Source organism: Somniosus microcephalus, chromosome 6 (genome assembly GCF_052327205.1).
Source record: "Somniosus microcephalus isolate GS21.2 chromosome 6, FLI_Smic_1.0, whole genome shotgun sequence".
NCBI classification, from domain to species: domain Eukaryota; kingdom Metazoa; phylum Chordata; class Chondrichthyes; order Squaliformes; family Somniosidae; genus Somniosus; species Somniosus microcephalus.
In genome coordinates this window covers 44,317,559-44,566,759 of record NC_140992.1, presented here as the reverse complement: position 1 = coordinate 44,566,759, position 249,201 = coordinate 44,317,559, and the positions used below count along the sequence as shown (strand labels likewise).

The 249,201-nt window shown below is 43.0% G+C and overlaps 3 protein-coding genes across 9 annotated transcripts in view; all 3 read left to right on the top strand.

Moving 5' to 3' along the window:
- The first annotated feature begins 30,341 nt into the window (after positions 1–30,341).
- On the top strand, positions 30,342–139,195 carry abcc5 (ATP-binding cassette, sub-family C (CFTR/MRP), member 5). 4 transcript variants are annotated; one of them, XM_085990118.1, is made up of 30 exons: positions 30,342–31,011; positions 31,976–32,138; positions 38,354–38,514; positions 41,025–41,180; positions 45,826–45,973; positions 57,070–57,303; positions 59,730–59,903; positions 61,348–61,495; positions 62,552–62,700; positions 74,238–74,345; positions 80,778–81,125; positions 81,390–81,461; positions 83,056–83,180; positions 88,205–88,277; positions 92,612–92,815; positions 95,875–96,021; positions 97,999–98,098; positions 105,380–105,564; positions 108,857–109,003; positions 112,286–112,415; positions 112,636–112,789; positions 121,621–121,749; positions 122,427–122,613; positions 122,844–122,933; positions 127,172–127,361; positions 127,542–127,701; positions 131,829–131,907; positions 133,262–133,375; positions 134,780–134,944; positions 135,282–139,195. In XM_085990118.1, the coding sequence occupies exons 2-30, from the start codon at positions 32,028–32,030 to the stop codon at positions 135,381–135,383; spliced, it is 4,290 nt and encodes a 1,429-aa protein (XP_085846244.1). In that variant the 5' UTR covers positions 30,342–31,011; positions 31,976–32,027; the 3' UTR covers positions 135,384–139,195. The 4 variants fall into 4 exon arrangements, with proteins under 4 accessions (XP_085846244.1, XP_085846245.1, XP_085846246.1 ...); XM_085990119.1 differs by having other exon boundaries at positions 31,134–32,138; XM_085990120.1 differs by having other exon boundaries at positions 30,344–32,138; positions 95,878–96,021.
- A 3,631-nt stretch (positions 139,196–142,826) lies between these two features.
- Positions 142,827–203,006, top strand: rnpepl1 (arginyl aminopeptidase like 1). 2 transcript variants are annotated; one of them, XM_085990122.1, is made up of 11 exons: positions 142,837–143,624; positions 151,608–151,748; positions 177,387–177,538; positions 178,465–178,581; positions 180,169–180,404; positions 183,901–184,014; positions 184,640–184,752; positions 185,293–185,401; positions 189,494–189,718; positions 197,611–197,753; positions 199,936–203,006. In XM_085990122.1, the coding sequence occupies exons 1-11, from the start codon at positions 143,175–143,177 to the stop codon at positions 200,170–200,172; spliced, it is 2,037 nt and encodes a 678-aa protein (XP_085846248.1). In that variant the 5' UTR covers positions 142,837–143,174; the 3' UTR covers positions 200,173–203,006. The 2 variants fall into 2 exon arrangements, with proteins under 2 accessions (XP_085846249.1, XP_085846248.1); XM_085990123.1 differs by lacking the exon at positions 183,901–184,014 and having other exon boundaries at positions 142,827–143,624.
- A 6,508-nt stretch (positions 203,007–209,514) lies between these two features.
- The window catches only part of capn10 (calpain 10), a 72,649-nt gene continuing 32,962 nt past the window's right edge, over positions 209,515–249,201 (top strand). The window contains exons 1-3 of one of the 3 annotated variants that reach the window (XM_085990116.1): positions 209,515–210,258; positions 231,477–231,635; positions 234,409–234,540. In XM_085990116.1, coding sequence (XP_085846242.1) covers positions 231,510–231,635; positions 234,409–234,540 — 258 coding nt within the window. In that variant the 5' untranslated portion in view covers positions 209,515–210,258; positions 231,477–231,509. Of the gene's footprint in view, positions 210,259–231,417; positions 231,636–234,408; positions 234,541–249,201 lie in introns of all 3 variants that reach the window. The other 2 variants (XM_085990115.1, XM_085990117.1) reach the window with 2 other exon arrangements.

Here is a 249,201-nt window from a genome sequence, read left to right as displayed (position 1 = left end):
GAATGGGGTGAGGGAAACGGGGGCTTGATGGGGAGGGGTGGGGGAGTGGGTGATGGGGAAGGGGGGAGATGGTGATGGGGGAGTGAGGGATGGGGAGAGTCTGATGGAGAAGGGGAGAGGGGGATGGGGAAGGGGAGAGGGTGATGGGGAAGGGGAGAGGCTAGAGGAATGGTGCCAGGGGGAGGGATTCAAGTTCCTGGGACATTGGAACCGGTTCTGGGGGAGGTGGGACCAGTTCAAACCGGACGGTTTGCACTTGGGCAGGGCTGGAACCAATGTCCTAGGGGGAGTGTTTGCTAGTGCTGTGGGGGAGGGTTTAAACTAAAATGGCAGGGGGTTGGGAACCTGAGCAGGGAGACAGAGGAAAGGGAAACAAGGATAAAAGCAAAAGATAGGAAGGAGAAAAACAAAAGTGGCAGTCAGAGAAATCAACGGTTTAAATCAAACATGGCCACAGTAAATAATAATTCTAATAGGTCTAAGAGCATTAAAAAAACAAGCCTGAAGGCTTTGTGTCTTAATGCGAGGAGCATTTGTAATAAGGTGGATGAATTGGCTGCGCAAATAGAAGTAAACAAATACGATTTGGTTGGGATTACGGAAACGTGGCTCAAGGGAGGCCAGGACTGGGAACTCAACATCCAGGGGTATTCGATAGTCAGGAAAGATAGGCAAAAAGGAAAGGGAGGTGGGGTAGAATTACTGGTTAAAGAAGGGATTAACACAATTGTAATGAAGGATATTAGCTCTGATGAGGTGGAATCTGTATGGGTAGAATTGAGAAATACTAAGGGGGAAAAAACGTTAGTGGGAGTGGTTTATAGATCTCCAAACAGTAAGGCGGAGGTTGGGGATGGCATTAAAAGAGAAATTAAAGAAGCGTGCAATAAGGGCACAGCAGTCATCATGGGTGACTTTAATCTACATATAGATTGGGCCAACCAAATGAGTAACAATACTGTGGAGGAGGAATTCCTGGAGTGTTTACGGGATGGTTTCCTGGACCAATATGTTGAGGAACCAACCAGAGATCAGGCCATCTTAGACTGGGTATTATGTAACGAGAAAGGATTAATTAGCAATCTTGTTGTACGAGGCCCCTTGGGTCGGAGCGATCATAATATGATCGAATTCTTCATTAAGATGGAGAATGAAGTAGTTGACTCAGAGACGAGGGTCCTCAATTTAAATAAAGGAAACTATGATGGTCTGAGGAGCGAGTTGGGTAGGATTGATTGGGGAATGGCACTCAAAGGGTTGACGGTGGATCGGCAATGGCAAACATTCAAAGACCGAATGGATGAACTACAGAATTTGTTCATCCCAGTTTGGCATAAAAATAAAACAAAAAAGGTGACCCAACCGTGGCTAACAAGGGAAATTAGGGATAGCATAAGGTCCAAGGAGATGGCATATAAATTGGCCAGAAAAAGCAATAATCCTGAGGATTGGGAGCAGTTTAGGATTCAACAAAGGAGGACAAAGGGATTAATTAAGAAAGGGAAAATAGAATATGAGAGTAAGCTTGCAGAGAACATAAAAACTGACTGTAAAAGTTTTTATAGATATGTGAAGAGAAAAAGATTGGTGAAGTCAAGCATAGGTCCCTTGCAGTCAGAATCGGGGGAATTTATAATGGGGAACAAAGAAATGGCAGACCAACTAAATACATATTTTGGTTCTGTCTTCACAAAGGAGGACACAAATAACCTCCCAGAGATGCCGGGGAACATAGGGTCTGATGAAAGGGTGGAACTGAAAGAAATCAGTGAGGAGGATGTCGTGAAACTCCAGCACCATTTGGACAGGTTGGGTGATTGGGCAGAAACATGGCAAATGCACTATAATGTGGATAAATGTGAGGTTATCCACTTTGGTGGCAAAAACAGGAAGGCAGATTATTATTTGAATGGTAATAGATTGGGAGAAGGGGAAGTGCAAAGAGACCTGGGTGTTCTTGTACACCAGTCGCTGAAGGTAAGCATGCAGGTGCAGCAGGCGGTTAAGAAGGCAAATGGTATGTTGGCCTTCGTAGCAAGAGGGTTCGAGTACAAGAACAAGGATGTCTTGCTGCAGTTGTACAGGGCCTTGGTGAGACCACACCTTGAGTATTGTGTGCAGTTTTGGTTGCCTTACCTGAGGAAGGACGTTCTTGCCATGGAAGGAGTGCAGCGAAGATTCATCAGGCTGATACCTGGGATGGCAGGAATGACGTATGAGGAGAGATTGTGTCGATTGGGCTTATACTCACTGGAGTTTTGAAGATTGAGAGGGGATCTCATAGAAACCTATAAAATTCTGTCAGGCCTGGACAGACTAGATGCAGGAAGGATGTTTCTGATGGCCGGGGAGTCCAGAACCAGGGGTCATAGTCTAAGGATAAGGGGTAAGCCATTTAGGACTGAAATGAGGAGGAATTTCTTCACCCAGAGAGTGGTGAACCTGTGGAATTCTCTGCCACAGAGGGTGGTGGAGGCCAGTTCATTAAGTATATTCAAGAAAGAGTTGGATATATTTCTTAAGGCTAAAGGGATCAAGGGATATGGGGAGAAGGCAGGGACCGGGTACTGAATTTGGATGATCAGCCATGATCTCATTGAATGGCGAAGCAGGCTCGCAGGGCCGAATGGCCTACTCCTGCTCCTATCTTCTATGTATCTATGTATCTATGTGATGGGGAAGGGGAGAGGGTGATGGGGAGGGGGAAGGGGAGCGGGTGATGGGGAAGCGGGGAGCGGGTAATGGGGAAGGGGGAGTGGGTGATGGGGAAGGGGGGGAGCGGGTGTTGGGGAAGGGGGGAGTGGGTGTTGGGGAAGGGGGGAAGGGGGGAGTGGGTGTTGGGGAAGGGGGGAGTGGGTGTTGGGGAAGCGGGGAGTGGGTGATGGGGAAGGTGAGTGGGTGATGGGGAAGGGGGGAGTTGGTGATGGGGAAGGAGTGGGTGATGGGGAAGGGGGTAAGGTGATGGGGAAGGGGGAGGGTGATGGGGAAGGGGAGTGGGTGATGAGGAAGGGGGGAGTGGGTGATGGGGAAGGTAAGTGGGTGATGGAGAAGGGGAGTAGGGAGTGGGGGATGGGGAAGGGGTGATGGGGAAGGGGGAGTGGGTGATGGGGAAGGAGTGGGTGATGGGGAAGGAGTGGGTGATGGGGAAGGGGGGAGTGGGTGATGGGGAGGGGGGAGTGGGTGATGGGGAAGGGGGAGTGGGTGATGGGGAAGGGGGAGTGGGTGATGGGGAAGGGGGGAGGGTGATGGGGAAGGGGTGGTTGTGAAGAGGAGAGAGGGTGATGGTGAAGGGGGAGAGGGCAATGAGGGGAAGGAGAGAGGGCCATGAGGGGAGGGGGAGAGGGCAATGAGGGGAAGGAGAGAGGGCCATGAGGGGAAGGAGGAGGTGGTGATGAGAGGAAGGGGAAAGGGCCATGAGGGTTTGGGGGATGGGGATCTTAGCTACAAGGACAGGTTGGAGAAGCTGGCTTTGTTTTCATTAGAACAAAGTAGGTTGAGGGGTGATTTGATAGAGGTGTACAAGATTATGATGGGTTTGGATAGGCTAGATGAGGAAAGTCTGTTCCCACTAGTTGATGGTACAAGGACTAGGGGACACAGATTTACGGTTTTGGGCAAGAGATACAGGGGGGACGTAAGGAAAAACTTTTTTACACAGCGAGTGGTGAGGATCTGGAATTCGCTGCCGATGGAAGTGGTGGAAGCGGAGACACTCAATGTTTTCAGCGGGAGACTGAATAGGCACTTGAGGGAAATAAGCTTGCAGGGCTACGGGGATAGAGCGGGGGAATGGGACTGACTGGATTGTTCTACAGAAAGCCGGCATGGACTCGATGGGCCGAATGGCCTCCTTCTGTACCGTTATGACTCTACGAGGGGAGGGGGAGAAGGGAATCATAGAAATTTACAGCACAGATGGAGGCCATTCGGTCCATCTAGGCCCCTCATAATTTTATACACCTCAATTAGGTCTCCCCTCATCCTCCTCTGTTCCAAAGAAAACAACCCCAGCCTATCCAATCATTCCGCATAACTAAAATTCCCCAGCCCAGGCAACATCCTCGTAAATCTCCTCTGCACCCGCTCTAGAGCAATCACATCCTTCCTGTAATGTGGTGTTCAGAACTGCACGCAGTATTCTAGCTGTGGCCTAACTAGTGTTTTATACAGTTCAAGCATAACCTCCCTGCTCTTATATGCCTCGGCTAATAAAGGCAAACATCCCGTATGCCTTCTTAACCACCTTATCTACCTGTCCTGCCACCTTCAGGGATCTGTGGACATGCACTCCAAGGTCCCTCTGATCTTCTGTACTTCTCAGTGTCTTGCGAACGAGGCACAGCCTGAGCGGCGGCTGGGATTGAAAGCCCGAGAAAGGCCCGAGGAGCCAGGCCCAGAGACCTCGGAGGAGAAGGGGAGCAACCAGAAGGCTCCCAGAAGCAATCCAAGACTGAGTACAGGGCCCAGGGAGGGAGACTGAAGCCAGGGAAAGGCCCGAGGAGCCAGGCCGAGACAGAGGCCCAGAGACCTCTGAGGGGGAGGAGCACAGCCCGAAGGCACCGGGAAACAGCGGCTCACAGACTCAGACCTGAGAAGGGTGAACTCAGGAGCCGAGGCTCAGGGACCACGGGCTCGGAGAGGGGGACCGGGAAAGTTCGCGAACTGGGAGAGGGAAACACCAAACCCGGGGCCCCAGAAAAGCTTATTCTAAGATCAACAATACTTTACCAAAAATGAGCGAATCAGAAGATCCACAACAGCCCCGCTTCCAGATTCCCCCCAACACCACAAAAAAAGCTATAAAAGCGATCAAGCATGATCAGATGAGAGAAAAACCAGAAACTCTTTTTGCTGACTGTTACAACAATGGGACAAAAAGTAACCTCATTTTCTACTCACATCAGCCAGCGGCTTGGATCACAGCAATAAAATCACACTATACCAATGTTAAGCTAGAAAATACCGCAAATGGGTCCATAATGAAAATTAACACACCAGAAGACAGTTCAACCACGACGGTCAACGCGTACAATACCGGAACAATATTAGTGCAAGGCAACCTCGACAGATTTGCAACGACCTTCAGGACACTGAAAAGATTAACTGAGGGGGAAAGGAACAGCCCCAGAGTGGCCCGCACTCCCCCCAACATTGACAACTTACCAGGAGTAAATCTGCCTGGTCAGGAGGTGAACGAGCCACACAGTTCAAACCAGACACTAACCCCGGGGAACCACAGCCACACGATACAACTGACAAACCCCAGCATAACTACCAGGGAGGAAGCCACACATAGTCCCCCTAACATTCCCAGCTCACCAAGAGAAGAGCAGCATAGCCAGGAAGTGAGTGAGCCTTCCAGGGCCGACCAGCCTAGCCAGGAAGTGAGTGAGCCTTCCAGGGCCGACCAGACACATACCCCGGGATCACACAGACAGATACAACCAAAAGATAAATTTAATCAATTAGAGATACAGATGGTTAAACTTAGAGAGGAGTTCCTCAAAATGAATGACGAACAAAATCAGGAGAGGGAGAGACACAAGAGAGAGCTAAATCTACTTGAGAACCAGGTGAATCTACTTAGGAATCAGGTGAAAGAGCTGCAGGAAAAAGAGAGCCATAGAGGAGAGATAACACCATTAGACCAGCAACCAGAGGCTAGAGATAAGACAAGACAGAGCCGGACGGAACGGCTGCACTCCCACACGGAACAAAAGCAACAGACACACAATACAAGGGGTGCCACACAGACCGACCAGCATACTGATTCGCAATCTTCCCCCACCACCGTGAAACCACAAGCGAGCCGCTCACAAGAGATACGCACACACCAGACACCCCAGCCCAGCACACACACTATGAGTCCAAGCGAAAGCCACCAGACAGTAAACACAAACAAGGCTGACGTCGTAATACTCATAGACTCAAATGGGAAATTTCTATGGGAGAAAAAGCTTTTCCCTCGAAGTAAAGTAGAAAAGATCTGGTGCCCAACAACAAACAGAGCCATGGGATGGCTGACCAAAGCCAGATTAGGCTCCCCCCAACACATAATAATACACACGGGCACAAATGACCTAAAGGCCCAACAGAAAGAGGTAGCAACATCACTCAGAGCAATGATTAGGAAGGCAAGCAGTACATTTCCAAACACTAGAATCACTGTTTCCACAATATTGCCGAGAACAGACTTCAACAACAACACAATTCATGAGATAAATGCCAGCATAGCAAGAGACTGCGAATCAAACCACAACGTACACCTGGCCCAACACCCCACCCTCGATGAGGAATGTCTTTACGACCACGTCCACATCCAAAGGCAAAGAATATCGATCTTTGCTAAAGCCCTGAAGGACGTCGCTTTTAACCGGGTCCATACCCAGACTCCAAGAGGAACCCCCGACCCCCCCCCCCCAACCACAAGAGATCAGCGGGGTACATATCAGGAACACTACAAAGACCACCAACACACCAACCGAGACCAGAGAGGATCCCCATGCAAAACAACAATAACAGACCTGCACCACTCCTGTCCCACAGGGGAATAGGACCGCTCCCAGCCAGACAGAGGGAGAGATGCACAGGATGTACGCAATACCTCAGACAGAAACAATCCATTAAGAGACAATAAGCAGATGTGCAGCAGCATCTACTTCCGCCTTATGGATCAAGGACTAATTAATAGAAAGAACTGTAACCAAATTGTATTAACTTTTATGGACAACTGAAGTGATCTTTTTTCCCCCCACACTTAGACACGACAAACACGTACCACTCTTTAACCTATCATAGTAAAAGATCAAACTTAACATGAAATCATTATATATTTCGACCTGGAATATCCAAGGCCTACGCTCTTCAGTGCGAGACGTGAAGAGTAGGACCCCAGAGTTCATAGATGAAACTAAAGACCTAGATATTATCATTTTACAGGAAACTTGGTATAAAGGAAAAGGACACACTGGCTGTCCCCAAGGGTACACTGAGCTGGTGGTCCCCTCCAATAAATTACCAAGTGTAACCCAAGGCAGAGACTCCGGAGGCATACTGATCTGGTTTAAAACAGAACTTAAGAATTACATCAAATTTATAAAAAAGGGCGAAAACCATATGTGGCTCAAACTTGAGAGGGAGATTATCTCAAACACCCAAGATGTTTACATTTGCGCACTTTATATCCCCCCAATCAATTCCCCGTACTTTAAAGAGGACACCTTCTCCAACATGGAGGGGGAAATTATCCAATACCAGGCCCAGGGGAACGTGTTGATCTGTGGGGACCTCAATTCAAGAACGGGCGAAGAACCAGACTTCACCAATAATCAGGGAAACAATTACGTTTTCGGGAATAACCACTTTGACATCCCTTCCCTTCCATACAGGCATAACTGCGACAAGCAGTCAAATACCAATGGAAAACAGCTACTACAGCTCTGTCGAAACCTGGGTCTGTACATTGTCAATGGTAGGTTCATAGGAGACCTCCTAGGAAGATCGACCTATTGCTCACCTCTTGGCTGCAGCACAGTAGATTATATGATTACAGACTTAGACCCATCCTCTTTCAGAGCATTCACAGTCAAACCACAAACAACACTGTCAGATCACAGTCAAATTACTATGTTCCTCAAAAAGACAGAAACAAACAACATAGAAACACAACCCAGTAAACTGTACAACACCAAAAAATCGTACAGATGGGCCAAAAACGACACAGAAAAATACCAGAAAACAATTAGCAATGCATCAACTCAAGCTCTCTTAGACACCTTTCTAGTTAACATATACACTCACAATAAAGAAGGCGTAAACCGGGCAGTTATTAAACGAAACAATATTTTTGATAATTTGGCAACAAATGCAATCTTGAAAGCTCGCAAGAACAAACCCAAAACAAAAAACTATGAAAAATGGTTTGACCGAGATTGCCATAACATGAGGAAAAAACTTAGAAAACTATCAAACCAAAAACACAGACATCCAGAAAACGAGGAATTACGCCTTACTTATTGTCAGACACTAACACAATACAGAAACACACTCAGAACCAAAAAAGAGCAATATATTAAGAATACACTCAGCTCCATGGAGGAATCCATTGATTCCAATTGTTTCTGGGAAAACTTGAAAACACTACACAAAAAACAACACGACGAGTTGGCCATTCAAAATGGGGACACATGGGTAAACCACTTTGAAAAATTATACCAGAAAAACACACTAAGACCAGAGCAACACCAAATATGCAAAAAACTGGAAAAGCTAGAAATGGCCATAAAAGATAACCAAAATCCGCTAGACGCCATAATAACAGAAAAAGAACTTCTTGAAAAACTCAAGGACCTGCGACCAGGAAAAGCCTGCGGGACAGACGGCATACTAAACGAGATGATTAAACACACAGACAACAAACTGAAACTGGCTATCCTAAACCTCTTCAACTTGGTTCTGAGTGTCGGTTATTTCCCTGATATCTGGAACAAAGGACTCATAACGCCCATATACAAAAGTGGGGACAAAATCGACCCAAACAACTATCGAGGCATCTGCGTAAACAGTAACCTGGGGAAGGTATTCTGTAGCATCATAAACAAAAGACTTATAAACTTCCTTGAGGAGCACAATGTCTTGAGTAAAAGCCAAATTGGATTCCTGCCAAACTATAGAACATCCGATCATATCTTCACCCTACAGACCCTAATTGACAAACACGTTCACCATAACAAAAGCAAAATCTACGCATGCTTTGTAGATTTCCAGAAAGCTTTTGACTCCATCTGGCATGACGGTTTATTCCTGAAACTTATCGAAAGCGGGGTAGGAGGGAAAACATATGATGTAATTAAATCAATGTATACAAACAACAAATGTGCAGTTAAAATTGGAGACAAACAAACAAAATACTTCCCACAGGGGCGCGGGGTGACGCAGGGCTCGCCAATCTCACCGACACTCTTTAATATTTACATAAATGGATTGGCAAAACTACTTGAACAATCTACAGCACCCGGCCTCACCCTATATGAATCCAAGGTTAAATTCCTCCTCTATGCAGACGACCTGGTTCTGCTGTCACCAACTAAAGAGGGTCTACAGCAGAACCTGGACCTGCTGGAGTCGTACTGCCAGACTTGGGCCCTGACAATAAATCCCCAAAAAACCAAAGTCCTTGTGTTCCAGCAAAGATCCAAACATCAGGGACCCAAAATAAATTTCACAGTAGGAACAACCAAAATTGAACAAACCACTAACTACACATACTTGGGCTTAAAAATCAGTTCTACGGGAAACTTCAAACTGGCTGTGAATGAACTGAAAGAGAAAGCAAGAAGGGCTTTCTATGCCATCAAAAAATCAATCCAAATAGAAATCCCAATTAGCATTTGGCTCAAAATTTTCAAATCAGTAATTGAACCAATTGCACTCTATGGCAGTGAAGTATGGGGACCGCTAACTCAACAAGAATTCGCAAAATGGGACAAACACCCAATTGAGATCCTACATGCAGAATTCTGTAAAAGTATCCTCCGGACTCAAAGGAAAACAGTAAACAATGCATGCAGGGTGGAACTAGGCCAATATCCATTACTAATCACTATCCAAAAAAGAGCCACCAAATTGTGGAACCACCTACAAATGAGCAACCCCCAATGCTATCACTACGACGCCCTGAAATGCCAAGAGCTGACCATAAAGAAGAATACCCTCAGTCAACTAGTCCTGGGACTCAGTGAAGTAACTACTAACAATACTAACAATAACCAGCCCCAGGACAGTGACAGGGTAACACAAAGAATTCGACCCAACACAATCGTCGCTAAGCAAAAGGAAAAATATCTGACATATTGGGCAGAAACAACAAAAACCCAAAGCAAACTCAATTGCTACTTGGCCCTAAACAGACAATACAACATAGCTGATTACCTGACCATGGTAAAGGATAACAAACTGAGAAGAACCTTGACAAGGTACAGACTTAGCGAACATAGCCTAGCGATCGAAAAAGGCAGACACAGGCAGACCAGGCTGCCAAGAGAAGACAGGATATGCTCTCACTGCAATCAGGGAGTAGTGGAGACAGAGATGCACTTCCTCACAGCCTGTGGAAAATATCAGGACATCAGGGAGAATTTCTACCAAAAATTCTCACAAATATGCCCTGAATTCAGAAATCTGAATGACAACCAAAAACTCCCATTCCTACTGGGAGAGGAGAGAAGCTGTGTAACACTGGCGGCACACTATGTTACAGCTTGCCATGAACAGAGGGACAACCAGTAAACTAAGAAATGAATATATATAAACAATGTGAATGTATATTTATACACTCCGGGATATACCTGTTTATACACTGTATGAATAGAACTGCGTTTATGTGCTCAACCATAAATGTATTTTGATGCTTTGGCAACATAAGATGTAACTTATCATGCCAATAAAGCGATTTGAATTGTGAATTGTGAATTGTATTCCCTTGCCTTGTTAGCCCTCCCCAAATGCATTACCTCACACTTCTCCAGACTGAATTCCATTTGCCACTGTTCGGCCAACCGACCAGTCCATTGATATCTTCCTGCAGTCTGCAGTTTTCTTCCTTTTTATCAACCACATGGCCAACTGTTGTATCATCTGCAAACTTCTTAATCATACTTCCTACATTCAAGTCCAAATCATTGATATATACCACAAAAAGCAGAGGACCCAGTACTGAGCCCTGCAGAACCCCACTGGAAACAGCCTTCTAGTCACAAAAACACCCTTCGACCATTACCCTTTGTTTCCTGCCTTTGAGCCAATTTTGGATCCAACTTGCCACTTTGCCTTGGATCCCATGGGCTTTTACTTTCGTGACCAGGGGAAGGGAGAGAAGGTGATGAGGGGAAGGGAAAGGGTGATGAGGGAAAAGAGAGAGGGAGATGAGAGGAAGGGGAGAGGGTGATGAGGGGAGGGAGGGAAGGCAACAGGCAGGGAGGGAGGGAAAGAAATGGGGAGAGAGTGGGTGATGAGAAGGGAGAGAGAGTGGGTGATGAGAAGGGATGGAGGCCAATGAATAGGGAGTGAGGAAGGCCGATGGGAAGGAAGGGAGAGAGGGAAGGCGATAAGAAAGGAGGATGGGAAAGAAGGCGATGAGAAGCGAAGGCCATAAGAACATAAGAAATAGGAGCAGGAGTAGGCCAATCGGCCCCTCGAGCCTGCTCCGCCATTCAATAAGATCATGGCTGATCTGATAAGGAAGAAAGGGAGGGAATGGCTGCAGGGAGGGAGGAAAATGTAGCGGGGACTGTTGGTAAACAAGGGCCCTTGAGTATTTCATTTAATTGTAGTGTAATTGGTGGGATTGATTTGATTTAATTTAAATTAATTAAAGGGTAAGTCATGGCAGTACAGCTCGGCGCTGTGGTATGCTCCTGCACTATGGGGGAAATCAGGGACACTTCCTGTGTCCCTAACGACCATGTGTGCAGGAAGTGTATCCAGCTGCAGCTACTGGCAGACCGCATTGCAGAGGTAGAGCTGTGAATGGATACATACTGGAGCATTCGTGATGCTGAGGAGGAAGTGGATAGCACATTTAATGAGTTGGTCACACCGCAAGTAAAGGCTGCACAGGCAGGAAGGGAATGGGTGACCGCCAGGCAGAGTAGTAGGCGCAGGCAGGTAGTGCAGGGGTCCCCTGTGGCCATCCCCCTCTCAAACAGATATACCGCTTTGGATATTATTGAGGGAGATGGCTTATCGGGGGAAGACAGCAACAGCCAACTTCCTGGCACCATGGGTGGTTCTGCTGCACAGGACTGGAGGAAAAAGAGTGGGAGAGCTGTAGTAATCGGGGATTCTATTGTAAGGAGAATAGATAGGCGTTTCTGCGGCCGCAAACGAGACTCCAGGATGGCATGTTGCCTCCCTGGTGCAAGGGTCAAGGATGTCTCGGAGCGGCTGCAGAGCATTTTGGAAGGGGAGGGTGAACAGCCAGTTGTTGTGGTGCATATAGGTACCAACGATTTAGGTAAAAACCGGGATGAGGTCCTAAAAGCTGAATATAGGGAGTTAGGAGGTAAATTTAATAATAGGACCTCAAAGGTAGTAATCTCAGGATTGCTACCAGTGCCACGTGCTAGTCAGAGTAGAAATAGAAGAATATTTCAGCTGAATACGTGGCTAGAGGAATGGTGCAAGGGGGAGAGATTCAAATTCCTGGGACATTGGAACCGGTTCTGGGGGAGGTGGGACCAGTACAAACTGGATGGTTTGCAGCTGGGCAGGACCGGGACCGATGTCCTAGGGGGAGTGTTTGCTAGTGCTGTGGGGGAGGGTTTAAACTAAAATGGCAGGGGGTTGGGAACCTGTGAAGGGAGACAGAGGAAAGGGAAACAAGGATAGAAGCAAAAGACAGGAAGGAGAAAAGCAAAAGTAGCAGTCAGAGAAATCAAGGGTTTAAATCAAACATGGCCACAGTAAATAATAATTCTAATAGGTCTAAGAGTGTTAAAAAAACAAGCCTGAAGGCTTTGTGTCTTAATGCGAGGAGCATTCGTAATAAGGTGGATGAATTAGCTGCGCAAATAGATGTAAACGGATATGATATGATTGGGATTACGGAAACATGGCTCCAGGGTGACCAAGGCTGGGAACTCAACATCCAGGGGTATTCAATAGTCAGGAAAGACAGGCAAAAAGGAAAAGGAGGTGGGGTAGCATTGCTGGTTAAAGAGATTAACACAATTGTAAGGAAGGATATTAGCTCTGATGATGTGGGATCTGTATGGGTAGAGCTGAGAAATACCAAGGGGTAGAAAACATTAGTGGGAGTTGTATACAGACCCCCAAACAGTAATGCGGAGGTTGGGGATGGCATTAAACGGGAAAGTAGAGATGCGTGCAATAAGGGCACAGCAGTTATCATGAGTGACTTTAATCTACATATAGACTGGGCTAACCAAACTAGTAACAATACTGTGGAGGAGGAATTCCTGGAGTGTATACGGGATGGTTTCCTGGACCAATATGTCGAGGAATCAACTAGAGATCAGGCCATCTTAGACTGGGTATTATGTAATGAGAAAGGAATAATTAGCAATCTTGTGCAAGGCCCCTTGGGGCAGAGCGATCATAATATGATAGAATTCTTCATTAAGATGGAGAGTGAAGTCGTTGACTCAGAGACTAGGGTCCTGAATTTAAATAAAGGAAACTACAATGGTATGAGGCGCGAGTTAGATAACATTGATTGGGGAATGTTACTTAAAGGGTTGACGGTGGATAGGCAATGGCAAACATTAAAAGATCGCATGGATGAACTACAGAATTTGTTCATCCCTGTTTGGCATAAAAATAAAACAAAAAAGGTGACTCAACCATGGCTAAGAAGGGAAATTAGGGATAGCATAAGATCCAAGGAGAGGACATATAAATTGGCCAGAAAAAGCAGTAAACCTGAGGATTGGGAACAGTTTAGGATTCAGCAAAGGAGGACAAATGGATTAATTAAGAGGGGGAAAATAGAGTATGAGAGTAAGCTTTCAGGGAACATAAAAACTGACTGTAAAAGCTTCTATAGATATGTGAAGAGAAAAAGATTGGTGAAGTCAAGCGTAGGTCCCTTGCAGTCAGAATCAGGGGAATTTATAATGGGGAACAAAGAAATGGCAGACCAATTCAATACATACTGTCTTCACAAAGGAGGACACAAATAACCTCCCGGAGATGTCGGGGAACATAGGGTCTAATGAGAGGGAGGAACTGAATGAAATCAGTATTTGTAGGGAAATGGTTTTAGGGAAATTGACGGGATTGAAGGCCGATAAATCTCCAGGGCCTGATAATCTACATCCTGGGGTACTTAAGGAAGTGGCCATAGAAATAATAGATGTATTGCTGGTCATCTTCCAAAATTCTATAGACTCTGGAACAGTTCCCATGGATTGGAGGGTAGCTAATGTTACCCCACTGTTCAAAAAAGGTGGTAGAGAGAAAATGGGGAATTATAGACCGGTAAGCTTGACATCGGTAGTGGGGAAAATGCTAGAGTCCATTATAAAAGATGTAATAGCAGAGCACTTGGAAAACAGTGACAGGATCGGACAAAGTCAACATGGATTTACAAAAGGTAAATCGTGCTTGACTAATCTACTGGAATTTTTTGAGGATGTAACTGGTAGAATAGATAAGGGAGAACCAGTGGATGTTGTGTATTTGGACATTCAGAAGGCTTTTGATAAGGTCCCGCATAAGAGATTAGTGTGTAAAGTTAAGGCACATGGGATTGGGGGCAAGGTACTGACTTGGATAGAGAACTGGTTGGCAGACAGGAAGCAAAACATTGGAATGAACGGGTCTTTTTCCGAGTGGCAGGCAGTGATTAGTGAGGTACCGCAGGGATCGGTGCTAGGACCCCAGCTATTCACAATATATATTAATGATCTAGACGAGGGAACTAGATGTAATATCTCCAAGTTTGCAGACGACACAAAGCTGGGTGCTGTGAGGAGGATGCCGAGAAAACTCCAGTATGATTTGGACAGGTTGGGTGATTGGGCAGATGCATGGCAGATGCAGTATAATGTGGATAAATGCGAGGTTACCCACTTTGGTGGCAAAAACAGGAAGGCAGATTATTATCTGAACGGCAATAGATTGGGAGAAGGGGAAGTGCAACAAGACCTGGGTGTCCTTGTGCACCAGTCGCTGAAGGTAAGCATGCAGGTGCAGCAGGTGGTTGAGAAGGCAAATGGTATGTTGGCCTTCGTAGCGAGAGGGTTCGAGTACAGGAACAAGGAAGTGTTGCTGCAGTTGTACAGGGCCTTGGTGAGACCACACTGTAATGATCAGTAACATGTCATTCTAGAATGGTACACTAGGTAGAGCTGTATGTTTAGTAGTGGGCTACCCACAAGGCAGTCGTCAAGATGGATGCCTGTACACTAGTCCACATGGCTGAATAAATGACTAGCTCAAGCTAGCTGTTCACAATGAAAACGTCTATTTATTTATCAACATAACATGGTACCAGGATTGGTAATATCTGCTGAATATTGCGAAATGTGACATGGAGAATTTGAAGCCACCGGAGGGTTTGAAACTCATGGGGAATGTCGACTGCAATTGGCGGACTTTCAAACAACAATTCAAACTCTACATTGCTGCCATCGGGTTCGGTACGAAGCCAGACGCAAGGAAAATAGCGTTACTGCTCACGGTTGCAGGCCCGCAGGCGATAGAGGTATTTAATACATTTGTATTTGATCAAGAGGAGGACAGAGAAAAAATGGACGATGTGCTAAAGAAGTTTGATACACATTGTTCTCCCAAAAAGAACGAGACCTATGAGAGGTACGTGTTCCGTTCACGGACACAGCAGCAAAATGAGACTTTTGATAGCTTTGTGACCGATCTGAAACTGAAAGCACAGACATGTAATTTCTCTGAACTGAAATCATCCATGATTCGTGCCCAGATTGTATTTGGTATTCATGATAAAAAGGTCAGGGAACGTTTGTTGAGAGAAACCGAACTAACATTGGAGAATGCTGTGAAAATATGCCATGCCAGTGAGCTAGCTCAACAGCACGCAAAGACTTTCAGTGAAATTAATAATGATGCGACTGTAATGAGTGACTGTGCTGCTGTCGGTGCTGTGTCCTACAAGGGGAAGAAACATGGGCAGAACAGAAATGCAAAGCAATCGGAGGATGGAATTTTTAATTGTAAACGCTGTGGTTACCAGCACCAGTCAAGACAATGCCCAGTGTTTGGGAAAATGTGCACAAAATGTAATGGAAAGAATCACTTTGCCAAACAATGCTTTTCAAAAGTAAAAACAAAGAAAGGGCAACAAGTCAATGTGATTGAGGACACTGATTTAAGTGAGACATTTTTTGTAGGAATGGTGTCATGTGACAATATAGAAAAGGATACAGAAAATGTGCAGCCCTCAGGAATGGACAATGCTGAACATAAAGTTAATGCAGTAAAAGAGGACAAATGGATAATGCCACTGCAGGTAAATGGAGCATTAGTTACATTGAAACTAGACACTGGGGCAAAAGCAAACTTAATCAGTATGAGTGACATTAAAAATATGAAAGAAAAGCCCAAAATACAGAAAAAGTCAGTACTACTGAAGGACCATAATGGACAGAAAATAGATAGCTTAGGTGTATGCAGACTTAAAGTGACAGTCAAAGACAAAGTGCATCATCTCATGTTTTCTGTTGTGGCTGAAGGACTTGATTCACTACTAGGTGACAAAGCTTGTGAGGACTTAGAACTGGTCAAGAGAGTCTACCGTATAAACTGTGCCATAAGCAGACCAGATGACTCAGTGGATTCTGTAGTGAGTAATTTCCAGGATGTGTTCAAAGGATTTGGAGTTCTACCATTCACTTACAAGATCCAGCTAAAGGAGGATGCTCAGCCAGTGGTACATGCACCACGGAGAGTTCCAGCACCCCTGCGTGACCGGCTCAAGAAAGAACTGGACAGAATGATCACGCTAGGAGTCATCAGGAAAGTCGAAGAGCCAACAGACTGGGTTAACTCCATGGTATGTGTAAAGAAAAAGAACAATGATCTAAGAGTATGCATGGATCTAAAGGACTTAAATGCAAACATAAAACGTGAACACTACCAGATTCCCAAGCGAGAAGAAATCACCAGTGAAATGTCAGGTGCCAGATACTTCACAAAGCTCGATGCCTCACAAGGATTTTGGCAACTAAAACTGGATGAAGAGAGCACCAAATACTGTACCTTCAACACACCATTTGGCAGGTATTGTTTCCTCAGAATGCCTTTCGGGATAATATCTGCATCTGAAATCTTTCATAGAGCGATGGAACACATAATTGAAGGTCTGGAAGGAGTTCGGGTCTATGTTGATGACATCATCATCTGGCGCTCCACACTGAAAGAACACAATGAGAGACTGACTAAAGTGCTACAGAGCATACGCCGGAATGGACTGAAGCTCAACAAAGCCAAGTGTCAGTTTGGCGTCCAGGAAGTCACTTTCCTAGGAGATAATCTATCTGGTAAAGGAATAGAGCCAGATATGGAAAAAGTAAACGCCATACTCAACATGCCCCGACCCACTGATAAAAAAGGAGTGCTACGCATCATGGGGATGATAAACTTCATTGGAAAGTTCATTCCTAACTTGTCAGCCAAGACAGCCTGTCTGCGAGACCTGCTACATAAAACAAATGAGTTCGCATGGACAGAAAGACATGCACAAGAGTGGATAAACCTCAAAACAGTGCTGACAACCACACCTGTACTCACCTTCTTTGACCCAACAAAGAAAATCAAAGTGTCAACGGATGCATCAAAAGATGGCCTAGGCGCGGTCTTGCTACAAGCAGAGGGTGAAGATTGGAAGCCTGTTGCCTATGCCTCCAGGTCTATGACTGACTCTGAGTGTCGATACACCCAGATTGAAAAGGAATGTCTAGGCTTGGTAGTTGGACTAGAAAAGTTCCATGGCTACATATATGGACTTCCCACCTTCATAGTTGAGACAGACCACTGCCCACTGGTTGCCATCATAAAAAAAAATCTGAATGAGATGTCTCCAAGGATTCAACGACTCATGATGAAGCTGCAAAGATATGACTTTGAACTGATCTACACACCAGGCAAACACATAGTGTTAGCAGATGCACTATCCCGAGCACCCACAATGAGACATAGCGTTAGCAGATGCACTATCCCGAGCACCCACAATGAGTCATGTGAGCTCTACTGAGGAAGATGTGGTTGTTCATGTGAGTATGGTCACTGCTGCGCTGCCCGTGTCAGACACAAAATCAAAGCAAATAGCAGAAGAAACAGTAAAAGATACAGTGTTACAAACAGTAATAGAGAACATTCATCATGGTTGGCCAAAAGGTTCCTGTCCAAAGTACTATCACATCACTATCCTGAGATGGCGCTGCTCTCAAGCACATCAGCAAGTAGTGTCATAATGCATGTTAAATCCATCTTCGCCAGACATGGAATTCCCAGAATTGCCGTTAGCGACAATGGTCCGTGCTTCAACTGTAAGGAGTGGCAACAGTTTGCAGCACATTATGACTTTCAGTACATCACATCCAGTCCTCTGTATGCTCAGTCGAATGGTAAGGCAGAGAAAGGTGTTCAAGTTCTCAAACAGCTACTGAAGAAAGCAACAGAAAGCAAGTCTGATCCTTATCTCGCCCTGCTGAGCTACCGAGCCTCCCCTTTAGACTCTGGTTCTTCACCTGCTGAACTCCTAATGGGTCGCAAGTTGCGCACCACGCTACCCTGCTGTGCAAAAGAAAAGCAGAGTAAGGAACTAAGACGGAGGCTTCAACTGTTAAAGCTGAAACAGAAATCACACTATGACAAGTCATCCAAAACTCTGAAACCATTGACAAGGGATGATGTTGTCAGGATTGAGGATCCAAATGCATGGAACAGGAAAGCTACAGTTCTTAAGGAAGTAGGACCAAGGTCATACACCGTTAGAACTGAGGAAGGACAGATTCTCAGGAGGAACCGCCGTTCCCTCCTGAAAACACAAGAAACTATCCAAGAGCAAATCGATGACAATGCCGCAACTGAATCTTGTCACTCACCACCAGAACAATCTAACACAAACACACATACACGCTCTCATGAAAACACATCAGACTTACCTGTGCTGAGAAGATCCACACATGAAGTAAAAAAGCCTGATAGACTTAATCTTTGAGTACAAAGAAAACTATAATAAAAGAATGAAAAGCTTAGAGTTCATAAAGTAAAGGTTTGAAAATGTGTTGACTGTTGTGAAGATGTTTATGCCGTTATGATTGATTGATATTGATTTTGTTTAACCTCTAAGGAAGGGGGATGTAATGATCAGTAACATGTCATTCTAGAATAGTACACTAGGTGGAGCTGTATGTTTAGTAGTGGGCTACCCAGAAGGCAGTAGTCAAGATGGATGCCTGTACACTAGTCCACATGGCTGAATAAATGACTAACTCAAGCTAGCTGTTCATAATGAAAATGTCTATTTATTTATGAACATAACACACACCTTGAGTATTGTGTGCAGTTTTGGTTGCCTTATCTGAGGAAGGATGTTCTTGCCATGGAGGGAGTGCAGCGAAGATTCACCAGACTGATACCTGGGATGGCAGGAATGACGCATGAGGAGAGATTGGGTCGATTGGGCTTATACTCGCTGGAGATTAGAAGAATGAGAGGGGATCTCATTGAAACTTATAAAATTCTAACAGGACTGGACAGACTAGATGCAGGAAGGATGTTCCCGATGGCAGGGGAGTCCAGAACCAGGGGTCACAGTCTAAGGATAAGGAGTAAGCCATTTAGGACAGAGATGAGGAGGAATTTCTTCACCCAGAGAGTGGTGGACCTGTGGAATTCTCTACCACAGAAGGCAGTTGAGGCCAATTCATTAAATATATTCAAGAAGGAGTTAGATATATTTCTTAAGGCTAAAGGGATCAAGGGATATGGGGAGAAGGCAGGGACAGTTTGGATGATCAGCCATGATCTCATTGAATGGCGGAGTAGGCTACTCCTGCTCCTATCTTCTATGTAATAAGAAAAGAGGGAGGGAAATGAGAAGGAAGGTAGTCAGGGGGAGAAGGGTGGGAGGGGAAGAGAGGCGAGGACTCCAGAGATAAGGCTGCTCTCTATTTTGTCTGCTCCCCAGCAGATAACTCCCATTTCTAGCTTTAAGCCAATCACTCCTGCTGTGAATAGGCAAATGAGCTGACTCAGGAAATTCTCATGTAAATATCTCTCCAGACCATTGGCAGGTGCAACAATTTTTCCATTGGCATAAAAGTGGTGCTAATCACTGCATGGAAATTCAAGACCACTATCTCTCTACGTTAATGTTAACTTAATTTTCAAAAAGGAACACCAGTTGAATTTTAACGCCAACTAGTTATCTCACCTGTGTTTTGACATAAATTAATTACTAATTGCTTACATTTGTGTAACACAGATTCTAATTGCTGACAGGTGTGTGTGAGCGAGAAAAAACCCACACAGAATGCTTTTTCTCATTCTAATTGAATTTTTTTTTAAACAAAGCTTTTTTGAGGGAAATAAATACAAAAGGGTAGGAGCGTAAACAGGTTGACAGTGAGTGGGCATCTGTGAAGCTCAAGTGATTGGGTGAGGGGATGGGAGGGGAGCTGCTCAGGGTCAGACTTTACCTGGCTGCAGCCATTCAATTCAATTCAAATCGCTTTATTGGCATGATAAGGTACATCTTATGTTGCCAAAGCATCAAAATACATTTATGGTTGAACACAAACGCAGTTCTATTCATACAGTGTATATAAACAGGTATATCCCTGAGTGTATAAATATACATTCGCATTATTTATATATACTCTTTTCTTAGTTTACTGGTTGTCCCTCTGTTCATGGCAAGCTGTAACATAGTGTGCCGCCAGTGCTACACAGCTTCTCTCCTCCCCCCTCCCCCAGTAGGTATGGGGGTTTTTGGTTGTCATTCAGATTTCTGAATTCAGGGCATATTTGTGAGAATTTTTGGTAGAAATTCTCCCTGATGCCCTGATATTTTCCACAGGCTGTGAGGAAGTGCATCTCTGTCTCCACTACTCCCTGACTGCAGTGAGAGCATATCCTGTCCTCTCTTGGCAGCCTGGTCTGCCTGTGTCTGCCTTTTTCGATCGCTAGGCTATGTTCTCTAAGTCTGTACCTTGTCAAGGTTTTTCTCAGTTTTTTATCCTTTACCATGGTCAGGTAATCAGCTATGTTGTATTGTCTGTTTAGGGCCAAGTAGCAATTGAGTTTGCTTTGGGTTTTTGTTGTTTCTGCCCAATATGTCAGATATTTTTCCTTTTGCTTAGCGACGATTGTGTTGGGTCGAATTCTTTGTGTTACGCTGTCACTGTCCTGGGGCTGGTTATTGTTAGTAGTGTTAGTTGTTACTTCAGAGTCCCAGGACTAGTTGACTGAGGGTATTCTTCTTTATGGTCAGCTCTTGGCATTTCAGAGCGTCGTAGTGATAGCATTGGGGGTTGCTCATTTGTAGGTGATTCCAAAATTTGGTGGCTCTTTTTTGGATAGTGATTATTAATGGATATTGGCCTAGTTCCGCCCTGCATGCATTGTTTACTGTTTTCCTTTGAGTCCGGAGGATACTTTTACAGAATTCTGCATGTAGGATCTCAATTGGGTGTTTGTCCCATTTTGCAAATTCTTGTTGTGTTAGTGGCCCCCATACCTCACTGCCAAATTACTGATTTGAAAATTTTGAGCCAAATGCTAATTGGGATTTCTATTTGGATTGATTTTTTAATGGCATAGAAAGCCCTTCTTGCTTTCTCTTTCAGTTCATTCACAGCCAGTTTGAAGTTTCCCGTAGAACTGATTTTTAAGCCCAAGTATGTGTAGTTAGTGGTTTGTTCAATTTTGGTTGTTCCTAGTGTGAAATTTATTTTGGGTCCCTGATGTTTGGATCTTTGCTGGAACACAAGGACTTTGGTTTTTTGGGGATTTATTGTCAGTTATTATCATTTGACTTCCCTCCCTACCTCTTCTGCAGTGCCACCTTCAGACCTCTATTACCACTCATTTTCCTTCCTGACCCATTTGCAGTTCTACCCCGGACCTCTGGCCCCCTGTCTACCTTCCCTCGCAGCCTTTACACCAGCTTGGGCCTCAGATATCTATCCACCCACTTGCAGTCCTGCTGGAGATGTATTCACAGAATCACAGAAACCCCACAGTGCAGATAGAGGCCATTTCGGCCCATCGAGCCTGCACCGACACATATCCCACCCGATCCCCGTAACCCCTACACCAACACATATCCCACCCTATCCCCGTAACCCCACGTATTTAATCCCCCTAATTCAATTTTTTATCATAGCCAATCAACCTAACCCGCACATCTTTGGACTGTGGGAGGAAACCGGAGCACCCGGAGGAAACCCACGCAAACACGGGGAGAATGTGCAAACTCCACACAGACAGTCACCCGAGGCCGGATTCGAACCCGGGTCTCTGGCGCTGTGAGGCAACAGTGCTAACCACTATGCCACCGTGCTGCCTTCTTGGACTCCTGTCACCCACACCCTTTCCCTTGTGACCACTCCTGAATAAAAGCAATTAAAACTTTCAAGGCATCAGAACTTAGCATTTCACAAAAATAGGATCATCCTGGAGAGAAGATCCTGGCTCCTCTGATATAATGTTACTTTTACTCAATGATTCTTACTAAAAACCGAGGCATCGCTTGAGGGCCTCAACCTTAATTAAAATATTCTGTTCTAAACTGATGGTCCTTCCAGCATTTTATTAACTTATCTATTTCGAGCATTCTTGCTCCAGGAAATCTTTACTTAGTTTTCTTCCATTACCTAAACATGTCCCCTTCTGTCCTATTTTTATAGGATGTGAAATATGAGCCGGAGACATTTTTTTTGATTCACATACGTATTGTTAAGTACGGCTAATTTTCTTATACTTCTAAAAATAAACTATCATTATGTAAAATTTTGTTTGATAACGCTCCTGTGAAGTGCCTTGGGACTTTTACTACGTTAAAGGCGCTATATAAATGCAATTTATTATTGTGACAGGCCAATTTTGAAACGTGTGTAGGTAGAAGCTAAAGCCTACTTCTACAGGATAAATGCATTAGAATCATAGAATTACACAGCACAGAAGGAGGCTATTCAGCCCATCGTGCCTGTGCTGACACTTTGGTAGAGCTATCTAAATAGTCCCACTCCCCTGCTTTTCCCTCGAACCCTGTAAATGTTTTCCCTTCAAGTATTTAGCCAATTCTCTTTTGAATATTACTATTGATTCTGCTTCTACCACCCTTTCAGCCAGTGCATTCCAGATCACAACAATTTGCTGTGTAAAAAAATGTTTCCTCATGTCGCCTTTGGTTCTTTTGCCAATCACCTTAAATCTGGTTACTGACCCTTCTGCCACTGGAAACAGTTTCTCCTTCTCTATCAAAACCATTCATGATTTTGAACACCTCTATCAAACCTCCCCTTGAACTTCTCTGCTCTAAGGAGAATTAGCTCAGTTTCTCCAGTCTCTCCACATAACTGCTGTCCCTCATCCCTGGTACCATTCTCGTAAATCTCTTCTGCACCCTCTCTAAGGCCTTGGCATCCTTCCTAAAGTGTGGTGCCCAGAATTGAACATAATACTCCAGGTGAGGCCTAACTAGTATTTTATAAAGGTTTGGTATAACTTCCTTGCTTTTGTATTCTATTCCTCTATTAATAAAGCCAAGGATTCCATATGCTTTTTTAACAGCCTCCTCAACTTGTCCTGCAACCTTCAAAGATTTGTGTCCATACACCCCATGTCTGTCTGTTCCTGCAGTCCCTTTAAAAGTGTACCATTGCCTCTCCTCATTTTTTCTACCAAAATGCATCACTTCACATTTCTCTGCATTAAATTTCATCTGCCATGTGTGTGCCCATTCCACCAGTCTGTCTATGACCTTCTGAAGTTTGTTACTATCCTTCTCATTTTTTACTACATTTCCGAGTGTTACCTGCAAACTTTGAAATTATGCCTGGTATACTCAAGTCCAGGTCATTCATGTACTGTATATGAAATAGATCAGTTGTCCTAATACCGATCACTGGGGAACACCACTGCATACTTCCCTCCGATCTGAAAAACAACCGTTCATCACTACTCTCTGCTTTCTGTCCCTCAGCCAATTTTGTATCCACGCTGCCACTGTCCCTTTAATCCCATGGGCTTTAATTTTGCTAACAAATCTATTATGTGGTACTCTGTTAAACGCCTTCTGAAAGTTCATATACTTTCAAAGTTCAAAACTTATACAATCTCACTACCCTCATCAACCCTCTCCGTTCATCAAAGAACTCAATGAAGTTAGTCAAACATGATTTGCCTTTATCAAATCTGTGCTGACTTTCATTTATTAGTCCATACTTTTCCAAGTGGCAATTAATTTTGTCCCAGATGATAATCTCTAAAAGTTTCCCCACCACCAACATTAGGCTGACTGGCCTGCTGTTGCTGTGTTTATCCCTCTCCCCTTTTTTAAATAGGGGTGCAAAATTCCAGTCCTCTGGCACCACCCCCATATCCAAGGAGGATTGGAAGATAGCGGTCAGAGCCTCCACAATTTCCACCCTTACTTCCCTCAGTAACCTTAAATTTAGACTTGCATTTATATAGCGCCTTTCACGGCCACCGGACATCTCAAAGCGGGTTACAGTCAATGAAATACTTTTGGAGTGGAGTCACTGTTGTATAATGTGGGAAACACGGCAGCCAATTTGCGCGCAGCAAGGTCCCACAAACAGCAATGTGATAATGACCAGATAATCTGCTGTTTGTTATGTTGGTTGAGGGAGAAACATTGGCCAAGATACCTCCCCTACTCTTCTTCGAAATAATGCCATGGGATCTTTTACGTCCACCTGAGAGAGCAGTTTAACGTCTCATCCGAAAGATGGCACCTCCGACAGTGCAGCACTCCCTCAGCCAAGCTTTATGTGCTCAAGTCACTGGAATGGACACCAGGGACTTGAACACACAACCTTCTGAGTCAGAGGCCAGTGTGCTACCAACTGAGCCACAGCAACCTAGGATGCATCCCATTGGACCGGGTGAATTTTCTACTTTGAGGACTGTCAACCTTTTAAGTAACTCCTCTTTATCTATTTTTTATCTTATCCAATATCACTACTGCCTCCTCCATTACTACTACATTGGCTGCATTCTCTTTCGTGAAGACAGATGCAAAGTACTCATTTAGTACCTCAGAAATGCCTTCTCCCTCCACAAGAATATCTCCTTTTTGGTCCCTTATCGGCCCCACTCTTCCATTGACTACCCTTTTACTATTTATATGTTTATAAAAGACTTCTGGATTCCCTTTTACGTTGGCCACTAATCTGTTCTCATACTCTCTCTTTGCCCCTCCTATTCCCTTTTATAGATCTCCTCTGTACTTTCTATGTTCAGCTTGGTTCTCTACTGTATTATGAACTGTATATTTTTGTGCCAAACATGGATAAGTTCTAGAATGTAAATTTAATATGTGGTTTGTATGCATCTATGACCTCTACTGTCAGACTGGTTGGTCGACATCTACAACACTTTCTCCTGGTAGTTGCATATTTTGAAGCCCTGGTTTGTTTTCTTTGTATTGTTCCCAGTGTTTCTGTTTTTAAGTATAGTTGTGCTGTTCCCTTTCATTTCCTGCTTTTAGCGATTTTTGTTAAACTAGAGCTTCACTATTCATTGCTAGTACCACTCTCAGTGTTTGTGGGTTTATTTTGTCAGTCTTGTTTTTTTTACCTCCAGAGTATTTATGTTTTTTCAATGTCACTCTGAGTGTTTCTGTTTTTAACCACATCTTTGTGGTTTCCTTTTAAATCCCACTCTTAGTGTTCCTGTTTCTTGCAGTCTTGTTCTGTTTGATAATCGCTCCTGTGAAGCTCCTTGGGACGTTTTACTATGTTAAAGGCGCTATACAAATGCAAGTTGTTGTTGCAGCGGCTTTGGTTGGAGCACATTCAGCTCTGCTATTACATCTTTTTATGGAAGATTTTCAACATGCCCTTAGCGATGGAACATAGGAACCAGCCAAAGTTTTTGATCACTTCACCATTTTGACCTATTTGAATCTAGGACACCTGAATCTGTTAGTCCATTCACAACTTGGAGTTCAGCCTTCCTTCCCTCCCTCCCTCCGCCCCCCTCTCTGCCTGTTTGGGTCTTGGGCTCACCTGTTCAGGGTCACCTTCCTCGCTGCTGCTGGTTTTCTTTGCCTGTTTGCAGGAATTCTTTTTATGCATTTATCACGCAATGTTTTATTTATAACGTTATAAGCCTTAAACATAGAGTCAACTGGTGAAGGAGAACATGGCGGGGTAACTATACTGGCAGGTGGTAGGACAGCTCAAGAGTGGGTAGGGTGTAACCAAAGAAGGTAGGATGGGTTGGAGCAGCCAGAGAAGGGGAATTGGGGGAGCTGAAGAAGGGGTGGGGAGCCAACCAAAGAAGGGGGGAGGTAGGGAACTGAGGGGGAATGCAAAAGCTAATGCAAAAGGGGTGTCAATCGCTTCCACCCATTTTACACCCCTGCCGAAATTGAAAGTTCCACCCTAGTGTGCGTGTTTCTCCATCTCTATGACTGATAGCAGTTGGTAATTAGAATGTATGCATTTTCTAACTGTCAGCATAACAGGTGATAATCAGGCTGATCTAACTGTCATCATAGCTGGTAATCAGGTGAGACAGTTAGAGACTGTTTGCTTGAAAATTCAATTCATTAAAAAAAAGAATTAACTCAATTTTAAGGAGGGAAGACATGTTGGTGGAATTTGAACCCACCCCATTCAGCCAAAATGGGTGGGCGTGCAGTTCAAATAGTTGTGTAATGACTTACATGCCCCATTCCCGCTCGATATCAGCCCGCTGGCATCTTAACTGGGCTCTTTTTCAGATGGCCAAGGTGTCCAGGTGGGAGTCTCATTAATACACTGTATGCTAATTGAGGTCCTATAATGTCCATTGGACTCCAGTGACATTTTACTGAGTGAGGTGCCCACTGTTGGTGCCCCACTCAGTAAAATTTGGTGTGGACAAAAAACAGGTTCGTTACAATTTTTCTTAGAGGGGCCAGGAGTGGCTGGAATGGGCCTGGTCTGGGCTGCGCCAGGCTCCCCCCACTTTCCATCCATGAAATGACCATAATCTCCCCTAAGACTTAGCTTGGTAATTCTGACCTGCCCAAAGTCAACTAACAGCCTCTGTCAGTCCGTTTCAGGCGGGCAGATGGCTGGCGAGATGTAAATGAGTCCTGGTCTTTAAAATCAGCTGAGGCCTCCCACAGACACTCCCAGGCATAAAGGCCGTCAGCTACCATGGGCTTCCTGCCCGGGAGTTAAAATACATCCCTCAGTCTTTCACAGCTTAACAGTGTTTTCTGAAGTTTACAGAACACAAAACAAAAGCTACAACAGATGTGCAATCAATAATCTGTCTTTTTTTTCTGAATACACTGTTGACACACTGTTCAAAAAAACTCAATTTAACTTCTATTTGAATAAAAATTTCAAATTGTTCATTTAGCTTTTCCTCAAATATTTTTTGACAAAACTGCAAGAAGCTAAAGAAAAAGCTGACTCAATGGTACTGATGTACATGGGAAATTAGATGCACTGCGCATGCTCAGATTGTGTAATTTAAATTCAGTTTATAGCTCTAGGCAAAATTATCAAATTGAAGCCCAGCTATTTAGGAGAGGCTAAGGCTTTCAAGTAAAAACTGAAAAGATGAAAAATAATTTAATCATGTTACTCTGAAATATGTATTTTTTGAACTTTTTATTTTGTTTAAACCCTTATTTTGAATATTAGAAATTTCAGTTATTGGGGCAAAAATAGCAAATGAAGATTTTTGAGCAATTTGTGGGAACCCAGTGGCCAGATTGCACAGTGATGAATTACTCTGAAAAACATGAGTCAGTCGATGTTTCAGGTCTTAAGACATTTCCTGTGGACATGGGAATTAATAGTGGACATAGGCATTTATAATTGGAAAAAGTTGACACAGAAAGTGTGATTAAAAATGTGACTATGGGAGGTCAAGTTGTGCAGACAGGAAGTGTGCACAGATGTAAGATTTTTAACATCTTATATAGATATACCGAAAATGAAATAGCAAACCTTACCAGCATTTGGGAAGTAGGGAAGTGAAGCTTAAAGCACAGGAGCAGGGCAACTGGGAGTCAGGAAACAGAAAATGACACAAAGCCAATATTGGTGGGAACACTGAATTTAGTAACTTTGTACTTTACCTGTACACTTCATTTTCTTAACAGTAATGGGTGCTTGTGATGAGGGGCGGTTTTGTCAGAGGAGAGGGGAGACAGGTTGACATTTAGACCGTTTATTAGAGCACAGGTCATGAGCCCATAGTATAGACAAATATTTTTGCACTGTATTTCATTTGCATTTTTGTTTTAATTTCTGACCTGCTGCATTTGCAGCTTGTTCTTTTTCTTTCCTCTATTGTTCCTTATTTTCTTCATGTGGACTTTTGCCTGTTTCACCCCAGTCCACATTTTCCTTTGTGGCCGTGCATCATCTTACTGATGATTTTTCATGTCTAATAGCTCTCCATTAAACAATTTTAAGATTGATTAACCCATCTTATTCCCCTCTGTGATTCTGTTGTTGCTCTCTTCCTCGCCTCTTTTCTCCAACCTTGTTTATATTTCAGGTACAGATCAGCAATGATCTAATTGAACGGCGGAACAGGCTTGAGGGGCTGAAATGCTGACTCCTGCCCCCATGCATCAGTTCTAATGAAAGGTCATACCTGTCTTTTTGCTTTACAGATGTGGTCTGATCGGTTGGGTACTTCCAACATTTTCATTTTTTTAAGAAACTCAAATTGTGTGGATTTCTCAGCAGCTTGGTATGGAATTTCCACTGGGATCACCAACCTGGCTGGCCAAAATTAAACACTATTGCAGATGAGATTTGTAGTTTTCTTTAATCAGCTGATTGCCTGAGGAGCAGAATGTATCACGTTAGAGTCCCAAACCAAACTACTATGAAATCCAGAAATCTGACATAAGGTCATCGACCTGAAACGTTAACTCTGTCTCTCTGTGTCTTGGCCCTCAATCTTCATTTATATTTATCCCTCAATCAACATCACTAAAACAGATTACCTGGTCATTATCACATTGCTGTTTGTGGGAGCTTGCTGTGCACATATTGGCTGCCCATTTCCTCCATTACAACAGTGACTACACTTCAAAAAGTACATCATTGGCTGTGAAGCACTTTGGCCGTCCGGTAGTCCTGAAAGGTGCTATTTAAATGCAAGTCTTTCATTTCTTTCTCTTTCCACAGATGCTGCCTGACCTGCTGTGTTTTCTAGCATTTTATGTTTTTTATTGCAGATTTCCAGCAGCCTGCAGTGTTTTGCTTTTGAAGAAATCCAGACATAGCGCCAGGGACCCGGGTTCGAATCCGGCCTCGGGTGACTGTCTGTGTGGAGTTTGCACATTCTCCCCGTGTTTGCGTGGGTTTCCTCCGGGTGCTCCGGTTTCCTCCCACAGTCCAAAGATGTGCAGGTTAGGTTGATTGGCTATGATAAATTGACCCTTAGTGTTAGGGGGATTAAATACATGGGGTTACGGGGATAGGGTGGGATGTGTGTTGGTGCAGGGGTTACGGGGATCGGGTGGGATATGTGTCGGTGCAGGCTCGATGGGCCGAAATGGCCTCTATCTGCACTGTGGGGTTTCTGTGTGAATCTGTGAAAAAAAAAGTAGTTTAGATACATCCAAAACTTGGAAGTACAGTGAACAGTGAGGAGGAGAGTGATAGGACTTCAGGAAGACATAAACAGGCTGGTGAAATGGGCAGACACGTGGCAGATGAAATTTAATGCAGAAAAGTGTGAAGTGATATATTTTGGTAGAAAGAACAAGGAGGGGACATATAAACTGAATGGTACAATCCTAAAGGGGGCGCACAAACAGAGAGACCTGGGAGTATATGTGCACAAATCGTTGAAGGTGGCAGGGCAGGTTGAGAAAGCAGTTAAAAAGACTTACGCGATCCTGGGCTTCATGAATAGAGGTATGGAGTACAAAAGTGTGGAAATTATGATGAACCTGTATAAAACACTGGTTTGGCCCCAACTGTGTCCAATTCTGGTCACCACACTTTAGGAAAGATGTGAAGGCCTCAGAGAAGGTGCAGAAAAGATTTACGAGAATTATTCCAGGAACGAGGGACTTCAGTTACATTGATAGATTGGAGAAGCTGGGGTTGTTCTCCTTGGAGCAGAGACGATTGAGAGGAGATTTGATAATGTTCAAAATCGTGAGGGGTCTAGACAGAGCAGATAGAAACTGTTCCCATTGGCAAGAGGGTCAAGAACCAGTGGACACAGATTTAAGGTGATTGGCAAAAGAACCAAAGACGACATAAGAAAAAAAACTTTGTTACGCAGCGAATGGTTAAGATCCAGAATGCACTGCCTGATAGGGTGGTGGAGGCAGACTCAATCTTATCTTTCAAAAGGGAGTTGGATAAGAATGCGAAAGAAAAAAAATTGCAGGGCTTGGGGTAATGGGCGGGCCGAATAGCCTTCTTCCGTGCTGCAACCATTCTATGGTTCTCTGCGCACGGGTTCTCAATAGCTCTACTTGCTCTTACACAGGTTGCAGCAGCTTCGCCCACCCAGCACGTTCCTGTGCGGTCCTTATCTGCTCTGCTTCTGCTGCAGTGGCAGCCGCGTGCGCCCTCAGATTCCGCGGTGCGCGGCCCCGCGTTCGCCGCCAATAGGAAAAGAGCAAGCGAAAGTTCCACGGTGACGCGTTCCTTCGGGCGTAATGCTTGCCGGGGGATGAAGTTCCTTTCGGAGACGCCGCGCGTTTATCTTCATGAGGGGTGGCCCGGGTAAAGGACTACAATTCCCGGCGGCGTGAGCTCAGCCGGATTGACGCACCGGCACCTGTCGAGCGATGTTTTTTTCCTTTCTTTCCCCACTTCTGCTGCAGAATTTGTCAGACAGGAAAAGACGTCAACGCGAGGCGAAACATAGCGGACACTTACTTCCCAGAAATACTAATTGTAACGACTAAATTTTAAAAAAAATGCACAAAATAATTAATGAATGTTATTTAACCCGCCTATGCTGATCAGTCAGGAACGTCTAACTGTCGAGTAAAAAACACATCTGTAAAGCGAGGGCACGGGGGGCAAAAAAAGAAAAGAACCGACAGTGATTCCAGGACCAAAAAAAAAGAAGCCAGTCAGGAACTCACTGCGGGGAAATAGCCGTCGCCTTTCGACATCGGAGTGAAAATCAAATCGGTCAAAATTCAACGGGATCGTGTCGCGCGAGCAAAATCCGAAAAACACCGGAGCGACTGGAGCCGGCAGAAAGGCGCCTTGACCTCTGAAAAGCGGCCAGCCAGAGCCAGGCACTACACACAGCAACCTGCCGGTAACCAGAGCTGCATCTGTCTCTTAATAAGGCGCCCGAATCGCTGTTTTTCCTCTCTCTTTCACTCCACGGATGCTGCCTGACCTGCTGAGTGTTGCCAACATTTTCTGTTGTTATTTCAGATTTCCAGCAGCCGCAGTATTTTGCTATTGTGTCGTTGAATTTGTAGTTGAGTTCCATCGTGACGGAACGGAAGCATTTAAGAGGTTAAACAGTGCCGCGAGTGGTTGCTTGATTAAACTCGACGAAAACCGGGTTTGATAATAAACATTTCTTGGCTTTTTGTTACCTACTGAGCTTTAGAATAATTTACCGGCTGGGATGCAACATAGCGGAGAATGTCAGGCATCACACAGTGCATCCGTATATTCTATTAACCCCAGTTTATTAATACTTCGCCCTTTTAAAGTACTGCACCTATCTCCAGCTTTGTTTTAGTGCGAGATCACATACTGCGTTTAGAATACAGTGCTGGAATGAAAGTGGTGGACACTCGGAGGGAGAATTGGCAATGGGCTAAGCATAGCCTGGCAATTGATGTAATTTTTAAAAACTTGATATTACTGTTGAGTTCCAAAAGTACGGATTGGTTTACTGTGCTTAAAACTATATTGAGTCACTGACAAAACTACTGGGAATTGGGTTACCCCTCAACGTGGGGGGTGGGTGGGGAATCGATCGGTGAACACTGATTTTAATGCTGGTGCCGCACCCTCCTTTCTGTGGGGACGGACGAGGAGGGATGTGTTTACATAGAAAACATTTCGCTTTGGGCATGTAGTCGTCAGGAAGGGTCTTAAGACCTGAAACGTCAACTGACTTCTATTTTTCAACAGATGCTGCCTGACCACCTGAGTACTTCAAGCTTTTTCTGCTTTATTTGTTTTCGAGCATGTACTTTTTTTGGCTACTATCTTAAGTAGAGTTTTCGTTTTACTTGTTTTTCTTTGAATCTATTTGAAAGCGCGAAATATATATACCAACGAATCTTGGCCTGGTTTCAAAAAGATGCGAACATGAAGGATATTGACGTTGGAATCGAATATCAAATACCCAAGCCTGGGTGTAAAACAGCGAATAGAAATTCCCAGCATTTGGAAAACCATAAAGAACGAACAGAAACCCAGGTTAGACTTTTATGTTTTCTTTATGCAGAGCTTTTAATACTGTGGTGTGTATGTGTGTTAGCTTGCAGCTTTTTGGGGATAAAATGGTTTGTGCCTTCCTACATAGCATTGCACAAAAACAGGCTACTGTATTTGGCCCAACTAGTCCATTCTGCATTCGAGACTCCTCCCATTCTTCCTCATCTAACTCTGCTAGCATAACTCTCTCTCTTCCCTTCTCCCTTATACTTATCTAGGTACCCCTTAAATGTATCTATACTATTCGCCTCAACCACTTGCTGTGGTTGCAAGTCCCATATTCTCACTGCTCTCTGGGTAAAGAAGTTCGCGATGAGAAATGGGAGCTGAATAGTTTTGTTTTTACAGAACTTCAAGTTACAGTGGCTTTATTTCTCCGAGCAAAGGCAAGGCTTGTTGTTTGTTTTATAAAATCATGGAATTTTGGCCATTTGGCCCATCGCACCTGCATTGGCTCTTGGTGTATTCACGTAGTCCCTTTCCCCATATATGTTTTAACAATTTTCTTTTCAAATATTCATGTCCTTTTTACAAATTATTATTAATTCTGTTTCCATCACTGTTTCTGATGGGGTATTCCCTGTCCTAAGAGCCCTCTGTATTTAAAAAAAAAAAAAAAACTTCTCCCTTTGTTGGTTTGGCGATGTAGTCAAGTTACTGACTTGTAGTTTAACCCTATTTTCCTTATGAAAGTCCCTCTTTAATTTCTATCAGATCTCATCTTAACATTCTCTGTTCTGGTGAAAGTGCTCCAATTTCTTCCCCCCACCCCCCATAATTAAAGGCTGTCATTCCTGGTATCATCTGAGTAAATGTCTTCTGCACCACCTTTGCCGCCTTAACGTCCTTCTTAAAGTAAGTGACCAAATATGGGCATAATACTCTAATTATCTTTGATTTTGTAGAGGTTTAGTGTGATCACTTTGCCCAATTGATGAAGCCTATGATCTTATAAATTTTTTACAGCTTGTCCTCTGATTTTTGAGGATTTGTCTATCTGAACTCCTAAATCTTTGCTCTTTCAAAGTTTTACTGTCCAGTGCATATGTCCTCTCATTCTTAAAATGTATGAACGCACATTTATCTCCATTACATTTCATCCTCTAATTATTTGCCCAATCTACAAACCTGTATATGTCCTCTTGAAGTCACTTACTGTCTTCGCAGTTAACCAAGCTGTCTATTTTTGTGTCATTGCAAATTTTGCTAATGTGCCCTATAGCTGAATCCAGACCTGGATAAAGAGGAGCGGTGAGCCTCATGGGGCATAACAACAGTCCAAAAATACTTTCTGTTTTCTGTACAGATAGCACGTTCATGGGGCAGCAACCTCTGCAGTTTGTGTTTAATGCAGCAGAAACCTTTTATGTTGTGTCTGTGCAATGCTAGAAAGACGACCCCTCTGACAGTGTAGCTCTTCCTCAGTATGGCACTGGATTGTTAGCCTGGATTATGTGCCCAAATCCGGAGATAAGAGTGCTATCACTGAGCCAAGGCTAATATCTTAATATGACAGCCAGTGTGCACACAGAAAAGTCTCAAACAATGAATCTGTTTTGATGGTATTGGTTGAAGGATGTGTGTTCATCAGCACATTAGGTGAACTCCCTGCTCTTCTTTGGAAAAAGTGCCATGATGCCCATTACATCCACCTGAACAGGTAGACAAGGCCTGGGTTTAACATCTTGTCTTAAAGATGGCGCTTTGAACAATGCAGCATTAGCTCAGTACGACACTGAAGTATCACCCTCGATTATATGCTCAGGGCTTGTATAGGGTGCTTCAACCCACAACACTGAGCCAAAGTGACAATTAAGCATCATATACAATAGTGATCAAACATGACTATTTATCAACAAACATCAGTTTCAAGTCAGCTGTGCCAGACTATTGGGAGTTTTAAATAATATAACTGGAGTCACAGAATTTTGCTGTGCAAAAGGAAGCCATTCAGTGAACAATTTCTGCACTATATTTAATCCCATTTCCCCACCCTTTCCCTATATCCTTGTATTGTTTTCTCTTTTTCAAGTGTTTTCTATTGTTCATAATTGACTCTCATGTTCTCCAGCATTGCACTTTAATGGCTCAACATGCACTGTTTGGAATCAAATAAAGGAGCATATGTTTATTGGAGCAGCTGTACCCAAATGTTTACATATTCACAGCCAACAATAAACCAGCTCAGATCCTGTCTCCAACACTATACATAAATTTGCACCTCAAACGACTCACTTAAGTCAAAGGAAAGTCTAATTTGTGTTCTAAATGGCCCGGATTATGCATTAAAAGTAACGGTGAGGCTGTCAGCACTCAGCATTATTGAAGTGTAAATCGGACGCCATTTCCGCCGACCACACGTGTGCAGTTAAACGCATAAATCAGGAAGTTGCTGTCTGAGTTTCCCTGCTCCTCTAAAATACCGCTATCTCACCGAGAGACTCTGCATTCACATATATGGAAGGGTGTGAAGTTGGGGTACTTGTGTAATTGATACCCTCTAAACATGCCAGAAAAAGTTAGGGCTTGTCTATTCAAGTGTAAGTGAATTTTTTTTTAACGGCATGGTAAGACTCAATTACTGCCAAACAACCTCTCTGACCCCAAAAATTAACTTTACAAGTGTGGAGTCTCATTCCTTCAGATTTTAATCAGTGTTGGAGATATTTAAAAACTTAAATTAAAAATATTTTTTTACTTTTTTTTTCTGTCTCTCTTATCTCTTTCCCCCTCTCTTTATTTCACTTTCTATGCATGATTTGGCATTGAATTACCTAATCTAACATGCACTTCCGGGTTCAGACTCTGCATGCCCCTGTAAGGATTATTCAGTCTGATTGGTTAAGAAGATACACAGTTGCTTGCCCTGTTCACACCGGTCCTAGATTCCCTGTAGAGGGTGCCATGCTGTTTTGGATTTCTAATCCCTGCAAGTTCCAGTGCAAAAGCTCATAGAAAGTCTGTGGGCAAGTGTTTGTGTAATAAACGGCTAGCGCCATTCATTTGCCGCTGAGAGTAAAATCTGAGCCATTGTGTGTTCTAGATGGGCTCGAGGTGCACTGGAAGATGTCTTGGATTTAAAGTGACAGGACATCGTATGACTTTTAGATTGTAAAAGCTTACCTTTCATCATGTCTGGCAACTAGCTCAGACAGTTGAGAATGCATAAATAGACAAAGACTAGGCCCAAAAAGAAAGTAAGCTTCTGTGGAAGACCTGGGTTTTTGCTGCAAATAATAAAAAGAACTTGGAATTATATCATGCTTTTCACATCCCAAAGTGCCTCATAGCCAATGAATTACTGTTGAAGTGCGGTCATTGTTTTGTAATCAAACAGGGCAGCCAATTTGCGCAAAACAAGATTCCACAAACAGCAGTGAGATGCATGAGCTGCTAATTTTTTTTTAGTGGTGCTAGTTAAGGAATAAAAGACGACGAAGACTCCTTTTGCTTTTTGAATAATGCCTTTGGGTCTTTTACCTCCATCTCTGTAAACTAGGATGTACAGTAAGTTAAACTAATTGTACTAAAAGAAATCTGAAGTATGCAGATGGGTCTCTTTGCCAAATACAAATATTTTAGATTATTTAGCATGCAAGAAATGTTTATTGGTTTGAGATGTATGCGTCAGTATGGAAAACCAGAAAGTACTTCCAATACGAAATGTCACGTTTCTCCCTTTTATTAATTGAGCTTTCAGATGAACCTACAGAAGTCTCAACGATTCAAGAAACAATAATCCCGATTTTTAACCTAACCCGCCAAGCAGGAATGGGGCGGGTTCAGGTCAGGCATCCGTTTTACACCCGCCTGATTTTTACTTCAATGAAGAGTAAAATCGGATGGTAGGGGGTGGGTGTGCAGGCGTAAAATGGGCGTCCGACCTGAACTCGGCCCACTCCCGCCAGATAGGTTAGGTTAAAATTGGGACTACTGAATTTGCACCAACTCACCATTGATATTGTTAAAACACTCAGATGGTACATCCTGTAGGAATTCAGCAGTTACTTGTTACCTTCACTTGACTCTGTTCCAAACAGAAAACACTTTTACATCACACTGGTGCAGGAGGAAAGCAGTTCTGACCTTGATGTTTTCTTCATTCTACAGCAGGTTTCACCTCTCCTCTCTCTCCCCCACCCCCCCCTCCCCCTCCCCCCCCCCCCCCCACCCCCCCCGCACAAGAAATCCAATTAAACAGGGCTTGAGCAAGTTTCAGCATTTAGATTATTGAGCAACAACTTACACTTTTGAAGCCAAAATCATCTTGAATTTGATTACTGAGTTTTACTCAATATATTACTAGCTTCTTTCTGTTCTTTCAACACTGTTGTCTTGGCACCCATACCTGTTAACCAGGATGCTGGTTGCTCCTGATTTTTGTAAAATATTGGTTGGTTAGGCTTTGGTTTCTTTTTCTTTATTTTCTTTCCCTCCCTCCGTCCCAAATCTGTTAACTCTCAGTTGAAAATTATACAAGTTAGAATAAGTCAGCAGAACAGTGAGTGAGTCACCCACTAATCTTGTAATCCCTTCTGTCTGGTTATGACACAGACCCATCTGTGTGACAAATACATCTGATAGTTGCGTATTTCGCTTCATGTGGCAAGGTTTTAAGTGGAAGTAAATACTTAGATTGCATCATGGGAATGGAACTTGTGCAATTTCAAGGTTACCTCAAGATGTCATCTGGTCTGCTCTCCAGACGTTCTCATGTGGCTTCTCCAAGTGACTGTTCATCCTGATCAATTTGCTACAACAATAGGAAATCCAAGATAATAAGCTGTCTGATTATCTTCAATTGTAACATTCATAAGTCACAAGTCTGATTTACTGTATTAACAATGAAATCCACGCACCAATAAATGCTTTTGATGTAATGCTGTGGAAGAGAAAGGACGAACTGGTCACTGAAATGCCATTTGTAGCTTGTTTTGTATAATTTAAGCATTACATCTTTTGTTTCTGTCACTTACTTTTGCAAATAATTAAAGCACCCATCCAAAAAATAAGCTGGAATGTTCTTTGCTCCTTTACCCATATACTGGCCTTTATTTCTTGCTCACTATCCCTCTCATGCTTCCCTGCTACTTTCCCTTCCACTTCCTCTCTTTTCCCCCCTTCAACTACCCCGCCACATCCTGATGTAGCAGAGTGCTGTGCCATCATTGGACAAAGCTTGAAATGTGTTTTTGAAGCACTGAAATTATGAGTTGGATAAACAGATACTCTCCAGATCCTGGTGTCTCCAAATAAGCTGATTCCCTGCCCTTTCAGATTTGCACCAAAGCTAAGCGATTAGGTTAAAATGTTAATGGAGTCACCTCCTCTACAATGGTGGGGGATAGTGTATTCTGCTTAACAGAAACAACAACTTGCATTTAGATCCCACGGCACTTCAAAGGAGTGTTATCAGACAACGTTTGATACTGAGCCACATAAGGAGATATTAGGACAGGAGCCAAAAGCTTGGTCAAAGATGTAGGTTTTAAGGCTAGTCTTAAAGGAGGAGAGGTGGAGAGGTTTCAGGATGGAATTTCGGATCTTGGGCTTAGACAGCTGACGGCATAGCTATCAATGGAGGGGAGATGGATATCGGGGATGCACAAGTGACCAGCATTGGAGGAGCGCAGAGATCTTAAGAGGGTTGTAGGGCTAGAGGAGATTAGAGATGGGGAGGGGCGAGGCCATGGATGGATCTGAACACAAGGATGGGAATTTTAAAATCAAGACTGGGAGCCAATGGAGGTCAGCGAGCACAAAACTGATGGGTGAACGGGACGTGTGAGTCTGGATGCAAGCAGCAGAGCTTTGGATGAGCTGAAGTTTGCAAAGTGTGAAAGATGGGAGGCTGGCCAGGAAAGCATTGGAATAGTCGAGTCTGAAGGTAACTAGCACGGATGAGGGTTTCAGCAGCAGATGGCTTGAGGTGTGGCGGAGTTGGTTGGTATTGGAGGTGGAAGTAGGCGGTCTTTGTGATTAGGATATGGGGGCCGAAGCTCTGTTCAGGATCATATAGGATGTCGAGGTGGCGAGCAGTCTGGTTCAACCTCAGACAATGGCCAGGGAGGGGGATGAAATTGGTGGCTAGGGAACGAAGTTTGCAGCTGGGGCAGAAGACAGTGGCTTTGGCCTTCCCAATATGTAATTGCTCTATTGATTTATTTTCTCATTCCCTCCACCTTATTGTATGAAAGAGAGTGTTGTGTGAAGATGCCTTGGAGACAGCAGGTCGGGTGGAAGGGCTGCCGCTGGATGTTTCAATGCACTCCTGTATGCAAATTCTGGATGAGAAAAACCAGAAGGGAAAGTATCATCACAGCCTGCACCTGTTCAAGCCCTTTCGCAACACCTCCAAGTGAGTGCCTCTTAGTAATGCAAATTTAGCATTGTTGTTCCAGTAAAAAGCAACACTTAAGGTAACTTTTCTGAAATATGTGCTGAATACATCCACAGTTGTTAACATTCTTCTATGTCTTTTTCTATGCAACTTCCTGGTATACCTTATGGGTTTTAAATCCTACATTTGATATTTTTGTAGTGAAATTTGATAGTAACTGGAATTGGAGAGAATCCTGCAACAGTGTAATGTTTTTTATTTTAGATAAAATCTTTTTTGAACATTTGTTAAAATTTTTTCAAAATTTACTCTCCTATATAATCTCATTTAGCAAGGTAGAATATTGTACTATGTGATGCCCTTCTTTCTCTCTCCCTCTCCTCCATGATTGAATATTTGTCATAATAAGTCATAACCTTAAGCTGATGGAAAAATAGAGGGCTTGACAAATGTAGGAGAACTGCAAAAGACTTCAGGAGGGCGTGGCAGATAGCAGATGAAGTATAATGCATAGAAGTATTTGGATTTTCAAGAAGCATTCGATAAGGTGCCACACGAGGTTATTACACAAAATTAGGGCTCATGGGATGGGGTAATATATTAGCATGGATGGAGGATTGGTTAACGGACAGAAAACAGAAAGTAGGAATAAATGGGTCATTTTCGGGTTGGATGGCTGTCGCTCGTGGGGTACTGTAAGGATCAGTGCTTGGGCCTCCGCTATTTACAATCTATATCAATGACTTAGATGAGAGGATCGAGTGTCATGTATCCAGGTTTGCTGACGGTACAAAGCTAGGTGGGAAAGCAAGCTGTGAGGAGGATACAAAGAGGCTGCAAAGGGATATAGGCAGGTTAAGTAAGTGGGCAAAAACGGGCAGATGGATTATAATGTGGTGAAATGTGAAGTTATCCACTTTGGTAGGAAAAATAGAAAAGCAGAATATTTTTTAAAAGGTGGGAGGCTGGGAAATGTTGATGTTCAGAGGGATCTAGGTGTCCTTGTACACGAATCACTGAACGTTAACATGCAGGTGCAGCAAGCAATTAGGAAAGCAAATGGTATGTTGGCCTTTATTACAAAGGGATTGGAGTACAAAAGGAAAGATGTCTTGCTGCAATTACGTAGGGCCTTGGTGTTACCACACTTGGAGTATTGTGTACAGTTTTGGTCTCCTTACCTAAGGAAAGATATACTTGCCTTGGAGGAGGTGCAACAAAGTTTCACTAGATTGATTCCTGGGATGAGAGGGTTGTCCTATGAGTAGAGATTGACTAGACTAGGCCTATATTCCCTAGAGTTTAGAACACTGAGAGGTGATCTTATTGAAACATATAAAATTCTTAAGGGGCTTGACGGTAGATGCTGGGAGGATGTCGCCCCTGGTTGGGGAGTCTAGAACTCGGGGTCACAGTCTCGGAATAAGAGGTTGGCCATTTAGAACTGAGATGAGGAAAACTTTCTTCACTCAGAGGGTGGTGAATCTTTGGAATTCACTGTTCCAGAGGGCTTTGGATGCTCAATTGTTGAGTATATTCAAGGCAGAGATCGCTAGATTTCTGGATACTAAGGGAATCGAGGGCTATGGGGATAGCGTGGGAAGGTGAAGTTGAGGTAGATGATCAACCATGATCTTATTGAATGGTGGCGCAGACTCAAAGGGCCGAATGGCCTACTCCTGCTCCTATTTCTTGGGTTATGTTCGAAGTGTTAAGATAATCCATATTGTGAGGAAAAAGCACAATGGAATGATTTGGAAGGGTGTAGAGTTATCGAGGCTTAGGGCTGCAAATAAGTAATTTCTGTGAAGTGTATGTACAGGTAGATAAAGCCATCAAGAAGGTCAGTAGAATTTTAGGTTTAAAAAAAAATTGGGTACAAGAGGAATGTTGTAATGTTTAGGTTGTACAAGGCAACAGTTAGATCACAGTTAAAGTACTTTGTGTAGTTTTGGATGCTCCGTAATAGAAGCATGGGAGCCAGGAAGGTAGAAGACATTTAATAGATTTTTTTTAAAATTCATGGAGGGTTTTGATAGTGACTAGTCAAACACATCCTAGTCAGTGACAAGGAGCCGTCAATTTTAAATCTTTACTGAGTAAGGTGAAATTTATTTAAGCATTGAATTGTGAGAGTGTGTAATGCTTTGACACAGAGTAGTTGAGTCAGAAACTATTGCTTTTTTAAGAAAAGAGTCAATAAACATTTGACACAGAGGAAGATACGGGGAGAGACATGGATTAGTTTTGGATTGCTCTGCCAAGAAGCCATCGCAGACATGATGGACTGAATGGTCTCTCTTTGTGCTGTAAACCTCTTTGAACACAGGAAAAGTTCTTGCTCTGCTTCAGATAGTGCCCTAGAATATCTAACATTCCCTTGAACCATAGGAACAGGCAGACAGAATCTTGAATTACTGTCTCATCCGAAGAACAAGAGGGTGCAGTTTGCAGAAAGGGAGAAGGGTCTGATGGTTGCATCCTTGTGTTTGTTTCTATTGATGTAATTTACCTTTTTCAATGCATAGACAGCAGCATCCTGTGGACAATGCTGGCTTCTTCTCATTCATGACCTTCAGTTGGTTAACATCTTTGGCCTTCACGGCTTATAAAAAAGGGGAGCTCCTGCTAGAAGATGTTTGGCCCCTGTCGAAATATGAATCTTCTGAAGTCAATAGTAGAAGGTACATATACAATTTCCTAAAACTACTTATCGATATTCTGTCTATCTTTAATTCCTGTGGCACAGCACTTTTTACTGTGTTCATGTGTGGTCCTTATGGATAAGAAATGTTGCTATCTTAAAGTGGCAGTAGACTTTATGTACATGTAGATGTGTTTATTATGATTCTTTTAGAACTTTGCTGATTTTTGAACATGTTTGTATTACACTCTTCAAATCTAGATGTGATCGTTTTTTTTTTAAAGCTGCAGGAAGGCGTATCCTATTGGGATTCTTATTTGGCATTGTCTATCCTTTTTACTTTTATACTACAGTATTGCAAACAAAATTTGTATTCCCCTCCCTAAAATTGGAGAATTCACAGGTTGCAGAATTTCTCCCAGATCCTTGCACAGTGGGGAAGAAAGTGAGGCCTGTGTACAAATCAGGAGCATTGATCTCTGCTTTAAACTTTGTTCTGTGATGTCCATTAATGCTGTATCTAGAAACCTTTTTATCTTAAGATAAAATGCATTTATTCCTAGCACTGTACAATTAACAAAATATAGCAAAGAATTCTCTAAGTGCAAGTTTATGAATTACTTAGTTGTGCTTTGGAGTAAGATATTGGATTATTCACTACACGTGTGTTAGATGTTAGATGTATTATTTCCTCTTCCCTTCCCTCCCCTATTACATTACACAGGATTTGAACATATCATTTAGGCTGACACATTAGTGCAGTACTGAGGGAGTGCTGCATTGTCAAAGATGCCATCTGTCAGATGAAATGTTAAGCCGAGGCTTGTTCAAATGGCTGTAAAAGATCCCACATTTTTTGAAGAAGTGCAGGGAGTTCACCTGGTGTCTGAACAACATTCATCCCTCAACCAACATCACCACCTGAACTAGACAATTTCATTCACTTTGCCTCCAATTTCCACCCTTCCCTCACCTTCACATGGTCCATCTCCGACTCTTCCCTTCCCTTCCTCGACTTCTCCGTCTCCATCTCTGGGGATAGGTTATTGACCAACATTCACTGCAAGCCCACTGACTCCCACAGCTACCTGGACTACACTTGCTCCCACCCCGCCTTCTGTAAGGACTCTTCCATTCTCCCAGTTTCTCCGTCTCCGCCGCATCTGCTCCGACGATGCCACCTTCCATACCAGTGCTTCTGACATGTCTTCCTTTTTCCTCAACCGAGGACTCCCCTCTACTGTGGTTGACACAGCCCTCGACCGTGTCCATTCTATCTCCCGCACTTCTGCCCTCACCCCTGCCCCTCTCTCCCGGAACCACGATAGAGTTCCCCTTGTCCTTACCTTTCACCCCACCAGCCTCCACATTCAACGCATCATCCTCCGCCACCTCCAACGTGATTCCACTACCAAACGCATCTTCCCCTCCCCTCCCCTTTCAGCATTCCGTAGGGACCGCTCCCTCCAAGACACCCTAGTCCACTCCTCTATCACCCCCAGCACCCCTTCCCCTTCGCCCGGCACCTTCCCATGCAAGCGCAGGAGATGCAACACCTGCCCTTATACCTTCCCCCTTCCCACTGTCCAGGGCCCCAAACACCCCTTCCAGGTGAAACAGCGATTTACTTGTACTTCTTGCAATCTAGTATACTGTATTCACTGCTCACGATGTGGTCTCCTCTACATTGGGGAGACCAAACGCAGATTGGGTGACCACTTTGCGGAACGCCTCCGTTCAGTCTGTAAGGGTGACCCTGAGCTTCCGGTCGCCTGCTATTTTAATTCACCACTCCATTCCCACTGAGACCTCACCGTCCTCGGGCTCTTGCATTGTTCCACGGAAGCTCAGCGTAAGCTCGAGGAACAGCACCTCATCTTCCGTTTAGGCACTTTACAGCCTTCCGGACTCTCTCTCAAGTTCAACAATTTCAGATCATAACCTTGGTCCCCCATCATATTTATATATTTTTTATCCACACTTTTGTGGTTTGTGCCTTTTTCTTTTTTTTCTCTCACATGGCAGCTATCTTTCATTCTGCTAGCGCATTTCACACTTCATCTAGAGCCATCTTTTGTTTCTTAATCTGTCCAATTACCATCTCGTCTCGCCTTGAATATCTCTTAATGTCTCTACTTCTCACAAACCTTCCCTTTTGTTCTTGCACCCCCTCCCCCATTTCCCAGCCCCCAACTTGCTTTCTCATCTGTTTCATTTCCTGCTTTTTTTCTCAGTTCTGAAGAAGGGTTTCAACCTGAAACGTTAACTGTTTCTCTCTCCACGGATGTTGCCTGGCCTGCTGAGTTTTTCCAGCTTTTTCTGTTGTTATTTCACCACCTTATAACATTGAAACATAGAAGATAGGAGCAGGAGTAGGCCATTCGGCCCCTCGAGCCTGCTCTGCTATTCAATGAGATCATGGCTGATCATCCAAACTCAGTACCCTGTCCCTGCCTTCTCCCCATACCCCTTGATCCCTTTAGCCTTAAGAAATATATCTAACTCCTTCTTGAATATATTTAATGAATTGGCCTCAACTGCCTTCTGTGGTAGAGAATTCCACAGGTTCACCACTCTCTGGGTGAAGAAATTCCTCCTCATCTCAGTCCTAAATGGCTTATCCCTTATCCTTAGACTGTGACCCCTGGTTCTGGACTCCCCTGCCATCGGGAACATCCTTCCTGCATCTGGTCTGCCTAGTCCTGTTAGAATTTTATAAGTTTCAATGAGATCCCCTCTCATTCTTCTAAACTCCAGCAAGTATAAGCCCAATCGACCCAATCTCTCCTCATACGTCATTCCTGCCATCCCAGGTATCAAGTTGCATCTTATTTGCTATTTGTGGGATCTTGCTGCGTACTTATTGTCTGAGGTGCTTTGCAAAATCCTGAAGTTTTTTTTTCTCCAGTTCCTATTGCTCCTATGAGGTACACTGCTCAAATACTCACCAAGTCAGTTTGTATAATTACTCATGCCATTTCTGTAGGTTCTCCCCTCATCTGTTACAATGCTGTTTTTAAAAAAATTTATATTTCTCGCACGCAGTACAAGCATTAATCAGGACAAGTTATATCATTCTGTTTCTGTAGGTTAACACCAGTGAAGTGTTGACTTAATTAACAGCTCATTAAATCTTTTGTTTGTGTTGAGAGATGGAGTGAGGTTGCTGTAACATGGACTTAAATTCTGAGATGGTAAGTAAAGTTACATAATAGGACAGCAAGTGAGATAACTGAAAATGATGAAAGGGAGAGGATTGAGATCACTCAGGGACTGCTGTGTGAAACTACCAATAAAACAATTGAACTAAGAGCATGAAGTAGCTAAGGAACTAATAGAACTTCAGAGTGACTCCAAAGGATTGAATGGTAAGGAAATGAGAATCGAAATCATGAATATCCAAACTATATTGGGACTTTGCACATAGAGTGGAACTTCTGTTTATACTTTGGGGATCATTTTCAACTTTGCCGCCTGGACAGTAACCTGGCGGAATGGATCACCCTGGATGAGTGCAGCTCCAACAACACTGAAGAAGCGCGACACCATCCAGGACATCTTAAATATTCACTCCCTCCTTCCTCCTCCACCGGCGCACTGTGGTTGCAGTATGTAACATCTACAAGATGCACTGCAGCAACTCACCAAGGTTTCTTCGGCAGCACCTCCCAAACCCACGACCTCTCCCACCTCGAAGGACAAGGGCAGCAGGCACATGGGAACACCATCACCTGCAAGCTCCCCTCGAAGTTACAAACCATCCTGACTTGGAAATATATCGCCGTTCCTTCATCGTCGCTGGGTCAAAATCCTGGAACTCCCTCCCTAACAGCACTGTTGGGAGTATCTTCACCGCATGGACTGCAGTGGTTCAAGAAGGCGGCTCACCACCACCTTCTCGAGGGCAATTAGGGATGGGCAATAAATGCTGGCCTTGCATCCCAGGAACGAATATTTAAAAAAAACGCTGCTTACAGAAATGCCTGTTCTTCATTTCCACTGAAATCAATGGAAATGCAAATGGGGCAGTTTCTATAGGGGGTGGGTGATCCGCCCTGCTGGTTTACCGACCAAGAAGCGAGGATGAAAATTTCCCTATGTCCATTATGGAATGCTGTTCAGCTGATGCCAAAGTGACACATTTCAGTCAAACTGTGTGTTCTTTCTCTACACTATGTAGAGCTTTGTGAAGAGAAGCAGTGAGATTGGCTATATACTATATTTAAAGGGATCTGAGTCTTAAAATGGCACTTTAGTAATGATGAATATTGAACTGCATTTGTGGGCTGTTTGTTACGACTTTAATTCCACAATACACTGAAACTATGCTGAGAATGCTCAGCACTTAAATTTATATAAATAATAAAACTTGATATAATGAAAGCTTGGAGTAAAAGCCTCAAAATTAAGCCTCAATTTCAACAGCAATAAACTGTTGCAATAGGTTAATGTGAAAACTTCAGAACATTTTAACACTATGTTTTCAGACTGCACCAGAAACTGAAATGCTGTAATTGCATATTTCTTGTTTTTTGTTTAAACTGAATTATTTTCCTCTCATTGAATGGATAAACATTTTTGCTATCTTAAAAAAAAAAACCCCCCATTAATGCTGAGTGACTGAAAAGCTTTTTTTCATTTTGTTGCTCAAATCCTCAAATTCTGCGTATATTGCCTTTCTGCAGGTTAGAACGGCTGTGGCAAACAGAGTTGAAAGAAAGTGGCCGGGACAATGCCTCACTAAACAAAGTGATTTGGAGGTTCTGCCAGACACGGCTGGTCATCTCTGTGATCTGCTTGATGGTTACAATGGTGGCTGGCTTCTGTGGACCAGTAAGTTATCTCGGCACTTTTGAAATTTTACTAGCTTTTACACACTTGCTGGTTTTTTTGGTAGGGGAGAGGAGAACACTTTTACTGATGGTCGTCACATTATGGCTCTTCTCACTTTCCTCAACACGACCTTGCTTAAATATAATTATCACTGCACTAAAATAAATTGTTAATCGTACCATCAACCAGTGTCAAAGAGGGAGGTTGTTGTTGGAGATGGATGGAAGGCATGGATGTAAAACCACGACTGCCTGGAATCATTTTATTGAATCAACCATATGATTTGTGCTGCATCCCTGCATGCCAGTTGTAAAGCTAATAACAAGGTATTGCTGGAACTGTTAAGTCGTTTGATTTTTTTATACAGATACTGAATTTACTTCAAATGAAAGGACAATGACGGCTAACTAGATTTGAATTGGACTAGTATAGTGTAAGTGTGATGTTGATCTAGTTTCATAAGTTGATAAATATCTTGTTTCCTAATGCAGGGGTATTGCTTTTGGAGTACGTGAGTAAATCTTTACTCCAGAATCGGTCAGATGCACCAGTAAATCTCAAAGTACATCAGATTTTTAACTTGGGTTCAATTGAAACTCAAACTGTAATCCTTTTTAATGCAGTATGTGGAAAACCTGCCTGGACAAAGACAAATAAATACTGCAGGAAAACAAATGAACAGCTATGTATGTTTGAATTTATTGGGAAATGTTTAAAGGGGAAGCGAAGTGTATATATCCAGAATGCTTATTTTGCCTGACTTGCTAATGCAGTATGTGAATGTTTGTATAACTTTTGGGGTGTGTGTGTGTAAAATCACTTGAACTGAATCTTCTAACCATGTTGTTTTTGCTCTGGAAGGACATCTTTAAAGTTCTGTGGAAAAGGAATCTCCTCCTGCAGAAAGCTGCTCTCTCCAGAAATATGTAGTACAGTATGTATGAACTTTACTAGGATGGGGAAGGTGGAGGCTGGGAAATGAAACAAGAGGAACTGGCAGTATTTTGGGAGTAACTGGCTGAGTTTTGGGGTTTAACTGAAATGGGTGTCCCTTCTGGTTAAGCAACTAGTTGCTGTGGAAAAAGAACGATAAGGAGAACAGATTTCAGGCGAGCTTTTTTGGGAGGGGTTGATTAAATGCCAGTGATGTTGAGGAATTAAAGGCAAGCTTTAGGGCCGTTCCTGGATTTGGTTTATTACTGTGGGATACAGCATGGGGTTATGAGTGAAAAGTTTAGTTATTGAGTGGGATAGTGATTATTTTTGTGGGGCAAACATTGTCATTTTTACAAACATGGCAGAATTTTCTCTCTTAGGCTGCTGTACAGATTAATTTGAAACTGCTTGTTTTCAAGATCGGTTCAGTGTGCAATCCATAACCTCTGATTTGGGAAACTCACTTGATTTATGGTATAATGTATTCTCTGAAACCAAATTAAGAGCATAATAAGTAACTATAATGAAGATCAGAGGTGGGAGGGAGGGAAGCTTGAAAATTTAATTCACATGATTTCTGCACACCGAGCAAACTTTTTAAATTGAAGTTATTGTTGCTGTGGTATTCTGAAATTGAATCTAAAAGAACAGCTTATTTTGGAAATGACTCCTTTAGATTGTTTATTGGACTGAGTTTTTACAAAAAAACTACTTGGATATTCTGCAGTAGCTTATTTTAGGGGGTCAAAAAAATTGACTGTAACCAAAAGAGTAGCAACAAGTCCACAATTATAAAATTGCATGAGAGGCACCATTGTGTAGTTAGCATTCGGATCTGTTTAGAGATTTTTGCAAGTCAGGTACAGTAGAAGTTTATTTAAAGCAATATGTCTCTACCTTTTGGCACTAGTACTTCAAAATGTTCTCTAATTGCACAAACCTTCATTTGTAGGTTGGGAAATGGTTTTCTCTGACTATAAATAGTAAATGTTAATTGAACTACTTGTTCACTGTAGACAATATAACAAGCAAATTTGATTATTTCTAATTTCCAATAAAGCTCAAGAGAATTACCACTCACTGACAAGTGAGTCTTGTAAATTGCAGGTTGACCAGATTAGTCTGTGCTTGTGCTTATGCCATATTAGTTGCAGTGACGACCAAAGAACCAAGTTTTTTTTGTACCAGGTTTGCTTTGTCTTGTATTTTTAATTACATATAAGGGGAGATATTGAGTGGAAGCTCAATGTTAACCCAGAGGGGAAGGACTATACTATAAGGAAGTGAATTGGGTTGCTGTTGTGCATCGATGATTATTTGGAGAAGCCTCACAGTACTTTACTTCCCTTTTCAGTTTGGGATTGGTGTATGCACTGAGGGAATCAGCGTTACTAGAAGTGGAGGGTAATATAGTTTGCTACTTACGTATTGATGGCTTATGACAAGCTACGGTGAAGGGTACAGCTGAGTTTCAAGTTTCATGGAAGTTGCTGCCACAAAATGCTTTTTTTTTAAGTCATACTTGGAGTCTTGCATGATCCATCTAGGTTTATTGAAGGAAACTGTAATTTAATTGATGGTGGTTCTGAACTATTTTTACAATTGCTTTTTGAATTCTTTCAAGGCAATTTCAATATTTTGGAACAATGGCTGCTCTTAACTGACACATTGAATTTAAATATTGGGAAGAGGCAGATTATCTGGTGTATTTGTCAGAGAATCCGTGCTGTTTTAAATGTCATTTTATATTGGTCTGTCTGATCTCTCCCACAACTTTCTAACACTTTTTAAATTGAAACAGAAAGCATACAAGTCTTTCTGAAATATGAGAAGAGCTTTTGTGCATTTCGCTATAGAGTTCATTTAACTATTAAAATTACTACGGGGATCTGTGAACAGAACCATTGCCGTTCGACATGGCCCAGTAACACTTGTAGTACTTTTACTCCTTTATTTTCAAATGGAGAATTACTTCAACTAGACGTAACATTGGAAATTTAATGATGGGAATTTGACCTATTTCTCCAAACAATCAAATCTGCTCCAAATTAATATTACTGAGTTGCAATATTGAAAAAGGGCTGATTATCTGGTCCATTTGTTAGAAATGGTGCACTTTTAAATGTCATTCAGTGCTAAGAACCATTTGTGAATCCACCTTATGCATTAATTTAATCTATTCTGCTTTTATAAACCAAACTTCTTATCTGGGTACTTTTGGAGCTGTTGCAATTCTAAACTCGTATGTAAGACTTCAAGTCCATAAAAAAAGCAATATTGAGTATTCTGGAAAATGCTTGTTAAAACTACAGTGATCCACAGCTTTCGAGCATATAGATAGAAAAAAAAGAAGCTTGTAGGATTGTTGGCCTCTCACATGGAGTGCATTCTCAATACAAATATATTTATACTGACTTCTATATTGTTGTTATTTTTCCCTATTAACTTATACACTGTCTTACAAAGCCTACCTATGTTGATTAAGATGCTCCTTAAAACTAGATTCTGGAATGGTCCCAGCAGATTGGAAGGTTGCAAATGTAACACCACTATTGAAGAAAGGAGGGAGAGAAAAAACAGTCATTCTACAGGCCAGTTAGCCTGACATCAGTCATTGGGAAAATGCTTGAATCCATGTATCAAGTCACTTAGAAAATCATAATATGGTTAGGCAGAGTCAGCATGGTTTTATGAAAGGCAAATAGTGTTTGACAAATTTATTTGTTTTTTGAGGATGTAACTAGCAGGGTAGATAAAGGAAAACCAGTGGATAATGTATATTTGGATTTCGAAAAGGCATTCGATAAGCTGCCACATAAAAGGTTATTACACAAGATTAGGGCTCATGGGGTTGGGGGTAATATAGTAGCATGGATAGAGGATTGGTTAACGGACAGAAAACAGAGAGTAGGGATAAATGGATCTTTTTCAGGTTGGCAGGCTGTAACTAGTGGGGTGCTGCAAGGATCAGTGTTGGGGCCGCTGCTATTTACAATCTATATTAATGACCTAGATGAAGGGACCGAGTGTAATGTATCCAAGTTTGCTGATGATACAAAGCTAGGTGGGACAGTAAGCTGTGAGGAGAACACTGAGTCTGCAAAGGGATATAGATAGACTAAGTGAGTGGGCAGTAAGGTGGCAGATGGAGTATAATGTCGGGAAATGTGAGATTCACTTTGGTAGGAAGTATAGAAAAACAGAATATTTTTTAAATGGTGAGAAACTTTCAAATGGTGTTCAGAGAGATTTGGGTGTCCTCATGTAAGAAACACAAAGCTAGCATGCAGGTACAGCAAGCAATAAGGAAGGCAAAAATGGCATGTTGGCCTTTATTGCAAGGGGTTTGGAGTATATGAGTAAGGAAGTCTTGCTACAATTGTACAGGGCCTTGGTGCGACCACACCTGGAGTACTGTGCACAGTTTTGGTCTCCTTACCTAAGGAAAGATATACTTGCCTTGGAGGCAGTGCAACGAAGGTTCACTAGATTGATTCCTGCGATGAGAGGGCTGTCCTATGATGGGAGATTGTGTAGAATGGGCCTATACACTCTGGAGTTTAGAAGAATGAGAGGTGATCTCATTGAAACATACAAGATTCTGAAGGGGATTGACAGGGTAGATGCTGAGCGGTTGTTTCCCCTGGCTGGAGTGTCTAGAACTAGGGGGCATAGTCTCAGGATAAGGGGTAGGCCATTTGAGACTGAGATGGAGGAAATTTCTTCACTGAGGGTTGTGAATCTTTGGAATTCTCTGCCCCAGAGGGCTGTGAATGCTGAGTCTTTGAGTATATTCAAGGCTGAGATAGATAGATTTTTGGACTCTAGGGGAATCGAGGGATATGGAGATTGGGCGGGAAAGTGGAGTTGAAGTCAATGATCAGCCATGATCTTACTGAATGGCGGAGCAGGCTCGAAGGGCCGTATGGCCTACTCCTGCTCTTACATAGATACATAGATACATAGAAGATAGGAGCAGGAGTAGGCCATTCGGCCCTTCGTGCCTGCTCCGCCATTCGATGAGATCATGGCTGATCCTTTAATTCAGTATCCCGTCCCCGCCTTCTCTCCGTAACCCTTAACCCCTTTTGCCCGTAGAAATATATCTAATTCCCTCTTAAATATATTTAATGAGCTGGCGTACACTGCCCTCTGTGGCAATGAGTTCCACAGGTTCACCACTCTCTGAGTGAAGAAATTCCCCCTCATCTCTGTCCTAAATGGTTTAGCCCTTATCCTTAAATTATGTCCTCTAGTTCTGTTCTCACCCGCCAAGGGAAACATTCCTTCTGCATCCAGTCTGTCTAGACCTGTCAGAATTTTATACACTTCTATGAGGTCCCCTCTCAATCTTCTAAACTCCAGTGTGTACATCCCTAAACTACATAGTCTCTCCTCATAGGTCATTCCCGCCATTCCTGGTATCAGCCTGGTGAATCGCCGCTGCACCCCCTCCATGGCAAGAACATCCTTCCTCAGATGAGGCAACCAAAACTGTACACAGTACTCGAGGTGTGGTCTCACCAGTGCCCTGTACAGCTGCAGCAAGGTATCCCTGTTCCTGTATTCTAACCCTTTTGCTATGAAGGCCAGCATACCGTTTGCCTTCTTGACCGCCTGTTGCACCTGCATGCTCGCCTTCAGTGACTGGTGTACAAGAACACCCAGGTCTCTCTGTACTTCCCCCTCTCCCAATCTATTGCCATTTAAATAATAATTTGCCCTCCCGTTCCTGCACCCAAGGTGGATAACTTCGCACTTGTCCACATTATAGTGCATCTGCCATTTATCCGCCCAATCGCCCAGTCTGTCCAAATCGCTCTGGAGCTTCCTGGTCTCTTCCTCTGAGCCCACCCCCCCTCCTAGTTTAGTGTCGTCTGCAAATTTGGAAATGCTGCATCCGACTCCCTGATCCAGGTCATTAATGTAAATTGTGAACAGCTGGGGGCCCAGGACAGATCCCTGTGGTACCCCACTTGTTACTGCCTGCCATTCAGAAAATGAGCCGTTTATTCCAATTCTCTGTTTTCTATCTGACAGCCAGTTCCCTATCCACGCCAAAACTTTCCCCTTTATCCCATGAGCCTCAATTTTCCATGCTAATCTTTTATGTGGGACCTTATCGAAGGCCTTTTGGAAGTCCAGGTACACCACATCTACTGGCTCTCCCCCATCTATTCTACCAGTTACTCCCTCAAAAAATTCCAATAGATTAGTCAAGCACGATTTACCCTTTGTAAATCCATGTTGACTCTGTCCTATCCTGTCCCCATTTGCTAAGTGCTCCGCTATTTCATCCTTAATGATGGACTCCAGCATTTTGCCCACAACTGATGTAAGGCTTACAGGTCTGTAATTACCTGCTTTTTCCCTACCCCCCTTTTTGAATAGTGGGGTAACGTTAGCTACCCTCCAATCCATCGGCACTGTTCCCGAGTCTAATGAATTCTGAAAAATCATCCTTAGTGCATCCGCTATCTCTAGGGCCACCTCCTTCAGTACCCTAGGATGCAAGTTACTACTTATTTTCTTATGTAAAACCTAACCCTTTGACCAAGCTTTTGATCATCTGTCCTGATATCTCTTTCTGTGGCTCAGTGTCAAATTTTTTATTGATGACGCTCTTGTTACGCGCCTTGGGATGTTTAGCTACATTACAGGCGCTGTATAAATGCAAGTTGTTGTATGCCATGACCCAGGGCCTGAAGGAAGCTGAATTTAGCACTAGGAGTATAAATGTATAGATGCAAGACTGAATCTATTACTACAGTTTGAATATCTTGCTTATGAAGGGAGAATTTTTAATAAGTAGGTCCTACAACTAATTTTTCTTCGTTCTTGGTTGAAACACAATAATCTGCCGAACCATGACATTTTTTTGTGATGGTTCAAAGAATTTGTAATTTCATAGTTACGGGGAAAGAGTTTTTAAATGTTTGGCTTTTGGCTGGTAGAGAGAATAGGGCTGATTTTCCTGGCTCATTTATGCCCTGGCACGGGAGAGGTTTAACATTGGGGGGGGTGGGGAGCGGTGGAATTCTGCAAACTTCTGAACCACCATAGTTGACCATTTAGGCAATTCAGATTTTTTAAAATAAAGCTATAAACAGATAAACATAGGATACAGCAACTTGGTAACAAAATTACTCGTTGTTTCTTGACCAGAAATTTGTAGTTTTTAACTTGCATGGCAGGAGCCTTTTGTATGCATTTGAATGAGTTTTAGCATTTGGCCTTTCCTCTTGGAAGTATTTCTTAGTGAATCAGTATTTGCTTTGTTTCAAGTGTAGGGGTGGAAAAGGCATAGAAGATGGAGGAGGAGAACCTGTTGATCAGATTGTGTTTCTTGAATAGGTCTTGCCAAGTCTGTGTTCTCCTGGTTGGTTCGACAAAGATACTTACTGACAATTGTGAAACCCTATTTAAAAATAATCTATTTTGAGTATGCCTTGGGATCTTGGTATTTTTGTCAATGGACAACTTAGGATAATTGAATATACATGAGGGGATAAGAGGAGAGAGGATTTGTTACTTTGAAAAACTCCATTGCATTTTCTGCTACTTTGGGGTTCTCTAATACTGTGATTTATTTACAAATCCGAGGTCTCTGTAGTGAAATGCACAACAGAAGCTATTCTTAGCATTCACAGGATTGCCATGTAAAGGTTCTTTTGGATGAGATGAGAAGTCGTACGGAAATGGTCACCATGCTGTAAGGTAAGGTAGTGATTACAAATAGTAACCTGTTCAGTGCCATTTAAAGCCACCCAGTCAGTGTTTTAATTTTGTTTAGTTATGTTATACCAGCAGTTGTTTCCAGGTTTTAATATTCATTGGAAATAAACAACGTCAGTGGAAGAAAATCTTTGTGGAAGACGAGAAACTTGACAAATTTGTCTAATACTACACTACAAACTAATTTGTGACAATCACAGTATTTTACAGGGAATAATAGAAGTGGTAGAGTAATGGTCCTCCTGGGAAAAAAAAAAAGTGACGTTACTGAGCTTGTTTTGGAAATAATTCAGTGCATGCTGCGTGCAAGTGCTTTTATCAGTATTTTGTCCTTTTTTTAATGTTAATGTGTTGACGTTTTTTTATACGGCAAGCATCACATTTCTCAATTTGGGATCAGACTTGTATGGTAAATGTAAGCAAGAATGATAAGCTGGTTCCACTTAAAGCTTGAGATGAAGATTCTTCTGAGAAAGTGCTGCTACTGTCTTCCTCTGCAATGTTTTGTTATGCAGTCTGAGCACTTTTAGGCTGACTACTCAAATGGAGAATTGTTCTTTCTCTATCTTCACTAATTCGTTGTTTACAGCTGCTGAGGTGTAATATCTAAACAATTACAAATTTAATCTTGTACATTCAACTGGAGTTTACACGTTTGCAGAAGTATTTATATGATCTCAGTAAAACATGACTGGAGAGTTTGCAAGAACAGCCATTTCGAATTTGACTTGGTGTGCAATGCAGTTGACCAGGAAATGGACAGTTGTTTTCATATGGTGAATCACCGCTGAAAAGAATAACATGATGGGATTAGCTACAGAGTGAAAATGAGATGAGTGATTCAGCATTACAGCAACGTTCTAACTAGGGCTTGATCCTCTTGTGGGATTAAATGTGAAAGAATTGCTGAGACTGCAGTTAATGTTTAATATGCAAACTGGCACTATTTATAAAGCTAGCATATTTGATTTGTTAATGAGACTATGCTTGAACTGATGGACACAAACAATTTCTGTGATTTCTCCAGAGCTGTTTTCATGCCTTTCTGGACCTTTACGAAAAGTTTATTTTAAATTATCCTGCATCGGTGTTCAGAATTCTGATGTTTGGATACATATGCGTGTATACATACTGCCTTTCTGTACACTGCACCTCTTTAAAATGAGCACTTGTATGATTCAGACAAATGTTTAACATCACCTCAAATTTCTGACATAGGTGTAGTGTGAAAAGTAATGGATTATTTTAAATTGATGAACTGCTCCTATTTATAAAAAAAAAATCTATCTTGGTTCTAAATGCCAATTTGATTATGTATTTTATTTATATATACAAAAACTTATTCTGAAGAAAAATGAGTGTCCTCTGCTGTTAATGTGCAAATTAATTAGTGAGTCATTTGAAGCAAGTTTGTAACATGGGCTGAAGGAGCAGATTTCTTCTTGCATGAAGCAGGGTTAATTTGCCTAGTGCGCAGGATAATGGGGGGACGGGACTGCAGTATAGCTTCTGTGCTGTGCCTACATTTAAATATGCCAGCAAATGTGACAGTAGGCAAAACAGGACAATTACTGATATAGTCACTGCTGTTCCAGAAATGTGGAAACCACCATACTGTATAAGTGGGTGAGCCAGAACCAGGTTTTAGTGCTTGTAACATGTTTGTGGTAACTGAAATCATTGAGCCAGTTAATGGTATGGGGGTGGTGGGGGCGGGGGTTATACAAGGGAACTATATGACAGACTTACTAAATATGTTTCTTATGCATCATAATTAGTAATAAGCTAGTCGGGTAGATCCTCGTACTAATTAGCAGAACTACAAGTGAATTCAGAGTGACTGCATTGGTGCTCAGTGACAGCTACAATCTCAAGCCGCTCATTGCTGGCTCAGTAAATCATGCACTTGATGAAAATGTGACCTCCTTCAATTCTTGTTTGCAAAAGCCCTGATATAGCAGAAGACTTTGAATCAATTACATTCTAGCAGCAAGGAACATTGTGCAGTTAAGCAGTTTTTCCCCTTGAACCCTGAAATATCCAGGATTTATCAAGGTTAAGTTTTAAAGAAAGGATGTCTGAGAAAAAACATACATACATTCTAAAAGGGTAAATTTAGAGAGTACATTCCTTTTAGACTTATTTCACTGCTCCAAAAGAGAACAATGCAAAATGCACCACTGTGAAATATCTTTAAACTGTGCTGCTCTTTTTAGGAGTAATTCACCTGCTGCCATGTTTCTGCCTCTTCTTCCTCTTTCTATCCACTGTCTTCCCAACGCTCCCTGCCACACCCACCCCTGTTCACTGGCAGTGGAAGCATTGAATGCATGTAGTACAAAAAAAGGATTAACAATTTCTATCTGTGTAGAAATTGGTACAAGTAGAATGTTTAAAACTGTTAAGGGTTTGAATGAATACTACATTGCATTTTAAGTACAATGCTCATTCCTTGTATGTAATTGACACTACATTCTCAAAAGTGTGTGTCTTTCATGGGTCACACAAAATCTAATTCTTGACTTGGCACAACTTGAGAAGATCTGTTCTGTTTAACTGTTTCTTGGAATCTATATCCTGTAGTGAGCTCTGTACTGAATCTACTGATTTCTCCCTCCCAAAGAAAAATTGCATACACACGCACTGCAATGTAAATGTAGATCATGTGTGGAGTATTGTAATATAGATGCTCTGAGGCTTCCACTTTTCTGCAAAATTCTTTTTGTAAAAGGTGGTTGACTTGGTGATATGCAATTATTTCAGCAAAGTATATAATTCATGGTGGATTTATGTAGGTTTAAACACTCTTGGTTGTAGCAATGCAGATAAAATGTAGTGTATTTTGTTTTATGACCAGAATGTAGCAATTTGACTGTGTAACTGATGCATTCAATTTTTGCATATAGTTTTATGTATTTATATGTGGGCTTTCATTAAAATTATTTGTTGTGTTGTATTTTTTGGAAATCATTGAAATTCCAATAAAATTGTCCCCCTCAATGTGAGTTGAATTCATGATGTGATAAAATTGCCATTCTTGTGGTATCCATTTCCTCCTTTTAAGTTATATGTCTGCATGTTCCCACTATTGACACCAGTACAGTAGATTTGTATGGGAGGTGAGTATTTTCATGAGGTAAAGCAATAACCAAAAAGTATTCTAATGTAAGCATCTCATCTGTTTTTCTCCTGTTCTAGTATGATTAAACTCCCACTGTTTACTTTCAGGAGTGTTTTGCAAACACTGCCACTTCATTCTTCAGTCAACTGTAGGTACACTGTTCTGATAGATTGTCACAATGGAATATGATAAAATAAGGAATGTAAAATTCAAAATATATATTTTCTATCTGTTATGTTTTTATTTAAATTTGCGAACAATTACAATACCTTTTCATATGCACACTGGTGTTTTCCTTTTCTAGGCTTTTCTTGTGAAGCGTCTTTTGGACTATGCAGCACTGAGTGAGTCGAACCTGCAGTATGGCTTGTTGTTAAGTTTTGGGCTGTTTATGACCGAAGTAGTCCGTTCCTGGTCATTTGCAATGACCTGGGCACTGAACTACCGCACTGCTGCCAGACTTCGAGGAGCTGTCCTCACCATGGCATTTGATAAGATTCTGAAACTTAAGAACATAAAGGAGAAATCTCTGGGTGAGGTATGTTCACAATGTAGGTCTTGTTAGAGCAGAGTTATGCAATAGTTAGCTTGATAGAATCAGACATGCATGGATTAATAAACAGACCCAAAATATGAATTTAAAACAGTTTCAGGCCAATATCTGTCTAACTCTTAATACAGGGAGGGCTGCAACAGCATTGTGGGTCAGTGTGAATGATGTAATGTGGTCATGCTGAGGTCTTGACGCTCGGTGGGATTGCAGAATAGGGTCTGAAATATTTCCGAGTTAGGGATGTTTTTGCATGGACTAATTTTGGAGTATGAGGCGTGGGAGCCCAGTGCAGGAAGTAGGCTAGGGGGAGCACTGAAGGGAAAGTCTGAAGATATGGGGGATTGTGCAATCAGAACGATAAGTTTACATAGACAAAATACATTATGAATGCGGACATAGGAACTTGCAATGGGGAAAAAGTTGCCACTAAATATCTGATGCTGATGATTTAAAAAAAAAAAAACCGGGAGATGCCTACCTCTACTGGCAAGATTTCAGGTGAAGCAGGTTGGAGGAAGGGGCATAATTGGATCAGTATACAGATATAATTCTATCTCCTTTTAAAAGTCATACATTATCTTTATTTTTATATTTCCACTAAAAATTCTTCTGGTCAAATTTATATTGCCTATGTAAAGTTGTCGTACTGTATCTGCATTCACTTGTCGGTTGTGGCAATGCAGCACTTCCATGGATGGCGGGGTGGTGGTGATGTGCGTGTGTAATTACAGTGTAACAAGTTAGGTTGTTTCCATGTAGATACAGGAATTTATAATGGGAAGATAGATGATTTTAAAATGGGGACTCAAATGCATCAGCTCATCCTGTTCCAGGTATCCACTGGTCTTGATTCGCTGTCAAAGTGCCACAGGAGATTGATTAGTAATGTATTAAAAATCTGTGTCTGAGCACTTTCATAAAAATATATTTGCATATCTCCTGGGGCAGTACTTACTGGAAGATGGAGGATATGGTATCTGTCTTGCTTCCAGGCTTTGTCTGTGATTTGCCACAGCCCTTCCGTGCGGCAGATGTCCCTGTTCTTTCCCAGCTCAGCTGCTAATCCAGTGCTCTATGACCTCTTCCACTGACTGGTCTCTCCCTGCACTCTCCTCCTCGGGCCATCTGTTTCTTAGTTTCTTCACCATTCTCTTCCCTGTGCCTATGAAAAATGTATTTTACCTGCTGACTTCCTGCTGTGCCATGCTGGTCGGATTAAGATCTGCTGACTGCTATTTACCTTCCCTGTTGCCTCCCACACTACCATGCTGTCCATGGCCTGGTCTGTTATTTTTGTTGGTAAGCTGGCAGTGCATTTCCTAAAGTGCAATAGGTGCTATAATGCATTATATAAGCACTTACAGCACTTTGAGAACTTAAGTGCTGGTTTATCAGTGACGATCACAGATATGAGGCCTGGCACTGGCATAGCATTACGGGAGGCAAAAGGATGGAAAAGCCAGGGCTGGAAAATAGGCCCTGGCCCGATGCTGGGCCACCACGGCGAGGTGGTAGGCCAGAGCTGGAGCAGGAAAATCGCAGGATGCAGACCCTGACCTGAAAGTGAATAAGAGTTGTGGCGTGTGAAGTGAGTGGGGATGTGCCCAAGGATGAAAGTAAATGGCGAGGCGAAAGCTGGGTATGGGAGTGGGTGGCATATAATCGAGGTTTGGAGGTCAGGAAAAATGTAGCCTCCCAAAGTATTAAAGTGTGAAAAGATTTTTCTTTCAACCGGCCGGGAATGCTTAAAATTTCAAGGTTAGGTAAGTACTGAAATTGTACTAGAAAGAAGAAAATGGTGGGTGGAGCTAGGAGACTTGTGCTACAGTTCCATAAGTGTTAGCAGGCCTGCATGTGTAGTTTGACAGGCAGCTATAAATCATTGCACAAAATATGTGACAACAGAAACTAAGGCTTGTGGACAGGAAGTGCACACAGTCATAAGTCATTAATATATAATTTTAAAATGTATACTGGAACTGTTGCATGTCTGCATATTAAATGCAAATATGTGTTACACTAAAAGTGTATTCAAAAAAAAAAAAAAAATCTCTAATTGATATAAGAATCTACCATGACCAGTAAGCCTCTTGCTGACCTGAGCAAGACGCAACAAATGCACCCTGAGACCTTTAAGGGACACACAAGTTTCACACGGTGCAGTTTGGCAGCAGAATAACACATTGTTCATTTTATGATTATAATGCTCCTGTCCTTCTAAAAATGATGTAATGGCAAATGAGCAAAGACAGCAGGGAAAACATGTAGCTATTGAATTGGAAACCTTTGAGTGTGTGTATCTGTATATGGCACTTCTTTAAAATTAGCAGCAAAATTTTAGGGGGGAAATGTCATGAGTCTGTCTTATCTGTAGAACCCATCTAATGTTTTGATTTTCTTCCTCTCCACAGCTTATCAACATCTGCTCAAACGATGGACAGCGATTGTTTGAAGCTGCTGCAGTAGGAAGCTTGTTGGCAGGTGGGCCTCTTGTAGCAGTTCTGGGAATGATTTATAACACTACATTACTTGGTCCCACTGCCTTCCTTGGTTCTGCAGTCTTCATACTCTTCTATCCATCTATGGTGAGTTGTGACCTGTTCCTAAAAAAAAAAAATGTAAATAGTTTAATTGAGGAGCAGTTATGTATTGAAATGCGGCACATTACACTGATGGTTATAGTGCAGCAATGTTAATTTTGAAATAAAAGTAACAATCTTTGTTATTGTAACTATGGTTTAAGCATCTATCAGTTTGGACATGGTTTATTTTAATTAATAGTATATTGTTTGTTTACATGTTACATTTTAAACACTTAATTTTGCTCTTACTTTTACAGTGCATATTTTGGTACCATGTTCAATTAAGTTTTTTTCCATTAAAAGTGCAGTGAGTTTGTATACATTGATTTTTAATTTGAAGCTCAGTTTTCTAAATCTTCGTATCCTGTACATACTTCAGGATTGATCAGAGTTAACCATTAGGGACAATAACCTCGGAACATGCTGTAATTTTGATGTCTGCTGTTAACACATTTCTCATCATGCATTGTATAAAAGAACCCTGTCTACCCACCTTCCCTGTAGGAACCTTCAGTTTGCCTGTTTATAATGGGCAGTCCTACTGTCGTTCCCACTTCAAACACTTTTCAATACTGAAAGGGGTTCCTTTTATTTCTGCAATTCGTTATTACTATTGATTTTCTGTGATTGTCTCTCAGAAAAAGTACTAATGATTCCATGAGGTAACTAGCAGAGGAAGTATTATGGGCCTCCTTTGTGTAATAAAAGCATTTCTTAAGAAAATGACTTTTTGTTAAGTTTGCTCACTTATTTGCTCATATATTTTCTTGCTTTCGACTCCTTTTCTTCTCCCCCCACCCCCACCCCACCAGTGCCTGTCTAATAATGCAAAGCTGTTGATCTGTTTTACTTGAGGGCAATTTAGAGTTTGAATGTCTCTCTCCTGAAGGTTCCTGCTTCTTGGGTGGAGCCTCTGTTCATCTCCTTTAATATAAAAAAAATTATTTTTAATTATTTTGGGAAAGTCCCTTCCATCTTATCTCAGGCCTCCAGTCAAGATGGTCTGAAAGGATATCCATAAACAAGCTCTAATTGCAGCAAGGATGGATCATTTGCATATGAGTTTATTCTACAGTGGCTTCATCTCATTAAAGAGAATATTTCTCCTCCTGGTATGTCATTATTTGTTCAATACATATATGAGAATGAAGAAAGGGGAATAAAAATCTTTACTGTATGAATCAAAAAAAATTCATCTACTAATATTCCAACCTTTCATTCCCTCAGTGGCTCTTTAGGGTATACCCATATTTATGTTCTCTTCTCAACTTCACTGCTTCCTCTGTGTAAACTGAAGGCTTTGCTAAACCAAGAATAATAAGTTGAGTGAACTACCATGGGAACATCTACACTTTTTTTGTAATTTTCTGTTGGAGCTACTTTCTTGCAGCTATTTTAAGTCGGAAGCCATGTCCTGTATTGAAACTTTTATTTTGTTTTGTAAAAGATGTTCGTGTCTCGGCTGACTGTATACTTCAGAAGGAAGTGCATTACTGTGACTGACGAACGTGTTCAAAGAATGAATGAAATCATCTCTTACATAAAATTTATTAAAATGTACGCTTGGGTGAAGGCGTTTTCACAGAGCATTCTCGGTGAGTATAGCTTAAAAATGAATTTAAGTCCTTTGATTCAAAGTGCACTTTATCTGACTGATCCACTTTTTCCTAGCTCCTTTTCATAGACTTAATCAACACTTGGGAAAGGAACATTAGGAACAGGAGTAGGCCATTCAGCCCCTCGAGCCTGCTCCGCCATTCAATTAGATCATGGCTGAATTGCACCACAACTCCATTTACCCACTGTTGCTCCATATCATTTGCACTAGGCAAGTGTGAACTTGAACTTGATACCTGCTGCTCCATTGCAACCTAAACTGTGTTTCCATCTGGGCTGTAGTATAGAAGATAGATTGATGGTACCTGTCAGTTTTTCCTTCTGGTATAAGCACCATAAAGTTTGTTTTGATGAATAATTATATATAATTTACAGCACAGAAACGAGCCATTCAACCCAGCTGGTCTATGCTGGTATTTATGCTCCACACGAGCCTCCTCCCACCCTACTTCATCTAACCCGATTCCTTTCTTCCTCATACTTCTCTCTGCTATTCGCGTCAACTACTCCATGTGTTAGTGAGTTCCACATTCTAACCACTCTTGGTAAAGAAGTTTCTCCTGAATTCCCTATTGGGATTATTCGTGACTATTTTATATTTATGACCCCTAGCTTTATACTCCTTCTCAAGTGGAAACATCCTCTCTACGCCTATCAAACCCCTTCTTAATTTGCAAGATCTCTATTAGGTCACCTCTCAGCCTTTTTCAAGTCTAAAACTTTAACCGTTATCCCTGTTTGTTCAACCTCTGCATATAATTGAATAGGCAGTCATTCAAATGAGGAAAATCAATGTTCCTTTGAGCTTAGCTCCTTATATCATTAAATGGTTAACTTGAATTTTTGTGTTAGTAGACCTTGTGTATGATATTCCTCATATTAACTACCTTTCAAAATGATTTCCACAAAGTGCACAACATACTTTCACAAATCGAGATCTTTCTAAGTATTAACAGTTCATGTCTGCTTGTATCACTTGAATTTAAATATATGTTTGGTTTTGCTGACTATCTCCAACTTTTTTTCCTTGCTAGAAATCCGAGAGGAGGAACGCCAAAACTTGGAGTATGCTGGATATTTTCAAAGCATCACAGTGGGTGTTGCTCCAGTTGTTGTGGTTATAGCCAGTGTAGTAACTTTCTCTGTCCACATGCTCTTGGGATATGACCTCACTGCTGCAGAGGTTAGTTTGCATGATGAAGAGTAACCCTGCAGGCTTTTCTGCAGATATGTGAATAGATGCAATGTTTCATGTGTCAGGTATTTGTGGGGGGGGGGGGGGGGGAGAGAAATGAAGATTAGAAAGGGAAACAAATTGCAAATGTTGAAATAAAAACAAAATGCTGAAAATAAAATGTGGGACTGCCATGTTCTGAGAAGAGAAAGGATAACTTAATGTTTTGAATAAAGATCCTTTGTCAGAACTCATCAAATACATATATTTTGAGAAGGTTTCAAAAGGGGAGTGGGGTGTGGCAAGGTGGAGGAGCTTATTGAAGAGTATACCAGAGTGTATGGCTGTGTTGGATTGGAGGGAATATTACATAGTTTATATGTGCCAGATTTATTATTGAATACCCTATACAGAGCCAAAGTAATTTTATAAGTGGTAAGTTTATTTGTAGCTGGTAGGCTATTTGTTGTCAGGAGTTATGTACTAAAATGTTCTTTTTCAGTTGTGCTAGGTTTGTCATTGATATAGTAATTCTGGTAGAGCTTGGGATGATCAGGACATGTAAAGAAGGATCAGCCAGTTCGGTTGCACTCTTAGTAGTATGGTCGTGCCCACAAAAAAAAATCACTGAACTGCAGCTTAATTCCTTTTAGATAATGACTTGATAGTTTGTTGAAATTGTTTCCTTTTTATGATTTTGATAATTACTACAGCAGAAGTTGTTTAAGCGGTTGTCCACTATAGTGAGATTACCTCTTGGACAGGACTGACCTGACTTTGGGATGATAATTTAAAATTGCATTGCTGAGTTGCAATGAATAAAAACATTTGGGGTTAATTAGTTGGCTTGTTCTGTTGTATTTAGCAGCAAACCGCCTCACCCTTCTGTTAGAGCTGTGCAAGCCATTAATGGGCTTAATTTGTAATCCTTCCTACACCGCACATACTGCTTCTGTTGATGCTGGCACAGGTATGAAATTAATCATACAGAAATTTGTCGGGTGAAGTTTAGATGATCAAAAAGTTGCCCATTTTTGGTTTACACTAAAGCATCAATGTCATGGAATGCCATGCCTGAAACTTGGTAAAGATCCTAGAATCCCAGGTGATTAAAAACAGTATTTGTCTGATTTAGTAATCGTGAGCCAGTGGCTCTGATTTTAAGGAATAACAGCCTTTGTATATTTATTGGCATGGGCACTGGCTTTCTTTTTCATGCAGAAAAATTATCTCCAAAAAATGAGTAAAAATATTGGAATCCCACATAATTTATAAATGGAATTCAATGTAATCACCATAGATCAGTTCATCAAATGTTAAAAGCCTGCTTTTTCAGAGTTGAGAAAGTACAGTTAGCTGTGGAACTTGGCTTCATCTTCAATAAGACAGTTGAATTCTCCAACTATTGGAAATGCTGGGTGATCACAGAGCTGGGAACCAAAAGACAACTGTGACACAGCTCTGTTCCGTTCCCTTACCATCTTTGAGCATTTCCCACTCCTGGCATTTCAATCAGCTGTTCTACTGGATTGCACACCCTTGCTGTCGTCATTGCAAGTAAAACTGCGCTGCATGTCATATGCCTACTTATGCCAGGAAGTTCAACCATTTTAACCATTGGCCAAACAAATTTCTAAGAAGAACAAAGTGCTTCTGAAATTGATACAAGCTTTTTGACACTGTTGCTGTTGGGGATATAAGGCGAGGTGGCAAGTTTGTCCTTTTGGACCTCAGTTGAAGAGTTAGATCTTCAAAATGGCAACATATACTGAAAGTTAGTTCTAACTAAAGTTCAAAAGAAGAAAATTGAAATTTTCATTAACATCTTCACAGTAGATTTTGATAATGTATGCAGATTCCCCCTGTGTTTAGTAAGTTTTGTACTGTATGTGTGAAATCATGTTCTGCTGAGTGGCAGTTGGCTCAGTCGTACATCTTCACCTCTGAGTCAGAAGGTCATGGGTTCAATCCCCGCTGTGGACTTGAGCACATAATTTAGGCTGATACTAAATTGGAAGTGCCATCTTTCAGGTAGGACATGTAAGATTCCACGGCACTATTCCAAGAGCAGGGAGATCTCCCAGTGTCCTTCCTCAACCAGCACCAACAATAACAGATTATCTCGTTGTTCATTCCTTTGCTGTTTGTGAGACTTTGCGGTGCGCAAACTGGCTTCTGTGTTGCCAACATAATGTTAATTGCAGTTGATAAATAGTTTGTTGGTTGTAAAACACTTTGTGATGTTCTCCGAGCATGAAAGGTGCTACAGAAATCAGCAATAGATTTGTGGTACCTCTTTTACAACTAATCCCATCATACCTTGCTTGCTGTTGCATAACTTGAGAGGACAATTCTTCTCCATGTTCTTTAATGTGGGTGAAACTGTTCTGCACATGTTCCTGCATTTTACTCAGAGTAGTGGTTAATGAAAAGCCGTCATGCTCATTGTGTTTGAGTTTGTAAAATTAAATTAAATATGATCCACTCTCTAACTTTGCTCCCTTTTTAATTTGTGGAGGAAATTCCATCTCCCCACTGCCTTCCCTGGTGTTAAACATGCTGACCAGTGAGTAGCACCAAACTACATATACCAGAAACCCCAGTTTGGCTGAGGACTGTGCATCTTTGTGTGATTGGGACTGACATGACATTTTTTAAGGAGAGAGATGGCCAGTACAGTTCAAACAAATATTAGGTTTTCAAATCCCAGGTAAATGAAAACCTTTCTTTTTCCAGGATAATGTTTTACACAACCATTTGGACTTGGAAGTTGGTTAGTTGAGTGGGGAAGTTGATTTGTAAACTTGGGAAATGATTTGGTCAGAAAGTGGAAAATACACTGCTAATACATGAGGGTCTGAACTTTGAAGTCTTTTAATTAGAGAGTACAGTTATATTGCAAATAGCGTTATTGGCATTTTGATTCAATACTGCATTGAAACAGCATGCTCATCATGATGTATATAAATTAACAAATATTGTTATATATTGTGTTATGTCAAAAAATTTCAATCCAATTCCCACAGTGATTTACTTTTAGATGACAGTGACTTGTCATATAGGCAACTGTGACAATCATTTGTTTGAAGAATATCCCACAAACAGCAGTAAGATGAATGACCAGTTCATCATGTTTCATTTGGTCATACTGGTTGTGAGAGGAATGTTGGCCACACCACAGATTTCTGCTTTCAAATAGTGGCATGAGATCAGGCAGATGGGATCTTGAATTAGCGTCGCATCTGAAGGACAGCATGTCTGGCAGCGTAACACTGCCTGGGGGTTAACTGCTCTGGTGCATCAATCCAGATTATCGGTATGGTATGGTATGTTGGCCTTCGTAGCAAGAGGGTTCGAGTACAAGAACAAGGATGTCTTGCTGCAGTTGTACAGGGCCTTGGTGAGACCGCACCTTGAGTATTGTGTGCAGTTTTGGTCACCTTACCTGAGGAAGGACGTTCTTGCCATGGAGGGAGCATAACATAAGAAATAGGAGCAGGAGTAGGCCAATCGGCCTCTCGAGCCTGCTCCGCCATTCAATAAGATCATGGCTGATCTGATCCTAACCGCCAATCCACTATCACAGAACCATCTCCTGAATCTAACAGAATTAGACACACGAAATAGGAGCAGGATCAGGCTACACGGCCCTTGGGCCCGCTCCGCTACCCACAGGGCCATGACCGATCCGAACCTAGACTCATGTCCAAATTCCTGCCCGCTCCCCGTAACCCGTTAATTCCCTTTACTTCTGGGAAACTGTCTATTTCTGTTTTAAATTTATGTAATGATGTAGCTTCTACAGCTTTTTGGGGCAGCATATTCCATGGACCTACCACCCTCTGAGTGAAGTAGTTCCTCCTCATCTCAGTTTTGAAAGAGCAGCCCCTTATTCTAAGACTATGCCCCCTAGTTCTAGTTTCACCCATCATCGGGAACATCCTCCCCGCATCCACCCGATCCAACCCCTTCACAATCTTATATGTTTCAATAAGATCGCCTCTCATTCTTCTGAACTCCAATGAGTAGAGTCCCAATCTACTCAACCTCTCCTCATATGTCCATCCCCTCATCCCCGGGATTAACCGAGTGAACCTCCTTTGTACTGACTCGAGAGCAAGTATGTCCTTTCTTAAGTATGGACACCAAAACTGTATGCAGTATTCCAGGTGCGGTCTCACCAATACCTTGTACAACTGAAGCAATACCTCCCTATTTTTATATTCTATCCCCCTAGCAATGAAAGCCAACATTCCATTGGCCTTCTTAATCACTTGCTGCACCTGCATACTAACCTTTTGAGTTTCGTGCACCAGGACCCCCAGATCCCTTTGTACTTCAGTACTTTCCAGTTTCTTGCCATTAAGATAATAACTTGCTCTACGATTTTTCCTGCCAAAGTGCATAACCTCACACTTTCCAGTATTGTATTCCATCTGCCAAATCTCTGCCCACTTACTTAGCCTGTCTATGTCCCCTTGCAGGTTTTTTATGTCCTCCTCACTCACTACTTTCCCTCCCATCTTAGTATCATCTGCAAACTTTGATATGTTACACTCGGTCCCCTCCTCCAAATCGTTAATATAGAGATTGTAAAGAGTTGGGGACCCAGCACTGACCCCTGTGGAACACTAGTTACTGATTGCCAGTCTGAGAATGAACCATTTATCCCAACTCTCTGCCTTCTGTTAGATAGCCAATCCTCTATCCATGCCAGAATATTACCCCCAATCCCGTGATTTTTTATCTTAAGCAATAATCTTTTGTGTGGCACCTTGTCAAATGCCTTTTGGAAGTCTAAATACACTACGTCCACTGGTTCCCCTTTATCCACCCTATATGTTACTTACATAGATACATACATAGAAGATAGGAGTAGGCCATTCGGCCCTTCGTGCCTGCTCCGCCATTCGATGAGATCATGGCTGATCCTTTAATTCAGTATCCCGTCCCCGCCTTCTCTCCGTAACCCTTAACCCCTTTTGCCCGTAGAAATATATCTAATTCCCTCTTAAATATATTTAATGAGCTGGCGTACACTGCCCTCTGTGGCAATGAGTTCCACAGGTTCACCACTCTCTGAGTGAAGAAATTCCCCCTCATCTCTGTCCTAAATGGTTTAGCCCTTATCCTTAAATTATGTCCTCTAGTTCTGTTCTCACCCGCCAAGGGAAACATTCCTTCTGCATCCAGTCTGTCTAGACCTGTCAGAATTTTATACACTTCTATGAGGTCCCCTCTCAATCTTCTAAACTCCAGTGTGTACATCCCTAAACTACATAGTCTCTCCTCATAGGTCATTCCCGCCATTCCTGGTATCAGCCTGGTGAATCGCCGCTGCACCCCCTCCATGGCAAGAACATCCTTCCTCAGATGAGGCGACCAAAACTGTACACAGTACTCGAGGTGTGGTCTCACCAGTGCCCTGTACAGCTGCAGCAAGGTATCCCTGTTCCTGTATTCTAACCCTTTTGCTATGAAGGCCAGCATACCGTTTGCCTTCTTGACCGCCTGTTGCACCTGCATGCTCGCCTTCAGTGACTGGTGTACAAGAACACCCAGGTCTCTCTGTACTTCCCCCTCTCCCAATCTATTGCCATTTAAATAATAATTTGCCCTCCCGTTCCTGCACCCAAGGTGGATAACTTCGCACTTGTCCACATTATAGTGCATCTGCCATTTATCCGCCCAATCGCCCAGTCTGTCCAAATCGCTCTGGAGCTTCCTGGTCTCTTCCTCTGAGCCCACCCCCCCTCCTAGTTTAGTGTCGTCTGCAAATTTGGAAATGCTGCATCCGACTCCCTGATCCAGGTCATTAATGTAAATTGTGAACAGCTGGGGGCCCAGGACAGATCCCTGTGGTACCCCACTTGTTACTGCCTGCCATTCAGAAAATGAGCCGTTTATTCCAACTCTCTGTTTTCTATCTGACAGCCAGTTCCCTATCCACGCCAAAACTTTCCCCTTTATCCCATGAGCCTCAATTTTCCATGCTAATCTTTTATGTGGGACCTTATCGAAGGCCTTTTGGAAGTCCAGGTACACCACATCTACTGGCTCTCCCCCATCTATTCTACCAGTTACTCCCTCAAAAAATTCCAATAGATTAGTCAAGCACGATTTACCCTTTGTAAATCCATGTTGACTCTGTCCTATCCTGTCCCCATTTGCTAAGTGCTCCGCTATTTCATCCTTAATGATGGACTCCAGCATTTTGCCCACAACTGATGTAAGGCTTACAGGTCTGTAATTACCTGCTTTTTCCCTACCCCCCTTTTTGAATAGTGGGGTAACGTTAGCTACCCTCCAATCCATCGGTACTGTTCCCGAGTCTAATGAATTCTGAAAAATCATCCTTAGTGCATCCGCTATCTCTAGGGCCACCTCCTTCAGTACCCTAGGATGCATGTTATCAGGCCCTGGGGATTTGTCCACCTTCAATCCCTTTAGCTTCCTTAACACCATATCCTTAGAGATATTGATTTGCGTCAGTTCCTCCTTTGCCAATGTCCCTATTTTTCCCGATATCCCAGGGAGGTTTTTTGTGTCTTCCTTCGTAAAGACTGACCCAAAGTATGCATTTAGTTGATCTGCCATTTCCTTATTTCCCATTATATATTCCCCCGTATCTGACTGCAATGGACCAACTTTGGTTTTCACCAGTCTTTTCCTTTTGATATACTTATAAAAGCTTTTGGAGTTAGTTTTTATATTTTCCGCCAGCTTGTTTTCGTAAGCTATTTTGCCCCTCTTGATTATGCCCTTTGCCCTCCTTTGCTCTATCTTAAACTGTTCCCAATCTTCCGCTCTGGCGCTTTTTTTGGCTATTTTATACGCCCTATCTTTGGATTTTATGCTGTCTCTAATTTCCCCTGTTATCCACGGTTGAGTCACCTTTTTAGATTTCCTTTTATGCCAGATTGGTATAAACAATTTTTGCAATTTTGTCATTCTATCTTTAAATGTTTGCCATTGTTTATCTACCTCCAGTCCTCCCAGGAACGTTGTCCACTCAGACCTACTCAGTTCCCGTCTCATGGCATCATAATTCCCCTTGTTTAAATTCAGGACCTTAGTCTCTGAGTCAATTTCTTCGCTCTCCATTTCGAGTGAGAAATCGATCATGTTATGATCGCTCTGACCCAAGGGTCCCCGTACAACAAGATTACTGATTAGTCCCTTCTCATTGCACAGTACCCAGTCCAATATAGCCTGTTCCCGAGTTGGTTCCTCGACATATTGATCCAGATAACCATCCCTCAAACACTCAAGGAATTCCTCCTCCTCATTATTTTTACTGATTAGGCTAGTCCAATCTATATGTAAGTTAAAGTCACCTATGATGACAGCTGTGCTCTTATTGCACGCTTCTCTAATTTCCCTCGTGATGCCCTCCCTAACCTCTATTTTACTATTTGGAGGCCTATATACCACTCCTATTAATGTTTTTCGCCCCTCGCTATTTCTTAGCTCCACCCATATAGATTCTGTATTAACTGAGTTAATATCCTTCCTTTCAATTGCATTTATCCCCTCAAAGAACTCCAGCAAATTTGTCAAACATGACTTCACCTTCATAAAACCATGCTGACTTTGTCCTATTAAATTATGATTATCCAAATGTCCTGTTACTGTCTCCTTAATAATGGACTCCAAAATTTTACCTACCACAGATGTTAGGCTAACCGGTCTATAGTTTCCAGCCTTCTGTCTACTGCCCTTTTTAAATAAGGGTGTTACATTAGCAGTTTTCCAGTCTGCCGGGATCTTTGCCGAGTCCAGGGAGTTTTGGAAAATTATTACCAATGCATCCACAATCCCTACCGCCACTTCCCTCAAGACCCTAGGATGTAAGCCATCAGGTCCAGGTGATTTATCCGCCTTGAGTCCCATTATTTTACCGAGTACCACTTCCTTAGTGATTTTGATCGTGTTTAGCTCCTCCCCCCCCCCCTTTAGCCCCCTGTTTGTCCAGTGTTGGGATATTCTTAGTGTCTTCTACTGTAAAGACTGATATAAAATATTCATTCAGTGTTTTTGCCATCTCCATATTTCCCACCATTAATTTCCCGGTCTCATCCTCTAAGGGACCAACATTTACTTTAGCCACCCTTTTTCTTTTTATATAACTATAAAAACTCTTACTATCTGTTTTTATATTTTTTGCTAATTTACTTTCATAATCTATCTTCCCTTTCTTAATCAATCTTTTTGTTATTTTTTGCTGTCTTTTAAAGTTTTCCCAATCCTCTATCCTCCCACTAGATTTGGCTACCTTATATGCCCTTGTTTTTAGTCGAATACTATCCTTAATTTCTTTACTTAGCCACGGATGGCTGTCTTTTCTTTCACACCCTTTTCTTCTCCGTGGAATATATATTTTTTTTGGAAGTTGTAAAATAACTCCTTAAATGTACACCACTGATCATGTATCGTCTTACCCTTTAATCTATTTTCCCAATCCACTCTACTCAATTCCGCTCTCAAACCTTCAGTGTCTCCTTTATTCAAGCTTAGCACGCTTGTTTGAGATCCAACCTTCTCACCCTCTAATTGAATATGGAATTCAACCATGTTATGGTCACTCATTCCAAGGGGATCCTTTACTAGGACATTTTAAATTAATCCCATCTCGTTACACAGGACCAGATCTAAGGTTGCTTGCCCCCTGGTCGGTTCAGTTACATACTGCTCAAGAAACCCATCCCTAATACACCCAATGAACTCATCCTAAAGGCAGCCCTGCCCAATTTGATTTGTCCAATTAATATGATAGTTAAAATCCCCCATAATTATAGATGTTCCCTTATTACAAGCCTCAACTATTTCCTGATTGATACTCCGTCCAACAGAGTTGCCACTGTTCGGAGGCCTATAGACTACGCCCACTAGTGTTTTTTTCCCCTTATTATTCCTTACCTCCACCCAAACTGTTTCATTATCCTGATCTTTTGACCCAATATCATTTCTCTGTATTACAGTGATTCCTTCCTTTATTAACATAGCCACCCCACCTCCCCTTCCTTCCTGCCTGTCCTTCCTGATCGTTAAATAACCTGGTATGTTTAATTCCCAGGCATTGTCACCCTGCAGCCATGTTTCTGTAATGGCCACAAGATCATACCCATATATAGTTATTTGTGCCATTAACTCGTCTATTTTGTTACGAATGCTACGTGCATTCAGATAGAGAACTTTCAAAGATGTTTTGTGACACTTAGTTCCTGCTTTTGCCCTTTTTATTACTTTACCTTTTACTCCATACCTTCTGCCCCTTCCTGACACGCTCTGGTTTTTAATTTCCCCACTGCTACCTAAGTCTATGACCTTCTCTATTGTCATTTTTATTACTTGCTCTCTAGGAACCTCCCCGCCCCCCCCCCCCCCCCCCCCAACTAGTTAGTTTAAAGCCCTCTCTACAGCCCTAGTTATATGATCCGCCAGGACTCTAGTCCCAGCACTGGCCAAGTGAAGCCCGTCCCAACGGAACAGCTCCCTCCTGCCCCAGTACTGGTGCCAGTGTCCCAGGAAGCAAAACCCATTTCTCCCACACCAGTCTTTGAGCCACGCATTTAACTCTCTAATTTTATTTGTCCTAGCCAAATTCGCTCGTGACTCAGGTAATCAGAGATTATTACCCTTGTGGTTCTGCTTTTTAATTTGGCCCCTAGCTGCTCAAACTCCCTCAGCAGAACCTCCTTCCTTGTCCTATCTATGTCATTGGTACCAACATGGACCACGACAACTGGATCCTCCCCCTCCCACTCCAAGTTTCTCTCCAGCCCAGAGGAGATGTCCTTAACCCTGGCACCGGGCAGGCAACACAGCCTTCGGGACTCTCGCTCTCGGCTGCAAAGAACTCTATCTATCCCCCTAACGATACTATCCCCTACCACTACAACATTTCTTTTAACTTTCCCCCCCCCCCCCCCCCCCCCACTTGAATGGCCCCCCGCTCCACGGTGCTGTGGCCAGGTTGCTCATTCTCCCTGCAGTCCCTGTTCCCATCCTCACAGGGAGTAAGAGCCTCGAACCTGTTGGACAAATGCAAGGGCTGCGGCTCCTCCAACACTACCTCCTGGATCCCTGTACCTGCCTCACTTCTAGTCACACCATCCTGACCCTGGCCACGGACTACATCTGAATTAATTAATCTAATTGGTGTGAATACCTCGTGATACACCGAGTCCAGGTAACTCTCCCCCTCCCTGATGTGTCTCAGTGTTTGAAGCTCGGACTCCAGCTCTTCAACACGGAGCCGGAATTCCTCGAGCAGCCAACACTTACTGCAAATGTGATCACCGTGAGCATCAATGGTGTCCACCAGCTCCCACATGTTGCAGCAGCAACACATCACCTGATCTCCCATTCTATGTCATTAATTAAATTTATTAATATTATTCTTAAATACCCTCTGCCCCGATTCTAGATGGTGAATATCACACCTTAGAAACTATAAACCAAAGAGATTTAACCAGCGAAGATTCACCAGGCTGACACATGGGATGGCAGGAATGACGTACGAGGAGAGATTGTGTCAATTGGGCTTATACTCACTGGAGTTTAGAAGATTGAGAGGGGATCTCATCGAAACCTATAAAATTCTGTCAGGTCTGGACAGACTAGATGCAGAAAGGATATTTCTGATGGCCGGGGAGTCCAGAACCAGGGGTCATAGTCTAAGGATAAGGGGTAAGCCATTTAGGACTGAAATGAGGAGGAATTTCTTCACCCAGAGTGGTGAACCTGTGGAATTCTCTGCCACAGAGGGCGGTGGAGGCCAGTTCATTAAATATATTCAAGAAAGAGTTGGATATATTTCTTAAGGCTAAAGGGATATGGGGAGAAGGCAGGGACAGGGTACTGAATTTGGATGATCAGCCATGATCTCATTGAATGGCGGAGCAGGCTCGAAGGGCCGAATGGCCTACTCCTGCTCCTAGTTTCTATGTTTGTATACCATCAAGTCCAGGTGCAGAGCTCGATCGAAGATGGAAACTAGTCATGTAGTGAAGTGCTAGTCAGCATAAAAAAGATTTGAAATGCAGAAGTTTATAACAATAAAAATTGTATTTAAACAGTACCTTTAACATAGAAAAAATACTTTTTTATGGCCTCATTGGTTCCATATTGAGGTAATGCTTTCTCTACTAGATTCTCTTAAACAATAGTTTAAGATAGCTCCAGATAGCTCATTACTAATGCATTACACTGGTACCAGAGAAATTGTCCAGTGGAGTACTGTTGATTGTGGTTATTTCTACTGAGTTTTATATGGGTGTTAATTTTAGGAATTCAGACTTATTCGCTGTATTCCATGCTTCCAACAAATCATGCAAACATCTGCATGTTACATGCTCAGTGACTTGAGACTTCTGAATTTGTTGCACGAGAAAATGTCCATGGATGGTAGGATTTAATTTTGGTTAAGATAAAGGTAGTCTGACTCAAATGTTAGTGTATTTTTGATTTAGGTATTTAAACGTCTGTTAATCTAATGTATGTAGTTGAAAGTTTGTCTTTTGGTATCTTTTTTGTTTTTCCAGGCTTTTACCGTGGTGACAGTTTTCAATGCTATGACATTTTCTCTTAAAGTCACTCCATTTTCTGTGAAATCGCTTTCTGAGGCATCTGTATCTGTGGATAGATTCAAGGTAAGGTGTTCAAAAAGTTTGCATTTTGAAATCATTTAAATGAAAGTTTTACCTTTTTAAAGTACCCTTTATATTATCTGAATTTTGGTCTTCGAATAACTGGCCCAATGGAAATATACATCAATAATTACTTTGCTATTTAAATGTGAAAGCTAAAATTAATAAAAATTAAGTGTTGGTTGAAGTGACTGTCAATAAGGCAGAATCAATTTAGAATATAAACATTACAACCCTCAACAAGGCAAAGTTTTTTGGTAAACAATTACCCTCTTTTTATTCAACATTAAGATTTGGACTTGTACACTTTCAGAATTGAACCTTACTTGCATGTAATGTGGGCCATTACTGTAAATAGTCTTCCACAGCGACGCTCACTTAAAATGGCACCGTTGATGAATAGCTTTAATATCCAAGATGTTCCTGGATTAGAGTTGAATATGAAAGCAATGTTCTTTTCTGGTGAGGGGTAGGAGATGGAGTGCTGAAGGTTTATTTATTTCAATGGCTTACTATTTCATCTCTACAAAACATTTCAACTGGGGAATTTTGACGAGAATTTATTCTTCTGAGAAGCAGACGCATTTACAAATACCACTACTAAAATTGCAGCTTCATGTTTTAATGTGTGTCACTTTTATATATAAAAAAAAAAAAAATCCCTGTTCCATATTCTGTTGTATTTGTATCCATTTTTAGAAAACTTGTGTTTCTCTTCTGGTCAACAGGATGGGTTTCATGTTGCTACACAAACCTCTTGGGTCTCTTGAGACACCTAGATGATAGCTTCATAGTGCAATGTGTCTAATTTATTTGTTTCCTGATTGCTTGAAGTATTCTGTTACGAAGTTAATTCCCCTAAATCAATGTATAAACAGATAATATTTTCAATTAAGCAACAATGTTTGGCACAAATGCACAATCTTCAACACCTATTAATCTAAACTTGGAATAATTCTGGAATCAATTCCTACAATTAAAAAAAAAAAAAAGTTTCTTTTAAAAAGGAGCTTATCTGTTGAGAAGCAGGGTTGAGGGTTCTAGTGATATATAAACACTGATTATTTTTCTTCCCATGGGGAAGTTGGGGAAGGAAATGAATGCCTCTTAAAGTAGGAGATCAAAAGTGATGTGGAATAATCATACATAGATTCTAAATACAGCAGGCTTGAATGGCCTTAACTCTCCAGATTTTCAAATGTCCTTTAGGAGATATTGACTGTTTATTTTTAAGAACTTGGCCACATTCTCTCAAATGGGTTAAATTTGTCTCACCTATTAAGTTCCTTTAATAACTACAGTCAAGAAAAGGAAACCTGGCACATCAGTACCAGTTGTCTGCTTTTTTGCAATAATTTTCTGCTAACTACTCTGCATTAAACTAATGTTGATTTGGTGCACACCTATGTCTTGCTTTTTATTAATAGTCATGGTAATCTTGCTGTTTTGAAAAATTTATAAAATAATTGTTTTGAGTACCCTATTCAAGAATTTAAAGTTCAACTGATCTGAAGTTTGGTGCTTGCTAGTTTTTCATTAACGGAGAGAGGAGAGGAATCTGTAAGTGCATCACAAGTAACTTTTTACAATACTAATTGCATTATCTGGTTTCTGCACTGATGATGTGAATTAGATTTTTTTTCCAATGTTGAGGATAAATTTGAAACATTGGGTGCAAAAAATGTTCTACAGCATTTGGCAAGCAGATATTATGGCAGCATACTTTATTTTCAGCACCAATTGGATCAGAATCTATGTTTAAAGTTTTTCCTGCGCGATCCAGGTCAATTTGAAGTGCGATGAACTGTTGGATGGTCTAACATGCTGCATCCAATTTTTGTAAGAATACCGCAGTAATAGAATACTAATTGGACCTTGCAATTTGTGTTTCTGTACAATGTTTGGCACAGTTGTACAATCTTTAACACCTATTAATCTAAACTTGGAATAATTCTGGAATCAATTCAATTTGAGGGTGAGAAAGCTAGGTCTCAAACTAGTGTCCTGAACTTAAACAAAGGTAATTACAAAGGTATGAAGGCAGACTTGGTTAAAGTAGACTGGGAAAATATATTACAGGGTAAGACTGTAGAAAAGCAGTGGCAAACATTTAAGGAGATATTTCATAACTCTCAGCAAAGATATATTCCAGTCAGAAAGAAAGACTCTAAGAGAAGGATGAACCATCCGTGGCTAACTAAGAAAGTAAAAGATGGTATCAAATTGAAAACAAAAGCATACAATGTTGCGAAGAATAGTGAAAGGCCAGAGGATTGGGAAATTTTTAAAAACCAGCAAAGGACGACTAAAAAAAATGATAGAGAAGATAGCTTATGACCGTAAGCTGGCAAGAAATATAAAAACACAGTAAGAGCTTCTACAGGTATATAAAAAGGAAGAGAGTAGCTAAAGTAAACGTTGATCCCTTAGAGAATGAGTCTGGGGAATTAATAATGGGAAACGGAAATGGCAGAGACTTTGAACAAATATTTTGTTTATGGACAGTAGAAGATACTAAAAGCATCCCAATAATGGATAATCAAGGGGCTATTGGGCTGGGGGGGAACTTAAAACAATTACTAGAGAGAAAGTACTAGGCAGACTAATGGGACTAAAGGTAGACAAGTCCCCTGGACCCGATGGCCTGCATCATAGAGTCTTAAAAGTGGTGGCTGCAGAGATAGTGGATGCATTGGTTGTAATCTACCAAAATTCCCTGGATTCTGGAGAGGTCCCAGCGGACTGGAAAATCACAAATGTAACGCCCCTATTTAAGAAAGAAGGGAGACAGAAAGCAGGCAACTATCGACCAGTTAGCCTAACATCTGTCATTGTTAGGCTGGGGTCCATCATTTAAGGAAGTGGTCGCAGGACATTTAGAAAATCATAGCATAGTCAAGCAGAGTCGGCATGGTTTTATGAAAGGGAAATCATGTTTGACAAATTTGCTGGAGTTCTTTGAGGATGTAACGAGCAGGATGGATAAAGGGGAACCAGTAGATGTCATGTATTTGGATTTCCAGAAGGCATTCGATTAGGTGCCATGTAAAAGGTTACTACACAAGAGAAGAGCTCATGGGGTTAGCATGGATAGAGGATTGGCTAACTGACAGAAAACAGTCGGGATAAATGGGTCATTTTCAGGTTGGCAAACTGTAACTAGTGGGGTGCCGCAGGGATCAGTGCTGGGGCCTCAACTATTTACAATCTATATTAATGACGTGGATGAAATGTAATGTAGCCAAATTTGCTGCTGATACAAAGATAGGTGGGAAAGCAAATTATGTGAAGGACGCAAAGAACCTCCAAAGGGATATAGTGAGTAGGCAAAAATCTGGCAGATGGTGTTTAAATGTGGGAAAATGAGGTTATCCACTTTGGTAGGAAAAATAAAAAAGCAAATTATTATTTAAATGGAGAGAGATTACAAAATGCTGAGGTACAGAGGGATCTGGGGGTCCTTGTACATGAATCACAAAAAGTTAACATGCAGGTACAGCAAGTAATTAGGAAGGCAAATAGAATGTTGGCCTTTATTGCAACGAGAATGGAGTATAAAAGTAGGGAAGTCCTGTTGCAACTGTACAGGGCGTTGGTGAGACCACACCTGGAGTGCGGCGTACAGTTTTGGTCGTCTTATTTAAGGAAGGATATACTTGCATTGGAGGCAGTTCAGAGAAGGTTCATGAGGTTGAAGGGGTTGTCTTAAGAAGAAAGGGTGAGCAGGTTGGGCTTATACTCATTGGAGTTTAGAAGAATGAGAGGGGATCTTATTGAAACATAAGATTCTGAAGGGGCTTGACAGGGTAGATGCAGAGAGGATGTTTCCCCTCGTGGGGGAATCTAGAACTAGGGGGCATAATTTCATAATAAGGGGCACCCTTTTAAATTGGAAAGGAGGAGGAATTTCTCCTGTTAGAAGGTTGTGAATCTTTGGAATTCTCTTCCCCAGAGAGCTGTGGAGGCTGGGTCATTGAATATATTTAAGGTGGAGATAGACAGATTTTTGAATGGTAAGGGAGTCGAGGGTTACGGGGAGCAGGCAGGGAAGTGGAGTTGAGGCCAAGATCAGATCAGCCATGATCTTATTAAATGGTGGAGCAGGCTTGAGGGGCCAAATGACCTACTCCTGCTCCTACGTCTTATGTTCTTATGGTTTTATGTAATTCCTACAATTTAAAAAAAAAAAAAAAATGTTTCTTTTAAAAAGGAGCTTATCTGTTGAGAAACAGGATTGAGGGTTCTAGTGATATATAAACACTGATTATTTTTCTTCCCATGGGGAAGTTGGGGAAGGAAATGAATGCCTCTTAAAGTAGAAGATCAAAAGTGATGTGGAATAATCATACATAGATTCTAAATACAGCAGGCTTGAATGGCTTTAACTCTCAGGATTTTCAAATGTCCTTTAGGAGATAGATGTCACAGTTCAATTAAACCATGTTTTGTCCTATAGTACCGGTTATTTTTCAGTGTTTGTTGAAATCTACCATTGGGTGCATTGCAAGTGCTCCAAACTGCATAAACTTTCCAGATGTCAATTTTCCTGTTAGCAAAATGTTTGTTCTGTTTCTAGAATAGAATAAGTAACTTGTGAAGAAGCTGAGACCACAAACCCTTCTATCCAAGAAAGCAATTGAAATCACTCTTGTTTGTTACTTCTGTTTGTGATTTCATGATCTTGAGTAGTTCTGTGTTCTGAAGCTGGTCAGTCAGGTAGTCTCCGCTACATCCTGTGGTTATGTTAAATGACTGTGTTCTAATCCTGAAAAATGAATGCTAACTTTGTGCAGAATAGACACTGCTATTTAAATACTAAGCTTTAAGCGTGAGAAAGCAGCCTAATGGATTTTGGTCATATGTTGACTTGGATTGCATTAATAATGCTGTATGATGTGCACCTTTAACAATACCAATAGTTTTCCCAGTCTGCTACTGACTCGAAGGTTTAAAAGCCTTTGTGGTTGGTATGTATAATGGTACAATAAGTTTTTTTGCAGACCTATGCAAGGTACCCAAACTGGTCCCAGTCATTACAGTGACTTGTGTAGGACAGTGTACTGTAATTTATCTCCTTACAATTCAAAAACCTAATTTTATTTATTAGGTTCAATTTTAATCTTGGCCATAATAACTGCAACAAAATGTAAACATTTTACGAAACTTCTAACTTTGGGACATTGGTTGTTTTCGAACTTCTGTGTTATTTTTAATGATGTAATGTGAGCTGCTGCTGCCAGTGTAACTACTCCAGCGAGTTGTCAGCTTGTGAAGGGCTAAGAATTATGTCAAGGATAAACAAAGTACTGTTCAACGCTAATATTAAAAGCTTTATGCAGGCAAATTCCAGAAACTTGCTACCATTCCAGATTTCAGCAGCACATAATTGTTTCAATTGGGTGATTTGGCAGAACTTAAATATTGCAAAATAGGTTGTTAGCTCAAAGCTGAGTCAGTGCCTCTGGTTGAGGTATTTTGTTTTAGTACAGCTGGAGCATGAAAGTGAAGGCTAACGAATTATACCTGTACTACAGCTCACTACTTTATTCACCTCTGCCAAATTGGTTTTATAGTTAATAATAAGAAAAATGTCCTTCCTTACATTTCTGCTTGTGTATGACATTTGATGCCTACAAACAAGTAACGGGAGTGAAGTTCCTCACCATCTCACCTGAACAAGAGTGGAAACAATGGTTCTTCTCACTTGGGATTTGCTTATGGGGACTGAATAAGAATACGGGCTCTTGTTTACTACCGATATAAATGTCTTGGTCACTGTGGAATTCTATGTTCAGAACAGTGAAAATCCCATACTACCATGCAAAAGAAAAAGGAATTTGATTGATTCAGTCACCTGTAAATCAGTGGCCTGATAATACATACACTGAAAACAAAGACTAAGGATGGCTTGTGAGTTGAATGGAAATACCACAATAGTGGGGTAGGAGCTGTTTTTCAGTTGCTATTGAGCCATATTATTGGGCAGAGCAGAGAGTTTTGCTCTGCATCTGACATAGTGCTCTGAGTTGACACTGGGTATTAAGTGAAAGTGTTCCATTACACAGCACTGAGATCCTGCACCTTGAGCACATTTACACAAAAATATTTTAAAAATCAACATATTTGCTAACAATTCACTCTTTATATTTTTTTTGTTTTCTTTTATGAGCAGAGCTTCTAATGCATTTTAAGTGCAAGTTATTCTAGTGATATTATGAAAAAGTAAATCAACGTGAGCCTATTATTTTTAGTTATGTTCCATGTGCTCATATCTTGCCAGACTGGATTTGAGCCTGGAGTTAGTTGCTACTAATGAGCTATATTTGCTCTTCAGCAGCTCCTCCTTTAGCCTGCTGCTGTGTATTGCTGCCTGTGCCATTGGCTTATCTTCCATTGACCAGATGTCATAACTTTACACCTCTTCAACCTGTTCAGAGTTTATTTCTAATGGAAGAGTTTCACATCATAAGAAAAAAGCCAGAAAGTTCTCAAACCGCCATAGAGCTGAAAAACGCTACTCTGGCTTGGGACTGCCCAAACTCCAGTACTCAGTCTTCACCCAAGATGACCCCCAAGCTGAAAAAAGACCAGCGAGAATCCAAAGTGAAGAAAGAGAAAAAGAAAATACAACAAAGTGTGCAAAATGGTCAGCTAACTGAGCAGAATGGACATCTTCTAATAGACAGTGATGAACAGCCCAGTCCAGATGAGAATAAGGGGATTTCTTTGACCAATCCCAGACTACAGAGGACTCTATACAATATCAACCTTTGCATAGAGAAGGTAAGAAAAAAGAATCCAGAGGTGGTTTAGTTGTCACAGGAAATGATGAGAATTTATAGTAGATAGTTAAAGTAAGTTTTATTTTTAAATGTATAATTTAGTTACGTAAATTACAAGGTATTGCAGTCTAATTCACTGATTAGTGAGAAGTTCTTTGGATGCTGGAAATTCTAATTTCATGTTAAAGAAAATTAGTTTTCAAACCTATGCCTACAATCAACATTACCTAAAGTACTAAGAATTGATTGATATAATTTCTGACAGGAAAAGCTTGTCGGAATCTGTGGCAGTGTGGGAACTGGCAAAACGTCCTTGATTTCTGCTGTTTTGGGACAGGTGATGTATCTTAAAGTTTTGAAAGTCTATAAAATATTTGCAGTGTATCCAGTAGTCATGTTGAGGTGCATTTTTAAACCTGTTTTTGGACTAAACTTACAAAATTGTAGATAATCTCTTAAAGAAAATTTAAATACTGTGGTGGCTCTGGAGGTCATTGGGTTATGTCAGAACAAGTTAACCTTGCCTTGTACAGAACAATAGTGAGGCCAAATCTTGAGAGTGGTTTGCAGTTTTGGTTGTTCTACTTCAAAAAGGATATTGGTGCATTAGAAATAGTTCAAAAGAGTGGACAGGATTATGCCCGCTAAGTAATGAAGAAAGTTGAACTGTCTAAAATTGTTTTTTCTGGAGAAAAGACGAAGGGGAGACATTTTAAAAATCATGAAAGATAACTGAGCACAAATCATAAACAAGCAATTTAATTTGGACAATAGGATAGAATTACAGGATTGACTGGTGTTGAAAGCAGATTCAGTAGTAACTTTCAAAAGGGAATTGGATAGATACATGGAAAAGGAAAAAATTGCAAGGCTATGGGGAAAGAGCAGGGGAGTGGGACCAACTGGATAGCTCTTTCAAAGAGCCGGTACAGGCATGATTGGTTGAATGGCTGCCTCCTGTGCTCTATGATTCTAAATACTGTACAAAAGTCACACGCCTTGAGCATAGTTGGAGATTAGAAAAAAGCTTTTGGCCCCAAATCATAGTATTTGTATGGAACAATCTCTGAGACTCTTGAATCAATTGATAACTTTAAAAGGGTAATGGATAATTGTTTGTTAAGAAATTGTCTTCTGGATTAAAGAATTATGAACAGCATTCCTTGACTTTTCTTTCAGGGTGGAAGGTGAAGGACTTTTTTTCTTTTTGTTCCATTTTAAAATCAGCAAAATCTTGTTTCACTCATTTGGTTCTTCCTTCAAAGTTGTTTGTTAAATATCTTTGTAGTAAAAAATCTCATCTTTCCAACCACTGCAACAAATATGCTCCCTCAGCAATGTCTTGATCTTGCTTGCAGGCTAACTGCCACCAGCAAGGCTTCCACTTCCAGTAAGAAGTTAATATTAGGCTCACCTGACAGTTCAAACAATGATGTCAATGAATAGCTGAACTGTAGGGATCAGGAACGTCCTGTGGTTTGGTCTCCAGTTCTACTGAGTTAGCTGATCTCAACTGGGGCGATGGTAGAGGAGCTGCAGTTAGGGTTCCCACACTTGATTGCTACCCAGCAACTTCTGCTGGAAGTGCATGGGGTTGTTTTTTTAATGTTCTTGAATTGCATAGAATGTTCACGATGTCCCACTTTAAATCTTTGAATTAAGCAAGTGCAAAAATGCTTTGGAACTGCGGTGCGGTGCCAGGTAGTTGCACTTCCTTTTGGTGGTTGGTGTGAATGGCATAGATGAAAGCACGGAAGCAGAGCTTCCTCTGTCCCCGAGAGCAGGGGATGTGGTAACTGTGGAATGGGACAAGAAACCCAGAGGAGAGAGAAGTGAATGGAAGGGGTTGTGTAAGTTCGAAGGTGTATACTTTTATACTCCTCCCCTGCCCCCAGCCCAAAGAAAACCTGCATTTTCATTGCTTATTCCAGATGACCCTGATGGAAGGAAGTATTGCAGTTGATGGAGATTTTGCTTATGTGGCCCAACAAGCATGGATTCGAAGTGCCACTGTTAGAGAGAATATTCTGTTTAACAAAGCGTACAATGAAGAAAGGTAAGAATTTAGGAATTGCTAAGGAAATTGTTGGTAAAATATGCAAATATTCCAAGTACTATGTTGTGGTAAACCACTGTTTGTATTCCACTGTGTACATGCCTGGACATGCCTCGGCTGACTCCTCCCACAAGTCCTAGTATAAAGGTGACTGCTCCCCAGCCCCTTTGTATTCTGGACCGGTCGACCACTCGAGGCAGACCTTCATTCTTTTGTTAATAAAAGCCTTTAGTTACTCTCTTAACTCTCAGTCTTTTATGAGTAATTGATAGCGCATCACTATGTTGTCAACGGGTTACTTGGACAAAGGGAAAAATGTGCAGCAAACTTAACAACATAATCGGCTGATACGGCGCTCATTTGGATGGCACTGGATTTTATGAAGTAGTCAGTACTAATCATAAGGTACTGTTTAAGCTTGACGCCAAGACTTGAACATTGTTACTGGGAAGAGTTTTTATAGTTGTAAGTGTAGTGTATGTACCCGTCTACCTTTAAGGAAACTATTGTATGTAACCGTTCACCTTTAAGAGAACTACTTTAGGTGTGGCACTACTTGTTTGGCTTCTGTATACTGTAATACTGACAGTGACCACACCAGTATATAAGCGTTGTGGTAGGATTCCTTGGGCAGATTCGCCCTGACCTTCGAATAGTAAAGTCCTGTTTGTTTGTTACTCCTGAAGTCTGTGTCGTTATTAACTGCACAACCCACAGACTTTACAGTAAGTAAAATATGTTACATAAGTAAATTTGTGCATTCATTTTCCTTTCAAATAGAAAAGGGTAGAAGGACTAGAAGTATCAATAATACGCAATAAAATGTTTGGGTGGGATGCTGAATTTATATTGCTTAGTTTGTAAAAATTCTCCATCCATCCAGAACCTTTGTCTTGCTCCAGTCTACTGGAGGCAAATGTGGTTCAGGCTTTATATATGGGGCATTGAATGTAAAAGGTAGTGATGCTGAATTTGTGGAAGATATTGGTTGGATCACAGTTGGAAAATTGCATCCAGTTCTGGGTAGCCCTTCAGAGGGAAGATATTAGAGCCATGGAAAGGGGACAGAGCAGATTCACCAGTTTGATGGGAGGAATGAGTGGTTACTGTTTTGTAAACAGACTTGGAAAATTTATGGCTTCTTTTCACTGGGAGAGAGAAAGTTAAGGGGGATCAAATAGAGGTTTTCAAAATCATGAAGGGTTTGATTGAATGTTTGTTTTCATTAGTTAGCAAATCATTACTGCAGAGACATTGGGTGAGCTTTTGAATCAGTGAAAATGAGAATATTTGTGCGCTAAAGGAGGATCTGTTAGCGATAACTGCAGAAAAGCAATTGATTCTTAAAAGATTATAGAACACTAAAACGGCCCTAATCAATGTCACAGATGACATCCAATGTGACTGATGTGATAAACGATTCCTGCTCATCCTTCTCAACCTGTCTGCAGCCTTTGAAACTGTTGACCACATCATCCTCCTCCAACACCTCTCCTCCATTGTCCATCTGGGTGATGCTGCCTTTGCCTGGTTCCATTCCTATCTAGCCAGTCATAGCCAGAGAATCTCTTGCAATGGCTTATCATCCCGCTCCAGCACCATTAGCTTTGAAGTCACCTAAGGATCTCTCCTTAGTGTCCTTCTATTTCTCATCTGCATGCTGCCCCTCAACTCTATCATCTGATAACACCCCAGATTCCACATGTATGCTGACATGTACCTGACCACCATTTCTCTTGACCCCGCCACTGCCTCTGATTTGTCACGCTGCTTATCTGACATCCAGTATTGGATGAGCAGATATTTCCTCCAATTAAATACTGGGAAGACCAAAGTCATTATCTTTGATCCCCGACACAAACTCCATTCCCTAGCCTCTGACTCCATCCCGCTCCCTGGCCACTGGCTGGACTGGACTGTTAATAACCTTAGCATTCTATTTGACCCTGAGCCGAGCTTCCGACCTCTCATTCTCTCCATTATCAAAACCACCGACTTCCACCTCTGTAATATCTCCCATCTCAGCTCATCCGCTGCTGAAACCTGTATTCATGCCTTTGTACCTCCAGACTCGACTATTCGCATGCTCTCTTGGCCAGCCTCTCTCCTTTCACTCTATGTCAACTTGAGCTCATCTAAAACTCTGCTGCCCCTATCTTAACTTGCACCATCACCCATTGTTCACCCATCACCCCTGTGCTTGCTGACCCACATTGACTCCCAGTCCGGCAATGCCTTGATTTTAGAATTCCCATCCTTGTGTTCAGATCCATCCATGGCCTCACCCCTCCCTATCTCTGTAACCTCCTCCGAGATCTCTGCGCTTCTCCAATTCTGGCCTCTGACACATCCCCGATTTTCATTGCTCCACTATTTGCAGCTGTGCTTTCAACTATCTAGACCCTAAGCCCTGCAATTCCCTCCCTGACCTCTCCGCCTCTCTAGCCCTCTCTCTTCCTTTAAGTCGCTCCTTAAAACCTACCTCTTTGACCAAACTTTTGGTCACCTGTCCTAATATCTCTTTATAGATGGCAGTTTTGTCTGATTACGCTCCTGCGAAGCGCCTTTGGACATTTTTACCTCAGTACTTTAAAGGTGCTGTATATAAATGGTGGTGGTTGCAGTAGTAGTGGTTGTAGTTGCTGAGAATGAGAAGTTGCTTAGTGTAGAGTCTTGGAGTGAGGATATCTGAGAAACCTGGGATGGGGCTTTGGTCTGCAGTAGAGAAAAAGGATTATAAAGGAGAGGCAAAAGGGGTGGAACAAGATGAGGTGCTCAAAAGGAGGAGAAGGCACCAGAGGAGTAGGGGACAGACCAAGATGAAATTTGGTGATGAGGACCAACTGCCACCGTGGAGGTATGGGCGGGGCAGATGATGGAAGGTATAGCCAAGTGAGGAAGCTTCAGTAAGGAAAAAAGTGTTGTCACCTGTAAACTAAGTTTTGTCAAGGTCATGATGTCAAGGGAATCAGTCATGGATAGCGAGTGCCTTGTTCGTAAGTGAACGGACAATTTGGAGGGGGATGTGGAGAGGAGCAGTGATTGATGATCTGCTGGCAGAGCCCACGGGGTCAGCGGTGGGTTGGGTGAGTGGGACGGAAAGGACATTTGCATGATTAGTTCCAGTGGGCCTGCTGAGTGGGAAGGTTGGCGAGAGAGGAAAATGGGATAGTTGAGGTTGCTGCTTGTAAGGAGGCATTTGGGATTGGGATTTGGTGGGGGGGCAAGCTATTAAGAGGGGAGAAATGAAAGGAGGCATGACTGGGTAACAGGAGGGAGAGGAGATGGAGATAGAAACATAGAAGATAGGAGTAGGCCATTCGGCCCCTCGAGCCTGCTCCGCCATTCAATGCGATCATGGCTGATCATCCAAACTCAGTACCCTGTTCCTGCCTTCTCTCCATATCCCTTGGTGAGAGAGAAGAGCCCAAGATGGGTAAAGAGAAGAGAAAGGAAAAAAGGAGATGGAAGTAATGGGCTCAGGTCCAGAGCGGCAGCCAAAATGCACACGCGAATGGACACATGTAATGCAGGTTACATAGGCATGCCAAAGTTTAGGATGGAAATGTTCTGATTGTAAATGGAGAATAGGGAGGAGATGATGAGAGCGAATCCAAAGCTGAAGTCAGAGGTCCCATGGTGGAATGAAGTTGATGGGCGGAATGGGCTTGGAGCACCAACGAACTAATGTCCAGATTCGGAGACAAGTGTGGAGGTTGAGTGAGTCCAGGAACATTTTCGGTGAACGGTGTCGGCGGGTGCACTGCAAAAGGTTTTCCTGTGGAAATTGGAGAGCAGAGGAGGCATGGAGAATTGACAATGAGGGAGCATAGGTTGATCTAGGGGTCCAGCAGGTGAGAGTAGTGGCCTTGGTGATCAGTAATGCCCACCAACAGATCCAGTATACCAGCGGAGGGATGAATGGGGTCAACGACAATGGGTGGAATGCAGAAGAGCAAACTTCATTCGTGGAGCAGAATCCAGAGGTGGATGGGAACCAGCAAGAACAGATGAGCTATCGTGGTGTAAAGTGAAAAATTCCTGGCAGCTGGGCAGAAAACTGAGGACACAGTAACAGACCAGATAATAGAATCTAGAAGGCCCAGCAGAGAATACAGGAAACTTTCGTTTAAACGGAGGTTAAATCTCCGGAATGCTCTATCCACCGGCAAAATTCAGGAGTCGGTTCAGATAACTCTTTTTTACTTTTCGTTGCTTTTTTTCTCCATTCCTGGCTCTGCAAGCGTCTGGCTGAAGCTGTTGCTTAGCTACAGAGACGCTTGCAAGCTGCGCTGACTGTTTTGAAGCTGTTGCTAAGCAACAGGGTTTGTTGCTAGATATGGAGCTCCGAAGCTCCGTATGTTTTAACATTAGCGCTGGTTTCTCCGGCAGTGTTGATCGACCGGCACCAGCTCGGTCCCGTCAGTGCCGGATACCAGAAAGTTTCCTGTAGTTTCCTTAGAAAACAGCAGCGCCATTGGAGGTCACTATATAAGGTCCAGAAGTAGCAGAGAAATGGACTCCAGCCTTGGAGAAAGTGGATTTCTGTCCGGGACCTACACAGCAGAAAAATAAAGCTGAGACACCAGCAGTTTTGATAATGTGGCGATATGTGCTATTTGGCCAATCATAGTTTTTATTCAAATTACCTATATTTGATGTAGGCGGGGTCAGGTATTTTGATAAGCCTGTGATAGCACTATTAGAATTCTGTAACTTGGCTAGTGTTAATTATAAACTGATAGCTTTAATCAATTCAACACTGCCACCTTATATAAGCATGTAATGCAGGAATTTTAAAAAGTGCTAATTGCTATACTGAATAATGTATAGTTTAGGAATTGTTGCTTGTTCAATTGGTGCTTGTGTACTGTTAATATTTGATATGATTTGTTGATGACCTTGTTGAAGTATACTATTTAACCTATCTTTGTGAAGATCAAGAATGTATTTTGACCTGTGGCTATTTTTGACTGAAATTTATGTAATGAGTGAGATTAAATTAGCGTTCTCCTTCAACACAGATACAACAATGTGCTTGCTGCGTGCTGCCTGAGACCGGATCTTGCAATATTACCCAATGGGGATATGACCGAGGTATGAAAAGTACAAATATTTCTGTTGTAGCTACGTTGAGTGTTTAACTGCCAATTTACTTAAATGAATTATTATGGGCTGTATTTTGCAACCCCTACGGGTGCGTACGAGGTGCGCATGCGCCTGTAGGGGCCGCACAAGTGCCGGGTTTAGGCATGCGAAGCGAATGCGCTGAAACCCGGCACTTACGATCTTTCAAGAATCTTCTTGACAGATCCTCTGCATCCCTTGGAAAAGGGCCTCTGTGGGTGGAGAGTTGTGCTATTTGTTCCACTTATGCCTGCTGAAAGGCCATGGAATTCTTACGCCTGGTAAAAGAAAGCGTAAGGTTGCTTTTACCAGCATAAGAATTTTTTTTTTAAATAGAAAAATAAAACTTTATCACTCACTTATACATTAAAAACCCTGTCCAATAAGGTAAGTTTATTTTTAGCCCTGTTAAAACATATAATTTTTTTAATTAAAAAAAAATTAAAGTTTTTAAAATATTTAATGAAATGCCATTTTAATTAATTTTATATATGTAATTTAAAAATGTTTTATTTCATGTGCTCCTGTATTTTTTACGTCATCTCCATTCATACTTTTGACGGTTCCGTACAAACAGAACTGTCAAAAGTATGAATGGGGATTCCCTTCTTTCATTGGTTGGACTGGCCCACGTGACCCCAGGGGCACTTGTGAACCGCATGGGATACATGGGCCTCTACGCATTTCAACCAGGAGAGCGCCGTATCTCCCAAACCACCAGGTAAATGCGTAGAAAATTTGATGATCGGAGGCATCCGTCCGCGGGAAGCCTCCGATTACAAATTCAGGCCCATTATTATTTCATATTGTGTGAATGAAGTGTATTAATCTTTGAACAGCTTCAGCCTGCTGAGACAGCATTAAAGCATTATGGAGTGGCTTGATGCATACATGGAGAAGGAAATAGAGGGATGGGGCCCGGTTTGGAAGAATAATTAGAGTGGAATATAGACGTTGGCATAGACCTGTTGGGCCAAATGATATATTTCTGTGCTGTAGATTCTATGAACATACAAAAATATGCTAAGCTGTTCCTTTCAGGACAATTATACAATGAAAATGTATCCCCTTTAGATTATATGTTTATTTCTTTTGTCGAGGAGTAGTGATGGGTTGGGTTAGGGGCTTGAAAAAAATACCTGAGGAGAAATGAAAGGTGGCATGACTGGATAACAGGAAGGCAAGGAGACAGGAGAGAAGGGCCCAAAAGCGGTCAAGAGATGGAAAAGGAGATCGAAGTAATGGGCTCAGGTCTGGAGTGGCAACCAAATGCACATGGGAATGGACATGGAAACTCAGTGTATATAGGTATGGCCCAGTTTGGATAGTTATGTCCTGGTTGTAAATGGAAAATAGGAAGGAGACAATAAGAGAGAGTCTGAAGTTAAAGCCATAGGTCCCATGGTGGAATGAAATTAACTTTTAGTAGTCAGCTTGGAGCTTCGATGGGTGTGGTGGGCGAGTGTGTCCAGAAACTATTTGAAGGGCAGAGTATCAGTGGGAATACTGCTGGAGGTATTTCCTTAGAAAATAGAGAGCCAAAGAGGTGTGAAGAATTCAAGCATAAGCCAGCATAGGTTGATCCAGGGGTGCAGCAGTGGTGAGTAGTGGCCTCAGTAATTTAGTGGTTCACACCAACGGATCCTGTATACCCGCGGAGCGATGAATGGAGTCGGCGACAAAGGGAAGCAGGCGGAAAGCGGCATATTGAAGATCATTCCGCATTAGTAGAGCAGGCTCCAGAGTAGGAACCAGCAGAAGCAGATCAGAGCTAGCTCAGCATAGAGAGAGAAAATCCCAGAAGAGTAGCAGCTGTAGGCCTGATGTTGGAATCGAAACCGTCTCAGCCAGCGTAGGAAACGGTGGCGAAGTTGGATGTCATGATGAGGTCCAGAAGCAGTGGAGAAATGGAATTCGGCCCAGGGGAAAGTGGATTGATGTTCAGGAGCCACAGAGCAGCAAAATAAAGCTCAGAAACCAGTAGTGCACTGAAGGACAGTCATCAGCCGGTAACAGGTGTGGATAGGCTGTAGGCGAGAAGAAGTTACCTTAAAACATGAAGCGACTGGGTAGCAGAGCAGACTCCTAGCAGTCGAGTCTTACGGTTTAGTCCAGTGGACCAGTGTTCTCCTGATGGAAGACGAATACAGAACTTGGGAAGTGATATTTGAGCAGAGTTCCAGCAGTTGAAAGCAGTGGAAAACAAAGAACAAACAGGGTTAGGGGATGGGCAGTGGGCTCAGCACAAGTAACTTTGGACTTGCAGTTTGGACTAAAAATGCACCCACTATTCGTGTTAGGGGAACTTAAACAGTGGAGAAGAGGAGATTGGAGGAGAAAGGGCAAAGGATGGCAACAGATGACCAAGGACAGAGTTACAGAGCTAAGGAACCATCTTGGAAGTACTTCAAAGGTTTCTGTAGACATTTCATATCTCCCCTGAGATTAGCAAACTGAGCAAAAGTTATGTAACTGCTTTTTGGACTGACCAGCTGTGGCTCAGAATGATGTCCGGGATGGGAATCTATAGTTGTGAGGAGAGACTTGAAATACTGAGACCATTTCGCTGGAGCATGAAGGCGAAGAGGAAATTTAATAATGGTTTTTAAAATGATAAAAGGGCTTTGGTGCGATGAATAGGTAAAGACTACTTCCTCTGGTTGGTGACGAGGGGCCCTTGGTTCCAAATTGTCAAGGGAGAGAATACATTTCTTTACGCAGAGCGTTGTTAGATCATGAATGCTTTGCACTGAGTAATTGAGGCATGGACCATTGTGCATTTTGAGGGGAAAGTGGATAACTATTTGAAGTGGAGGAATATACAGGGCAGTGGGCGGTTCTAACAAAGAGCTAGCACACCCAATGGACTAAGTGACCCTCTGTGCTGTAAATGTTTACCTTGTGGAGATTCTTCACATCTTTCTATACTTTTGTTTTGCCTCTGAAGCACCTTGGGCATTGTTTCTACATTAAAGGTGCTAAATTAATGCTGGTTGTCATGACTTTTTTCTGTGCATGCTTAGTACGTTGTTTCTCTAGGATGGATGTACTCCTTTGCTTTGTGGGGACATATCTTTTGATAAATAGCCTTTGTTCAAAATGCTTATCACATAGTTGTGTTTTAAAATAAATCTTTAGTCTGCTTTGTGCATGAATATACCCTTAAGCTCAATATTTTTCTTGCCTGTTACGCAACACCCACCTGTATTATCATTTAAACTGAATGGACTCCATTACCCGTTATATATTTTTAATTCACACTTGACCTTTACAACATAATTACCCTAGAAATGATCTCGGTTCACCTTCAGTGATTTGGAGGTATCAAAGTATCTTGGTAATATTACCACTGCAACAGTACTTTTTGCATAAAAAACAACTATTAGGTGAATGAAAATCTCTTCTCGATTTCCTTACATTATAACTGTGACTGTAGTTCAAAAGTACTTAATTGGCTGTATAATGCTTTGGGACGTGCTAAAGTCATGACAGGTGCTATATAAATGCACGTTTATTCTTTCTTTCACATGTTGACTAGCAATTGACAGTCTATTAAGACAACAAAATATGTTTCAAGAAATATGACAGTACTTCATTGCTTTAAAGACATAACATAAGAAATAGGCACAGGAATAGGCCACTTGGCCCCTCGAGCCTGCTCCACCATTCAATAAGATCATGGCTGATCTTGGGCTCAAAGCCACTTCCCTGCCCGCTCCCCATAACCCTTCACTCCCTTATCTTGCAAAAATCTGTCTATCTCCACCTTAACTGTATTTAATGACCCAGCCTCCACAACTCTCTGCGGCAGAGAATTCCACAGATTTACGACCCTCTGAGAGAAGAAATTCCTCCTCATCTTAGTTCTAAAAGGGCGACGCTTTATTCTGAAACTATGCCCCCGAGTTCTAGATTTCCCCACAAGGGGAAACATCCTCTCTGCATCTACCTTGTCGAGCCCCCTCAGCATCTTATATGTTTCAATAAGATCACCTGTCATTCTTCTAAATTGCAATGAGTACAGGCCTACCCTATACTTTCAGCTTTACATCTAACTTGCAGGTTTCACCTTTTAAATGTAGCAAAATTGTAAAAGGACGAAGTACAATAAAAATCCTGCTTGTATATAGTCTACCCACCAATACAAGCGATTGAATCTGGAATGGTACCTGTTCACTCATTTGAAGCTATGGTAATGATGGAGTCTGGCTTCAAACCAGAATCCTTGTATTGCTGAATCAGCACTGAAGCCAGAATTTTACTTCTGTGGGCTGATAGCATTGCACTATTTGGTTGGCACACAGGTGGGAGAACGTGGGGCTAACTTGAGTGGAGGACAACGACAGAGGATCAGTTTGGCACGTGCTTTGTACAGCGACCGGAGTATTTACATCTTGGATGATCCACTCAGTGCACTGGATGCTCATGTAGGAAACCACATCTTTAACAATGCTATTAAAAAGCAGCTGAATCTGAAGACCGTTCTCTTTATCACCCACCAGCTCCAGGTAACTTGCATCATGGATAACGGAACTGCTGCTGTTGTTATGAAATAGTAAGAATCTTTGAAGCAGACAAACAAAATAAGAATTGATTCCTTTTCTGATTTTAATTTTATCAGTTGTATTTTCACTGAACATTGTATAGTTACACAATTTCTATCTGTTTGATAACTGACACGTGTCCAATTAATCCAGTTAGCCTGGGATGAGATTTTTTTTTATTAAGACTCCCAAGAACCAGTTCCAATTATTTTTTAGTTAACAGGGCCGTTTCCATATTAACATTCGTGACAGTGAAGAGAATGTTTTATTGTGATCACAGTTGTACAACTTATAGAAATCTCAATATTTGCAGAAGAAAGGAGACGATGGGCAAAAAGAGTCCATCTGTCGATCACCATGATGTAAATTGCCATTGATTGTTGTACTCTTAAGATATGAAGTTAAGCTTTGTATAACACAACTTCGAGTTTTCCTTCAAGTTGACAGTTGAAAATTGTATCCATGGTAAACCTTACTCTGCACCAAAATATTCAATAGTTTATAATAATTGGGGACCTCTTGAAAAAACTGATATGGGAAGGAAATCATAGTGCATAAATTTTATCTGTTGCTTCTAATTACTTCAATTGAGAGGGAATATCACCTGGTTGGCATGTACCACGGAATTAGCCTATTATTTAGTTTGATAAAGGACCGTTGTTAGTCTAGACAGATATTAGTTTCACTTTAGGGCAACCTGTCACTAAGCACTTGGATAATCGAATGGTGAAGTGCTTCTCTCTTTATCCCCTGACATGGCTGGACCCATCAGGAAAAGTTAGAGCTTGCTTAACTCGTGCAGTGGCTAATTCTTGGAACGCTAAATGTCAGGTTCTGCTCGAGACCATTTGCAGGGTGGTGACTTAGAGCATTCTGCATTATTTTACTAGGCATTGCAATCTTGCCCACAGTGACAAAAACTTGGTTGCTGTAAGCTTGCATGAAATGCAAGTCTTAAGAGCTGTATTCCAATTTTTGTATTACACTTTTTACTTCCAGTTTGTATATGGAGTTTGGAAGAATGAGGAACAATGGGAGATATAACTTACCTGAGGAAGTCTTCTTTAATGAAGTTAAACCTCAAAAAAACTGCCTCCTGATACGGCTCAAAACTATTGTAATCGAATAGTGTTTACCAATTCCATTGCTCATTGTAATGTTTGTAACTTTCATAGCTGCTTATTCTGGGTAAACTTGTAGGCTTGTTTCAGTTCAGACTGACTGCCAAAGGTGCAATTTTTTTTTGTGCGAGTGTTGAGGCATTTTTCTCCCATGTGAAGGCAAATCCTACTTTCATGTGGTGGTCAAAATTGAATTAAAGAATGAAGATGACTGAATGGAAAGTTACCTACTAATTTCATTTAAAAAAATTGATTAACTTTTAATCAGAAAAAATGAGATCTTCAAAAAAAAAAAAAAGCCTTTTGGTATAGTAATGGAACTCGGCAGGAGGGTAGGGACACTAGGCCACAATGGATAAGATGAAGCAGGAAAACCGAATATGATGACAGTTTGAAGCTGCAGGGGTGAACTTATCAATATTGCAAGCTGGTAAGTTGCTTTGTTTTTAGTTTGGCAAGGATGGAAAATAACTTGTTCGTGGCTAATTGGTGAGTGGAATTTTCTGAGTAGCGTAGTGCTGGTGGGCCTGTGCTGCAATTTATATTTGGCCATAACCAATAAAATAAAACTGTGGAACAAAATATTGGACATCGTTGGGTGTCGTCGACAATGCTATTAAGCGGCACTTACTCACCAATAACCTGCTCACCAATGCTCAGTTTGGGTTCCGCCAGGACCACTCCAGCCCTCATTACAGCCTACGTCTAAACATGGATATAAGAGCTGAATTCCAGAGGTGAGGTGAGAGTGACTGCCCTTGACATCAAGGCAGCATTTGACCGAGTGTGGCATCAAAGAGCCTTAGTAAAATTAAAGTCAATGGGAATCGGGGAATACCTAGCACGAAGGAAGATGGTTGTGTTTGTTGGGGGCCAATCATCTCAGTCCCAGGACTTCAGCTGCTTCATCAATGACCTCCCCTCCATCATAAGGTCAGATGTGGGGATGTTCGCTGATGATTGCACAGTGTTTAGTTCCATTCGCAACTCCTCAATGAAGCAGTCCATGCCTGCATGCAGCAAGACCTGGACAACATTCAGCCTTGAGCTGATAAGTGGCAAGTAACATTCGCGCCACACATGTGGTAGGCACTGACCATCTCCTACAAGAGAGAGCCTAGCCACCTCCCCTTGACATTCAACGGGATTACCATTGCCAAATCCCCTACCATCAAAATCCTGGGGGTCACCATTGACCAGAAACTTAACTGGACCAGCCACATAAATACAGTGGCTACAAGAGCAGGTCAGAGGCTGGGTATTCTGTGGTGAGTGACTCACCTCCTGACTCCCCAAAGCCTTTCCACCATCTACAAGGCACAAGTCAGGAGTGTGATGGAATACTCGCCAGTTGCCTGGATGGGTGCAGCTCCAACAACACTCTAGAAGCTCAACACCCTCCAGGACAATGCAGCCCGCTTGATTGGCACCCCATCCACCACCTTAAACATTCACTCCCTCTACCACCAGCGCACCATGGCTGCAGTGCACTGCAGCAACTCGGCAAGGCTTCTTTGACAGCACCTCCCAAACCCATGACCTCTACCATCTAGAAGGACAAGGGCAGCAGGTGCATGGGAACACCACCACGTCCAAGTTCCTCTCCAAGTCACACGCCATCCTGCCTGTGAAATATATCGCCGTTCCTTCATCTTTGTGGAGTCAAAATCCAGGAACTCCCTCCCTAACAGCACTGTGGGAGTACCTTTACCACATGGACTGTAGCAGCTCAAGACGGCAGCTCACCACCACCACCTTAAGGGCAATAAATGCTGGCCTTGCCAATATCCCATGAATGAATAAATAGATAAAAAAATTCTTGCAAACCTGTGGTTCAAAATCTTAAGTGTGTGAGATATAAAGATGCATAAAGTAATTAATTGATTCTCTGTCTAACTTGAGCAGTATCTGGTGGACTGTGATGAGGTGCTTTTAATGAAGGATGGCTGTATAACTGAGAGAGGGTCTCATGAAGAATTAATGATTTTGAATGGCGATTATGCAGCAATGTTCAACAATCTGCAGCTGGGAGACACTCCACATGTTGAGGTAATTTTATTTCTATATATATTTATATCAAAAAATATCCACTGAAGTGCAGTCTATGTACATGACCTTTGCATTTTCATCTATTATGTATTAAAAATGGTGAGTGGTCTGAAATTCCAAGGATACTATGCTGATAGATGGCGCTGTGATCTTAACTGTACATGGCTAATTTGAGTATAATGGGGCAGCACATAACGTTACAATGTATCCCGTTCAGGAAACAAATGACGGACCTGGGCACTTGAGATGTGTGTGAGCGAAAAGAATAAAGTTTCAAAACAGCAAAATGATCAACAAACATTTAAAATGAAAATTAGGGAATCATATTTTGGCAGTTTGAAGTATGTCACCGGTCAACAAGAATGTATTAGCATAGAATGATTCATGGAAGTGAAAGGAAACCAGTTGCTGGAAACGTCTAATTTAACTGCTATCAGCTGCATTTAACAACATGGTAACCAAAGAGTAAGCAAGACTGACTAAAAAAGAAGCACTGGGTGTTATAAGGAAAATCGAACAACATTTGGAACATTCGTTTGCAAAATCATCAAGTGAACAAACCCACCTTCCATACTGATGAAGCACAGTGAAAAAATTAGATGAAGCAATAATGAAATTTCAAAATAAGCCCCTCCCGTGCAAGAAAAACATATCCCCCCCCCCCCCCCCCTCGGCCCCCAAGTGAGCAGGGATCACATACACCCACAATGAGCAGAGCTTGCAGGAAGCGACATGAACTCCTCTCCCCAGGGAACAGATCAACTACCCATCCTTTGAAGAACGTTGACCCCACCCAAAACCTGGAGGAAACCCAGATGCACAACCCCACCCCACCCCACCTGGCAAGCACATATCGATGCACCCCAACTAAGCATAGATTGCGGCAAGCCTAAAGCACCCCCACCCCACCCCTCACCAAGCAGAGGTGTCAGCCAGAGCTGAGCAATCGGATGCCCAAGGGCAGACTAAAGAGATGAATCATCAATAACAAAGAGATAGAAGTGTGCAAGCCTGAACAGTAACTGTCTGGCCTTCTCTACAAACCAAGATAAGAAACTGGAATACTTTGGGCAAGCGAAGCATATGATAAATCCTGCATACCCTAAGTCAGCAGAGCTTCACCCTCAATGAGCAAGAACTTGTTTCCACCTGCCCCCACCCCATTGGGTTGAAACCGAGAACAACCCATGCATCTTGTAGTTCCTCACCCAGAAGTAAAACACACTCCTGCTGTACAAATTCTGTTCTTTAAACTACCATATTAATCTTTTTCTATCCATGTATCGTAACAATGTCAAGATTAGGAAGTGCTTTGGGACTGCTGTACTAATAAGCTGGCATAAAGGTGCAAGTCCTCAAGTCCTACCATCAGTCTTCTGCACAACTTGGTATACTGCTGCTTGTGTAAAGGTTGAATCAGAAAGATGTTTGATGACTTATACTAGGTATGTTTTTTTTTTGAAATAATGTCATTTTCTGCATGCAAATATTCCTCTCAGCCCACCCTTGTTTTTTTTTCCTATTTAGTTTGAGTTGGACCTTCAATATGAATGGTTCAGTGCTCTTGGGGTCTCATTTATCAGTCATAGTAAGGATACGGCCCAAGAAGGACGCTGCTGTGTATATACCAGATTGGAGATCAACTGACCAGATAGGATACAAATTTCTTAAAGGGACATTGTCAATGTTTTTTGCACCCCCATTACTATTGGAAATTTATGACTGCAGTATATCCTATTTGTAGAGGCTGAGCTTTTTTTAAAAAAAATGAGGAAAACCATATCTACAGTAGGTAATCTGTTTCCCCTTTTATTGAATTTAGTATGCGGATTAATGACAAACTTTGTAAGCATAATTAGATGAGAAGCACTACTTAATTGTGTGTGTGTGCAAAATATTTACAAAGGTATGTAAACAGAGCCTTAGCTTGTGTCCATTCTGCACTCTAATGTCATATCTTTTTGGTTATTTTTCCAGGTAAACAACAAAAACAATACTAACAGTTCCTTAAAGAAACCTCAAGAAAAAGGCCAGACTGGATCTATGAAGAAGGAAAAAAACACAAACAAGCCAGCAGGTGACTTCATAACAGCAACTATAATACCATTAACGTAGAAATATAGCAAAACATCACAAGGCGCTTCACAGAAGTATGATATATTAAAAAAAGGATGGCGAGCCAAGGAAGGAGATCTCAGCAGGGGTGGCCAAAAGCTTGGTCAGAGGTGGGTCTTAAGCAGAGTCTTAAAGGAGGAAAGTGGGCAGAGAGCAGGATTGAATCAGTGGTAAGGGTATGGAGTTTAAGTGCAGTCTTCAACTGCAAAATGACTTTAACATGCTACAGTGTAGTAACTTAGTAAAATTACCTACTTCTCAGATCCCAAGGGAACTCACAAACCCAGTTTGTGGAGCCATTTCAGTTGATGTGGATCTTCAGAGTCTAGGGCTAGAGTCACACCGTGAAGATGTTGGAATAAATAATCCATGCATTTAAAAAGTACCTTAAGTCAAAATATCGCAAGGGTTTCACAAAGTGAATTACTTTTGGAGTGCATTGACAGTTATATAGGTAAACATAACACATATTCTGTGGCAGTACTGTCTCTCAACTGAGATAAGTGGCGTGTGCTTATGTAATCCAAAGTCTCTGTCTATTCACCTGCACATTTTGATTGCCATTCCTAATTCTTTTCTCTTGACACCGGTTAGGCCCTTCTCTCCTGTCTCCTCCCCTTCCTGTCATCCAGTCATGAATCTTTCATTTCTGCCCCTGCCCTCGGGTACTGTCTCCCCCTGCCCCCCCCCTCCCCAATCCATCAGTACTCCGCTGTCGTGCTACTCCCCTTCGCCATTACTATTGTGTCCCCCTTTAATAAGCCCTCTGTACCTCTCTTCCCCTTCTCCGACGGGCCCATCGAGGTACCTATCACTGCCTCCTTGAAATCCCAACTGTCTCATTCTCCTCTCTCACTGACCCTGCCCAATGTGCCAACCACTATAATGTATTGTCACGTGGTTTAGTATGAGCGTGCTCAGTTCGCTCTGGCCTCATAAAGCAAGCACATGAACTAGCAACTCATCGTGTGTCTATCCTTCATTTGTTCTACCCACATATATTCCATTTTGCCGATGAGTATGGGATCCCAAAGCCATTTTTTTAGGGATCATGGAAGGAAACAGTGTTCAACATTCGAGTGGACACGTTTAAGGGGAATTTGTGACACCTAAACTGAATTATTGCCATGTTTTATCATTAATGCTCATGCAGAATCGTCGATGCTTCGCCTTCATGTGTATGTATACACAGCACAGTGGTGTTGATTCTCATGTACACAGGTAACGTACTGAGTCACTGTTCGACGGGATCGGGAGGGGGGGTGGGGCTTTAGATTACTGAGACATTGGGACCATTTCTGGGAAAGGTGGGACCTGTACAAGCCGGACGGGTTACACCTCAACAGAGCCGGGACCAATATTCTCGCGGGGAGGTTTGCTAGTGCTGTTGGGGAGGGTTTAAACTAGCTTGGCAGGGGGGTGGGCACCAGTATATAGGAGTAGAAAAGAGAAATAAGGTGCATAAAACAGTGAGTGTGTTAGATAGTACTAGAGAAGAAAGTAGTACTAGAGGCGGAAGTAGTACCATATTGGATAGGAGCAGACCTAAGGAAGACTATGAAAAATTCAAAAATGGGTTTAGAATGCATGTATGTAAAAGCACAAAGTGTGGTGAATAAGGTTGGTGAGCTACAAGCACAATTAGCTGTGTGGCAATAATGGAAACGTGGCTTAAAAACGGTGAGGACTGGGCACTTAATATTTAAGGGTACAAGGTGTTCAGAAAAGATAGGGAAGGAAAAAAGGGAGGTGGGGTGGCAGTGCTGATTAAGGAAGACATTATAGTGTTGGAAAAGGGTGGATGTTCTTGAGGGGACAAGGACAGAATCCATTGGTTAGAGTTGAGGAGCAAAAAGGGTATGATAACGCTATTGGGGGTATTCTACAGGCCTCCAAATCGTGAGAGGAAGGTAGAGGAGCAAATCTGCAGGGAAATCGCAGAGATATGCAAGAGCTATAGAGTGGTGATATTGGGGGACTTTAATTACCCAAATATCGATTGGGATAATGCTAGGGTAAAGGGAAAGGGGGGGGGAGGAATTTCTGAAATGTGTTCAGGAAAATTTCCTTGTCCAGTATGTTCTTGGCCCAACTAGGAAGGAGGCATTGCTGGGGAATGAGGTGGGCCAGCCGACCAAGTGTCTGTGGGAGAACACTTGGGTACGAGTGATCATCGTATCATAAGATTTAGATTAGCAATGGAGAGGAGCAAGGAACAATCTAGAGTGGAACTTCTAAACTGGAATAGGGCTAACTTCAATGGGATGCGAAAGGATCTAGCCAGGGTAAAATGGAACCAAAGACTGACGGGAAAAACTGTAGCGGAACAATGAGTGATCTTTAAGGAGATGTTCCAAGTACAGGCGAGGTACATTCCAACAAGAGGGAAGGGTAAGGGAAGCAAAGCAAGGGCTCCTTGGATGATGAGGAAGATAGAGAAGATGATGAAACAAAAAAAGAGGGTGTATGATGCATGTCAGGTGAATTCTTCAAGGGAGAACCAGACCAAATATAATAAGTTGAGAGGGGAAGTGAAGATGAAAATAAGATTGGCAAAGAGAGAATATGAGAGTAGAATGGAGGTTAACATAAAAGGTAACCCAAAAATCATCATCTGGCATGTAAACAGTAAGCGGGTAGTAAGAGGCGGGGTGGGGCCTATTGGCGACAAAGAAGGTGATATATGCTTAGAGGCGTAAGGGCAAGGCTAGAATAGTCAAGGAGTACTTTGTAAGGCAGTGGAAAAGGTAGAAGCAATGGAAGGGGTGAAAATTGATGGACAGGATGTATTAGAAAGGGTTGGGTATGCTTAGAGTGGATAAGTCACCTGGTCCAGATGGCTTGCATCCCAGATTGCTAAGAGGAGATAGTGGAAGGGCGTGCCATAATTTTCCAATCTTCCCTCGATGTGGGGGAGGTGCCTGAGGATTGAAAAGTGGTAAATGTGACACCATTATTCAAGAAAGGGTGTAAGGACAATCCTAGTAACTACAGGCTGGTCAGTTTAACATCAGTGGTGGGTAAAGTTTTGGAAACCACAATCAAGGAAAAAATTAACAGGCACTTGGAGAGATTTAAGCTAATTAAGGAGAGCCAACATGGATTTGTAAAAGGCAGATAGTGTTTGACTAATCTAATTGAATTTTTTGATTAAGTAACGGGGAGGATCGATGAAGGGAATGCAATGGATGTTGTCTACATGGATTTTAGGAAGGCGTTTGACAAAGTACCACATAGAAGGCTGGTTAACAAAATTGAGGCTCATGGAATAGGTGGGTCAGTGGCAGCTTGGATAAGGAATTGGCTTAAGGACAGAAAACAGCAAGTTGTGGTAAATGGCTGTTTTTCAGACTGGAGGATGATAGACAGTGGTGTTCCCCAAGGGTCGGTGCTGGGGCCACTGCTTTTTTTGATATATATAAATGACCTGGATATTGGAATACAGAGTAGAATTTCTAAATTTGCCGATGGCACCAAACTTGGGGGTGTGGCAAACAATGAGGATGATACCAATTGACTACAACAGGACATAGAAAGGCTAGCAGAATGGGCAGACAAGTGGCAGATGGAATTTAATAGAGAAGTGTGAGGTGATGCATTTTGGCAGAAGGAACAGGGAGAGGCAACATACACTTAATGGCACAGTTTTAAAGAGTGTGCAGGCACAGAGGGACTTGGGAGTTAAATGTGCATAGGTCCCTGAATGTGGCAAGACATATTAGGAGAGTGGTTAGCAAAGCATATGGGATCTTGGGCTTCATAAATAGAGGTATTGAGTACAGAAGTAGAGAAGTTATGCTGAATCTTTATAAAGTGCTGGTTAGGCCACAACTGGAGTATTGCGTCCAGTTCTGGTCACCACACTTTCGGAAGGTTGTGAAGGCACTTGAGAGGGTGCAGAGGAGATTTACCAGAATGGTTCCAGGGGTGAGGGATCTTGGCTACAAGGACAGTTTGGAGAAGCTGGCTTTGTTTTCATTAGAGCAAAGGAGGTTGAGGGGTGATTTTGATAGAGGTGTACAAGATTATGACGGGTTTGGATAGGCTAGACGGGGAAAGGCTGTTCCCACTAGTTGATTGGACAAGGACTAGGGGAAACAGATTTAAGATTTTGGGCAAGAGATACAGGGGGGATGCGAGGAAAAACTTTTTTACGCAGCGAGTGGTGAGAACCTGGAACTCGCTGCCGACAGAAGTGGTGGAAGCGGAGACTCTCAATGTTTTCAAGGGGAGACTGGATAGGCACTTGAGGGGAATAAGCTTGCAGGGCTACGGGGATAGAGCGGGGGAATGGGACTGACTGGATTGCTCTACAGAGAGCCAGCACGGACTTGATGGGCCGAATGGCCTCCTCCTCTGCCCTTATGACTGACATTTTTATGTTCCTATAAAGTAGGTAGGATTATATTGGGTTATGTTATAGATGAATGTGATCTGTCCTTTGTCAAATGAACTGGTTTGTGTTGGAAGTATTAATAGATTTGTCACCCATGAATAACCGTATGGCTGATTGAAATTAGGTAATGTTTGACGAGGATAAGTTCTCTGTTATGGTTCTAGCTTGTTTGATTACCTAAAAATACTGAGTTTATGGATTAATAGTCAAAATAGTACAGAGTGAGCGTGGTTCTGGGGAAGGTATATCTGTTACACCGCAATAAGTTGTGTATGTATTACAGGAACTATTTAGGCATAAAATGATTTGCAGTAGTATCTTTTGATAGGTTTGGACCAGTGTCAGCTTGGCTCAGTGGTAGCATATTTGTCTGAGTCAGAAGGTTGTGGGTTCAATGCCCACTCGAGGACTTTTAATCATTGGATTTACTGACTGCAGCTTCCATAAGCACTTACCTTTCTCTAGATGGGACACTTTTGAAGGCATTTGCATTAATACATAATGTCTTATTTTTACTTTAAATTGATGCTGTTACCCAGCTAGAGAGGTAAGTGCTGAAGACAGTGTTCACAATCCAGTTGGCAGATATACTGAAGTTATATGGATACCTTCCTAAAATCGATGCAGTTTCCATTGTCGTTGAGCAATGCAATAATTCACCTAGTTGAGGTACTTTGTGATGTAAAAGCTAAGGTTGTAACCTTGGAATGTTTTCCTCCTAGGAACTGGTTGGTTGTCTGGAATCAGATAAAGATAGTTTTTAAACTGGAGAGCAATGTTCTTGTCAAAACTTATCTCTTCTGAGCTATCCTAGCTCAACCTCTCAGCATAATTGTTTCCTGTTGGTGACAACTCTGGTGATTACTATGAGGAAGGACTTAATTTAGAACTCTGAATGCTCTGGAAATAGAGCACTGGCACAGGAGACATCGCGTTACTCTTTGTTTAATGCCAAATAGGGACTGAGGTCTTGATGGCAGAGCTACTAAATAAGAGTGGAATTCTTTTTGCTTTCTCCCCCACCCTCCCTCCCTCCCTGAAAAAAGCACAAATGGACGTGGCACAGGGTGGTCTTGATTTTTCTGTAAATGGAGTTTCCCTGAAGTCTGGACAAAACTCAACATTACACTGTACACTAGTCAGGCTAGGTATGAATTTCCATCTGGTCATGGTATCTCAAAACAATGTGACGAGAGTTGCCTCTGATAACATCAATTAAATTATTTTATAGTTGAAGGTTAATGGATGGCCTAATTGATTAACCTTGTGCTGAAATCCCTCTTATGTCCATAATTGAAAATAGCTGCTGGTAGTGTCCTCTGAAAAGGCTCTAAACTTCCGCCTGTGGTTTGTGCCTGAAAAATCAAAAATGGAATGTATTTCTGTTTTTTTTTTTTTTAATCCTACCCCAACCATTGGGCAAATTACCTTGCTTATATTTTGTGGGGTATAATTTTTTATGAAGAGTAAACAATATCTCCAAGTGTGAATAATATTTTATTCTGTAAATCGTAAAAGTAGATTATAGTTTTTTTTCAAAATATAACAATTGGGTTATTTACTTGTCAACAATCTCATACTTTTCATACTTGTCAGATTCTGAATGTGAAATATACAATGCAAAACTTGTTAATATTTTTAGGAATCTTCAAGTAAAACACTACTGTTGTTGCATATTTGGGTTTTTATCCTTTTTTTGGTATGTGATGTGGTGTTCAGCATCTCAGACCATTCCTGTAGGTGACCCTTAGTTCTTATGATCAAAGTGTTCCTTTATCTGTCCAATATATGGGTAATTTGTAGCGGGTCTAGGAATTGAATAGAAAACCCTGTTACTGTGTTTCGGTTTTGATATACCTATCAATTCATCCAATGAAAAGCGACGAGTTAAGACAGTAACTATAGGTTTTTATTGGCTAAATAACAGAGCCCACCCTCGTGGGTGATCGGATCCAACAAGGAGGAATACTAGCCAGTCGACCACCTTTATACCTGGGCAAGTAGGTGGAGCCATGGGCGGAGTCAGCAGTGGTCAGCCCAGGTATAACAGCGTGACAAGAGGCGACCTCGTGTAGTGATACAACAGTGTAAACAGTGATAACCATAGTGTAACGATATAACAGTGATAACCATAGTGTAACGATAGTGAACGATAAAAGTGGTTTACCACAGGTTTACTGGTTAAATCTTGTGCATGCATGTGCTCTTGACTTTGGAAGGCAGTGGAATGGACACTTCATTAAACTTATAAACTAGGTTATGAAATGGTAAAAATAAACCTGGTTATGAAATGGTTTCAATGGTAAGTAACCAGAGCAGCAATACTGTAGATTTACAGTAGTTACAAGTTCCTGGAATATTAAATTTCACAAGGCAATTTGTTGCTGATCATGCCTTGGGTGTCTCTTTGGCTTATCTATCTATCTCATGGCTTCAGGCGCATTACCCAATTTTAAGACGGACTGAGAAAAGTTTTTTTTTTTAAATTACCAGAATAAAGGAAATTTAAGTCTGTATTTCAAACTATGTATCATGATAGACATTAAGAATGAAGTTGATACCATGATGCATCATGGTTAGACATGCTTAATTTTTGTCACAGCAGTATCATGTAAATGATTCTGTCCTAATTTATTCTGTTAGGATTATTTGTGATTTAAAATATGAAGTATTGCATATGCAGTGAAGGATATGTAGGAATGCACAACATTTTTAAAGGTGTTTTGATCGGCAATTTCGCAAATATATATTCTGGTGTTACGTAAAGCCATTTTTGGTTTATTTTTAAGATGAGAATATGATGGTACTATATTTAATAGTTTCTAATGTGTGTGTTTCTGTTTCTAGATCAGCTCGTACAATCAGAGGATAAAGGGAAAGGTTCTGTCCCGTGGTCCGTGTATGGAGTATACATCCAGGCAGCAGGAGGCCCTCTTGCATTTTTCCTTGTGATGATACTTTTTGTCCTGAATGTAGGGAGCATTGCCTTTAACAACTGGTGGCTCAGTTACTGGATCAAAGTGGGCAGTGGGGTAAGAATTGGGACTGCATTATCTTAAAGAAAATATATATTTAAAAAAAACCAAATTAAATTAAATTGACGTTAACACTAAACTTATTTTGAGTAACTTCAACACTACAGCTTTAAAATGAAATAACTTTTATGCATCAACATTTTGTAGTTAGCTTTTCTTTGAGTGGTAATTCTCTATTCACTCAACCTCCACATGCAAATCAATAGCCTATCCGAGTAGGAAAAAAAACGACTTAATTATTGTCTCTCCCGAACTTTGTTGTACAGGGAGCCTTGCCCCCATCCCTGTTGCGTGTAAGGTCTCGACCTGATACTATACCTCATTCCTTTTTTTCCCCATTGTCAGCAACAGTTTATTCTGTCGCTAACATAATGGGAAAAAGTTTCACTGCTTGGTTCTTCAATAGTTAAATTGAATGAACAGATTTTAAAAAATTTAGCAAAGCCTTTTCAAAGATTTGTGACTTCTGACTTCTAAATACAAAGTCAGCTTTTAGTTTTGGAATGGGAGGTGGGGACTTATTTTCACAATACTCATTTTGGTCTGCTATCTCAATTGATCCCTGCCCCATGCTGTTGGGTAGGTGTTTTAAATTACTGCCAGATGGATAGGAATTAGTGAATTCTGCTCACCATCAAAATCCAACAAAATCAAGAAGTCCAAGTTCGCTAATAATTCTTTGCATTCAAGAGACTTCCACATTATGCAACTTAAAATGCAAGGTGAAGGATTTCTCTTGTGTATGTTTAATGCTTTTGATCCTGTCATTTGTGATATTTGAGTATATTTTGATGCTTCTGAGTATTGAATGATTTCCAGACTATTAGTTATGTCGTGGCTATTTCATCATGATGCACTCTGCCTACTGTATCTTATCTCTCTAGTGAAAAAATCTCTAATAATAATGGAAAATGGTTTGGGTCAGAAGCAAACTGAAGTTGTTGTAATTGTCCACTTGACCTTGCCTGATCTGTAACTATTGTGTCTCTATCTTCATCCATAACTATATGTTCCTTAAGTTGCTTTGGCATTGCATTTCTTCCAAAAATCTATTTTTCTTCATTTCACCCACTTTCTTCTCAATTGTATAAAATGGAATGTAGTTCAAATGTGTTTGAAAATACAGCCTTTTCTAACTAGGTGAATTTAAAAAAGACATGCATTTATATAGCGCCTTTCACGACCTCAGGGCGTCCCAAAGCACAAGTATTTTTGAAGTGTAGTCACTATTTCTATGTAGGAAACGCAGCAGCCAATTTACACACAAGCTCCTACAAACAGCAATGAAATAAATGACTAACTAGATCCTCTGTTTTAGGTGTTGGTTGAGGGATAAATGTTGACCAGGACACGGCGGGGGGGAAACCCCCCTGCTCTTCTTGAGTTGACACGTAGGACTAATGATGGTCATAAATTTGATAACTTTTAATCTCCTGACAAATTGTTGTGCAAATTAACTGGTAAATAGTGCCTTGATAAATAGATACCAGAACAAATTCTAAAGTTTTGACTGAAATAGTTAAAACTCATTCAAGTATAACCATGCCTTTGAGAGTTGAAAGCATCCAGCTGACAGTGTCCCCATTTCTGGTCAAATTTACTTTTTAATAATCTAGGAGCATGGATTTGGAATAGGTAATTTAGCCAATCAGCCATTTAGCCTTTCCATAGTGCGTGCAACGTTTTCCCTGTTATGGACTCTACCTCACCAACTTGTTGAAATGGTTTTGAGATGGAATCTAGTATTTGATTAGCTTTATTGTTGACAAGACTTTTCAGTGACTCATCAATACATTTCAGTCTTTGTTAATGAATGCTCCTTCTTTGTGTGCACTTCTGAAAGTTTCTATGGAATCTGCTTCCATCACTCTTTTTCAGGTAGTGCATCTTAACAACCCTCTGAAAAAAAATTCTCCTAATTTTCTCTCTAGTTTTACCAATTATTTTGAATCTGTGAAGTCCGGTTACTGGCCTACTTGTCACAGGAAACAGTTTCTCCCTACTTGCTCTATCAAAGCCCCTCATAATTTTGAATACCTCTATTAGGTCTCTCTCTAACCTCCTCTGCTCTAAGGAGAACAATCCCAGCTTCTCCAATCTCCACATAACTGAAGTCCTTCAGCTGTGGTATCATCTTGGTGCACCTCCTCTGTACCTTTTTTCTAAGGCCTTGATGTCCTTCCTAAACTGTGGTGCACAGAATTGTACACAATACTCTAGCTGAGGCACAACCAATCATTTGTAAAGGTTCAGCACGACTGCCTTGTTTTTGTATTCAATGCCCCTATTTACAAAGTCAAGTATCCCATAAGCTTTATTAACCGCCTTATTAACTTGCCCTGCCACCTTCAAAGATTGTGAATATGCAGCCCCCAGATCCCTCTGCTCTTGCACCCGCCCCCCTCAAAATAGTACCATTTAGATTGTACTGCCTCTCCATGTTGTTTCTCCCAAAGTGCATCACTTCACACTTATCCGCATTAAATTGCGTCTGCCATTTCACTAGTCTGTCTGTCGTCCTGAAGTCTGCTACTATCCTGCTCGCTATTTACTACATTGCCAAGTTTTGTATCATCTGCAAACTTTTAAATTGTACTGCCTATACCCAAGTCCAGGTCATTTATATAAAACAAGAAAAGCAATGGTCCTAATACCGACCCACTGGGGGACCCACTGCATACTTCTCCCTAGTCAAAAAGACATCGGTTCACCACTACTCTGTCTCCTATCCCATAGCCAATTATGTACCAAGTTACCACCGTCCCTTTAACACCACTAATTTTTGGAATAAGTCTGTTATGTGGTACTTTATCAAATGTCTTTTGAAAGTCCATATATACAACAACATCTGCACCATCAACCCTCTCTCTTACTTCATCAAAGAACTCGATCAGGTTAGTCAGACACAATTTGCCTTCAACAAATCTGTGCTGGCTGTCCCTTATTAACCCATACCACTGATTTTTCTCGCCATCATCCCTCAAAGTTGCATAACTGTTAATGCGGTTTGAAACATACCATACAATTATCTTGCAGGAAAAGAGCTATAAAATGATTTATGAATGTATTGCTGTATGACATTCAGACTCTCCATCCATGATCAATTTGTGCATGGAAACAGCCTCTTGTTTTAAAGTGAGGTAAGATAGTGCGGTCACCAAATGGTATCTGCAACTTAGTGAATTATAATTTTTCTACAAATTATGGAGGAGTTCACTCTAGCAAGAGACTACTGTACTATGCCTGAAGGGTTTTCAAAATGTTGATGATTGTTTACACTTTCTTCCAGAATATGTCTGTGACTTTAGAGAATGAAACTTATGTGAGCCAGAGCATGAAGGACAATCCACATATGCATTACTATGCAGGGATCTATGCACTGTCTATGACAGTAATGCTGATTCTAAAGGCAATCCGTGGCATTGTATTTGTTAAGGTATAGTAATATAAATTTACAACTTTAAGGAGAAGTACAAGACACTATAATTTTAAAGAAGAGAATTTTTCACTCGAACTTTAATTGAATTTTGATCAATTTTTAAAAATCTGTTGGCTTCAAGGACTTTTAGTTGAGTCCTCAAAATGTATCCAAGACCACCTATATAATACAGTGAGGTTTTCTCTGGATTAAGATTGCTGTACTGTTTGAATACTGCAGTCAAAGCTACCTGTAACCTCTTGGTTAAGCACCTAGCTAATGTAACCAACAAAATTGTTGGTAATCAACCTTGGTCTGTCCCCCTACTCCTCTGGCACTTTCTCCTCCTTTTGAGCATCTCCCCTTGTTCTGCCCCCTCACCTCGCATTTAAAATTCTTGTTCTCTACCGCCCACCCAAGCACCATAAAATTTTTATCACCCAGATATTTTCACTACTTTCCTCCCTCAGCCCCTGCACTTCTCATCCTCGGTGATTTCAACCTTCATCTCAATTCATCATGCTCTCTCTCCTCTGAGTTCACTACAGTCCTATCCTCCCTTAATCTTTCCCTCCATGTAAACTCCCCAACCCATATTCACGGCTAGCCCCTTAACCTTGCCATCTCTCGTGGCCTCGCTACTCCCATTGTGTCAGTCGCAGATAAGACCATCTCTGACCACTTCCTTGTATCGCTCTCCACCCACATCCCCCAACCCTACTTCCTTCTGTGTCTGCCCCTGGAAAAAAAAAAACTCTCCCAACTCTCTATAACTGCACTTACGAAATCCCAACTGTCCAGCTTTTGGCCCTCCATTCACCACAACATTTCTGCAGCTACCAATCTGCTCAACCACCCCTTCACCAGCACCTTTGATGCCCTAGTCCCGATTTAAAACCATTACTCTCTCTCAACCTGGCCATTCCCCAGTACAACCCTCATCTTCGCTCCCTTAAGTCCAAGGGACGCAGACTTGAATGGATATGGCAGACAACTGATTTAGTCATTCACCGCCAGATCTGGCTGGACCACATAAAGCACTATCTGGTCCTACTCTTGTCTGCCAAAACTGCTGATTATTCCAGGATCATTCAATAATGCAAAAATAACCCCCAGCTTCTATTCTCTACTGCTAACTGTCTTCTTAAACCCCTCTCCCCTATCTCCTCCACCCTCGCCAGCAACAAGAAGTACGAGGAGCTCATAGATTTCTTTGTCTCTAAGATTGAGACCATCCGATCAGCTGCCTCTGCCACTTGCGTTCCTTCCCCTAGCTACTGGGCCAAACTTCCTGTAAGGTTCCCCCCTGCCCTAGCCCTGAACACGCATCTTTCTCCAGTTTCTCGCCGATCTCCTCTCATTCCCTCTCCACGCTCATCTTGTCCATGAGACCCACTTCCTGCTCCCTCGACCCTACACTCACTAAACTGCTAACCACCCAACTTCCTCTTCTGGTTCCCATGTTGGCTGACATTGTTAACAACAGTTCTCTCTTCTCAGGTACTGACTCTCTCTTCAAATCTGCCGTCATCACCCCTCCTCAAAAAACCAACCCCTGACCCCCCTCTGTCCTTGCAAGCTACCACCCCATCTCCAACCTCCCTTTCCACTCAAGTCCTTGAACGTGTTGTCGCCTCCCAAATCCGTGCCCATCTTTCCCGGAACGCCATGTTTGAATCACTTCAATCCAGTTTCCGCCCCGCCACAGTACTGAAACGGCTCTCATCAAAGTCACAAATTAGATCCTATGTGACTGTGACAAAGGTAAATTATCCCTCCTCATCCTTCTCGACCTGTCTGCAGCCTTTGACACGGCTGACCACTCCATCCATCTCCAGTGCCTCTCCACCGTCATCTAGCTGGGTGGAACTGCACTCGCCTAGTTCCACTCTTATCTATCTAATCGTAGCCAGAAAATTACCTGCGTCCCCCAAGGATCTATCCTTGGGCCCCCTCCTATTTCTCATCTACATGTTGCCCCTTGGCGACATCATCCGAAAACACGCGTCAGTTTCCCCATGTACGCTGACGACACCCAGCTCCACCTCACCATCTCTTCTCTTGACCTTTCCACAGTCTCTAAATTGTCAGACTGCTTGTCCGACATCCAGTACTGGATGAGCAGAAATTTTCTCCAATTAAGTACCTGTATTGGGAAGACCAAAGCCATTGTCTTCGGTCCCGGCGACAAACTCCGTTCCCTAGCCACCGACTCCATCTGTCTGAGGCTGAACCAGACTGTTCGCAATCTTGGTGTCATATTCGATCCTGAAATGAGCTTCCGACCACACATCCGCTGACTTGAAGTAGAAACCAAGCTCAGTTATGGTCCTATTGGTTATTTGCAGTTTTCCATTATTCAGCACAGGTTGATTCTAAAGGAGTACCACCTTTATACATACCTTGTGAAGGGAATTTGAATCCTGATCTCTGCTCCTGTTGACTGACCCTCGGAGTCTTAGTCTGTTCTTTCAAAAACTTAAGTATCCTTCTTTTGAGCTTTTGGTCTCTCATGAATTGAAGTTTCTGAATGACACATTGCGCAAGAGAAAATTTCAACTTGAATTTTTGCGTGGTGCTTTTGTGATTCATAAGCTAAGGTAGATGTACCTCTTCACAAATGTACCCTCTCAAACAAGGGTGATTCTTCCACCCTCAAAAAAAAAAAAAAAAAAAAACAAGAAGTAGTACTACTGGATAATTCTGCAATGTGTGAAGGGTATGAGAATGAAGAAAGATTAAATGACACCTAGCCATTTATCATAATTTCACTACTTATCTTCTCCTTTCACTTGTGAGCAGTGCTTTCTCCTTTTTGCCGGGCGGGTGGGGGGGTGAAGGGGAGATGGGGAGAGAAAGATACAGGGATTTGCTTTCTTGGGAACGTGTGAGCAATATCCTGACACAGACATGAAAAATGGGACATAATTCCTAACGATTTTGCCTGTGGTAGTAGAGAATGCTTGGATTGCACACGTGAAGAGTACTCGATCAGACACACAATCTATCGCTTTGCAGTTGTTAACATGGGTTTGGATGGTGAGGCTTGAATATGTTTACATTCAGTTCTGTGTGAGTATACACTCGGCTTAATCCTGTAATTTTACTTTTGCTAGGAATATGATTCTTTCACATTAGTTTCTTTGATTAGCTGCAGAAAATTTTTGGTACATCGATTGAGTGTATCAGTGTTTGTAATTCTTACCAAGACTCAATTACTTTTTCCTAACACCACATAGGATGTATTACATTTTAAATTGGTGCACATATAGATAATTAACTGCTTTAATTCTTTTGAAGGGAACACTCAGAGCCTCATCCAGGCTTCATGATGAACTCTTTCACAAGATCCTCAGGGGCCCCATGAAGTTTTTTGACACCACTCCTCCTGGCCGAATCCTTAATAGATTCTCAAAGGACATGGATGAAGGTATCTTTCCCAGCAGTGTTCTGACTAATGCACTCTTAGCCAAAATATGTTTAATATTCTAGAAAAAGTTGCTTCTTGTAAATCTCATCTGGTTGTTGTGCTATTGTGTAATATTTCTGTTACAAGAAGGACCCTGTGCGAACATGCTTATTGCTGTAAACATTTCTTCAATTCTGATTGTTTCTCTAAATCTGAATTATTTTTTTCCACATTTGCTTAGTGGACACACGGCTACCTTTCCAAGCAGAGATGTTTATTCAGAACATCATCCTGGTGTTTTTCTGCATTGGTGTAGTTGGTTCTGTCTTCCCGTGGTTTCTTGTTGCAGTTGGCCCACTTGTCATTCTCTTCATGATTCTCAACCAGGTGTCGAGGTAATAATGAAAGTAACTTTTATGTGACTGGTAGTTGTTTCATTTGTGTAGAACATACTAATGGCATTACAAGTTGGATGTTCACATATTGTTGATGTCTAAATACTAGTTGTGCTTTTATCACATTATGTTTACCAAAATGAATTGCCAGATCTTCAGCAGATAATTTCTAGTCCACTTGCCATAAATAGTGAAATGACTCCCAATGGAATATAGACAAGTTAAGACCAGAAAATTTTCTTAAGCGTTGTCCTAAAATGAATATATCTAAGAGTACATTTGTGTTCCAGTTATAACCTTTATGTAATATATGTATCTTTAATACTTCATGTATGCATTACATTTAATTTATTTCCACTCCACTTTCTACTACAACAAAGTTTTTTTATTTTATTTACTAAGGTCAAGATAATCCTATTTCAAGATTGTCTTTATATTAATATCCATGACAAAGTTTGGGTATGTTATTAATATAACTATATGAAATTTAATTGGATTATGGCTCAAAATTTAACATCTGGTTTTCAACCCATAGATTCTGACCATGGAACTGAATGTCACTGAATTTTATTTTAGAACCAGAACTTCACAATATCAAATATCATAAATAATACTAATGACACTCTTATGGCATTGTTCAAGGATAAAGCTTTGACAAAGGAATAATTACATACATTTGTCTATTACTACCCCCTTCCCCCGTTAAATGAATCTGTGCTAGTCACCACACATGCCAGTTACATTCATAAATTAAATCCTGTCCTTCATTGTTTAATCAGTAGAATAGACGAGGACCAGAAATGTACAGAATATACATTGGATTATTCATCTCAATATAATATATAAAAAATCTGTGCACCCTTCCTGTCTGCACCATATTTATTAACCAGAGCATTATCCCAAACTATAGCACTCTGGGTCCTTAACAGCATATGTCCCATTGTCTGCTGCTCTGGAGCCCTTTCTTGATGTCTCTGGAGTGGAATTTCCCCTAGGATAATTTGTCAGACTAAAGAACCTCTGGTTTAAAAAAAGTACTTGCATAATCTGAGGTGGAATAGCTGCTTCGAATTTTGAATCTCTGTGAATCTTTCAAGTCATTGCTCCCACTGATGGGAGTCCCCCTCTTTCCCCCCCCCCCCCCCCCCCTTCCCCATTGCCTCATCTCATGGCCAAAGTCAGCCCCACTCTGCGAGCCAGCTAGCTTCCCATATTGCTGCAAAGCCACAGTGACATCCAGGTGCAGCTCTGATCTTAGTCCCACTCCCAGTCCTCCTAGCTGCTGCTGAACATATCTAAAAATATTATTTAAAAAATATATCTAAGTGCCACAATCAGTCTGTTTGGGAAATCTAGTGACTGGTGTTTTACAAAAAAAAAAATTCTCCCCTCTTTTTTCCCCCCCCCCGATTTATTTTCCTCGCAACTTCGCCCCTCCTGCGCACATGCTTTACCTTCCTGCAGCACCACCTCTGACAGAAGGGTGTAATTGCAGTATCACAAGTTTATTCATGTCTTGTGTGCTCTCGTCCAATTATCTCCTCACCTCTAACCCCCCCCCCCCCCCCCACCCCCCATCATCTGAAGACTAGGTCTTCACTCTGTAAATAACACTACGAGAGATTGACTAGTATATAAATAAATATAAGAAATGTGTAATCCACATTATTTAAATACATCTATTATATATAATTTAAATATATCAAATTCTATCTATATAATAAAATTTGGATCTGTAAGAACTTCCTGTCTGCACCACTTAACTTTCTATTGTTTTTATCATTTTTTTTTAATGTCTGCTTTTTCCATTATAAATTCCTCTGTACACATTTATAATTGAAAACGCCTATATACACTTGTCACTTGGATTTTGAGGGGATGTGTTAGAGAATATTGAGTATTGTGTGCAGTTTTGGTCGCCTTACCTGAGGAAGGATGTTCTTGCCATGGAGAGAGTGCAGCGAAGATTCACCAGACTGATACCTGGGATGGCAGGAATGACGGATGAGGAGAGATTGGGTCGATTAGGCGCTTATTCGCTAGAATTTACAAGAATGAGAGGGGATCTCATTGAAACATAAAATTCTAACCGGTCTAGACAGACTAGATGCAGGAAGGATGTTCCCGATGGTCGGGGAGTCCAGAACCAGGGGTCACAGTCTAAGGATAAGAGGTAAGCCATTTAGGACTGAGATGAGGAGGAATTTCTTCACCCAGAGAGTGGTGAACCTGTGGAATTCTCTACCACAGAAGGCAGTTGAGGCCAATTCATTAAATATATTCAAGAAGGAGTTAGATATATTTCTTAAGGCTAAAGGGATCAAGGGATATGAGGAGAAAGCAGGGACAGGGTACTGAATTTGGATGATCAGCCATGAGCTCATTAAATGGCAGAACAGGCTCGAGGGGCTGAATGGCCTACTGCTGCTCCTATCTTCTATGTTTCTATATACTATAGAAGTGAGCTTTGAGCTGTTGCCTCTGTCAGGGACTGTGAGTTCCAGGCGTAAAGGGTGGTAGAAGTTTGGAACACACTTACGCAAACGGCAATTTTTTTTAAATTAGTTTATGGGATGTGGGCTTCGCTGGCAAGGCCAGCATTTATTGCCCATCCCTAATTGCCCTTGAGAAGGTGGTGGTGAGCTGCCTTATTGAACCGCTGCAGTCCGTGTGGTGAAGGTACTCCCACAGTGCTGTTAGTTGGGGAGTTCCAGGATTTTGACCCAGCGACTATGAAGGATCGGCGATATACTTCTAAGTCAGGATGGTGTGTGATTTGGAGGGGAACTTGATGCTAGGTCAATTGTTCATTTTAAATCTGAGATTGATAGCTTTTTGTTAACTGACGGTATTAAGGGATATGGGCCAAAGGCGGGTATATGGAGTTAGGTTGCAGATCAGTCATGATCTCATTGAATGGTGGAACAGGCTCGAGGGGGCTCAATGGCCTACTCATGTTCCTGAAGTCTTTGCTTATAGATTTATTAGTCGAAGAAGATACTCGCAGAACACACATGGCAATGCGAAGGCTGCAGAAGACCTTGTGTTACACTTGCTGAGCTCAAGCTGCTGGGTGGCCATCCCTCGATTTACCTAAATGGTAATCGTTCACATTTATATTCTCAGTTAAAGGCCATTACATCATACCTCTTCCATTACCCTTACTACTGGTATAGATTAGCTCAACATTCCAAAGACTCACTGTCTCATAGTACCATGGGACAAACGGCTCCAAACGAAGTCACAGGACATAGCATAAACTGTCTTATCTACTTGCATGTACAGAAAAGAGTAAACATATAGTTGGTGAAGAGATAGATGTATCAAATTAGAACGTCAGAGCTTATACAGTACAAGGAATCCAAATCTACCTTCTATGATAATACTAGCCTTGCAGATTGGACTGTCTTATTGACATTCTCCAGCTATTAACTGTTTCAGCAAATTTCTGAAGAAGCTGTCAATTAACCACAAAATGGAATCCGAATACAATTTTGCCTAACATAGCTTCTCTAACAGGGCACAAAATATTGTCTGCCGGTCCTGTAGGTGACGCTGTGATGGGTATTTTCAATGTTAAAGGTGTCACACAGTGTGATACACAATAGGTGATAGTATTTTGCCCTGTGTTTGTGCACACTGGCCCAAATTCCCATAATCTGTTCAAAATGCTATCTGAATTTTTGTCATCCACATTTTTTCTTTCTAACTGAGATTTTTGATGCCTAAAAGGGGTTTAAACAAAATACAAAAACACAAAATTACATATTTCATCATAACTATTACATTTATCCATTGAATTACCGTTTGTGTCTTTCAATGCCTTCATTAAAATTTTTTACTTGAAGACCTCTGCCTCGCTTCTCCTAAAAGTATGGGTTTGGAGCTAGTAGCCAGGAAATTAGATCGCGCAGTGCCTATTTTTCGGATACTGCTCCTCCAATATGGTGGGAAGGAAGCGCACACTCATTACGAGCCAGAAGTGCACCACCTACTGTATTGGTACAGGCAAAAAAAAAAACTAGGCGTCCAGGGCCCACGCCTGAAACCATTGTTTGTCCCTTTGCACATGCAAATAAAGTTGACGTTGACCTGAGGCAGTTGCTGCTGGCTGCGTTCAGAAAACCGTGGTTGACATAGACTGACTGAGTGGGCAAAACTATGGCAGATGGAGTTTAGTATTGGGAAGTGTGAGGTAGTACACGATCCGAACGAGGGAAATCAGAATATTTTCTTAATGAGACACTAGGAGCTGTGGAGAATATTTATATGTCCTTGTGCACAGATCACTAAAAGATAGTGCACAGATGCAAAATATAATCAAAAAGGCTAATGGAACCGTTGCCGTTATCATGGGAGTTGGAATACAAAAGTGAGGAAGTGATGCTTCAGTTGCTCAAAGCCTTGGTCAAACCTCATCTGGAGCATTGTGTTTAGTTTTGGACACCACAGCTTAGGAAGGATATATTGGCCTTGAGGTACTGTGCAGAGTCACCAGAATGATACCAGGGTTTAAAGGGTTAAATTGAGGGCAGGTTGCATAAACTTGCCATGTATTTCCCTTGAGTTTAGAAGGGTGAGGCATGATCTAATTGAGATGTTTAAAATAGTGATTCGATAGGGTAGGTACAGAGATACTGGCCCAACATTTGCAGTCGGAGGCTTCCCGCGGGCGGATGCCTCTGACCTGTAAAATATCTACGCATTTACCTTGTGGCCTGGGAGGTACAGAGGCTTGTGATCCTGGGCCTCTCCAGGTATGCGCGGGCAGAGGCCCACGTATCATGCGGTTCGCAAGCGCCCCTGGGATGTGGGCCAGCCCAACCGATAAAAGAAGGGAATCCCCATTCATACTTATGGAATCCCCATTCACACTTATGGGAGTTCCGTACATATGGAATCCCCATAAGTATGAATGGGGATCACTTTATAAAAAAATAAAAAAAAATACATAAACACATGAAATAATTTTTTTTTTTTAATTACCTACTTAAAATTAATTAAAATGCCATTTACTGTAATTAAATATTTTATACAAAAATTGAATTTGGGGGGGGGGGAATTATATGTTTTAAAGGGGCTAAAAATAAACTTACCTTGGACAGGGTTTTAAAATTATAAATGAGAGAGAACTTTTTCTTTTTTTAAATTGTATGCTGGTAAAAGCAGTCCTTACACCTGCTTTTACCAGGTGTAAGAATTTCACTGGCATTCAGCAGGTGGAAGCTGGGCAAATAGAGCAACTCTCCACCCGCACAGGCCCATCTCCCGAGGTTGCGGAGGATCTGTCAAGAGGATTCTTGACAGATCTCAAGTTCCAGGTTTTAGCGCTTGCGCTTCGCATGCCTAAACCCGGAACTTGCGAGGCCCCTCGTGCACACCTCCTACACACCCGTAGGGGTCGCAAAATACGGCCTACTATTTCCTCTAGTGGGCGAATTAACAAGAGGGCATAATCTTAAAATTAGAGCTGGGCCATTTAGGAATGAAATAGCGAAGCACTGTTTCCACACAGAGGGTAGTAGAAATCTGAAACACACTCTTCCCCCAAAAGGCTGTGGATGTTGGGTCAGTTGAAATTTTCAAGACTGAGATCAGTAGAGTTTTGTTGGGTAAGGGTGTCGAGGGATATGGAGCAAAGGCAGGTAGAAGAAGCCAAGGTACAGATCAACCATGATCTAATTGAATGGATGACCGGGTGCAAAGAGCCTCCAATCAGACGACTGAACGCCAGACTCCAGTTGGATCAACTGAAATAACTAACTGCATGATCTACTCCTATTCCTATATCGTTGCTAATCACATACATCTGAGAGATAGATTTCAATTACTAACACCCATGAGACAGAGAGAATAACAGAGAAGGGCACCATTTGAGAGAAAGGCAAACGGACAGTGTCCTTCCTCTTTTTTAAAAAAAAAAAAAAAAACCAAGTTGAATTTTGAAAGCCAAGCTTGAGAGAAACAGATAGGAAGCTGGGGATAGAGGGAAATGTGGTTATGGGGAGGTGAGATGACAGTATAGCAAGGGAGGTAGGATGAAGGGGTTGATTAAGTATTTAAAGGGGAAGAGTAGAAGGAGTGGTCGGAAGGAGATGGGGTAGGGGACATTATGGGAGCGTTGACTGTAATGATCATCTGGTGGGCAAATAAACACCAGATAATCAAGCTCGCAACAGCAAATTATACTTAATGACTTAAATACTGCAAAATATAGAAAGAGCATAGTTACTCAATCTGGAAAACAGACTATACAGTGGCTTTGGAGCTCCCTTCTTCATAGGTCTTTTCTAACAGACGACAGCTACGCTACCTATTATTGTACCCAACTTGTTTACTACCAGTTTCCTTCCTTATATTTTTACCCACCCTCAAGCTGTATTGCTTTTTATTTTTCAGCAGTTCATTATTTTCTGAGCAGAGTCACAACCCATGTTCTTTCTTTGCAAGTTGAAAAACATAGCACAAGGTTATAATAGTTCATTTGAATAATTCTCCATTTTGTAATATGGCGTATTATCCTATTTACATAGCCTTTTTAGGAGGTCTGTTTTTTCATTATTTCATATTTTAGCAGGTTTACACAATGGAAGCGAAGGGGTGGGGGGAAAGCACAAGTGATTGGAAGAGGGAATTGGAAGGGAGTTGAGGGTTGCATTTTCCCTCCAGTGCACCCAAACTGCAGCCTGGTAGCCATTGCTGGCTCCTTTTCCTACCACACCATACCATTCATCACCCACCACCACCACCTCCCACCTGAAGGGAATGGAGAAAAAGACAGAGAAGCAGAGAAAGGACAGAGATATCCAAAAAAGAGTTGAGAGGACAGAAACTGAAGCGAAAAAAGAGATGAAAGTGGGATGAAGACAGCAGAGACTGGGTAAGGGGCAGGAGATTTAGAGGGGATTTGAGGAGGAACTTTTTCACCCAGAGGGTGGTTGGAATGTGGAACTCAATGCCTGAAAGGGTGGTGGAGGCAGGAACCCTCACAACATTCAAGAAGCATTTGGATGAGCACTTGAAATGCCATTGCATACAAGGCTATGGACCAAATGCTGGAAAATGGGATTAGACTGGACAGGGATGGATGGGCGGCGCAGACACGATGGGCCGAAGGGCCTCTTTCTGTGCTGTAAAACTCTATGACTCTATGACTGCTAAGCGACCATATTCCCCAACTTATCTTGTACAGCATCACAGGTGATTGATTGGCTATATAGTAAAAGTTTTCTGTCTGCAAACACTTCCTCATTTTCAATTATAAATTCATATGTCCACATTAATGATAGAAACTGCCTTTTGTGAAATTGTCGCACTGTAACTAGACACACCTGCAACACCACCACTAGTAGGAGGGTGTAATTACAGCATGACAAGTTTACATAGGCAGTTTATATTATAAATCTAGATATAGGAATTTATATGGGAAAAAGTTGGCAGGAAGTGTGCACAGGCATAATACTTCTAATATATTACAGATAATAGATCATTTCAAATGAAGTGCTACATAACAAGGACAGAATGTATGACTTTAAAATGGGGCCTGTATTATGTTAGCACGCACATATCTAATTATGCCCCACCTCTCAATCTCATTTCACTTGAAAACTACACTTGGTCTTGACTCCTCGTGTGCAACACCACAGGAGATCAACTAATTTTGTACAAAATTAAACATTCATCTTGAAATGAATTTTTTTTTCTGTTTCAAATCTGTCTATCATGTCACTATTCTGGCATTCTTGTCATATAAGCAATCTCAATTACCTGACTACCTGGCATATATGTACAATGGATTGTCAATATTCCTGTTCGTTTAAGTTGTGTTGTTGCTTCAGGTATTCAGTATATGCTCATGTCGAAGATGACCGCTTCCTGAACTGATTAGTTTCTTTTAAAAAAAATTAAAAAAAAATTAAAAAAAATTAAAAAAAAATTTGACCCTGGCCACATTTATGTGCCATTCACTACATACAAAATTCCTTGTTTGCTAGTCGTTGATTTTTTTTTTAACACACATTTTCATGTTCTGCCCAAAAATGGGTTTGGGTTAGGAACACATTTTAAGGACAGTAGTTGATGCTCCATGACATTTGGTAGAGTTAGGTGCGAGTGCGGCTAGTTTGACGTGTAGGACATGTAGGCTATTGCCGAAATTTACAGTGAGAGTGCTGGGTTTAGGTATGGATAGTGGGACAGGGTATTGGGGAGATGGGTTGATTTATAAAAGAGAAAAAAACGGTTTTAGCCTGCAATTGAAGCACAGACGGGCCTGAGAGAAAACATAGAGGCATGCACAGAGTGCAGCTTTGGCTCCTTGAATAAAGAGCAAGCCTTGTGGAGGTGCAGAACTCTTCTGGGAGATGGGGTAGCATAACAAGACTATTATGGAAAAGCTTTTTTAAAATCCGAGCTTGGGAAGTATCCTAATGACTATATCAAGACGGGAAATAACTTTTGCTGTATTTGGATAGAAGGTTTTTTCGGTGCGACATGATTGTGGAGAAAAATTTAAATTGAGTAAGTTTTGAGTAATAAAGGTCAATAAGGAAGGAAGAAGAAAATATTTTGGTCATGATGGCCACAAGAAATTTATTATTGAAAGAAGAGTATTATTGCATCTATTACTTTTATTAACTAATACAATTTGTAGCAAAATGCAGAGTGAAATCAGCAATTAGTCCGCTATTAACGTAAGAAATAAATGCAGTGGACTACAGAAAACTTGTAAAGAAGGGAATGTTTAGACATTTCAGATGTGTGGAACATGTGTATATCTGTTTGTTTATATTTGATCTTTTTTGAATTTTTGTTAAACTTAATCTATGCAGGATTTTTATCAGAGAATTAAAGCGTTTGGACAACATCACTCAGTCTCCTTTCCTGTCACATGTTACATCCAGTATCCAGGGGCTAACCACAATCCATGCTTACAACAAGACCGGAGAGTACCGACGCAGGTTAGTACTGTGCACCAAAATGGTGGATTGTAAAATGGAAATAATGCATCATCCAACTTACCAGGAGTAGCTAGTCTATTTTATAATGTAAAAGCAAAATACTGCGGATGCTGGAAATCTGAAATAAAAACAGAAAATGCTGGAAATATTCAGCAGGTCTGGCAGCATCTGTGGAGAGAGAAACAGAATTAACATTTCAAGTTGACGACCTTTCGTCAGAACTGGAAAAAGTTAGAGATGTAACAGATTTTAAGCAAGTGCAGGGAAAGGGAGGAAAGAACAAAAGTTTTTATTTTATAATGTGTTACTCCCACACACGCAAATTTCTTTCACACTTTGTTTAAAAGTATTATATTGACAAGCACACAGTCAGCTCCTTTGCAGCAGAAAATAATTTCTAATTGAATTTCTAATTTAAAAATATTTTTAAAAACTACATTTGACCATAAATTGACCTGATGATCTTCCTAAGAGCAATTAGCTTCTTACTGATCACAAGGCACACCAGTTGTACCTTGTGACCTTGCAGTAACACAAGCTACATACATCCTAGATTGTAAGGCAATCCGAGGTTGAAAGTCTGATGATTATGCCATGTCAGTTTGTGTGAGAGTACTAATTACATGGCATACTTATTGCTGATTGGTTAATGTGAACTATTGTATGTTTCTTTTCAGGTTCCAGGAGCTGCTAGATGCTAATCAGGCTCCATTCTTCCTTTTCACCTGCGCAATGCGCTGGCTCGCGGTGAGACTGGATATAGTCAGTATTGCACTTATCGGCACAACTGCAGTGATAATAGTTGTAATGCATGGACGCATTCCTCCAGCTTATGCAGGACTTGCAATTTCTTATGCTGTCCAGGTTTGTACAAGATACTGCCAACAGAGAATTTAATTGTCTTAATATTTACTACTCTTCCATATGTGACATTGAATTGTTTTCTGGTTTGAATTCTTCTGGTTTTCTCTGATTTCATAGCAGAGTGATCAACAGTTCAAACTAAAAAGGTCATTCATTCACTAGATTTCATAGTTTATTCAGAAAATGAGTAAAATTTGGTTCGGTTTACTATGACTTTATTTTTCTTGCAGATGACCGGTTTATTTCAGTTTACTGTCCGACTTGCTTCTGAGACTGAGGCTAGGTTCACCTCTGTGGAGAGAATTGATCATTACATAAAGGTACTAGTTAATTTGCTACTCTATTGATGTAAAACGCTGAGCCGAATTTTCTGCAACTCCATACCACTGTTGGGGCCAGGTACATAGCATACAACTTATTGGAAAAACGGGTGTACTGCTCGCAGTATTGTCTTAATTGAAAGAAAGAAAGAACTTGCATTTATGTAGTGTCTTTCATGACCTCGGGACGTCACAAATCACCTCATGGCCAATGAATTACATTTGAAATGAAGTCACCGTTGTAATCTGGGGAAATGCAGCAGCCAATTTGTGCACAGCAAGATAGCAAAAGCAGCTGTGTGATAAATGACCAGTTAAACTGTCTTGGTTGTGTTGGTTGAGGACACCAAGTGCTGTGGGATCTTTTATGTTATGTTCACCTGAGAGGGCAGACAGGACCTCTGACCCATGCTTTGAGAGAGGAGGGGAGAAGGGCATGCAATGGCTTTTGGAAGATCCTCTGCTAAAGAAAAATAATGGACAAATTTAATACAAAGTTTGCCTGCATGTTTGCCTGGGAAGAATGTACCTAGTGATTTACCAGGAGTTCAGGAGACCTGTTGAGCTGGATCATGCTGGAAGGGCAAGGAGGAGAAAGTTGATGGAGCTCAGCTTATGGACAAATTGGTAACTGCTTTTGTGAATTGTTTAATGTGAACCAATTTTTATTTAGGAATTTAAAGTAGATTGGTAAGGAACTGTCATGGCAACTGTATCTTGAACATTTTTTTTGCTCGATTGTAATTGGGTAGATTTTATTTAAATGTAAAACAATTGGAGAAAAGATTGAAATGGGGGAGAAAGATTTTGTGTAATTTTTATGTAAATAATCAAAAAGTTTCAAAAAAGGTTCCCAATTTAAAAAAAAAAAACTCCTTTAAATATTTAACCACGAGAAAGAGAAAATTGACACTGAATCATGACGTAAATGATAAAATCCATATGTATACGTACGCACACACTTTTTCATCTCCCTCATTTTTGCTTGTGAGCGGTGAGGAAGCTCCACAGCTGGTTGGAGAAAGGGCAAGAAGTGAATGATTGAAGAGGAGAGATCATTCCTGAGCAGCAGGACTGGTCTGTGGTAAGGGTGGAAGCTTGCCAAAGATCAGAGGGTAAGGAGGGAAGATCTTAGGTAGGGATTGGAGCGAGTAGCAACCAGGGGCTCAGATGTGGATTGAACAGAGTTGGAAACTTCCTGGAAGGCCTTATGGAGGCAAGTTATGAACTGTATTTTCCTTTTTCCATGTATGCTAGACTGTAAGTGGGGAACTGTGGTGGCTAACCTGGAGCTGAATATTTTTTGTGTTTTCTGATCAGCTTTGTGTTTGTACTGTTAAAAACAGCTAAAGACAAAGCACCAGAAGTGTGTTTCCTTCTATCGTGTTTCTCAACTAAACCTCGTGCATGTGACTTCAGACATATAATTACAGTAGTAGATTTCCTGTGGCACAGTGCAATTGTAGTGTAGGTATGGAGAATGATGTGGGTGTTATCTTTGCTGATGCTGCCATTTGTTTTTTCATCAAGGCTTTGCAATTTTATCTGTTGTAGATGTGGGGATTAGGAGCATTTAGGGGCAAGTTTTGAGCCTACAAACTGAGTTTTGGGGAGATGTTGTCGTTGCTGCAGTTCCCATGTCTTGCAAGGGCAGGTCTCCAGGGCCATATTAAGAGATTTGGGAACCCCCAGAAGAGCTACTTTGTGTTTTTTCTGTTAACCAGAAGTGAATGAAATGTACATATTACATCAGCATGGCAATAGGAATCTTGCTGAGTTTTGCTTGGGATCATTCAGTACTAATTATTAGATCTGGCTGCATATTCTCCCCCGCATCATATACGTACACACAGTGCGGTATGGCAGCTGTAGCTCCTATGACCGGAAAGCCCTGCAGCAGGTAATCAAAACTGCCCAACGCATTACCGGCACCCGGCTACCGACTATAGAGAACATCTACCAGAAACGCTGTTTACGGAGGTCACTGACCATCATCAAAGACCCTACCCACCCCAGCCACAGTTTGTTCGCCCCCCCGCCATCTGGGAGACGCTACAGATGCATTCACACCCGAACGACCAGATTTAGGAACAGCTTCTTTCCCAGGGCTGTCATCCTACTGAACTCTACAAATAAACTCTAAAGCTTGCACATCTGCCAATGCACTTTATTATGTTTATGTTTATGTATTACAAGCCAAATGAATGTTAAATGTCATAATCTAAATGTACACTCTCGGGAGCCGCAAGCCTACATTTCGTTGTACTGCACTTGTGCACTAACAATGACAATAAAGTTGATTTATTATTATTATTATTATTATTACAGCCCATGGAATCCAGGGTGCCTTGGCACATTGGATACAAAACTGGCTTAGTGGCAGAAGGCAGAGGGTGATGGTCGAAGGTTGTTTTTGTGACTGGAAGCCTGTGGCCAGTGGGGTACCACAGGGATCGGTGCTGGGTCCCTTGCTGTTTGTGGTCTACATTAATGACTTGGATATGAATGTAAAGGGTATGATCAGTAAGTTCGCGGATGATACAAAAATTGGTAGGGTGGTAAATAGCGAGGAGGGTAGCCTCAGTCTGCAGGACGATATAGATGGGTTGGTCAGATGGGCGGAACAGTGGCAAATGGAATTTAACCCGGAAAAGTGCGAGGTGATGCACTTTGGGGGGACTAACAAGGCAAAGGAATACACAATGAATGGAAAGACCCTAGGCAAGACGGAGGGTCAGAGGGATCTGGGTGTGCAAGTACACAGATCCCTGAAGGCGGCGGAACAGGTGGATAAGGTGGTAAAAAAGGCATATGGGATACTTGCCTTCATTAGCCGAGGCATTGAATATAAGAGCAAGGAGGTTATGATGGAGCTGTATAAAACACTGGTTAGGCCACAGCTGGAATATTGTGTGCAGTTCTGGTCGCCACACTACAGGAAGGATGTGATCGCGTTAGAGAGGGTGCAGAGGAGGTTCACCAGGATGTTACCAGGGCTGGAGCGCTTCAGCTATGAAGAGAGACTGGGCAGGTTGGGTTTGTTTTCCTTGGAGCTGAGGAGGCTGAGGGGGGACATGATTGAGGTGTACAAAATTATGAGGGGCATAGATAGGATGGATGCTGAGGAGCTTTTTCCCTTAGTAGAGGGGTCGATAACTAGGGGGCATAGATTCAAGGTAAAGGGCGGGAGGTTTAGAGGGGATTTGAGAAAGAACTTTTTCACCCAGAGGGTGGTTGGAGTCTGGAACTCGCTGCCTGAAAGGGTTGTGGAGGCAGAAACCCTCACAACATTTAAGAAGCATTTGGATGTGCACTTGAAATGCCATAGCATACAAGGCTACGGGCCAAATGCTGGAATATGGGATTAGATTAGACAGGGCTTGATGGCCGGCGCGGACACGATGGGCCGAAGGGCCTCTATCCGTGCTGTATTACTCTATGACTATGACTCTATGAGACCTGCGCCACGTGACCCCCCCCCCCCCCCCCCACACCTCAAACCTGTGATTTCGAGTGCTAATAGTACTAAATCCAGTAATTGAATGGTGAATGAGCAAATCTTCATTCTGGAAATTGAGAAATTGACTTTTTTTAAACAGCTTGACCACAATTGGCTGAATTTCTATGTGAAATGGTTCCTTTGAATGGACTTCTTACAGAAAGAAGGGCTCCAGATTGTGGAGTTAGGCATTGAAGAAAGGGAGAATGGATAATTCTGCATACTTGTTCTAAAGTGCAGGCATCATAATAACCTCCTGCTTTATTTTTCATGTCTAACATTTCTGATAACGAAAAAAGTTTTCATTTCTGGCAGAATAGATTTTCTTCTGTTGCAAAACTTGCAACAGTTAACTGAGTATGTGTAAGCCATTAATGAGGAAGTATAACACTTTGCTGGCTTTACTTATGCTGTCATATGAAAAGTAATAGAAATATTATGATATATAAGTATCTGTGTATAGCTATTTTTATGAACTTGCTAGTTTTTCATCATTCCCTTTCATTCATGACCTACTGATAGGTATAAATTGGATAGATGCTATGCTTTCTGTAAACAAACATTTAAGTAATTCACTGTATTCCAGTTCATTCTGCAGTTGTGATGAGATGCAAAACATCTGGGATTCTTGGTCTTAATTTTTGAACTAATTTTAATTTGATACAGTTTTGAGAAGCCATGCTCACCCCAGAGTATTTATATGCCAGATATCTTGTAACTTCTTTTAATTTTCCATTAGACTCTGGAATTGGAGGCTTCGGCTCACGTTAAGGATAAAACTCCACCTGCAGATTGGCCTCAACATGGGCAAATGACATTTGAAAATGTAGAGATGCGATATCGTGAGAATCTACCTCTGGTGCTAAAGAAAGTGTCTTTTACCATTAAACCTCAAGAAAAAATTGGTATTGTGGGGAGAACTGGGTCAGGTAAGAAATGCATTGTTAAATATGTGCTTTCAATTGTACTGGTTCAGTTGGTCAGGTGAGGAGCTCTTTTCAAGTTGGCCTAGGGAGGAGTGGAACACCAACTTGAGTTTTGGTTAAGTTTGTAACTGACAAATAAAATAATGTGGGTGAAAAAATTGCATTTTTTCTTTGTTTTGGCAGGAAAGTCATCACTAGGAATAGCACTGTTCCGATTGGTTGAACTCTCTGGTGGTTCAATAGTTATTGATGGGGTGAATATTACTGAAATTGGTTTGGCTGATCTTCGCAGCAAACTAGCCATTATCCCCCAAGAACCAGTTTTGTTCACTGGTACTGTAAGGTAAGCCCCTTGGTTCTGCAAAATTCCAACTCCCTAGTAATTTATATGTATTTATTATATAATAATCTCTGCAAAGAGCTACTGTAATGTAATGCATCTGTGTATTAGAGTACTATAAGCCTTAAAATGTTGAAGTTTTTTTAAATTTAGAGTCAGCAGACTTGTCTTGTACCTTTGTACCCCACTTAGAGTTGCATGAAGCAATATGTTGAAATGAAAGCTTGTAGAAAGAAATTGTGTAGGAACCATTCCACATAAGTCAGTTTAAGTACAAGGACCAATCAGCAGGGTTAAAGAAGTGATTCCTTCCCTCCTCCCAACAAATTAACTGGGGGAGGGGGCCGGTGTTTTGGTTGTACACTGAGACAGCGGCTCTGATATTAACCAAACTGCCCAGCAGGAACGGGATGGGTGAGTGGTTAAAATAGCAAAAATCAACTTACCGCCCCATTTCTGCTGGAAAACGGCCAATCGCCATTTTAACCCATGAGCTGAATGGTGGCAATGCACCTGCCGAAAACAGGCAGGTCCCTCATTACTAGATGTAAATCGGGGTCCTGTGATTTAATTGGGACCCCAATGTGATTTTTAACTGGGTTGGTCAGAAGTCCTGCCCAGTAGCCTACCCACCGAGTTAAAACCTCGTGGGATTGGCTTCACTAACTGATATGACTGATTCCAATCAGCTACTGACACTCGAATCATGGGGATAAGAACATAAGAAATAGGAGCTGGAGTAGGCCATTTGGCCCCTTGAGCCTGCTCCGCCATTTAATGAGATCATGACTGATCTGATCTTTGGCTCAGCTCCATTTCCCTGCCCGCTCCTCATAACCCTTCACTCCCTTATTGTTCAAAAATCTGTCTATCTCCACTTTAAATATATTCAATTCAATGACCCAGCCTCCACAGCTCTCTGGGGCAGATAATTCCACAGATTTACGACCCTATGAGAGAAGAAATTCCTCATCATCTCAGTTTTAAATGGATGACCACTTATTCTGAAACTATGTCCCCTAATTCTAGATTCCCCCATGAGGGGAAACATTGTCTTTACATTTACCTTGTTGAGCCCCCTCAGTATCTTGTATATTTCAATAAGATCACCTCTCATTCTTCTAAACTCCAATGAGTATAGGCCCAACCTGCTCAACCTTTCTTCATAAGTCAACCCCTTCATCTCAGGAATCAACCTCGTGAACCTCCTCTGAACTGCCTCCAATGCAAGTATATCCCTCCTTAAATAAGGAGACCAAAACTGTACGCAGTACTCCAGGTGTGGTCTCACCAATACCCTGTATAGTTGTAGCAGGACTTCCCTGCTTTTGTACTCCAACCCCCTTGCAATAAAGGTCAACATTCCATTTGCCTTCCTGATTACTTGCTGTATCTGCATGCTAACTTTTTGTGTTTCATGCACAAGGACCCCCAGATCCCTCTGTACTGCAGCATTTTATAATCTCCATTTAAATAATAATTTGCTTTTTTATTTTTCTTACCAAAGTGGATAACCTCACACTTTCCCACATTATACTCCATCTGCCAAATGTTTGCCCACTAACTTAGCCTGTCTATATCCCTTTGCAGATTCTTTGTGTCCTCTTCACAACTTGCTTTCCCACCTATCTTTGTATCATCGGCAAATTTGGCTACATTACACTCTGTCCCTTCATCCAAGTTATTCATATAGATTGTAAATAGTTGAGGCCCCAGCACTGATCCCTGTGGCACCCCACTAATTACCGTTTGCCAACCAGAAAATGACCCATCTATCCCGACTCTGTTTTCTGTTAGTTAGCCAATCCTCTATCCATGTTAATATATTACCCCCAACCTGTGAGCTCTTATCTTTTGAAGTAACCTTTTTTGTGGCACCTTATTTAATGCCTTCTGGAAATCCAAATACACCACATCCACTGGTTTCCCTTTATCCACCCTGCTCGTTACATCCTCAAAGAACTCCAGCAAATTTGTCAAACAGGATTTCCCTTTAATAAAACCATGCCGACTCTGCTTGACTGCATTGTGATTTTCCAAATGTCCTGCTGCTGCTTCCTTAATGATGGACTCCAGTATTTTCCCAATGACTGATGTTCGGCTAACTGATCTATAGTTTCCTGCTTTCTGTCTCCCTCCCTTCTTAAATAGGGGTGTTACATTTGTGGTTTTCCAATCCGCTGGGACCTCTCCAGAATCCAGGGAATTTTGGTAGATTGCAACCAATGCATCCACTATCTCTGCAGCCACTTCTTTTAAGACCCGAGGATGCAGGCCATCGTGTCCAGGGGACTTGTCCACCTTTAGTCCCATTATTTTACTGAGTACTTTTTCTTTAGTGATAGTGATTGTTTTAAGTTTCCCCCCTCCCTATAGCCCCTTGATTATGTATTATTGGGATGGTTTTAGATACAAAATATTTGTTCAAAGTCTGTCATTTCCCTGTTCCCCATTATTAATTCCCCAGTCTCCTCTAAGGGACCAATGTTTACTGTAGCTACTCTCTTCCTTTTTATATACCTGTAGAAGCTCTTACTATCTTTTTATATTTCTTGCTAGTTTACTCTCATCATCCATCATCTCTTTTTTAGTCGTCCTTTGCTGGTTTTTTTAAATTTCCCAATCCTCTGGCCTCCCACCAATCTTGGCAACATTGTATGCCTTTGTTTTCAATTTGATACCATCCTTTACTCCCTTAGTTAGCCACGGATGGTGCTCCCTTCTCTTAGTCTTTCTTTCTTACTGGAATATATTTTGTTAAGTTCTGAAATATCTCCTTAAATGTCTGCCATTGCTTATCAACCGCCTTACCCTTTAATCTATTTTCCCAGTCTACTTTAGCCAACTCTGCCTTCATACCTTTGTAATTGCCTTTGTTTAAGATCAGGACACTGGTTTGAGACCCAACTTTCTCACCCTCCAATTGAATTTGAAATTCAACCATGCTATGATCACACTCTTTCCTAGAGGATCCTTTACTATGAGATCATTTATTAATCCTGTCTCATTACACAGTATCAGATCTAAGATAGCCTGCTTCCTGGTTGGTTTCACAACGTATTGTTCTGGGAAACCATCCCAAATACACTCTGAACTCTTCCTCGAGGCTACCTTGGCCAATTTGATTTGTCCAATCAATATGAAGATTAAAATCGCCCATAATTATTGCTGTACCTTTCTTACAAGCCTCCATTATTTCTTGATTTATACTCTGTCCAACAGTGTAGCTACTGTTAGGGGGCCTATAGGCTATGCCCACCAGTGATTTCTTTCCCTTATTATTTCTTATCTCCACCCAAACTGACTCTACATCTTGCTCTTCTGAACCAATATCATTTCTCACTACTGCACTGATTTCATCCTGTATTAACAGAGCTACCCCATCTCCTTTTCCTTTCTGTCTATCCTTCTGAAATGTCAAATACCCCTGAATATTCAGTTTCCAGCCTTGGTCACCTTGCAACCATGTCTGTGTAATGGCTATCAGATCATACCCATTTATATCTATTTGTACCGTCAACTCATCTATCTTGTTACGAATGCTGCGTGCATTCAGATAAAGAGCTTTTAATTTTGTCATTTTACTATTTTTCCGTGCTTTGACCCCACTTTCTGATGCACTTTCTGTCCCTTCCTGTCACACTCTGGTTACCATTACCCCTATCGCTACCCTGCTCTATTGCCTTCTCCTTTCACTTTGACTTTTTAAATTCCCGCCCACCTGAACCCTCCCTCCCACTATTTAGTTTAAAGCCCTCTCTACAGCCCTACACATGGCTGTTGACACCCCTCCACAACCTTGTCATGCTTGAACAGATTCCCAACTGGCTCTAAATTCCTCCAGTCAGCTGGCTAATTCCAGAACTTACAAAATGATCTTCCAAAATCCTGTCTCAAATACACTGTCCTGATGGCAGCCGTGATCTTGTCTTTCATTATAGGCTGTTTAATTGAACTTATTAGCATATGGATGCTTCACCACAATGAGATAAGCTAGCTCGGTATAGATCTGGGATTGGATTGGAAATCTTTCTAATTTCTACAGTTTATTGCTACTCCACAGTGCTCAGCCAGAGTTGTGGGCAGGCCCTGAATTAACAACTGTATCGTTTTCTTGTTTACTTTGGCAGATACAATCTAGATCCTTTTCAACAGTATTCTGAGGAGCAGGTATGGGATGCACTGGAGCGAACACACATGAAAGAATGTGTAAGTACTGTAAATGAATTATTTATGATCAGTATTGTATAATCTGCAGCACTGTAAAGGTGTAGATAGATAACGTGTATAGTAGTTAACTATTTGAACTGATAAAGAAGATTTTTTTAGTAACAATCTAGGTTTGGGTATTGATGGAGGATGAAACTGATATGCACCCTGTTAGAATTTTGTTAAGTATATAATAAAGTTTATTTATTTATTTATTCAGAATGTGTAGAATTGCATGGTGGTGTCGGTTAGAACTGTGTCCATTCAGCATTGTGAGCTGGATTTAAATCCACCTCTGGCTAATGGATGGATGTTTATTATTGGCTTGCATACACTTGCACTTTACTCTTTTCAGTCATAAGGCTCATGAAAAATGTTTGGTGTAATTTCCTAGTGGAAATGGATCTGCAGCATCAATACACCAAATCAATTTTCTTTGAGGTTGAGGCAGAGTACATGGAGCTTTAATTCACATCCAGGAATGTGATGTTTAACTGGCTTTGCTGAATGCTGATACTAGGAGCACAGCTAAAAATTGAGATTTTTTAAATATAAATAGCTTTTTTGGAGTTTGTAGCTGTAAAGAGCTCTTATGCACTGGGAAGTAAAACACATCGGCCTAGAAATTGGGTTGAGATGCCAAAGTGGCGCCAAGATCACCTGGGCACTGATTTTTGCGCAGCGTTCGGAGCATTAGCAAACATCAGAAATTCAGTTTCAGCGCCCCTAGAGGGAGTCGGGGCGAGGCTTGAGGCGCTCCGCGTCCCTCTTAGGGCGCTGAAACTGAATATTGCAGCGCAACGTGCCGCAGCGCCATACGCTGCGGCACGGCACGCTGCGGTACTGCAGGCCTTCCTCCCATTGTTAAGGGGGAGGGGCCTGTAACAGCGCGATCCCCGATCGCGAGTGCCGGCAAAAGAGCCCGGCACCGAGAAGTGCCAGGTTCTCGGGAAACAGCCGGCAATGCCGCGGGGGGGGGGGGGGGGTCAGGAGGCCGGGGACGGAGGTGTTGGCAGGCGGCCGCCCCGCACCTCCACCTTAACTTGCGGCACAGCAAGGCCCCGTGAACCGGGCGCGGGTAGCGAACGGCGCTACTGCGGCGTTCGCAACCAAATATCGCGATCGGGGCGCTGCGCACACCGATGAAGTCATCGGTGGCGGTGCACCGCAACAGGCTAACGCCACCATTAGCGCCCCCGCTGAATATCGCGGAAGGCGCGGCCAGTAGCGCTACAGCCACTGACTGCCCTCTTTAGGCGCTAACTGGTGGCGCAGCCCACCGAATTTCTAGGCCCAAATGTTTTAGTTATAAGGTGCCTTCAAACTGATTTATTATCTTTTCTATTCCATGCAGATCTCTCAGCTGCCTTTAAAATTGGAATCTGAGGTGGTGGAGAATGGAGACAATTTCTCAGTAGGAGAAAGACAGTTAATATGTGTGGCTAGGGCCCTACTGCGGAGATGTAAGGTAAGAGTTGAAAGGCAGGGCAGATTCTTGATGGGTGTTAATAAAATAATAATCATTCCATGTACATCAAGGGGGTAATTTTGCAAGGCTACACGCCTGAAATAAAGTCTTGCAAGTGCTGATTATGGATTGGGAAATTGGGCCTACAATGCCTTGGATTTGTACCTCATGGTCACTGACCCCCTCAGGCAATCAAATGAAGTTCCTGGATCACAGAGAAAATGCCAAAAATAATTCTCCCTGAATTGGCCTCGGGTGTTTTTTTTTTACCTTATTTTGCCTCTCCTTTGAAATTACATGACCACTAGTGAGCAGGAACATGAGTCACAATGCTTTGATATGTCGTGGCTGTTTGGGACTGACTCAGTGGACCAGCTGGCGTTTTCCTGTCTCTCTTTTTGTATGTTTGTATATATGTTTGGCTCTTTCTCCACTATCATGCTTGCCGCCAGTGATGGGTGGTGAATATATGGCGTGGCTTACCCAGGGAAGTAGCGGAGATCCATTGTGTGGAAAAATTTAAGGGAAAATGTACCTGAGGGAGTTGGTGATTGAGGGGTATTTGGTTTTGGGACCAGTCAGATGAACTGTAAAACTTTCTACAGTCCTTGTTACAAATGAACATAAGGTGATTTTCAGAAGTTCTGTAACTTTGCACTGCCAATTGACATGTTCCTCACCAGAGAAATTTCCTATCATAACTCTGAGATGGGATAAAGGCTGCGACAGGAGATCCCTTTTGTTGAGCTGATTATAGGCGACACATTAGCAGCCTCAAGAAAAACCTCTATAAATAAGGCTTAGAATTCAACATGGAAGATGTTTGTTCCTTGGTGTTGTGAACAGGGAATCAATCCCATTGTGTTTCAGATGCTTCTATTCATTTGCATACATATGGCAGCACACTTCTTCTAACCATGCCTCTCTGGAAAGATTCTTAGAAAAACATGTTTGATTTCCATTTCATCACTGGAACCTGGAAGACAAATCCAAAATGGACTGTTCATGGAACTTGTTTGGAATCTAAACCTGGTCTTGAATAACCTAATATATACCCTCAGTTTGAATTATTAAGGATGTTCTAAATAAAGCTGCTTATTTGGAAGACCATCTTATTGCTGTGTTTAGTGTACTAAAAGAGCAATTTAACCAATTGTCACGTACCATGAGGGACAGTGTGATACTTGGGCCTCAACCCAACTTACTTTCCAAAATGGAGATTTGTCTCCCGCAGTAAACTAATACCCTCTTCATTCTGATTCTCCATGTTAGTAGCCTGCCTTCATGTTGTAGGTGTATGAAAGATATTTCCTGGTTTTTAAAAATGAATGCTACCCCAGGTGAACAATTGTTTTAAATGTTTTCTTTAGTCTATGTGTAAAGTTCTGTTTCTGAATGTTACAGATCCTGGTGTTGGATGAAGCTACAGCTGCCATGGATACAGAAACGGATTCTCTGGTGCAAGAAACAATCCGGGAATCATTTGCTGAGTGTACAATGTTGACCATTGCTCACCGTTTGAATGCAGTTCTCAGCTGTGATCGCATCATGGTGCTAAGTCAGGGCCAGGTAACAAAAATTTCCAGTTTTTATTGGGAAAGAATCCTGCCAAGAGAAGGGGGGAGTTTGTTTAATTATGCATGCTTAACAGAACATTTAAAGAAAAAAGTAGATCCTGTTGAGTTTCAGTATTGAACAAGTGCTTAACAAATAGAATTCCACATTTTCTTTAATCACCATGGATATTGTATATAAATCATGGATGTTAGCTGAATTTATAGCTTGTCAAGTTTAACTGGTATGGAATTACTGGTGAAGGAACATTTCTACAGTTAGTGAGCATCCTCTAGTGATAAGACAAGCCTACTTTATAGTTTAATAAAGCAATATTTATATCCTCTTTCAGGTTATGGAATTTGATGAGCCGTCTGTTCTTCTAGCCAATGAGAACTCAAGATTTTGTGCAATGTTTGCTGTTGCTGAAAATAAGGTCGCTGTAAAGGGCTAATAGTCGACAGGATTTTCTCCAGAATCAAGTTACTTGCTGCCTGTGACAGGTTGCCTCCATTTCTCTATCCAGGGACAACATATCCTCAGTTGTTTTACAGCAGCTTGCACCATTCATGTACCTTCATAATAGTTCTAGCTACACTTTAAGACTTTGTTTTCCATATTTTCTTATACATTTCATAATTAAAAGCTGAGTTCATTCTATTAATTTCAAATGCACTCTTAAGGTTCAGGGAGCCTTGGATGTTGATAGTCCCATATGCCTATAGTTAAGCTTTACACATTACAGGTCTATAAATCTGTACATAGAATATTTGCAGTGCATACATGCTGTACTTTATTTTGTATTCTATTTTTGCACTGTTAATATTGTGCTTTCTTTTATATTCTACTCCTGTACAGTTTTGCACTGTATCAGAGTCTGCTATTTAACTGTGAGACAGTTGTCAATGTTGAGCTATATTTATATAGAATAAAGAGTGCACCAATTCATAAATCAACAAATTAATATCCATCACCGTTTAATCCAGACAGCAGTGGGTGTTGCTTTGGTAATGGTACTGAATGGATGTATTTTAATCATTCTGATTCTAGTATGACACAAATTTCTTTGGGGTTTTTTGTTATTGGGGAAAAATATACCTCAGGTTCAACTTATTTTACTGTAGGATTGTACTGTCGGCATTTACTGTCCATGTGCACTGTGGGTATAAGCTATTTCCTGAAGGCCACATGAAAGTGGTTACTGCTGTTACCATAGAAGGCTTGTTTTACCAGTCCAGACAATGTCGCACGTATTTGTCACCTTGTACATCTTAGAGCCTTAGCATGATTTTACAAACTAAGCAAACCTGTCCTGTTAAATCTTTAAATATAAATAAACTATTTTACACTTAATACATTAAACTTATTCTAGTTTTTGTACCTCAGTAAATATTAGCAATAAACCATGAATACTTGTATTGGGTGTGGATGATAAAACTGAAAAATAGATGGCAAGACATGTAATCTTTCTTGAAACCATGTCTAAAAATTATTTTACTCATATCCAGGTAAAAACTACTGGCATATAATTATTTCTCATCTATTGGTGGCAGAAGTTTAGTTGCTACACAAGGAAGTATTTTACCACCTTATTTTGTTACTGGTTTACCATCCTTTTACCAACATACTCTAAAGTTCTTGTGAAATATTTTGGAAGTCTATGCAGAATGGCAAAATCTTGCACAAATCATTAATGTTGATTTCTGTGTTTTTAGAATGTTCTTTTCCCAAACTCCAATGTAATACCTCCATTAGCTGGTTGTGTTGATGAAAGCTTTAAGCTTTTGCCATTACCAGTGTCAAGATTTGTACGTACTGCTATAAAACCTGTGACATACATACAATCTGTATTTCCACTGTCTGCCAACATCTCAACTTACAGGATGTGTACAGTTTGCCAAAGTATTCAACAGAGCTAGCCTTGAGAAGTATTCTTGGAAGAATCATGGCGGTGCTCAATATTCCACACAACCGTGAGGTATCAGTTCAGCTCGTCTAAGAAAACCTAAGAGATCACACTCCGGACATATACAGAATCAAGTGTAAATCAGCAAAATGAGGATTCAGCTTTTTTTTTTGTGGGGGGCGGGTGGAGGAGGGAAAAGCACATTGACTATTTTACACCAGTTGACTGCAGCTTTTGATGGATGCAGTGGTGTGGAAGAAACGAATACGGCGATACCCTCTGCTTTGACGACACCCTTCCATAGAAGTGATTTTTCTCAAGACATATGCATATGCAAACAAGAAACCTCTTGAATGATGAAATACAGAAATGGTTGCTAACTAAATAGTGACGGTTCCATTGAGGCAGAAAAACTGTTTACTTCAGTATTTCTTTGCAGTTCTAAGTGTATGAAAATTTAAACTTATGCTCAACTCTGGTTCTGAGCACCTTTTTCCTGCAGGAAACATTTGATTGTCACCATGCTCCAGATCATACAGGTAATGTGAAAGAAAAAGCTTTGAATTTATGCAGCACCTTTCACGCTCTCGGGATGTCTCCAAGTGCTCCTCAGTTTTGTTTTAAAGTGTAGTTACTGTTTTTGTAGGTAAATGTGGCAGCCAGTTTGTGAATGGCAAGATCCCATGGCGAGCAATGAGATGAATGAGAAATTGATCTATTTTTGGTGGCTGGGACAGCCTTCAGAACCTTTACATCCTTGTGAATAGTCAGATGGGGCTTCAATTTAGTCTCATTTGAAAGACAGCACTTGATAATACTGACTGCCTTAGTACTACACTACAGTGTCAACCTCAAGTCCTGGGGTGGAACTTGAACACAATTGTCTGACTCCGAGCTTAGGGTGTCTGGCAATAGGGCAGTGAACTGTACAGTGCCCCCTGTGGAGTTCCCAGCACACTGTACAGTGCCCCCTGTGGAGTTCCCAGCACACTGTACAGTGCCCCCTGTGGAGTTCCCAGCACACTGTACAGTGCCCCCTGTGGAGTTCCCAGCACACTGTACAGTGCCCCCTGTGGAGTTCCCAGCACACTGTACAGTGCCCCCTGTGGAGTTCCCAGCACACTGTACAGTGCCCCCTGTGGAGTTCCCAGCACACTGTACAGTGCACCCCAGAGTTCCAGCACACTGTACAGTGCCCCCTGTGGAGTTCCCATATGGATGACTAATTGGCAAGGACTTCAGCAGAGGAAAATAAAGATCATGGTTCAGCAGGTCCTATCTGGGATTGGTGAACAACCAAGACATTATTGTACCTTCGACAAGATCTGTCATTTATAGTCGTCCATTTCAATGGTCAGATTCACCACAATCTAAACTGAGTCAAGCACTGACGAGGATATGGCTGCAGCACTTGACCTGACGCTTTAGGCTGAAGCCATTTGCCATCTTTACGATCCTGCATAGATTTATTCCAGTGGTCAGTGCAGAGTGCAGCCCCGTGCACAGTTGCTAATTTCATGACAGGTTCCATCCTTCACTAGGTGGGGCCCACATAGAAAAAACATGGGCAGAGTAAAACATGGGCAGAGTATGGCATCCTCACTGAAGATACGAATCTGTAATATCACAGTAATAACGAACCAATAATGCAATTACATCAATAAGCATAATGGCATTTTCTCCAATCCTTCACCCATGCAAGTATGGCACTGTTGCAAGATAAATTCCATGAATCTGTCAGCTTAAGACTTAGTATGGGTTGTGAACAAGACAAACAGTCGCAGCCAGGGGAATGTCTATCCACATGAATGAACCCTCCCATCAAAGGCAATCAATTTCACTTTTTACAAATGATGCTATTTGGCTGTTGAATACATTTCTTGTGTTCTTCCGCTGGTCATGTACTTTGTGTGCAATGTGCATCTTGTGCAAACTTGCAGACGCCTTTGGATAATAACTGCAAAGTAGAACATGGAGCAAGTTACAGTTTTTTCAAATTGTCACCATTTTTATTTTGCAACTCATCCCAACTAACATTCCAGAACTTACCATTTCTTTTCTGTACTACATTGGTATAATGCATTTAGCAGTTGAAGGAAGAATGTTAGATTACCTACTGTAAATGTAGTCGTCAACATTCTTTAAATATAGTTCAACTCCCACATACAAACTGAGAAACAGGGAGCGAAAGTTTTGTATCAGTTGAGCTTCCTAATTTTTTGCACTGATTGTCTTACTGCATCAACTTGCTGCTACACCCTTTCAAAAAAAAATAGGTCGCCTACTCGAAAATGACTTCATGGAGTTGGGGGAAGACCACATTTGTATGATTTTTGTTATATTAAACTCTTAAGAGACTGTGTCTTTGTGATTTTCCTCCTATTTGGATGACAGCCTATTGATTTGTTTGTGGAGGTTGAACCAGTTTCAAAAATTAGAAAACATACTAACAACTCCGTCAAGATTTATCTTTGTGAAACAATGCTGGCATATTCATTGTGATCATTAAAAATGCTTTTTAAACTTAATTTACATATTTGATACTTTCTGTTTTTAAAAAAAAAAAAAATGGAAATTCTAGCTGTGCACAGAGTGTATATTTATTGTGTAATTGGGGGATGATATATTACTGAATTCTGAGAACTGGACCTAACTTGTACATGCTGACTGGAAACTGGACTTTCCATTATTATTCACGCATTTTAAATGCCTGTCACATATTCAAAATGACATGTTTGGCTCCCTACAGGCAGCTTCTGAAAGACTCCATTCTTGAATGTATCCGCTTCGGACACTGCAAGCCTATCACATCTATTTTAAGATGATGGCTTTTAAGGTGCAGGTTTTTAAAAAATGATTACTTTTGTACTGGATGGAAATGATAAAAATTACAGCATTGATGGAGGCTTTTTGAACAGTCAACTGGAGTTTAGTACGCCAATCTAATTTTCCTACTCTGTCCCTGCATCCTTTTTATATCCTTTATTTTGAATACTTACCTAATTCCCTTTTAAATGATGTAGTCTGTGCCTTAATAAGCACTTGTGGTATAGCAGTCCATGTTGTAAACACCCTGTGTGTAGGAAACCTGCAACACCTTGCATAGTATAGTGTCTTTAACATGGGAAAAACTTGAGGCATGAGGAATAAAATGAATGCCGTGATAATCCCAAGTCTCTGGCCCAATGTTGGCAGTTCACCAACCAGTCGAAACAAACTTTAATTGTTTACTCTCAATTTTTCATAATTTTGAAAATTTCATCTATTGCACTGAATATCAATGCAAAAAAATGGAGCTGTCTAACAGCAAGCAACCCTCACTGAAGTTTTGCATAGCTTATGGGTATGGTAGCCAAGTGTTAATGGTGTTGGATGAGCAACCAGTGGTCATTGATTCAAACATCACAATAGAAAGTTGTAAAATTTAATAAATCTGCTATATTTTGGGCCAATATCAGAAGATGGTGATGAAAGTTGCTGTTTCATTAGTATCCTTCAGGTAAAGGAATCCGTACCTGGGCTGGTTCCAGTTCCATATTATGCGGTTGATTCTTAATGTCCTCAGTGTAACTAGGGCTTGCTTGCCAGTGTTGTCCCTGTCCCAATAACAAAGCAATTGCAGAGTAAAGCTGCCTCTTGTTTGCCTCAACAATGTGCCCGAACCTCAAACTTAGAGCACCCACTACACCATCATTTTATATTTCTCACACTAGCTATCTTTGTCACCTCCAGTGAGAGAGACTGCCATAATGCTAAATTAGGAGCAGTTTTGTGCTACAAATTCTAACTCTCAGGACATTGGATCAAATCTGCTCAGATTCATTCCACATGGAACCTTTATAGACAGTAAACAGAGAAGACTGTCCCCTCGGCAACCTGATTTTTAAAGCAGTCCTAGCTCCTGGGATGAACGAGTACAGTAACCCACTTTCACTGCCCTATTCCCTATGAAAGTACAATCTTGTTCTTGAAAGTTTTCTCCCATATTATTGGTCCTACCTATGACACCAAAATCAAACTCACTTCTTTAACTTTGTTCTGCAGCACTCATAGGAAACTCATTTTCTCCTGTGCAATACAAGACACGGCCATGACCCCTTTGTTATTTACCATCAATCATTAATGTATTCTACAGTATTTCTTTTGCCATTTAGAAAATGTTCAATTTTATTGCTACCGTCAACCAATTTAATCTAAACTGCACTTTGTAAGCTGTTACTTTGTTTATTTGAATTTTTTGACTGGTTCAGGCTTCAATTATTAAGGTAAAAATAAAGTATGAAATGAGGCAAAGTCATTTGGCCAATGAAACCTGTTTCGAGCAACAAACCATGTACAATTTACACTATTGTGGATCTTGCCCACAGTTAAGACTTCCAAGACAAGGCAGTAAAGCTGTGGAAGTGTTGTCTGGTTCCCAAAAGCAACTGAGTATCTAACTTCAGAATATAAATCTAATATTTTATTCAATATTGTAGTACAAAGTATGAGGTTCTGTATTAACAAACCTGTGTTACTAAGATGTAATTTTCTCCATGGCTTGCTGGGTAAACACAATGTACAGTCAGCTGACCTCAGCTGGGCTAACAGCAGGTGCAATAAAAAGTAGTTTGTGTTTTAGTTAGGGGAGAGGAAAATAAAATCATCCAAACTTCCCAGTCTTGCTTACAGTGACACCTGCTGGAAAGTATGAGTGCATGGACTTGGCTATGAATCCTCCAGAGTCAAACAGCCTACCAGCACTCCATGTCCAGATGCAAGAGAAGAATGGCTCATATGCTGAAGAAGGCAGTCACTTTCTCTGTTTTCTCTCTTTCTTTACTCTCATTTCCTCCCTTTGTAATTACTTTTCTTTGCTCTTGGCTCCCATGATAGCTGACATAAATGGTTCCTTCTGCTCAGCTACTGTCCTGTCTTTTTCAATTCTGATGCCATCAATCCTCCCATTCACAAAAAGCACCCTTCTGTCCTCATTAACTGCTGCCCTATCTCCAATCTTTCATCTTCAAGGTCCTTCAATATGTTATTACGTCCAGATTCATGCTCACTTCTTCTGCAACTCTGTTTTAATCTCGCCAATCGGATTTCTAGCCCCACAACACTCCTAACCAAAGTCACAAATTATATTCTCCGGTTCATTATCGCTCTTCGTCCTGTTCAACTACTCTGCTGCCTTCAACACCTCTCCTCGATTGTCCAGTTCGTTGGGACTTTCCTCATGTGGTTCCACTCTTGCATATCTGATCATAGTCACAGCATTTCTATCCAACCCCACACTGTCAGCTCTGGAGTTCTCCAAGGATCAATGCTTGCCAAACCAGCAACATTCTGCCCCTTGATGACAGCATCCACAGATGTAGGATTGGCTTCCACATGTACGTTGATGAAACCCAGCTCTACCTCTACACCACCTCTCCTGACTCTTCACTGCCTTTGCCAACAGCGTGCTTGTTTGATATCCAGTCTTAGATGAGCCACAATTTCCTCCAGCTGAACACTGGAAAGATTGAAGCCATTGTATTCAGCCTCCAATGCAAACTGCATGCCCTTCCCTGGCCACTATCTCCAGTTGAGCTAGACTGTTCACAACCATGGCATCCTGATCAGTCCCAAGCTGAGTTGCCAACTCCATAATCCTTTGCATCACAAAGATCACCTACTTCCATCTCCAACAGCCAGGCGTGCCCCAGAAAATTCTTTTCAGGAAAATATATTTTCTGAAAAGCTGCAGTCTAGCAGCTTGTTATCTACAATTTCTTTGGGCGAGGCATGCACTAAATAAAAAACACCTGTAACTGCAACTGCCAGAAATCAGCAGCTCAGCTTGACGCATTCCTGCCTTGAGTGTGTGCAGAAACAAGCATAGGAGAAAATTAGCCCCAACCACCTTCGGTTCTGCCCTCCAACTAATCTGGCTGGTGCAGACTGACAATTGCAGTGAACACTGCTGCCTTATTCTCTGAAAGGCTAACAATTGGCATATTGTTGCAGTTATTGTCCTTCCACCTTGCCCACTCCTTCCCTCTACCACTGAGCCTCTCTCCTGCAGCCATTGGCCGGCTCCCTCTCTGGCGCCCTCTAGCTGTTGCCCTGCTGGCTGCAGCCTCTCAGTTGCCGATCCTTTACTTCCTGTTTTTGCAGGGACCCGGGCTCTCTATTTTGTCCCTTAGATCTGCTTCTCTCTGGGGCTGCTTTTGTCTCTCTGACCCCAGGATCTCATGGATTTCACGTAGTTGGGCTGATCGACGCCATCTTTTCAGCGTTTTTGCCCGGGTTTGGCTTTGGGTTTCTTTTCCCCTCTCTCTCTTTTTGTTGTTTCTTGTATTCTGTGTTTGGACCATGGCTGCTGCCTTCGAGCGGCCAACTTTCTGTTGTTGCCGGAAAGTTGTGACCGGCTCGAATAAAAGTGAGAATTTGAGTTCGCCCCGGAACTATCCCATCGACATCGCCTCCGCCTCCAACTTTCAGCATTTCCAGCTCCAGCACTTCCACCTGGAGCTCGACATCAACTTTCCCAGCCGGCAGATAGAGGCGGTGGAGGTGCTGGACCTGGTGTGCCTGAAGCCGGAGATCCCGAGCTTGGTGCTGGACTCTCACCAGTCTCTGCTGATCCGCTCCATTAACGCTAAATGTCTGGGCAGCTCGGGAGAAAACAGCTGGCCCCTCAGCCACAGGCTCGACCCTTTCACTGACTATGGCTCTTCACTGGTGATCACGCTGCCGGCTGCCATCAAACCTCACAGCAACTTCCAGATCATCATCAAATACACTACAGCAGATGGGCCAGCGGTAAGTCCAGCTCCCAACTTCCTCGGGTGGAGATCTCAACTGTGCTCCAAACCCCCGCCCCCCCAACTAGCGAGAGTCTGTTGGACCGGCTCCAAACGAACATTTAAGTGCTTATCATTCATATTTTTCTAGTTATTGAACTAACGATGCCATACAGTTTAACTGTGTAGTCAGCAAATCGCAATCAAAAAGCCCAAGAAGTTAGGATTGATGCTTTAAAAAAAAAAAAAACTTTTATGGTACATTATTTTTACTGTTCTGCCTGCAATTAACTAATTTTGTGTCTCAGGCCCATCATCTTGTACTTTGGATAACTGCAGAGATCTCCATGGCCCCTGCTCTGCCACTTTCTGCAGGTGCTAAAATATGCCCTGAGGTCGAATCGTTTCTCATGACTGAGTTGAATGACTTGGCAGTTTGTGGCACCCAGGGTTCAATTTTGTAGTGAGGCTGGAATTCTATGGCACCATCCGCTGATTTATTTGTCACAGAAGGAATAGAATAAGTAAATTGTCTTTCCCCCAGTTGTAACCAATTTGACATGACCTTTGCCCATAATCGCATAAAACCCATAACTTTCATTATGATGGACTTCTGGATTGGGACACACTTGCTGTACAAGTATGACACTAGTTCTGATTGTTACTGAATAAGATACCATGAGCTTGATACATTAATATTTGTGCATAATAATTGATGTGTGTGGGTGTATACGTTTTTTTAAAAATGCCAGAACACACATTATCTTTGGGTTTTACAGCACAGAAGGAGGTCATTTGGCCTATCACACCTGTGGCAGCTCTCTGAAAGAGTTATCCACTTTACTCATACTCTTTTAAAGTGTCCTTTTTCAGAACCTTATCCACTTCCATTTTAAAAGCTTTTATGAATTATACTTCCACTGCTGTTTCTGACATTCCACAGCCTACATCCCTCTCCGTAAATCGATTTATACTCTCATTTTGTTCTTTTAGCGATGATCTTAAATTTATGCCCTCTAGTTACTATCTCCTGGACTGTGGAAATAGTTTTTCTTTACATACTTTGTCAAAACTTTTCATAATTTGAATACCACCACCAGATCTCTTAAACTTATCTATTCTGGTGGAAAGTGCCCCAGTTCCTCTAGTTTTGTAGCCTTGGTATCATCATAGAAAATTCCTTTTGTACTGTGTCCAAGGCCTTGACATCTTTTCAAAAGTAAGGTGCCCAAAACTTGGCAAACTGTTAGAACTATGGCTTAACCAATGATTTGTATAAGTTTAGCATTACCTCTTTGCTTTTGTACTGTATGCCCAATTTATAAAACCTACCATCCCATAGAATGTTTTTAACAGCTTTATCAACCTGTCGTCATACTTTTTTAAAGATCTGAACCTGGGTAACTTCTTAATTTGCAAGCCTTTGACTACTCATTTCCCCAGTGAGGATGAATTTACACATTTAGTTATCAATTTAAGTTAAAATACAATGTGCATTTTTATAAAATCCACAATGAGTTTGGCTGCTCTATAATCTTGTAGAGCCACATATTCCCCCTCTCCTAACACTGTACCCCCTATACTTTTGATTTTTCTTTTCTCACTTGTGTGAACTGGGGGTCAATGTGAACTTTTGACTTGGTAAAACATTTTTGTTAATTTTTCCAAACTAAGTTAGCCTCATCCTTCAATATGTTTGGGCTATGGTGGGCAGGAAGCCTACTTCTAGAACACCATAATGCCCTTGTGGCCAGTTGTTAGGGGGCATAATTTACTTTACTACCTAATTTTCCCTACCTGTGTCAGGATACCCCACAGACTCTCCTCCCTACCCCATCTCACCACAAATTTATGTTATCGTGGTCAACACCACCACACTGCCCCAGAGTGAAAACTTTCTTGCTTGTCTCTTGCCTAGTAAGAAAATGGCTAGTTTGGTATTAAAAATAAAATACAACCTAAAGAACCAGACAGAACCAATCGTCCTTGATATAGGCAATCGTGGTGCATTTTGGCTGCTGCTCTGGATCAGATGGAGCCCATTACTTCAATCCCACTAAACCGCTCACCACCCAACTTCCCTTCTTAGCTCCCATGCTAGCTGACATTGTCCTTGGATGCTGACCACCTCCCTTCCAAACAGCCGTCATCAACTCCATCTCAGAAAAAACACTCTCAACTCCTCCGTCCTTGTAAACTACCATGCTATCTCTAACCTCCCCTTTTTCTCCAAAGTTCTTGAACGTGTTGTTGCCTCTTAAATCTGTGCCCAACTTTCCTGCAACTCCGTGTCTGAATCTCTCCAATCAAGTTTCTATCCATGCAGCAGCACTGAAATGGTCCTAATCAAAGTCATAGAAGAACAGGAGTAGGCCATGCAGCCCCTCAAGCCTGTTCTGCCATTAAATCAGATCATGGTGTCTCTCTACCTGAACTCCACTTACCCACCTTTGACCCATATCCATTGATACCCTAACCTAGCAAAAGACCATCAATCTCAGTCTTGGAACATTTCAATTGTCCTAGCATCCACAGGCCTTTGTGGAGAGAGTTCCAGATTTCCACTACTCTTTTTGTATGAATAAGAGCTTCCTGATTTTGCTCCTAAATCTCTAATTTTAAGATCATGTCCTCTTATTCTTAAGGAGGAGGAAATAGTTTCTCCATATCTACCCTATCTAATGCTTTTAACATTTGGAATACCTCTATCAGATCACCCCTCAATCTCCTATACTCAAGGGAATCCAAGCCAAATTTATGCAACCTGTCCTTATAATTTTACCCCCGGTATCATTTTGGTGAATCTCCGCTGCAACCCCTCCAAGGCCGATATAGTGCAGTGCCCAGAACTAAATGCAGTCCTCCAGATGGGGTCCGACCAAGGTTCCAGACAACTGAAGCATAACCACCTCCCCTTTGTATTCCAGCCCCCTTAACATAGAAACATAGAAGATAGGAGCAGGAGTAGGCCATTCGGCCCCTCGAGCCTGTGATAAATTCTATTAGCCTTTGTAATTGTTTTTTGTACTTCAGCTAATCCAAAGCTCTGCTGCCCGCATTCTTTTTCCTGCAGCGTCCCACTGAGACATTACTGCTGTCATTGGTGACCTGTATCTTCTGGTCCCTCAATGTCTCCAGATTCAAAATTCTAATCCTTGTGTTTAAATCTTTTCATTGCTTTATCCTTCCTTCTCTCTAACCTCCTCCAGTTCTACAACCAACGCCTCTCTGTTGCTGAGACTCTGACCTCGTTGATTCCTGCCTTTCCTTCACCCCACCATTGGCAGCTGTGCCGACAGCTGTCTAGGCTCCACGCTCTGGAATTCCCTCCCTAAACCCAGCCATCACTCCACTTCCCTCTCCTCCTTTAAAACCCACCTTTTTAGACAAAACTTTTGGTCACCCCTCCTAATATCTCCTTACTGGCCTGGCATCCATTTTTATCTGAATATGCCTATCTGAAATGTGTTGGGACGTTTGTCTACATTAATTAAAGGCACTATATAAATGCAAAATGTTTTTTAAATATATTTCTGTCACATTTTAGTAAGCAATCAAAAATAAATGCTACTAATTTATGATTCTAGACCATCACATGTATTTATATGAAGTGCTCGCATGGTTCCTCTCTTTCCTATCCAGTTGAGAAAGCACTGTTACCTCTGGAGTCCCCCAAGGATCTATCCTTGACACCCTGCTATTTCGCATCTACATGCTGCCCCTCAGCAACATCACAATGTCAGGTTCCACATGTACACAGACGATATCCAGTTCGCAAATTCTGCATCCTATTTGACCCTGAGCTCAGCTTCTGACCCCATATCCCCATCATCATAAAGACCATCTACTTCCACCTCTGTAATATCACCTGTCTCCGCCCCTTGCCTCAGCTCATAAGCTGCTGAAACCCTCATCCATGCCTTTGTTACCTCCAGACTTAACTATTCCAACGCACTCCTGGCCGGCCTCCCATCTTCCACCCTCCATGAACTTGAGCTCATCCAAAACTCTGCTGCCTGTATCCTAACTCGCACCAAGTCCCGTTCACTCATCACCCTGAGCTCGCTGACCTACATTGGCTCCTGCTCCACCAATGCCATAATTTTAAAATTCTCATCCTTGTGTTCAAATCTCTCCACAGTCTCACCCCTTCCAATCTCTGTAACCTCTTCCAGCCCGCTAACCCTCCGAGAACTCTACGTTCCACCAACTCTGGCCTCGTGCACCCCCTGCTGCTTTCGCCCCACCATTGGCGGCCGTACCTTCAGCCTTCTAGGGCCTATGCTCTGGAATTCCCTCCACAAACCTCTCTAAGTCTCCAACTCTCCTCCTTTAAGACTCTACTTCAAACCTACCTCTTTGACCAAGCGTTTGGTTACCTGTCCTAATGTCTCCTTTAGGTCTGTGTCAATATTTGTCTGTACACATCTGTGATGCGCTCTTATGTTTTACTACCTTTAAGGTGCTATATAAATGCAAGTGGTGGTTGTTTGACTATACACTGGGTTCAGGTTGTGGCTCTAGTGTTTTAATTGGGGTGGATGGTGAAGTACAGAAACCATGCAGGTCGGGAGATCCGAGGTTTGATCCATGATTAGGTGGGTACAGAGTTGAGGTACAGATCAGCCATGCTAACTGAATGGTGGAACAGGCTCAAGGGGCTGATTGGCCTACTGCTGTTCCTATGTTCCACCCCACTCTTTTGGACACAGAAAGTGAGCATCATCGCAGGTTTAGGACGGAGTTTAATACAAATGTTTTAACTTTTTATGCAGGAATCCCATGTTGTTTAAGAGTGTAGTCTATGAATTCTTTCACACCATTGCTCATCACATGTCTGATATTTCCATAATGCATGAAGGAGTCTTGATTCTACTCAAACCACCAAGAATTTGAACAGAGGCTGCAGAATTATATGGCGATATCAAAACAATGAAACATTGGGAGCTCTTGGTGATTTTGCATCGTTTTGTGTGGAATTAGGGAAAAGAGATCACTGCAGGTTGTGGAAATAAAGTTTGCAGTACAGTTATATTCTGATTGAACCTCAATCAATTTAGTTTGGTTTGATCTAAGCATTTCCTGGGAGTGTTGACAGATACTGTGGAAATTTCTGGAGTTGCGCAGACTGTTACTAAAGTCATTCATTACAGATGCACATTTCTTGTAACTTTTCAGGGACAAAAAAATGACACAGAATTGTGAGAATGTAGCAAAACTAACAAATTCTGGCAAATATGTCTAATAATACAGCAGGAGTTCATCAAAAGTAAATAGAACTAGACCCATTTGATAGATTAGAAATTTGGTCGCACTTGACTTTTTTTGTTTTACCTTTATTATTTTTTATTATGGTTTAGGTGAGAGGTTGCTTTCTCAAAAAAATTGAAGCTAAACAATTATTCAAATTAAATTTATTTCACGGTTTACATTAATGTAATAGCAATGAGTTATTATGTTAATGATGAAGAGAGACAATCCTTGCTGTGCTTGTACCCTGGCTCTGCCCATTCTGTACCTGCAGCAAGCAGCTTGTTGGGCAGTATTTTGAAGAAGAGGCCAGTATCATCACAGTTGTAGACTTGTGCTGACGACTTTTTTTTGTGTGATTATTTTCTTTAATTTTTCCTTGAAGTAATCCATGATGTCAGAATCAGACAACTGCTTCTCTCTGCAGTGAGACAGTTGCCTGACGCTATAACTCTCTTTCCATTTGTTCAACCATCCTGAAATGGTTCTGAATTCTGGGCTTGTATTCTACATCTTGCTGAGCTCCTGTGCTTTCTCCTATATGACGCAGCCACTAATGGGCACGTCGCTTTGTGCTGTGAACCACAGGTAGAGCTCTTTATATCCAGCTTTGCATTTTGAGCACGCATCCACAGCTTCCTCAAGACATAAGTTGAGGCAACTTTACTGGAGCTTTCCTCTACCTTGGTACAGTTCTGCTTCAAAGCTGAACTATATTGTGCTCTCCACTATCACACCCACTTGCGACCTTCTTTTGTGATTTACACTCATGAGCCTCTCGCCCCTTTGCTGGGCACACCCACCCAACCATCCTACTGTGCAGACACACCATGCCCCTTTTATTTATAGTATAAGTCTCATTTAGTGACTTTATATTTTTGGGGTGTAATTTTTGGTATTCATTTTTGTCCATTTAATTAATTATTTTATTTATTTGTGTGCAAAGCTGAGCCCACTCGAGCTTTAGCTTCATCTCAAATGATGCTAATTTTCTCTTCCTGGATGAAGGCCACAGAAGTGTGAAAGGCAAAGAATATACGAGTGCCATTCTGTTGCTCAGGAGTTAAACTCCAGAATGAGGTGGTGTGTGACTCATAGGGGAGGGAGCAATTGGGGATACTGTGCGGAAAAGAAGCCACTGGGGTCACTGAGGGCCTTTGGCACATCTGAGTTTGGTAGAGCTCGGACCAACTATTTTGCAATGGATGTATATTTTTAAAAGCTTAACTTGTCTGAGATGATCATTTATCATATTAGGTCATCAGCTGTTTTTAATATGAAAATCTGGAGCAAGAAATGGCTATTCGGCCCATCAAGTCTGCTGTCTCCAGATGATTCTTTCATTGTGGAGTCCTCACTATCATGACCTGGTAGACGCCCCTGCCTCAGCTCATCTGCTGCTGAAACCCTCATCCATGCCTTTGTTACTTCCAGACTTAACTATTCCAATACGTACTGTCCTGGCTGGCTTCCCACCTTGCACCTTCCATAAACTTGAGCTCATCCAAAACTCCGCTGCCCATATCCTAACTCGCACCAAGTCCCGTTCACCCATCACACCTGTGCTCGCTGACCTACATTGGCTCCCGGTCCGGCAATGTTTCGATTTTAAAATTCTCACCCTTGTTTTCAAATCTCTCCATGACCTCGCCCTTCCCAAGCTCTGTAACCTCCTCCAGCCCTAAAATCCTCCTGCGAGCTCTGTGCTCCTCCAATTCTGGCATCGCGCATCCCCGATTTTCATCGCTCCGCCATGCCTTCAGCTGCCGAGGCCCTAAGCTCTGGATTCCCTCCCTATACCTCTCCACATCTCTGTCCCTCCTCCTTTAAGATGCTCCTTAAAACCTACCTCTTTGACCAAGCTTTTGACCACCTCTTCTAACATCTTATGTGGTTTGGTGTCAGATTTCGTTTGACAATGCTCCTGTGAAGCACCTTGGGGCGTTTTACTATATTAAAGACGCTATATAAATGCAAGTTATTGTTGATCGGAAACTGTTTGGATAAATGGTATCAAACTTAATGAGTAACATTGAATAATGTTAGTTGATTTAACACAACGTTTAGGACTAGAAAATTATTCACGTGGTATAAAGTTGTCATTTTATTTGTAAACATGATATAAATCTGATTTTAATCCTCGGGACTGCCACCAGGGAGCTCCTGTTTTCCCTTGGGCCAATTGGTTATGTATGTTTTTTCAGTTCAGTTTTTCCAGCATGTCATGTAGCTGAGATTTGCATGGCTGCTGCTGAATTGGCACTCCCAGTATCACATGAATTATTAATCATAGACATTTGCATTCTGTGCTGGTTGTTTTGTACATGCTATCATTAAAAATGAGGTGAAGAGTGAGTCCACCATAGGTCACTTCAGACAAGAGGCCACAGTACCAAACCTTTTTCAATAGATGTATAGATTCCAAACTGACTGCTGTCTTCCAAAGCAACATGTATGTCAATTGAAATATTTCTACTGGTTAATGATGTGATAGAATGCACAAGGGCAAAGAAATGGTAAGATAAAGCACCTGTCTATCAATAGCAGCAGTAAGGTTGATGTGAAATGATGTGTTCCGAGTCTAACCCTCCAAATAGCACCAACTGAAGAGTGATTGTCGTAGGACTGGTGAGTTTCTGATTAAAAAAAACGAGATTAACACTAATCTTTCTACATTACTGCAAGCAATTCTCACTAAATAGCAGTAATTTAAAACACTCTGACTGAAGTCTTTTGTTTCTTCCACACTCAGATTTGGTGGCTGGATCCAGAATTAACAAGCGGAAACTCCAAACCATTCCTCTTTACACACGGTCACTCTGTGTGTAATAGATCCTTCTTTCCCTGTTTTGATACACCAGCTGTCAAGAGTACTTACTCCGCTACAGTCATGGTAGGAAAGCTGCTGTTGAAATCGCTTTAATTATTGTTACTCCGTGCTGTTTTATATGAATAAATAAAACCATTGACTGTGCTGTCGGGGTTTCAGGCTGATAACAGGTACATTTGTTTGTCCTTTGATAGTTTGCAACTGGACTCTGTAAAGAGAGAAACTCTACCCTGTTTAAAAACTGGTGAATTCCAGTACTTTGTTCACAACCACCATATAATCTGAGCCACTTACAACGGTGTGTGGGATAGTCCAGCTGCTAAGGCTGTGATTTTCTTCAGCACATGGGTTGCACCTTCCTTCTGGATGAAGTGCATTCTTGGTCCGGTGTTGATGTTGTTAACTGCTTGTGTTCTGTTCTGTAGAAGTTCTGTTTGATATTTGTGACAACTTTATAGGAAGTTTTGTAGACTGGCTACAGAATGTGTGCAGTTAGCAGGGCTGACACTTTATCAAAAGCACACTTCACAAAACTGCGGGACTTGCTGTGATTTATTTATTTGAATACAAGAGTGCTATCAGCTGTACTGCCCCTCACTATCACCAACGATTCAGAATGCCAGGCAGAGAACAATCTGTGATTGTAAACTACTGAAATTTACTATTCAAGTTTGTTTGTGGACTAGAATTCAAGCTTCCCTTTGATGGGATTGAAGCTATTCTGAAGGTTGAAATCTAATCATCTTCCTACTTTTTAGGGAGGCAATGCCTATATGATGTAAGGGCCTGAATTTTTTCCCCGTTTTCTTTAACCTTGCTGCTGGTTGAGTATTTTAACTGACGGTATTTATATAATCTTTAGCATAGTAGAATGGCCCACGGTACTTTACAAATGTGGAACAGATGTCGAGTAATACTAGGAGAAATGTTAATGGGAGCTGACAGATAATTATGGTCAAAGAGGTTGGTTTGAGGTAGAAAGAGAGGTAACAAAGTGGAGAGATTTAGGGAGAGAATTCCTGAGTGTGGGGCCAAGTTAGCTGAAGGTTCTGCCGGCAGAGCTGGAGAGGGAGGGTGGAACAAAATGAAGTCCAAAGTAGGGAAAATGGAGGGGGCATGCAATGGCACATTGGGCTGAAGGAGGCTACAAAGGAGTGGGAGGAGTGAAGCCATGGAGGGCTTTGTAAGTGAGGGCGATGATTTGAATTCAAGGTTGGGAGATGGTGATCCACTGTAGTCTGTCGAAGTCAGGGGTGATGGGCAAGTGGAACTTTGTGCAGAATTGGATGTGGGCAGTGGAGTTTGGGTTGAGTTGAAGTTTATTTCGGTTGGAGCTTGGGAGGCCAGCAAGGAGTGCAGTGGAGTAATCAAGACTGAAAGTGAGAAAGTCGTGGATCAGGATTTTGGCAAAGTTTCAAATAGGTAGTCTTAATTATGGAAAAAATATGGGACTTGAAGCTCGGGTCAGTCAAGACACCAAGGTTGCGTAGAGTTAGATTCAGTTTGAGTGCATAGCTGTGGAGAGGGATGGAACTGGGGACTAAGATATGGAGCTTATGACAGGACTTGAACAGGATGGCTCAAGTCTTGCTGTGTGTTGAGTTGGAGCTCAGTTATATATCCATCCCCTCCAATGATAACATTATACACTGTATTCATGCTTTGTAGTTAAAAATTTTCAACATTGCTCTGCTTATCCATGCCCTCCAGTAGTAATATTCCAACGTTGATCAGCTTCTCTGTTAATGTAATGATATTCCACCATTCCATCGCTTGTTCGTGCCCTCTAGTGAAACATTCCAACATTGCACCGCTTGTCTGTGCCCTCCATTACACTGTTTGCCCCGTACATATCTGCAGCATAACAAAGACCTCCTACTTGCACCTCCGTAACATTGCCCGTCTCCGCCCTTGCCTTAGCTCATCCGCTGCTGAAACCTTCATCCATGCCTTTGTTACCTCTAGACTTGATTATTCCAACACACTCCTGGCTGGCCTCCCACATTCCACCCTACGTAAACTTGAGGTCATCCAAAACTCGGCTGCCCGTATCCTAACTCACAACAAGTCCCGTTCGCCCATCTCCTCTGTGCTTGCTCACCTACATTGGCTCCTGGTTAAGCAGCGCCTCGATTTCAAAATTCTCATCCTTGTTTTCAAATCCCTTCATGGCCTCGCCCCTTCCTATCTCTGTAATCTCCTTCAGCCCCTCCCCTCTCCCCCCGGGATATCTGTGCTCCTCTAATTCTGCCTTCTTGAGCATCCCTGATTATAATCGCTCAACCTTTGGTGGCCGTGCCTTCTGTTGCCTAGGCCCTAAGCCCTGGAATTCCCTGCCTAAACCTGTCGCTACCTCTCTTTCCTCTTTTAAGACGCTGCTTAAAACCTACCTCTTTGATCAAGCTTTTGGTCACCTGCCCTAATTTATCCTTATGTGGCTCGGTGTCAAATTTTTAGTCTTACAATACTCCTGTGCAGCGCCTTGGGACATTTTACTATGTTAAAGGCGCTATATAAATACAAATTGTTGTTTTGCAGTTCTGATTTTCCAACTTTGTCCCACTTCTCTGTTGCCTCAGGTGATCATACTCTGACCTTCTATTACTTATTTCTGCCCTCCAGTGAAATATTACAACATTGCACCACTTGTTTGTGCCATCCAGTAACAATAATCATAGTGGTTTGCTTCATGTCCTTCAGTGATGACTTTCTAATATTGTGTCCTGTCATTGACATTCCAATATTGCGCTGCATGCCTGTGCCAGCAGGAGTAACATTCCGCCGTTGCTCTGCTTGTTGGCCTCCTTCTGTGCTGTAAGTTTCTGTGATTCATGCCCTCCAATAATGACATTGTAGTGTTTGTCCCCATACTGACATTCCAATATAGCATGTCTGTGCCCTCCAACAATGACATGACACTATGTATCTGTGCTCGTGCCCTCCATTTAATTATCAATACTAGTTGGTGCCAGAGACCGTATTTAATCTTTCACATCATCTTTCCTGGCCTTTTCACTAATCAGTGTCTGAGATCATTGCTTGCATTGTCTACTTGTATTCCATAACTTTTTGCAGAGTTTGGCCTATTCCAGACTCGCATCCTCTATGCTTATCAAATGAAGCACTAGAGTCCAATTCACAACAACAATTCACACAGTCCAGGTCAGAAGGAGACTTGAATGTGGCGGAGTTGGTTTTGGCCCTTGCAGAGTGGTGCTTAATGTTGACTCGGAAGATTGAGGAAGCCTCTGTAATGTTCAAAACCTCCTCCAGTTTCCTGGTTGGTATTGGAGTACCCTTGCTTAACCTGGTGCTGAAACAAAGTCTTCCTCATACTTGGTGTATGAGCTTCAGTTTGGGTCAGTAAAAGGAGCCTTGACCAGTACTGGATAAGGGAGGTGGTAGCTGGCACACTCGTTTGCTTTTAGACCCTTTCCAATTCTGTGCTAACCATCAGGCTCGATTCCAAGTGGCTCTGGATGTCAAGAGAGCACAGACTTCCTGCCCTGTTTCTGTATTATCAATTCAAGCACCAGGCTGGCTCATGCCTAACATTAGTTGAATTTTCTTGTAACTACTTTCTGGCCTGAAATGTTGGATCTCTGTGGGGATGAAAAAGCAATTAAAGTGAGGGTTTTCTCTATTAAGGAAAGTTTCAAACATTTTGGAGGGACACTTAAAAGGTGGTGAAAGTATTTTTCTTTCCCATACTAATGTTCTCCTTTCAAGCCAAAAGAAATTAATCGTACAAACTAAATTGTCTCTAATTTCTATGCCTTTCCTTTCTACAGCCTTTATGGCTTGGGCCAGCTAACTTGTTCAAGCTCTGCTGTTGCTCCCACAACTCCAACAGTTCTATTTTACATAGATTTTAAAAGTTGCACTGTGATGAGATCTGACCAAATCAATGCCAAAATTGTATTTTTCATTACTTCTATTGAGGCACGTTTTAGAAGCCAATTCTTTACTTAATCCGCAAGTTGTTTGAAACTATTACAGACCCTGGTACATGGACAGATAGAGCTTTGTAGTGAGTCTTTTCAGACCTCAATTAAAAAAAAAAAAGAGATTATGACAGAGAGCAACAAAATGGGAGAAGGAAAGATGAGAAACAGCACTGAAAAGAAAAGGGACAAACAATTGCGGAGGAATACAGCAGTGAGGTAGAGTCGAAATATATAGGAGAGAAATTCTTCTCAAAGTATAAGAGCAGTAACAGCTTTGAACAACAATATTAAACAGCAAACAAAAACGAACTAATCTAGAAACAAGAGACAGAACAGGGAAAGGAAAGAGGTGAGCTATGCTGAAAGATTCAAAAATGAAATACCAATCTAAAACTGGTTTAGACCATTCAAGGAAAGAATGAGCTAGAGGGAGGGAGTAAAATAAATGAAATATCAATGAGTGCATGAAAGAACAAATTTTACTGAACAACCATGCTGGCCCCTCCCCTCCCCCCTCCCCCTCCCTTGTGCCCGCGCCTCTTCGCTCCTCTCCTCCCTTTTGCTCTTCTAGGAACACTCCTCCAACTGAAGTCCTGCTGCTATTTGAAGTGACTCTAGCTACTTTATACTGTAAGCAGGAATTCCTGTTCTCGCAAAAACTCCGAGCCATCTGATGCAATGGCTGAATTGGCTTCAAACAGCAGCAGCACATGACGGTTGACATATATGTGTCAGTGCGATGAGCTCATCTTACTGTTATTTGAAATTCACAGAGAGCAATGCAGTGCTAGATTTAAACATCAAAAGGATGATAATCAGGTACAGAAGAATGCATTCCACAAGCACATGGCCTTGCAACTCATACTGGCAAATGCCACAGCACAATAACCTTGACATCATCCAATGATCAAGAACTTTTCTTGCACTTTAATAGGGCAACTTTAATATTGTCAACGCAAAAAGAAGAAAAAAGAGACTTGCATTTATATAGCGCCTTTCACGACCACCCCAAAGCGCTTTACAGCCAATGAAGTACTTTTTCAAGTGTAGTCACTTGTAATGTAGGAAATGCGGCAGCCAATTTGTGCACAGCAAGCTCACCACGAACAGCAATATGATAATGACCAGATAATCTGTTTTAGTGATGTTGATTGAGGGATAAATATTGGCCAGGACACCGAGGATAACTTTATTTTTATTCGTACATGGGATGTGGGCGTCACTGGCAATGCCAGCATTTATTGCCCATCCCCAGTTGCCCTTGAGAAGGTGGTGGTGAACCGCCTTCTTGAACCGCTGCAGTCCGTCTGGTGAAGGTACTCCCACAGTGCTGTTAGAGGGAGTTCCAGGATTTTGACCCAGCGATGATGATGGAACGGCGATATACTTCCAAGTCAGGATAGTGTGTGACTTGGAGGAGAACTTGAAGGTGGTGGTGTTCCCATGCACCTGCTGCCCTTGTCCTTCTAGGTGGAAGAGGTTGCGGGTTTGGGAGGTGCTGCCGAAGAAGCCTTGGCGAGTTGCTGCAGTGCGTCTTGTAGATGGTACACACTGCAGCTACGGTACGTCGGTGGTGGAGGGAGTTAATGTTTAAGGTGGTGAATGGGGTGCCAATCAAGCGGGCTGCTTTGTCTCGGATGGTGTTGAGTTCTTGTGTTGTTGGAGCTGCACTCATCCAGGCAAGTGGAGAGTATTCCATCACACTCCTGACTTGTGCCTTGTAGATGGTGGAAAGGCTTTGGGGAGTCAGGAGGTGAGACACTTGCCGCAGAATACCCAGCCTCTGACCTGCTCTTGTTGCCACAGTATTTATAAGAACATAAGAAATAGGAGCAGGAGTAGGCCATTTGGCCCTTCGAGCCTGCTCCGCCATTCACTAAGATCATGGCTGATCTTCTACCTCATCTCCACTTTCCTGAACTATCCCCATATCCCTTGATTCCCTTAATATTCAAAAATCTATCGAACTCTGTCTTGAATATACTCAACGACTGAGACTCCACAGCCCTCTGGGGTAGAGAATTCTAAAGATTCACCATCCTCTGAGTGAAGAAATTTCTCCTCATCTCAGTCCTGTTCTCAGTCCAGTCCAGTCCTGTCCTGGTTCTACACTCCCCAGCCAGGGGAAACATCCTCCCTGCATCTATCCTGTCAAGCCCTGTAAAAAAAATTTGTATGTTTCAATGAGATCACCTCTCCTTCTAAACTCCAGAGAATATAGGCCTAGTCTACACAATCTCTCCTCATAGGACAATCCCCCCATCCCAGGAATCAGTCTGGTGAACCTTCGTTGCACTCCCTCTATGGCAAGTATATCCTTCCTTAGGTAAGGAGACCAAAACTGTACACAATACTCCAGGTGTGGTCTCACCAGGGCCCTATATAATTGCAGTAAGACATCTTTGCTCTTATACTCAAATCCTCTTGTAATAAAGGCCAACATACCATTTGCTTTCCTAATTGCTTGCTGTACCTGCATGTTAATTTCAGTGATTCGTGTACAAGGACACCCAGGTCCCTCTGAACACCAACATTTCCCAATCTCTCACCATTTAAAAAATACTCTGCTTTTCTGTTTTTCTTACCAAAGTGGATAACTTCACATTTCTCCATATTATATTCCATTTGCTATGTTCTTGCCCACTCACTTAGCCTGTCTATATCCCCTTGAAGCCTCTTTGCATCCTCCTCAACTTACATTCCCATCTAGCTTTGTATCATCTGCAAACTTGGATATATTACATTTGGTCCTCTCATCCAAATCATTGATATAGTTCGTGAATAGCTGAGGCCCAAGCACCAATCCTTGCGGTACCCCACTAGTTATAGCCTGCCAACCCGAAAATGACCAGTTTATTCCTACTCTCTGTTTTTTGTCAGTTAACCAATCCTCAATCCATGCTAGTATATTACCCCCATCCCATGAGCCCTAATTTTGTTTAATAACCTCTTGTGTGGCACCTTAGCGAATGCCTTCTGAAAATCCAAATACACCACATTCACTGGTTCCCCCGTATCTATTCTGCTAGTTACAAACTCAAAAAACTCTTAACAGATTTGTCAAACACGATTTCCCTTTCATAAATTCGTGTTGACTCTGCCCAATCCTATTATTATTTTCTAAGTGCCCTGTTACCAGGTCCTTAATAATAGATTCTAGCATTTTCCCTACTACTGATGTAAGGCTAACTGGTCTGTAGTTCTCCATTTTCTCTCTCTCTCCCTCCCTTATATAGTGGGGTTACATTTGGTATCTTCCAATCCACGGGAACCATTCTAGAATCTATGGAATTCTGGAAAATGACAACCAATGCATCCACTATCTCTATAGCCAACTCTTTCAAAACCCTAGGATGTAGGCCATCAGGTCCAGGGGATTTATTGGCTTTCAGTCCCATTAATTTCTCCAATATTACTTTTTTACTAATACTAATTTCTTTCAGTTTCTCATTCTTGCTAGACCCTTGGGTGTCCACTATTTCCGGGAAGATTTTTGCGTCTTCTTCCGTGAAGACAGACACAAAGTATTTGTTTAATTTCTCTGTCATTTCCTTATGTGGCTGGTCCAGTTAAGTTTCTGGTCAGTGGTGACCCCAAGGATATTGATGGTGGGGGATTCGGCGATGGTAATGCCATTGATGTCAAGGGGCGTGGCTAGACGCTCGCTTTTTGGAGATGGTCATTGCCTGGCACTTGTGTGGCGCGAATGTTACCTGCCACTTAGCAGCACAAGCCTGAATGTTGTCCAGGTCTTGCTGCGTGCGGGCATGGACTGCTTCATTTTCTGAGGAGTTATGAATGGCGCTGAACACTGTGCAGTCATCAGCGAACATCCCCATTTCTGACCTTATGATGGAGGGAAGGTCATTGATGAAGCAGCTGAAGATGGACGCTCTTCTTTAAAATAGTGCCATGGGATCTTTTCCGTCCACCTGGGAGAGCAGACGAGGCCTTGGTTTAACGTCTCATCTGAAAGACGGTACCTCTGACAGTGTAATTCAAACTAATACATCAAGTTTTCATACACTAGTATCCCATAGTGTAATTTCAGGGTCATACAGTTGAGGAAAATTGAGGACTGAAGGCAATTTGTGAACATGAACAGTGTGAATTCCATAATAGAATTATTACTCGCTTTCTTTATTTCAGTTGTCCCCAACTCTTGATCAAGTAAAATGATTTTATTGTAAAGGGTTGCCTAGTATACCAGGCTAACCTGTTGGCCTCTTGAAAAGTTCTACACTCTAGAGCAGATTAGAGGGATTAATGATTTATAACAACTTTACGTTAGTTGGAGGTATTTATCTCCTATAGTATCATGACTCAACTTTAGCTTGTGTACCATTCACTTCTAAGCTGCTGTCTTCCCATCTTTCCATTCCAGTAGAGGAAAGACTATGGCCCTGATATTTAGTGGGGGGTGGGGGTTGCAGGAAGGAGAAGGAATGCCGTGGACTTTTAACTCCATGGCACGCATGTTTTTTTTAACAGGTTTCCCGCCAGGACACCAGCCATGCTTGGCTCCTTGTTGGGCGAGGAACGCTGCAGAATAGGCCGCAGCCCAGGAGCTGCTCTGGGTAGCGATCGCGAGGGGGGATGGGTACAGCGTGGTTTGGAGGGGGGTGGGGGGGGGATGATCGCGTTGGGTCAGGGAGAGATTGGGGGGTCGGGGAGAGATCGGAGGGAGAGACGAGGAGAGATCGGAGGGAGAAACGAGGGGAGTTGGAAAGATCGGAGGGAGAGACGAGGGGAGTTGGAGAGAAAGCGGAGGGAGAGATGGGGGCTTTGGGGAAGAGTCGGTGATTGTGAGAGGTGGTGGGGTGGGGTCCGATCGCTGAGGAAGTTAACAGGTTAGCTTGGTGCGCTGGGGGAAGCACTCCTGCTCCTCCTGGCCCACAAGCAGTGCTGAAAAATCACTTGCCTCTTCCATGCAGCAGTCCTTGCCTCCTTTTAGCCGCCGGGTTTCCCGAGGTCCGGCCAGCATTAAACCTGAAACACAGATAAAATCTTAGGCACGCAGCCTCTTTAAAATATTGAAATGAACAACCCGCCTCCTCGGAGCGGGTTTGTCGCCCATTAAATCCGGAAGTGGGTGGGTTCGCGGCGGGTTGGGTTCAGGTTTGAGATTTTTAAAATTTCAACTTCCCACCTGACCCAAATCCATTTTTGGGGGTTAAAATTCCCCCCAATCTTTAAAATGTCATGTACGCAGCAGTAAATACCTTCACACTGAATTGTAGAATAATGCTTGGTGGGTCAAGTGTAGATAAGTATGTGAGCAGAAGTTGGTTTAATATATATGGGGAGAAACTGAGGTCCCAGTGCAGATTTCTGGGGAACACCACTTGTGACATCCACCAATCAGAGAATGTTCCCTTTATCCCTACTCTCTGTCTCCTACTTCTCAGTGAATTACTGATTCGTGTCACAAGGTTACCTCCAATTCCGTGTGCTTTCACTTTTGTTAATGATCTCTTGTGCGGAACCTTGTCAAATGTCTTCTGGAAATCTGTATAGACAACATCCATAACCACTCCCCTATCCACCATGTTAGTGATCTTCTTTAAAAAAAAAATCAACTATGTTATTCAGATATGACCTGCCCTTCACAATTCCATGTTGACTCTCCTGGATCAGCTGACACTTTGCTCTGTCACTCTGTCTCTGATGCTAGATTCCAGTAACTTCCCCACAATTGATGTTAATCTGATGAGTCTGTAGTTACCTAGATTTCCCTACCTTCCTACTTATAAAATGGAGAGACGCTTCCAATTTTCCAATCCAAAGATACAGTTCCTGAAACTAGAACTTTGGCAAATTATGGCCCTCAATTTCAAATGAAGCTCCGATCGGGTCTTTTTCCGAGTTGCAGGCAGTGACTAGTGGGGTACCGCAGGGATCGGTCCTAAGACTCCAGCTATTCACAATATATATTAATGATGTAGACGAGGGAACTAGATGTAATATCTCCAAGTTTGCAGACGACACAAAGCTGGGTGGGTGTGTGTGCTGTGAGGAGGATGCCGAAAAACTCCAGTATGATTTGGACAGGTTGGGTGATTGGGCAGAAGCATGGCAGATGCAATATAACGTGGGTAAATGCGAGGTTATCCACTTTGGTGTCAAAAACAGGAAGGCAGATTATTATCTGAATGGCAATAGATTGGGAGAAGGGGAAGTGCAAGGAGACCTGGGTGTCCTTGTGCACCAGTCGCTGAAGGTAAGCATGCAGGTGCAGCAGGCGGTTAAGAAGGCAAATGGTATGTTGGCCTTCGTAGCGAGAGGGTTCGAGTACAGGAACAAGGATGTGTTGCTGCAGTTGTACAGGGCCTTGGTGAGATCACACCTTGAGTATTGTGTGCAGTTTTGGTCGCCTTATCTGAGGAAGGATGTTCTTGCCATGGAGGGAGTGCAGCGAAGATTCACCAGGCTTATACCTGGGATGGCAGGAATGATGTATGAGGAGAGATTGGGTCGATTGGGCTTATACTCGCTGTAGTTTAGGAGAATGAGAGGGGATCTCATTGAAACTTATAAAATTCTAACAGGACTAGACAGACTCGATGCAGGAAGGATGTTCCCGATGGCCGGGGAGTCCAGAACCAGGGGTCGCAGTCTAAGGATAAGGGGTAAGCCATTTAGGACAGAGATGCGGAGGAATTTCTTCACCCAGAGAGTGGTGAACCTGTGGAATTCTCTACCACAGAAGGCAGTAGAGGCCAATTCATTAAATATATTCAAGAAGGAGTTAGATATATTTCTTAAGGCTAAAGGGATCAAGGGATATGGGGAGAAGGCAGGGACAGGGTACTGAATTTGGATGATCAGCCATGATCTCATTGAATGGCGGAGCAGGCTCGAGGGGCTGAATGGCCTACTCCTGCTCCTATCTTCTATGTTTCTAAATCTACGAACCTACCTGCTGGTTCCGTAGATCCCGAGGCTTCCGATGCTGGACGCCTCCTCTTGGAAATGCGCAGAGGCCCAGGTATCCCAGGGACGCATGCGGTTCGCAAGTGGGCCAGGCGAACCAATCAAAGAAGGGAATCTCCTTCAAACTTTTGACCGGTCTGTAAACTGTCAAATGTATGAATGGGGATCACATTTAAAAACACACTAAAACATTACCAGGCGTAAGAATTCTATGGCCTTTCAGCGGGCGGAAGTTGTGCAAAAAGCGCAACTCTCCACCCGCAGAGGCACTTTTCCTGGGCAGGCGGATGATCTGTCAAGAGAATTCTTAACCGATCGCAAGTGCCAGTTTTCAGCGCATGTGCTTTGCATGCCTAAACCCGGAACTTGCGAGGCCCCTATGGGTGTGTACACGTCTTGTACGCACCCGTGGGGTCGGAAAATCCAGCCCAAGGACTAATGCATGTGCAGTTTCGAGACCTATTTCTTTTAATACCCCAGGGTGAAAACGCATCAGATCCTGGAGGTATGGCTATTTTAAGTTCCAATATTTTCCCCATTTCCATTTGTTAACTTATTTTAAATCCCGAGTTCCTCGGCTTGACCGATTTTTAGGTATCCTTGTACAGGAAACTTTGGTTTATCCGGAGGTTGTATGTCCGGAAACCTCGATCTACCGGCAGAAATCGGGAGCCATTTTGTTAGGTTTTTTTTCTTCTCGTGGCTTTGTTTTCTTTCTTCTCGTGGCTTTGTTTTCAACAGTCGGGCTCTGGAAAGTCTCTCTGAAGCTGTTGCTAAGCTACAGAGACGCTTCCAAGGTACGGGCCGACTGTTTACAAGCTGTTGCTAAGCAATAGTGTTTGTTGTCCGATACGGAGATGAAAACCTCCGTATGTTTCAACATTAACTTTGTATGTCCGGCAGTTTTGATAGATCGGCAACAGCTCGGTCCCGTCGGTGCCGGATATAACAAAGTTTCGTGTACTGCTGATGCTTGTTTAACAAGCTGCCATTTCCTTATTATCCATTAAAGTCTTGACTGCATCTGTTTTTATATGATGACAGTCCCCTTCACCACACTCTTTTCTCTTAATATATTTATCAAAACTTTTGCTGTTAGCTTTGATATCCCTTGCAAGTTTTTTTCATATTCATTTTTGCACCCCTTACGAACATGCAAAAATGACGGGCAAGAAAAAAACAGCTAGTCCATCAAGCCTGCCCCACATGCATGATGGACTAGGCCCACTGTGCCTGTGCCGGCTCTTTGAAAGAGCTATCCAATTAGTCCCACTCCTTCCCCGTAGCACTGCTAATTTTTCCTTTTCACATATATTTCCTTTTGAAAACTATTATTGAATCTGCTGCCACCACCCTTTCAGGCAGTGTTTTCAAGATCATAACAACTCGCTGCGTAAAAAAAAAATAAAAAAAATTGTCCTCATCTCCCCTCTAGTTCTGTTGACCATTATCTTAAATCTGCGTCCTCTGGTTACTGACCTATCTACCAGTGGAAACAGAGTGAATAAGGAAATCTATCAAAACCCTTCATAATTTTGAACACCTCTATTAAATCTCCATTTAACTTTCTCTGCTCTAAGGTTCTAGCTTTTCTACTCTCTCCACATAACTGAAGTTCCTCATCCCTTGGTATCATTCTGGTAAATCTCCTCTGCACCCACTTCAAGACCTTGACAATTGTGGTGTGCAGAATTGAACACAATACAAGGCTTAGCATAACTTTCTTGCTTTGGTACTCTGTGCCTTTATTTATAAAGCCAAGGATCCCATATGCTTTTTAACAGCTTTCTGAACTTATCCTGCCACTTTTAAAGATTTGTGTATGGATTTGTGATGGGAGGAAATTGGTTTGGTGGGATCGGAGCAGGCCAAAATGATCAGTCATCTACGACAGCCCTGTTTGTGTATCTCACAGAGGATAGATGTGGGGTTGGGGAACAAAGAGGTTGGAGGCAGTAGGAATGGGAAAGATTTCCAAAGATGGGGTCAGTAATGGTCTGGGATATGATGGCTTAATGTACATTAGCTTCTGTTTTCCTTTTAAGCACTTTAAGATCATTCTATGATTACTGTCTCTTAGCACATGTATGTTTTTTCCCTCCATTCTATTCCCTTTATTCTATTCCTTTTTAAATGTTTTAGTTTTTTCCAGTTGTGGTGAAGGGTTATACCTGAAACATTAGCTTGTCTGTCCTATCCACAGATGCGGATTGATCTGCCGACATTCCATTTTTCCAAACTTTTCTATGTTTGTTTTAGATTTCTAGCATTTGCAGTTTAAAAAAAAAACTATTCTGTGAAATATAAAATGTGTGCTTTCTCAGTTTTGCATCTTGCAGCTCTTCAGCCTGGATTGCAGTCAGACTCCTAGCTCCAACAAACTCTGCTTCCCAATCTGGCCTATCTTTTGTATTTAACTATGACTACTAATATAAAATAGAAGTGTTATATAAAAATAAGGACAGAATATATGACTTTAAAATGGTGACTGAATGACATCTGCCACTCCTGCCATCTAACCCTGCTTCACCTGAAGGCTACAGTTGGTCTTGTCTTTCCACGAGAAAGACATCCCTGGGTTTTGACACCCACAAATAGGCAAGTGGCCTGTCGCAGGTGAATGGCAACTGAATGAAGATGTGATCAGAGCAGGTCGTCTTTCGTCAGCAGATCTGATGCAGCAAGTCCGTCTGAGGCAGTTTTCTGTCTAAAATAAATGGGAATATATTTGCAATTTTTTTTTTAACGTGTAAGTTTCTTTGGCAACTGGCTTACATCAAAAGTATTTTGGCCATTGTTCCCCTTTAATTTGTACTGAGCAGAATCAATGACAGTGCTGCCCCTTGACACGATCATCTATAGGCATAGGGTCAGGTCCTGCATGTGCACTGATGACTAGCTCTCTCTCTCCACCACCTCTCTCAACCCCTCCACTGTCGCTGTACTATCAGACAGCTTGTCCGACATCTAGTCTTGAGTGAACTACAATTTCCTCCAGCTAAACATTAGGAAGACTGATGTCATCAATTTCTACCCTTGGCACAAACCCAAGGGGCGGGTTAGGTTAAAATTGTCCCCTATGTCTCTCAAGTGTTTTGGGATCTTTTTCTACATTAAAGCCACTAGTAAATAAGTGCAAGTTACTGTTGAAATAAAAATTAAAAGCTGGAAGTACACAGTTGGTGGGAAACGAAGGTTAACACTTCTGTTTGGAGCCTTCACAAGAACTGGCTGGGTATATTTCTAGAATTTATGATTTTTTTACCTTGTCATTACATTGAGGAGTTGTTAGAAGGTACACGATTTCCCTCCATCCCCCACCACGATGGCCTGAGAGTGCTCCGCTTCTTCCTTGAACAGAGGCCCAACCAGTCCCCATCCACCACCACCCTCCTCCGCCTGACTGAACTTGTTCTCGCATTGAACAACTTCTCCTTTGACTCCACTCATTTCCTCCAAATCAAAGGTGTTGCTATGGGTACCCGCATGGGTCCTAGCTATGCCTGCCTTTTCGTGGGATATGTGGAACACTCTTTGTTCCAGTCCTACTTGGGTCCCCTCCCTCACCTCTTTTTCCGGTACACTGACGACTGTATCGGTGCCATCTCCTGCTCTCGCCCTGAACTAGAAAATTTCATTCACTTTGCTTCCAATTTCCACCCTTCCCTCACCTTCACATGGCACGGTGGCATAGTGGTTAGCACTGTTGCCTCACAGCGCCAGGGACCCGGGTTCAAATCTGGCCTCGGGCGACTGTCTGTGTGGAGTTTGCACATTCTCCCTGTGTCTGCGTGGGTTTCCTCCGGGTGCTCCGGTTTCCTCCCACAGTCCAAAGATGTGCGGGTTAGGTTGATTTGGCTATGATAAATTGACCCTTAGTGTTAGGGGATTAAATACATGGGGTTACGGGGATAGGGTGGGATATGTGTCGGTGCAGGCTCGATGGGCCGAAATGGCCTCTATCTGCACTGTGGGGATTCTGTGATCTCCGACTCTTCCCTTCCTTGACTTCTCCATCTCTGGAGATAGGTTATTGACCAACATTCACTACAAGCCCACTGACTCCCACAGCTACCTGGGCTGCACTGCCTCCCATTCCGCCTCCTGTAAGGATTCTATTCCATTCTCCCAGTTTCTCCATCTCTGCCGCATCTGCTCTGATGATGCCACCTTCCATACCAGTGCTTCCGACATGTCTTCCTTTTTCCTCAACCGATGATTCCCCTCTACTGTGGTTGACACGGCCCTCGACCGTGTCCGTTCTATCTCCTGCACTTCTGCCCTCACCCCTGCCCCTCCCTCCCGGAACCACAATAGAGTTTCCCTTGTCTTCACCTTTCACCCCGCCAGCCTCCACATTCAACGGATCATCCACCGCCATTTCTGCCACTTCCAGCGTGATCCCACCACCAAACGCATCTTCCCCTCACCTCCCCTGTCAGTATTCTGTAGGGACCGCTCCCTCCGTGACACCCTAGTCCACTCCTCTACCACCCCCAGCACCCCTTCCCCTTCACCCGGCACCTTCCTGTGCAAGCGCAGGAGATGCAACACATGTCCTTATACTTCCCCCCCCTTCCCACTGTCCAGGGCCCCAAACACCCCTTCCAGGTGAAACAGCGATTTACTTGTACTTCCTGCAATTTAGCATACTGTATTCGCTGCTCACGATGTGGTCTCACAGGAAATCACAGGAACCCCACAGTGCAGATAGAGGCCATTTCGGCCCATCAAGCCTGCACCAACACATATCCCACCCTATCCCCGTAACCCCACGTATTTAATCCCCCTAACACTAAGGGTCAATTTATCATAGCCAATCAACCTAACCCACACATCTTTGGACTGTGGGAGGAAACCGGAGCACCCGGAGGAAACCCACGCAAACACGGGGAGAATGTGCAAACTCCACACAGACAGTCGCCCTCCTCTACATTAGGGAGACCAAACGCAGATTGGGTGACCGCTTTGCGGAACACCTCCGTTCAGTCTGTAAGGGGGACCCCGAGCTCCCGGTGGCCTGTCACCTTAATTCACCACTCCATTCCCACTCAGACCTCACTGTCCTCGGCCTCTTGCATTGTTCCACGGAAGCTCAGCGTAAGCTCGAGGAACAACACCTCATTTTTCGATTCGGCACTCTACAGCCCTCCGGACTCAACATAGAGTTCAACAATTTCAGATCATAACCTCGGCCCCTATCACATATATTTACATTTAAAAAATTTTTTAACCACATCTTTGGCCTTTTTACTTCCCTCCCAAGTGGCAGCTGTCCTTATTTATGTCAGCGCAATTCACACCTCATCTATAGCCATCCTTTGTTCCTTAACCTGTCCTATTACCACCTCCTCTTAACATAGAAACTAGGAGCAGGAGTAGGCCATTTGGCCCCTTGAGCCTGTTCCGCCATTTAATGAGATCATGGCTGATCATCCAAGTTCAGTACCCTGTCCCTGCTTTCTCACCATATCCCTTGATCCCTTTAGCCTTAAGAAATATATCCAACTCCTTCTTGAATATATTTAATAAGCTGGCCTCAACTGCCTTCTGTGGTAGAGAATTCCACGGGTTCACCACTCTCTGGGTGAAGAAATTCCTCCTCATCTCAGTCCTAAATGGCTTACTCCTTATCCTTAGACTGTGACCCTTGATTCTGGACTCCCCCGCCATCGGGAACATCCTTCCTGCATCTAGTCTGTCTAGTCCTGTTAGAATTTTATAAGTTTCAATGAGATCCCCTCTCATCTAAACTCGAGCAAATATAAGCCCAATCGATCCAATCTCTCCTTATAGGTCATTCCTGCCATCCCAGGTATCAGTCTGGTGAATCTTCGCTGCACTCCCTCCATGTTAAGAACATCCTTCCTCAGATAAGGCGACCAAAACTGCACACACTACTCAAGGTGTGGCCTCACCAAGGCCCTGTTCAACTGCAGCAACACATCCTTGCTCCTGTACTCGAATCCTCTCGCTATGAAGGCCAACATACCATTTGCCTTCTTAACTGCCTCCTGCACCTGCATGATTACCTTCAGCGACTGGTGCACAAGGACACCCAGGTCTCGTTGCACTTCCCCTTTTCCCAATCTATTGCCGTTCAGATAATCTGTCTGCCTGTTTTTGCCACCAAAGTGGATAACCTTGCATTTATCCACATTATACTGCATTTTCCAATGCATCTGCCCAATCACCCAACCTGTCCAAATCATACTGGAGTTTCTCTGCATCCTCCTCACAGCACACACACCCACCCAGCTTTGTGTCGTCTGCAAACTTGGAGATATTACATCTAGTTCCCTCGTCTAGATCATTAATATATATTGTGAATAGCTGGGGTCCTAGCACTGATCCCTGCGGTACCCCACTAGTCACTGCCTGCCACTCGGAAAAAGACCCATTTATTCCAACTCTTTGCTTCCTGTCTGCCAACCAGTTCTCTATCCAAGTCAGTACCTTACCCACAATCCCATGTGCTTTAACTTTGCACGCCAATCTCTTATGCGGGACCTTATCGAAAGCCTTCTGAAAGTCCAAATACACCACATCCACTGGTTCTCCCTTTATAGATACATAGAAGATAGGAGCAGGAGTAGGCTATTCGGCCCTTCGAGCCTGCTCCGCCATTCAATGAGATCATGGCTGATCATCCAAATTCAGTACCCGGTCCCTGCCTTCTCCCCATATCCCTTGATCCCTTTAGCCTTAAATATATCCAACTCTTTCTTGAATATACTTAATGAACTGGCCTCCACCGCCCTCTGTGGCAGAGAATTCCACAGGTTCACCACTCTCTGGGTGAAGAAATTCCTCCTCATTTCAGTCCTAAATGGCTTACCCCTTATCCTTAGATTGTGACCCCTGGTTCTGGACTCCCTGGCCATCAGAAACATCCTTCCTGCATCTAGTCTGTCCAGGCCTGACAGAATTTTATAGGTTTCTATGAGATCCCCTCTCAATCTTCTAAACTCCGGTGAGTATAAGCCCAATCGACACAATCTCTCCTCATACGTCATTCCTGCCATCCCAGGTATCAGCCTGGTGAATCTTCGCTGCACTCCTTCCATGGCAAGAACTTCCTTCCTCAGGTAAGGCGACCAAAACTGCACACAATACTCAAGATGTGGTCTCACCAAGGCCCTGTACAACTGCAGCAAGACATCCTTGTTCTTGTACTCGAACCCTCTTGATACGAAGGCCAACATACCATTTGCCTTCTTAACCGCCTGCTGCACCTGCATGCTTACCTTCAGCGGCTGGTGTACAAGAACACCCAGGTCTCTTTGCACTTCCCCTTCTCCCAATCTATTACCATTCAAATAATAATCTGCCTTCCTGTTCTTGCCACCAAACTGGATAACCTCACATTTATCCACATTATAGTGCATTTGCCATGTTTCTGCCCAATCACCCAACCTGTCCAAATGGTGCTGGAGTTTCACGACATCCTCCTCACAGCATACCCTCCCCCCCAGCTTTGTGTCGTCTGCAGATTTGGAGATATTACACAATTCCCTCGTCCAGATCATCATTAATATATATTGTGAACAGCTGGGGTCCTAGGACCGATCCTTCCGGTACCCCACTAGTCACTGCCTGCCACTCGGAAAACGACCCGTTTATTCCAACTCTTTGCTTTCTGTCCGCCAACCAGTTCTCTATCCAAGTCAATACCTTGCCCCCAATCCCATGTGCCTTAATTTTGCACGCTAATCTCTTATGCGGGACCTTATTGAAAGCCTTCTGAAAGTCCAAATACACCACATCCACTGGTTCTCCCTTATCTATTTTACCAGTTACATCCTCAAAAAATTCCAGTAGATTAGTCAAGCATGATTTACCTTTTGTAAATCCATGTTGACTTTGTCCGATCCAGTCACTGCTTTCCAAGTGCTCTGCTATTACATCTTTTATAATGGACTCTAGTATTTTCCCCACTACCGATGTCAAGCTTACCGGTCTATAATTCCCCGCCTTTTCTCTACCACCTTTTTTGAATAGTGGGGTAACATTAGCTACCCGCCAATCCATGGGTACCGTTCCAGAGTCTATCGAGTTCTGGAAGATGACCAGCAATGCATCTACTATTTCTAGGGCCACTTCCTTAAGTACCCTGGGATGTAGATTATCAGGCCCTGGGGATTTATCGGCCTTCAGTCCCATCAATTTTCCTAACACCATTTCCCTACAAATACTGATTTCTTTCAGTTCCACCCTTTCATCAGACCCTATGCTCCCCGGCATCTCTGGGAGGTTATTTGTGTCCTCCTTTGTGAAGACAGAACCAAAATATGTATTTAGTTGGTCTGCCATTTCTTTGTTCCCCATTATAAATTCCCCCGCTTCTGACTGCAAGGGACCTACGCTTGACTTCACCAATCTTTTTCTCTTCACATATCTATAAAAGCTTTTACAGTCAGTTTTTATGTTCTCTACAAGCTTACTCTCATATTCTATTTTCCCTTTCTTAATTAATCCCTTTGTCCTCCTTTGTTGAATCCTAAACTGCTCCCAATCCTCAGGATTATTGCTTTATCTGGCCAATTTATATGCCCTCTCCTTGGACCTTATGCTATCCCTAATTTCCCTTGTTAGCCACGGTTGGGTCACCTTTTTTGTTTTATTTTTATGCCAAACTGGGATGAACAAATTCTGTAGTTCATCCATTCGGTCTTTGAATGTTTGCCATTGCCTATCCACCGTCAACCCTTTGAGTGCCATTCCCCAATCAATCCTACCCAACTCGCTCCTCAGACCATCATATTTCCTTTATTTAAATTGAGGACCCCAGTCTCCGAGTCAACTACTTCATTCTCCATCTTAATGAAGAATTCGATCATATTATGATCGCTCCGACCCAAGGGGACTCTTACAACAAGATTGCTAATTAATCCTTTCTCGTTACATAATACCCAGTCTAAGATGGCCTGATCTCTGGTTGGTTCCTCGACATATTGGTCCAGGAAACCATCCCGTAAACACTCCAGGAATTCCTCCTCCACAGTATTGTTACTCATTTGGTTGGCCCAATCTATATGTAGATTAAAGTCACCCATGATGACTGCTGTGCCCTTATTGCACGCTTCTTTAATTTATCTATTCTACCAGTTACATCCTCAAAAAATTCCATTAGATTAGTCAAGCATGATTTACCTTTTGTAAATCCATGTTGACTTTGTCCGATCCTTTCATTGTTTTCCAAGTGCTCTGCTATTACATCTTTTATAATGGACTCTAGCATTTTCCCCACTAGCGATGTCAGGCTTACCGGTCTATAATTCCCCGTTTTCTCTCTACCACCTTTTTTGAATAGTGGAGTAATATTAGGTACCCTCCAATCCATGGGAACTGTTACAGAATTTTGGAAGATGACCAGCAATGCATCTACTATTTCTAGGGCCACTTCCTTAAGTACCCTAGGATGTAGATTATCAGGCCCTGGGGATTTATTGGCTTTCAATCCCGTCAATTTCCCTGACACCATTTCCCTACAAATACTGGTTTCATTCAATTCCTCCCTCTCATTAGACCCTATGTTCCCCGAAATCTCTGGAAGGTTACTTGTGTCCTCCTTTGTGAAGACCGAACCAAAGTATGTATTTAATTGGTCTACCATTTCTTTGTTCCCCATTATAAATTCCCCTGATTCTGACTGCAAGGGACGTACGCTTGACTTCACCAATCTTTTTCTCTTCACATATCTATAGAAGCTTTTACAGTCAGTTTTTATGTTTCCTGCAAGCTTACTCTCATATTCTATTTTCCCCCTCTTAATTAATCCCTTTGTCCTCCTTTGCTGAATCCTAAACTGCTCCCAATCCTCAGGTTTGCTGCTTTTTCTGGCCAATTTATATGTCCTCTCCTTGTATCTTATGCTATCCCTAATTTCTCTTGTTAGCCACGGTTGAGTCACCTTTTTTTAATTTTTATGCCAAACAGGGATGAACAAATTCTGTAGTTCATCCATGCGATTTTTAAATGTTTGCCATTGCCTATCCACCGTCAACCCTTTAAGTAACGTTCCCCAATCCATCCTAGCCAACTTGCGCCTCATACCATCGTAGTTTCCTTTATTGAAATTCAGGGCCCTAGTCTCTGAGTCAACTACTTCACTCTCCATCTTAATGAAGAATTCTATCATCTTATGATCGCTCCTCCCCAAGGGGCCTCGCACAACAACATTGCTAATTAATCCTTTCTCATTACATAATACCCAGTCTAAGATGGCTTGATCTCTAGTTGGTTCCTCGACATATTGGTCCAGGAAACCCTCCCGTATACACTCTAGGAATTCCTCCTCCATAGTATTGTTACTAATTTGGTTAGCCCAATCTATATGTAGATTAAAGTCACCCATGATAACTGCTGTGCCCTTATTGCACACTTCTCTAATTTCCCGTTTAATGTCATCCCCAACCTCAGCATTACTGTTTGGGGGTCTGTATACAACTCCCACTAACGTTCTCTGCCCCTTGGTATTTCTCAGCTCTACCCATACAGATTCCACATCATCAGAGCTAATATCCTTCCTTACTATTGTGTTAATCTCCTCTTTAACCAGCAGTGCTACCCCACCTCCTTTTCCTTTTTGCCTGTCTTTCCTGAATATTGAATACCCCTGGATATTGAATTCCCAGCCTTGGTCACCCTGGAGCCATGTCTCCGTAATTCCAATTACATCATATCCGTTTACATCTGTTTGCGCAGCTAATTCATCCACCTTATTACGAATGCTCCTCGCATTAAGACACAAAGCCTTCAGGCTTGTTTTGTTAACACTCTTAGGATTATTATTTAATGTAGCTCTGTTTGATTTACACCCTTGATTTCTCTGCCTTCCACTTTTGCTTTTGTCCTTCCTGTCTTTTGTTTCTATCCTTGCTTCCCTTTCCTCTGTCTCCCTGCACAGGTTCCCAACCCCCTGCCATTTTAGTTTAAACCCTCCCCAACAGCACTAGCAAACACTCCCCCTAGGACATCGGTCCCGGTCTCACCCAGGTGCAAACCGTCCTTTTTGTACTGGTCCCACCTCCCCCAGAACCGGTTCCAATGTCCTAGGACTTTGAATCCCTCCCCCTTGCACCATTCCTCTAGCCACGTATTCATCTGAAATATCCTTCTATTTCTACTCTGACTAGCACGTGGCACTGGTAGCAATCCTGAGATTACTACCTTTTGAGGTCCTATTTTTTAATTTACCCCCTAACTCCCGATACTCAACTTTTAGGACCTCATCCCATTTTTTACCTATATGCACCACGACAACTGGTTGTTCACCCTCCTCCTCCAGAATGCCCTGCAGCCGCCCCGAGACATCCTTGACCCTTGCACCAGGGAGGCAACATACCATCCTGGAGTCTCATTTGTGGCCGCAGAAACGCCTATCTATTCCCCTTGCAATAGAATCCCCTATCACTTTCGCTCTCCCAGTCTTTTTCCTCCTGTCCTGTGCAGCAGAACCACCCATGGTGCCAGGAAGTTGGCTGCTGCTGCCTTCCCCCGATAAGCCATCTCCCTCAACAATATCCAAAGTGGTATATCTGATTGAGAGGGGGATGGCCACAGGGGACCCCTGCACTGCCTGCCTGCGCCTACTACTCTGCCTGGTGGTCACCCATTCCCTTCCTGCCTGTGCAGCCTTTACCTGCGGTGTGACCAACTCCCTAAATTTGCTATCCACGATGTCCTCGGCATCGCGAATGCTCCAGTATGTATCCATTCGCAGCTGCAGCGCCGCAATGCGGTCTGTCGGTAGCTGCAGCTGGATACACTTCCCACACACATGGTCGTCGGGGACACAGCAAGTGCCCCTGATTTCCCACATAGCGCAGGAGGAGCATGCCACGGGGCCGAGCTGTCCTGCCATGACTTACCCTTTAATTAATTTAAATTAATTTAAATCTAATCAATACCACTAATTACACTACAATTAAATGATATACTCAAGGGTCCTTGGTTACTAACACTCCCCAATACACAACAGAGACGTAAGAAACTATAACCACAAAAATTAAGACCTCCTAAATTTTATAAACTATTAATCTTAACTGTCAAATTACAGGAAACTCTCGTTTAAACGGCACCTAAATATCCAGAATTCTCTATTAACTGGCAAAATTCATACTCCGAAAACAACACCTCAATAACCGGAAATGAGTCCGAGTCTCCTGCGGTGGCCGAGTAAGTCAGTGGGGGTAGTTCTCTAAACTGCCACTACTCGGCTTCTTGGCGCTGTCGGAAGTCTAATTACTGTATACTGCACATTTCTTGATTTTTAAATTTTTGTTGGTTAAAAATAACCTCGGTCGATAACCCTCTCCGTCATCCGGAATTTTTAATCAACCAGCACCATCCCGGTCCCATCGGTGCCGGATACCAAAGAGTTTCCTGTATAGAGTAGTATAAATACTCACCTGGCCGTACTCACCCAATCAGCTGCTTCCTCTTGCTTGCATCACTTTTTGAATCGTGATGTGGCTCCGGAATGCCGCCGCCGGCCTGTGAGATTGGTAAGTCTCTGTATAAAAAAAAAAGCCTGCAAAAGTGAGTTTCAGTACTCTCTGTACCGCCGCTCTCTGCTCCTCCCGACACTGGCCTCTGTATTTTAAAAAAAGCCCGCGAAAGTGAGTTTCAGTACTCACTGTACCGCCGCTCTCTGCTCCTCCCAACACTGGCCTCAATCAGCTCCCTCCCCTTGTGCTGACGTCACTTTTGACTTCTGACATCACTCTTTGAAAATTCTGCCGGTGCTGAGTTGGTACCGCTGCCGCCGCCTCGCCGCTCCTCCCAGGTCCACACTGCCGCCGCTGCTGCTGCTGTTGTGGGGCCTACCTACGCGTCGGGCTCACTTTATGTTGCCGCTCCTCCCAGGTCTGCACTGCTGCTGCCGCTGCTGCTGCTGCTGTGGGGCCTACCTGCGCCTCGGGCTCACTTTATACCGCCGCCTTGCCGCTCCTCCCAGGTCCGCACTGCCGCTGCTGCTGCTGTCTCTTGCCTTGAATATCTCTTAGTGTCTCTCAATCTCTCCTGCTTTCTATCCTATCACTGACCTTCCCTTTTGTTCTTTCATCCCCTCCCCCTTTTCCCAGCCCCTAACTTGCTTCACAATCTATTCCTTTTCCTGCTTTTTTTCCAGTTCTGACGAAACATTAACTCTGTTTCTCTCTCCACGGATGCTGCCCTGGCCTGCTGAGTTTTTCCAGCGTTTTCTGTTGTTATGCACGATTTCTAAAAATCTTTCTCTGTGCTGGGTCTAAGTCAAGGTCAGCCTGTTTTGCTCCCACACAGAAACCCCACAGGCTGACCCAAAGTTAGTCCTGGTTTGAAATTGAGTTGTGTAACTTCTGATAATATTTGAATCTGTTCTGCTCAGTGCACATTTTACAGTTTAAAAAGCTGTAGTAAATGACTAACTTGCTACCCTACCCCATGGAAAAATTCTGCATTTGCTGTGGCGAGGCATTTGCCACTGATAAAGACGTTCTTCTTTGTTATAATGCCCCCTACCCAATTTTGTTTAAGCTGCAACAAGAAAGAATGTTACTGATTTTTTAAATGTCCGTAATCACAAATGCACAAGCATGTAAGGTAATGTCAAATGGCCATTCGGCCCCCCAACTCACCTTTCAGGATTATGTACAGGTCACACTCAGACTATTTACATCTCACCTTGACAACAAAGCCCAATTTTTCCACTCTCACTAAATCAGGGTTCTGTCCAATTTCACTTTGGAATGTTTTAAGAGAGTCCATATTGACTGCTTGGTGATTTCTTGCACAAGTTAACACTGACAATCACGCTAATTTTCAGAGATGTTTTGTGAAGTAGCTCATGAACATGTACCGTTGTATACAAAGAGATGTACAATGTATGCACCAAGAACTCAGCCCACACTAGCTGGCACTTGAGCATTGTGGACTGCAAAGCACTGGCCCCACCTCTCACTTCTTAAGCCCCTCAAATAATGGGGTAGGCAGTGGTGGAAATGAAAATCGGGTGGTTTCTATAAGGGGCAGACAATCTACAACACCAGTTTTACACCCAGGCAGAAAGTTCAAAGCCTACCCCACTCTCTCTGCAGGTGCATCTGCAACTTGATGGCTGCCAAAGGAATAAGCTTCCTTTCACTCACAGAACTCTGGCATGCTTTATCAATAACCCGCTACATCTGGTGTAACTAGAAGGGGCCTAGACAGCAACAGAAAGTAGTAAAATTAGCAGTGCCTACCTTCCAAAAAACAGAAAATACAACTGGTCTAAAGTGGTATGCCCTGGATTTAAATGAGGCCCTTTTTCAAACACTACAATTTTAAATTGGCACATAGAAAATGAAGAATGGTGCTCCAGCTGAAATTGTGGAATTTGGTATGGATTGGCATAATTCTGGGGGGCAGTAATGAGGCCAGCGGCACCAAGTGTACTTGTACCCACGTTCCCGGTACTTGAGCCTCGTGCACTCCAGTCAGTGTGTGGGCCTCTCCCCAAGTATAAGGTCCTTTTTCTGATATATCAAAAATTTCTTTGCTTTAATAATGTCTAAATAAATTTGTTTTTAAGTAGGTTAATGTGGCTATTTATTATGCATGTTCTGGTGACCGACACTGTTCAGCGTGTGCTCCGGTTCCCTAGTTTGGAACATTGATTAAAGAGAGTGCTTTTGCTGTGTTTTCAATATGTTTGGCTTATGCTGCCCCAACATGTTTCTGGCTCTCCATGTTATTAAAGTGCTTGTGTATCTTGCTTCCCCAGGCCCCTTGATTATGTAAAACAAATAGCGCCAGAAAACAATTGCCTTTTTATTTGTTCTGTTTTGGTTCTTAGGTCCCACCTGGTATTAAAGTGCTAATGAGTGCAACTCGGAGCACATTTGACCAGCAAGAGAACATCTACCGATTCCAGATGGAGTATCCGGTTCCTGCTTACCTGTTAGCCCTCGTAGCTGGAGATCTCATTTCTGCAGATATAGGTCCACGGTAAGTACTTTTGTGACTGTAAGACTGAAGCTGGATTTTAATACCCTTGTCCTAATTACTAAGCCATAAATCTAAATTGAATCCCTTTACCGATATCTACCCCTGATTGAAATATGCAAAGCCTGACACAGCTGGATTCATTGAGCCAACACTGCCCATAACAGTGTGCTGCTTTAAACTAGCAGTTTCTCTCGTTTTATTTAATTTCCTGAGGGATGTGACTAAGCACAGATGAAAATCTCCCAAAAAGAGAAATTCCAATTGCATCAAAGCAATTGAACAAAACGCCTGGTCCTGAGCCAGTGGTACAGGAGAAAAGGGCTGTTTGATGCAATGTGCAGTTTATTGGAAGAGCTTCTACATCGATGCATGTGCAGGAAGCAATGATTATGTTCCCCCTTTCCCAAATATCAAGTTACTGATCATGGCTTATTAGCCAGTACTTTGAACTGTTTCGTGGGATACATTGGCGGTTTTGAAAGCAGGCGTGGTGCTTCCAAACAAAGAGGAAAAAGGAATGAATGAATCATCTTGGGCAGTTGTCCTGCACTTCCTGATGGGTGGTTACATCGGTCTAGATTGTGTGCTCAAATGCAGGCGTGGGCTTGAGTCCTTCTGACTCGAGTAAGAGTATTCCCAACTGAGCAAATCTGATGATACTACAGTAATGGTTAAGCTATTTAGGAGTAGTGTTTGTGTTTGTTTCCGTATTACATTATGTAAGCTGAAAGCTTAAACGAATAATCAGCTTGGGGAACCTCGAATTTTGTTGGAGCTGCTGGCAGTTGAAGATTTAAATTTGATATTTGAACATTGGTTTAAGATCCTTATTCTCTTTATCTGTCTATTCAGACTGCATGTTCCTTTACCAAATGTGTACCTGAGTTTTTCTGATCATTCTCTTTTTCTTTTATATATTTATACAGAAGTAGAGTTTGGGCTGAACCTTGCTTGTTAAAAATCGCAACTGCAAAACTGAATGGCACAGTGGAACGGTGGCTGAGTGCTGCAGAGAATCTCTTTGGGCCTTATATGTGGGAAAGGTAATAAAGGAAATGAATCAAAGTTTGGATGTGGGTTAGCATTAGATATGGGGACAGCAGGTTTGTGATGGAAACTGGTACACTGCGCCATCAAGTGCAGGAAGCAATGATTATGTTCCTTCTTTCCCAAATATCAAGTTACTGATCATGGCTTAGCCAGTACTTTGAACTGTTTCGTGGGATACATTGGAGGTTCTAAAAGCAGGTGTGGTGCTTCCAAACAAAGAGGAAAAAGGAATGAATGAATCACCTTGGGCAGTTGTCCTGCAGTTCCTGACGGGTGGTTACATAGTAGTACTAGGAGTTCCTGGAAGCAAGTCATCTGATTTCTGTCTCGCAACTAATTGATGAATTGCACCTTTTAAAAGTAAAAAAATATATAGCTCAGGAACAATGTTTGAGTTCACTAGGTTTTACTGAGGCTGAAGGGCTTCCTGACCAGATGTCCATCGGTTTGAGTCCCAAAGCTGCTTGCCACTTGAACTTGAATGAAATTCTTGGCTGGATGATTAGGTGCAGCAGGACACTTCACCGCTGACTGACCACAGGGGACATGTCCATGTGCTAAATCAGCCTAGTTCCTGAACACAGCAAGCTATACAATGAGAAGTGATTTGCAAGGGAACAAAAGAGTAACATATAAAATATATAATGCTTATGAGGCTGGAGTTGGACTAATGGTTGAAAATGCAGAGTTTGCTGCTAACTTGAAGCTTAGTTGTGGGAAATGAGGTTAGGTGAATAGTTAGATATAACAATAAAACAACTTCACAATTTAAATGAATTCCTTCCTTGATGCAGACTGACACCATCAGGATGTCTTCCGGTTTTCATAGAATCATACAGCACAGAAGGAGGTCATTCGGCCCATCCTGCCAGCGCCAGCTCTTTGACAGAGCTACAATTAGTCCCACTCCCTTGCTCTTTCCCCATAGACTGCCAAATTTTTCCCCTTCCCTTTTTACAGGAAGCTGTTCATGTTCTGCTTGATTTATGTTATTTAGTGCTGTTTGCTGGAGTTCAACTCCCTGAAGAGGAGCTCTGATTTAAACCTCTGGAGCAACACGCTTTGTGTTGAAGTAATTTCATTAAGTGTTAGTTTTTTTTCCCTCCTGCTTTTTCCCCCTCCTCTCCTGAAGCCAGCATTTCATGCTGGGATGTGGTTCTAAGGGTGCTGGAAAACCCTCCAGTTCTACATCTATGTGGTCATGCTTTACTTGTGAGCCTAGTCAGTGAGGTTTGGCAGGATATTCAACTGTAGAAGCATCACAGGATAGCATGATCATCCAAACATGTACTTTTCTAGCAGGAGCCACTGGATAGTGAACAGGAGCAGGACGTCCTGTTGATTTTTTTTGTCCCTCTTTAGCATGCCGATGCAGGGACCATATTTAGCACCTCCTAGCTATGATTGATTAAGTCAGCACAGACCAGGGATAGAACCTCGGAGCTTACTGGTCTTTGTGGGCTCAGAACCACACTGATCCTTTTTACCCACGGACCCATTGGGGAAGACTGTGAAAGCACTTTGAATGTTTGAAAGAAAATGAAATTTTGTAGCATGTAACCACTGTGTTTTCTCTTCAGGTATGATGTCGTTTTCCTTCCGCCCTCGTTTCCAATTGTTGCAATGGAAAACCCCTGTTTGACTTTCATTATTTCCTGTATTTTGGAAAGTGATGAGTTTCTCATTATTGATGTCATCCATGAAATCGCACACAGCTGGTTTGGAAATGCAGTTACCAATGCCACATGGGAAGAGATGTGGCTGAGCGAGGGGTTAGCAACGTATGCGCAACGTCGCATCACCACGGAAACCTACGGTGAGTACATGTTTTTTATTCTCTTCCACTTTTTCCAATACTAAACACAGATTAGGTCTTATTCTGCATTCAGGCATTCCCGGTGCGGAATGATGCTTGCAGGGAATGTTGGCCTGATTTTCCTACTATTAATTTAAATGGATGGAAATCGGGCACTGTGGCTAACGTTCCCTGGGAGCATCATTCCATGCTGAGAACATTCAATTTGGAATCTGCTCTATTAATTGCTTGGTTCATGCACCTGCTGTTACCACCATTTTGGTCTGTCTGTTGACACCTGGGTTTGACTACGTTTCACAGCACCTAAAATTCCCAACTTTTAGCATTTTTAAAGCAGAAGACTGCCCATAATACGAGAGAGAGTGAGAAATTGTCCAACCTCTGCCCTCTCATCCCATACAAGGAAGAAGCTTCGGAGCTCCTGGGATGCAGGAAACGTGTCATGACATTCTTCTTTTCCTTGTCATCTTTTTGAACCCTGCATTATTGTCAGCAAACTGGATCATGAACTCTCATGCCACTTCTACTGAAAGCGACATGTGGACTCTGCTCCTGCGGAACCCATTCTATCCTCTCTACTACTTGTCCTCTCCACATATACCAGACCAAGAAAAAGCAGAGAAGGAAGAAGAGCTACCAAGTCCCCTGCTTCAGTCTGTGCCAGCAGTTTATCATACACTCCATTAATAACTTCCTCCCTACCAAGCACCATCTCAGATACAACCACCCAGGTGGACATGAGACAGTGAGCTGTGAGAGCTGATCCCTGGCTCTACAGTCGAGGGGTGATGATTCCTGATGCTCCGGTCAGCAGCCTCTTCCGCTTCATGTTCCACTACCAGCTCTTCTGCCCACGTGCTTTATGTATCATCCTATTCACTTCCCTTGGGTCCAGAATTTATGGGTCCTACTTTTAAAAGAAGGATGCTTTTAGACCACGAAACATGTGTAGGCATCAATGTCTCCAGCAATGTGCAGCAGATGGCAGGTCAAATGGAGGAGTCCGCTACCTGCATCTGCACATCCCAATGAATGGCTTCTCTGTAGTACAGTCTACCCTGGAGTGTGTGGCAGCTTCAGGCTGATCTGCAGTGGAGGCCCCATTACAGAAGTCGTGACAGAAGTCTGTGCTCCTGCCATGGTTGCTCAGACTGCTGCCATAAAAGCATAAATGCCAGAGTGGAGAGGGCTGTTTCTTCTGGCCCCCAATCATTTGGTGCTGGGACACAAAATATCTCTCGGGGTTTCACCAATGTCATAGGTACCATTTAGGTCTGCTTTACCACACATCATAATCATGCAGAGCCTGGTACTAGTGGCATGGCAGGAATGTACTCTATGATGACTGATGTCTCAGGATGGCAGCACATATGTGCTCTCCCACCTTCTCCCTCAGATGCCTATACATGTGTCAGAAAGGATGCAGGACCAGGCTGCCCATCTAGCGGTACAAGAGATGCAGCCAGCAGCAGGTCCATCTCAGAACTTATCTTCCATGAGATGCACCCTGCTGCAGTCCCAAGAAGTTTCTTTTGAGATACAGCAGCCAGCCACCTCATGCACTCCAGCTATTCAGTTAACACCTAGGAGGAGCACAAGATCAAACATCACTGCCACCAAGGGGAAGCACATTGGAACGTGAACACAGTATGGTTGGTAAATACAATTATTGTAGCATCTTTATGGTGGGTAGGGGGAAGGTAGACAGCAGTAATTCATGCACTGGCCAGATGTGGTAGTCAAGAGATCGTCTACTATCTCAGACTGGCATGAATATCTCTTGCAGCTATCAATTGGTGCTCTTCTGGCTTTGGGTGCCATCCTCCTCCCAGGGTCTTCATGCAGTGGCTATTTTTAAAGGCAAAGTTGTGTAGCAGGCAGCACACCACCATAATCCTTGGGAACCTGGGAGACTACATTGCAGACCACCCCAGATGGATCCAGGCACCTGAAACACCTTCAGTCATTATATAGCACAGAAATGAAATTCGTGTGGAAGAATGGACCCTGTTAACAGTGCTCAATTGCTGTCCTGGCACATGTACGGGTATCATAAGTCATGGCTATAGAGAGTAGTCATGGCTTCTCCAAAGCACCTTCTATAGTGCCATGAGCCTGGCCTCCCTCTGTTGCTCCTCTTCTTCCTTCCAAAAACAAAGATACAGGGGTATTCCCAATGGAAATTCCATTCTGCCCTCTTTGTGTGGGGGAGGGTTGAATGGAAACCCAAAAGAAGACACAAAGCTTTGATGGTAAATCACTTGTCAATAGTGATTTAAAAAAAAAGAAATCCAAGTCAGCTGAGAAATATGCTTTCTGTATTAATCCTTTAGAACTAGCTGCTGGTCCCTTTTAAATCAACTTCAGCCTTTTTTCTAAGCACCTGGCAACGCTGGACACCTATTATACCAGCATGATTGACAACTCAGCATATAATGAATAATAAATGATATGAAAGACATTGTCATGTCATTAATGCCTTGTTAAAAGATGCCGTCCATTTCAGGACAGGCGTTTCTGCTGCCAGCTGGAAGCGATAGCAGAAAATTGTGCGGGCACTGGAATACTGCCCGTGGACCCAAGCTATGGTTTTATCACCAAGCTCAAATGGACAGATGTCCTTGTGGTGTTTATTTCCCTGGTTGTTATGGTAAAACTATTTATGGTACCTCAGTGAATGCTGACTGTTACACCCAAGGTTGAATCATTTACCTTTCTTTATTATGCACTTTAATGTGGAAGAAATCACGTAAAAAATGTAACCTATTTTAAATAAAGTTCAAAAGGTTTATAGTTTTCAAGGTGAAGGATCACGTAATTATTTGTACTGCTTCAGAATTTGGGTGTCATTATAACAGGCTAGCACATTTCTGACACCTTGAAAGTTTTTTTAACTCGTACTGAAGGTGCTGACATATGAGGCAACAGCAGCTACTTTGTGTTTTAAAATCCACAACATTTTGCTCTTGAGATAAATATAATTCATTTCATATTTTAAGTAGATTTTGCATCATAGTAGCGTCTCCCTAATCAGAAATGTCATGATCTTCGATATAGCGCATTAATAAATAAGCCATTTAAATACCATCTGCACAACACATAATTCAATCTAACCCTTTTTGAGGGGAGAAGGGTTGTAATACAGCATTTTAGAGACAAACATAATTCTCGATGTTGGGACATCACATGGGTGCTATGTTGCACTTTGTACAAGTTATTACAGTTCATACACAGTTCATACACTAGCCCATGCCATCAGACCTGCCAAAATGAGGGCAGGTGCTCCCTTGCAGGATGGAAGGAAAAACTCAATGATGAGTCACCCTATGGTGCTCTTGTATGCCACCAAGTGGTCAGTTCCAGGATGCAGGGAGTAGGCTACATACTGTTCATCCATTCAAGGAATGATGCAAGATGTAGAAGAATCCAAAGGCTGGCAGAAAAAAGTAAATATTTTTAAGGGAGGAAAAAAACACTGGTTTCCCTTCTTTTTCAGGGGCTGCTTTTACTTGTCTTGAAACCACTTTCCGACTGGAAGCATTACATCGTCAGCTGAAACTGCTCGGAGATGAGAGTCCTGTCAGCAGACTACAAGTGAAGTTTGAGCCAGGTCTCCATTTTACCTCTGTTTGCAATTTAAATTAAACCAGCTGCTCCATTAAAGCACTGACTAACTAAACTAAACCAATTCTTTGATTTCAGAGTACAACTCTTTTTTTACCAGAATACACTGGTATTTGGCAGTTTCTGTGTGATACGGTGTGGCACTTTCAGTCCATGTCCTGTGAACTATGATAGATCTAGACTATGATGATTGACAAACTCACTCAGTAGATCTTTTAGACTTGAATAGTTGATGGATAGAATCTTCAGTAGATCTCAATCCTCTGTTACAATAGGTGATTCAATAGAATGGTTCCATTATGATGTTTGTATTTACTTTTTCTTTCTTTTATTATCACAATTTTCAAAGCTTAGTATTACTGCTGCTGTAAACCAGTTTGTAATCTGAACCAATCCAGGGAGGAATTGTATATCAGTCTGTAATCCAACAAAGTGCAGGTAGCTGTTGTAAACCAACCTTCACTGTAGAGACAACATTTATTAATCTATTGGTGCTCTGTATAAGGAGTCTTAAACATTTATTGTTAAACTTTTTGATTGGTGATCAGGGGTAGCTACAGTATACATGATAAAGAAATGTGTGTGATATTTCTTCTACATTCTCTGTGCAGGTGTCAATCCCAGCAGTCTGATGAATCTCTTCACGTATGAGAAAGGATTCTGCTTCGTGTACTACCTGTCGCAGCTCTGTGGAGACACAAAATGCTTCGACTCCTTCCTTAGAGTGAGTTCACTCAGCAGCTTGTTTTAATTTTTCATTTTATTTTTAAAACTTACTTTATAAATAGCAAAGGAAAACCTGATATTCTGTTGGCGATTGCCTCATCTTGCTAACATTCATATCAAGCACTGGAATATCACAGAGTAACGTGTCCTCTGCATAGCCCAACAGAATACCCTAACCTCAGATTCTGAACAACACTCCCTGTTGCATAGGTGAATCATTTGCATTCTTCACATGGACAGCTTTGTGTTGTGGACTTATTGAGAAATGGAACCTTTCAAATATATTAAGTGGAGTTGCTGATACAGCCACATGTAGTCCCTCCCATAAATGGAGTGCTGTCACTGTTAAAATGTCTTTATGTACAAGTGCTGTCAGCAATAGAATCTGTTTGTAATCACAATGACATAACCAGCTAATAGGTCCTGTTATAATAGGTCCTGTAGTCTACTGTTGCTGATTCAGTTACCGTTATTACATGAAGCACAAATGATTAACCTGCAGGATTCAAGCTGCTAATCTTAATAACTTTTTTCTTAGGCCTATGTGGAAAAGTTCAAGTTTACAAGTGTAGTTGCAGCAGATCTACTGGAGTTTTTCCTGGGCTTTTTTCCTGAGCTCAGGGAGAAATGTGTGGACAACAAAGAAGGTTGGTGAGATGTTTGAAAGGGAGTTTTCTAAGTAGCGTTTGAGGTTTTGCCCACTACAAGCAATTTCCCACTACATCTGACTGCTATTTAAGTAGAACCTACTGTATAACAAAATATTAGTGGAGTACATTTTTCTCTTCCTTGTTTTGTTTAAACCTGTTTCTAATTATTATTTCTGGTGCTGATTTTTGGATTGCCTGCCAATACAAGTGCACTCTGGATTATTCATTTGTTATAAGGGTAAATGAGCTTGCGGTTTTCTTCAGACTGACGCATTCTCTAGACCAGTAGCCTGGGGTTTTCCACTTGTTCGCTTGTCAGCCTGTGATTCCTCCTGCCTCTTTCCTCCCCCCAGCCCCATTAATTTTAATAGAGAGGAAAATTACAGGGAGGTGACGCACAAGCAGAAAATCCCAGCCTTGGTCTCAAATACTTGCTTCTCTGTATTTAATTTTTTTCTAGTAACCTTTACAGCTGCAGCTCCCATCTCTGCAGCTTATAGTTAGTTCAGAACTATTTTTTGGATTAAATATAAAAGAGAATAATATAACACTATAATGTAGCTCTTTCTTGCATCTTCTTTAAAACTGCATAGATGAGTTAGCTGCAGTCTGTGCTGTGATCTGACATTTCAGCTGAGGATAGATGAACAGCCTGTAGTTTACTCCATGCATCCATCCTCTCACTTGGTTGGTAGACAAGCAAGCTGCGGATTTTATTTTGAGCATGTTTCCTTTAACTTCAAACAAGTTTGCATCTTTCAGATTCCTGCACACTATTTGTCCTTGAAGATAAGAGTGAAAACGTTCACTCTCAAACTTTTATTTTGTTGCTCATTCTAGAGGAACAACTGTTCCCAAGGATATTGTTTCACATCTTTCTTATGTGGGATGCCCTGTTTATTGGGACACATGATTGACAAAACTCCTATGTACATGCACAAAACCAGTGTGCCTAGCCTGAGCTTTGATCACTGCTTTGACAACTTGTGATAATATTACTGACTTAGCAGTTCTGCTTAAAGGCTGTAGTGTCCAATTTTCTGATTGGTGACATCCAATTCATGGGCATAAAATGGGTGTTACTGATTTGACAATTAGGTGGCGAATCGTTACCCAGGGTCTCTGCCCATTTTTTAATTCCGTTCAGTTTTGTGAGTAATTGTAATGAGTTCAAGGAGCCTCGTTAGTTTGTGGTCATATGCACATAAGTGAAGCCAAAATGACTACGCACAGATTTTTCACCAGTTTAATACCGTTTTCATTACTTACCCATATCAGCTGAGCATCCAGCGTGGCTCGGCATGGAGTTGTATAAAGAAGTAGAGTTTAAGGAGCCCAGTAAGAAGATTGCCAAATTGTCAGGCCATTCTTCTGCTTTTTTTTTTCCTGTTGTCACTTAGGTTTTCAGGAACCTTTTGTGGCAATTATTGAGCTGCTGTTATTCTTTATCAACATTTCTAATAGTAGGCAGGCTTTCCCATAGGAATCCTCTTGATCTATACTTTGTGGAGTAGAAGAGAAGGGCCAACAAAGGGATTCCAGGCTGATCAGGTTGCACAGAGATGCTCTGTACCCACCTGCCAGCACACCATAACAGAACCTATGGACAGAGATGCTCTGTACCCACCTGCCAGCACACCATAGCAGAACCTATGGACAGAGATGCTCTGTACCCACCTGCCAGCACACCATCGCAGAACCTATGGACAGAGATGCTCTGTACCCACCTGCCAGCACACCATAACAGAACCTATGGACAGAGATGCGCTGCCTTTGTTGTCCAGAAGATACTGTGATTTACGAAAGGGATGTCACAATGGACTTGTACCACATGCTCCAACCAGGACTCTTTCACAGGCATGGCACTGCCAGTAGCTGTCAAGGTCATAGCCACCCTGAATTTTTATGCTTCGGGATCATTTCAGGCTGCCACTAGAAATGTCAGTAACAGAAGTCAACCAGCTGTCCATAGATATGTGAAACAGGTGACCAATGTATTATTAAGCAATTTCATCCCCTTCTCCATGGACAACCAACAGCAGCATGAAAGGGCTGCAGTTTTATAGTATAGAATAATTCCCAAAGATCAAGGAGATTATAGATTGTACCCATGTGGTTCTACATGCTTCATTGCTCAATGCCATTACCAACAAAAATAGCCATGATGTGGAGATGCCGGTGATGGACTGGGGTGGACAAATGTGAGAAGTCACACAACACCAGGTTATAGTCCAACAGCTTTATTTGAAATCACAAGCTTTCAGAGTGCTGCTCCTTCGTCAAGTGAAGCGATGCATATAGGCACAGCATATATTGTCAGAGAACACTGCCAGGCGATTACAGGTAATCTTTCTAACTGCCCTTTATCCCACCTCGGCAGAGAGATAATCACAGCAATCAAAGGTGTGGATGGTGTCCAAACAGGTCAGTCAGGAAAACATTACATCAAAGAACAATGAGGTGGGGTCACCAGGAGTCAAATCTTGCAGTTGCTGGGGTCTGTATGAAAAACAAAAAACAAAAGAACGATAAAAAAATTTAAAAATTTTTTTTTGTTGCTGGAAATCACAGCAGATCCGGCTGCATCTGTGTAGAGAGAACAAGCCAACGACGACTCAAGTCTGGATGACTCTACGTCAGGTGGGGTTACATGTAGCGTGACATGAACCCAAGATCCCGGTTGAGGCCGTCCTCATGAGTGCGGAACTTGGCTATCAGTTTCTGCTCGACGATTTTGCGTTGCCGTGTGTCTCGAAGGCCGCCTTGGGGAATATGCTTACCCGAAGATCGGAGGCTGAATGTCCTTGACTGCTGAAGTGTTCCCCGACTGGGAGGGAACACTCCTGCCTGGCGATTGTTCCGCACAACAATCGGCAGGCAGGAGTGTTCCCTCCCAGTCGGGGAACACTTCAGCAGTCAAGGACATTCAGCCTCCGATCTTCGGGTAAGCATTCTCCAAGGCGGCCTTCGAGACACACGACAACGCAAAATCGTCGAGCAGAAACTGATAGCCAAGTTCCGCACTCATGAGGACGGCCTCAACTGTGATTTTGGGTTCATGTCACGCTACATGTAACCCCACCTGACGTAGAGTCATCCAGACTCGAGTCGTCGTTGGCTTGTTCTCTCTACACAGATGCGGCCAGACCTGCTGTGATTTCCAGCAAAAAAAAAATCTTTTTTTTTATATTCTTTGTTTTTTGTTTTTCATACAGACCCCAGCATCTGCAACATTTGACCCCTGGTGACCCCACCTCATTGTTCTTTGATGTAATGTTTTCCTGACTGACCTGTTTGGACACCATCCACACCTTTGATTGCTGTGATTATCTCTCTGCCGAGGTGGGATAAAGGGCAGTTAGAAAGATTACCTGTAATCATCTGGCAGTGTTCTCTGACTATATATGCTGTGCCTATATGCATCTCTTCACTTCACCTGACGAAGGAGCAGCGCTCCGAAAGCTTGTGATTTCAGATAAAGCTGTTGGACTATAACCTGGTGTTGTGTGACTTCTCACAACAAAAATAGAAAAGCAATCCACTCTCTCAAATAGGACAGTCTGTGTAATTATGCATTGGTGTTCTATGCAAGAGATGATACTGAAATAGCAAAGATTAATAAGATCAATCCAGTTTTAGTAGGTGCCGATCTCCAGATTAAAACTATCCAATTCGCCATTCATTGGCAACGATTCAACTATCTCATTCTAAGAGGCCATGAGACTAGTGTGTAGAAGAGATAGCATATTGCAGTAATACTGTTCCAAGGTTAGGTTGGAGCTTGTTATTGAGGCAGAAGGAGGGATATTTTTCATCCAACATATTTTCTCTAACTTGAGTATTTAAAACTGTCAGTGGATACAAAGTCAAAAATGCTCAATTTCATAACACCTTATTAAACACTCATACATCAGAACACGTTTGAGATAAACTGTACAGTTCACATTGAATCACTTCTCCTCATCTCACATTATGACCTTTGTCTTTCTTTACCATAGTAGAAAATATTTTGTATATTTCATCTAAGAAATTTAAATAATTTATTTTATCAAATACTAACTTCATCCGGAGTTTTTTCTCTGCTTTTAGGGCTGGAGTTTGCGCGCTGGCTGAATGCGTCTGGACCTCCGCTGTTGGAACCAGATTTGTCTCAGGGATCTAGTCTGATTAAACCGGTGGAAACTCTGTACCAGTTGTGGAGTTCAGAAACTCTCGATGGAAACCGTATTACAGACATTGATATTTCCAAATGGAAAACGTTCCAAATAGTTCACCTGTTGGACAAACTCCTGGATAGATCTCCACTGCCTCATGGTAGGATAACATGCTTGTGTGTAACTGGTTTTATTAGACCACACTATTATGTATAAATAATCTGATTAGTGTCCACACATCTTTGTTTTTGTTTGAAGTGCGCTCATTTTACTTTAAAAGAGGGTCATGTTGGTGTAAATACTTTAGTTATCGCTCCTCTGTAGAAATGCTACAATTGGAAAGTATATCAACATGTAAATCATCTTATTTAGAGATATAATTTTGTGCTCCAAAACTTTATGGCACTTAATTGTTATTGTAGGGAACTGTAGTGTAAACCCCATCTCCTCTCTGTGATGACACCAAAAGGTCTGTAATGAACCTGATCTGGTTAATTGCACTCCTCATGGGGCTTGTATAGCCAACCATGGCTAACAAAAGAAATTAAAGCTAGTATTAAGTCAAAGGAGGAAGCTTATAAAGTTGCCAGAAAAAGCGGTCAGCCTGAGGATTGGGATCTTTTTAGAAATCAGCAAAGGGGGACCAAGAAATTGATAAAGAAATGGAATATGAGCACAAACTAGCAAAAAATATAAAAACTGATTGTAAAAGCTTCTATAGGTATGTGAAAAGGAAAAGACTGCCGAAGGTAAATATAGGTCCTTTACAGTCAGAGACGGGAGAATTTATAATGGGGAATGAGAAAATGGCAGAGAAATTAAATAAATACTTAGTTTCTGTCTTCACGGAGGAAGACACAAAAAACCTCCCAGAAATATGAGAAAACCAAGGGTGTGGCGAGAATGAGGAACTTAAAGAAATTATTATTAGTAAAAAAAAAACAGTACTAGCAAAATTAATGGGACTAAAAGTCGATAAATCCCAAGGACCGGATGACCTATATCCTAGGGTTTTGAAAGAGCTGGCCATTGGGATAGTGGACGCATTGGTTGTCATCTTCCAAAATTCTATATATTCTGGAATGGTTCCTGCAGATTGGAGGATAGCAAATGTAACCCCGCTATTTAAGAAAGGAGGGAGAGAGAAAACTGGGAACTACAGACCTGTTAGCCTCACATCAGTAGTTGGGAAAATGCTGGAATCTATTATAAAGGATGCAATAACTGGGCACTTAGAAACTAATACACGTAGTAAGATTGGGCAGAGTCAACATGGATTTATGAAAGGGAAATCCTGTTTAACAAACCTATTGGAGTTCTTTGAGGATGTAACTAGTGGAGTAGACTAAGGGAAACCGGTAGATGTGGTGTATCTGGATTTTCAGAAGGCCTTCGATAAGGTGCCACACAAGAGGTTGGTGAACAAAATTAGGGCACATGGAATTGGGGGTAATATACTAGCATGGATTGAGAATTGGTTAACAGACAGAAAGCAAAGAGTAGGGATAAACGGGTCTTTTTCAGGATGGCAGGCTGTGTCTAGTGGGGTACCGCAAGGATCGGTGCTTGGGCTCCAGCTATTCACAATCTATATCAATGATTTGGATGAGGGGACTAAATGAAACATTTCCAAATTTGCTGCTGATACAAAGCTAGGTGGCAGTGTCAGTTGTGAAGAGGATGTGAAGAGGCTTCAAGGGGATCTCAACAGGCTCAGTGAGTGGGCGAAAACATGGCAGATGGAATATAATGTGGATAAATGTGAAGTTATCCACTTTGGTAGAAAAAACAGAAAGGCAGAGTATTTCCTAAATGGTGAAAGATTGGGGAATGCAGATGCTCAAAGGGACCCGGGTGTCCTTGTACATGAGTCACTGAAAGTGAATGTGCAGGCTTTCATCACAAGAGGATTTGAGTACAAGAGTAAAGAAGTCTTACTCCAATTATATAGGGCCGTGGTGAGACCACATCTGGAGTACAGTGTACAATTTTGGCCTCCTTACCTAAGGAAGAATATACTTGCCATAGAGGGAGTGCAACGAAGGTTCATAAGATTGATTCCTGGGATGGCGGGACTGTCGTATGAGAAGAGATTGAGTAAACTAGGCCTGTATTCTCTTGAATTCAGAAGACTCAGAGGGGATCTCATTGAAGCATACACAATTATTACAGAGCTTGATAGGGTGGATGCTGGAAGAATGTTTCCCTTGGCTGGGGAGTCTAGAACCAGGGGCCACAGCCTCAGGATAAAGGGTAGGCCATTCAGGACTGAGATGAGAAGACATTTCTTCACACAGAGGGTGGTGAATCTTTGGAATTCTCTACCCCAGAGGGCTGTGGAGGCTCAGTCATTGGGTATATTCAAAACAGAAGTCGATAGATTTCTGATAGTAAAGGTTTCAAGGGATATGGCGATAGGGCCGGTGAATGGAGTTGAGGCAGAAGATCAGCCATGATCTCATAGAATGGTGGAGCAGGCTCGAAGGGCCGAATGGCCTACTCCTGCTCCTATTTCTTATGTTCTTATAGTGAAGAATTTTGTTCCAGGTCACGTTAGTATGTTACAAGGATTCTAAATCAACAATGGAGGGATATTTTTCCCATTCCATTCTAGGCCACTCATTCTTCAGCAGAGAAGGCAGAATAGTCTGAGCTACAGATTCCTATGTGGCAACTGTCAAGTCTGCTTTGTGGTGACTTAGCACAAGGTATGATGTGAACCGAGCATGTTGTTTAATCTAATTTATCCATATTTCTGAGGCTAAATACCGCACTTTTTCCTGTTTCTCTGCTCCTTTTCCTGAGGTCTGCTGACTCCTGCTGGAATATGGTTGCATGGGTGTTGTCTGTTCATCAATGCATTACCCAAGTGATCATTTTCACTTGTAAATCTAGACAATGAGTGACAGCAGCCTATTTGACCCTTGTGGGTATATCTGCAGAGCCTGACCTGACATCCACACGCATGTATTTTCCAGCAGGGATTACTGGATAGCAGCCAGAGTGAGAAGGCTGGCTAATTTTGATTTTCCCCTCACTAACTCATGGGCTTTGAGGCCAATGGAATACATCACCCCACATCCATCACCAAGACCTCTTACTTTCATCTCTTCCCCTACTTCGGCCTCTCTGCCACTGAAACTCTTATCCATGCTTTTGTCACCTCCAGCCTTGATTATTCCAATACTCTCCTTGCTGGCTTTTTATCCATGCTCCATAAACTCCAACTTGACCAAATGCAGCTGCCCATATCCTGTTCCGCACTAAGCCCTGTTTATCTATCACGCCTGCCCTTGCAGACTCCTACTCGCTCTCTATTCCCCAATGCATTGAGTTTAATTAAAATCCTTGTCCTCATCTTCAAGTCTCTCCATGACCTCATTGGACGCTACTTCTACAACCTCTGCAAGACTTGCTTTCCCTCTTGTACTCTTCAGTCTTCTGACTTTAACCTCCTGTGCCTCCCATCTTCCTTTGTCCCATCATTGGTGGCAGAGCTTTCAGCTACATAAGGCCTGCCTTCTGGAATTCCCTCACTAAACCCCTCCACATTTCTACTTCTTCCTCCATTAAACATCTTCTCAAAACCCATCTTTGTGTCTAAACTTTCAAGTAACCCTTCTAAATTTTCTCCCTGGCTTGGTGTTCCATTCCTGTTAGTACTACTCTGTAAACTGCTTGAGACATTTTCTACAGTAAAGGCACTATATAAAGTTTGAGTTGTTCTGCAATACATTTTAGCCATTGGAGCTGTTGAACTGATGTCTATTTGAGAGGTGTATTCAAACTACTGGAAACATTAAGACCTTTTAGTAGAGGTCCCTATCATGTGGTATGACTAATGTTCTGTGCAACGGTAGATATTTTCCCTTAATATCAGGGAAATGGATTTTTGAAGGCTGCTCACTTAATGCAAATTGATAAAATGGTAAAGCAACCTCACAAAAGAGTGCACTTTTATGATTAATTGGCCTGACAGTCAGTTGTGTTGTGTGCTTTGGCACAGATCTTGATTGTTTTTGCAGTAAAACAATGTCATAGTAGGAATCATAAAGAAATTACTGGTTCTAGTTCATGACAGTTCAGCAGATTCATTGGGGGGAGGAAGACATGAAAGATAGAACAATTGTTCATGAGGACAATTTTGTTCTGTCCATTTAGAGAGCCAGATCATATGCATGTTGACAAGAAGCTAAGCTAAACAAATGGAACGGCGAATGTAATACGGAGAGAACCATCCAAATAAACTTGGGATTATAGACACTAACATTTTGGATACCTAAATCAAATGAATAGGTGTGGTTATTATTACTGTAAGGAAAGTGTAAATTAAATGTTCTTGAAGCCTCTATATAATTTAGTAAAGTTAACTTTTATCTTTTTCCTGTTAAGTGAGTTTCTGTGAGAAGAATGAAAATGTAATCATAAGACAGGCTTGCTTTATTTTGGATAAATCTGTGTTTTAGCAATGTTTCAGTTTAGACAGTGGGAATTAAAAGTTGTACCAGGCAGAAGCAGTGTTTAGCTGATAAGAGATTTAGTGGCGGACAAACAGGCTTCCTTTGAAGATAGAGCTTTGCAGGGAAACATGAGTATGTAACATCTTTATGGCAGTTACATGTCCTCCCAGGATACACTGAGCAAAGACAAGTTTTGACCATCAATTTGAGAAGTTATCATTTTATTGATTCTCGAAGCCTAACATTCATGTGCAATGGAAATATATTCTAGGGATATTAACTCCTCCAAGGACACACATGCATAAGGAATCTTGTCAAGTGATAACGTTGCCTGTACAGGGCCTTTGTTCATTAATTTCCCTGTAACCGTCTCCAGTTTAATGATTTGATTGATAGTTCAGTCAAGGTGAAGCTATAGCAGAATTTGGGGAGTTGTACTTGTTAAAACTAAAGTTATTGATGAGGATCATGGGAAAGGAATTATGTAATGCTATGAAGTATGCAAGTTATCACGTACTAGTTGTGAAAGGGGATATAAAAATGGGTGTCGGGAGAGATACCTCGGAATTCAAAAGTTTGGCCATACAAGTACACTGAGCTTGGAACCATAACATGTTTTGAATTTCCCAGCAAACTCATAAGGTTTTGCTGTAAGTGTTGCTGTTAAGTGCATGTTTAATTATTGTCGATAATAATTATTACTGTATGCTTAATTTCTGTGAACATCAACAATAAATGTTTTGAACCTTATTATTTTGTGTCAGCTGTGGCTCAGTGGGTAGCATCCTCGCCTCTGAGTCAGAAGGTTGTGGGTTCAAGTCCCACTCCAGAGACTTGAGCACAAAATTCTAGGCTGACACCCCAGTGCAGTACTGAGGGAGTGCTGCACTGTTGGAGGTGCTGTATTTCAGATAAGACGTTAACTCTCTCAGTTGGACGTATAAGATCACATGGCACTATTCGAAGAAGAGCAGGGGAGTTATCCCCGGTGTATTGGCCAATATTTATCCCTCAATCAACATCACTGAAACAGATTATCTGGTCATTATCACATTGCTGTTTGTGGGAGCTTGCTGTGTGCAAATTGCCTGCTGCATTTCCTACATTACAACAGTGACTACACTTCAAAAGTTCTTCATTGGCTTTAAAGCACTTTGGAATGTCCGGTAGTCGTGAAAGGCGTTATATAAATGTAAGTCTTTTAACATAAACTTAGAAGTAAGAATACCCATCCTCTAACAATTATTGTTGCTCATTGGCCCAATGGGTTTTGGGTCGCTGGGTGATGCCTAACGCTGTCCATGTGGAGGTAATCTTAGCAAGACTACCTCTACATGGACATGTGGAGATCGACCAGCAAATTATTGTGCCTTTCGTGGGATATGTGGAACATTCTTCATTCCAGTCCTACTCAGGTCCCCTCCCTCACCTCTTTTTCCGGTACATTGATGACTGTATTGGTGCCGTTTCCTGCTCTAGCCCTAAAGTAGAAAATTTCATTCACTTTTTGTTTCCAACTTCCACCCTTCCCTCACCTTCACATGGTCCATCTCCGACTCTTCCCTTCCCTTCCTCGACTTCTCTGTCTCCATTTCTGGGGATAGGCTATCGACAGACATCCACAATAAGCCCACTGACTCCCACTGCTACCTGGACTACACTTCCCCCCCACCCCCCCCACTTCCTGTAAGGACTCTCTTCCATTCTCCCAGTTTCTCTGTCTCCACCGCATCTGTTCTGACAATGCCACCTTCCATACTGGTGCTCCCAATATGTCTTCCCTTTTCCCTCAACCGAGGATTCCCCTGTACCGTGGTTGACATGGCCCTCGACTGTGTCCGTTCCATTTCCTGCACTTCTGCTCTCACCCCTTCCCCATCCTCACAGAACCATAATAGGGTTCCCCTTGTCCTCACCTTTCACCCCACCAGCCTCCACATTCAACGGATCATTTTCTGCCACCTCCAGCGTGATCCCACCACCAAACACATCATCCCCTCTCCTCCCCTTTCAGCATTCCAAAGGGACCGCTCCCTCCGCAACATCCTGATCCACTCCTCAATCACCCCAAACAGCCCCTCCCCTCCCCACGGCACCTTCCCGTGCAAGCGCAGGAGATGCAACACCTGCCCTTTTACCTCCTCCTTTTCCACTGTCCAGGGCCCCAAACACTCCTTCCAGGTGAAACAGCGATTTACTTGTACTTCTTGCAATTTAGTATACTGTATTCGCTGCTCACGATGCGGCCTCCTCTGCATTGGGGAGACCAAACGTTCTGTCCGTAAGGGTGACCCAGAGCTTCTGGCGCTTGTTACTTTAATTCTCTGCTCCACTCCCACTATGACTTCTCTGTCCTCGGCCTCTTACACTGTTCCAATGAAGCTCAGCGTAAGCTCGAGGAACAGCACTTCATCTTTCTATTAGGCACTTTACAGCCTTCTGGACTCAACATTGAGTTCAACAGTGTCAGACTATAACCCCTGCCCCTATTTTTTCAGGCGGCAGCTGTTGATGATTCTTCCATCCCCATTTACAACCTTTAACCACTCCTGCCGTTCACCCTATTACAGACCCTCCCTTTTGTTCTTTCCTCCCCTCCCCCTGCACCTACTTAAAATCTGTTACACCTCTAACTTTTTCCAGTTCTGACGAAGGGTCATTGACCTGAAACGTTAACTCTGTTTCTCTCTCCACGGATGCTGACTGACTGGCTGAGTGTTTCCAGCATTTTCTGTTGTTGTTTCAAATTATTGTGGGTTTTAGTTACTGTAAAAATTACTGATTTAATATAAGCAAAAATAACTTGCATGTTAAAGATAGTGTTAAATGAAAAATGTAGGTTTGTGCTCGGTTAGTTTCTAATCATTCTTTACTGTTTTTATATGTTGAGGTCGGGCTGAGAATACAATTCAAGGTAAATTCATACCTGAGCATGGCACTACTGCTATGAATTTCCTGTCTAGACAGGTTACTGTACTTTCTGGAGTAGAAATTGATGGATATAAATTATAGATTTAAGCCAAGTTTCTTAAATGGCAAGGACACTGGTTTGGAGCAGAAAAACTGGAGTCACATTTCCATATAATCCTTAAAAATGTAAACTCCATATAGACGGTCTTTTCTAGATATCTTATTAATTGAGCAGAATAGGATGGGAACAAATCTCCACGTGCTCATTCAGAAAGTGATCGGGTAGGATAGTGGAACATTGTGCAAAAAATAAAAGCAGCTGAAGATTGGGACTGAACTACAGGTTATCCAGAGACAGGGAGCTGTCATGATTGTAGATGGAGCAGGGAAAGAAAAGTGTGACAATTTTTTTATGATAATGAATTTACCATTATTTTAAATGCAAAGACGCACAGATCATTTTTTTCTTTCCTTTTGTGTTTACAGTTATTCAGCCTGCAACTTGCTGCTGATTATATGTAATTCTTAAAAGTTGTTTCTATACAGCAGGATGCTCACTAACATAAACTCAGTTTAGTTGGTCTTGTTCTGAAGATTAATATTTAGCTTAATCATATAATTTGAAATGCTTGAAATCATGCTGGTTAATGTCTAGGTTTCCTTTTTTTTCCCGTCTTGTCAGAAGCCATGATGAAGCTATCGAAGAGTTACTCTGCACTGCTCGACTCAATGAATGCTGAAATAAGAATTAGATGGTTACAGATTGTAGTCAGAAATAACTATTTACCAGATTTCTACAAAGTGCGACGATTCCTGGAAAACCATGTAAGATGCTTAAAACGTTTAACATTACAGATTGACTTGGGTGAAGGTTAACCTAATTAAATAATTATCTAGCAGTTAAAACTACTGAAGGTGCTGATGACCATAGTTCATAAAATACTTTTGAAAAGTATTTAGCTCAGAAACAGTGATGTTTATCAGTATGGCAGGCTGCATAGTAAGTAGTTCTCAAGCCCCAGGTGCTTATGGTGTAGAATTTTAGAACTGAGTGGGAGATGGAGGAGTTTAGGGAGGGACTTTCAGGCCGCGAAGCCTAGGCAGCTGACGGCATGGCCGTCAATGATGGGGCGAAGTGGGGTGCAGCATTGCACAAGAGGCCTTCGACTCTGGCCTTGCATATTTCACCTGCTCTTTGCCCCACTATCAGCAGATGTTATGTTGTAAAGGAATAACCATATTTCAGAAAGATACACCATCCTATGAACAGAATTCTGACTTGATTACAACATGAAAACTGGGTTTAAAAATCTAAAAGCCTCGATGACACAGGCTCCAAACAGAATACAGGCTTCTGAGATAAGATCAGTTGTTAACAAAGCTGTAAACACCATACAAGCTTTTGAAATGGGATTTGGATGTTTAAACTGAGACAATGGCCCTATTGAAGAAGCAAAAGAGTTGCTTCCAGAATGTCTGCAGTTTGGGAGAAACACAATACCATTACCCAGTTTAAAGTGTTCTAAACTAACACTTCGAACAGAAACACAGAACATTAAAGGAACATGTGCCTTAGTAAAAGTAATATCAAATGAAAGACAGGAGACATAATTCTTAATACAACCAATTGAAGTAGCTAAGAAATGCATAGAACACCCTAGTTGAAGTGTTTTTGATTTACATGTTGTAAAAGGTACAAACAGAAGACTTTGTAAATATGACTTCAGTAGATGCACCAAGCAATCACATTGTGTTTGTGTTGAAAATAGAACAGTTAGGAGACACAATGTCTGCTTTCAACCAGCTAAGGTGATTTAGAAATTGAATGAAAGAACTTCGTAAGAATGGCATCAAATAGATACATCTGTCATAACCATTTTTTATGATAAAATTTGAACACCTAAAGGTAGAGACAGGATTCTGCAAGTTAACAGCTGAACTGACAGTAAGATTAGAAAGAAGTCAACAGAAAGAATGACTAGAGATAATTAGCTTATATCAGCAGAAAACTTCAAAGGATATACCACTGAAAAAGAGAGTAAAATATGGAACTTTCAGATAGAAAGTCAGAAGTCGCTGGAAGGGGCAAGCGATTCTCAACTTCAGAGGCAGGCTCTAAGTTTTTAACTCTTTGAGTCTCGGGGATCAAAAGGTACTCTTATTTGATTTTGGTGGATATCCTGGATTAGAAATAATAAGAAATGTAAAAATGTAACAAAGTTAAGATTTGAGAATAAGGATTTCTGAGAATAAGAAATGTAAGCTATTTGTATTTTGAACTGTTAAAGTTGCGAGTGAATCACCAGCTGTTAGCTGCATGTCGGTTCTTTAATAAATCTATATATTTTTAGAATTATCTCATAGTATTTCTGTATCAAACTCGCGAACTCAATCTCTGTACACTCTTTTGAGAGGAGTTGCAGAATTCTGGGATGGGGGGGGGGTTCCAGACCCTCATAATATCCGGAAGGTTACAGTCTAGTTAAACTTATTAAAAGTGCTATCTGGAGGACGGTAACATCTTCAAGTCGTTCCTTTCCTTTAGAGAGAGATAGCCTGGACCTTTAGACCCAATTATGCGTCTTATAGAATTCGGCTATCTCTAACTTTAGTTGAAGGTGAACGTCTGGGGAATACACCTGATCTGGGGTAGACCGATAAGGGCTAGGACTAGTAATTATCCCTTCACCGTCAGCCGTCTAGGCCCCATGCTGTAGAATTCCTTTCCTAAACTGCTCCGCCTTTCCACCTCCCTATCCTCCTTAAAACTCACTTCATTGGTCACTGAACAATCTTTGTGCATTTTTACAGAATTCAACAAATTATTAAATATCTGACCATGAAAGAGAATGTATGTGCAAGTCTTTAAATTAATTTTGTGAGCTGCTTTAGTGCTAAAAGGAAAAAACCTGAAGTTTGTTCCTAATGTGTCCTATTTATTGTCTTATTTTGTATTTAATTTGACAGCCAAGAAACCCATTAACTCCTCACATTGTATCTCTTCCAGACCTCACGAATGTACACTGGTCCTTTGTATGAGGATCTGTGTGCTGGAACCATGAAGGCCATTGCCATGGAGACCTTTTACCTGACTCAGAACAGACTGCATGTGAACTTGAGGAGAGCAATCCAACAGATTTTTGCACACAGTGCTAACCCTGCTGCTGTTATGACACTGCTTGAAGATAAACCATCAGATACGTCAAACCCCATGTCACTCAGGGATGTGAATGTCTCAGCGTAGCTGATCAACCCATGCCATTATAGGATGGATCTAACCAAATATCTGAGGTCCCTTACATGAGAACCCAACAGCTCCGTAAACTGAAATGTTTCCAGTTGTGACTTTTTAATTTAATCAAAATCCCAGGATTTATGCTGGTTACCTTAAGGACCTCTTCTAGGGAATGGAGAAGCCTAAACCAGCATTCCAAAAATGTTTCTTACAAGATAGTATTTCATTCAAACATTGGCCATATAGTTATAATAGTAATCTTGTCACTCTGGAGTGTTTGATACACATATGGGACATAGAGTCTAAGATCATAGTCTGAGGATCATTCATTGTTCATCCAGGCACTCTGAATCTTCAGTGAGGAGAGAAGCTTGAGAGAAAAGACAGCATCTCAGCTCTAGCAAGGTAGTTAATACAGTGCAGAACCTGTTGCTAAAGAGGTAATCAGCAAACGATCTGCCGTCGAATGGTTGGTTCTAATGAGATGGTTAGTATAGTACTGGTTGGTTCTGATGAGTTAGTTACACAATGCCTACTGGTTATAATGTATTGCTCAATACAACAGGAATTAATGAGAACAGAATCCATTACTTTTGATGAATACATCAGTACAAAGCGTATGAATTCTGAATTTGCCAATGCAGAAGGATTAATTAGTACAGCCTCTTATTTTATAATAAGTTAGAGCGTACAAGTTTGGTCGGTTCAAATGGGTTTTTCAATACAAATTTGGTTTGTAACTTAGCCAATGCAAGCTTTGTTAACAGTAATATATTACTCGATGCAAGGTCGATTGGTGCATTAATTGGTATAAAATACAGTATGTTGTTTCTTCCTAGGAAAGGAGGTTTCACCAGTAATAAGTTGAGATGCAAGTAAATTCATTACACATATTTCAGGTAGGCTAGAGCCCACACTAGGATGCAAACTGAAGGATAGAGTTGTGAAACTAATGACTAAAATTCTTCACATCTGGGTTGTTTCAGAGTATATTCTGCTAAACCCTTTTGCAATTTGTCTAAAAATTTAAGATGAGTTTTATTTTGCCTTTACATTGCACAATGACTAGAAATGTGTGTTTATTCTGTTATTATCTGGTATTCTACTTCACATTCTTGCAGAATATAATTTTTACAAAGGAATTATTGGAAAGAATGTTTTTGAGAAAGTAAATGGGCTCCTGAATTGTAAGAGTTCATTTTCTTGCAGTCCTTTGAAAATGAAATTTTAATGGAATTAGGCACTTGATTATTTTATCCAAATTAGTCAACCGTTTTGTTACAGTGTATAATATAAAAAAGTCTCATCAGAGTGATGGTCTTTTTTAAAAAAGGAACATTATCTCCAATGTTCCAATGAGTCATTTTTAGTGTTAATCCATAGGACAAGCCTTCATTTTAAATTGCTCCTTGTGCACTCGAGTCAAAGATATTGCATCTCTAATCCAAGCACCATTCTCTTTCAATTCCATTCAATTTTGGCAAACTAAGCGGGTTGGTAGGTGGGTCTGACTATTTAGCTGTCGTTCTGTGCTGGAGCAGGACGTTGTGGAGCTAGATTGGGATATATTGGAGTTCAACGTTGGTTATTGCCTCCACTGTCTGCTAGTGTAGATGCCTAGTTGTGGTTCAGAGGTAGGGTAGGATATTGTGCAGTTGGTTATGATTAGTGCTGTACTAATGTTGCGGTCTTGACCGTTGCCTACAATTTCTGCTCGTTTAGGTGCCTGATTTGTAGTCCCACAGATTCGGTAGAATGCCTCTGGCTCTCATCTTGATGATGAGCAATATGCTTTGCCATGGCTCCAAATATTGGAATTAGCAAGTACACCCTTGAGCATGATCCAGGTGATGAAGAGAAGATGACATTGAGAGACTTGTAGTTGCAGTGTCAACACTGGAAGCACGTCAGCAAAAAGTCCAATTATTCTGATAACATTTTGTACTTTTTTCTGCTTTTTGTTTAAATGTGTTTCACAAGTGTGTGCAAAAAAAATAAATTTGTACAGGGGCCAACAACTGTGTTAAGGATTTGCACAAAAACTTGTATGCAAGTGTTTAACTGGCCGTACCTGTCTCAGGAAGTGCAGCCAGTGGTGCCTTTCTCAGCAGTATTCGACTGATTTAAAGTCCATAAGCTTCTGTTCCTTTTTAACAGAAGCCTCATAATACCATATTTAGTAAAATGAAAGAAAACACTTCCTCAGAAAATATATTGTTAAATGTTTACAAAAAAAATTCTGTAAGTCGGAACTATTTTATAATGTCCCAAATAATACACTTATCTCAGCAACACAAAATGGTTTAGCTTTGTTCTTTTTAAGAACCACAATGTTTTGCATGGTGTCAAAATATCGTCAGATAAGAGTTATATTTTTCCTGAGACCGATGAAGCTATTTATCAGACAGCTTGTGTGGAAGTTGTAGTTTACAGGTTTATATTTTTCATACTGATCATTGATAACTGATGGAGACTAAAATAAAAATGGAACCACAGTTCTGATCAGGGGTACACACCCAATATATTATAACATGTCTTTACTCTTCACAGATGCTAACTGACTTGCTGTGTATTTCCAGCATTTTTTGTTTTTATTTCAGATATCCAGCATTCAGTTTTGCCTTTTATTTGTACTGATGAAACTGTATTATTATTAACCAACTAAAAACATAGAAGCATTCTTATATCTGCAAATTCTTCAAGCTGAACTGATTTTGTATCTATTTAAAAAAAAAAAAAAGGCTGGTGGAAACATTATTTTATTTTATCGAAGTATTTTGCAAGTACTGATAATGTGAAGAATATGAATGTGTACAAAAATAAACAAGAAAGCCTTGATTTAGTGGGTGACTTGGACAATGCCACTATTTCAACAACACAAGAACAGAGAGGTGTATTCCACCTACCTGCCTTTTGGAGCAATACTACGACTGATTAAAGTGTTTGTATGTACACGGGGGAGTAAAACAGTGCAGACTGAAAAGAGTTTGTTCTGACTAAGAAGGAACAAAACAGACTACTGGACTCAAGTTGTTTCATGAGGCAGTGGAAAAAGGGTCTTGAGAGAAGTAGCGGTAGGGATTGCGGATGCATTGGTGGTAATTTTCCAAAACTCCCTGGATTCAGGAAAGATCCCAGCAGATTGGAAAACTGCTAATGTAACGCCCTTATTTAAAAAGGGAGGTAGACAAAAGGCTGGAAACTATAGACCAGTTAGCCTAACATCTGTGGTTGGTAAAATGTTGGAGTCCATTATTAAGGAAGCAGTAACAGGACATTTGGATAAGCATAATTTAATCGGACAGAGTCAGCATGGTTTTATGAAGGGGAAGTCATGTTTGACAAATTTGCTCGAATTCTTTGAGGATGTAACAAACAGGGTGGATAAAGGGGAACCAGTGGATGTGGTGTATTTGGACTTCCAAAAGGCATTTGACAAGGTGCCACACAAAAGATTACTGCACAAGATAAAAAATCACAGGATTGGGGGTAATATACTGGCATGGATGGAAGATTGGCTATCTAACAGAAAACAGAGAGTTGGGATAAATGGTTCATTCTCGGGTTGGCAATCAGTAACTAGTGGTGTTCCGCAGGGGTCAGTGCTGGGATCCCAACTCTTTACAATCTATATTAACGATTTGGAGGAGGGGACCAAGTGCAACATATCCAAGTTTGCCGACGATACAAAGATGGGAGGGAAAGCAGTGAGTGAGGAGGACATAAAAAACCTGCAAAAGGACATAGACAGGCTAAGTGAGTGGGCAGAAATTTGGCAGATGGAATATAATGTTGGAAAGTGTGAGGTTATGCACTTTGGCAGAAAAAATCAAAGAGCAAGTTATTATCTAAATGGAGAGAAACTGCAAAGTGCTACAGTACAAAGGGATCTGGGAGTCCTGGTGCATGAAACACAGAAGGTTAGTATGCAAGTACAGCAGGTGATCAGGAAGGCCAATGGAATCTTGGCTTTTATTGCAAGGGGGATGGAGTATAAAAGCAGGGAAGTCTTGCTTCAGTTATACAGGGTACTGGTGAGGCCACACCTGGAATACTGCGTACAGTTTTGGTTTCCATATTTAAGAAAAGATATACTTGCTCTCGAGGCAGTTCAGAGAAGGTTCACTCGGTTGATTCCGGAGATGAGGGGGTTGACTTATGAGGAAAGGTTGAGTAGGTTGGGCCTCTACTCATTGGAATTCAGAAGAATGAGAGGCAATCTTATCGAAACATTGAGGGGGCTTGATCGGGTGGATGCGGGGAGGATGTTTCCACTGATGGGTGAGACTAGAACTAGGGGGCATAATCTTAGAATAAGGGGCTGCCCTTTCAAAACTGAGATGAGGAGAAACTTCTTCACTCAGAGGGTAGTAAATCTATGGAATTTGCTACCTCAGAGAGCTGTGGAAGCTGCGACATTAAATAAATTTAAAACGGAGATAGACAGTTTCCTAGCTGATAAGGGAATTAGGGGTTACGGGGAGCGGGCAGGGAAGTGGACGTGAGTCTAGGTTCGGATCAGCCATGATCCTATTGAATGGTGGAGCAGGCCCGAGGGGCCGTATGGCCTACTCCTGCTCCTACTTCTTATGTTCTTATGTTCTAAAGCCTGCAACTGAAGTTAAGTGCTTGAAAAGTAATTGTTAGCTGAAAATGTGAGTACAATGGGTTGGGTTTGATTGTATGATGATAGCTTCAAATGTCTTATTCAGACTTGCACCCGGACATTTGGTACTGGAAATGAAAGTAGTTCAGTAGCAATAAGACATTATGTAATGGATAGTATATCTTCGCAACAGAGACTAGAAACAAACACAGGCCCTGAATTTGCAGTCGGAGGCGTACCAGAAGAATACCCCGCCCCAAACCGAAAAAAAAATCCGAACTTAGCTGGTGTCTCTGGAGCTTCGGACTCTTCGGATCCTGGGCCTGCAGGTATACACCTGCGTAAAATCCCACGGATCTAAAGGGCGCATGCGGTTCGCAAGCATCCCTGGGATCACGTGGGCCCGGTTAACCATTCAAAAAGTGCGACTCCTATGATGCTTAGGGGATTCCATTTACGTACGGAATCCTCATAAGCATATTAGAAATCCCCAAACAAATGAGAATTCATACCACTTAAATAAAAAGATGTTCCCATGTTCAAAATTAATTGAAAGACCCTTTAAATAAGCTTTTAAAGTAAAATATTAATTTTTTGAAAAATAAATTTAAATATTTTAAAATGGGCCAAAATTTACCTAAACTAATTTTAAATGTATATGTATGTTTAAATCATTTTAACCATTACGCTCATAAAAGAAGACCTGCTTTTATCAGGCCTAAGGGTTTTGTGGGCAGTAGTTGGGCAAATAGCTCAACTCTGCACCACTAAAGTGATTTTGTAGCAGATGCGAAGGATCTGTCCAAGCGAAACTTGACCGATCGCAAGTTCTGTGTTTTCACGCATGTGGAAACACGGAACTTGCAGGGCTCTGCGTACGCTGTCGGAAGCACCGTAATTTCGGGAGGAGGAGGCTCCATGAATATCCCCATCCTCAGTGATGGTGGAGCCCAGCACGTCAGTGCAAAAGACAAAGCTGAAGCATTGCGACCATCTTCGGCCAGAAGGGCCGAGTGGATGATCCATATCTGCCTCCACCACCACAGAAGCCAGTCTTCAGCCAATTCGATTCACTCCACGTGATATCAAGAAACGGCTGAGTGCACTGGACACAGCAAAGGCTGTGGGCCCCGACAACATCCCGGCTGTTGTGCTGAAGACTTGTGCTCCAGAACTAGCCGAGCCTCTAGCCAAGCTGTTCCAGTACAGCTATAACACTGGCATCTAAATGACAATGTGGAAAACTGCCCAGGTATGTCCTGTCCACACACAACAAAAGCAGGACGAATCCCATTCGGCCAATTACCGCCCCATCAGTCTACGCTCAATCATCAGCAAAGTGATGGAAGGTGTCGTCGACAGTGCTATCAAGTAGCACTTACTCACCAATAACCTGCTCACTGATACCCAGTTTGGGTTTTGCCAGGACCACTCAACTCCAGAGCTCATTACCGCCTTGGTCCAAACATGAACAAAAGAGCTGAATTCCAGAGGTGAGGTGAGAGTGACTGCCCTTGACATCAAGGCAGCATTTGACTGAGTGCGGAATCAAGGAGCCCTAATGAAACTCAAGTCAATGGGAATCGGGGAAAATTCTCCACTGGCTGGAGTTATACCTAGCACAAAGGAAGATGGTTGTGGTGGTTGAAGGTCAATCATCACAGCCCCAGGACATCGCTGCAGGAGTTCCTCAGGGCAGTGTCCTAGGCCCAACCATCTTCAGCTGCTTCATCAATGACCTTCCCTCCAACATAAGGTCAGAAATGGGGATGTTCGCTGATGACTGCACTGTGTTCAGTGCCATTCACAACTCCTCAAATAATGAAGCAGTTCATGCCCACATGCAACAAGACCTGGATGATGTTCAAGCTTGGGTTGATAAGCGGCAGGTAACATTCGTGCCAGCCAATGACTATTTCCAACAAGCGAGAGTCTAACCACCGCCCTTCGACATTCAACGGCATTATCGTCGCCAAATCCCCCACCATCAACATCCTAGGGGTTACCATTGACTAGAAACTTAACTGAACCAGCCACAGACATACTGTGGCAACAAGAGCAGGTCAGAGGCTGGGTATTTTGCGGCGAGTGTCTCACCTCCTGACTCCCCAAATCCTTTCCACCATCTACAAGGCACAAGTAAGAAGTGTGATGGAATACTCCACTTGCCTGGATGAGTGCACCTCAAACAACACGAGAAGCTTGACACCATCCAGGACAAAGCAGCCCGCTTGATTGGCACCCCATCCACCACCTTAAACATTCACTCCCTCCGCCATCAGCGTACCATAGCTGCAGTGTGTACCATCTACAAGATGCACTGCAGCAACTCGCTCAGGTTTCTTCGGCAGCACCTCCCAAACCCGCAACCTCTTCCACCTAGAAGGACAAGGGCAGCAGGTGCATAGGAACACCACCACCTCCAAGTTCCCCTCCAAGTCACACACCATCCTGACTTAGAAGTATATCGCCGATCCTTCATTGTCGCTGGGTCAAATTCCTGGAACTCCCTACCTAACAGCACTGTGGGAGTATCTTCACCACACGGACTGCAGCGGTTCAAGTTGGGGGCTCACCACCACCTCCTCAAGGGCAATTAGGGATGGTCAATAAATGCTGGCCTTGCTAGCAATGCCCACATCTCATAAACGAATATAAAAAAATAATTTGTATATTCAGTGTAAAAGGAGAATGCAAGTCAAATTATATTACTGAATTTAGCATGGTAGAATAATGCAATGCAATATCGGGGCTGGGGAATACATTTAATCAGATTAATTTGTGCTGCTACTCCTCCCCCAAAGAAACATGTTTGAGAAACTTTATTTCTACCTGAGAAGGGATTTTCCTGCTGAACAAGCACCTACTGAAGACCCACCATGTCTCGTCTCACTTTCTTATATGCCTTAGAGTTCCAAAACATGCTCTTTGTGTGGCCTCTCATTGTAACTCGCTCTGTTTGTGCCATGTTACACGAACAATGCATTCTATTACCATTTGAAGAGACTATTGGATGTATAGATACCTGTAAACACATAGCATTTGCCTAATTTATTATTCTCATAACCTCCATCGGCACAATAACTAATAACACTATTAAACAACATTTAACTTCTTTATACCTTTAACTGCATCTGATTCTTTTAACATAATCATTTTCAGGATAAACAAAATGCAGCATATGAACCAATTGTGAATCATGTTCCACTTGTAGCACAGACTACTCATTTGTAACTACGTTTGAATTACCAGGTCAGTCTACTCGTGGGATTTAAATAATATGCTACAGATTGTTGCAGTATATCCTTTATGTTAAACACATTTTGTCATATAGAACTTTGTTTATTCTTAGAATCTGTTTCAACCTTATTTAGAAAAAGATTATTGAGTGCCTTGAAATATGAGTGATTTGACAATTTTGGGTCTGCTCTATTTTGAATATGAATTTTAAGCTATTTAAAGCTTGTATTGTGTGTTCACAACATTGTGAGTTTAAACAGAAGAAAAGGGTTGTGTTTTTTAATCCAACACAAAATGGAAGAAAACCTTTTGGCAGTGCCGCTGCAATGTCTGTTTCGCTTTTAAAAACCCAATCGATACCGAATTGGGCTGAGTTTGTTTTCCTATCATATCTATGTTTGGGCCTCCGCTTCAGTACAGTGCAAGTGCAGTAATACATTATTGCAAGGGATATGGAGAAAGGTCAGGTAATTTTTTTTTATTACTTTCAAATAATTGTTGGAAACTAATTTTCATGCATCAGTGATGTTTCCCAGCTTCATCTCTTTCCTCGAAATAAAAACAGAAACTTCAGGAAATGTTCTGCCTGACCTGCTGTGTATTTCCAGCATCTGCAGTATTTTGCTCTTCTTTCTTCCTCCTTCTTTTGATAATGGCCCATAATTTGCGGTCAGCCGCGATGCAACGGCAATCGTCACTGACCTCGAAGAAAGCTGCCCACAACGTGGCAAGAACGTTAGCTTCCTCGACCTGCAATTGATTGTAGCACTGTCAATAGGGGATTCCTAGCGTAGAGCAGCAGTGACTTCATCAAGCTGTCTAAGCAGCCAATCATATTGAAGAATTCTCACAGACAACAAACCAGGAAATGAAAAGCACTGATTACCTGCACTTTTTTTAAAAATGTTATTGAGCGAAATAAAGATTGGGACATACACATGGGGTTAAGGTAGAAGCTGAAATATCACGAACAAACTTTATTTTTCAAAAAACACATTTATTTAATAATTTTTAATCATAAAGGAGAAGTATGATATTCCACAAGTATCACATTGGTTGTTCAGGGCCAGATGGTTGTTTAGAAGTCAATACGCTGTTAAAACTCCAGCGCAGCCTGTGGCGGAGCAGTGAATGACTGGCCACAACTTAAGGATTTCTGCGTTTAGCTGCGCACTAAATCCTTAACAACAGAAAATGCTGGAAAAACTCAGCAGGCCAGGCAACATCCGTGGAGAGAAAATAGAGTCAACGTTTCGGGTGAAAACCCTTTGTCAAGACTAAAGAAGCCCAGGAAATGAAATAGATTAAGAGGCCAGGCTGGGAGAGGACAAAAGATAAGAAGCGATATTAAGAGGTATTCAAAACGAGACGAGATGGTGATAGGAGTAGTGGAGACAAAAGACGGCTCTAGATTAGGTGTGAAACGTGCTGGCAGAATGGGAGACAGCTGCCATGTGGGAGAGAGAAAAAAAGAAAGGGGGGGGGGGAGGCCAAAACAGGTGTGGATAAAAAATATAAGTAAAAATGTAATAGGGGCCGAGGTTATGATCTGAAATTGTTGAACTCGATATTGAGTCCGGAAGGCTGTAAACTAAATCCTTAAGTTATGGTCACTCTCAGAGGGGTAATGACAGCGACGCTGACAGTTCATTGTCATTACACACCGCAAAATCCGGGCTCGTGTTTTTGATAGTTCCTTCAAACCTTCTCTGACCTCCCCAGTCTTTCCCCGATCTTTTGTGAACTCGAACATGTTTTTGCTAATCTTCGAGTGAATCTCTTCATTAATCCTTGTTTCTACAATAGACTCTCATTCTCATTGAACCAGGCTTCTCTGATCAGAGTTGGATGTTTTTTTTAAATAATTTTATCGGATCTCATGGTTCCAGAATAACAACTGAACACTAATGGTTCTCCATTCCTTGCAAACCGAAACTACAAGATTTCTAAGATCTACCAGTTGAGACCTTCTCATCTCCCGGTCCCATTCTCTCATTAACTCTTCTCTGACCATTGGCCGTGGTTCCCATTTTGACAGTGACCTGAGTATTTGTGCATTTCTGCACCCGTCCTTTTGTGCTCCCATTTAAACAGGCGGAGCTGCGAGTATAGTTAAGGCGATGCACATCAAAACAGGCCAGATTTCTCTCAATCAAGATGATTAACTGTTCCTCCTATCCGAGCCTGCGATGTTTCATTTGTGGCACTTCATGCGGAGCTGCGCTCGGTCTCTGTCGCTGGAGCCTCAGGTAATTGATTATTATATTTTATAATCTCGGTCTTTGTTTCTTGTTTGGATTAAGAGGCCAACATTGAAATATCCGCATCCAGTTGTGAGTGCGAGGAACTCCGGGCCCCGAGTCCACGACACTCAAGTGAATCTAAACCCGACTGGGCGCGGAGAAGTGGCGGATGCCCAAGTAAGCGAGTCTATGCCAAAGGATTTACCATAGTCCACACAGCGATCAGTGACACAATAACCAGAAAAATGTAGGAAACCTAAATAAAACCCACTGGAGAAAGTGCATGATTCAGTGACATTAAATAATAATACAATTCAATAAATCCAAATCACAACCTGCACATGAAGTACAAACTATATTATTGCATCAATAACATGGGCAGCCTCCCAAATTAAGACGCTGACTTGTACATTCCTGAAAAATGCGTACGCTAATAAAGGACCTATTTTGCACTTTATTGAAATCTCTGTTTATAATCGGTGCTGCAGTGTATGATAAAGGGTACCTCACTTACTGCAGCGTACTACTATATTATACAAGTTAATACACAGGGTGGAGCATTTTACAAGGCAATAATACACCCAAGGCTTGAGAGAGATCATAAAGTGCAAGAATTTATAAATGTTATCTCAACATGTTGATCAGTTACTGACTTGAAAAACACTCCAATCTGTACTATTCTTTAAACGTCAGTGGAAATTGTTTCCTTCAGGAGATGATTTTCATTTTAGCAGTTTTCTCTTTGTTCGCAGCATTTATTGTGGTATGCCAGATAATGGTGGCCAGCAGGCTTCTGTGATCAAATTACAGAACAACTACTTGCAATTGTATGGCAATGCCAAGCCAAAGTAGGAGATATTCGATGGGGTGACTAAAAGCTTGGTCAAAGAGGTGGGTTTTAAGGACGGTCTTAAAAGGATGCAGGTGTAGGGAGGGGAGGAATTGTAGAGCATAAACAGCTGAAGGCACTGCGAAGGGAGTGAAGGTTGCACAAGATGCCAGAGCTGGAAGAATGTAGCATGCTTGGAGGGTTCTAGAGCTGGAAAAGGTTACAGATAGGGAGGGGTGAAGCTACAAAGGGATTCAAACATGAGAATTTGAAATTTGAGGAGTTGAGGAATGGGATCCAATGTAAGTCAGCAAACACAGGTGTGATGGGTGAGTGGGACTTGGTGTGGGATAAGATATCGGCAGCAGAGTTTGGATGAGCTGAAGTGTATGGAGTGAATTCAACTAGGTTAGTTAGACATGAGATTCAGATCTTATCTACCTTCTGTGTGAAAACATTTCTCATCTCCCCTCTAGTTCTTTTGCCAATATTTTATATCTGTGACCTTGGGTTACTGATCCACTTGCCAGAGGAAACAGTTGCTTCTTATTTGCTCTGTCAAAACCCCTCATAATTTTGAGCACCTCTATCAGGTCTCCCCTTGACCGAACAATCCTAACTTCTCCAATCTCTTAACATAACTGAAGTACCTCTATTATGTCCGTGTATAATTGAGACACGGACTGCAGGAGTTGATTATAACAAGTCTTTACTGAATGGAGACAACCTGGAAACTGAAACTACAGAAGCCTGCTAGGGCCTTTTATACAGGGGTGGTCACTGCCGGTACTGCAGTCTGAGACCAGTTATTCCCTTAAAGGTACATACACAACAATTCCTCCCCTTTTAGATAAACAGTACATAACATTCATTTAACAACTAAATAATAACTAATTACAATTACGGTTGCTAGATACATTGGTTGAAGTTAAGCAATTATAAGTTCAGTCTTTGAGGAGGCTTCCTGATTCTGTCTGGATAACGCCTCTTTGGGATATCAGGTTCTTCTGGCAAGGTTGAGTCGGGATCAATGTCGTTGTTTGGTTCGTCTGTTTCCAATATCACCAATTCTGCGGTAGATGCAATTGGTACTTCGGTTTCATCGCCAGGTGTATCAGATCGTGGTATGGAGTTGACGTTTTCCAGTGACTCTAGAATCTGGTCAGCATGGCGTCTTACAATGCTCTCTCCAACGTCCACGGTATACATTAGAGGTCCTTGCCGTGTACAGATCGTTCCTGGCTGCCATTTCTCTGTGCGGTAGTCCCGGGCCAAAACTGGTTGACCTATCTTAAAACTCCTGGTCGGCCTTTCATTCATATTCTGAAACTGCCTGTTCTCCACATCTCTTCTGATGTTTGGCTTAACCAAATCCAAGCGGCATCGTAGTCTTCGATTGAAGAACATCATGGCTGCAGTTTGGTTGGTAACCGCATGTGTCGCATTCCGGTAGGCAAACAAGAAGTTATCCACCTTGTGTTGTAGGGGTATATCTTCATTACACATTGCCTTGATAGCCTTCTTGAATGTTTGAACAAACCTCTCAGCCAATCCATTAGTGGCTGGATGATATGGGGCGGATGTGTAATGCTTAACACCATTGTTCTTTAAGAACCTCCGGAACTCTTCAGACACAAACTGTGGCCCATTGTCGGAGCAAATCTGTTCAGGCAGCCCATTCCTGGCGAATATGGTTCGTAAGACTGTGATAGTTTTTTCTGTGGTGGTTGAGGACATTTTTATTACCTCTGGCCACTTTGAATGTGCATCCACCGCAATTAAAAACATCGAGTCCATAAAGGGACCAGCAAAATCAATGTGCACCCTTTGCCATGGAGATGAGGGCCACTCCCATGGATGTAGAGGGGCTTGTGGTGGGGCGTTTTGGACCTTCTGGCATCCTGCACAGCTCTTGGTCATCTCTTCGATTTCTCTATCGATTCCCGGCCACCACACAAATGCTCTGGCTAAGTTCTTCATTTTTACCCCTCCCAGATGACCCTCATGAAGCTCATTGAGCACTCTATCCTTCATTTTGGGTGGAATTACTACTCTGGATCCACACATCAAGGTTCCTCTGCACACTGACAGCTGTTCTCTTCTCGGTGAGAATGCTGGTGTAAGGGGTCGTTTTAACGAGCTTGTGGTGTGCGAGATCGGTTTTTGATTTCACACTGCTCGTGAGCGGTTCCGAAGCGCTCCCCCCCTCACCGGTTCTAGACACTGGGCTTATTGCCAGACCACCTTGATGTGTTGGCCCAACTTGTGACTCGGAAGACAAATGGATCAGGTGAGACAAGGTAAGTTTTAAATCAAAGGTATCTTTATTTTTAAGGAGAATAAAACATAGACAATGAAGAAACAATGCAGACAAAAATCATGAACACGCCTCTCAATGGGAACTAAAATTTAACACACAAGAGTTACTTTGACTATCATAATACATCAATTCTAGATCAGCGATATAATAAAACGGGGGTTGGAGAAAGCGCACGGCACAACAAAGGATGAATAACACTCCCGAATTACAAAGCCCTTAATATTAAAAACCCTCCCGCCTCTAAGTATACCTCAACTAGATCAGCTAGGTGGAGTTGGGCCTCTATGCGCACCAGGGTTTTTAAAACTGTCCTTGACCTTGGTGCTCCTGTATCGTCCGGGATCTCCAATCTTCCTTATGGGACCGGCTCCTGAACCTGCTCTCCTGCTCGAACTTGTAGGCCCTCCGTGCTCCTCGAACCGTAATCGAACCTCTCCACTCGCTCTGCCTTTGACCTCGTGTCTGTGTGAAACTGTGTGTTGTTTTTAATGTCTCTTTTCCCCCAACAGTTATACTGTTTTCTTGCCCTTATCTTGGCGCCAAATCAGGGGTTTTCTTTTGTTAAAGTAATGGACAGGCTGCTTTGACAAAAGCGGGTACTTTATTTTAATGTCTTGTAAATGAAACTAATGGGATCTGTCCTGTGTCCCTCTGAGTTTGGTACAGATAATAGGTTTTGTCTGTGCTCTGCGATTTTAGAGATGGGTATGCGTTTTGCTAGCAATTAACACACCTTGAGGTGTAAATACTTTTGTTTTGACTTCGTTACTACTGTAACCATTTTACCATATCAATTGCAGTCAGTTCTGGAATCTTCTAATCGGTGGTGACTCAGGTTTCTTTAAGATACTGCAGTGGTATGTCCTTCTGAAATGAGTCATGTGATCTGCCAACTCCATCTTGTGTTCATAAAATGTGGCCATTTCAGGGGTTTTACAATGTAGACTGTATTTTCCTGGATTTTTGCGAATCCTACACTGGCAGCAGTGGTTCGCCATGTGCTGGCCATCCCTTCACCGTTAAATCATAGACCCAGGAGAGTGTCGGGTCATGTCGTGTTTCCTTTTCTATGTTTGCATTCGTCACAGGGAGACATTCGACTATAGTCGAGTGGAATAACTCCACTGGATCCACTGCCAGTTCTTCTTCCACCGTCGGCAACGGTAGGCGCGACAATCCATCAGCATTCCCATGCTGTTTAGTTCCTTTGTACTCGATGTCATATTGGTGTGCCCCTAGGAAAAGGGACCACCTCTGTAGCCGTTGTGTCGTCATTATCGGTACGCCCTTCTGAGGGTTGAAAATGGAGACGAGAGGTTGATGATCAGTTAGTAGAGTAAATTTCTGACCGTGCAGGTAGTGATTGAACTTCTTCACCCCCCACACCAGGCTGAGGGCCTCTCTGTCAATCTGGGCGTAGTTACGCTCGGCTGAAGTTAACGAGCGTGACGCAAAAGCTATCGGCCTCTCTGAACCATCAAGGAATTTATGTGACCGTACCGCCCCAATGCCGTAGGGAGACGCATCACACGCCAGTCTTATCGGTAGTGATGGGTTGTAGTGAGCCAGTACTTCTCTTGAAGTGATTAGGTCCTTACTCTTCTGAAAGGCCCGCTTACATTCATCGCTCCATTTCCATGCTACTCCCGTTCGTAGTAGGGCGTTCAGTGGATGCAGAATTGTGGACAAATTCGGCAAAAACTTATGGTAGTAATTCACCAATCCGAGGAATGACCTCAGTTGCGACACATTTTCAGGCGCTGGAGCCTTAACTACCACTTCAATTTTGTCAGGGGACTTATGCAACCCCTCTTCATCAATCACGTGGCCACAACACGATATCTGTTTCTTAAAAAATTCGCACTTGGGGCGATTGGCTCGTAGCCCATGTTCCCGTAGTCTAGTGAGCACCTGCTCTAGGTTGGCAAGGTGTTCACTGTCATCTTCACCTGTCACTAGGATGTCGTTCAAGTAACACTGAGTCCCCGGAATCCCTTGCAGGACTTGTTCCATCGCTCTTTGCCATATCGCCGGAGCTGATGCTACTCCGAACACCAGTCGATTATACTGGTAAAGACCTTTGTGAGTGTTTATCGTGAGATACTTCCTAGAGGATTCTTCAACCTCCATCTGCAAATATGCTTGTGCTAGGTCAATTTTTGTAAAACGCTTCCCTCCAGATAGTGAGGCGAAGATATCTTCTATCCTTGGAAGAGGATATTGTACTGTGTGAAGGACTGGGTTCACCGTCACCTTGAAGTCCCCACAGATGCGAACCTTCCTTGGCTCCTCAGACTTATTGTTTAACGTTTTCTTCATGACAGGAATGATGGGTGTCGCCCACTCGCTCCAGTCTACCTTAGATAACACGCCTGCATTCTCCAGATTCTCCAGCTCTGCCTCGACGGCTGGGCGAATTGCATATGGTACCGGTCTTGCTTTGAAAAACTTGGGAATTGCATTCTCCTCTATTTTTATCGAGGCGGTTACGCCTTTAAGAGTGCCCAGTTCTTGTTGAAATACCTCTTTGGCGTCAGCTAAGATTGTTGACAATCGTCCAGGAGTGACGTCGTCATCCTTTTCACCAGCCACCGTCAGTGCCTGAATGGAGTGCCAGTCTAAACTTATCTTTCTGATCCATTCACGTCCCAATAACGGTGGTCCACCATCTTGCAGAATGTAGAGATACAATTTCCGTATTTTCTTGCTGTTGTATTCGACAGGCACCCTTATTTTTCCTCTGGGGTATACTTTTTGCCCCGTATACGTCCTCAAGACAATGGATGTCTCTCTCAAGGGTATGTGTGAGAATAGCCGCTCGTAGTCTCGTCGATTCATGACGGTTAGAGCTGATCCTGTATCCAATTCCATTTTGACTTGGGACCCTGCTATCGTGAGAGTGACCCAAATGGTTCGGTGATCCTCTTTTGCGATTACGTTGTGAAGTTTGAGACAGCTTAGTCTCTTGTTCCCGGATTCACTATCGCTCATCTGGTCTTCGGAACTACTGTCTGTCATCTTTTGTACTTTCCTGTACGGTTCCTTAGTAGCTTTTTTGTTGTCGTTGGTCTTCTTCCCAGACCTGCAAACTCGTGCAATGTGTCCCATCTTTCCGCATTGCCTGCATATTTTGTCCTTGGACCAGCAGTCCTTCTGGTCATGGTTTGTTCTGCTGCAGCGATAACATTTTGCAAATCCCCATGTCATTTCGTGGGTGCTGTATTCCTGTGGCTTTTGTTTTATTTCCGCAGCTCCCCTTGCTGCTGCTTCGTACGATACTGCCACGCTGAAAGCCTTATCTAGCGTCAGCTCTTTCTCTGAGAGTAACCTCTTCTGGGTTCCTTCACTCAGGAGTCCACAGACAAATTTGTCCCATAAGGTATCTGCCAGTCCTGCTCCGAACTGGCAGTGCTTTGATAGCTTGCGTAGTTCCGTAAGGTAATCAGCATTGCTCTCATTTTTATGCTGATTTCTCCTGTGGAATTTAAATCTTTCTGCTATCAGCAGCGGTGTAGGATTTAGGTGTTCCTGTAGGATAGCAACAATTTCGTTAAAACTCTTCGCCTTCGGTTTGGCTGGAGTAATCAGGTCCCGCAATAGGCCGTACGTTCTGGCGCCCATTAGATTTAGCAATACCGATGCCTTTTTCCATCGGCTATTTCGTTTGCCTCGCAATATACCTCGACTCTTTCCACATACGTGGTCCAATCTTCTATTGCATTATCGAAGGCAGTGATATCGCCAGTCTTTGGCATCTTGAAAATCTAAGATGACGCCTCCTGCGCTTTGCCTTCGTCCCCGATGGATCAAAATGGCGCCTCCCGCGCTTTTCCTTCTTCCCCGCCGAGTTAAGATGGCGCCTCCTGCGCTTTCCCCCCGCTGCCACTGCTGCCAACGCTGTTGCTGGCGATTATATTTATTTTACTATCCTGTAATGGCAACGCCCTATGGTCTTCGCGCCTCCCCGATCGCTGCTGCCAACGCCGCTCTCCGCGGTATTTTTATTTTTCTATCGCGCTTCAATATTTGCTCCGTCAATTGAAGAACCGTTCCCGTCGTGGAGCGGACCCTCTGGGACACTTCCCTCCCTCTTCTTAGGTCCGAACGCTGCCCGGCTTCGAAGCACCGGCCGCGCCCTGTGTGCTCCACCCTCTCTCTCTCTTTGCTTCCCGATTCGCTGCCCGGCCCCGTTGCAGAGCCACCCGATCAAGCTCTAGCCCGCCGCAGCCCAGGAAGGATCAGTGCACTACTTGCCACCAGCCCGATTAGCTGGGAAACCACAGACTGGAGAACAAAGCCTGGCTCTCGACAGTCTCTCCTGCACTTTTCAATTCGATGATTTGGAGGGCGGTTGCCCACGGTCGACGCCCGTTTCTCGAGTTTCTTTGGATTTTTTTTTTCTTCTGGCTTCGACCTTCAATAACGTCGTCTGAGGTGCTGCCGAGTTGCAGGTAAGTTCGTTTCTTACTCGTCGCCAGTATTATGTCCGTGTATAATTGAGACATGGACTGCAGGAGTTGATTATAACAAGTCTTTACTGAATGGAGACAACCTGGAAACTGAAACTACAGAAGCCTGCTAGGGCCTTTTATACAGGGGTGGTCACTGCCGGTACTGCAGTCTGAGACCAGTTATTCCCTTAAAGGTACATACACAACAACCTCATCCCTGGTATCATCCTGGTAAATCTGGATATGAAGCAAAGGTGGATAAATGGAATTGAGACACTGATCCATCATGACCTAATTAAATGGTAGAACAGGCTTGAGGGGCTGAATAGCCTACTCCTGTTCCCACGTTCTGATGTAATTGAAATTTTCAAGACAGAGATCGATAAATTTAATTTATTAAAATTACATGGGAACAGGAGTAGGCCAGTCAGCCCCTCGAGCCTGTTCTGCCATTCAATTAGATCATGCCCTATTGTGTTGCTTTGCCTGTAGTAGTTTCCCTCTGGTGATCTGAAAATAATTTTTTTTATATAAGTATCTGTACAGTGCAAAGCTGGCTAAAGGCACTTTTGTGTTGTTTTGCAACTCCAAGAAAACTGGTTTTGTGGTGCAAAGTGGTAGACCTGAGTGCTGGGCAGCTTTTAGACTGTTAGTATTTTTGTTTGTCTAGGATTAGTTGATGGTTATCTCTTTAAATCCAGTTGCAATATATGAGGAATTTAAAGTCGGCTTCAAAAAACATGTCCCAGCCTAATTTGATAGAAGGACAGTTCAAATTGATTTTTGAACTGGAGGCTTGAGAGAAGCAATCAAACTACTTTTGAACAACCACTGACCGTGTGATTTATTCAGTTAAACAGGCAGCCAATTTATTTATGAATCAGAGTGTCAGTTATGAAAATTCAAATAAACCACGGTAACTAGTGGGGAAGAATGCAAGTGCCTGGACCTGTTCATTGAGCTGAGTAAGTTGATGATAGTCGAATCAATTGGAATTGTCACAGGAAAAGATAAGGTAGACTAGTGAGAACATAGCATAAGAAATAGAAGCAGGAGTAGGCCATTTGGTCCCTTGAGCCTGCTCTGCATTCAATAAGATCATGGCTGATCTTCTACCTCAACTCCACTTTCCTGCACTATCCCCATACCCCTTGACTCCCTTAATATCCAAAAATCTATCGCTCTTGGTCTTGAATGTACTCAACGACTGAGCCGCCAGAGCCCTCTGGGGTAGAGAATTCCAAAGATTCACCACCCTCTGAGTGAAGAAATGTCTCCTTATCTCTGTCCTAAATGGCCGACCCCTTATTCTGAGACTGTGACCCCTGGTTCTAGACTCCCCAGCCAGGGGAAACATCCTCCCTGCTTCTGTCCTGTCAAGCCCTGTAAGAATTTTGTATGTTTCAATGTGATCACCTCTCATTCTTCTAAACTCCAGAGAATATAGGCCTAGTCTACTCAATCTCTCCTCATAGGATAATCCCCCCATCCCAGGAATCAGTCTGGTGAACCTTCATTGCACTCCCTCTATGGCAAGTATATCCTTCCTTAGGTAAGGAGAGCAAAACTGTACACAATACTCCAGGTGTGGTCTCACCAGGGCCCTATATAATTGCAGTAAGATGGCTTTACTCTTATACTCAAATCCTCTTGTAATAAAGGCCAACATACCATTTGCTTTCCAAATTGTTTGCTGTACCTGCATGTTAACTTTCAGTGATTCATGTACAAGGACACCCAGGTCCCTCTGAACACCAACATTTCCCAATCTCTCACCATTTAAAAATACTCTGCTTTTCTATTTTTCCGACCAAAGTGGATAACTTCACATTTCTCCATATTACATTCCGTTTGCCATGTTCTTGCTCACTCACTTAGCCTGTCTATATCCCCTTGAAGCCTCTTTGCATCCTCCTCACAGCTTACATTCCCACCCAGCTTTGTATAAGAACATAAGAACATAAGAAATAGGAGCAGGAGTAGGCCAATCAGCCCCTCGAGCCTGCTCCGCCATTCAATAAGATCATGGCTGATCTGATCCTAACCGCCAATCCACTATCACAGAACCATCTCCTGAATCTAACAGAATTAGACACATGAAATAGGAGCAGGATCAGGCTACACGGCCCCTGGGCCTGCTCCGCTACCCACAGGGCCATGACCGATCCGAACCTAGACTCATGTCCAAATTCCTGCCCGCTCCCCGTAACCCTTAATTCCCTTTACTTCTAGGAAACTGTCTATTTCTGTTTTAAATTTATGTAATGATGTAGCTTCTACAGCTTTTTGGGGCAGCATATTCCATGGACCTACCACCCTCTGAGTGAAGTAGTTCCTCCTCATCTCAGTTTTGAAAGAGCAGCCCCTTATTCTAAGACTATGCCCCCTAGTTCTAGTTTCACCCATCATCGGGAACATCTTCCCCGCATCCACCCGATCCAACCCCTTCACAATCTTATATGTTTCAATAAGATCGCCTCTCATTCTTCTGAACTCCAATGAGTAGAGTCCCAATCTACTCAACCTCTCCTCATATGTCCAACCCCTCATCCCCGGGATTAACCGAGTGAACCTTCTTTGTACTGACTCGAGAGCAAGTATGTCCTTTCTTAAGTATGGACACCAAAACTGTACGCAGTATTCCAGGTGCGGTCACACCAATACCTTGTACAACTGAAGCAATACCTCCCTATTTTTATATTCTATCCCCCTAGCAATGAAAGCCAACATTCCATTGGCCTTCTTAATCACTTGCTGCACCTGCATACTAACCTTTTGAGTTTCGTGCACCAGGACCCCCAGATCCCTTTGTACTTCAGTACTTTCCAGTTTCTTGCCATTAAGATAATAACTTGCTCTACGATTTTTCCTGCCAAAGTGCATAACCTCACACTTTCCAGTATTGTATTCCATCTGCCAAATCTCTGCCCACTTACTTAGCCTGTCGATGTCCCCTTGCAGGTTTTTTATGTCCTCCTCACTCACTACTTTCCCTCCCATCTTAGTATCATCTGCAAACTTTGATATGTTACACTCGGTCCCCTCCTCCAAATCGTTAATATAGATTGTAAAGAGTTGGGGACCCAGCACTGACCCCTGCGGAACACCACTAGTTACTGATTGCCAGTCTGAGAATGAACCATTTATCCCAACTCTCTGCCTTCTGTTAGATAGCCAATCCTCTATCCATGCCAGAATATTACCCCCAATCCCGTGATTTTTTATCTTAAGCAATAATCTTTTGTGTGGCACCTTGTCAAATGCCTTTTGGAAGTCTAAATACACTACGTCCACTGGTTCCCCTTTATCCACCCTATATGTTACTTCCTCAAAGAACTCCAGCAAATTTGTCAAACATGACTTCCCCTTCATAAAACCATGCTGACTTTGTCCTATTAAATTATGATTATCCAAATGTCCTGTTACTGTCTCCTTAATAATGGACTCCAAAATTTTACCTACCACAGATGTTAGGCTAACCGGTCTATAGTTTCCAGCCTTCTGTCTACTGCCCTTTTTAAATAAGGGTGTTACATTAGCAGTTTTCCAGTCTGCCGGGACCTTTGCCGAGTCCAGGGAGTTTTGGAAAATTATTACCAATGCATCCACAATCCCTACCGCCACTTCCCTCAAGACCCTAGGATGTAAGCCATCAGGTCCAGGTGATTTATCCGCCTTGAGTCCCATTATTTTACCGAGTACCACTTCCTTAGTGATTTTGATCGTGTTTATCTCCTCCCCCCCTTTAGCCCCCTGTTTGTCCAGTGTTGGGATATTCTTAGTGTCTTCTACTGTAAAGACTGATGTAAAATATTCATTCAGTGTTTTTGCCATCTCCATATTTCCCACCATTAATTTCCCGGTCTCATCCTCTAAGGGACCAACATTTACTTTAGCCACCCTTTTTCTTTTTATATAACTATAAAAACTCTTACTATCTGTTTTTATATTTTTTGCTAATTTACTTTCATAATCTATCTTCCCTTTCTTAATCAATCTTTTTGTTATTTTTTGCTGTCTTTTAAAGTTTTCCCAATCCTCTATCCTCCCACTAGATTTGGCTACCTTATATGCCCTTGTTTTTAGTCGAATACTATCCTTAATTTCTTTACTTAGCCACGGATGGCTGTCTATTCTTTTACACCCTTTTCTCAGTGGAATATATATTTTTTGGAAGTTGTAAAATAACTCCTTAAATGTACACCACTGATCATGTATCGTCTTACCCTTTAATCTATTTTCCCAATCCACTCGACTCAATTCCGCTCTCATACCTTCATAGCCTCCTTTATTCAAACTTAGCACGCTTGTTTGAGATCCAACCTTCTCACCCTCTAATTGAATATGGAATTCAACCATGTTATGGTCACTCATTCCAAGGGGATCCTTTACTAGGACATTTTTAATTAATCCCATCTCGTTACACAGGACCAGATCTAAGGTTGCTTGCCCCCTGGTCGGTTCAGTTACATACTGCTCAAGAAACCCATCCCTAATACACTCAATGAACTCATCCTCAAGGCAGCCCTGCCCAATTTGATTTGTCCAATTAATATGATAGTTAAAATCCCCCATAATTATAGATGTTCCCTTATTACAAGCCTCAACTATTTCCTGATTGATACTCCATCCAACAGAGTTGCCACTGTTCGGAGGCCTATAGACTACGCCCACTAGTGTTTTTTTCCCCTTATTATTCCTTACCTCCACCCAAACTGTTTCATTATCCTAATCTTTTGACCCAATATCATTTCTCTGTATTACAGTGATTCCTTCCTTTATTAACATAGCCACCCCACCTCCCCTTCCTTCCTGCCTGTCCTTCCTGATCGTTAAATAACCTGGTATGTTTAATTCCCAGGCATTGTCACCCTGCAGCCATGTTTCTGTAATGGCCACAAGATCATACCCATATATAGTTATTTGTGCCATTAACTCGTCTATTTTGTTACGAATGCTAGAGAACTTTCAAAGATGTTTTGTGACACTTAGTTCCTGCTTTTGCCCTTTTTATTACTTTACCTTTTACTCCATACCTTCTGCCCCTTCCTGACACGCTCTGGTTTTTAATTTCCCCACTGCTACCTAAGTCTATGACCTTCTCTGTTGTCATTTTTATTATTTGCTCTCTAGGAATCTCCCCCCACTAGTTAGTTTCAAGCCCTCTCTACAGCCCTAGTTATATGATCCGCCAGGACTCTAGTCCCAGCACTGGCCAAGTGAAGCCCGTCCCAACGGAACAGGTCCCTCCTGCCCCAGTACTGGTGCCAGTGTCCCAGGAAACAAAACCCATTTCTCCCACACCAGTCTTTGAGCCACGCATTTAACTCTCTAATTTTATTTGTCCTAGCCAAATTCGCTCGTGGCTCAGGTAATAATCCAGAGATTATTACCCTTGTGGTTCTGCTTTTTAATTAGGCCCCTAGCTGCTCAAAGTCCCTCAGCAGAACCTCCTTCCTTGTCCGATCTATGTCGTTGGTACCAACATGGACCACGACAACTGGATCCTCCCCCTCCCACTCCAAGTTTCTCTCCAGCCCAGAGGAGATGTCCTTAACCCTGGCACCGGGCAGGCAACACAGCCTTCGGGACTCTCGCTCTCAGCTGCAAAGAACTCTATCTATCCCCCTAACGATACTATCCCCTACCACTACAACATTTCTTTTAACTCCCCCCACTTGAATGGCCCCCTGCTCCACGGTGCTGTGGCCAGGTTGCTCATCCGCCCTGCAGTCCCTGCTCCTGTCCCCACAGGGAGTAAGAGCGTCGAAGCTGTTGGACAAGTGCAAGGGCTGCGGCTCCTCCAACACTACCTCCTGGAACCCCGTACCTGCCTCACTTCTAGTCACACCATCCTGACCCTGGCCACGGACTACATCTGAATTAATTAATCTAATTGGTGACTACCTCGTGATACACCGAGTCCAGGTAACTCTCCCCCTCCCTGATGTGTCTCAGTGTTTGAAGCTCGGACTCCAGCTCTTCAACACGGAGCCGGAATTCCTTGAGCAGCCAACACTTACTGCAAATGTGATCACCATGAGCATCAATGGTGTCCACCAGCTCCCACATATTGCAGCAGCAACACATCGCCTGATCTCCCATTCTATGTAATTAATTAAATTTATTAATATTATTCTTAAATATTCTCTGCCCCGATTCTAGATGGTGAATATCACACCTTAGAAACTATAAACCAAAGAGATTTAAGCTTAAAAGGGAGAAATACTTACCAACCAATCACTTACCCGCTTTCTGGTGACGTCACACTTGGATTACTTTTTACCTCTCTCCTTCCAGACTGGAGACTGGTACGCCTTACCTGGTCTCTGGGACTTTTATAGCCCCGCTCTGCCGCTCAGGATTCCCGCCGACGCTGTGAGGCCTTACCTGGTCTCTGGGGCTTTTATAGCCCCGCACTGCCGTTCGAGATTCCCGCCGACGCTGTGAGGCCTTACCTGGTCTCTGGGGCTTTTATAGCCCCGCTCTGCCGTTCGAGATTCCCGCCGACGCTGTGAGGCCTTACCTGGTCTCTGGGGCTTTTATAGCCCCGCTCTGCCGTTCGAGATTCCCGCCGACGCTGTGAGGCCTTACCTGGTCTCTGGGGCTTTTATAACCCCGCTCTGCCGCTCAGGTTTCCCGCCGACGCTGTGAGGCCTTACCTGGTCTCTGGGGACTTTTATAGCCCCGCTCTGCCGTTCGAGATTCCCGCCGACGCTGTGAGGCCTTACCTGGTCTCTGGGGCTTTTATAACCCCGCTCTGCCGCTCAGGTTTCCCGCCGACGCTGTGAGGCCTTACCTGGTCTCTGGGGACTTTTATAGCCCCGCTCTGCCGTTCGAGATTCCCGCCGACACTGTGAGGCCTTACCTGGTCTCTGGGGACTTTTATAGCCCCGCTCTGCCGCTCGAGATTCCCGCCGACGCTGTGAGGCCTTACCTGGTCTCTGGGGACTTTTATAGCCCCGCTCTGCCGCTCGAGATTCCCGCCGACGCTGTGAGGCCTTACCTGGTCTCTGGGGACTTTTATAGCCCCGCTCTGCCGTTCGAGATTCCCGCCGACGCTGTGAGGCCTTACCTGGTCTCTGGGGACCTTTATAGCCCCGCTCTGCCGCTCGAGATTCCCGCCGACGCTGTGAGGCCTTACCTGGTCTCTGGAGACTTTTATAGCCCCGCTCTGCCGCTCGAGATTCCCGCCGACGCTGTGAGGCCTTACCTGGTCTCTGGGGCTTTTATAGCCCCGCTCTGCCGCTCAGGTTTTCCGCCGACGCTGTGAGGCCTTACCTGGTCTCTGGGGACTTTTATAGCCCCGCTCTGCCGTTCGAGATTCCTGCCGACGCTGTGTATCATCAGCAAACTTGGATATATTACATTCGGTCCCCTCATCCAAATCATTGATATAGATTGTGAATAGCTGAGGCCCAAGCACTGATCCTTACGGTACCCCACTAGTCACAGCATGCCAACCCGAAAATGACCCGTTTATTCCTACTCTCTGTTTTCTGTCCGTTAACCAATCCTCAATCCATGCTAGTATATTACCCAATCCCATGATCCCTAATTTTGTTTAATAACCTCTTGTGTGGCACCTTATCGAATGCCTTCTGAAAATCCAAATACAGTAAACTCTTGTTTAAACGGCACTTAATCATCCGGAATTCTTTAATAACCGGCAAAATTCAGGAGTAGGTTTTGAGGCTTCTGACCCAGAAGGAGCAGGGCAGTAGTGTCCCGAAAATGGTGGGGAATGACTTACCACTTGCTCCCGCCGTTGCTGTGGGCACTGCAATCTTCCCTGCACAGTATCAGCTGACCGTCCAGCCAAAGAGGAACCCAAAGGTAAGTTTTACTGTATATTTGTGGCTGTGTAACCGGGGGTCTCGTACCTTTTGCCGTGTAATCATGGCTCCTGCACCTTTGGTTGTGTAACCGGGTCCCTTGTACCTGTGGCCATGTAACCGGGGCTCCTGCACTTGTGGCCGTGTAACCGGGACTCCTGGATCTGTGGCTGTATAACCGGGGCTCCTGTACCTGTGGCTGTGTAACAGGGGCTCCTGCACAAGTGGCCGTGTAACCAAGGCTCCTGCACAAGTGGCCGTGTAACCGCGGCTCCTGTACCTGTGGCCGTGTAACGGGGCTTCTGGACCTGTGGCCGTGTAACAGGGGCTCCTGGACCTGTGGCCATGTAACCGGGGATCCTGCACCTGTGGCTATGTAACCGGGGCTGCTGTACCTGTGGCCGTGAAACCACAGCTCCTGTACCTGTGGCCGTGTAACGGGGCTTCTGGACCTGTGGCCGTGTAACAGGGGCTCCTGGACCTGTGGCCATGTAACCGGGGATCCTGCACCTGTGGCTATGTAACCGGGGCTGCTGTACCTGTGGCCGTGAAACCACGGCTCCTGTACCTGTGGCCGTGTAACGGGGCTCCTGGACCTGTGGCCGTGTAACAGGGGCTCCTGGACCTGTGGCCGTGTAACGGGGCTCCTGGACCTGTGGCCGTGTAACAGGGGCTCCTGGACCGGGGGCTCCTGCACCTGTGGCCATGTAACCGGGGATCCTGCACCTGTGGCCATGTAACCGGGGTTCCTGCACCTGTGACTGTGTAACGGGGCTCTCGTACCTTGGGCCATTGTCACTCCATGTCCCTTCTTCTGGTCTGAGGTCGGCCGATATATAAATTGCCTTGGTAGGTATACCTCGCCGTTATCCAGAATTTTAAATCAACCGGCACCATCCCAGTCCTGTAGGTGCCGGATACGAAAGAGTTTACTGTACACCACATCCACTGGTTCCCCCTTATCTATTCTGCTAGTTACAACCTCAAAAAACTGTAACAGATTCGTCAAACACGATTTCCCTTTCATAAATCCGTTTTGACTGCCGAATCCTATTATTATTTTCTAAGTGCCCTGTTACTACGTCCTTAATAATCAGAAGAAATCACAGAAACCACACAGTGCAGATAGAGGCCATTTCGGGCCATCGAGCCTGCACCGACACATATCCCACCCGATCCCCGCAACCCCTACACCAACACATATCCCACCCTATCCCCGTAACCCCACGTATTTAATCCCCCTAACACTAAGGGTCAATTTATCATAGCCAATCAACCTAACCCACACATCTTTGGACTGTGGGAGGAAACCGGAGCACCCGGAGTAAACCCACGCAAACACGGGGAGAATGTGCAAACTCCACACAGACAGTCGCCCGAGGCTGGATTCGAACCCGGGTCCCTGGCGCTGTGAGGCAACAGTGCTAACCACTATGCCACCGTGCTGGCAATAGATTCTAGCAATTTCCCTTTGCTGAATTCCAAAATCCTCCCAATCCTCAGGCTTACTATTCTTTTTGGCAACATTATAAGCCTCTTCCTTTGAGCTAGTACAGGAAACTTTCGTTTAACCCTATCGAAAGCTCTATCCACCGGCAAAATTCAGGAGTCGGTTCAGATAAGTTTTTTTACTTTTCGTTGCTTTTTTTTCCCAGTCAGGCTCTGCAAGCATCTGGCTGAAGCTGTTGCTTAGCTACAGAGACACTTGCAAGCTGCGTGGACTGTTTTGAAGCTGTTGCTAAGCAACAGGGTTTGTTGTTTCACACGGAGCTCAGAAGCTCTGTATGTTTTAACATTAGCGCTGGTTTCTACAGCAGTTTTGATGGGACGGCAACAGCTCGGTCCCGTCAGTGCCGGATACCAGAAAGTTTCCTGTACTATCTTTAACTTCTCTTGTTAGCCATGGTTGGACCACTTTTCCTGTGGGGTTTTTGTGCCTTAAAGGAATGTATATTTGTTGTAAATTATGTATTCTTTAAATGCTAGCCATTGCTTCTTTACCATCATACCTTTTAATGTAGTTTCCCAATCTACAGGAAACTTTTTTATCCGGCACCAACGGGACCGGCGTGGTGCCAGTTTATCAAAAAGTCCGGATTACAGAGAGGTATAGTTAAAAGGTACGAGAGCTCCGTACACAGCAACAAATCCAGGCTTCCCTGTTGCTTAGCAACAGGTGCAGGAACCCGGCCACAGATCCAGGAAAGGCCACTAATATGAAGTAAAACTTACCTGAACCTACTCCTGAATTTTGCCAGTTCACAGAGATTTCCGGTTATTTAGGTGCCGGTAAATCGAGAGTTTCCTGTACCTTCGCCAACTCGCCCCTCATACCTACATAGTTTGCTTTATTTAAACTTAAGACCCTAGTTTTGGATTTAACGAAATCACTTTCAAACTCAATATAAAATTCTATCATATTATGGTCATTCTTCCCTAAAGGCCACTTTACTACAAGGTTATTAATTAACCCTTTCTTGTTGCACAATACTAGATCTAAAATAGCCTGTTCCCTATGGTTCTTCAACATACTAATCTAGAAAACTATCTTGCATACATTCCATGAATTTGTCCTCCACACTATTACTGCAAAAAAAAATTTCCCAGTCTGTATGTAGATTAAAGTCCCCCATGATTACTGTATTACCCTTGTTACATGCGCCTCCAATTTCCTGATTTATACTCTGCCCTACATTACAACTCCTGTTTGGGGGCCTATAAACAACTCCCACCAATGTTTTCTGCCCCTTGCTGTTTCTTAGCTCCACCCAAACTGAGTCTACTTCTTGATTTCCGGAGCTAAGATCCTTTCTCTGTACTATCTTTATCCCATCCTTTATTATTGGGCTACCCCTCCTCCTTTTCCATTTTGCCTATCTTTTCTAAATGTTAAGTATCCTGGAATATTTAGTTCCCAACCTTGGCCACACTGCAACCACGTCTCCGTAATGGCTACTAGATCAAACCTATTAATTTCTATCTGTGCTATTAATTCATCTATTTTGTTGCGAATGCTTCGCGCATTCAGATATAGTGCCTTTAGCTTTGACTTATTTCTATTTTTCCCTGCTGTCACCTTAGTCACTGATGCCTTATTACCTTTGTTACTCTCTCTGTCCCTTCCTGACCCACTTTGCTTATTTTTACCCAAAACTCTACTCTTCTCCAGTGTCTTGATATTTCTTTCGCTGCTTTTAAATTTACACTTTCCTGAATCCTCCCCCCACCCCCCCCCCCCACTTCATTAGTCACATGAAAAGTTACGGTAGAGTAGTGAGCTCCTGTAGTCACAAAAGATTACAAGAAAAGGACTGTTTATAATTGTTATCTATAAAATAATAGCTTAGCATTAGATTGAAACTTTCATTATTTCTTCCACTCACAGTTAGATAATAGACTTGCTGTTGTAAAGCTATAAACCTGTAATTTGCAGTCAGCGGCGAAGCAAAGGCGTTCGCCGCTGGCCCTGATGTAAGCTTCCCACGTTAATCTTGCGATCTCTGTGGCAAGAAGTTTGACTTTTCCGATGTTCGGTTGCGATCAGTGTAAGTTAAAGGGGAATTGCTAATGCAAGCTGCTGTGATGTCAACAAGCTGTCTAAGCAGCCAAGCACAATGCAGAATTCTCACAGATCAGGAACCAGGAAGTGAAGAAGCTCCTCATAGTCTAACTTTTTTAAAATGTTAGAGCGAGCAAAACAAAAATTGGGGCTCTCACATGGGGAAAGGGTAAATCTGAAATAAAGATGAACAAACTTAAACAAAATGTAAAAACTTTTTTTTTTAAAGTTTCTTAAAAATTGTGGGGGAGAAATTTGGTACCGTCCCTTTTGGGGCGCAATTATCGGCCGGGCGCAAAGTTTAGCGCCTGGCGCTAATTATCGCCTCTGACTCCAAACTTGGCTTCTATCGCCCCTGAAGGTGATGTGAGCGCTAAATCAGGCGCTACACACCTCTCTTAAGGCGCTAATGCCGAGGAGCGAGGCGCTACCTCAAAGTGCTGGCGAAGCTCATGTGATGTCAGTTAGCAATGGAACACAGACACACTGGCACCGGCCACTTCTTAAAGGGGAGGGTCAATCTTGCTCTCCATCCACACCCTGCTCATTGCAGCCTTGAATCTCGGCCTGGAGAGACCTGTATATCAATTCTGCTGGAAAGAATAATGGAGAGGCCCAGGGAAAGAGCTCAGCGTGCAGCCTCCATAGTCTCTTCTATATCGATGCAAGGAAGGTCGAATCAAAATGAACCTGCAAAGTGCTGCTCAGTACCCAAAACTCCTTCACACAGCGTTGAATCTCTCCAGAAGTCTCTCTCTCTCTCTCTCTCTCAGAATGCGTGGTGCAAAAATGTCGCCGACAAAAAAAGGCAGGAAGCGGCCGCCTTTAAATAGCGCTTCCCCAGTCCCTTCCCGACTGCAAAACGCTCCCCTCAACCTGTCGTTGCTAGCGGTAGGCAGAAAGGCAGGGACGCCACTCAATATCCAGTCTTGGGTGCTACCGGGGCGTTGCACGTTCAACTGACGTCACGATCTGCGGGTGCAGGAGATCGTGGCAGTAGTGTTTAGTGCCGCCACAAAATGCCTGGTCAATTTCGCGAGCGGTGCAAACATTGCCGCGCCCGGGCGCTAGTTGCTTTGCGCCCAAGAGGGCGCTAATCAACTGAATTTTTTCCCATGTATTTGTTATTAAAATGGATAAATTTGACACTTCACAAAATTAAAGTTAGTTTTTCAGGGTCGTAACATTTGTTTAGCAGTCAATTCACTGTTAAAACCCTGGTTACACTTAATCCAAAAGGATCTAACTTTTAATGGGGTATTTAACAGCGATATTACCACGGAAAAGCCAAAGTTTTTGTCGGTTTCACTGATTTTTCCCTGATTACACAGATTGCTGGCTTGCGGGGTGGGGGGGGTGGGGGGTTGGTCCACAGCGCAGCCAGTGTCGGAGCAGTGAATGACTGACCACAACTTCAGGATTAACGCGCTTGGATGCGCATGCATTAAATCCTGATGTTGCAGTCAGTTTCAAAGGGGTAATAACAGCAAATGCTGTTCATTCGCTGTTATTACCCACCACAAATTCTGGGTCATTATTTCATATCACTCTTAAAATATTTGCTAATTTATTTTTTAATACATTTTCTTAATATTTTAAACTTAAAACCAGGCTTGATATGCCATACCACTTTTGATGACTAGGAGAGATACTGTGGAGGTATAAGATAAATTCCGGTAGTTTAAGAACAATTATCTGTGTTTGCTGTTCTTAACGCAGGCACATTACTAATAGCCTACCTAGATCTTACTGACTGCTTACCTAGAGTCTTAGGATAGGCACTCTTGAAGGTATGGGGAGAAGAGATCTAAAATCTAAAATACAAGAGCCAAAATCATCTAGAGTAAGATGTGTAGAAAAGACTCAAAAATGTGATAGTAATCAATACAGAGAATGGACTTCCGGAGGTAGTGGAAGCGAAAACTCTGGAATTATTCAAGAAATAATTGTATGCCCAGAGGGGGAGGGGGATTGTAGGCTCTTTCTGAATGGGTGCGCTAAGATGAGCCAAATGGCTTTCCTCATCTGTAATTATCTTGTGTTGCCATGTGAATTAAGTGTACTCTCTCTACCATTGTGTTGGCATGATCATTCATCCATAATTGAAAAAATAAATTAGTGTTTCTGTCACTAACCTTGTAATGATTTTACTTTGAAAATTATTTTCTCAGCCTAAAGACAAACTGATGGAAATTAAAATGTCATTCTTCTGGGATTCCTTTGAGCATAGGCGAAAGCTTCTGTGACAATGACTGTTTAGGATATGGAGACCCCAGAGAAGATACTATTTGAAGATACTGACTTCCCTGCTACTAGCACTTCTCTTTTCTCAAGTTATTCTACACCCATTGCCAAATTCTGTGGTAAAATTACATGGCTACGACCACAGGTGAGAATCTGTCTGTCTCGTTGGAAAGTGTCTCAGAAACACTTATACAGGCTCTAAATGTAGTTTTTCATGTGGTTGATGGGTTGCTTACATGTGCATGTTTGTTTAATGTAGATTTTTAAATATACTGTAATGATGTTTCACAGTTTATGATCAATAATTATTTCAAATCAGGTATCATCTGTGATACTGTGAGTTGACCAGATATTTTCCCCAGAGAGGAGAAAAAATTTAAGTTCATGGCATTGTAGGTGACTCTATTGCATTTTAGAGCAGACAGTTAAAGAGTGCCATCAGCAGAGGCTTCATCACAATCCTCTGTTTCTCTTTTAGGTAGGAAGTACTGTAGGGAGACCTGAAAAATGTAGTGGATAAAATGTATGTCTCTTGCTAAAAAGCAGTGATGCCATTGCCCTGTAAATGACGTAAAGTGGATAATCATTTACATTCTACCAATTTTACAACTAATTCTAAGAGAGACCTCTTTGCTTTTTATTGTCTGAGGGATACTGATGCATATTGGTTTGTATAAAAACTGGTGTGATGTGTTAATGCCCAGTCTGTTGAGATCACATTTCCTGTTGTAAGTACTGTAGTTGCTGAGCGAAGTAAGGGTGGAAATAGTGGAGGCTCTGGCCACAATCTTTAAATCCTCCTTGGATATGGGGGTAGTGTCAGAGGAATGGAGAGTTGCAAATGTTACACCCCATTCAAAAAAGGGGAGAGGGATAAACTCAGTAGCTACAGACCAGTTAGCCTAATGCCGGTGGTGGGGAAACTTTGAGTGACAATAATCCGGGACAAAGCTAATTTTCACTTGGAAAAATGGATTTGTTAAAGTCAAATCGAATCTAACAAACCGGATTGAGTTCTTCGATAACGAAGAGGATTGATGAAGGTAATGCAGTTGATGATTTGTATTTGAACTTTTAAAAGGTGCTTGATAAAGTGCCACATAATAGACTTGTTAGCAAAATTTGAAACCCATGGGATTAAAGGGACAGTGGCAGCATGGATACAAAATTGGCCAAGAGACAGAAATCAGAGAGTAGTGGAGAATGGTTGTTTTTTCAGACTGGAGGGAAGTATACAGTGGTGCTCCCCCAGGGGTCGGTATTAGGACTGCTGCTCTTTTTGAAATATATTAATGACCTGGACTTGGGTATAGGGGGCACAATTTCGATATTTGCAGATAACACAAAACTTGGAAATACAGTAAACAGAGAGAAGGACAGTTACAGACTTCAGGAAGACACATAGAAACATAGAAGATAGGAGCAGGAGTAGGCCCTTCGAGCCTGCTCCACCATTCAACGAGATCATGGCTGATCATCCAAACCCTAGCACCCGGTCCCTACACCGACAGCCATCCCACCCAAGCCCTATCCCCGTAACCCCGTAACCCCACGTATTTAATCCCCCCTAACACTAAGGGCCAATTTTTATCATGGCCAATCAACCTAACCCGCACATCTTTGGACTGTGGGAGGAAACCGGAGCACCCGGAGGAAACCCACACAAACACGGGGAGAATGTGCAAACTCCACACAGACAGTCACCCGAGGCCGGATTTGAACCTGGGTCCCTGGCACTGTGAGGCAACAGTGCTAACCACTATGCCACCGTGCTGCCCACCACTATGCCACAGGCAGGCTGGTGAAATGGGCAGACACATGGCAGATGAAATTTAATGCAGAGAAGTCTGATGTCATGCATTTTGTGAAGAAGAATGAGGAGAGGCAATATAAACTAAATGGTACAATTTTAAAGGGGAGCAGGATCAGAGAGACCTGTGGGTTTACATACACAAATCTTTGAAGGTGGCAGGACAAGTTGATAAAACTGTTAAAAAAGCACATGGGATCATTATAAATAGAGGCATAGAGTACAAAAGCAGGGAAGTTATGCTAAACCTTTATAAATCACTGGATAAGCCTCAGCTGGAGTATTGTGTCCAATTCTGGGCACCATACTTTAGAAAGAATGTCAAGGCATTAGAGAGGGTGCAGAGGAGATTTACCAGAATGATACTCAGAATGAGGGACTTCAATTATGTGGAGAGACAAGAGAAGCTGGAATTGTTCTCCTTCGAGCAGAGAAGGTTAAGGGCGATTTAATAGTGATATTCAAAGTCATACAGGATTTTGAAAGCGTAAATAAGGGAAAACTTTTTCCATTGGCAGGAGGGATGGTAACCAGAGGATACAGATTTAAAATAATTAGAAAAAGAACTAGAGAGGAGATGAGGAGAAATGTTGGTTGAGGAGTTATGATTTGGAATGCACTGCCTGAAAGGATGGTGGAAGTAGATTCAAACAGTAACTTTCAAAAGGGAATTGGATATATGCTTTAAAAGGACAATTTTGCAGGGCTATGGGGACAATTTTGCAGGGGAGTGGGACTAATTGGATAGCTCTTTCATAGAGCCAGTACAGGCATGATGGGCCGAATGGCCTTCTGTGCTGTTTGATTCGATGAGATTGATACGGGAAACTTTCTGACATGTATAAGCTGGCTGTAAAAATAATCTTGCATGTCTTTTTTTAATATAACCGAATAGAGGAACTCCATTAAAATGCGAATTGGCTTAATTTTAACTGTCTAATTTTGAACCTGTATTATTCTATTAGAATTGAATTACCATCTGTTGCATATTTTAAAGGGGCAGCTGGAGAGGTCATTTTTCTGCATGCTCTCGTATAAGTTAGAGTTTGGGATCTCTCGCTGACATTTCATGCTCTTTTGTTTGACTGAATTTGCTTGGAATTTTCAGGAAATTTCCAATTCTCCCCAGTTGTTCCCAGAAAACCCTCAAGATGGACACATCAAACAAGGCCTTTTGGGAGATTGCTGGTTCTTGTGTGCTTGCGAAGCTTTGCATAAAAACAGATTACTGTTAGACAAGGTACTTCAATAGAAAGAATACAAACCTAATTGTGATATTAATCAGATGAATAGAAAATATTTGCTTGTGATCCAGTTGGCAGTAGCAGCTATTTTTGGGCTGGGGATAGAGTTCCCATTTGAGAGGCTGTTTTAATTGGAAATCCAAGAACAAGTTGATGCTGCTGGCAGTATGTTAATTGAGTCCGGACTTCCTCCTTTCCAAAATGTTTGAAAGCTACAGGTGATGGAATGGGGATTCATTAACAGCACAGCAAGGAAAGGAGCAAGTGTGTGGATGAGGGAACAGACCTGCCCCATCACTCCACCGTGGTCAGTCACTCATCTACTTACTCAACTGGCTCAGAGGTAGCACTTTTGCCTCAGAAGGCTGTGAATTCAAACCCCAATCCAGAGACTTCAGCACATAACCTAGCCTGACACTTCAATGCAGTACCCAGTGAGTGTTGTACATTTGGAGGTGCTGTCTCTTGAATGAGACATCTGGCCTCGCAGGCAGATGTAAAAATCCCATGGTCATATTCAAAGATGTTCTCCCGGTGTCCTGGCCAATATTTATCCCTCAACCAACACTACCAAAACAGATTATCTGGTTATTTATCTCATTGCTACTTGTGGGACCTTGCTGTGGGCAAATTGACTGTCACGTTTCCCTACATTACAACAGTGACTGCACTTCAAAAGTACTTCATTGCCTGTGACGCACTTTGGGGCGTCCTGAGGTCGTGAAAGGTGCTATGTAAATGCAATTATTTTTCTTTCTTACCTATTTACTGAGTCTCCTATCTATCCAGTGAAATGCAGAGTTACTCACCCTTTTTTGGTTGTTACTGATGTCTCTCTCGGATATCGAATCCCTTAGATTTAAGTATACTGCAGACATCATACGATCAGTTCTAAATAGTTGTATCAAAATCTTTTGAACTATGTTGAAATTAATTTCTAAATATGTTTTTATATGAATCCATCTTTAGCCTAATTAGTAATATGATGAATCATTAAGAGTCGATTGTATAAAATCCTTGTACATTCAGGGACTGATCTAACTATTTATCTGATATAGTAAATTTTATGTTACAATGATGTTTGATATTCTTGTCTGACAATTCTATCTATAGTTGTAAAAATATATATGGTATAACTAAACAGTGCCATGTGTGTCTCGGTAGCACTCGCCTATGAATTAGAAGGTGGTGGGTTCAAGTTGCACTGCAGTACTGAGGGGGTGCTGCACTGTTGGAAGTGCCGTCTTTTGGATGAGATGTTTTGTAATAATGCAGTATAGAACCATTAATACAGTTTTTAGAAGATTGTCTTGCATTTCCAGTATAACATTTCATACTTCAGTAGAAAGTTTATACAGTTTTAAAAACAAGATTCTGTGTGATGGAAGTTTCCTTTGAGCCATGCTCATGATACCATACCCAGTGTGACTTTGGATTGGTTATGGCAATCATATAATTTTCCTTTTCTAATTTTAACTTTATGATATAGCATTGCTTTGTTACTGCTTATTAAAGTATGCTAATTTTGTAGCTTCCTTGCTGTTTTACTCAATGCTGACAATGATGTAAGCTTGCACAGAGCATACTGCTTATTCTGAAAACAGGAGGAAGGTATTTTTAGATAATTAGTTAAATTCAACAAATAAAATCTGCATTAGTGTAGTCCTCTGATGATAAATCACATACTTAGCCTAAAAATAATCCTGAAACTTCCTGTCAGTCAATCCGAATTTACTGTAGTTACATAAAATAAGTACTATGGTATGGAAATACTGTGTGTAACATACACTGCTGGCATATTTTTATTATCAGTTTGAGATGTCATGGTGTCAAATTGCCATGAGATAATGCTATGTCCTGGTCGCCTCTTGTAGCCCTGTCAAATGCATTGGAACAGCCGGCTGGATGCAGCTTGGAAGCAGACATTTAGTGATTTGATGTGACATGCACTTCAGTGATATGAATGGGAAAAGTGGAATGTGGGCAGCGTTCCCCATTTGTAAATCACTGGAGAGAAACTTAATGATGTCATATAATGGGGGGGGGGGGGTGGTTTTACACAATAGCCCTGAATTCGCGGTCGACAGCGTAGCTAAGGAGTACGCCACCAACATCGCAAGGAAATACGCACTTACCTCACGTGAACCCCCCTTTGAGAATCTGCTTTCAAACGCTGCAGAGTTGTGCGCAGCGTAGTGCCCCACGGAGCACTGGGCACACCGTTGTGCGTATCTGAACCTAGGATCACATGGGGCAGTGCTCCTATCACTTCCTGACTCTTAGCCAATCAGGAAAAAGAGGAGATTGTTCATTTGTATGATTTATAGAAGGCAATGCCGTATCAAGCATTCATTAAAAAGCACAGACCTAAGCTTCATGGAGGTACAAACTACGAGCTGACAGGAGTACAGTAGCATAATGGTTATCTTACTGGACTAATAATCTGGAGACGTGAGTTCAAATCCCACCACAGCAGTTGCGGAATTTAAATGGTGTTTGGGAAATTGATGGAATTGAAGGCCGATAAATCCCCAGGGCCTGATAATTTAAATCCTAGGGTACTTAAGGAAGTGGCCCTAGAAATGGTAGATGCATTGCTGATCATCTTCCAACATTTCGATGGAATCTGGAACAGTACCCATGGATTGGAGGGTAGCTAATGTTACCCCACTATTCAAAAAAGGTGGTAGAGAGAAAACGGGGAATTACAGACCAGTAAGCCTGACATCGGTAGTGGGGAAAATGCTAGAGTCCATTATAAAAGATGTAATAGCAGAGCACTTGGGAAACAGTGACAGAATTGGACAAAGTCAACATGGATTTACAAAAGTTAAATCATGCCTGACTAATCTACTGGAATTTTTTGAGGATGTAACTGGTAAAATAGATAAGGGAGAACCAGTGGATGTGGTGTATTTGGACTTTCAAAAGGCTTTCGATAAGGTCCCGCATAAGAGATTAGCGTGTAACGTTAAGGCACATGGGATCGGGGGCAAGGTATTGACTTGGATAGAGAACTGGTTGGCAGACAGAAAGCAAAGAGTTGGAATAAATGGGTCTTTTTCCGAGTGGCAGGCAGTGACTAGTGGGGTACCGCAGGGATCGGTCCTTGGACCCCAGCTATTCACAATATATATTAATGATCTAGACGAGGGAACTAGATGTAATATCTCCAGGTTTGCAGACGACACAAAGTTGGGTGGGCGTGTGTGCTGTGAGGAGGATGCCGAGAAACTCCAGGATGATTTGGACAGGTTGGGTGATTGGGCAGAAGCATGGCAGATGCAATATAACGTGGATAAATGCGAGGTTATCCACTTTGGTGTCAAAAATAGGAAGGCAGATTATTATCTGAATGGCAATAGATTAGGAGAAGGGGAAGTGCAACGAGACCTGGGTGTCCTTGTGCACCAGTCGCTGAAGGTAAGTGATATGCCTATCAATTAGTCCAATAAAAGGCGACGAGTTAAGAACGTAACTGAAGGTTTTTATTGGCTAAATAACAGAGCCCACCCTCGTGGGTGATCCGATCCAACAGGGAGGAATACTAGCCAGTCAGCTACCTTTATACCTGGGCAGGTAATGGGCGGAGTCGGAGGTGGTCAGCCCAGGTATAACAGTGCGACAAGAGGCGACCTCGTGTAGTGATGTAACAGTGAGAACAATATACAGTGATAACTATAACAGTGGTTTACCACATTCACCCCTTGTTTAGATTAGAGTCCGGCGGGGTGAAGTGTATTACCAGCTCTGGTATGTCAGTCTGTCCGGAGGCTTCGTTAGCCTCTCCGATCGTCGCAGCGGCGGTGTTACATTATCCGGTGTTAAAGCTGGTGTCTGCGTAGTCGGCAAAGGCTCGTGGGGTTCCGGCATGCCGTCTACCTCGGCTGGACTCGGGGGGTTGGGAGGGGGGGGTGAGGGTGCGAGGTCTCGTAAGGAGACAGTGTCCTCCCGTCCGTCTGGGTAAGCCACATAGGCGTACTGGGGGTTGGCGTGCAGGAGGTTCACCTTCTCGACCAGGGGGTCCGTTTTATGGGCCCTCACGTGCTTTCGCAGCAAGACGGGTCCCGGAGAGGTCAGCCAGGTTGGTAGGGTGGTTCCCGTAGTCGACTTCCTGGGGAAGACAAACATTCGAGCATGGGGGGTGGTGTTAATGGCAGTGCAAAGTAGTGACCGGATGGAGTGCAGCGCAATCGGGAGGACCTCTTGCCAGCGGGAGGTTGGGAGGCCCTTAGACTTTAAGGCTAAGAGGGTGGCCTTCCATACCGTCGCGTTCTCTCTTTCCACCTGGCCGTTCCCTCGGGGGTTGTAGCTGGTGGTCCTGCTTGCTGCAATACCCCTCTCCAATAGGAACTGACGGAGTTCCTCGCTCATGAAGGAGGCGCCCCGGTCACTATGTATATAGTTCGGGAACCCGAACAAGGCGAAGAGTTTGTTCAGGCATTTAATGACCGTGTTACTGGTCATGTCTGGGCAGGGGAAGGCAAAGGGGAAACGGGAGTACTCATCAACGATGTTGAGGAAGTACACATTACGGTCGGATGACGGTAGGGGCCCCTTGAAGTCGATGCTCAGACGCTCGAAGGGGCGGGTGGCCTTGATCAGGCTTGCTCTGTCCGGCTTATAGAAGTGCGGTTTGCACTCAGCACAGATCTGGCAGTTCCTGGTCATGGTCCTGACCTCCTCGATGGAGTATGGCAGGTTGCGGGCCTTAATGAAATGGTAGAGTCTGGTGACTCCGGGGTGGCAGAGGTCATTGTGGAGGGTCTGAAGTCTATCACTTTGCGCGCTGGCGCATGTAATGCGTGAAAGAGCATCAGGGGGGTCGTTCAGTTTACCGGGCCGGTACAAGATCTCATAATCATAGGTGGAAAGCTCGATTCTCCACCTCAAGATTTTGTCGTTCTTGATCTTGCCCCTCAGCTTGTTATTAAACATGAAGGCAACCGAGCGTTGGTCGGTGAGGAGGGTAAATCGTTTGCCTGCCAAGTAGTGCCTCCAGCGCCGTACTGCCTCCACAATTGCCTGGGCTTCCTTCTCGACCGACGAGTGTCGGGTCTCGGGGCCCTGTAGGGTCCTTGAGAAGAAGGCTACCGGCCTACCCTCCTGGTTAAGGGTAGCGGCTAGGGCGAAGTCGGATGCATCGCTCTCCACTTGGAAGGGGATTGACTCATCCACTGCGTGCATTGTGGCCTTGGCTATGTCTCCCTTAATGAGGGAGAAGGCCGCGCACGCCTCTTCCGTGAGGGGGAAGGATGTGGTTTTCAGGAGGGGTCTGGCTTTGTCCGCATAATTGGGTACCCATTGGGCATAGTAGGCGAAAAGCCCCAGGGTTCTCCTAAGTGCTTTTGGACAGTGGGGGAGGGGTAGCTCCATGAGGGGGCGCATTCTTTCGGGGTCGGGGCCGATGACTCCGTTCTCTACTACACAGCCAAGGATGGCAAGGCGCGCTGTGTTAAACACGCATTTCTCCTTATTGTAGGTGAGGTTCAGCCGTTGGGCCGTACGGAGGAATTTCTCCAGATTCACGTCATGGTCCTGCCGGTTGCGGCCGCAGATGGTGACGTTATCGAGATAGGGGAAAGTGGCCTGTAGTCCGTTCTGGTCAACCATCCGGTCCATCTCCCGTTGGAAAACCGAGACCCCGTTGGTGACACCAAAGGGGACCCTAAGGAATTGGTAGAGGCGGCCATTCGCCTCGAAGGCGGTGTACTGGCTGTCCTCCGGGCTGATGGGGAGTTGGTGGTAGGCCGACTTGAGGTCGATGGTCGAGAATACGCGGTATTGTGCAATCTCATTGACCATGTCCGATATGCGGGGGAGGGGGTATGCGTCCAGCTGGGTGTATCTGTTTATGGTCTGGCTGTAGTCGATAACCAGGCGATTTTTGTCGCCGGTCTTGACTACCACCACCTGGGCACGCCAGGGGCTGCTGCTCCCCTCAATAATGCCCTCTTTCAGGAGTCGCTGCACCTCAGAGCTAATGAAGGCTCTGTCCCCAGCGCTGTACCGCCTGCTCTTAGTAGCGACAGGTTTGCAGTCGGGGGTGAGGTTAGCGAACAGGGAAGGTGGCGGTACCTTGAGGGTGGATAGGCTGCAGGTGTTACGCGGTGGGCGGTTTAACTTTCGCTGGTTGTCGACTGTGAGTGGGGGGAGGGGTCCACCGTATGCTAGGGTTACACTTTGGAGGTGGGATTGGAAGTCCAGCCCTAGTATGACGGCAGCGCACAGCTGGGGGAGTACGAGGAGTTTAAAATTTTTATACTCTGTCCCTTTAACCGACAATGTCACGACACAGTAGCCGCTGATGTCTGTGGCGTGCGACCTCGATGCCATCGAGATGCGGCTGCGCGTTGGCAGGACGGGGAGGGAGTAGTGGCTCACCGTGTCTGGGTGGATGAAGCTCTCCGTGCTTCCGCTGTCGAACAGGCAGGTCGTGGCGTGGCCGTTGACTTTGATGTCCATCATTGAGCTGGCCAGGTGGTGCGGGCGGGCTTGATCCAGGGTCACGGAAGCTAGGGTGTAGATGAGCGCGTCGTTGTCATGACAAGATGGCGGCGAAGATGGCGGCCCCCGTAGTTCACATGAGGCTCTGTTTAAATCGTTTGCCCCGCACAAAGATGGCCGCCCCTGCTGTTCCCATGAGGCTCTGCAGGCTTCGGCTGCCCCGCACAAAGATGGCCGCCCCTGGTTTTCCCATGAGGCTCTGCAGGCTTCGGCTGCCCCGCACAAAGATGGCCGCCCCCAGGGTTCGCATGAGGCACTGCTGGCTTCTGAGGATTTGCTTCTGCAGGCCTTGGAGAAGTGGCCTTTCTTGAGGCAGGTTTTGCAGGTCGAGTTTTTGGCTGGGCAGCGCGACCTCGGATGCTTCTCCTGGCCGCAAAAGAAGCAGCCAGCGGCCCGATCGGGGTTGCCTGATGTCGGGGCCGGTACCGGGGCTAGCGGGCCCGGTCGGATCCGTGATGCAGACGCTGAGGTAGGTCCCGGGGGCAGCGCTGTGAAGGGTGGTGGGGTGGGGGTCGGGCCCGAGTCCCAGGGTCGCGAATAGTACCTGGCAAACGCTTCCTGGTCTTGCTGGGTGGCCTCTAGGGTGAGGGCGAGGGCTTCGGCCTTGTCCAGGTCTATGTCCTTAGCTTCAAGCAGTCTTTGCCGTGTGTAGTCGGAACGTAGGCCTCTCACCAAGGCGTCGCGGACATTGTCTTCCATGTTCGCAGTAGCCGTCACCGCTTTAAAGTCACAGTTCCTGCCGAGTTGTCTCAGCGCTCGTGAAAATTCAGCTATCGATTCTCCTGGCTGTTGCTGGCGAGATCTTAAGAGATGCCTAGTGTACATGTAGTTTACCGGGCTCCGGTACTGCTGTTTCAGTAGGTTGATGGCGTCGTCGTACGTAGTCATGTCCTGGATGAGTGTATATACTCTCGGGCTCGCTTGGGCTTTCAGGACTCTTAGTTTGGATCTCTGAGGGACGACGGCTTCCTCCAGGTACGATTCGAAGCAGTCCAGCCAGTGTTTGAAGTCGTTGGCTGAGTTTGGTGCCTGTGGGTTTAGATCCAGGTATGGTGGTTTCAAGGCTTGCAGCCAAGCCGGCTGGTGTGGCCCGTTGTCTGGAGGCTGCTGTTGCTGTGCTGCTGGGTGAGCTCCTTGCTGTTGCTGTTCATTATCAGACATCTTTAAAATTTAGCCAATAAAATTGATATGCCTATCAATTAGTCCAATAAAAGGCGACGAGTTAAGAACGTAACTGAAGGTTTTTATTGGCTAAATAACAGAGCCCACCCTCGTGGGTGATCCGATCCAACAGGGAGGAATACTAGCCAGTCAGCTACCTTTATACCTGGGCAGGTAATGGGCGGAGTCGGAGGTGGTCAGCCCAGGTATAACAGTGCGACAAGAGGCGACCTCGTGTAGTGATGTGACAGTGAGAACAGTGAGAACAATATACAGTGATAACTATAACAGTGGTTTACCACAGTAAGCATGCAGGTGCAGCAGGCAGTTAAGAAGGCAAATGGTATGTTGGCCTTCGTAGCGAGAGCATTTGCGTACAGGAACAAGGATGTCTTGCTGCAGTTGTTACAGGGCCTTGGTGAGACCACATCTTGAGTATTATGTGCAGTTTTGGTCACCTTATCTGAGGAAGGATGTTCTTGCCATGGAGGGAGTGCAGCAAAGATTCACCAGGCTGATACCTGGGATGGCAGGAATGACGTATGAGGAGAGATTGGATCGATTGGGCTTATACTCGCTGGAGTTTAGAAGAATGAGAGGGGATCTCACTGAAACTTATAACATTCTGACAGGACTGGACAGACTAGATGCAGGAAGGATGTTGCCGATGGTCGGGGAGTCCAGAACCAGGGGTCACAGTCTAAGGATAAGGGGTAAGCCATTTAGGACAGAAATGAGGAGGAATTTCTTCACCCAGAGAGTGGTGAACCTGTGGAATTCTCTACCACAGAAGGCCGTGGAGGCCAATTCATTAAATATATTCAAGAAGGAGTTGGATATATTTGTTAAGGCTAAAGCGATCAAGGGGTATGGGGAGAAGGCAGGGACAGGGTACAGAATTTGGATGATCAGCCATGATCGCATTGAATGGCGGAGCAGGCTTGAGGGGCCGAATGGCCTACTCCTGCTCCTATCTTCTATGTTTCCATTCAATTAATTAAATAAATCTGGAATAAAAAGCTAGTATCAGTAATGGTGACCATGAAAATACCAGATTGTCGTAAAAACCCATCTGGTTCACTAATGTCCTTTAGGGAAGGAAATCTGCCGTCCTTAGCTGGTCTGGCCTATATGTGACTCCAGACCCACAGCAATGTGGTTGACTCTTAACTGCCCTCTGAAATGGCCACTCAGTTGTAACAAACTGCTACAAGAAACAATATTGAGAATAAAACCGGACTGACCACTCGGCATCGATCTAGGCACCGGCTTCGGACACAACAAAAGCACACCCAGCCCAGTCGATCCTGCAAAGTCCTCCTCACTAACATCTGGGGACTTGTGCCAAAATTGGGAGAGCTGTCCCACAGATTAGTCAAGCAACAGCCTGATGTAGTCAGACTCACAGAATCATACCTTTCAGCCAATGTCCCAGACTCCTCCATCACCATCCCTGAGTATGTCCTGTCCCACCGGCAGAACAGATCCACTGGAGGTGGTGGCACAGTGGTACACAGTCAGGGGGGAGTGGCGCTGAGAGTCCTCAACGTTGACTTCGGACCCCATGAAGTCTCATGGCAAGGAAACTTCCTGCTGATTACCACCTCCCTCAGCTGATGAATCAGTACTCCTCCATGTTCAACACCACTTGGAAGAAGCACTGAAGGTAGCAAGGGCACAGAATGTACTCTGGGTGGAGGACTTCAATGTCCATCACCAAGAGTGGCTCAGTAGCACTATTGCTGACCGAGCTGGCCAAGTCCTGAAGGACATAACTGCCAGACTGGGCCTGCGACAGGTGGTGAGAGAACCAACACGAGGGAAAAACCTACTTGACCTCGTCCTAACCAATCTGCCTGTCGCAGATGCATCTGTCCATGACAGCATTAGTAGCAGTGAGCACCGCACAGTATTTTTGGAGTTTTCACACTGAGGACACCCTCCATCGACATCAAGGCAGCATTTGACCGAGTATGGCATCAAGGAGTCCTAGTAAAATTGAAGTCAATGGGAATCGGGGAAAACTCTCCACTGGCTGGAGTCATACCTATCACAAAGGCAAATGGTTGTGGTTGTTAGACGCCAATCATCTCAGCCCCAGGACATCACTTCAGGAGTTCCTCAGGGCAGTGTCCTAGGCTCAACCATCTTCAATTGCTTCTTCAATGACCTTCCCTCCATCATAAGGTCAGAAGTGGGGATGTTCGCTGATTATTGCATTGTTCATTTCCATTCGCAACTCCTCCGATAATGAAGCAGTCTATGCTCACATGCAGCAAGACCTGGATGACATTCAGGCTTGGGCTGATAAGTGGAAAGTAACATTTGCACCACACAAGTGCCAGGCAAAGACTATCTCCAACAAGAGAGCGTCTAACCACCACCCCTTGACATTCAATGGCATTACCTTCACCGAATCCCCCATCATCAACATCCTGGGGGTCACCATTGACCAGAAACTTAACTGGACCAGCCACATAAATACAGCGGCTACAAGAGCAGGTCAGAGGCTGGGCATCTGCGGCAAGTGTCTCACTTCCTTTCCACCATCGACAAGGCACAAATCAGGTGTGTGATGGAATACTCTCCACTTGCCTGGATGTGGGCAACTCTAACAACACTCAAGAAGCTCAGCACCATTCAGGACAAAGCAGCCCGCTTGATTGGCACCCCAACCACCACCTTAAACATTCACTCCCTCCATCACTGGCGCACCGTGGCTGCAGTGTGCACCATCTACAAGATGCACTGCAGCAACTTGCCAAGGCTTCTACGACAGCACCTCCCAAACCCGCGACCTCTACCACCAAGAAGGACAAGGGCAGGAGGCGCATGGGAACATCATCACCTCCAAGTTCCTCTCCAAGTCGCCCACCATCCTGACTTGGAAATATATCGCCGTTCCTTCATCATCGCTGGGTCAAAATCCTGGAACTCCCTCCCTAACAGGGAGTAACTTCACCACACAGACTGCAGTGGTTCAAGAAGGTGGCTCACCACCACCTTCTCAAGGGCAATTAGGGATGGGCAATAAATGCTGGCCTTGCCAGCGACACCCTCATCCCAGGAACGAATATAAAAAAAAAATTACATTATCAGCTGCAGTAAGCTGCATAAGCTTGGCAGCAACTGAAATCTTCAAAACAACAAATAATGGGACAATATTTATTTTAACCTTCTGACAATCTTTAAAGTTGCATAAATCAAGGCACTTATCGTTGTGCTAGGAATCTGACAGCTGATTTACTTAATATCCCCAAAGTGAAATTCTGGGTAAACTCAACGGGAATACCGAGGACCTTTCTTTGTCTCTCCTTTATACAGGTACTAGCTGGGGGAGCCCGGCTTTGCCAGGGCTGTTTTGGGCCGGGCGGTTTAAATCGAGTCCCAGGCTTTCAGGCCTGTCTCTGTGTCCCTCTGTAAATCTGCTGCCGGGCAACATTTTAAATCAAGTCCCAGGCTTTCGGGCCTGTCTCTGTGTCCCTCTGTGAATCTGCTGCCGGGCAACATTTCTACCTTTTAATACCTTCAAAGATGAAAGTGAAAGTACTTATAAAACGTTTTTGGTAAATCTTATGTTATTTTTAAAAGAGATACTAACTTTTTCGAAGCTGGATTAGCAGATTTTGAGCTGGAAGTAAATGGGGTTTTTAGCTTGAGGCAATGGCTGCCAGATCCCTGAGATGAAAACGATTAGTCCCGCCCACACACACACCGATTGGTCAACCATCAGGCGGTTGCCAGGGCTGTTTTGGGCCGGGCGGTTTAAATCGAGTCCCAGGCTTTGGGGCCTGTCTGTCTGTCCCTGTGTGAATCTGCTGCCGGGCAACATTTTAAATCGAGTCCCAGGCTTTCGGGCCTGTGTCTCTGTCCCTATGTGAATCTGCTGCTGGGCAACATTTTAAATCGAGTCCCAGGCTTTGGGCCCTGTCTCTGTGTCCCTCTGTCAATCTGCTGCCGGGCAACATTTGTACCTTTTAATACCTTCAAAGATGAAAGTGAAAGTACTTATAAAATGTTTTTGGTAAATCTTATGTTATTTTTAAAAGAGATACTAACTTTTTCGAAGCTGGATCAGCAGATTTTGAGCTGGAAGTAAATGGGGTTTTTAGCTTGAGGCAATGGCTGCCAGATCCCTGAGATGAAAACGATTAGTCCCGCCCACACACACACACCGATTGGTCAACCATCAGGCGACTGAACTGTAGGATTGGTCAATCGTGACGGCACAGGATTGGTCGAACCTTGACGTCAGTCACTCAATGCTAATTAGCAGATAATGAGTGGAATTTTGAAGGTTCTTTGCATAAGGCGCGAACAATTTTCGTCCGAGCGAAAAGTAAGTACGCTTACGACCGTCCTGGAACCGTAAGCTTTCTTTGGACGTAACGCGCGTGTAGGTACGCCCTATAACTTTCGAGCATATAGCCGGACAGACAAAACGTTCGGAACCGCTTTATATAGATATACTAGCTGAAGTGCCCGGCGGTGCCGAGGCTTTTTCGAGGGCATGTTGTTGTTGATAGAGAGAGAGAGAGAGAGCAACTGGGGGGCGAGAGAGAGCGCGACTGGGGGGGGGGGAAAGAGAGAGCGACTGGGGGGGTAGAGAGAGAGCGACTGGGGGGTAGAGAGAGCGCGCGGGTGGGGGGGGAAGGGAGGGCGGGGGGGGTAGGGAGGGCGGGGGGGAAGGAAGGGAGGGGGGGAAGGGAGGGGGGAAGGGGGGGGCGGGGTGGAAGGGAGGGCGGGGGGGAAGGGAAGGGGGGGCGGGGGGGGGAAGGGAGGGGGGGAAGGAAGGCGGGGGGAAGAAGGGAGGGCTTGAGGCTGAGAGACAAGCACGGCCACGCCCGGTTGCCGTGGTAACCCTGCCGCGCCGCCCCGCACTGCCGAGAGCCCAGCTATCCGAGCCCCGCCCCCCCCCCCCGGCCGAGAGCCGCGCTCTCCGAGCCCCGGCCGAGAGCCGCGCTCTCCAAGCCCCGCCCCCCCCCCGGCCAAGAGCCGCGCTCTCCAAGCCCCAGCCGGCCCGCACTCCCGTTGCCGGGGTAACCCGATCCGCACTCTCGAGAGCCCCGCCCCCCCCCGCCCGAGCCGAGCGCGGAACAGAGTCTCACCTGCTCCTGCTGCGCGCGCACCCTGACCCTCGTGGCTGACGCCGTTGCCCCGGGTAACGTGACACGGGGGGGGAGGGTGGTGAGGAGCTTAGCAGCAGCCCAGTTACCTAGCTCGGGCCTGGCTGGGCAAGAAAGGCCCAGGCTTTCAGGCCTAAGAAAAAAAACGGGCAAAGGTAGGAAAAAGAATGTACAGGTGAGATAAAATATTTACAAATGAGTGATTTATTTTAAAAGAATTTAATAAATTGAATTTTATTTTGCTGGAAAAGTATATTTGAAAAGAAAGACGCAGAAAGCAGGAAAAAGAATGGAAGCAAGATGGCGGCTACTCACCTCGGTTCAGAACGATAAGGCCCGCCCACACATGCACCGATTGGTCGACCGTCAGGTGACCAAAGCATAGGATTGGTCAATCGTCCCGTCACTCGACCGTAGGAGGGCCCGGCCGCACGCTGGCAGCAAGCCGCCGTACGATTGGTCGACCTCGAGGTCACTCTGTCGCTAATGAGCGGATAATGAGATGCTAATGAGCGGAACATTGAAGGTTTTTCAGATACCGCGGGGCGCGATTTTAGCCCGGCCGAAACGTAAATACGCTTAAAACCGTCTCGGAAGCGTAAGCTTTCTTTGGAGGTAACGTGCGCGTAGGTACGCCCTGTAACTTTCGAGTGCATACCCGCAACGCGCACGCGATGACAGACAGATAGACAGAATGACAGAAGTACCAATTTATATACATAGATAAACTAGCTGGAGTGCCCGGCGGTGCCGAGGCTTTTTCGAGGGTATGTTGTTGTTGGAAGAGAGAGAGAGAGCAACTGGGGGGAAGAGAGAGAGCGACTGGGAGGAAGAGAGAGAGCGACTGGGGGGAAGAGAGAGAGCGATTGGGGGGAAGAGGGGGGGGAAGGAAGGGGAGGGGGGGAAGAGGGGAGGGGGGAAGGGGGGAAGGGAAGGGGGGGAAGGAAGTGGAGGGGGGGAAGGAAGGGGAGGGGGGGGAAGGGAAGGGGGGAAAGAGAGGGGGGAAGGGGAAGGGGGGGAAGGGAGGGGGGGAGGGGGAAGAGGGGGAATGAGAGGGGGGGAAGGGGAGGGGGGAGAGTCCCCGAGCCCCCTGATCTCCGCCCCCCCATCACCCGAGCCCCGCCCCCCCGGAGCCCCGCCCTCCCGATCTCCCGAGGCTCGCCCCCCCCGATCTCCCGAGGCTCGCCCCCCCCCCGATCTCCCGAGGCTCCCCCTCCCGAGGCTCGCCCCCCCCCCGATCTCCCGAGGCTCGCCCCCCCGCACCCCCCCCGCAACCAAGCACCGAACTCCGGAGGCCCGATCACCCGAGCACCCGCTCTCCGGAGCCCCGCCCTCCCGCTCTCCGGAGCCCCGCCCTCCCGAGCTGGCTTCAAGTCCGCCGATTGCAGCTGTGAGAGACGGCCGGCAGGCCCGGTTGCCGGGGTAACCCTTCCCGCTCAGCAAGCCCGCCCGAGATCCGCACTCCCGAGAGCCCCCGCCCCCCCCCCCGCCCGAGCCGAGCGGGGAACAGAGAGAGACGCCGCGTCTCAGCTGCTCCTGCTGCGCGCGCACCGTGACCCTCGTGGCTGACGCCGTTGCCCCGGGTAACGTGACACCGGGGTGGGGTGAGGAGCTTAGCAGAAGCCGTGGGACAATTACCTAGCTCGGGCCTGGTTGGGCAAGAAAGGCCCAGGCTTTGAGGCCTAACAAAAACGGGGAAAGGTAGGAAAAAGAATCTTCAGGTTAGAGAAAATATTTACAAATGAATGAAGTTTTTTTTAAAAACAATTTAATAAAAGCAATTTTATTTTGCTGGAAATGTATATTTGAAAAGAAAGACGCAGAAAGCAGGAAAAAGAATGGAAGCAAGATGGCGGCTACTCA

Bases quoted from the DNA above. Each gene is read 5' to 3' on its own strand.
- abcc5 (XM_085990118.1), top strand. From the start codon at position 32,028: ATGAAGGATATTGACGTTGGAATCGAATATCAAATACCCAAGCCTGGG. The intron at 59,904-61,347 runs GTGAGTTGTGAC...GTTTTGTAAAAG, and splicing joins TACTCTTCTATCCATCTATG to ATGTTCGTGTCTCGGCTGAC. The intron at 96,022-97,998 runs GTAATTTTATTT...TTATTTTTCCAG, and splicing joins GAGACACTCCACATGTTGAG to GTAAACAACAAAAACAATAC.
- rnpepl1 (XM_085990122.1), top strand. From the start codon at position 143,175: ATGGCTGCTGCCTTCGAGCGGCCAACTTTCTGTTGTTGCCGGAAAGTT. The intron at 184,753-185,292 runs GTGAGTTCACTC...CTTTTTTCTTAG, and splicing joins GCTTCGACTCCTTCCTTAGA to GCCTATGTGGAAAAGTTCAA. The intron at 189,719-197,610 runs GTAGGATAACAT...CCGTCTTGTCAG, and splicing joins TAGATCTCCACTGCCTCATG to AAGCCATGATGAAGCTATCG.